The sequence below is a fragment of the Cervus canadensis genome, chromosome 33 (genome assembly GCF_019320065.1).
Source record: "Cervus canadensis isolate Bull #8, Minnesota chromosome 33, ASM1932006v1, whole genome shotgun sequence".
NCBI classification, from domain to species: domain Eukaryota; kingdom Metazoa; phylum Chordata; class Mammalia; order Artiodactyla; family Cervidae; genus Cervus; species Cervus canadensis.
The window spans coordinates 29,421,599-29,664,718 of NC_057418.1; the positions used below are offsets into that span (position 1 = coordinate 29,421,599).

At 44.3% G+C, this 243,120-nt stretch overlaps 3 protein-coding genes, 2 non-coding genes and 1 pseudogene across 5 annotated transcripts; 2 read left to right on the forward strand and 4 right to left on the reverse strand.

The window, feature by feature from the left end:
• Window positions 1-20,285: 20,285 nt before the first annotated feature.
• On the forward strand, window positions 20,286-222,287 carry TULP4 (TUB like protein 4). Its single transcript, XM_043457022.1, has 15 exons — window positions 20,286-20,437; window positions 80,794-83,003; window positions 152,394-152,522; window positions 163,348-163,509; window positions 189,827-190,007; window positions 191,835-191,969; window positions 194,339-194,505; window positions 202,956-203,180; window positions 204,181-204,415; window positions 207,255-207,399; window positions 210,121-210,265; window positions 212,226-212,319; window positions 213,451-213,594; window positions 215,947-218,468; window positions 220,102-222,287. The coding sequence occupies exons 2-15, from the start codon at window positions 82,752-82,754 to the stop codon at window positions 220,216-220,218; spliced, it is 4,653 nt and encodes a 1,550-aa protein (XP_043312957.1). The 5' UTR covers window positions 20,286-20,437; window positions 80,794-82,751; the 3' UTR covers window positions 220,219-222,287.
• On the reverse strand, window positions 31,180-53,130 carry LOC122433991 (annotated as a pseudogene).
• On the forward strand, window positions 134,397-134,469 carry TRNAG-CCC. Its single transcript has one exon. It is a non-coding gene; the product is annotated as a tRNA-Gly (tRNA).
• LOC122433808 (hydroxyacyl-thioester dehydratase type 2, mitochondrial-like) lies at window positions 161,601-162,138 on the reverse strand (the record flags this gene model as incomplete). Its single annotated transcript, XM_043456775.1, has 1 exon — window positions 161,601-162,138. A coding segment is annotated over one exon (519 nt), but the record flags the coding sequence as incomplete, so codon positions are not given.
• On the reverse strand, window positions 162,132-162,699 carry LOC122433939 (ribonuclease P protein subunit p14-like). The gene has a single exon (XM_043457033.1). It carries the CDS (start codon window positions 162,618-162,620, stop codon window positions 162,246-162,248), a length of 375 nt encoding a protein of 124 aa, XP_043312968.1. The 5' UTR covers window positions 162,621-162,699; the 3' UTR covers window positions 162,132-162,245.
• Window positions 222,288-235,573: 13,286 nt separating the features above from the next.
• On the reverse strand, window positions 235,574-235,646 carry TRNAR-CCU. Its single transcript has one exon. It is a non-coding gene; the product is annotated as a tRNA-Arg (tRNA).
• Window positions 235,647-243,120: the final 7,474 nt, after the last annotated feature.

Consider the following 243,120-nt stretch of genomic DNA (forward strand, 5'->3'; position numbering starts at 1 on the left):
AGTCCACTCTGAAAGCAGAGGGTCCATGGGGGAAGTACCCTCTTCCTCCAGTAACCAGATGTGGGGGTGCCCTCATTCCTTTCCAGCCCTTGCCACAGGTGTCTGCAAGGCCCTGGAGCCCTGATGACCCAGGTGGTGCACAGACTGGCAGCATTAACCTCACCCGGGAACCCACTCCAGACTTGCTGAATCAGAGTCACACATTAACGAGTTTCCAAGATGATTCTTAATGTCTGTTAAAGATGGAGAAGAACTGCTGTGGAGGAACCACTCTGGGGCCAGGGAGAGAGGATTCAGGACTTGGAGAGCCAGAGGGGTAGCCAACTAAGAGATGAGATGAGGGTCTTCCCAGCACTTATTCTAAGGCTGTTATTCATCCTAATACCTTACAAGTTGTGACCCCACACTCTCCCAATTCCCAGGAGAAACCTGGGGGTTAAAGACTGTGAGATGGTTCTGGTGTTGCATGAAGAAGCTTCATAATACCACCCAGTTCAGACAGGGGCAAAGACACCTTCACCAAAACAAAACCTGTCTCATTCCTGCATAAGAAATAGGGTCAAAGTTCTGTTAGTTTAAAAAAAAAATACAAATTCTGACATATCCCACTTTACAGATGGGAAGCGCAGAGCTGCCCTGCCCAGTGCCTTTGTGTGACTCAGAAAAAGGAGGCAGGTACTGGCTTTGCTACTGGTCAAGGCCTTTGCCTGAAGAAAAAGACGCCTGTCCTAACATAGGACTTTAGCCCTCACTCACCCTTTTGGCTAGATGTCACAGGGAGCAGTGACCTGGAAACCCACCGCTCAGAAAAGAACTGGCGAGGCGACAGGGTGGCGGGGTAGCTGGCTGCTGCCCACAGATCACAGGAGTCCCCTCGGGCTATGCCAGTCAGGTAAGCTGCTTCGTTTGCTGATCTTACACTACTTTGTGATAGGACTCAGCCTGTGATTATTGCGTCCAGAATCATCACATGTCCACTTCTTATTTTTAAATGTTAACTTTGTCCTTTTAAAAGTTATATATCATATTACAGAAAAATTTTAAACACATTAGCCACCACCTCACCATCCTCACCCCAAAATCAGAATTTGGGTGTATTTCGGGCAAATCTCTGGTGTGTTCCACAGTTCCGTGGATGTCCCCTGGCCCAGTGAAACATTCCAGGCAGTCAGCAACTTCGGCTCCCATCCCACCTTGTGCCACTCACACCTTGGGTTGCCGACATGCTTGCTCCCCAACAGCCGAGGCCTCATAAGACCTGCAGAGCTGGGGAGAACCAGCACTTGGCTCAACTCAGAACCCAGCTCACCACGAACTCTACGTTCTTTAAAGGGTGCAGTCCAGAGTCATTCCCTCCCTGCCTTGAGTCCAGAGGATGGAATATGGATCCATTTTCCCTTATGTGTATATTACCTTACTTCATTTCTTTTTCCTTGACCCTGTGCTTTAAGTCATTTCAACTTTGGGGTCTCAGAAGACCAACAGCCTTCACAGCAAGTACCCAAACTCTTCTTCCGGTTTTACCCACCCTGCCTTTTTTGCAACCACTGATCCTCTGTTTCAAGATAGAGTTGTTCTTTTTGAACTTAACAACTGTGCCTGGTTTCTCTGGCTTCCAGCTTTCCTCTCCCTTTAAAGGATTTCATGCTGGGCTCAGGTTACTCAAGTTGCTAGTTCTGCCTGTTGTAGGCAATCCCAGAAGCAAACCTAGTCTTAGCTAGGTCCTGGGGTGACTATAATTGTAGTATCTGGTGGTGTTGTGATAGTTTTCTATGTTGCCCAATGTTGACTTAAAAAATCACAAATTTTGATGACTGCACTCTGTCTTAATATTATGTCATTTACTTAGCTGTTTTTACTCAGCCATTTTCCTACTGCTGGAATTTAGGTGGTTTCCAGTATTTTGATTATCTTAAGTAATACAATGAGGAATAACTTGTACAGAGGATTTTGGATTATTTCCTTAAGAAACATTCCTACATATAGATTCACTGACTTAATAGCAATATTTTTATGGTCCTTGATATATGTTTCTAAAATTGGCACATGAGTTTGAGCAAACTCCAGGAGATAATAAAGGATAGGGAAGCCTGGCTTGCTGCAGTCCATGGGGTCACAAAGAGCTGGAGACGACTGAGCGACTGAACAGCAACAAAATGATGGCAACAAGTGAAAGTCCATCAGCAATGTCTAAGTGTACCAGTTCCACAGAACACTGGCCAGAACGTCTTCATTTCATTATTCAACTGTATTAGATAAGGGTTAGGGTTTGGGGAGATAAACACAAAATCCTTGCGGCCACAGTGCTCAGATTCCAGGGCAGGAAGGAGATGTCAACATGATAAGTATCATAAACGTAAGTATTTGTAACATGCCACGTGAAAGAGGAGGGAGGGATGTCCCTGGTGGTACAGTGGATGGAAGTCCATGTGCCAATGCAGGGGACATGGATTCGATCTGCAGGAGAGCAGACCCCATAGAACTTGGTAGTTTTCTGAGGGGGCATCTGAATTTCATCACAGAGTCCATGAGAAGCCACGGAAAAGTTTTAAGTAAAATAATTTCATGATTTCTCTTCATTTATTCTGATAAATGAATATCTGGTGTCTATTTAGAAGTCTCAAGGGAACGATGGGCAGGAGTTTGAACTGGAGTGAGGGTGGACCAAAGGCAGAAATCTGGGTAAGAAGTTGTCTCAACATAACCAGGTGAAAAATGAGGGGGTCTCAACTACTGAGGTTGCAATAGAGATGGAAAATAGAAAAACAAAGGTATCTAGCAGGTTGAGTTGACAGGAGCTGGTAAGTGGCTGTGTTTGGGAGGAGAGAGAGGGGACTGGTCGACCCATTCACCAAGACAAGCAAGAGAAGAAGGGTCAAGGAAGAACATTGTTTGATTTTAGAATATAGAAGTTGAGTCCCTGCAAGTAGCAAGGAAAAAAGAAAATAGGGTCGTGATAGAAATTTGGACATTTGTATAGGAGGTAGCTACAGCTTTCACTATTCTTTCTTACTAATTATCTCACACGTCCTTTGCCTTATTTATCTTCCAGGGGTCTTAATGTTTTTCTGACACATTTGGAAGAACTTATTTTCTAATAAGGGCCTCCCAGGTGGCACAATGGTAAAGAATCCACCTACCAATGCAGGAGACACAGGTTCAATTCCTGGGTTGGGAATATCCCCTGGAGTAGGCAATGGCAACCTACTCCAGTATTCTTGCCTGGAAAATTCCATGGACAGAAGAGCCTGGCTGGCTACAGTCCGTGGGGTTGCAAAGAGTCAGACACAACTGAGCATGCATGCATTTTATAATATTGTCTCTCATATTGGCTGAAAATTAGGTGTCTTTTTAAACTGTTCATTTCTATTTTAATCCTTTCATGTTGAGCAAAAACAAAGATTTGATAAATTATTGTTGTCCATGGGAATGATAAGTAATGTGAGCTGTAAATATGGAGACAGATGGAAAAAGTCATCAACATATTTTAACCAAAAAAAAAGCAGGAGAGATGAAGATTTGCAGTATACGTTTTACATTTCGCCACAAAAGAGAACAAATCAACGTGGAGTGACACCAGTTCAGGGCACAGAACCAAAGGTGTTGCCAGCAGTTGGATCCTGTGTTCTCAGTCAGGAGTGGCATACAGAGATAGGAGTTTATGGAGCAATCAGAGTCTTGGACAATAACACAGCAGCCTGCAGCTTGCTCCCCTCACCTCACTACTCTCGTGGTGTCATTGGCTTCGCACACAGGGGTCCCTGGACCTTGGCCTCATTTTCATTCCCCTGCTCCAGTGAGTACATCCCTTTGCTCCTCCAGTGGTGTCTAATGATGTGGGAAGTTTGGATAAGGAGGTAGGACCATGGACTACTTGTATTTTAACAGAAGATTCTTTCGTGCGCAAAGTTTTCATCTAAGTATTATATGTTATATATATACACATATATATGTATTAAATAAGAAATAAAAACTTGTATGTATCATGGGCTTCCCTGGTGGCTCAGATGGTAAAGAATCTGTCTGCAATGCGGGAGACTTGCATTTGATCTCTGGGTCAGGAAGATCCCCTGGAGAAGGAAACGGCAACCCACTCTACTACTCTTGCCTGGAGAATCCCAAAGACAGAGGAGCCTGGAGAGCTAGTCTATAGGGTCACAAAGACTTTTCAGATCAAACAAAATTTCAAGATTAGAAACATGTGTTAACTTCTAGTTCTGTTTAGTAAAAGTTGTAAGACAACATCATTCTAACAATGAGGAGAAGGGAGCTAAAGTTAAAAAAAAAAAAATCATGTGTTTTATAAACTCATCAGGCAGCTGAGGTCACAAAGAAACCTAAAGGAACTAAATTCCAGAAAATGATGCGCCCTTCTGAGGACAGAAGAGACCTACGACCACGTTCACTCTCCGCATAGTGACAAGAGCAGGAGGAATCTGCCATAGATGGAGAAGTCAGCCAAACTTTTAACAAACTTTGATGGCCATGTGTGGGCTGGCATGATGGACTGAACTCCAGTCACCCATCAAGTCTGTGCCCATCTACAGGCCTTCACCAAAGTGCCCGAGGGCAAGAAGCTGGAGGCTGGGGGCAAGGCAGGAAACTGAGAAAGATCCTGCTGAAGCATCTGGGCCTGTACACGGTACACTCCTATGACCCTCCAAAGGCCGGGGGCAGGCAGGAGGGCAGAAAGCAAGCCCTCTGGTCATCTCCAGGTGAGTGTAGTGGCCTTCTGTGAAACTGGGCCAGGGCAGCAGGATGAAAAGAAACCTCCTAAACACAGAGACCCAGGAACAGGACTTAAGGGAAAAGAGGGCCCTCCAGCAGCCCCAAAGTGAGCAGCAGGCTCACTTTAACTTAAAGCACATAGATCTGCAGTTCGGGGAAGAGGACACACATGTGTGTGTGTGTGTGTGTGTGTAAAGGATGGAGGCTTTCCAGATGACTCAGTGGTAAAGAATGCACCTGCAATACAGGAGACCCGGGTTTCATCCCTGGGACGGGGCAATCCCCTGGAGAAGGAAATGACAATTCACTCCAGTATTCTTGCCTGGAAAGTCCCATGGAGAGAGGAGCCTGGCAGGTACAGTCCATGGGGTTCCTAGAGTCAGACATGACAAAACCACCACCACCATATATAAAGGATATATGTATAAAAGAAATATATACAGAATAACACCAATAATGTTCAAACTACCATACCACTGCACTCATCTCACATGATAGTGAAGTAATGCTCAAAATTCTCCAAGCCAGGATTCAACAGTACTTGAACCGTGAACTTCCAGATGTTCAAGCAGGATTTAGAAAAGGCAGAGGAATCAGAGATCAAATTGCCAACATCCAATGGATCACAAAAAAGCAAGAGAGTTCCAGAAAAGCATCTACTTCTGCTTTATTGACTATGCCAAAGCCTTTGACTGTATGGATCACAACAAACTTCAAGAGATGGGAATACCAAACCACCTGACCTGACTTTTGAGAAATCTGCATGCAGATCAAGAACCAACAGTTAGAACTGGATATGGAACAACAGACTGGTTCCAAATTGGATAAGGCTGTGTGTTGTCATCCTGATTATTTTAACTTATATGCAGAGTACATCATGCAAAACGCCGGGTTGGATGAAGCACAAGCTGGAATCAAGATTTCCAGGAGAAATATCAATAACCTCAGATATGCAGATGACACCACACTTATGGCAGAAAGTGAAGAAGAACTAAAGAGCCTCTTGATGAAAGTGAAAGAGGAGAGTGAAAAAGTTGGCTTAAAACTCAACATTCAGAAAACTAAGATCATGGCATCCAGTCCAATCACTTCATGGCAAACAAATGGGGAAACAATTGAAACAATGACAGAATTTTGGGGGGGGGGCTCCAAAATCACTGCAGATGGTGACTGCAGCCATGTAATTAAAAGACACTTGTTCCTTGGAAGAAAAGCTATGACCAGGCTAGACAGCATATTAAAAAGCAGAGACATTAGTTTGCCAATAAAGGTCCGTCTAGTCAAAGCTATGGTTTTTCCAGTAATCTTGTATGGATTTGAGAGTTGGACCATAAAGAAAGCTGAGTGCCAAAGAATTGATGCTTTTGAACTGTGGTGTTGGAGAAAACTCTTGAGAGTCCCTTGGACTGCACGGAGATCCAACCAGTCCATCCTAAAGGAAATCAGTCCTGAATATTCACTGGAAGGACTGATGCTGAAACTCCAATACTTTGGCCACCTGATGCAAAGAAATGACTCATTTGAAAAGACCCTGATACTGGGAAAGATTGAAGGTGGGAGGAGAAGGGGACATAAAAGGATGAGATGGTTGGATGGCATCACCGACTTGATGGACATGAGTTTGAGCAAGCTCTGGAAGTTGGTGATGGACAGGGAAGCCTGGCATGCTGCAGTCCATGGGGTTGCAAAGAATTGGATATGACTGAGCAACTAAACACCAGTAATATACAACAAGAATAATACATCATGACCAACTGAACAATACTTGAAAATCAATCAGTGTTGGGAATTCCCTGGTGGTCCAGTGGTTAGGACTCTGTGCTTTTATTGCTGGGGCCCAGCTTCGATCCCTGGTTGGGGAACTAACAAAAATGAAAATAAGTCAGTGTAATTTATAATTAACAATACAGGAGAAAAACCATATGAGCACTAAATATATGCAGAAAGATATTTGATAAAATTTAACACTCATTCATCATAAAACTCTCCACAAAGTAGGAAAGTATGGGAACATCCTCAATATGATAAATGCATCTATTGAAATAACTACAATTCACATATAATAGCAAAGACTGAATAGTTCCACCCTAAAATTGGGAACAAGCAAGAATATCCACTTTTACAATTCCTTGTTGTTTTTAGTTGTTCGTGTCTGACTCTTTTGCAGCCCCATGAACTGTAGCCCACCAGGCTCTCTGTCCATGGGGTTTTCCAGGCAAGAACACTGGAGTGGGTTGCCATTTCCTTCTTCAGGGGATCTTCCCCACCCAGAGATCAAACCCCCATCTCCTGCATTGCCAGCAGATTCTTTACCACTGAGCCACCAGGGAAGCCCCTTTACCATTCCTACCCAACATTATACTGGAAATTTAGCTGAAGCAATTAGTCAAGGAAAAGAAATCATAGGTATGCAGACTGTAAAGGAATAAGTAAAATTGTTGTATTCACAAACAACATGATTATGTATGTTGAAAACTCTATGAGATATTAAAAAAAGACAACTAATAAAGAAGCAGTCATAGGATGCTAGATGAATAAGCAAAAACCATTTTTTCCTACATACTAGAAATGAAAAGTTGAAAAATGAAATTTTAGGAATGCCATTTCCAATAACTTGAAACATGTAAATTGCCTAGGAAATAGATCCATTCCCGCATGCCTTGCAGTTTCCTCACACGTGAAACGAAGATGACAGGCGTCGTCTCTCACACGGTTGTGAGAGTGAAATGAACAGCTATATTTAAGTACTTAGAATGCTGCCAGACAGGTCAGCAGTCCTCTGCAAATGTTAACCAAACTCCTGATGTAAACATCAATTACAGGGCAAACAGGAGATGTGACAGGGACCTTTTATTAATAAAGCAGCACTTAATGCGAAATCTTTCTCCCTGCCATCCTTGCCACAAAAAGGAATTTGTGACTTATTGACCATGCAACACTGTGTTACACTTGTTAAAAATCTGAATCTTGACCAGGAGTCGGTTATCATGATACTGAATAGGTTATTCCAGCAGGAGGAGCCCTGACCAAGAGTTTTAAAAAGCACAGATGCGCTTTTATCTCTGCTTTGGGGATCCAGATTTCCATGCCCTAGAATTTGTTCTTCGTTGCTCCCTGTGTCATGTTAAGTGAAATAAAATACTGCTACAAACTATGTATTTTTTCTCCTTAGAAGCCGTACATTGGAATAAATGAACTAGATTTGGATTTCAGACTTAATTTCTACCAGAGAAATAATGCAATTATCTTGTATTGGCAAAAAAGCATAATTTCCTATTTTAACAACATTCCACATTTGGAGATTACAAACAGTATCTATCTATCTGTCTATCTATCCATCATCTATCTTTTCCTTCTTTTAAGACCACTGTATAGAAAGCTTTACAAAGGCTTTCTTGGCCTCAGACCTAAATTTACCCTTAAGTTTCCACACTCCCTTTACTATTAAAAAAAAAAGCCACACACAAACACTCTGGAAAGCTATGCCTTCATCAGCAAGAGCTATTTTTTGTAGCTGTGTTTTAATTTTTATTAAATTCAAAATATTTTTCCTATTCTATTTTGACTTGTTCTTAACCTATGTAGTCTTTAGAGGTAAGATATTTTTATTTTTACTGTGATATATTTGACAGTTAAGAGTTGTATATATTTATGGTGTACAATCTGATGATTTGATATACCTATATATTGTGAAAAAATGAATGCATTCAAGCTAATTAACATATTCAACTCTTCAGATAGTTACGACTTTAGCAAGAGACTTTTTAAATAAGAGTGATCACTACAGGAAAAAGAGGGTGTTCCAGAGTAAAATTAATATTTTCCAAACTAACCTCAACATCCTAACATGTGGCAACATACCTAGCTTTGTTCCTAAAGCTCATTGCATGGTGCTAGCATTATGAGTTCTCACATTTTTTCATTTATCTCATAGTTGCCCTTGAAGAGCCTGATTTAAAATCAAGTCAATGAAAGAGGATATGTCTCATAATTTCAGGTTGCTAAGCAACAAGTCTACTTTCCATAGCATCTCCTCTTTTGTTCAGGAGATGCTGGAAGGTTAGCAGAAAGTGTGTACCATTTAACACAGAAATATATATAATATTTAGTTATAATGATCATATTTAATATACATTATATTGATTATATTCATATATAACAAATAGATATATTTTTCAATAGAATAATTTCTAGGAAAACTATCTCTTCTGTGGACTTTGTATTGTCTTATTTCTCCAAACCAATTACCCATTCCATCTTTTAACCTTATTAAGACAAATAATATTTAGAATTCTTCTTTAGAGAAATGTCAATGCATATGTTCTCTCTAATCTCTAAAAATGTTCATATAAGACTTAAGTTTTTCAGGAGTTCCCTGGTGGCCTAGTGGTTGGGATTCTGGGCTTTCAGTGCCCATGGACTAAGTTCAATCCCTGATGAGAGAACTGAGATCCCACAAGTTGTATGACATGGCCAAAAAAAAAAAAGATATGAGTTTTTCTTAAAACTAATGTCAAAAACAAATATCTTTCTTATTGTCATGCCAATTGATATTTGTTATTATCACTGTATGTGTTTAGGGTTGCAAGGCCAGAACACCAGAAGCTGATGACTTCCTGTACGGTAGCTTGCCTATTACCACATGTACTTAAGTTACAGTGATTACTTTGGGATGTGATGAAAACCATTGAAAGATATGGATTTCTCATCTCATGTACTTTTACTTCTTTTTTTTTTTAACTTTTTTTTTTACTTTTACTTCTTAAAATAATAAAGGATCGAAAACAGTACTCATTATGAAAATAGATAAATGTAGAATCATTAGCTAGTATATCTAATCACTCATGTTAAAGATCAGAGAATAAAAAGATAGAACTCATGGTCCGACCACCTTTCCAAGCTGAACCTTCTCTCCCACACCTCATGAGCCTGCCGAGTGACTGTCCAGTCTGCTTGTTCCTTAATGCCTCCAGTTAGTCCTTTATGCAAAATAGCCAGGAATAAATGCTGGTCAACATGTGACCCTTCCCCACCAATACTTAGTGTTACTTTATTCCAAACTATTACAGTTTCCACATGAACACAATATTTTCATGCATCATCCATCCATCCACTGATCTGTTCATTTATTCGTTCAATTACTCATCACATATTTAATTGATGCTTTTTAATTGATGCTTTTGAACTGTGGTGTTGGAGAAGACTCTTGAGAGTTCCTTGGACTGCAAGGAGATCCAACAAGTCCATCCTAAAGGAAATCAGTCCTGAATATTCATTGGAAGGACTGACGCTACAGCTGAAACTCCCAATACTTAGGCCACCTGATGCGAAGAACCAACTCATTGGAAAAGACCCTGATTCTGGGAAAGATTGAAGGCAGGAGGAGAGGGGGACATAAGAGGATGAGATGGTTGGATGGCATCACCGATGCGATGCACATGAGTTTGAGTAGGCTCCAGGAGTTAGTGATGGACAGGGAAGCCTGGCGTGCTGCAGTCCGTGGGGTCACAAAGACTCGGACATGACTGAGCGACTGAACTGAACTAATTCCTACCTGCTACCACTCCAGGCACTGGAGATAGGCATACAATAGTAAATATGAAATGTGCTCTTTTTTCTGCTAAAGTAAAAAACTTTTCTGATGCTTACTTAGAGCTTTAACACTTCAAGATAGCCCAGCATCTATTATATGTTAACATGGTTGTTATTTAGTCACTAAGTGGTGTCCAACTCTTTGCAACCCCATGGATTGTAGACCTCCAGGCTCCTCCGTCCTTGGGATTCTTCAGGCAAGAATACTGGAGTGGGTTGTGATTCCCATCTCCAGGGGATCTTCCCGACCCAGGGATTGAACCCTGGTCTTCTGCATTGGCAGGAGGATTCTTTACCACTGAGCCACCAGGGAAGCTAATGTTAACATTAACTGCAGTATTTAAAGGCTTTAAAAAATGAAATTTATTTTGTACTCCTTTAGCAGTCCCATGCAGGTATTTCTTGTTGGCAATCAGCTCTCCATTATGAGTGATTCAGAAATCCAGGCCCTTTCCATCTGGTGGCTTTGTTCCCTGGGGCCTCATGTTCTTTGTGTTGAGCTGGCATCCAGGGGAAGAGATAGGATGGAGAAACACACCCATTTCTTAACCGCCTCGGCCAGAAGTGACACATGTTTACTTCTCACGTTCTACTGGTGAGCATCAGGCATATGGCCCCACTTAGGCAGAATGGGGTTCTGGGAAATATTGTCCCTGGTTGGGCAGAGACTTCCTTGTTGCAGCCCTATCGCGTGACAAGGCTTTTGGTGGACAACTAGCCATCTCTGCAACAATATCCCAAACTCTTGCTTTGTTTTGCAGGTGTGAGTAAGGTTACTGGGGTATAATCAGTGGGGATCACTTACCTATTTCAATGTAATGTTCAATGTACGATTGCTATTTCAATCTCTTCTATAGTCTGGTGCCTAACAGTGAATACTACTTCAATCTTTCAGAGCTTTGGAAGTTAGTTTTTGTTTTGGTTGCGCCGGGTCTTCACTGCTGTGCTCCATCCGGCTGTCTCTACATGGGGTGGCTGGGGGTTACTTTCCAGGTGCAGTGAGGGGGCCTTTTGTCACCATGGCTTCTCTTGCCACAGAGCACGGGCTCTAGAGCTGAGGCTCTGAAGCTGGGGCACATGGGTTTAGTAGCCCCATAGCATGTGGAATCTTCCTGGACCAGGGATTGAACCCATGTCCCCTGCATTGGCAGGTGGACTCTTAACCACTGGAATCCTAGGGAAGTCCTCTAGTTTTTTAGAAAACAAAAGTTATTAAGTATCTAATAAGTGATTCTCATTGGAGCAATGCTTAATTATATAGGCATGACGATACTTGTATTCATCTGTCTTGTTGTTAAACATCACTTTAATCAGTCTCTGATTCTCCAAATTTGCCATTTTAAATCTAAGCTTTTTACTGAACTAAACTGAAAATGGCTAGCATTTACATAAAAATTATTATTTTTACAAAATAGAGATTGTAATGGTTTAAGTCCATAGTCTTAATCAAGAGATTTGCTTTCCTAAATGTGTGTGAGTTCTCGTATGTTCTCACTATGATTTGGCTGTCTCTTCAGCATCTGCTTTTTTAGAGTGCTGATGATTTCTGTTCACTTCATGAATGACAGCTTTATCACATTTTATTCTCTATCTTTTTTTAAGTTCTGTCTTGGGGCTTCAGTGTCTTCATTTGGTAAATAATGTCACTGATCCTGTTTATGGAAGGAAACATGAGCAAAATGGATGTAAAGGTCATTGAAGTCAGACTTCCCTGATAGGCCAGTGGTTAAGAATCCAAGGGACACTGGTTTGATCCCTGGTTCAGGAAGATCCCACATGCCTTGGGGCAACTAAGCCTGTGTACTGCAACTACTGAGCTTGTGCTCTAGAGCCCAGGAGCTGCAACTACTAAAGCAAGCCTGAATGCCCTAGAGCCTGTGCTTTGCAAAAAGAGAAGCCACCACAACAAGAAATCCACACATCGCAACAAAGAGTATAGCCCACACTCGCCACAACCAGAGAAAGCCCACGTGCAATAACAAAGACCCAGCACAGCCAAAAAATAAAATAAAAATAATATATATATATATTTTTAAAAAGGTCATTGAGGTCCTCAGAGCTAAATGTAAATTACTATGGTTGGGAAGATTTTTTTCAGCTGGTAAGAGGAAATTAAACTGAAAACTGTTTATGCAAGAAGGGGATTTATTATCTCAGAGAGTAAGACATTTAAAGATGGTGAAAGCTTGTAGAATACATACCAGGGTTGGGGCTTCAGAGGGTCAAAGCGACCTCACAGACTCGTTCTCTCTTCCCTGCCTTCCTGGTTGTTTGACTGACTCCTCATGGTCAGAAGATGGCAGCAGCAGCAGCAGCCACAGCATCCTCGCCCCAAAGAGAAGCCCTCAGACTTTCTCAGGATTTATCCTTTCCATCCTCTTATAAGAATTAAGGACCCCGAAGAGCTTTAAAAAAAAAATAATCTGGGTTAGAGCTATCGATGTCTGTGGGTGTGTGTGTGCTCAGTCACTCAATCATGTCTCACTCCTTGCCACCCAGTGGACTGTAGCCTGCTAGGCTCCTCTGTCCAAGGGATTTTCCAGGCAAGAATACTGGAGTGAGTTGCCATTTCCTTCTCCAGGGGAATCTTTCTGACTCAGGGATCAAACCCACATCTCCTGCATTGGCAGGTGGATTCTTTACCACTGAACCACCTCTATGTTTACCATTTATATAACTTAAAATAGGAATTTAAAAATCATTTCTTAACAATACATCTTTATATGTTGATAAAAATCACACATATTTTATGAAAAACCAACTATGTTTTCCAAAACAACAACAACAAAATCTTGTGGGAAGAGTGACATTGTTTTATTTTTACGTATCTGCTTTTGTTTCTTTTTTTTTTTTTCTTTACAAATCTCTGTAATGTCTTTCTTATTAGAGAACAAGTGGACTCTCATGTCTGCTTTGGCACCCAATCTGTTGTGGAATCAACATTTCCTGGAACCTCTAGAGAAGACCAGTGTACGTTTATAAGAGAATGAGAATAAAAATGTAAATGATGTTTTAGTATTATTAAGAAAACAGAGCCCACAGAATCCCTAGAGAAATGTCCTTATATATCTTTTCAGGAGCTAAGTAGCTGTTTTCAAAGGCTTCCCTAGCAGACTAGTACTCAGGTTTAACTGACCAAAATGGTATCACTTGCCTGTTTTTAAGGGAAGAGAGCAGAATGGTCAAGATTGGCTTAAAAGCAGTGATTCCTCTGTGTGCCTCAGATCACCTGTGGGGTGTGTTACCACGCAGGATGCCCAGCCCCCAATGCCTGGGTTTCCATCAGGAAGTTTGAGGTGGATATAGAAGGTGTGTTTCTGACAACTCGAAGGTGCCGTGGTGGCTGGCCTGGGATCCACCCTGTGAATCAGGGTGGATATAGAAGGTGTGTTTCTGACAACTCGAAGGTGCCGTGGTGGCTGGCCTGGGATCCACCCTGTGAACCAGTGGCCGAGACCCTGGAGGGGGTGGGCTGATGCCAGGCTTCCGGGAGCACCAGTCTGTGGAGGACGTGGAGGACGTGGACAGGCTTAACACACTGGGCTCTGTTAGCAAGCAAGAGGGGAGAAAGGTGGCTGTTTCAACCGTGTTTGCTGTGCTTATATCCTCAGAAGATTATGGCAGACCTCTGCAGAATAGACAAGTACTTGAACATGGGTCCTGTTAGTGACTTTGTACTGGCGACCAAGTATATTTTGGATTCATGGTCAAGAAAAGAAAAGTGTGAGTAAGGGAGCAGGGACACAGAGAAGGAAAGGATGGGGCGGAGGCAGAAAGGTGATTTTAAAATGCTCGTTCCTCTTCTACAGCCTTCCCAGCTTAAGAAATGTAAATTGGGTGAATTTGATGTGGAGAAACTAAGGCTGAGACATATACATACATACCCTTTGCAAACTCATTTTGGCACTTTATACTTTAACAAGTCCACTGAGGTCTAAAACCACATGCAGCTAAGCCCCCACCCCCTGGCAACTCACCCTGTCCTTTACTTTCATATGGCCCAGTCAAAAATATTCCTGACAGGTTGGTATGAGTAGTCCAAATTATAGACAAGTTTCAGGTTAGGAAAGGGCCCTATGTCTTTCTGTTAACAAATCTTATCCAATGAGCTATGGAACTTTAGAGTCCAGTAGAACTGGGGACCAACACCACCAGCCTCTTTTACAGGCTGAGTGGAGAAGGTTGGAGAAGTGGAGAATGGGTTCAGACTCCCCGTCACCAAGTGATGGGACGGAGATAACCCTGGGCCTTGTGACCATGTCTGTTCTCCTCACGTTCTGACTAGTTCTTCCACGTGGTGGCTAAAGCAAAAGCCAAAAGAGGATATAACAACCAGGTTATATAGGACAGAGAAACAGCTAAGTGTTTGAGGTATCTGATGTTCCCGTCAAGTCATTTCTCCTGTTATATTTCGGATTACAGGATTACACCCTGATCATCCACAGTTTCAACACGACAGCCCTCAGCTCCCAGCTCCATGGTTCTCTTCCCCGCAGCTTCCCAGGGGCAGCCAGCCTCCTGAGGTTGGAATCCAAACTGTCGAGCCCTGTCCTGGGTGTGCGTGCAGCTGCCCCTGCCCAGCTCCAGGTGTGGCCACGATGCCATCTTCTCTGCTGTCGTAGTGCCTTCCCTTTGGAGGCTCCCAGCCATGGCTGGCCTCTCATGACCTTAATACTGAACCAGGCAGAGGTTGTGGGGGTCACTGACCTTAAATCACTCCTCCTCCTTCCCAGAGACCAATTCTGCATATCAAGAGGTGAGGCAGTTTTAGGACACCACCAGAAAAAAAAAAAGCAACTGCTTGCCTCCACAGTTGTTTAACTAAGGCCACTTTGGTGTCTTCTGGAAGACCACTGACTCCTCTGCTTATAGAAAAAAAACTGTACACAACTCCAGTTACCTACTTGGATAGGGTCTGGTCAGCACTCAGGGCTGCTTGAAGGACCCTCAGCACTGGTAGGATTGGCAGTGAGAATGAAGCTTCAAGTGTGGGCAAAGTGTGTAGCTCACTTACCTCCTCTCTACTCCTGGATGTGGGGAAGGAGGCAATGATGAAAACTCTTCCTTTTCAAAGCCATTTTCTCCTGTTGTTCAGTTGCTAATTTGTGTCCGACTCTTTGCAACCCCATATTCTGCAGCACGCCAGGACTCCCTATCCTTCACTGTCTCCTGGAGTTTGCTCAAACTCATGTCCACTGAGTCAATGATGCCATCCAACCATCTCATCCTCTGCCACCCCCTTTTCCTCCTGCCCTCAATCCTTCCCGGCATCAGGGTCTTTTCCAATGAGTCGGCTCTTCCCATCTTTTCCTTTCCAGAGTGAGTTAAGCAGTATTCTTGATTCCAGATGTCGCGTCAGGCATTACCTTTGCTCTGGAGCACTCAGTGGGGTGGGGAAGAGGAAGCAATGAGCTGAGCAGAGGCTCCAGGCTGTGGTGCTGAGGGAAGAGGAGGATCTCTCAGTAGCTCTCCGAGTGTCCAGCCCAGCTCCCCAGAGTGAAAGGAGAGCCATGGGTGGGCTCAAGGCCACTTCCCAAGGCAGACACTTCCCTGATGGACCACCCAGTTAGAAGGCTCTTCCTTATCTGAATCAAGTTCTGCTTCCATAAATGCACACACGTCAGTTCTTGATTTGGACCGTGTTTGGTCCAAAGTAGGATCTCAATAAATAATGAAAAAGGACTAGTACTCTCACCACATGATCATATTCACTGGCATAGTCTTCTGTTTCTTTTAGGTTAAACATTCCCATTTTCTTCAACAGCTATTGATAAAACAGTATAACATTATAATGGACTCCCCAGGAGGCTCACTGGTAAAGAATCCACCTGCCAATGCAGGAGCTGAAGGAGATACGTGTGTGATCCCCGGGTTAGGAACCTCCTCTGGAGGAGGAGATAGCAACCCACTCCAGAATTCTTGCCAGGATAATCTCATGGACAGAGGAGCCTGGTGGGCTACAGTCCATAGGGTCGCAAAGAGTCGGACATGACTGAAGCAACTGAGCTCAACTGCACACATAACATTATAATAGGGCTCCCAGAGCCCTTCCTTCCTGGTCACCTTTCACAGGTTGCGCTGCAACTTATCAAAGTCCTCCTCAAAACGTGACTGGTGGGACCCAGAGCAGAGAGAAGCAGTCTGGCTGGGCTGGCTCTGCAGAGTACAGTGGCGCATGGGTACACCTCCCCTTACCCTGAAGGCGGCTGCTGCTGCTGCTAAGTCGCTTCAGTAGTGTCTGACTCTTAGCGACCCCATGGACTGCAGCCCACCAGGCTCCTCTGTCCCTGGGCTTCTCCAGGCAAGAGTACTGGAGTGGGTTGCCATTGCCTTCTCCAACTCTGAAGGCTACATTTTCCTAATGAAGCTGAAGCTGGCACTGGCATTTTGGACTCTTGGGACATACTGAAAGACAAAAGGCTTGCATCTTATTCTCCAAAGGCTCTAGCTCCTGTGTTATGGCCATTTCCTGTCTCCCTCTATCTAGACCCAGGTTCCCATTGCCTGTGCTGAACATCTTGGTGGCAGAAGGGCTTGTGGCAGCAGAAGCTCTGGGCTCTGGATTCTGCCCTGGCCAGGAGGGAGGGGAGATGTGACTAGGGATGCTGGGTGTGAGGCAGGCAGGAAGGAGGCCTTGAAGGGAGAGCTTCTGGATCTTCAGTATCTGGATGTCTAAGAGCAATGTGATGGGGAGGGAGGGGTGCAGAGAAGCGAGGAGAGAGGACACAGAGACCCACGCAGGCACCCAGCTCTGATCGCTGATCCTTATGTCATCAGGCCCAGCCTTGGACCAGTGCAGCTGTGCTCAGACATGACACTAGCCCCACACTCCTTTACAGACACACAGCCAAACGTTGATGAGTGTGAAATATTTACATCGTCACCCAGTTGTCATAGTGATACCAGAGGCCCATCAGATCCAGTTTGAGTTCTGAGCTCATTGTGTGACCCAAGTCAGGTACAAGGATAGTATAACTTCCAAAGAAAGGTCACATATCTCTCAGAACTTTCAGGTACTTGGTCAGGGTAGTAAGAAGTTTATCTCGAACCTAGAGCTAAAGGACAGCCAGTTAACAGAGTCACAATCATGAATGTCATAGGACAGATGCTTTCCTTTAGTAATTATCATTCAACAGTTATTGGGGATTGATTTAATTTCTTCGAGTGTGTTGCCGAACTAATATTTAAAAGTATTTTAAGCATAATAAGATGAGAATTGTTGGGACAGTGGGATTCCAAAGGCCATTGGTAGCATCCCTATTGCCAAATCTTCTTAATTGCCCCCAGTTGCCTCAGATTTTAAATAATAGGTAATTTTTATTTCATAAAAAATTTGAAAGATTTTTTTAAGCCTAAAATGCTGATTTACAACTGATTCAATAGACCTCTGTAAATTAGCCTTCAAGTTAAAAATGTCTTTTTAAAAGATAATTAATTTGACTGTGCCAAGTCTTTGTTTCGGCCTGCAAACTTAGTTGTAGCATATGGGATCCAGTTCCCCCTGCACTGGGAGTGCAGAGTCTTAGCCACTGAACCAGCAGAGAAGTTACTCTCAAATGTCTTGAGGAAGCCATTTTCATCCTGAAAAGGCAGAGAGGGGGAATAGGGAAGGGGCTGGTGGAGGTAAGGGTAGGGAGACGAAGGACACCCACCCAGAGTGACAGGGAGCAGAAGAAACAGTAAGAACCAACAAGACATAGCATTTGGCTTGTAATAAATATTTAATAAACCTGAGCTATTATTTTGGGTTGAGTACCTATTTTATGTATCAGGCATTATACTAAGTGCTTTACATAAATTATTTCATTTAATTCTTTCAGCAGTCCTGTGAGGTAGATGCTGTTACTTGAATGTACTGTTAAAGAAACAGTGTTAAGCATATTGTTCTTGTTAACACTTGTTCCTAAGTGGTAGAAGCAGGACTTCTATGAAGATACTTGCTTAAAGACCATTCAAATCACTGTTCACACAGTGGGAAACTACAGAGGTGGAAGACAGACCTGGGAGACTTTGCAGTTTTGCTGAGAGCTGGCTGTATGTGGGCCCAACAATGCTAGCATAAAAGAGAATTTGTACATGTGAGCCGTAAGGAAAACTATAGTATTATGAGGAGAGTGGTTTCAAGGTTAATATTTTTTTCATTTTGCAGAAGAAAGAACACCCACGTTGTTCAGTCTTAATGGTAGTTAAATCATTGTTAGACTGTTACATTCTTTGCATTTGTTAAGTCAAGAAAGTTCTTCAACTGCATATTTTCATCTTTTCTCCTTTTGCTAATTCTTTAAGGTCTAACAGTCAGGGTCATGTTTTTCAAAATTTTCTCCAGGTCCTGACTGCCTGATCCAAGTTAGTGCACACACACACTCTGTGTGTGTGTGTGTGTGTGTGTGTGTGTGTGTGTGTGAAACAGACTTTTAAAAAATGTATATATTTTATTATTTTTTAAAAATGTATATATTTTAAATAATTATGGTTACAGGCTGTACATTTTGAGAGTAAGGGCCATATTGTATATACCTCCTTTGGTTGCTCCACAGACTTTAGTATAAAATTTAGCCCTCAGTTGAAGCATAATACTCGTTTCATTAAATGTGTATTATCTTTTATGTTTAAGGTATTCTAAGACTTAAATGTAGTTTTACTTCTAAAAGGTTTCAAAATGAATTTTAGAGATGTTAGAAAATGTGATTAAATTATGCTCATACTTCTCTTGAACACATTTTACTTATGTGCATATGCTGGTGGGGCAAATATTGTTTAAAAGTTAACTTTAAAAAAAATTAAAACAATCTAGGCAGCACTTGTCAACATTTGTGAAATCATAGGCATGGAATTTCAGTTTAAAGACTCTAGTCCAACTTTTTTGATAACCAGAAAATCACAGACGCCAGAATTCTTAAAGCTGAAGCTGATTTGAAAATTTTGGCAAATAGGCAAAAATCGAAGAAAGCGGGGAAGGCGTGTAAAGATTGGCTGCTACATTTAATTATATAAGGCATGTTCGGACACGACTGAGCAGACTATGCACGCACGCAAGCCTCAAATAAAAAGGATGCCACTCTCATCTGTTTTTTTTTTTTTTTTAAACTACACATACGTAAACAGTCACACAACCATCAACGCTATTTCTGTGTATGTGATGGAAAATGAAGGACAGGTGTATCAACTTTCTGTTCCTAGCTGGACATCAATTAAAGAGCGGGGGAAAGGCTGTGGATGCTTTTTCACTGTGTGAGTTAAAATGAAGCTATCCAGTCTTTTCCCCATAAGACCCACTGAAAAAAAGAGATACAATATTTCTGAGATTATCACCATCAAAGGCACTTCAGTGACTGTTTTCATGAAGACAGACGGTGGCTCCCTGCAAAAAGCAACGTGCGCTTTCTCGAGACTTTCAACTCCAGACCGAATGTGACATCCACGTCCGGCTCAAATGAAGCTGGGACAGCACTGGAACCTATTCCGTTCCTGGCTTAGGAAGGATTCCCTCAAGGGAGCGGGGTTCAGACTGGACTAGGTCCCCGCTGTTTTCGCTGCTGCCCAGGCGGTGTGACCGTTGGGAGGCGGGCTGCGGGATGTGCGCGAGTGACACGTGCGTGGGGCTTGAGTGCGCGCGCCGGTGGGTGTTCAGGGGTGCGTGTGTGAGCTGAGGGAGCGCCCGTGAGTGTGAGGGGCGGGGGCCGGCGAGTCTGCGGAGACGGGGGCTCCGCGCGTTGGAGGCAGGCGGCCGAGGAGCCGCGGCAGAGCGCCAGGCCAGGCTGGTGAGGCCGGCGGCGCCCCTCAGCCCGGAGCCGGCGTGCGTTAACGGTCTGGACGCGGGTCCCCGGCGCGGGGGGCGGGAGGGGGGCGCGCGAGGGCGCGAGGCCGGCCGGGGGGAGGTGCCTGCCAGCCGCTCCGGGTCACGTGGCGCAGTCACGTGGCGCAGAGCCGGGCCCAACGGCGGCGGCGGCAACGGCGGCGGCGGCTGCTGAGGGAGGCGGAGACTCGGCGGAGACGCTGAGGGAGGCGGCTGGCGGCGGCTGGCGGTGGCGGCGGCTGGCGGCGGTTGGCGGCGGCGCGGGGCTGCTGGAGGCGGAGGCGCGGAGGAGCGCGGGGCCGCCGCCACCGGCACCCGGAGGTGAGGCGGACGCGGGGCTGTTGTCACTGCCGTCCCGGCCCGGGGCGCTGCCGCCCTCGCGGTGAGGAGGAGGCGGCGGCGGCGGCGGGCCCCGACCGCCGGCCGGAGCGCCCTCGGGAGCCGGGGCGGGCGCTCGGGGCCCCCGGCCTGGCCCCTCTGCCGGGGCGCCTCGGGCGGGAGGGCCGGGGCGCGGCTGGCGGGCCCCCGCCGTGGGCTCTCCGGAGGGCGCGGTGGGGAGACGGTGGCCGACACCCGGGCTCCGGGCGGCGCTGGCTGCCGTTTAGCGGTTTGAGCCTTTTGTTTCAGTTGTCTCAGAAAAATGGGGCGATAGAGGAGCTGGGTGCGCGCGCGCGTGAGTGGGTGTGTGTGTGTGTGTGTTTGTGTGTGTAAATCAGGAGGCGTTTGGCTTGGAGCCATTTTTTTTTCCCCCCTGAATCGTGGAGACAGAAAACCCCTTAAAACGGTTCCCCCAGGGGACACGGTGCGGACCTTTTTCCTCCCCGGCGTCTGGACCGAGTGGATTTCCCTCCCGGCCTCTTGCCCACCTTTCACCCCCGCCCCCCACCTCCGTGAAGCCCCCCGAGCGAGCGGGGGAGTCTGCAAAGCGGCCCGGTCACCTGTCGTGGCAGCTGCATGGGAAGGCTGGCGCGTGTGCTGTCTGGTCGGTGCCGTTTCCTCTGGCAAATCACGGGGATTCCGCTCCGAACGCCAACCCTTCTTCCCCTCTTGCCTGCGCTTAAAAACAAAGTGCAGGATGCCGCCTCTGAAGTTTGACCCGTCTGGGCCAGTAGGGAGAGGTGTCTTACTTTTCCTTGTCACACCACTTCAAGGTTGGAAAGGTGAGGTTCTTCTCGCCATGTGGAAGGAAATTAGGGTGACCCAGCCCTGTCGGGGGCGGATGTGACTTACCTGCTAAAGGGCCATGGTGATCAGAAAGTCTTGGAACACTTCTTGTGGACAGTCAACTCCCCTTACAGGGAGCTCCGCCCTGGGTTTCTCCCCCTGGAGGGCTCTCCTCCTCTTGTATTTTGCAGTAGTGCAGCAGCACCTTAAGGATATTTAGTCGGGCTGGTCCTTAAAAAAAAAAAAAGCAGGGAAGATAATTTGTTACTGAGGTTTTGCAGAATGTGAAAATTCACCTGGGGGTCCCTTGCATTGTGTCTCAGGTATGCATTCCTTGGAGTTGGGTTCTTGCAGGCAGGGCCACTGGGAGTGGCGCTGTGGCCCTGGAGGAGGTTCACCCCTGGATCCCGGCAGCTCGGTTTGCTGGGGTTTGGCGTTGGGATGGATGTGAAGTGACAGGGCACCTTGCGCCTAGCCGCTGCGAACAGGAGGCGGCCTCCTGGACTGGCGACCTCGCAGGGTGGTTTGGAAGCTGATCTGAACATTGTACAGTGATAGCCAAGGCTTGTGTTAAGGGGATCTCAGCCGTCCCTTCTTATTTCTTGATAGTTTACTGTTGTGCATGTAAGTATATTAATAAATTTGTATAGCAAAATCTAGTGTTTAGTTCCTCAATTATGGCATAGTACTTAGTTTGTGTGAGAGTGGCTGGAGGATGTGAATTTCCTTGGAGAATTTTAAGTGCTCTATTTTAGTAAGGGCTGTGAAAGTAGCAGTGTTTCCATGTGATGGGGGAGGTGTTGACCTCTAGAGTTAGAAGTGTGTAATGATGAGTTAAGGATATAGGGAGATATATAGGGGGATTTTTTTTTTTTTTTAAACACAGTGGAGCTTTATGACCTGGGAGAAGAGTAGAGAGCCAGTACTTACTGTGACTGAGAAATAGTAATGAATTTACTACTGTTTATTTTAAAACTGACTTCATTTAGAAAAGATGTATCATATTGAACTTCTAGTTTTCATATGGAGCTGTGCAAGTGGCAGTTTGATTATTTATGTTTTCCCCACCACAGCTCCATACTTTGGCCACCTGATGCCAAGAACTGACTCATTGGAAAAGACCCCAATGCTGGGAAAGATTGAAAGCAAAAGGATAAGAGGGTGGCATTGGATGAGATGGCTAGATAGCATCACTGACTCAGTGGACATGAGCAAACTCCAGGAGATAGTGAAGGGCAGAGGAGCCTGGCATGCTGCCATCCATCTGGTGGCAAAGAGTCAGAGATGACTTAATGAGCAACACCACCAAAACGCTGGAAAAAAGTTTTTTTTTAATCCATGAAAGTATACGAGGTTCGTGAAACCTGTTTTACACTGAACCATCCAACACTGATGCTGAGATTCCCCAGTAAGGAAAGAACAATGACAACACAGCAGCCTTCTTTCAGGATGCATTTCAGCACTCTTGCTGTGATGGTCGCGGAGGTCTGAAAGAGAAGCCCAGGTGGTCTTTTGATCTTGCTGAAGGTTCACTGAATATTCGGATTTCTAGAAGGTTTTTCGAGTGCCTACTGTGCACAGGGCTAGGCTTGGACATTGTTCTTCATCTGTTTCACTGCATTTACAATATCAATTATAGACTTTCCTGTTCTCTTCTGTAGATGGAGAAAGACTGAAGATAGATTGAGTGACCCAACTATGCATGTGGTTCATCACATGCATTAAAAAACTGAGTAAAACTTCCGTTATGAAATGTCTTGATTTACTTATTTCATTGGTCCCTAGTTAGGACCCTGGGAAGTATTTTCAGTATTACCAAAAGCTTTCCCCAAATTGTACATTTGCCCTTAGTGAGACTGCAGGGAATATGTAATTCAAATGTCAAATGTCTTTTAATTTGGCTGGGATAATGTTAATTTAGTTAACTAAACTTTTAAACATATTAAACATTCTAAGTTTTTTGTGATGAAACATGCATAATATAAAATTTACTATGTTAAGCATTTTTAAATGTAAGATCAGTGACATTAAGTACTTTCACCTTGTTGTGCAGCGATCACCACCAGCATCTCCAGAACTTATTAATCTTCCTGAACGGAAACTTGTATCCATTAACTTCCCATCCTGGTCCGTCCTCCTCCTCCCCCTACTCCTGACCACCACCCTTCTACTTTCTTTCTCTAAGTGTTTGACTACTTTAGGTCCTTCATATAAGTGGGATCATCCAGTAATTGTCCCTTTGTGACTGGCTTATTTCACTTTGCATGTTCTCAGGGTTCACCCACTACTTCCTTTTTAAGGCTGAATAATATTCCGTTGTATGTATATACTACATTTTGTTTATAAATATTCTAAATTTTAACACTGAACATTAGCAACCGAGGTGCTTTCATGATAATCAAGAGCTCTCACTGAAAATTATAGATACCTTTGTTTAATTAAAACAAAATCAGATTAGTTGTTTTTCTAGTGCTCAGTACCTTTAAAAATATAGGAACGGTGGGGAATAAAGCTAAGATGTACATTATATCCTTGGTGGGTCCTGTAATTTCCCTTCCACGTGCATAGTGACATATGGTGTATCTTTCTGAAATTTGCAACTGATGCAGGTGATGTTTTTGTTTCCCACCTAATATTATAGCGATGATGTATATGGAGGAATATGAAGTGCTTGTCCTGAGGTATAGATTTTATGGTGGTGGTGGTGGTGGTGGTGTAGTTGCTAAGTCATGTCTGACTCTTGAGACCCCATCGACTGTAGCCCGCCAGGCTCCTCTGTCCATAGTATTCTCCAGGCAAGAATACTGGAGTGGATTGCCATTTCCTTCCCCAGAGGATCCTCCTGACCTAGGAATTGAACCTGGGTCTCGACCTGCATTGTAGACAGATTCTTTACTGACTGAGCTATGAGGGAAGCCCTATAGATTGTATAGGAAGGTTTATTTCCCTTTGTTTACCACTTTCTAGGGCTTCCCAGGTGGCGCTAGTGGTAAAGAACCTGGCTGCCAATGCAGAAGACGTCCCTGGGTTGAGAAGATCCCCTGGAGGAGGGCATGACAACCCACTCCAGTATTCTTGCCTGGAGAATCCCATGGACAGAGGAGCCTGACAGGCTACAGTCCACGGGGTCGCAAAGAGCTGGACACGACTGAAGCACCTTAGCATACCACTTTTTGAAATCATGCGTTAGTTCCCTGACATGCTCCAGTGGGGATGGAGGAGGGTTCTTTTCTGTCTTTTTTTTCTTCTTTTTCTGAGAATCTTTATGAATTCGTCTGTTTTAGTGTATATGATGTGTTTGAGTTCATTTCAATTAATGTCCTTTTGATGCTCAAATTGCTGCTGTACCTCTAGTCAGATAGACGTATTCAGGTTGGCTCTGAGTCCTTACGACACACCTCTAGTGGCCTGTAGTAGCTTTCTTGCTTTCTGGTGTGACGAAACATTCCAGGCTCATCCTGTACTCTTCCTGTTCCAAGGGAAGGGAAAGTAAATGATCAATAAATATATTAAAATGTTCAATTTTTCTAGTAATTAAAGAAATGAAATTAAAAGCAAAAATAAGGGACTTTCCTGGTACTCCCAATACAGGGGGCACAGGCTTGATTTCTGGTTGGGGAACTAAGATCCCATATACCATGCACTGCTGCCAAAAAAAAAAAAAGCAAAAATACGGTACCATTTGTAATAAACCAAATGTTTCTCCCTCAAATTCTTATGTTGAAACCCTGTCCCCCAGTGTGCTGGTATTTGGAGGTGGGGCCTTTGGGAGGTAATTAGGGTTAGGATGGAGCCCTCATGATGGGATTAGTACCTTTATAAGAAGAGAGATACCCAGAGAGCTCACTAACCCTTTCTGCAACATTTCCTTCCCCGCCCCTCACCATGCATAAAGAAGGGGTCATTTGATCCTATAGCCAGATGGCAGCCATTTAGAAGCCAAGAGAAGAGTCTCAAATGAAATCTACCTTGGAGTCTTAATCTTAGAGTTTTCAGCCTCCAGAATTGTGAGAAATAAGTTTCTGTTGTTTAAGCCACCGCAGACTATGGTATTTTTTAATGGCAGTCTGAGCCAACTAAGACACCATTTTTCAATGATTATATTGGCAATATAATTTAGACTCGATTTAGACCTTAATGGATGTGAAACAATTTGGTAAAGCTTGATATAAGGTATTATATTATTATGATTACTTCTGGTATGCCTCCTCTTGGTAGGTAGTCTTAATATTTGGGCATTTCCCAGTTTGGAATGGGAATAAGGATGATAGTAATTCTCAGTGCTGGTGAAAATGAAGGAAGTGTGTACTCTTGGTCAGATTTATAAGTAGATTTATAAACTGATGCACTCATTCTAAATAGCCGTGTAGAGTGTTAGTCACTCAGTCATGTCCGACTCTTTGTGATCCCATGGACTGCAGCCCGCCAGGCTCTTCTGTCCTGGAATTCTCCAGGCAGGAATACTGGAATGGGTAGACATGCACTTCCCCAGGGGATCTTCCTGACCCAGGGATTGAACCTGGGTCCCCTGCATTGCAGGCAGATTCTTTACCATCTGAGCCACACGGGAAGCCCACAATAGCAACTGTTATGTATCAGAACGTAAAATTCACATTTAACTCAGCAATTCCATATTTAGGAATTTATCCTGAAAAATAATAGGAAAAGTTAACAAAGATATGTATATAGTAAGAACTATTTACTGTGTGCAGTTATTTAGTAAATAATCTGAGTAAAGAACTGATTAGAGTACTTTGCATGCAGCCATTGAAAATAATGATATAAGTCTGTTTTAACCAGTCTGGAAAGATGCCCATTATAAATTATTGAGTGAAAAAGAGAGGTTACAGAACTATAGGCATAGAAAATGCTGGACAACTAGGCTTTGGAGGCCAAGAATCATACCTATGAGAATCTAGGCTTCAGGGACCGCTTAGTGAGCAATCTGTTTCAGGTGTCATGGTCTTGAAGACAGCACCCACTGATTTCATTCTAGTGTCATAAGATTTCATTTTCCTGGAGAGAGAATATGATCGGCCTTGTTAGGTAATTTGTCAGTTGCTCAAAGTTGACAGCACCACAAAGATGGAACTTGTTTTTAGAGTCCAGGAATCATAAGGTAGGAAAGCTTCTTGATGAAAGTGAAAGAGGAGAGTGAAAAAGCTGGTTTAAAACTCAACATTCAAAAAACTAAGATCATGGCATCTGGTCCCATCACTTCATTGCAAATAAATGGGGAGACAATGGAAGGAATGACAGACTTTATTTTCTTGGGCTCCAAAATCACTGCAGTTGGTGACTGCAGCCATGAAATTAAAAGATGCTTGCTCCCGGGAAGAAAAGCTATGACAAACCTAGACAGCGTATTAAAAAGCAGAGACATCACTTTGTCCACAAAGGTCTGCATAGATAAAGCTATGGTTTTTCCAGTAGTCCTGTATGGATGTGAGAGTTGGACTATAAAGAAAGCTGACCACTGAAGAATTGATGCTTTTGCACTGTGGTGTTGGAGAAGACTTTTTTTTTTTTTGGAGAAGACTTTTGAGAGTCCCTTGGACTGCACGGAGATCCAACCAGTCCATCCTAAAGGAAATCAGTCCTGAATATTCATTGGAATGACTGATGCTGAAGCTGAAGAAGCTCCAGTATTTTGGCCAGCTGTTGCAAAGAACTGAGTCATTGGTAAAGACCCTCCTGCTGGGAAAGATTGAAGGCAGGAGAAGGGGACAACAAAGGATGAGATGGTTGGATGGCATCACCAACTCGATGGACATGAGTCTGGGGAAACTCCAGGAGTTGGTGATGGACAGGGAAGAGTGGCGTGCTGCATGCAGTCCATGGTGTCGCAAAGAATTGGACGGGACTGAGAGACTGAATTGAACTGAATCAAAGGTAAGTTGGGGTACTTTTTTTAACTAAAGAAAGGGATGATTCCAGGAAGACAAGGAGATAGACACCTGCTACACATTCAAGTGGGGCTTCCCAAGTGTCGCTAGTGGTAAAGAACCTGCCTGCCAATGCAGGAGACACAAGAGACTCAGGTTTGATCTCCTACAGAAGGAAATGGGAACTCCAGTATTCTTGCCTGGGAAATCCTATGGACAGAGGAGCCTGGCAGGCTACACTCCATGGGGCTACAAGAGTCTGACACGACTTAGTGACTAAACCACCACCACGCATTCAGGTAAAATTAAATACATTCTTTGCTCAGAAACATTGAATTAATTACTACATCTCCATAAAAGACTACAAACTCTGATAAACTTGGTCTTTCTTTTCCTTTTAGCTTTTGTTTTTGTCATGTTAGAACCTATACAAGTGAATCACTTCTGTTTGATTTCTGTCTTTCATAGAAAATAGTGGGTCAGAATTAAAATTTTGGATTATTCATGGATTTTAAAAATTACACTGTTTTCCCTTTAAATGTGGTTAATTCAAAATGAGGTATATTTCGCTCATGTCAGTAAGCAGAAATAGAAGTCTTTGCATTTGTGTGGTGACAAGGATACCCACCTTTCAGAGAAGAGTGTTTTTAGAATAGAATGGAAAAGCAGTGTTTATGGAAAATCTCCAGTAGTAATGGAATAGTAGGTTGTAGAGTGTGGAAAATTATTTTGTAGGTGTGGAAAGATCTGTGCAGATAATACAACCTTACTTGAACATCTTTCTCACTGTTACTGTTTTTAATCAGAAGCACAATTAGAGTCAACATGGAAAGAGATTTGAGAAAGATAACACATACTACAGTTTAAGATTCATAAGTTCTCACTTTTTAAAAATTAAAGACTTAATTTAGACCTTAGTGGATGTGAAAGGATTTGGAAATGCATAATAGAAGTTACTATGTTGTTACAGTTATTTATGCTGTTTCTTTTTTGGTAGTCTTAATACTTGGACATTTTCTCCCTGTTTGGAATGGGCATGGTAGAGCTCCCGTTTAAAGTTTTTGTTGTATGATATCTGTTCATGTATGATTAAGACTAAGAAGTTGGCCTTTTTCAGAAATAATTTTTATGACAGCCTCAGCTAAGTCTCAGTTGTTGATCCCAAGCTTTTTACTAGTTGGGACACTCAATTTTATAGGCTCTTTGGTATCTGCCTTCTAAAAGTTTTGCTCAGTGTTTTCAAATTCTACTTAGATATAGACAAATGTCACTGGGTTCAGATTTTTTTCATCCAAATTGAATGTTTCTTTGACCAGTTTCTTGCAAACAATAAAGGGAAGATTAGTTTAGACTTCTGAGGCAGTTATACATGATGTGTGTCTGTTAATTTTTAGCCTCTGGCAAGAGAAATCAAGAGTCTTATGTAGAACATACTTTGAGTACTGTGTTGTTGCCCCCATACTTAGCTTTCCTTCATCTTTGGCTTTTAAGAGTATATAATACTGTCCTAGGGAAACACATGGCACTGTCAGTGATAGCCGTGACAAAATAGTGTTGTCAGAGGCCCTCCATGAGGTCCTCTCCATGAGGACATGCTGGTTAGTACTGGAATAGTTATAATATTCTTGAAAAGTTGATCACTAGTGATGGTACCATATGTTAAGAATATACAGGCTCATCCTCACCCATAAATCAGTTTCTTAAGCTTCAGACAGCCTCTTAGCTGGATGGGCAAATTCAGCTCCAACGGTTAGAATATCAGAATATGCATGATAAGAAGTTAGGCTAATGCTGTGGATGAAAAGCCTGCACACCCAGAGCTGACATTTCAGTTACTGTATGTAAATAAATGTTAAACATCAGAAAATTTGTGTATTACCATCTGTCATATATAAGAATGTCTTAAAAAAAGTCATACCTGGAATTAACTTACGTGAGAGAAAGGAGTTTAAGGAGGTTGGATAATGGGACGGGTAGGTGGGTGAATGTGGCTTAACTCAGGTCACGTTTTCCAGTGCCTACTAGTAGTTTGAATCCTTTTCATTTTTGTGCTTGCTATAAAGATGGCAATGAGAAATGTGAAACCCATGGCCCATGAAATGAGAAACCCGGTCTGTGCTTTCTATGTAGGAAGTTAACTTTTTAGAATTTTCTGATATCTGAATGATGAAATAAATTCTGTAATATTTGAAATGTTTGGAATAAAACACAGCAACTCTTAGTAGAAGATAGCTCACAGTTTGCTTATTCCAGTAGTAATAATTTTTAATACTTCGATGGAGTATGTAAATGTCACACACATTGTTTTGTCTCCTCACCCAACGGTGATTCTGAGGGATTTGGAAATAAATTAAGTTGTGTCGGATTGAGGTGCTGCCCAGAATCTAACCATTGTGGCTTACTCGAGCATCAGTTCCCAACCTTTTTGAATTTATAGCATCCTGGTTGTGTTTGATTTTGCATCTCCCTCCTCCTTACCATTCTTACAGCCATGACAGCCCAGATCTCTGTTATAAGTGGAGAGTAAAGTGCTGATATATGAAGTCCACAAATTATCGCCATAATTCAATTTTATCTAATTATGTCAACCTTTAATTTTAACTCATCAGTACTGAACCTTTTCTGGATGATTAACAAGCTGTGTGATTACAGTGCTGTATGGAATAGAATTCTTTAGGTTTTTGATCAACTCATTAATGTTGTTTTGAAAAATTTTGTAATACAGCATAGTAAATAGGGGGCTTCCCAGGTGGCGCTAGTGGTAAAGAACCTGCCAGCCGATGCAGGAGATGTTAGAGACGCAGATTCAATCCCTGGGCTGGGAAGATCCCCTAGAGGAGGAAATGGCAACCCACTCCAGTATTCTTGCCTGGAGAATCTCATGGACAGAGGAGCCTAGTGGGCTACAGCCCAAAGGGTTCGTGAAGAGTTGCACACTACTGAAGTGACATAGCATGCATACACAAAGTGAATAGGACTTGTATCTTACATATATTGATCTGCAAGCAATGGGATAGAGAAACCTTAAGTACCCTCCATCGTAGGTCCCTCCTAGGCTAAAAATGCTTTTCTTTACAGAAGTATGTATAGAAACAGTAATGTTTATGAGGTGCTTTGGAATCTGCTTTCTATGAATTTAGTGTAATAAATTTATTGTAAATAAGTAGAGAAGCCTCAGCAGTGACCCATGGTTCAGAAATGGTGTATTGTTCTTAATTCTGAGAGCCTGGAATACCCCCATTGCCTTCCCCTTCTTTGCTGACTGTGATTTGCAAGTGATGGTGGTCTCCACTGGTTAATGGTCATAGGAATGGAGTCTCCTTGGCTGTCCTTCTCCTATGTTCAGATGGTGAAGGTTTTCTCTTTGGCAATACACAGAAAGAGGCACATGCTTGGCTTTGGGGAATGGAGCTATTTCTCTGGTGTATGCAAGACAGCTGAAAGTTTGTGGAGGGGAGGTAAGCACTGTCACATGAATGGTACCAACAATCACTGGAGGTCAATTTAAGCCAGTTACTTCACCCTTTAATTCTGGGCAGTTATCATCAGTCCTTTTACTCGATGGTAAATGACTAGCACATTTGGTTTGAGTTGAGCCTCCTTTAGTGGTGATGAGCAGTAACATGAACCCAAGGTGAAATGTCTGAGGAAGGAGGCATGCTGAGGGGCTTGGACTCATTCATAGATTAGATCATGAATGAGCTTCCAGAAGTTAAGGTTGAGTTTAATTCTTCTCCTCTCAAAAAAAAAAAAAAAAATTCTTCTCCTCTCTTTGTATCTACCTCGCCTTAAGCACTGTCTTAAGTACTTAGTGTTATTTTGAGAAGTGAACCACCTCATAGCATAGGAAATTCTAGGTAAGTAGCACAACAGAAGGTCTGCAGAAGGTTATATATCAATATATAATATAATTATATTATATCTTATATTGGAGAATATAATCAACTTGGATGCAGACTTTTAGCTCCTATTTTTTTTTTTTTTGTAAAGAACTCAGCCTTTTATTGTATGTGTTTAGTCAAAAAGACCAGAGCCCATGGCATGGTCAGACTCTTCAGATTCTTTTCTGGGCTTCTGCTTTCTTGTCCTCACCCGGGGGCAGCAGGGGTGGAGGGGGGAGGACCTCCCGCTGGTGGAGCACCAGCTGCTGGGGCAGGTCCACTAGCCCCTGCCTTGCAGGTGAGGTCCCTGATGTTGACACTGGCCAAAGCCTTAGCAAACAAGCCTGGCGAGGAAGGGCCAGTGTTTACACCGGCTGCTTTAACAAGGGCATTGATTTTGCCCTCTGTGACCATCACCTCTTCGTTGTGCAGGATGAGGGCGGAGTAGATGCAGGCGAGCTCCAAGACGGAGGCCACCGTGTGGGAGAGTATTGAGGGGGCTGCCGGGCGAGGTGCTAGTCACTGGCTGAAGTGAGGGCTTCACCCCAGCACAGCTTGAATTTCCTCTGAAGGATGGAGCATCTTAGCAGCAGCTGTGGAAAGCAGCTCCTGAATTTTTATCTAGTGGTTTTAATCATGATCACACTGTTGTATGAAAAGTATCTTGTTTCTTGACCTCTGTACTATGTGTGAAACTTCAGTGTTCTTTTTGCTTAATTTTAATGATAACATGACTTAAATTAATTCTTAATATGATTCTAACTCTGACATAATATAAACTATGCATATATGAGGACATCTTTTTAAAAAAAGTTTGCTTACTGATTGACTTTTGGCTGTCCTCAGTCTTGGTTGCAGTTTGAGGGCCTCTCATTGCTATGGCTTCTCATGTTGCTGAGCATGGGCTCTAGAGCATGTGGGCTCAGTAGTTGTGGCTCATGGACTTAGAACCCTGCAGCATGTGGGATCTCCCCCGACCAGGGATCAAGCCTATGTCCCCTGCACTGGCAGGTGGATTCTTAACTACTGAACCACCAGGGAAGTCCTGGGGACATCTCGAAAGAAATATATTCTTTCTTCAAATTCTCTAGTCCCCTTCTAAATTTAAAAGCACAAAAATAGCAACAGCCAAAAGATTACTAAGATAAGTTGGTTCTAATGTAAACCGCTGAGTTGTTGTAGCTATATTTTATTTTTAAAAAGATGCTTTTCTTTGAATATGTGAGTCTCTCTAGAAGTCCAGATAAATGGGGCTCCAGGTGGGAAGCCACTGCCCACCTGTGGTGAATGCTTTTCTGATTCCTTTTTTTCTGATTGGCTGGTGCTGAAATTTGATTCTGGTTTTGACCTGTGGAGGTCTTTGCATACCTTAGTCTTCTCTCAGGATTCCCTCTTCTGGTTGTGGTTGGACCTATTTTCACTATTACGGGCCCCAGGCAGGTAGCCTTAACGTATTGGGCTCATAGAAGAAAAGAGTCGTGGATTCTAGAAGGATACTTTGGTTGGGAGTGGTGTAAGAAGTTAAACGGAGTTCACTGCTTATGGGGAAGGCTGCACTGAAGTCCTGCTTTCTATAGCAGAGCCCCTAGGTGTGGGGGGGTGTGGTGGTCAGAGGTGGTGAGTGGAATGGGGAAAACATGTGGTTTAAGGAGCCCAGATTCGAGTTTGGACATACGGGTTTGAGTTGTGTGAAAGCAGATGGAACACTTAGGCATGTGGCCTTTTCTTTCTTTTAATTAAAAAAAAGTTTACTGTGTTCTGTATATGTATCCCTCTTCTTGTTTATAAATGATTTCCTCGTTTCTTGGTTGCCTTTCAGTTCCAACTCTGTTCCTAGTACATTTTATGTATAAAAGTTCAAATTTTCTATGTAGTCAAATCTATCTTTTTACCATAGTTTCTGCTTTGATCATTTGCTTAGAAAGTCTTTACTTGTGGAGTGCTTTTCTTTCTTTTAATAAAGCAGTCAGTTGTTTTAAACTTTAAGCTTTTAATCTTGAAATAATAATCTTGGATTTACAGAAAAGGTACAAAGATACTTTGTACAGAGAGTTCCTCAGGCTCTTCCCCCAGCTTCCTCTAATGTTACCATCCTACAGAAATATAGAGAATTTGTCAAAACTAAGAAGTTAACCTCAGTGCAAGTGCGTTGTCATTAACTTAAGCTCTAGACTTCCTTCCAGTTGCACCAGTGTTTTCACTGATGTCCTTCCCAGGGTACCACACTGCTTAAGAGGCGAGAGTTTTGAAGAGGCGGGACCACACATGGCAGTGTGTTCTGTGGAGTAGGTGAGCTCCAGACCCTGCACTTGTGTGAAATGTGGCAGCTTTATGGTTTACAGAATTCTTTCATACACACATAATTTAGATGGGAAATATTCTTTTTTTTTTTTTAATTTATTTTTGGCTGTGCTGGGTCTTCGTTGCTGCGTGCAGGTTTTCTCCAGTTGTGGTGACTGGGCACTACTCTGGAGTTGCGGTGTGCAGGCTTCAGTAGTTGCAGCACGTGGGCTCTAGGACACAGGCTCAGAAGTTGTGGTACCTTGACTGAGTTACTCTGCAGCATGTGGAATCTTCCTGAGTTAGGGATCGAATCCAGGTCTCCCACATTGTGGGTGGATTCTTTACCCCTGAGCCACCAGGGAAGCCTGAGGGAAAATACTCTTGATCGTCAGTCTTATTAGACACACCTGCCCCTAGGAAGCGTGTGTCTTGGGAGTGTCTTCTGCATTTGTGTGGCCATGTCGGCATAGAAATAGCTCTCAAACTGTCCACACTGTTTCCCTGCATGACAATTCCCTAGAATGTCTTTGCTTTCACACTGTTACCTCATTCTTTTGCCTGGACTGTAGTGAATAATCATATGTTGTTGATTTTTTAAGTCTCAGAAAGGCACCCTCACCATGAAGTATCGTTGTAAGTTCCTTGACATCAAAGGAAGCCCAGAATATCATTCTTTCATCCTCCAGAATTGTGGTGCTAGGCTCCGCCAGTCTTCTAACTTTATTGCCCAAATGGTGTTGTATCTAATGAGAAAAAAATGTGGTTGGCATAGACGAACACATGTTTTACTCTTTAAATGGGTTTGAGACTCTGGAGCTTGCTCGCCCATCTCTACCCAGCCGTGAGTGGAGACAGATGAATGAAGTCAGAGGTGGGGAGGGAAGACAGGAAATTAGGTGTAGAACACAAGCCGTGTTGGATGACTCCATGCCCACACTGCCTGATAAAAATAGCATGAGCAGGGAGGCCTTAGATGCCTCTGCACTTGCTATCTATAGGCATCACGACTCACATGCCTTCACGTGAGCGGGGCTGAGCTTTCTCGTGGGCGACCGCTGGCTTCTACGGTGCATTCAAGTCAGTCCCCTCTTCTGACTGAAAACACATTTTCTCAGCCTTTTCTGACTTGTGAAACACCAGCACCCTGCGTTTCGATTTAGAAAGCAGTGAGAATGTGATTGCCATGCATGCTTGAGGAGAAGGGATCAAAGAAAAAGCTAAGAAGAGGACCCTGAGCTGGTTTTCTGCAGACCCCTGACAATCTCTGTAGAGTTGTTCTATTCTATCTCAACTCTTAGAGAAAATCAGTAGGTCATGTTGGAAAACCTCCACCCAGGTCACAAGTAAATCAATAGAAATGTAATTTTTAAAGCACATGTCCATTAGTAGATTATACCTACTTCAGTTTGGCCAGAATTAGCCTCCCAGCACCCTCCCCCACTCAGAGGAGTTTTTCTTGGTGGCTTGTGACTTTTTCTATGAGTTTTAGTTACAGTCATTGCTTTTACAAAGCCTTTTTTTTTTACATTGGCCATTTTGTCTGGTCTTCACAGCAACCCTGCACATTAGGTTAAGCATGTATTTTTCATTTTATGAGAAAACTGAGGTCTGGGGGTATGCTCATGGTCTTGTAACTGTTAAGCAGAAGTCTTGGGACAAGTCCGCACCTGCTGATCGAGAGGCCTGCATCTCTTCTCTTCTGCCCTATGGCCTCCCCTCCAGGTTGTTGGCACTGGTGTTATAGACACAGGTGGGCGAGGCCAGTGGAGGTGTCTCTTGGTGACAACAGGCATATCTCTCAGACTGGTAACCAGCTGCCCCTGTCCTTTCTTCCCTTTGTAAGGGATCTTGGGCTTTGTTCAGATCCCCTCCCTGTCTGCGTGACTGTCCCAGCATGGGGGTTAGTCCTGGTCTGTGTCAGCCGGTCATGCTGGTCTCACTCACTGCTGTGACTGCTGTGGGGATAAGCATGAGACCTTCTGTTCTACCAGGAGGTTCTGGAAAACTTCTCAGTCTTAAAATGACAACGCTAAGAAAGGTAGGCCTTTTCTTCTGAGCATGGTCCTGGCTGAATGTGTTGCCTGGAGTTGATGCAGCCGTGTTGCCTTAGTCTGAAACATGAAGCTGGTGCCAGGGAGAGGACAGAGCCGAGAAGAGAGCAGAGTTCCTCAGAGTCCAGCCCCCACTGCTTTTGGACTTCTCGTGCAAAATAAATTTCCCTGTTGTTCATGTGAAGTAAATTTCCCTATTGTAAAGACAACCTGAGTTGAGATTATCTGTTACTTGTACCGAAAGACACACTGTTTCATTCATTCATAGTTGTGAAGAGATTTGATCTGGTCAGAAGATCAGAGATTGCTTCCTTGAGGAAAGGCACAGGCCTTGGTGAAAGAGATCCATTTTGTGTTGGGCTTTGTATCCCATGCTTAAAGGTTTTGGTCTTTATTGCAGGAGCAGAGCCATTGAAGGGTTTCATTACTGGAGAGTGGCAGGAGAACCGTGAGCTATAGTTCATTCAAGCTGCCTCTACTAAAGAAAACCTTGGCTTAACATTCCAAAGAGTCCTGTTTGATTTGCTGAGCAGGCAAGGAGCAGTCAGTGGTTAAGGCCCTGGTGATTAGCAGGTGCATCCACAAAACAGAGGAGCATCTCTGCTTGGAATCTGATGAAGTAAACAATCTACTTTTCCTTTTCTACCTCCTTGCTAGTGTGTGTATGTATATCACACACACACAAAGTTTTATGTATATGTGTGTGTATGTACACATGCTACATTCACAGAGGCAGCTTTCATGTTTTCTAATTTAGGCATAGTTTGTGAACAGTCTCTCATTCTCTTAGTGTTTGATCATTTAAGTTAAAAAAAATTGCAGCTAAGAAGTCTGGTTGGAGTTATAAAAACAACCTGGATGGTTTCATTGTAAATAAAGTGTTAAGGATGTATTAATGTGTCTGAAATTGAACTTTTAATATCTCCAGAGGTTTTTCTCCAGGTTTGGTGGAGTAAGATCTGCTCTGATTCTCATACATATGGATACATTAGAAAACTGGATTCCGTCCCAGTGTAATCAGGCCAGGAACCAGCCTGAACTGCAGAGTGGAACTGCAACGAAAGCTGCAGTCTCCTGTAATCATATTAGGATGTGATGTGGTCCCTCTTTATGTTTATTAATTAGTGGAGTTGTAATGAGACTCCCCCCCTGCTTTTAAGGATGCTGATCAGTGGGCATCTGGGCGGGATTGGAGTTGTGTTTGGGAGCCTTCTGCGTGCAGGTGGGAGGGATCAGTGTTTCAGGTGGTGGCAGGTGAGCCTCCCGCCAAGTTGGCATAATGGGAACAGGACTCTTCTGGGTTGCCATCTGTTTGTGGCTGATAGGAAACCAGCAGTGACTTCTGAGGAGTTTATGTTGAAACACTTAGGAATTAGAAATAGTAAGATCATCCTGATCAGGTCTTAAGAGGTGGGGGAAATAGACTGTGGAGTGAGTTTTCATCACTCCTCATTTTAGGAGAAAGCAGCCTGGGTTCAGCAGTCCCCACTCCCACCTCCCCCAAACCACAACTCTATTCTCCCCACCCAGACAACCTCTCAGGTCATCCCAATTCTGTCCTGAGTTGCCCACGGTAAGGAGACACATTATTTACATGACTGTCACAGGTAACACCATGCGTGGTGTTTGTTACAGGGTGGGGAGTTCAGTCTGTGTCTGTGACTCTTGATGTATCATGTTTTTTTGTGGTTGTTTTAAATTGTGGTAAAACATGCACAGTGTATATTTTACCATTGTAGCTCTTTAGATTATTTACAATTCAGTGGCAGTCCATTTACACAGTTGTGTGACTGTCACAACCGGTCATGTTTTCACCAAGTACTTTGACATACATAAGAAACAGTGGGTGTTTCTTCTCTGTTTACAAAATGTATGTGTAAAAACCATCAGTATGCTCTGTCTGATGGGTGTCCCTCTGGTTTTCAGCTGGGGTTTGCTTCCCTTCTGTATGGGAGTTGACTCGGTTGGTTAGAGGTATTGTGCCCCCATTTCTCTGGATTGGCTTTGCTGTTCTAGCAGCTGGGAGGCTCTGCTCCATAGGCACAGTGCTTTGTGATGATGTTCTCTTGTGAAGCAGGGGTGTGGGTAGGGAATAGCTCACTTCCCTTTGAGCCTGGCGTTACTCGGTTAACTGGAGGGGCTGACCTCGGGTGGCTTGCTGAGGATGTGTGAGGCTGCAGGTAGTCATCTGTTCACCCACTGCCAGCAGCACAGGTGCTGAGGTGCTGCCTGCCTCCCTCTGACTTGTAGACCCTGCTGGGTTCCCTCTACCTCCTGCAGGCTTCTATCTTGTCTCTGAAAACAGTCAACAGAAAGGACCATGGAGTCTCCTGTCAGTTAGGGGACTCTTGGTTACAAGTAAGAGAGATCTAAGTGAACTCAGTCACACATGAAAGGCGACTGGAAGGATTTCGGACTGTCTCCTGGAATCTCTGCAGGGATATAGCTGGGCTACAGACCAGGACCCAGAGACTAGAACACACTGTGGATGGGCCTGGGAAGCTCTTTGCTGCTTTCTGTCCCCATCCTTAGCTTCCATCAGTGCTTCTGAGTTCTCTGTTACAGACCAGTGTCCTCTACTCCCCGGTTCATGTGGCAGAGCATGGCTACCAACACAACACCCCTGTTCTTCATGTCGTGACTAGAGAGTGTTTCTCTGTTCCAGCATTTCCTGGGAAGAGTTGATGAGGGGTCATGGAAAATGGAACCAGGCTGTGAATGCACCTAGGCAACTTTACATTCAGATTTAAACAGAGTAATGAACCCCTAGATGAAATAAAAACAAAATACTACCACCCCTACTACTCTATCAACAAAAAAATTGGGTGAGTTGAGGAGATGAACCTGCTAAACAAATTCTGGAGTTGCCTTTTTAAAAATTAAATTTCTTTTTTAGTGAAATGAATTATTAACAGATTTTTTTAGTGAAATAAATTATAGCCTGTTTTTACGTCAGCATTGTTTGAACTCAGAGAAATTGTGGCTGAAGTTTAATTAAGCGGGGTAGCTTGATGTGGGAGATATGTTCCTGAAAACCTGAGTATAAATAAAATATTTTAAATTAAATTATATTTTTAATACACAAGGAGAGTCAGTGCTTAAGGCCCTGATCCCCTGATATCAGAAGGGATCCTTTTGTGAATTTTCTTTCTAAAATCCAGTAATTTTAACCTTGTGAAACTGAATCTTCCTATATCACATTCACTAGATCAAGGTGTACCAGTGGATTATTCATTTTTGCTGTCGTTGTCTTGTTGGGGTCACTGGTTCATTGGCACATCGAGTACCCCACTGATTTCTGAAGTTTTGAACAATAGCAGTCCTCTTAGTTGTTTGGTCACACACGTAGGTCGTCCCCTGTATGAATCTTAGAGCCCTCTATGAGTTGGAATTAAATTGGGATTGAATACGCTTCTGAATTGCAAAGCTGTACGCACTAATCCAAGGAGATTCAAAAGCATCCCCTAGTGATTGCAAGACAAAGACGGAGCAGTCTGATAATCCTGAGAATTGTTCATAGTGCAATTTGAGGGTTTGGGAATTGGTCATCTCAAGTGTGCAGGATCTGTTGTGTTTGCACATCACTCACAAAGGTGGTTTATTACCCATTTGACTTATTAGTGTATTTAAAATGAAAACTCAAAGGTTTTCCCTCCTCAGAAAACGTGGGTTGTGAGGAAGCGTGAGTATTTCTGGCTTTGTGGGGAAGGACGTGATGAGCACCTAAGTAAATGGTGCTGCAGTAGAAGACCACATCCTCTGGAAGGCTGCTCTGTCCGATATGCCCCTTGCTCTACTGAGTGTCCTACCTTCTGAAGGACATTTATTACGGTTTTAAAAGATTTATAAGCCCCTGGTATTCTAAAGCAGTGCTAAAGGAGCCCTGCTGTTGAGTGAAAGTGGGGAGTGCTGCGTGTGGGTTATGGGAAACCCTTTATTCCATATGACCTTTCTCTTCTGCACACTATGGGGGATGCCTCTGACATGTCCCATGTGCAACCATCCTTCTCTCTTAGAACTGCAGAGCTGGGATGCTCTGAGGACTGGGGAGACTCAGTGATTTCAAAACAGCAAGTTAGAAGTAATACTGTAAAAACAGAAAAGCATTTACAAGAAGGCCAATTTCATGCGGTGCATTATGGCAACCCAGAAAGAATCAAATTAGTATTGTAAATTTGACAAGGCACCCCACCTTTTAGTTTATGAAGCATATTACATTCTTCAGAGCATTTTTATAAACATTGTCACCTTTGATCTTTATAGTGTTGTCAGTAAAGGTGATAAAGAATGGAACAAATTGCCTCTCCGTTCAAAGATGGGAGACAGTCTGGGAGCAGCTGTGCATCTCCAACTAACTAGCACTGCTGACCTGTCCTTTTCACATTTCACTTTTTCTGACCCTCCTTTCCCCACCCCCCCCCCCATGTTTTGGCTGCACCTCGCAGCATGTGGGGTCTTAGTTCCCTGACCAGGGATCGAACTCGTGCCCCAGCAGTAGAAACTCGGAGTCCTAACCTGTGGGCCACCAGGAAAGTCCCTGAAAACATTTTTATGTTACATTTATATTTGATCATTTGAAGGAACTTTGAGGGAGGGAAGGATTAGGTAAACACATGGATTCATTCATCACTTTGAATTGATTCTTATGTGTTTGGTTCTCCCATTTTACTGAATTCTCTTAATAGTACTAATTTCATTCAATTCTATTTTGCAGATGGAAAATTATATTATTTATAAATAAGGATGATTTTTTCCTCTCCTCTTTTGTATGACATTTTTTCCCTGTCATAATGCACTTGGAATTTGTAGAGTGATGTTGAATAACATTGTTGGTGAACATCTTTGGCTTAATCTTCATGTTAGCCAAACTGCCTTTAGCACTGTGGTTTTTAGTCACTTTCTGCATATTGCCTGGTTGCTTTCTGGAAAGGGGAACTGGTATAGAGTGTGTGTGCCACTTACAGCCTCACCAGTGTTGAGTCCCTAGAGTGTTGCCACAGCTCTTCCTAACCTATAGCTCTGTCATGTTAACATTAGATTTGAGTTTTGTCATTGGTTATTTCCTCTAAACATTCTGGAGTCCATGAGCACAGCCAGAGTTGACCTTACACAGCTTTCCCTTCCTATTCCAAAGCAACTTTGGTGTGGAGTGGAAGTTACTCTTGTTATGCTGGCAACACAGTTTGGTGGAGAAAGTGTAGGCCTTGGAGTTAGATATCAAATCATAGCTTTGTCACTAATAGCCTGATGATTTTTTGATAAGCTGAACTTAAACTCTTTGAGTCTTGGTTTAATCATTTATGAACTAGGAAGAGGCTTTGAATGTGGAGGAAGGCGCACAGTGGGCTCTTAGTGATGCAGCGGTCACTTCCTGATCCTTCCCTCTTCTCTGCCTAGTGGTTTATTAACATGCTAGGGCCATTCAGCAGGAATTGGCCAAGATTTTGATAGAATTTCATTTTATTCAGAGATAAGTTTTACTCCCCATGCCTCATGATTTTTTTGTCCCTGACTTTCCAATTGAAGTCAGAGTGAATGATTGTTTTTACATTTTTTAAAAAATAACTTACTTTATTCCAGTTTTTAACTTGCTTAATGGGTGTAATGTAAATAACATTACAACAGCAATGTCTAGCATTTATTGAGCAACTATAACTGTGTGACAAGCGGGTAATTAAAGTACTTTGTGTATGTTCATTTAATCTTCCCAGCAATCCTTTGTCACAGAAGCTCAGACAGGGCTCTGAGCTCAGGAGGGTGACCCTGGCTATACTTCTGGTGGTCTGACTCCTGAGCTGTCTTTCTAACTGCTGCTGCCCTGGACTGCCATTGTGGCCTTGAAGGATTTGTTCCCTTTATTCTGTATTCCTGAAGCCCATTCTAGTATGTGTATGTGTGTGTGTAGAAACAAATCTTCGTTTTTGAAAAGGCTACTGATTATGAAGTTAGATAGCAAGTGTCAAATATAAAGCACTCGTATCTATTGAATATGTTAATTCTAATCTGTTAGAATTAGAATTCATTAGAATCTGTTAGAATTAGAAGTCATTAAGACTTTTTCCTTACCTAGGCAGTATAATTTGATTTATCCACCTTGAAATTGCCATACAGATTTGAACATCTCTACTATATGTCTAGAACCGTGGTTTAGTTTTGTCCTAGATTATTATAAAGTGTTTATTATTGGGATTTTTAAAAATTTATTAAAAGTACACATAACAAAATATTTACCATCTTAATCATTTTTAAGCTACAGTTCAGTGATATTAAATACACTTACAATGTTGTGCAACTGTGACCACCAACTTTCTTCATTCTGTAAAATTGAAACTCTGTACCTGTTAAACAGTATTCTCCCTGAAGCCCCTGTCAACCACTATTCCACTTCCTTTCTCCTTGACCAACCTAAATAGCTCACATAAGGAATTGTATAGCACTTGTCTTTTTGGGACTAGCTTTGTGTCACTAGCATGGTGTCCTCAAGGCTCATCCAAGTTAGAACATGTGTCAGAATTTCCTTAATGTCTAAGACTGAGTAATATTTCATCATATGTATATACTGTATTTTGCTTATCCATTTATCAGTTGATGGACATTTGCTTCCATGTCATTATCTGGACTTGCTTGTCAATATGTTTCTTGTCAGTAAGTTCTCCATCTTTTGGCTCATGGTTAAGGTCTCTCTCTTGCTTTTTTTCCTTCCCTGTTGCACCATCTCAAGCTCTTACACTGACTTTATGTTGCCAGGATCAGTCATTCAGTCAAGATTCTCTCAGCTCTGCCCCATTGCACTTTGTTGGCCTTCATTATAGCATCTCTCTTATAACATTGACTTTCATATATTCCACCCATCCTCTCTGACGACACAGGGAGCAACTCTGGGCAGGGACTGGATTTCACTGAATCTCACAGTGCCAAGTCCCCACATGGGTGTCTGGTCTTGGGTGGTGGGTGTCCCTTGGCTGCTTTTCTTGTTTCATATCTCACCGTGGACTCTTGCAGCTGAAATTAACACACGTCAGCTATAAATAAAACTGTGGCTGCCGTAGTTTTCACCATTATGTTCTTTTCATTATTTCTCCTCTTTGTCCCCAGAATTTCTCCCTGAAATTTTTGATTTTTCCCTGACGAAACGTATCCTGAATTACAGGTAGTTTTTATCCTAGCTTCCATTGTGCCCAAATAGTGACATCTTTCAAGGCTGCTTTCACTTTTGTCTCAGTTTATGTGCCAGCCTATTATAATCGTAGGCTGTAATAGGTTTATTTAATATAAGCAGTTTGTGATAGTCTCTCTGTCCTGTTTTACTTTGTTTTCACTTGTTGCTTATCATATGGTAATCACCAAAGTATTTGAATCTTCCTCAGGGGGATAGCTGTTTGGTTCCCCTTCCTCAGTGTGTGTCATGAGGCCTTGATGAGGAGGATGGGAAGAGAAACCTCTAACTCGCATATGCTTTGTGTCTTAGTTGAGAGAGAGTTTTGTTTTTCTTAATTGTATTGCCTTTTAGAAATTTTGAAAGGAAGTTTTAATTCAGGTGTAACTATTCTCCCAAAGTAAAAGTTCTCAGAAGTTGGATTTTTAAAGTTAGAAAGCTTGGAGAATGTATCTGTGTGGGGAAAGATTCCCACGTTTGGGAATCTAGGATTGTGCTTGAGGTGAAATAAAGCATGTGTGTGAAGCATTGGAGGGGAAGGTCCTTTTAAGGACCTTGAAAGAATGAGCAGTGGAGACCTTAAAAGTATTTGCAGAAACAAAAGGTTAGAATCTTTGATTTTTGAAGAGAAGTGGATTTTAGGAGTAAGATGGCTGAATTCCAAGAGATTAGCTCAAGAGTTGCTGCCATCCGGGAGGTTATAGTCAGGGGCAGGAGGGGCAAAGCTGCACCCACTAGAGTTAATTCAGGGAAGATGCTGAATGTCATATGATAGGATGGTGTATATATTTCAAGCACCCAGAAGAGGAGTTTCTACGTTGGGAGTCACCAGTGGACTGGTGGCCACCATAGTGTTCACCATTATATTCTTTTCATTATTTCTCTTCTTTGTCCCCAAAAATGACTGTGATCTTATTAATAACGAAGAAGTTTTGCTTAGTCAAGTAGCTCAGTTGGTAAAGAATCTGCCTGCATTGCAGGAGACCCTGGTTTGATTCCTGGGTCAGGAAGATCCCCTGGAGAAGGGATAGGCTACCCACTCCAGTATTCTTGAGCTTCCTTTGTGGCTTAGCAGGTAAAGAATCTGCAGTGCAGGAGACCTGGGTTCGATCCCTGGGTTGGGAAGATCCCCTGGAGAAGGGAAAGGCTACTCACTCCAGTATTCTGGCCTAGAGAATTCCATGGACTCTATAGTCCATGGGGTTGCAAAGAGTCAGACACGACTGAGTGACTCTCACTTCACTTCACTTTGCTTAGTCTGGAAGATAATGGTATTAATAGTTCTTGCTTGTTAGGTAGGTACTTAATAATGAGCACAGTGAACACAAACATTCCAGGTCCGGCCAAGGTGGAGGAACCAGCAAAGGAGACAGAAAGAACAGTCAAGAGAGAAGAGGAAGGCCAGCAGGGAGTCCCTGCCAAGATCTTACAGATGGGGAAGCTGAGACTCTGAGTGGTTAAATGACAAAGCTGTCTGTAAAGTCACAACTGAGGAGTGAGTGATGGAGCATGCATTCAGACACCAGAGTCCCCCCTTCTTAAGCTCTTCTGCTTCCCATATTTACAGGTGTTACCACACCCGGTTACAATTTCAATGTAAAACAAAGAAATGTGACAGTGTAGTTTGTGTAACTTAATCTTCAGTTCAGTTCAGTCACCCAGTTGTGTCTCTTTGTGTCTGACCCATGGACAGCAGCATGCCAGGCTTCCCTGTCCATCACCAACTCCTGGAGCTTGCTCAGACTCATGTCCATCGAGTCAGTGTTGCCATCCAAACATCTCATTCTCTGTCGCCCTCTTCTCCTCCTACCCTTAGTCTTTCCCAGCATCAGGGTCGTTGCCAATGAGTCAGCTCTTTGCATCCGGTGGCCAAAGTATTAGAACTTCAGCATCAGTCCTTCCAGTGATTGTTTGGGACTGATTTCCTTTAGGATTGACTAGTTTGATCTCCTTGCTGTTCAAGGGACTCTCAAGAGTTTTAATCTTAGGGAGATGCATAACTTTCAGTATATGTTTTACATTTGTAGGCTGAAAAAAAAATGCACAGCCTGTAATTTGAGAATTATGATTTATTTGGTGAATGAAACTGAGGACTTAGATCTGGAAGACAGCCTCTCAGATAATGTTGAGGGATTACTCCGAAGGGTAAGAGAGGAGCCAGGATACAGAGGAGTTTTTGCAACAAAAACCATGTGGTCGGACCATCAAAGGATTACTGTTAATTAAGTTAATGAATTCAGCACTTTTCTCTGTATGGGAAGATGTCAGAGTCTGGACTCGCTGAAGTTGTTCCTTCAACAAGCTCCTGAAATATCTAGGGCTACTATCCTGCTTTTCTTCGTCTGGGGGTGGTGGCTGCAGTGACTGCTGGCTTGATGGCTGCAAGCCATTTGTTTACTGATGTATTAGGCAGGAAGTAGTTTTCATCCACATACTTTTTCTTAGCCAAAAGGCTGAGAAGTGATCAGTACATATTTTAAATATAGAAAAATAGCTTATGGACTTTGATTGTGGGTTTTAGATGCCTGGGGAACTCATGACCTGTGTTTGGGAATCTGGTCCAGCCTTGTCATTTTACTTGAGGAGAGATCAGACACCCTTGTTGAGGGACTTATTCCAGACCTCACTGGAATGGACTTCAGTCTATTGACTTACTGCACATTGCCTTTGGAACACATGTTCTTTTACAGATAGTGTTGTAAATGAAAGTTAAGTAGAGTTGAAGTGAATACATAAGATGCTGTTAATAAAAACACCCTCATCAGAACCACTGGTGTGACCTCCATGGGGCCTCATCCAGTGTCTTCTTCCAGCCTGAACTTCCAGCAGACCTTCTAGCTACATTGGGAAGACTCCACCCCTTGTTGGTTCCCTCCTCCACTTGACTCTTCTTTCTCAGTTTCTGGCCGGCTCCTGCGCTTGGTGTGGCCTCAGTGTTGAAGTTCCATAGGGTTTGTCACTAGACCCTTTTTTCTCCTTCATCTTCATTCTCTCCCTCATGAACTCACTGTTTTTTTTGTAGTGAACTCATCTTGATGTAGCTGACTCTTAAATTCATACTTCTAGTCCAGACTTCTCCTCTGAGCTTTGGATTTATGTGTCCAGCTACTTACTTGACCTTGACATTTAGATGTTTCACAGAAACTGCAAACTTAACTTGCCAAATGAAACCTCTGTACCTGTTCATAACAACCCTGTCCTGCTCTTCAGTTATTGCCACCACCAACTGGGAATCAGCTGTGATGATAACAGTAAGTGCTGACATTTATTGAGAATTTATTATGTGCCAGATACTTCCTTAAGGGCGTTACATGAATCAACTTGATCTTTGTAGTTCTAAGAGAATACCATGAGGTAGGTGATGATAGTCATACTAGTCATAGTGAGTTAGATGATTTAGCATATACCTAACATATACCAGCCATTGTTCTCTAAGCATGTTGTAAATACTCAGTGAATTCTCAAATCACTGAGGTGGATATTGTACTATCCCTGGTTGACAGGTCATGTCAGAAACTGAGACAGGGAGAGATGACTTACTTTCCACTGCCCTGCAGGTCCTCCGACTAGTGACTCTGGAGCTGGCCCACTGTCACAATCCCTGCCTGTGCTTTCTGCTTTGTCTCTGTCCCCCGAGGGCTCTTTCACACAGCAGCCACACTGGCCTGAGCCTGAAAACCAAAATGTTTTTGTCTGCAGCAGAAAGCTCTTCAGGGGCTCCCTCTGTGCTCAGAGTTAGATGTGTGCCCCTCTCTGTGGCCCTCAAGGGCCTCCCTAAACCTTGTCTCTGCCCGTGGTCTCTACCGGGGCCGTCAACTCTTCTTAAGCAGCAGCAGGGCCCGTAATGAACTAGGGAGACCCTTCTTCTGAAGCAACAAAAACAACATGTTCTTAGTTCACTGTGGAAGAGTACACACAACCCTGATCAGTGACTGCTTCGGCTGCCCTCTGGTCCTTAGCTCACAATTTACACAGGTAACGATGGTGTAGAGGGTGCTGACTTGTGACACGCACACCTTCCAATCCCCTGCCCATAGCACTGTTGCATCTTTGGTTTGAAATTACTGGGAAGTAATGGGTATAGGGCAGCACTGTCTCTGCTAACATCCCAAGGCATTTCTGTTGTGCAGATAGGGCCTAAGCTCTTAGGATCTGTAAATGTCCTTTTGCCTGGCTCCTCCTGGTCCCGAGTGCCCCCTTTACAGTTCTTCAGCTAAGGAGGTCAGGGAGAGGAGGAGATGGCTTCATGGACATTAAAGCATGCGTGCGTGCGTGTGTGTAGGGGAAGTACTGTTGTATTAGCCTAAGTCCATTGCGGGGCATGTGACTTATGGACTAGCCTTTGTAGCAGTGATAATGCTTGATGTCACTTTGTTACGATGGTGTAGTCAGAGTTCTGTGTGTGGACTGACGGGGAAGTTTGTAGCAGGGCTGCACAGGCAGGAACCGCTCCTCCTCCCTGTCCTCTGCTGCCTTCCTGGTGTGGGGGAGCTCAGGGTGGGCTGGATCGGATCTCATTTCTTGTATCAGTTTTGTGTTGGGCCTTCTCAGCAAGAGGCAGAGGCTCCCTCCCTCTCATGCTAAATTCGTCATCATGGTTGTGGAGTGATGACTTCAAGGGGTCTTAAATCTGTTGATTGTCAATTAAGTGGACAGCACTGTATTTGCTTTAGATGAAGTACTAGGGGAAGGGTAGAGTCCGTTTTCACAACTCGTTTCAGACTCTTCAAGGTGTTCGCTCTTGGTGGATTTTGTTGACAATGCAGCTTCATAAAGAGCCAAGTCCAGCCCCTGATCTTTCCCTTTGTGGCTTTGATATAGTCTTTATCAAGTCTTTATTTAATACATGGCTTAAACTATGGGAAAATATCAGTAAGTTTCAAATGACTTCATCAGTGTTTAACTTCAGATAATTATATTAAAAAAGAAAAGAAACGAAAACTCTCCCGCTCCTAGCCCAGTCGTTTGACACTAGCGTGACTAGGACAGTGTCCTGGCCTGTCTCCTTCCCCAGCCCCTGGAACGGTACTGAGGCTCACAGCACACAGCCCTCTTTTTCTTCCAGAAAGTTCTCAGATGCAGCAGACAACTGTGAACACTGGGTACTTACTTAGCGTGGGATTAGCATGTGCACTCCTCTACCTAGACAGTCATTCCCTAAAACATAGGCCGTTACTTCAGAACCATGTTTGAAACTGGGTGATATCTCTTTATGAGCAGACTCAATGTGAGATAGTAACCGTATATGTAGATAGACAAGAGATGCATCATGGCAGATGTATAGGTTTGGCTTTCTCAGTAACTGGGGAGTCGAAATTGACCATTCGGCAAGTGAGAAAATGGCATATCTTAAAATTATATTTTCTCTTCATTTCCTTCTATTGATCAACTTCAGTGTTTGTTGTTGAGAGGTAGGCCTGGGGGGGGGGATTTTAATTAGAACTGTACAACATTAATCTTGTGGTAGCAAGCCCAGTGTAATATGAATGCATTTAAAAAGAAGCCTTACACATTATAAAATGAATAACTGAAGACATGCCAAGTACTTGGTACTATGCTTTTGTGCCATTGTATCTTTTTTGTGTGGGTAGTGTTGCTTTTTTATTATTAATACTTTCCACTGGTCATTTATTACTTTATCCTCCCTGGTTATTAAAATCAGCTTTGTTCATTTTTCTTCACTGGGAACCCATTTTCTTAGCATTTTGGGGTAAGTGGCTGCCTAAATGTAGATTTTATTTTTTACCATGAAGATTAGTTTCTTATAGAAAATCTTTAGTGAAATTAAAAATTGCTTCACACCAAAGGAGAAAACCATGGTCATGAGGAGTCCTGCACAAATTGATTTTCACCTTAAATGGCTGCTCAGTGCCTCTGTAGCTTTGAAGATGGTCAGGACAGCCCCTGCTGGCTGTGGGGATAGAGCGGAATGGCCACTGTCCTCAGGAAGGTGGCTGTAGTCGGGTGACCCTGTATTTGAGGCCCCAGGCTGTCATCGGGTTTGCAGAAGACAGTCGTACATCCTTATAGTGTTTGAAAGGTGCATTCTTAACATGCAGTACACATTTTAACTGTTTAAATTGGGAGAGGGAAACCCTGTCATTTGTCTTCTAGATTAGAAAGTCAAAGATGTGCTTTATTTGTAGTTTCTTCACTGCTTAGCACAGAGGCTGGGGTGTAAGGTGCTCAAGTTGTCAACTGAAAGAAAAAAAGCACAGCCTAGAAGTTGAGAATTATGTTTTATTCAGCTAATTTTCTGAGGACTGAAAGCCCAGAAGACAGCCTCTCAGATAGCTCTGAGAAACTACTTCCAAGGGTAAGGGAGGAGCCGGGATGTAGAAGGGTTTGTGCAGCAAAAGCCAAGTAGTGGGAACATCAAAAGATGACTGTTGATTAAAGGAAACCAAACCTCTCAAGTTAAGGAATTTAGCATTTTTCAATGTATGGGAAGCTGCAAGAGTCTGGGCGCACTGACATGGTTCTTTTGATGTGGAATCATCCCACCTTAGCCATCTGGGGCCAGAACCATCCTGAGTTCCCTCAGGTCTCACTGTCGGGAAGGAGAGGGTTGGGGGGCCTCTAGTGGCTGTTAGCTTGATGACCACAACCTTGGTTTGCTGATATGAAGGTGGCATTCTTAGTCTATAGGTGTTTGTTCAATGAACTAATAGCAGGACAGGTGTATGGATAAATGCATTCAGTTGTTTTTATTTTTAAAATATTTTATTTAGCAAGAAACAGCAGCTGTGTTAAATCTGAGAAAAAATAGCCTGCTTTAAATCCTCGGTGCTCCCAAGTTTTTGGGAAGGTGGCTGGGAAGGACATGGATCATTGCATAGGGCCTGGTAGAGCTAGCCGCCTCAGCTCGGGAACCTTCTGGGAAGGGTGTTCAAAAAGGCAAGAGAGAGGGACACAAGCTCATCATTAGTTTCCATGCATTTTACTGGTATCTGACTTTGGGGTCCCTGGGTTCAAGTCCTTGCCTTAATTTCATTATTTATAGAACCAGGCTAAATAGTGAGGTCTTTTTTTTCCCACCCTGGTTTTTAATCCTTCCATCAGCCCAAGGGATGAAAGGGACTGGTGGCGGTTCTTCACGAGCGAGAGGCGGGCAGGAGGTGGAGTGTATTCTTTAGGCCCCTTTTCTTAGTCTGGGACTAGTCTGATTAAAGAGTCAGGTTTTTAGGAAGGCTGGAGAGGACCCATTCTCTCTTATTAGCACATTTCAAACCACAGTACCCTGGCACTCCAAAAACTGCTGTAACCTTTTAATGTTAAGCTTTTATTCACGTTTTACTGTTTTATTGTTTTCCAGTCACTAAGTGGTGTCTGACTCTTTGGGACCCCATGGACTGCAGCACCCCAGGCTTCCTTCACTATCTCCCTCCCCAAACTTGCTCAGATTCTTGTCCATTGAGTCAGTGATGCTATCAAACCATCTCATCCTCTGTTGTCCCCTTCTCCTCCTGCCCTCAGTCTTTCCCAGCATCAGGGTCTTTTCCAATGAGTGGGCTCTTTGCATCAAGTGGCCAAAGTATTGGAGCTTCAGCTTACTATAGAAAGTAATTGTAAATCTTTTACATTTGTTTGAGATTGTTACAGGCATTTTTCCATCATCTGATGGCCCTTCTGCAGTGCTTTGATGTTGAAATTCTTTCAGAATACAGTTAGAGGGAAAAAGTTTCTTTCCTAGGTAATAGACAGTTTCCTCGTTTCTGACAATAAGATTCATGCAAGCCATCCTGAGTCTCCTGCCCTGGGTACAGGCATGCTTAAGGCCAGGTTTTTTGTGTTCAGTGTCAACATTTTTGCTGTCTCCTTTTTCTTTTCTGTTTTAAAATTGTTTTATAAGGTGATAATCTTATTTTGTATGCACTTTTTATCAGGTGCTTTAATTTCTTTCTGCAGAGATTCATGCTTTTAATAGATTCATTAAAATAACAATGCATATTCATTATTCATTAAGTACTTTCTTTGAGTTTATGCTTGTACTACAGCCTTCTTTTCCTGCTAATTAACTCCAGTCAGTTTTTCTTTCTTGTTTAGTCTTGGGCCAGACTTCTCTGTGTATTGGTATACAAATATTGTTTTATTTATAAGAACGGTATAAGAACTTGAAGGAAATAGAACCGATCTGTTTCTTCCAAAAGCTAAGCGTTTGATGAATGACTGTGAATCCCTTCTGAGCACCTGGGTGATAGAAATCATTGCCTGAACCTAAGATTCATGTTCATTATCTCCAGCTGTGATTATTACCCTTGATTGAAATGTGGTTTAAGGAGAGGTTTGGATCATTATCCTTTTTCCTGTTACCCAGTGTCTTCTCTTCTATTTGAGGTAAGGCTGTTTTGGGGGAAGAAGGGTTCCTCCCCTGATTAGAGAGAATCATATGAAGATGAAAGTTCTGCATTTCATTTTCTCATGTTTTATTTGCACATCTAGTCAACAGTACTATGAATTAACTAATTTTTTCCCTGACACTTTCACTTTCTTTCGTGTCACTGTAAAAACACGTGTGGGAAGCAGGTGTCTGGGTCCTCTAGAGACACAGACACCTTCCTTGATGAATCCCACTTCAACTTTTTCTCAGTGTTGAATTCTTTCAGCTGTTTCATGTATGGAACATTATGTTACATGAAGAGCTATAGCTGTGCGCCTTTAATTGCTGAGATGTGGTGGTGTGACGCTGAAGCCTTATCCAGCTGCTTTGAGCATCGTTTTTGCTAATTATGACTCTCTCCTCTGCATGGTTACTGTTATAATAAAAAGACAATAAAAAAATCTTAAAGCATTATGCCTGGTTACATTCAATAATAATTGAATTAGAATAATAAGCATTTCCAAGCCCTTGGTGATGGTCCACTTATTCCCCAATCTATGTAACCAAATTTCTGTGTAAGACAGTGCCTTGATATAGAATGTGACAAGGTTTGGCTTGTGCTGTGAATCTTATGATTTTGACAGTAGCATAACACACTGATAATTTGTTTCTAGTAATGGAACATCCACTTCATTCATCTCATTTCCTGTACGCGGGGCTTCCTATACCGTATCTCCTACTTGAATTAACTGGATCTGTGTACTTGTCTTTTTTTATGAATAAAGAATGTAAAAATCTCAATCTTTATTAAGTATTACATGTTGAAAGGATAATATTTTGGATATACCTGGTTAAATAAAGCACCTTTTGTAAACTAATTTTCTGTGACGTGTGGCACCTATTTTTCTTTCTACGTGATCACTGGGACTCTCTTTCCAGGGAGGGCAGGGGGTTGTGCCCTGCCCTTGCGCTGACTTTATGTCCCTGAGGACAGAATGGAAATGTTGGGGTCTTCCACTGGACCCCAGCCTGAGTCCTGGGATCCCTGCTGAGCTAAGGGATTAGGACAATGGTTCTCACCTGGTAGGGATATTGGACCATGTCCAGGAACATGTGGTTGTCACACTGGTGGACTCCAGCATCGAGAGGGTGGGGCGGGGAGCTGCTCCACCCGCCACGGTGCCCAGAGAACAGTCAGGCCCTAGTGCCAGTGGTGCTGGGAAGGTCAGAGGTTGAGAAACCCTGGGTGGGAGGCTGCTGGTGGGTGACTTGGGAGCCTCTGTGGGCCCTGCCTGTGGAGCAGGAGGGTTTGGGCTGGGGTCACCGTCAGTTCCCTGGAGCAGACCCCTCAGAGAAGTTCTCTGCCCACGGAGCCTGTTCAGGTGCAGGGTCCGTGCCTGTGAGCTGAGTGGGACCCAGGAGGGTCTGAGCCTGGCAGTGAGGTCTGGGTGATGAGGGGGTGCAGGTTCAGAGCCCTGACCAGGTGGGGTTGGGAATGGTTCTGCAGGGAGGGTGGGAACTGGGGCTGCAGGGCTTTGCCTGGGTATCTAGGGCAGGGCTCGGTAGTGGCCAGGCTGGGTTTAGGATGCTGGGTAGGGGATGGGGCCAAAGTTCAGCATCCACGGGTGAGACTCATCCAGATAAGCTGGGTCCCCAGCAGGGAGAGGGTCAGGTAGGAGCTGAGGTCAGGGTCCTTTTGGGGCTGAGGGTCAGGTTTCTGGGCTGACGGTCTGGGTCCTGATGGAGCTGAGGTTCATGGTCCTGGGGTTGAGGGTCAGAGGTCAGGGCTGGGCCATTCTTGGTGAGGAGCTTCTCTGCCAGCAGGGTGGGGCGGTTCAGCTCTGCTTAGGCCCCAGCAGGCACAGGCACAGGCACCGGCACCTGTGTCCTTCAGCCAGGAAGACAGGAACCAGGAACCCTTGGGTCCCTGCTCCTGCCCCCCAAAAATGTGTTGTTCCCTGGCCTCCCCTGTTCTGCTGGACTACAATTCCCGGCATTGTGTTGGATTTTTAAAATTGTTATTTATCTGTAGAAGGGAAAGGCATCCGACAGGAAACCCGGGTTCAAGCCCTGAGTGGGGAATGTCCCCTGAAGTAGGAAATGGCAACCCATTCCAGTATTCTTGCCTGGAGAATCCTATGGGCAGAGGAGCTAAAATCCATAGGGTCGCAAAGAGTCGGACACCACTAAATTGACTGAGCACGTGTATATGATGAAGTAAACGCCTGCGTTTTGTCTTCTGCACTCACCATGCCCCGGGGCCTGCTCTTCCATAGACGCCCTCACTGCATCTCACGTGGGCGTGTGTGTTTTCTCGCCTGCTCTGGGTATCTCCTAGTCTGACTGCTCACCTGGTTTCAGCTCTTGCTCACTTTAGGGATGATTTCCAAACCAACAATGGAAGGTGGTAGAGGGTAGAGTGTGGACCTCTCCTGGAAATGGAAGCTACCAGATACTCTGGAAGCTGTCCTGCTAGAAACACTTCCTGTAGAAATACTGGAAGAAAAGGAAAACGAACACATGTAGAAACATCTGTAGAAAATGAAACACACACCCTTTTATAATCCTTATTATAAGAAAGTGAGAAACCCACAGGTGGGGAAAAAGATTAAAGTGAATGTTTCTGAGAGAAAGAGAGGATCTAAAACCGTAGTGGGACATGACAGTGAGGGGACTTCTGCTGATTCCGGGGACCTAGATTTCAGGAGATGGTTTCATCTGAACCTCATTGAAGGGCTAGGCTGGGTGTGTGCATGGGACAAGAACATCCATTAGCAAAGGAAGGAGATATCTTCTTAGCTCTAAAAAAAGAGTTCCTTTTGAATCTTTTTGGATTTGGAATTTGCATTTATGCTACCTGCATAGTCTGGAAAAACCCAGGCTGAGAAGCGCATCTCACTACATCTGGGTTGGAAGTGCCCAAGGGCTTGGCAGAAGTCAACACAAATCCTCTCTAGAAGAATGCCATCCTCACCCCACTGATTAAGTACTCTGAAATATGAACGAACAACAAAAACTCGACGTCTCAGGGAATGAGCCACCATGAGGGAGAGTCAGTCGCCTTGGGGCCCATTGTGTTGTGCCATTTGTCCATCCGTTCATGCCTCTCGTTCATTGTACACCAGGTGCTCTTCTCAGTGCTAAGTTTATAACAGCCAAATATTCAGTGGGGAAGTGGGTATTGCTGTTGACCCGAGAACTTGATACGTTTTCCCCAGAGTCCTGCTCATTTCAGATTTCTGAGTCACTTTGAGGAAACTGGTGCTTTTCCCTTCCCAGTTTGAAGTTCTTTATTTTACAAGTGAAAAAACTAAGACCACTTATTAAGTAACCTGCCCAATATAATGAACCTTGGTTTCCTTGTCTGTAGAATGGAGATAATACCTACCTCTTGGGTGCTGCCATGATGAAAGGTTAAACCACACGTCCTCTGCCATAAATATACCTTTTATCCTTCTCTGTGCCCATGATAGTCACAGACATTATGGACTCAGTTCTGATTTTCAGACAAGATGGTTTTCTCCTACTGCTTTGATTCCCAAGAGGTCTTTGTTCAAGCCCATGCAGAATTCCACACTTGACTCTTAATCGTTCTCGGATTATTTCATGTTTGTGAGTTTTGCTTTCATTAGTTAGACTGTGAACTGTTTAAGGTCAGGGACCAGATCTTGTCTAGATTTTTATATTAATTTTGTATTATCTAGTCTTGGGCTAGTTACTTGGTGGTGGTGGTGGGGGTTTAGTCGCTAAGCTGTGTCTGACTCTTGTGACACCATGGACTGCAGCCTGCCAGGCTCCTCTGTCCATGGGATTCTCCAGGGAAAAATACTGGAGTGATTTACCATCCTTCTCCAGGGGATCTTCCTGACCCAGGAATTGAACCCAGGTCTCCTGCATTGCAGGCAGATTCTTTACTGACTGAGCTACGCAGGAAAATGAATAGTTACTTAGTAGATGTTTTATAATAATTGTTTATTGTTGCTTAAGCATGTAGTGCCATTGTTATGAGGAGATGAAAATATTTCTGTCCAAAGAAGTCATCATGGTCATAATGTGAGAGTGACTCAGTGGTAAAGAATCCGCCTGCCAGTGCAGGAGACATGGGTTCAATCCCTGGGTCAAGAAAATCCCCTGGAGGAGGAAATGACAACCCACTCCAGTGTTCTTGCCTGGAAAATCCCATGAACAGAGGAGCCTGCTGGGCTGCAATCCATGGGGTCACAGAATTGTACATGACTAAATGAGCATGCACATGCGTGCGCGCACACACATGCACTTGAGAGATTTGACAAAGTAAGAAAATACTTTTGCTGGCTATTTATGATGTAGACATGTATATTCTGCTCTCTGTTTCTGATGGATAAGATGATTCCTACCTCACTTCGTGCTGCAGTGTCCTTTATAGTCCAGGACTGCTCATTCGTGCATGCCCAGGCACGTGTGTAGGTATTGCTCACCAAGCTGGGACTCTCTCTATGTACTGGAAATTATTGAACACCCCACGGCTGCTTCTGTGTAGCCCTGAGCTCATGTTAGGATTGGAAATGTGTCCTCTTGTCTGAGCACTGGGCCATCAGTCAGCTCTGGTCCCCTGCCGTCCTGCCCTGCTCTCTGCCCTAGGACAGCACCTCGATGGACTGTCGGGCATGCTCTCTGTGTCTGCCCTGTCCATCTATTGCCCGAGGGTCAGGCATTCTTGCTCATCATTGGAACCAAGGAGGAAGCACTTGGAAGTTATCCTTCCCATAGAATCCAGCTGAGGCTGGGCCACAGCCAGGATTTCTGTTCTCTTTCAGCTGCTGGCTGCATTTCAGCGACCCATTTGAGCCTTTGCTATATGAAAAACATGAAAATGCCAGGGGATTATTTCTGCAAGTAAAAAAGATGGCAGCAGATGTGAAAACAAATTTACTCATCATAATGTAAAATGATATTTGTTTTCATCTTAGTTTAACAGTGTATAGGATTTTCATGAAAATATTTGGCTGTAAAAAAATGAAGAAAAAGAGCAAACTGCCTTCTTCTATTACAATCCAGTTCAGTTTAGTCCTTTGGAAAGAACTTCAAGTTGTAAGTTTAAAAAAAAAATTACTGAAATTTATGTTAGTATTGAAATAAGCTTTAAAAGTTTTAAGTAATCCCGGAGATGTATTAAAATTCAGATTTAGTGTAATCAAGTGTCCCTTTCATGCAGATATAATCACTCTCAGGAGTGTGGGACATCTGAGTAGAACTAATGCCACAGTTGTTTTCCAAATTCTTCACTTGACTGACAGTTTCTTCTTTTTTGTATAGGAAACTGCTTACATTTTGTATTTCCTTTTAGGCATGACCAAGAGGGTGTTTTCTTCCCTAACCTAGACTTGTTTATTCTTGTGTATGTACTAGCCCATAGCTGGTTGGAGTGTCCTGCATGGCGATGGGTCTGTGAAACAACCCTGAGTTACTGGTGTTCCTCGTCAGCCTCTCTGTGGCGACATCACCTGAGGGGCCTGGGGGATGTTTTTTAGCTACTTGGAACTCTGTATTGTAATTGTGTTTATTAGTATTTCAAGAAAATAATTATCTAATTGTATTTGACACATTTACTGTCATCCAAGACTGTAGTGTTTTAGATGACTAGCGCTTAACCTATTAAAAGTCCTAAGTTTCCAGCTCTTTTAATGGAAAAATTAAAAAGAATAAGCAATTCCTTTCTTAGTTAGATGATTGGTGGTGGTGTTCAGTCACTAAGTCATGTCCAACTCTTTGCAGCCCCATGAACTGTGGCTCGCCAGGCTCTTTTGTCCTCCACAGTCTCTTGTAGTTTGCTCACATTTATGTCCATTGAGTCAGTGATGCTATTTAACCATCTCATCCTCTGCCACCCCCTTCTCCTTTTTCCTTCAGTCTTTCCTAGCATCAGGGTCTCTTCCAGTGAGTGGGCTTTTCGGATCAGGTGACCAAAGTGTTGGAGCTTCAGGATGAGTCCTTCCAGTGAATATTCAGGGTTGCATATTAATCATAGTCCTTTTCAATTCCTGGTATGATAATTCCAGCATCACTGCCATTTCTCAGTGTGGTTATGATGCTTCCTCTGTCTGTTCAAACTGTTTTCTGGCTCTTAGTATAAGTTTATCTTCATAGCTGGATATGACATACTGGTTAAAAGGAACAGCTTTAAATAGGCCTTTAGTAATGTGGCGGGTAAAGTGTGGGGTGGGGTAACTCTTCTGTAGTCCAGTGATTACGTCTCAGCTGTGTGGGGGTGTGTTTGTGAACACAGATTTCTTTTTTATTGTGTTGAACCATGTATCATGTGAACCTTACCATCTTAACCATTTCTAATGTGCAGTTCGGTATGTTAATATATTCACACTCTTGTGCAGCCAGTCTCCAGAACTTCCCCTTGCAAAATGGAAACTCTGCACCTGTTAAACAGTGACTCCCCTGTTCCTGCCTCCCTGGAGCCCCTGGCAGTGACTGTTGTACTTTCTGCTTCTATGGATGTGACTGTTTCGGATGCCTTGTGTAAATGGAGTACATGGTAGTTGTCTGTTTGTGATCGTCTTATTTCACTTAATGAAATGTTTTCGAGGTTCATCCATGTTGTGTGTGTCAGAATTTCTCTCCTTTTTAAGGCCAAATAATATGCCTTTGTATGTGTATGCCACGTTTTGTTTATTTATTCATCTGATGATGGACACTTGCTTTGCTCCCACCTCTTGGCGATTGTAAATAATGTTGCTGTGAATCTGGGTGTGCAGGCGTCTCTTCGGGATCCTACTTTCAGTTCTGTTGTGTCCATCTGGAAGTGGAATTGCCAGATCATATGGTGGTTGTGGTTTTTTTGTAAACCTCATACTCCATAGCAGCTATGCCATTGTGCAGTCCTGTCAGCAATACGTAAGCATTCTGGTTTCTCCACATCCCTGTCAGTGTTTTTTTATACTAGGCATCCTATTGAGTGTGAGGTGATGTCTCACTGTGGTTTTGGGTGTGAACAGTTCCCACACTCGCAGTCTGTCAGGTTTCTCCGGAGCACTGTGTTCTCTTGGCCTTCGCTATGGTCTTAGCACACGCTGTCCCATTTGCTTGTAATCCTCCCTTTGCCTCTACCATCCCTTACATCGTGGACATCTCCTCTTCCTTCAGGTTGCAGCTTTCAGAACAGCACACACCTCTGCTTTGTGGCTTCTGAGCATTTGATTAATATCTGATCTGCATCATTGGGCTTGTTGGCCCCTTGGTGGTAGGACCACACCTCTGTTTGCTCACCATTGTGTTTTTAGCATTCAACTTAGTGCCTGATACATAATAGTAGCAACATTAATAATGATCACTAACACTGTGTAGTATTTACTCTGTGCCAGACACTGGTTTTCAAAATTAAGATATAATTTACATATAGTAAATTCACCTGTTTTAGTGTACAGCTCTGTGCATTTTGAGAAACATATGCAGTTGTATCAGTTCAGTTCAGTTCAATTGCTCAGTCGTGTCCGACTCTTTGCGACCTGAATCGCAGCATGCCAGGCCTCCCTGTCTGTCACCAACTCCCAGAGTTCAAACTCATGCCCATCGAGTCGGTGATGCCATCCAGCCATCTCATCCTCTGTCGTCCCCTTCTCCTCCTGCCCCCAACCACTCCCAGCATCAGGGTCTTTTCCAATGAGTCAAGTCTTCGCATGAAGTGGCCAAAGTATTGGAGTTTCAGCTTTAGCATCAGTCCTTCCAACGAACACCCAGGACTGATCTCCTTTAGGATGGACTGGTTGGATCTCCTTGCAGTCCAAGGGACTCTCAAGAGTCTTCTCCAACACTTCAAAAGCGTCAATTTTTTGGCACTCAGCTTTCTTCACAGTCCAACTCTCACATCCATATATGACCACTGGAAAAGCCATAGCCTTGACCAGATGGACCTTTGTTGGCAAAGTAATGTCTCTGCTTTTTAATATGCTATCTAGGTTGGTTATAACTTTCCTTCCAAGGAGCAAGCGTCTTTTAATTTCATGGCTGCAGTCACCATCTGCAGTGATTTTGGAGCCCAAAAAAATAAAGTCGGACACTGTTTCCACTGTCTCCCCATCTATTTCCCATGAGATGATGGGGCCAGATGCCATGATCTTAGTTTTCTGAATATTAAGCTTTAAGCCAACTTTTTCACTCTCCTCTTTCACTTTCAAGAGGCTTTTTAGTTCCTCTTCACACTCTGCCATAAGGGTGGTGTCATCTGCATATCTGAGGTTACTGATATTTCTCCTGGCAATCTTGATTCCAGCTGGTGCTTCTTCCAGCCCAGCCTTTCTCATGATGTATAACCACTGTCATATTAACATATGGAGCAGTTTTATCACTTCCAAAGTTTCCCTGTTCCGCTCCCCCACTTTTCCTGCATTTCTTTATTTTTTCTTCCAACATAACTGACATATAACGTTGTGTAAGTTTAAGGTGTATAGGGCTGATGTGATACAGTTACGTATTGCAGAATCATTAATAGTGGGGTGACTTAACACCTCCATCACCTCTCATAATTGGCATTTCTGTTTCGTGGTGACAGCATTTAAGACTGACTCCCTTAGCATCTGTCAGGTCTATGATAGAGTGTCGTTACCCACACCCCCGTGCTGTCCATGACATCCCGGAACTCTGGTCTCAATCTCTGTGGGCCTTTACCTCTGGACTGTCCTCACGTATTTTTCTCAGTTTCCCCACCCTCTGCTTAGGTAGCGCAGGTTGGCCAGGGTGGTCTGGAATTGGGTCTGTCTCTGCCCCCAGGTCACTTCTGCTCTTAGAAAATCCTGATTAGTTAGGCCCTGGTTAGTTTTTCTGGAGGGCAGGCCTTGTTAAGAAGAGCAGAGTTCTCTGCTGTATTTCCAGATGATTCCTTTTCCCCTTCCTCTGCCAGAACCCAGGACGTTTTTCTTCAAGATTTATTGTGAGGACCTGCTGAGCTCCTAGAAGTAAAAGTTACCTAAGTGGGTCGCCCTGAGACTTCTATCTCTCAGACTTGCTCACTCTGAGCCTCTGACACTTCATCCCTTACAGTTCAGGTTTCCTTGGGGCAGCTTTGACGTCTGCTGTGGGCCCTGTGGAATGTTGGTCCTTCAGGTTGAGTCTCTCCACTTTGAGGCTGGACCAGAGTTCAAGAACCTCAGAGTGTGACCAGCTGCCTGGTTTGCCCAGGACTGAGGGGTTTCCTGCGATGTGGGATCTTCAATGCTGAAAGTGACACAGTTCCTGGGAAACTGGGACAGTTAGGCACCTGATTCTGATTCCACTGTTTATATCAGCATTAGTCCAGACAATTCTGGACAAATATGTATTTTATGTCTGTATTTGCTGGATAACTACAGCTTTCTCCTGTATTTGTGTATATGTGCGTGTGCGTGCGTGCATCCACATGTGCCTTCCTCAGAGATTTCTCATGCTTTCCTGCAAGTGCAGCACAAATTTTGTTTGTTGCTGTTTACTCAAGGTCTAGTTATATAGTAGTGGGCAGGCCCTACAGAGCTGTAACCTGTAATTTCACTTTTTACTTCTGTTGAGAGCATGTTACCATGTCACTCCCTAGTCATCTATAATATAGTTGCTGGTGGGTGCATATTTTTCTGCTTTATGTCTCTACCAACATTTATTGAACTAATATCCAATTTTGGACATATAAGTTATTTCAGATTTTTCTCTTATAAAAATGCTGTGGTGGAAACCCTTATAGCTATATCTTTGTAGAAGATTATTTTCGTTTGATAAATTTCCAGAAGTAGAATTGCAGAATCAAATGGTTTGTTGCATTTTAAGTCTTTTGAATTATGTCACCAAATTGGCCTCTCATTTCTCTGCACCCACATGACACTAGGAATGATCGTTTCTTGGTCTTTGTCTGCCGGGGTCCAGCCTTGGCAGGATCCAGGGGGTACCCTCAGGATGAACGGCGTCGGCGAGAGAGAGAGAGAGAGAGAGAGAGAGAAGACATGTGAGACTAGCCTTGATAGGGCCAAGTCTGCTAGGGAGAAAGAGAGAAAGAGAGAGCGAGAGAGGGAGTGACCAGACGGGGGGTGCAAAGTCTGGCAGAGTCTGGCAATGCTTTATTTTTTACCATAGCTTTTATACCCTAAGTTAGTACATTTCTTTTTTTTTTTTTTTTTTAATTTTTTTATTAGTTGGAGGCTAATTGCTTCACAACATTTCAGTGGGTTTTGTCATACATTGATACGAATCAGCCATAGATTTACACTTATTCCCCATCCCGATCCCCCCTCCCATCTCCCTCTCCACCCGATTCCTCTGGGTCTTCCCAGTGCACCAGGCCCGAGCACTTGTCTCATGCATCCCACCTGGGCTGGTGATCTGTTTCACCATAGATAGTATACATGCTGTTCTTTTGAAACATCCCACCCTCACCTTCTCCCACAGAGTTCAAAAGTCTGTTCTGTATTTCTGTGTCTCTTTTTCTGTTTTGCATATAGGGTTATCGTTACCATCTTTCTAAATTCCATATATATGTGTTAGTATGCTGTAATGTTCTTTATCTTTCTGGCTTACTTCACTCTGTATAAGGGGCTCCAGTTTCATCCATCTCATTAGGACTGGTTCAAATGAATTCTTTTTGACGGCTGAGTAAAATTCCATGGTGTATATGTACCACAGCTTCCTTATCCATTCATCTGCTGATGGGCATCTAGGTTGCTTCCATGTCCTGGCTATTATAAACAGTGCTGCGATGAACATTGGGGTGCATGTGTCTCTTTCAGATCTGGTTTCCTCAGTGTGTATGCCCAGAAGTGGTGATTGCTGGGTCATATGGCAGTTCTATTTCCAGTTTTTTTTTTTTTTTTCACACTGTTTTCCATAGTGGCTGTACTAGTTTGCATTCCCACCAACAGTGTAAGAGGGTTCCCTTTTCTCCACACCCTCTCCAGCATTTATTGCTTGTAGACTTTTGGATAGCAGCCATCCTGACTGGCGTGTAATGGTACCTCATTGTGGTTTTGATTTGCATTTCTCTGATAATGAGTGATGTTGAGCATCTTTTCATGTGTTTGTTAGCCATCTGTATGTCTTCTTTGGAGAAATGTCTGTTTAGTTCTTTGGCCCATTTTTTGATTGGGTCATTTATTTTTCTGGAATTGAGCTGCAGGAGTTGCTTGTATATTTTTGAGATTAATCCTTTGTCTGTTTCTTCATTTGCTATTATTTTCCCCAATCTGAGGCTGTCTTTTTCACCTTACTTATAGTTTCCTTTGTAGTGCAAAAGCTTTTAAGTTCATTAGTCCCATTTGTTTATTTTTGCTTTTATTTCCAATATTCTGGGAGGTGGGTCATAGAGGATCCTGCTGTGATTTATGTCGGAGAGTGTTTTGCCTATGTTCTCCTCTAGGAGTTTTATAGTTTCTGGTCTTACATTTAGATCTTTAATCCATTTTGAGTTTATTTTGTGTATGGTGTTAGAAAGTGTTCTAGTTTCATTCTTTTACAAGTGGTTGACCAGTTTTCCCAGCACCACTTGTTAAAGAGGTTGTCTTTTTTTCCATTGTATATCCTTGCCTCCTTTGTCAAAGATAAGGTGTCCATAGGTTCGTGAATTTATCTCTGGGCTTTCTATTCTGTTCCATTGATCTATATTTCTGTCTTTGTGCCAGTACCATACTGTCTTGATGACTGTGGCTTTGTAGTAGAGTCTGAAGTCAGGCAGTTGATTCCTCCAGTTCCATTCTTCTTTCTCAAGATTACTTTGGCTATTCGAGGTTTTTTGTATTTCCATACAAATTGTGAAATTATTTGTTCTAGTTTTGTGAAAAATACCGTTTGGTAAGCTGATAGGGATTTGCATTGAATCTATAGATTGCTTTTGGTCGATTAGCCATTTTGACAATAATTGATTCTTCGCAAACTCCATGAACACGGTAGTTTTTCTTCTTCTCCATCGTTTTGTGTCCTCTTTGATTTCTTCCAATCAGTGTTTTATAGTTTTCTCTATGTATAGGTCTTTGTTTCTTCTTTAGGTAGATATACTCCTAAGTATTTTATTTTTTTGGTTTGCAATGGTTGGAATGGTATTGTTTTCCTTTAATTTCCTCTTTCTGTTTTTTTTCATTGTTAGTATATAGGAATGCAAGGGATTCCTGTGTGTTCATTTTATATCCTGCAACTTTACTATATTCATTGATTAGCTCTAGTAATTTTCTGGTAGAGTCATTAGGGTTTTGTATGTAGAGGATCATGTCATCTGCAAACAGCGAGAGTTTCACTTCTTCTTTTCCTATCTGGATTCCTTTTACTTCTTTTTCTGCTCTGATTGCTGTGGCCAGAACTTCCAACACTGTGTTGAATAGTAGTGGTTAGAGTGGGCACCCTTGTCTTGTTCCTGATTTCAGGGGAAATGCCTTCAAATTTTCACCATTGAGGGTGATGCTTGCTGTGGGTTGTCATAATATAGCTTTTATTATGTTTGAGGTATGTTCCTTCTATTCCTGCTTTTTGGAGAGTTTTAATCTAAATGAGTGTTGAATTTTGTCAAAGGCTTTCTCTGTCTCTATTGAGGATAATCACTATGGTTTTATCTTTCAAATTTGTTAATGTGGTGTATTACATTGATTGATTTGCGGATATTGAGAATCCTTGCATTCCTGGGATAAAGCCCACTTGGTCGTGGTGTATGGATTTTTTTAATATGTTGTTGGATTCTGTTTTGCTAGAATTTTGTTAAGGATTTTGCAATCTATGTTCATCAGTGATATTGCCTGGTAGTTCTTCTTTTTTTGTGGCATCTTTGTCAGGTTTTTGGAATTAGGGTGAGGTGGCCTCATAAATGAGTTTGGAAGTTTACTCTTTCTGCAATTTTCTGGAAGAAGTTTGAGTAAGGTAGGTGTTAGCTCTTCTCTATTTTTGGTAGAATTCAAGCTGTGAAGGCCACTGGTCCTGGCTTTGTTTGCTGGAAGATTTTTTGAATCTACGTTTCGATTTCTTGCTGTGATGGGTCTGTTAAGATCTTCTATTTCTTACTGGTTCAGTTTTGGAAAGTTATACTTTTCTAAGAATTTGTTCATTTCATCCAACTTGTCCATTTTATTGGCATAGAGCTGCTGGTAGTAGTCTCTTATGATCCTTTGTATTTCAGTGTTGTCTGTTGTGATCTCTCATTTTCATTTCTAATTTTGTTAATTTGGTTCTTCTCTCTTTGCTTCTTAATGAGTCTTGCTAATGGTTTGTCAATTTTGTTTATTTTTTCAAAAAACCAGCTTTTAACTTTGTTGATTTTTGCTATGGTCTCTTTAGTTTCTATGCATTTATTTCTGCCTTAATTTTTAAGATTTCTTTCCTTCTGCTAACCTGGGGTTCTTCATTTCTTCCTTCTCTAATTGCTTTAGGTGTAGAGTTAGGTTATTTATTTGGCTTTTTTCTTGTTTCTCGATGTAAGCCTGTAATGCTATGAACCTTCCCCTTAGCACTGCTTTTACAGTGTCCATAGGTTTTGGGTTGTTGTGTTTTCATTTTCATTCATTTCTATACATATTTTGATTTCTTTTTTGATTTCTTCTATGATTTGTTGGTTATTCAGAAGCGTGTTATTTAGCCTCCATGTGTTTGAATTTTTAACAATTTTTTTCCTGTAATTGTGATCTAATCTTACTGCACTGTGGTCAGAAAAGATGACTGGAATGATTTCAATTTTTTTGAATTTTCCAAGACTAGATTTATGGCCCAGGATGTGATCTATTCTGGAGAAGGTTCCGTGTGCACTTGAGAAAAAGGTGAAGTTGCTTGTTTTGGGGTGAAATGTCCTATAGATATCAATTAGGTCTAGCTGGTCCATTGTGTCATTTAAAGTTTGTGTTTCCTTGTTAATTTTCTGTTTAGTTGATCTATCCATAGTTGTGAGTGGGGTATTAAAGTCTCCCATTATTATTGTGTTACTATTAATTTCCTCTTTCATACTCATTAGTGTTTGCCGTACATATTGCGGTGCTCCTATGTTGGGTGCATGTATATTTATAATTGTTATATCTTCTTCTTGGATTGATCCTTTGATCATTATGTAGTGTCCTTCTTCGTCTCTTTTCACATCCTTTATTTGAAAGTCTATTTTATCTGATATGAGTATTGCGACTCCTGCTTTCTTTTGGTCTCCGTTTGCATGAAATATTTTTTTCCAGCCCTTCACTTTTAGTCTGTATGTGTCTCTTGTTTTGAGGTGGGTCTCTTGTAGACAGCATATATGGGGGTCTTGTTTTTGTATCCATTCAGCCAATCTTTGTCTTTTGGTTGGGGCATTCAACCCATTTACATTTAAGGTAATTATTGATAGGTGTGGTCCCGTTGCCATTTACTTTGTTGTTTTGGGTTCACGTTTATACAACCTTTCTGCATTTCCTGTCTAGAGAAGATCCTTTAGCATTTGTTGAAGAGCTGGTTTGGTGGTGCTGAATTCTCTCAGCTTTTGCTTATCTGTAAAGCTTTTGAATTCTCCTTCATATCTGAATGAGATCCTTGCTGGATACAGTAATCTAGGTTGTAGGTTATTCTCTTTCATTACTTTCAGGACGTCCTGCCATTCCCTTCTGGCCTGGAGGGTTTCTATTGATAGGTCAGCTGTTATCCTTATGGGAATCCCTTTGTGTGTTATTTGTTGTTTTTCCCTTGCTGCTTTTAATATTTGTTCTTTGTGTTTGATCTTTGTTAGTTTGATTAATATGTGTCTTGGGGTGTTTCGCCTTGGGTTTATCCTGTTTGGGACTCTCTGGGTTTCTTGGATTTGAGTGGCTATTTCCTTCCCCATTTTAGGGAAGTTTTCAGCTATTATCTCCTCGAGTATTTTCTCATGGCCTTTCTTTTTGTCTTCTTCTTCTGGAACTCCTATGATTCGAATGTTGGGGCGTTTCACAGTGTCCCAGAGGTCCCTGAGGTTGTCCTCATTTCTTTTGATCCTTTTTTCTTTTTTCCTCTCTGCTTCATTTATTTCCACCATTTTATCTTCTACCTCACTTATCCTATCTTCTGCCTCCGTTATTCTACTCTTGGTTCCCTCCAAAGTGTTTTTGATCTCATTCATTGCATTGTTCATTTTTATTTGACTCTTTTTTATTTCTTCTAGGTCTTTATTAAACAATTCTTGTATCTTTTCAATCTTTGTCTCCAGGCTATTTATCTGTAACTCCATTTTGTTTTCAAGATTTTGGATCATTTTTATTATCATTATTCTAAATTCTTTTTCAGGTAGATTCCCTATCTCCTCCTCTTTTGTTTGACTTGGTGGGCATTTTTCATGTTCCTTTACCTGTTGGGTATTTCTTTGCCTTTTCATCTTGTTTAGATTGCTGTGTCTTGAGTGGACTTTCTGTATTCTGGAGGTCTGTGGTTCCTTTTTATTGTGGAGGATTTACCCAGTGGGTGGGGTTAGACGATTGGCTTGTCAAGGTTTCCCGGTTAGGGAAGCTTGCGTCAGTGTACTGGTGCGTGGAACTTGATTTCTTCTTTTTGGAGAGCAATGGAGTGCCCAGTAATGAGTTTTGAGATGGGTCTATGTGTTAGGTGTCACCTTGGGCAGCCTGTATGTTGACATTCGGGGCTATGTTCCTGTGTTGCTGGAGAATTTGCGTGGTATGTCTTGCTCTAAAACTTACTGGCTCTTGGGTGGTGGGTGGTTTCAGTGTAGGTATGGAGGCTTTTGGACAGTCACTTATTGCTTAAAGTTCCATGTAGTCAGGAGTTTTCTGGTGTTCTCAGGTTTTGGGCTTAAGTCTCCTGCCTCTGGATTTTAGTTTTATTCTTCCTGTAGTCTCAGGACTTCTCCAACTATACAGCACTGATAATAAAACTTCTAGGTTAATGGCGAAAAGATTCTCCCCTGTTAGGGACACCCAGAGAGGTTCACAGAGTTACATGAACAGGAGAAAAGGGAGGAGGGAGATAGAGATGAGCAGGAGGAGAAAAAGGGGGACTCAGAGGAGAGAGACAGATCTACGCAGCTGTCTGTTCCCAGAGTGTTCTCCGTATCTCAGACACCTACAAGGATTCACAGAATTGGATTGGGAAGAGAAGGGGAAAGGAGGAAATAGAGGTGTTCTGAGGTAGAAAACAGAGAGTCAAGATTGGGAGAGAATAATCTTCGGTTTAAAGATAGGGCTTCTTTTTTTTTTTGGTAAGGTTATAGTGTATTGAAAATGAAAATGAAGAGTAGTAGAGGAGTACTAGAGGACTTTAAAAGAAATAAGAGAAAAAGAAAAATAGAAAATAAAAGAGAAAACGGAAAGGAAAAAAAAGAAGAAAAAAGAAAAAAAAAAGAAAAAAACAAAAAAAAACAAAAAAAAAAAAAATTTTTTTTTTCCCCTAATTAAAAAAATCGTAAAAATCTATGTAAATAAAAGTTAAGGAGTAATGGGGGAGTAATAGGGAATTTTAAAGGAAAATAAAAGAGAAAAAATAAAAAAGAAAAAATATAAAAAGAAAAAAAATTTTTTTTTTTTCCCTTACTTAGAAAAAAAAAAGTAAAAATATATCTAGGAGTTTCTCTGGAGCTGCTGCGGTCAGTGTGGGTTCGGCTCAGTTTCAGATAGCTCCTCGTTCCAGCTTACACTTCTCGATATCTACAGGGCCCTTCCGGTGAAGTCGGTGTTTTCTACAGGGATTTTAATCTGTTGCACCAGTCCCTTCTGAAGCGGTTCCCTTTGTTTATTTGACTTCTGTTTGCCGGTCTCTTCAGAGCCTCATTTCTGCCCTGACACAGGCGGGCAGAGGTGGACTCTTATTCAGGTAGCTAGTTCCGTCGCTCTGCCGTGAGGGGCTGGCGCCGCGGGGATGGGCTGGCGCTGCCGGAAGGGGCTGACGCTGCTTTCTCCGTCTACGCTGCTCAGGCTCCCGGCTGCTCTATATGGTGCGCGCCCCGCCCCGCGCTGCGCGAGGTTCCAGCCCTCGGGTGTTACACAAAAGCGCGGAAGGAAAAGCTGCGCCTGCTCTCTGTGCCTTCCCCGTCAGAGCGGTCCAGGCAGCGAGGGGCTTGATGGGTGCACTATCCCCAGGTGTGGCACACTCACTCCCTTCCGCGGACCCAGTCTCAGTTTCCGCTGACGCCAGTCGGGTGCGCGCGCCTTCCGCCCTCTGCGTCCCCAGCCCCAGTCCCCGCCCGCGCCGGTCGGTGCCTGCGCCCTGTGTCTCGCTGCGACCTTCCCCTCCCCCCTGCCTCCTGCCTCCGGCGGGGCTGGGCGGGTCCGCAGCCTGCGACCTCTTCTTGGGACTTTCTCCGTCCCTTTGTTCTGCGAACGCCGGCAGTGTGTTCCGGCCGGTTAATTTTCTCTCTTTTGGTCTCCCACAGTTCAAGTTGGCACCTCACAGAAGCTCCCTCCGATTGTCCTCAGGGCCCTCAGGCCCGGACCCTAGCCCAAGCAAGGCCGCCTAAGACTCCCTTCCCGGGACGGGTCTCCGTCCTTAGCTCTTTTGTCTCACTTTTTATCTTTTATATTTTGTCCTACCTCCTTTCGAAGACAATGGTCTGCTTTTCTGGGCGCCTGATGACCTCAGCTAGCGATCAGAAGTTGTTTTGTGAGGTTTGCTCTGCATTCAGTTATTCTTTTGATGAATTTGTAGGAGAGAAAGTGGTCTCCCCGTCCTACTCCTCCGCCATCTTGGCTCCTCCCCCGTTAGTACATTTCTAAGGGGAAGATAGTTGAACATTACATCAGCTTGTTCTTCATGAAACCAGGGTGTTTTCTGCATACTTCTTTGTTTATGAGGGTCTTGTACATTATCTTCTGGCCTTGGGGCCTATTAACATTTTATGCAAGTCAGGTGAATGTAAACCTATTTTCTGTTTCTATGGTGACCTTAACTGAAAGGTAGCAGTCTCATAGGGCAACAGTACAGAGTAGAAGTATAACCTTGTTAACATAAAAATTAATCCTTCTGCAGAAATTGTCAGTTGCGTTTATCTAAGAAGTTTACCCCACACTGACTCTGCAACTTTGGTGAGGCAGCCTCTGCCTAGCACTCCTGGCTGACAATTAACAACCATCTCATTGGTACCACACTAAGGCTAAGCTCTTATTTTTCTAGATCTATAACTATATTAACAATGGTTTCTCAAAAGACCTATACATAGAAAACTATAAAACACTGATGAAAGAAATCAAAGAGGACACAAACAGATGGAGAAACATACCGTGTTCGTGGATTGGAAGAATCAATATTGTCAAAATGGCTATTCTACCCAAAGCAGTCTATAGATTCAATGCAATCCCTATCAAGCTACCAACGGTATTTTTCACAGAACTAGACCAAAGAATTTCACAATTTGTATGGAAATACAAAAAACCTCGAATAGCCAAAGTAATCTTGAGAAAGAAGAATGGAACTGGAGGAATCAACCTGCCTGACTTCAGACTCTACTACAAAGCCACAGTCATCAAGACAGTATGGTACTGGCACAAAGACAGAAATATAGATCAATGGAACAGAATAGAAAGCCCAGAGATAAATCCACGAACCTATGGACACCTTATCTTTGACAAAGGAGGCAAGGATATACAATGGAAAAAAGACAACCTCTTTAACAAGTGGTGCTGGGAAAACTGGTCAACCACTTGTAAAAGAATGAAACTAGAACACTTTCTAACACCATACACAAAAATAAACTCAAAATGGATTAAAGATCTAAATGTAAGACCAGAAACTATAAAACTCCTAGAGGAGAACATAGGCAAAACACTCTCCGACATAAATCACAGCAAGATCCTCTATGACCCACCTCCCAGAATATTGGAAATAAAAGCAAAAATAAAAACAAATGGGACCTAATGAAACTTAAAAGCTTTTGCACTACAAAGGAAACTATAAGTAGGTGAAAAGACAGCCCTCAGATTGGGAGAAAATAATAGCAAATGACCAACAGACAGGAATTAATCTCAAAAAATATACAAGCAACTCCTGCAGCCTCAATTCCAGAAAAATAAATGACCCAATCAAAAAAATGGGCCAAAGAACTAAACCAGACATTTCTCCAAGAAGCCATACAGATGGCTAACAAACACTGAAAAGATGCTCAACTCACTCATATCAGAGAAATGCAAATCAAAACCACAATGAGGTACCAGCCAGTCAGGATGGCTGCTATCCAAAAGTCTACAAGCAATAAATGCTGGAGAGGGTGTGGAGAAAAAGGAACCCTCTTACCCTGTTGGTGGGAATGCAAACTAGTACAGCCGCTATGGAGAACAGTGTGGAGATTTCTCAAATAACTGGAAATAGAACTGCCATATGACCCAGCAATCCCACTTCTGGGCATACACACTGAGGAAACCAGATCTGAAAGAGACACGTGCACCCCAATGTTCATCGCAGCACTGTTTATAATAGCCAGGACATGGAAGCAACCTAGATGCCCATCAGCAGATGAATGGATAAGGAAGCTGTGGTACATATACACCATGGAATATTACTCAGCCATTAAAAAGAATTCATTTGAACCAGTCCTAATGAGATGGATGAAGCTGGAGCCCATTATACAGAGTGAAGTAAGCCAGAAAGATAAAGAACATTACAGCATACTAACACATATATATGGAATTTAGAAAGGTGATAACGATAACCCTATATGCAAAACAGAAAAAGAGACACAGAAATACAAAACAGACTTTTGAACTCTGTGGGAGAAGGTGAGGGTGGGATATTTCAAAAGAACAGCATGTATACTATCTATGGTGAAACAGATCACCAGCCCAGGTGGGATGCATGAGACAAGTGCTCGGGCCTGGTGCACTGGGAAGACCCAGAGGAATCGGGTGGAGAGGGAGGTGGGAGGGGGGATCGGGATTGGGAATGCGTGTGGATCCATGGCTGATTCGTATCAATGTATGACAAACCCACTGGAAAAAAATAATAATAATAATAAAGAAAAAAAAAAAACCAATGGTTTCTGTGACACAACCTTAGCACATTAAAAGCAAAAACACAGCAAGCAAACATTAACCCAATAACCAGTTTTAGAATAATTTTTCTTATGTTTTCTTAATAGGGCTTCCTCACTGCCCGAAGGGCTCTATGTCTATTAGGGCCTTTATATGATCAGGTTCTTATGCTGTTTTATGATTAGGGTATTATAAGCAATCATGCATATTAGTACTAAGGGCATAGACTCATTTGCTAAACGAACTAGAATGCCAGCAAAGGAGTTTAAATTGAAACACTCCTTTCACCCTGGATAATCTCATAAAATACCACCACCCGGGAAACTTATTGATTAAAGTTCTAAATTGATTCTTATTTGGAAAGAGATCGGGGAAGGCCTTCTGCCTGTGTCACAGAAATTAGGGAATAGTCTATTGAAGCAAGCATCAGAAAGACATATATCATCTTTAAGGTGAGCGCCCGGGGCAGCTTTTCTGAATCCCTGAAAACCTGATCCGCCCTGCCCGTCAGGTTTTCTCCCTCATGACCTTGTCATGGGTAGGGTCTCCTGTGTTGGTTCCCAGCACTTGTCACTTTGATAAGATGCCCTCCCTTGCTGGTGAAGGCACTAGACTTTTGATACCAGTGAGCCCTGTAAATGGTGCCTCAGTATTTTAGCATCTAAGTTTCAGATGTGGGTTCATCCTCAGAAGTATCTAACTCCCGCGCTCTTTTTAGCTTGTAATCAGTCTGTTTGTCTTGCAGTCTCCATGCCCTCCTTTCTCTGTACAGATAGTTAGATGTTCATGTTCTCCGAACTGGCTGTAGAAATCAGGCGCAGAAAGTAAATAGGAATAACCTTCCCCGAAAATGCCTCTCTTCCCTGTTCTCTGAACACAGCCTCGGACCCCTGCCCTCTCCCCAAATTCTTTCACTCACCCGGGCTGCAGTGACTCAGGCTTGCAAAAGGCTCAGATTGAATGATTGGTGTTAATGACTGGGTTTATGAAGAGCATTCAGTCAGCATTTATTGCTTCCCTTTTTCTTAGAAGACTGGGGCTCTGCACTGTACCTAACACTTTATTGAACACTTCACTAAATGCGCTACTGGTGGGTACTGCAGGTCAGAGAGAAATTGGAATCAGGTGTTTGTGGTTTGGTAGGTATGACGGATTACACAGAAAAATAGCTGTACCACGAGCAGGGAAGACCCTTGCCCTGTGAGTCGGGCAGTGCTTCTGTGTCCTACGAGCATCGAAAGGAGCTAGTGCTGTTTGGACTAAGACAGCTCTTCTGTGGGAGGCGTCTCTGAGGTGGACAGTTAATAGGAAAATGGTTTGACACTCACACATTTGTAGTAAGATTGCATCTTGTAAATAAGCCTGGGCATAAGTGTGCATTCAAGTCTTTAGTTATCATCTCACTAGCATGTTTTGAGAATTAAGAGCTAGAGAATAACAGCAGAATATATTAAATCGTTATTAAACTGCATTATCTCTGCAGTGGTTCTCTAGGTGTTTCATGTGTGTAGGTGTAGGTAGCAGCCAAGAGACCAGTGACTGCTGAGGTATCCCTGTCTTCCCCCCTCCTCTCCTGCCCCATAGACTGTTTGACATTGATTTTTTTAAGGAAATGAAGTGTAGTTGTTTTGTAATATTAGCTTCAGGTGTACGCATAGTGATTCAGTACTTTTATAGATTATGTTCCACATAAAGTTGTAATATAATGGCTGTGTTTCCCTGTGCTGTACTGTGTGTGACCCTTATTGCTTGTCTGTTTTACACACAGGAGTTCGTCCCACTTAACTCCCTACCCCTGTTTTGCTCCTCCCTCTTCCCTCTCCCCACTGGTAAATGGTCTGTTATCTATACTGTGAATCTGCTTCTGTTTTGTTATATACAGTCATTTATTTTTTATTTTTTTCATTTTTTTCATTTATTTTTTAGATTCCACATATAGGTGATAATGTATACCGTATTGGTTTTTCTCTTTCTCACTTACTTCACTAAGTGTAATATTCTTTAGGTCCATCTGAGAGTTTACCTTACCTTTAAAGGCAGTGTTGGAAGGCAAATTTGAACTAGCCTCAGGACAGCTATTGAACCTTAATTAGTAACCAGTTAGAACTGCTTTGGGCTCCCTTGATACTTGTGGGTTGTGGGAAATCCCCAGGGAAAGCAGTGACTGTAATTAGAGGCAGGTCATTGTAGTTAAAAAAAAAATGTGGCGTTCAGCCTCTATTGCCGTCTGTGGAAAGGAGACAGCCTGGGAGCCCTGGGGTGGAGGAGGGCTCCTCCCTGGAGCCTGGTCTAGAGACCACAGGCGGCCGAGGCAGCAGAGCCGCCATCCAGGGAGCAGAAATTTGTTGTTGAGTCCTGTTTGACTCTTTGTGACCCCGTGGACTGTAGCAGGACAAGCTTCTCTGTCCTTCACTATCTCCCGGAGCTTGTTCAAACTCATATCCATTGAGTCAATGATGCCATCCAACATCTCATCCTCTGTTGCCTTCTTCTCCTGCCTTTGATCTTTCCCAGCATCAGGGTCTTTTCCAAGGAGTCAGTTCTTCGAATCAGGTGGACAAAGATTGGAGCTTCAGCTTCAGCATCAGTCCTTCCAATGAATATTCAGGACTGATTTCCTTTAGGATGGACTGGTTGGATCTTCTTGCAGTCCAAGTCAAAAGCATCAATTCTTCAATGCTCAGCTTTCTTTATAGTGCAACTCTCACATCCATACATGACTAGTGGAAAAACCATAACTTTGTCTATACAGACCTCTGTGGGCAAAGTGATGTCTCTGCTTTTTAATATGCTGTCTAGGTTTGTCATAGCTTTTCTTCCTGGGAGGAAGCGTCTTTTATTTTTTTTTTTTTTGTAACCAACGAAACATTTTAATAATGTCCAGAGACCCAGAAGACAAGGCACTATGATTCTGTAGATATATGTTCAATGAATGCTGTAGTAATAAAAAGAAGTCTGCGTACAGTACAGAGTTGTGTTTATAAGAGGAGCTTTCTCTTTTTGCTTCCCAGAGGATTCCACAGAAAATTTTATTTAAAGGACATTTCTTCATATATTCAAGCGTTTATACTATAGACACTCAACAGTGGAGTCGCTCAGTTGTGTCCGACTCTTTGTGACCCCATGGACTATAGCCTACCAGGCTCCTCTGTCCATGGGATTTTCCAGGCAATAGTACTGGAGTGGGCTGCCATTTCCTTCTCCAGCGTCTTTTAATTTTATGGCTGCAGTCACTGTCTGCAGTGATTTTGGAGCCCAAGGAAATAAAATTTGTCACTGTTTCCATTTTTTCCTCATCTATTTACTGTGAAATGATGAGACCAGATGACATGATCTTTGTGTTTTGAATATTGAGTTTTAAGCCAGCTTTTTTACTCTTTTTCACCTTTATCAAGGGGCTCTTTTCTAGAAATTGGGGTGTGTTTAATTTATATCAGCAGTCAGGAAAACTCATTTTTCTCTGCTCTTCTTCTCTCAAACCCACAAACAAGTCTATAATCACAAGGTTCAACTTTAGCTTGCTTGGAATATTTTATTCAAAAGTTTCTACTTTGTTTATTTTTTCTTTCTATTTGGCATTCATCTAGCAACATCTGTATGTTTTTTTCCCCCAAATCTACTTTTTGCTTCTCATTTCAATCTTCTGCTTAACTCCTGTCTTAAAATTTTTTCCTTTAGGAAGAAATAGAGCTTTATTCTGAAAATTTCTTATCTCCATTTGTTACTGTTAGTAGGTATTTTCTTTGTGGACACTTTCTTAGCTTGAGAACTAGAAGAGCATTTTTTGATTCTTTATTGGGATATTCTAGATTGAGAGAATACTCATTATAACTAAAAAAAACTCTCTTAATAATTGATTTGAATTGTCTAAAATCCCCATCCTACTGAGCCTTTCTGGTGCTCAGGGACTCCTGCCCGCTCTCAACTGGTGCTCTGTGAGATCCTTCGCTCTGAAGGTGTATTCCTGATGCATCTGTGGAGAGAGAAGTACTCCACGCCCACCTTGCTCCTCCACCATCTTGTCATCCCCTTTATCTAACAGCCTCAGAGGACTGATGCCTAATACAGTTCACAGGTGTTAAATCTGTTTATTGTGAGATATACCATCCCTGTAGAAAAATATGTTCAGACACAGTGGTCGTAAAGAACAACGACAGAGGGAACACCCCAAAACTGCCACCCAGATCAAGACCTGGTCTGTCTGGATATTGCACCCCAGCAGGACCACCATGTGTGCCCTTCCCTAATCACAGTTTCCAGCCCCCTTTCCTTTTCTGGTAACTAGTCTACTGCTTTATATTTTCCTTGCTTTAAAAATTTTACTTGTACTATCTATATATGCAGTCTTAACAGATAAATTAGTTTGGCTGTTTTGGACTTTATGTAAATGAATTCATGTTATAAGTATTCTTTCTTAAGGTCCTTTTGCCCAGCATTGTGCCTGTGAAATTCCCTCCTCTTCTGTGTAGTGTTTATTTACATTGCTGTATAGAATTCTGTTGTTTGAATATACCACACACGATCCATTTAGGTTGGTTTCAGTGTCTGGCTAATGTAAATGCCACTGCTGCTATAAATGGCTGTGTATTTATTCCCTGGAGAGTTTGAAGGCTCTGTCTGGCGCACATATTCAGGAGAGGAATTGCTGCTTGCAGAGCATTCACATCTTCAGTAGTACTAGCTAACACCAGCAGTTTTCCAGAGTCGTGACAGCCTCATAGCTTTTAATGAATTCATTTCTATCAAAATTGTCTAAATGAAAAACATCTTCCCCAATTTATTTTATCTCTGATCTTTAACATTAATTTGGATGATTTAAAAAATAAATGAAAAATGCATTTTTCCCCCCGTAGTAAATTTTATCCATGTTGGTGTAAAGTAGGAATCAGATAAACCAAAATAACCCATAGTGAGAAATTCTAGTTAGAATCTCTGAATGGCGGCAAGTGGGGCAGCATGTGCAGCATGGGGGGACCTCCTGGGTAATAGATGTTCAGTTAAGGTTTGTTGGTCAGTTAATCCAGGAGTGCCTATAATTAGTATAGAATTTTTTTAATGATGTACAATTCTATCCCTAAGTTGTACTTTCCCAAATTCTGGGACTCCTAGTTTACCATTAGAACTGAATGGTGTGGAAAGTTAGAGTGTGAAGCATCTTACAAGTTTACTGTCTCCTAGAAGATGGTTGTCAGATTGTTAATTCAATCAGGCACATGTATTATTTGCTCTAAGATTGTAATCTCCTAAGGCAGGAATAGATTTTTCAGTGATTTAATATAGGAATAGTCTGAAAATAACTTGCAATTAACAAAAGCGTGTTTGGGCCAGAATTCAAAGGTTAGCATTGTTTATTCCTAATGAAAGCTTCCAGGGGTGGCTCATGGGCCTGTATTATGGTTTTAGGGTAGAAACATCATAATGCTAAACTATGCGATTTATAATTGAAAAACTTTGTATGAATAGTTGTTTTTCTCACCTGATTTTAAAATTTGAGGTGAGATATATTAATATATAACAAATCGATCATTTTTTTTTTTCAAATCGATCATTTTTATCATTTTTACTTGTATGGTTCAACGACAACGACCTTAATAGAAGTACATGCACATTTTTATGCAACCATTACGGCTGGCCATGTCCAGAATTTTTTCTTCATCCCAAAGTCTGTATCCATTAAATAAGAACTCTCGAATCTCCCCTCTCCCAGCTCCTTGCAGCCACCATTCTACTCTGTCTCTATGAAATTGACTGCTCTAGATTCTTCATATAAGTGGAATCATAGTTAAATGTATTTGTCCTTAGGTGTCTGGCTTATTTCACTTAGCATAATGTCTTCACATTTCATCCATGTTGTAGCATGTGTCAGACAGAATTTCTTTTTAAGGCTGAGTAATATTGTATGTGTTTCCACATCTTGTTTACCCACTCATCTGTTTGAGGACACTTGGGTTCCTTCCACCATCAGGCTTTTGTGAATAGTGCTGCTTTGAATGTGGATGTGCGTGTGTGCAAATACTTGTTTCCAGTCACTGCTTTCAGTTGAATAGTTGCTTTTTAACCTTCTTATGCCAAACCCTTTTTACTAGTGCTGATTTGACAATCAGCTTCCCCAGAAACTGATCAGTTATATCCTTATTTTCTCATGAGAAAATAAGACAGAAAGAAGGGGAGAGTCCCACATCGCCTGTTTCTATTAATGGTTAGCACTAAGATTGGCACCAGCCTGGGTCTTGCAGGTCATGGGGTTGCAAGGAGTCAAACACAACTCAGCAACTGAAAAGCTGAGCTTCCCTGTGGCTCAGTGGTAAAGAACCCACCTGCCAGTACAGGGGACACGGGTTTGATCCCACGTGCTGCGGAGCAGCTAAGCCTGTGTGCCGCAGCTACTGAGTCTGTGCTCTGGGGCCCGGGAGCTGCAACTCCGGAAGCCTCCAGCCCTAGAGCCCGTGCCCCTTAACAAGAGAAGCTGCTACAGTGAGAAGCCGGCTCACTGCCCTTGGAGAGTAGTCCCTGCTTGCTGCAACTAGAGAAAAGCCTGAGCAGCAACAAAGCCAAAAATAAAGAACTACATGAAGTTAAGAGCAGCAAAGAATTAAAAAATAAAAGATAGGCACCTGCCTTTCAGTAATTAGGAGACTATGATTATATTTTTTTTGTTGTTAGATTTTGGTATCCATTATCCATTTGAGAAATAATAAAGTTGCATGCCATTTTTCCTTAAAATAGCTGCCTTATTTGTCGAGCATATATGGAACTTTTAATTTTTAAAGTTTGGTTAAAAACAATAGCAACATACACAAAATGAAACACTTTTGTCTGTGCTTTTACTGTGGAAATTTAAACTACATACTGATATTTGATTTCAGTAGTTACTTAAGGCTTGCATTCTGGAGAGTTGGGATGTCAGCCCTTTTTGGTTTTAGGGCTCCTTTGTATTCTCAAAAATTATTGAAGTCCAGAAAGAGCTCTGAGTACGTGTGTGTTGGTGTTTAGTCGCTTCAGTCCTGTCCGACTCTGCAGCCCCATGGACCATAGCCCGCCAGGCTCCTCTGTCCATGGGATTCTCCAGGCAGGAATACTGCAGTGGGTTGCCATTTCCTCCTCCAATGTGGGTGTGAGCTGCTGATTTACCATATTAGAAACTGAAACTGAGAAATTAAAAGATTTACTAGCTCATTTAAAAACAAACCTAAAAATTATAAATAATCTATTTTCTACAAAAAAATAGCTGTATTTTCTGACTGAAAGGTTTACTGAGAAGAGTAGCATTATTTTGCATTTTGGTACAATATCCTCAATGTCTAAACGTACTGAAAAGATAGTTATAGTCCCATATCTGCTTCTGTATTCAGTCTGTTACAGTATGCTGTTTTGTTGTAAAGTCTAGAGAAAATCTGACCTCACACAGATATGTGGTTGGAAAAGGGAAGAGTATTTTAGTAGTCTTTTCAGCTAATCATGGACATTTTTGTTACTATAACAGAACTCAACAAGTGGTAGTTTCTTAAAGGTTAGTAGCAGTGTGGAATTTTAAATGTATTAGTGACTTTTTCGTACTTGATTATACTAAAATCCATTTGTCTTTCTTGCACTCTGAATGACTCTGTCAAGCATAATTGTTATCAACATGCATTGGTCATTTGAAAAATGTTGCTTCAAGCTGTGTGAATATTCCAAATACTGACATACTATGAAATATGAAGTCTGCTATCAAAAGTTTACCTTTATCAATACCACCTTCTTTTGCTTGCAGAGTATCTTTAAATCTTGGGATTCTATCAAGCACAGAATGATAGATGCTGTTTTTCCCACAATTTTAATTTTAACTTGAAAACTCTACTTTTATTGTTGGCAACAAATACCATTAGTGACAGCTCAGTTTCTTCATGTTAAAGAAAAATGTCAGCCAAAGACCCAAGCCTGAATGACCATGATTTGTCAGTCATTCTTTCCAGTAAACATGGTGTTTCATGAAGAAGGTGGTTTGCTTTAGCACAAGAAGCTGCAGCACAAGGCCTCTCCTCAGTTACCCACAGTGCCGCAGTCTGCACAAGGGCTGTGTGAGAGCGCACGGTTTGAAGCAGAGTACTGAACAACCATGTCCTCAAGGGGCGAGACTGAATAATAGTAATCTTTCCCGCTGCATTAGGAACCTTCTTAGATGTGGGTGGCGTGTTAGAAGGCCTGACGAGCCCTGGTACCGGCTGGCGCGGGGCTGTGGTCTGTGCCACAGGCCTGGCGGTTGCCCTCACTGTTGCTTTTGCACCACTGATAGAAATTGTGATGCAGTGAAGAAGATTTATAATGTCTTAGTATTATTTTGAAAATAATTTTGATGTTATGGACCACCTCCTGTCTGGGAGGATGTGAGGGAACGGGTAGTTTACATTGTCATGTTTAATGTGGGTTAAACATTAGTAATCATGGGTTATGAAAAGATGTTTAAATGCTGTGTACATATTGCTGGGTCTTGAGAAGTTGCTTTTGCTTTCCCGCTCTGGTGCTTGTCTGCAGGCCATGGGTAGGGACTAAAGGAATGGTGTACTGTGGTGTTAGAATTTCTGGAGGAAGAACATAGCATTCATTTGAATTTGATAGTATTTTTTTTTTTTTTTTTTTTACTTTTTCCCCCTCAGGTACAAGTACTTCCTGAGAGAATTCAGTTGTTTTGATTTTAGACACAAAGGAAGTATATGGACTGTGATTCATTTGAATTGGGGTATCTCAAGGAAGTTATTTGTAGCTTCTGCCTTGCCTTGGCCTGCATCCTCTTGGAAACTTCCGTTGAGTAACTTGTTTGTGCTAAGTTCTGTGTCAGTGAACAAGTTCTGAGAAGGGTAGGTTCCCAGCCTCTGGGAGCACAGGGAAGAGAGTCAGGATGAAGCGAGATGAAAGCTGTTGGCGGGTTAGCACGGGATCTCTGGGAAGGTTCCCAGGAGAGGTGCTGTGTAGTAGGTGTTAGAGGAGATGTGGGCCTGGCTTGGCAAAGGAGCACAGGCCATGGCAACAAGAAGGAGAGGGGGATGCAGTCCAGGGAGTGGCCTGAGGGTGAGGGCTGAACATAGGCTGGATGCGGGGGCTGTGGCAGAGGACACGTGCAGTCAGATCATGAAGGGTCCTGCTGGGACTTGATCTCATAGACCAGTGGCTCTGAAAGCTGGTTCCAGACCAGCAGCGTCAGCATCTCTTGGGAACTTGTTAAAGATGCAGATATCCAGGTCGAGTGTCAGATAGGGGGGTGGGATGGGGCTGGGCTGTCCATTTCCGCTAGCTCTCTGGGGGGTGGCCTGGTGTGGGGGAGGTGAGGGAACAGTCCAGGCTCTTTGAGTAACCTTGAGTTTTAGAAAGATCGCTCTGAGGATTTTCTGGAAGGTGGGACGGGGGGTAAGTTAGGGAGCAAGTCATCCAGTGTTTCTGTGGATGTGATGTGGGCCTGGACCAAAGGCAGCAGGAAGGAATGGGTTTGCTGGAGACAGATTCTCTGGAACTTTATTGCTAGGAGAGGACGTAAAAGCTGAGAAGACAGCTGAGCTTTGCTCTGTGACCTGCCAGCAGTCACGGATGGAGAGTTTTAAAGGCTCTCGCTGCCTTGTGTCTTCAGGGAATAGCTTTTACTGAAAGTGAAACATCCAGCATCCCTTCCGATAACTTGCTGGAGCCTCTTGCATCTCCTTTTTGAGGATGTCGCTTAGCTCAGGATGGCGACCTCTGGACAGGAAGCGCGCACACTCAGGGCTCCCGGTCTTAGAAGGGACAGTGCAGTGTCATTTCACTCACTCGTTTCAGCTCCTGGCAAGCTTAGTAAATGGCACATGGCATCCAGCTCCTTACAGTCCGTGTTTCCTGTGAGTCGGCGTGGAGCGCTCTTTTACTGTTGAAATCTTACCAGTCTGTAGTGCCATTTGGTATATGTATGTGTCCAGAGGGGTCTCTGATTTCAGTTACAGCGATTATTATGTTATTATATTATGTTCATATGTTTATCAATAGAAGTGTGTTAAAACCTTTATTCTTCATTATTTTTAATTCTTTTTTCTGTGTGTCCCATTTTGTCTTACAGATTTGTCAGACTCCAGGGCCTTCAAGCTGTGATTAATCTGATGGTTCGTGAAACAACTGGGAAAACAGACATTTTGTGTGCCATCTGAAGAGTGTGTGTCTATGTATATTTAAAACTTTCTTTCTACACATACACATTTACACAAGAAGACAGGCTTATTCTTGTGCGCTCTTGAAGAGTTTTACAACTGATGAAAATTAATTTAAGAATCAGATGGAGCAACTTGACACCACTGGGCTCTGGAGCCCAGGGAGAAAAATACATCACTAATGGCCAGTTTTCCATATGGTCTTCACGGGTAAAGAAAGTTTGCAAAAAGAAGAGAAAAAAAAACTTGCGCAGATCAAGCCTCAAAAATACCTCTCCAGTTTAAAGGAACTAAGTGAGAAGGTGACTGAGGGGGGAGTGTGATTTCAAGCCTTGCAGGTGGGAGTGTGCTGTGCTTTTTGCACTTTATTTTTCAGTGGGTCTGGTGATTTGGACAGACGTTAACATTCAGGACTGAAGAGTGGCTCTCACTGTGCGCTTATGACTGGAGAAAAGCCCGCCAGGGTGTGATGGGGCAGGTTTGAACAATGAACTGATTCCTTTGCCTTTTTTCAGTTACTGAAAAAAGTCCAGAAATTTTAATTTATTATTTCCCTTTTCCTTGCCTGTATCTGTAGGATAGTTCCTTAAGGTAGCAATTGAAACTGCTAATCACAAAATAATTATCAAGGCGCATCCTTGTAAAGCCTCTTTCCTTGGACTGTACCCAGGGCGTTTGGAGACGGTCTCGGAAGGTGGTCAGGAGAGTGCCCTTCAGGTCACTCTTCAGGGAGACAGTGAGAAAATAACCCAACTCTTGCCTGTGTTTCCATTTTAAGGGGTTCTTTCCCCTGTTGAGTCCAGGCATGCTTGCATGTAAGAGGAGGACCAGTTGATGGACTTGATTCTGGGATTAGTTTTTTCCTTCAAGATGGAAAAGCACGTCATCCTTAGGAGCAGAAAGGGGGAGGAGTGACTAGGGGAGGGAGGACGGAGACCTCCTGCAGCCCAGCTGGGCTTCCCTTTGTCAGCACGTGTGTTTAGATTAGCTGGAGGTCCACGCTCCCGGAAAGCCCTGGAACCTCCTGGCTCTGCTGGGGGCAGGGGCTTCCTTGCCTGCCTCTGTGGCCCCCAGGGTTGCGTCAGCCTGTGTCAGGGCCCTCCCTGGGGACACAGCCACATGCCGGGAAGCCCAGTTGGACTCTGAAGTTGGAGGTTTCTGGCTCTGAACAGTGAGGAAAGAGTTTTTTTTTCCTCCTAAAATTTGGACTGCTGTCTGCACAAACTCCGGTCTGTTTTGCACAGTTTGTGTGCCTTTTTTTCCCTTTATGCAATCTTCTTCAGCTTTAGCAGCAGAAATTTGTCTAGCTGAGAAAGCAAGCCCGAGGGTGGCTTCAGAAGGAAGATGATCCTGTGTGTTCTGTCTCTGTATCTGAACTTTTGAAGGGGACGCTCCAGCTCGAGGGATTCTTAAAGCCTTAAGTTACTTGAAATCTGTGTATTTGCAGCCCTTTGTGTCTGGAATCACATTACACTAAACTGGAATCTCAGGCTGAATAAGAAGAACCAAGTGAAAAGAAGACTCAGTTTCTTTATCACCACTTGTCATGATGCTCTTTCTCCAAAGGGTCACCCGGCTCTTCCTCTAAGAACTTGAAAATAAAAATGGACCCCACATTTCTTTTTAAGCATTATCTTTTCTTAGCAGACTGCCATCATCTTTTATAGAGGAATTTTTTCACTATGCATTTGGTGGAGCTTTATAAAATATATTGACCTTCTAATTAGAACCAGGACAGTTTCAATTAAACGGGGTCGGACAAAACAGTGAAAGCCAACCACAGAAATAATACCAGTCAGTGAGAGCAGTTGGTTTAAATTTATCAGCATTCAGCCTTGCTCTTTAAGTAATACGGTTCTTCCAAAAAAGTATGTATGCAGCGGTGGAGCATGGGCCTGTCCTGTGCAGCGACTCCAACATCCTCTGCCTGTCCTGGAAGGGCCGCGTCCCCAAGAGCGAGAAGGAGAAGCCTGTGTGCCGCAGGCGCTACTACGAGGAGGGCTGGCTGGCCACGGGCAACGGGCGCGGCGTCGTCGGGGTGACCTTCACCTCCAGCCACTGCCGCCGGGACAGAAACACTCCGCAGAGAATCAACTTCAACCTGCGGGGCCACAATAGTGAGGTGAGCGGGCTTCTGTTTCCCTTTCGGTCTGGTCACGGGCGGTGTTTGTGAGCCCTGCCTGGCATGGACTCCTGGTTCTCAGACTTGCTGCCAGGGGAGACTTCTCAGATGTGAACCCTGTCTTCTGTGTGTGTTCCCAGGGAGACCCAGTTCCTGGTGGCCTGTGTCACCTCTCCAGCATCCCTCGTTCTCCTTTTGCTGTGGTGGCTGGGCTGCCCCCTGGCAGGGACCCCAGGGTGGTCTTCTGACCAGGTGTGAGATTGGATGAGAGGCTTCTAACCTGCCTGCCACGCTCCAAGCCTTATGGTCACCTGGATCAAGGCAGAGTCCCTGCCCTCGGGTCACATGGGCTGTGCAGGCCACGGGCGTGGTGCTGCCTCGGTCATGCAGTTCACATCTGTGTGCTGGGTGGTGGTGTCACACCTCGCGTGTATTCTTATGTCAGAGGTAGACAGAGGAACTAACTGGACGGAAATGAAGGGAGTAATTAATGGGACAACAGCCACAATTTTGCACATCTACTGGGTATAGTATATTGAGGACATTATGCTATGTATACCTGTGTATAGATTCCTTTGGGCTTCTGATAACATAAATTTGGTCATTATCTTTGAAATTCCTTCTACCAGCATTTAGTGAGCAATGTGTTTAAAAGAAGTGTACTTACATATAGCCTGTTAACCATATTCATGCTGCCTTGTCCACTAGTTTCTTATGAGGAATCCACCTTATATTGTCATTAGGTGGTTTTGGACAGTTCTGAAGGGGAAGAATATTTTTGAAGGGTAGCATGCAGTAAAAGTGCATTAACCTTAAGTGTACATCTTGGTGATTATTTACGTGTGCAGTCTGAAGTGTAACCATCACCCAGATTGGGGTGCAGAGCATTCCCAGGACCCCTTCCCAGTCTCTGCACGCCACTGTGAGGTGGCTGAGACTCTCGCTTCTGTCATCACAGACCAGTTGAGCCTGTGCTTGAACTTGCTGTGAGTTGAATCATTCATGTGATTCTGCGTCTGGCTTCTCACTCAGCACGGTGTCTGAGGTACGTCCCTGCTGTGTGCCACGAGTGCGCTCTTGGTCTGCTCTTCAGTCTCCCCCAGAGGAGGACACCACTGTCTGTTCATTCTGCTGGTGGGCATTTGGAATGCTTCCAATTTCTGGCCGTTTTGTTGAAACGTGCCTTTAACACTCATGTGTGTGCCTTCTTGTGGATCTCTGCACTCTAGTTTCATTCTTTTTTTTTTTTTTGTATTTAATTTTATTTTTTATTTTTATTTTTTTAATTTTATTTATTTTTTTTCCAGTGGGTTTTGTCATACATTGATATGAATCCGCCATGGATTTACATGTATTCCCAATCCCGATCCCCCCTCCCACCTCCCTCTCCACCCGATTCCTTCCACGAACCTATGGACACCTTATCTTTGACAAAGGAGGCAAGGATATACAATGGAAAAAAGACAACCTCTTTAACAAGTGGTGCTGGGAAAACTGGTCAACCACTTGTAAAAGAATGAAACTAGAACACTTTCTAACACCATACACAAAAATAAACTCAAAATGGATTAAAGATCTAAATGTAAGACCAGAAACTATAAAACTCCTAGAGGAGAACATAGGCAAAACACTCTCCGACATAAATCACAGCAAGATCCTCTATGACCCACCTCCCAGAATATTGGAAATAAAAGCAAAAATAAGCAAATGGGATCTAATGAAATTTAAAAGCTTTTGCACTACAAAGGAAACTATAAGTAAGCTGAAGAGACAGCCCTCAGATTGGGAGAAAATAATAGCAAATGAAGAAACGGACAAAGGATTAATCTCAAAATTATACAAGCAACTCCTGCAGCTCAATTCCAGAAAAATAAATGACCCAATCAAAAAATGGGCCAAAGAACTAAACAGACATTTCTCCAAAGAAGACATACAGATGGCTAGTTTCATTCTTTTACAAGTGGTTGACCAGTTTCCCCAGCATCACTTGTTAAAGAGATTGTCTTTTCTCCATTGTATATCCTTGCCTCCTTTGTCAAAGATAAGGTGTCCATAGGTTCGTGGATTTATCTCTGGGCTTTCTATTCTGTTCCATTGATCTATATTTCTATCTTTGTGCCAGTACCATACTGCCTTGATGACTGTGGCTTTGTAGTAGAGTCTGAAGTCAGGCAGGTTGATTCCTCCAGTTCCATTCTTCTTTCTCAAGATTACTTTGGCTATTCGAGGTTTTTTGTATTTCCATACAAATTGTGAAATTATTTGTTCTAGTTCTGTGAAAAATACCATTGGTAGCTTGATAGGGATTGCGTTGAATCTATAGATTGCTTTGGGTAGTATAGCCATGATCTCTGCACTCTTGATGGGTTTCTGGGTCGTAGGATGGGCATGCGTTTAGGTTTAGTAGGAATTGCCCGGAACGATTTTCCAAAGTGATTGTGCCATTTGATACCGCTATAGTCAATGTATGGAAAGTTTCAGTTGTGTAAGAAACTTAATTTGGATTTGAATTTTTCATATTAAAAAGGTGATTTTATGCAAGGAATTTCTGTTTATAGATATTTGTGTTCTTCACACACACACACACACCCCTGTAATTTTGAACTGGATTCTCTCTTAGGAGACGTATTTTAGATTCTGCATAACAGATTACCATGGACTTAGTAGCTCCCAGCACCCACTTCTAATCTCACAGTCTGTAGGTCTGCAGTGCTGGCTGGGTCCTCTGTGTGGGGGTCTCAAGGGTGGGAAGCAGGATGGCAGTAAGGACTGTGAGCTTTTCTGAGGCTGGGGTAGCCCTCAGACTCGTTCATTTCTGTTGACAGAAATCAGTTCCCTGCAGTTGTAGGACTGAGACCCTCAGCCCTGAGAGCTGCCCAGGCTCCTGCCTTGTGGCCCTCTCCACAGCATGGCCACCACACGGGTGGAGAGCGTCTGCTGTACTCCGAGTCTCACTTTGCACCTCTAAAGAGGCTCATCTCCATGTGAGGGTATCGTCTGGGGTGTACACACCAGGGCCTGCTGCTTTAGAATTCTGTCTCCCATAAGAGAGGTGATAATAATTCCCAGTGGTATGCATATTTCACCACTGAAACTATTTCATGTGACTTTTCTATTTTGTAATTTTATTTTTCATTTCTATTTTTTTTAAATTGAAGTACCATTGATTTCTAATATTGTATTAGTTTCTAGTGTACAACACAGTGGTTCAGTTATCCATACATATAACACTTTTTCATTTATTTTCCATTATGATATATTATAAAATACTGAATATATCTTGGAATATATGTGGGGAAAAAAAAGATACTGAGTATAGTTCCCTGTGCTACTTTCTGTTCCTGATATTAGAATAGTTCCTATTTATTGGGCACCTGCCGAGTAGGGTGCCCAGCCATCCTGGTTTCCCAGCGTGTGAGACTCCCAGTACTAAGACTGGAGAGGCCACGGGCAGGCTGCCCAGGGCCAGACCTGGTTCCAGCTGCCGTCCAACCCAAGTACCTCATGGATGTCCACAGCAGACGAGGGGTAGATTTATCATTCCCATTTTACAGGTCAGAAAGCTAAGGTTTACAGATGTTAACTGCCTTGCCTTGGTTCATACAGCTCGTATGGAGGACAGCTGGAATTGGACCCCAGAGCTCTGCCACTCTTCTTCAACATATCTTTATTTTCTTAAAACTTGTGTTACACGTGAGTTCTCAGTCCTTAATCCACAGTTATGAAGTCTCAGGGCTCTGAAAAGGAACAGATTTTTCAGGCAAGACCTGAACTGATGTGAGGCTTTTTATTGTCATCACCCCATCACGTCAGCTGCAGAAATATTTATATTTTATTATAAGTGCTACCCAGACCCTGCTGGGGTTGTCATATATTGATGGTGTCTGCTGTTTTCAGCATCTAAAATTTCAATCTGAAATTTCAAAAACTCTGAATTTTAAAACCTACCTAAGCTGCAAGGATTACTCACTGCAGCTGAGTACTGGAGTGATTTACTCAGTCATTTTGAGTAAATGATTATGGACCTGTATTTTTCTTTAAGGGAATCATGAAAGGCAACCTCCAAAGACTTCTGTCTTTTTTCCTTTTCAGGAAGGATGACATTTCGGTCATCTCTGTCCATTGCTCATTTCCCTTACCTTCACTGCCCTTCCACACAAGGCACAAAGTCCCCTTGTGCCTGCCCTCACATACACACACCCTGAAGACTCTAGTGAAGGGCTGTGGCAGGATTTTACTCTTCTTTCTGGCCATGGGATAACAAGACTGCAGACGTCAGATCTAGTTGTCGGCTGATTTCACAACTGAAACACTTGGGCATGTTTTTTTCCAGGAAAACAATTTCTTACAGTTATTATTGATGTCATGCAAGTTAGTCACTTAATTCTTTAATGAGATTTTCTTCACTCGAGAGCGGACAGACATTTGTGCATGCTTGGTGGGATTAGTTTCCATAGGAATACATCCACTGTGACAGTGTTTCCTGGGTTGTCGGATCTGGTTACTTTTTCTCCGAGAAGCTTCTTTTGACCCTCTGCCCTCCGCACGCCTGACTCCGCACCCCAGGCTCTTCGCTGTACACCGAACAGACCTCTGTGCTTGCGCTGGGAAGGCTTTATTACAGTTACCTGCTTGTGTGGGTTGGTAAAATTTACTGACGATGGTCTGTTCTCGTGGTCTTAATTTCCTTACCTCCCACTATTTCAAATATCATTCATTCATTTTAATTTCCTCTAACTTGTCAGCCCGCTTCAGTGGGGCGTCTTTCCCCACCACTCCACTGAGATGGTCATGTTCCTAGTGATGCCACGTTGCTGAACCTGTAGGCCACTTTATTGTCCCCGCTGTGTTGGAAGCTTCCCAGGACTCCAGGCTCTCCTGATCTTCCTTTTACCTTTTTGGTCTCTGCTTTCTACCCTTCTTTGCTGGCTCTGCCTTTTCTTGCCTTGTCTTTCAGTGTTGGAGGGCCCCAGGCGTGCCCCTGATTCTAGATCATCTCTCCAGGTTGGCACGTGCAAGATGTACCTGTATGCTGACGATTCTCAAATTTATGTCTTCTACCTGCATCTCCTTCTGAGAAGTTCCAGATTCTGTTCTTTAGTTTGTTGTCTGAGATACAGAATTGGACATCAGTCATCCTGCTTTTCAAACACTAAGTCCTCTCTGAGAGCCTCTTTCTCCACTGCCCCATCAGCCGCCAAACCTATCTCACCATCTGTCTTCTCCATCTCAGGAGATGGCCCCACGGCCAGCCAGGGAGTCACATGTCCAGCACAGCGCCTCCCTGCCCTTCCTTTCCTTGTTCCCATTTGTCAGCAAGGCTTCATAGTGTCTTCGACGTCCATGTGATGTCTAAGCCATGCCTTCCTCTCTTCTTTGCCATCGTGCTGGACAAGCCTTCTCACAGATCATTGACTTAAACTCTGTTGTTAAGCCATTGTGGAGGGCTGTGCTTAACAGGGTATGTTTGGTTTCTCAAGTATTGTTAAACCATTCTAAAGAATTTGTATCCAGTGTACTTTAGTTATCTTTTGTCTTTCCTAAAAATATTGCATGACATAGATACTAAGAAGATCTGGTATTTATTGAGTGTGTGCTGTGTGCCGGCACCATTTCATCCTGGCAGCAGCTCTGGGACTTTGAGCCTGCTATTATCATCATCTTCCAGATGAGGAGACCGAGGTGCAGGGTCCTCGAGCAGCTTACCTGAGACGACGCACCTGTGCTAAGTGACGGAGCTGAGACTGAGCCAGAGCGCTTCAGACCCCACACTCTTAGCCTACCAGAAAATGACCCTTGTTTTTAGTCCTTATTGTCTTCTCCATGCTCAGTGGTTTCAAGACTGGTTTCTGTGGTTCACTCTGCCTTCAGGTTCCAACATAGCAGACGAGAAGTGCCTGGGGACATCTCTGCTGACCCTGAGGAGGGGAGCAGCGTCTGGCTGCGCGGCTGCTCACCCGAGCCCTTTGGTGTCCGCCCCGCCGGCTCCCCTCTGCTCGCGGTGTCTGAGCCTCCCCAGGCTTCTTTCTCCTGGGCCCTCTCTGCAGACACTCTGTTCTGTGAAGCCAGTTGCCACCCTCCTCCACTTTCTGTCTTCCTGGGCTGTGGTCTGGGCTTCTGTGTGGGTTTTCATGCTCCTTGTTTGAAGATGATTTCTAAGAAATGGATTAGGATCATTTTTATTTTGACATTTTTTTAAAGGATCTTAAAGACATAAGATGCAGATTTATTTTCCCTAGACAAAACCCAGAATATAATATAATTATATTTTATTAAGAAAATAGAATTTGTCAAAATAATGGCATTGCTCATTTTTTCCTTTAGCAATTTGGTCTATTTTTTTTTCTCTTAATAGGAATAAGTGATCATGCCTGAAAGTACTGTAGACACATGGGAAACTATCCTTTGAGTGTATATTTGCTGAAGAGGATGAGAAAGGGATATGGGCACAAGACTAATTTTTTTGGTAACAGCCTCCTAGGGAAGCAGCTGCAAGCTTTATCATGTCAAAGTGAGAGTGAACAAGAATGAGATTATTTTTGAAGTCTGGGAAAGAAATATTTCTTTAACTCTTGGGAATCTGTGTTCATGATTTATTAGTAGCTGAACCTATGGATTCTCGAGCCAGACAGCTTGGGTTTAAGCTGAACCCCTTTCTGCGTGGTTTGGGACAAGTGCGTACTTTCTGTGTGCTGTGTTTTATGGTCTCCAAGGGAACGCACCGCCTGTCACCTGAACGGGTGGTGGTGACCAATAGATGTGACCCGCAGACAGTGCATGTAAGAGAGCTCTAGTCTCAGTTCTTGTTTAATATTGTTAGCGCTCATCCTCAGATGTCTTACCCATCTGCATCTCCTTCTGAAGCTGGAACAGTGGGAGCCACAGCTTCTTTGCTGAGATTGCGTGAGTTGGCCTCGCGATTGTAGAATATGGGAATGGAATGTGAAGTGGGGGCAGGTTGAGGGGTTAGGAACAGGATGGGAGGTACCCCAGCTGAGGGGTAGGGGAGGCCGAGCTTGTGCCAACAGTTTTATTATAGGTGTGGGATTCTGGGACTCTGGGCACCTCATCTGTGTGAGGTTCCATATCTGTAAGGCATCCTTGACTTTGTCTCAAGCAGAGCTCGCCCATCCTATTGGCTGCTGTCCGAGTCCATGGGACAACGCAGGAATGGATCCATGTGCCCTGGCAGCAAGTATCACTTTCTGTAGGAGATTTTTGTCTAGTGCTGATCAAAGTCATCTCTCTGGGATGTGGCCTGGGGTGGGTGGGGAGGGTGCAGGTCAGGAAAGAGAGCCTGGAAACCTGTACTGTGCGTTTGTTTCTAATTGGCTCCATCCATGTGTGCTCAGTCGTCTCCGACTCTCTGTTTCCCACAGACTGTAGCCCACCAGGCTCCTCTTGTCCACGGGATTTCCTTCAGGAATTCTTCCTCTAGGAAAGCATACTGGAGTGGGTTGCCATTTCCTTCTCCAAGGGATCTTCCCGACCCAGAGATAGAACCCTCGTTTCCTGCAACTCCTGCATTGGCAGGCAGATTCTCTACCGCTGAGCCACCTGGGAAGCCGGCTCCATCCACATGCTTGACTGCAAACTTCCAAAACAAATCCACCTATGCATGTTGCTCAAGACTGTACTGCTGGGGATTTTTATCAACCTCCTGGCAACCTACATTTGGTTTCTCTTCCTAACTGTTGCTTTTGTGTAGGATTCTTACTGACACTTGTTTTTTCCGCTTGCCCTAGTTAGATTTGGTTAAATAAAATACAGAGGAAAGAAACTGTCTCTGTCCCCGGGACCTTCAGTTTTCTTGAATTAATTCTGTCTAAACTCATGTCCTTCCTTTCTCCTCCCTCTGTATAATCCCTAAAACAGTGTTTCAAGCAAAAGCAAATTTTGTCTGTCTTAGCTCAGTGCTTCTCTTTATTTCCTTCTTATACCTTTAGAGTTAAGAGTTTGTTAATCAGAAGGTTAAAATAGAAAAATAAATAACCTTGAAAATAACATTGTTGTCAGTAAAGTTTATTTTGTAAATTTCTTAGTATCAGAAGTAAATGTTTAAAGGTTTTGTTTATTCAGTGGTGGTTTAGTTGCTAAGTTATGTCCACTTTTGGGACTCCATGGATTGTAGCCCGCCAGGCTCCTCTCTCCATGGGATTTCCCAGGCAAAAATACTGGAGTGGGTTGCCATTTCCTTCTTCAGAGGATTTTCCTGACCCAGGGATCGAACCTGCATGTCTTACATTGCAGGTGGTTGCTTTACTGATGAGCCACCAGTGAAACCCCTGTTTATAACATACTATAAGTTAACTTTTAGGACTTGGGAGATTGATTTTATTCATACAGAGTTAGAAAACAGAAGTGTAAAAGCCTTTCTATTGTCTTGCCATTCTCTTGATATTTTTACGATTTTTGGATTTTATTTTCCCCCCCTTCAGGAAATTTACTACAGATGGGATTTGTGGCTAATTAGAGAATTACTTAAGCAACATGACCAAAGAGCTCTTCCTTCTTTCCAAGGCCTTAAATATTTCTTTTTCCTTAATTAAACTTAAAAAAACCTAATTATCTACTTTATTTCCAAGATCAAAATCACCTTAGGGAAGTCAGAATCTGTAATGTTAATTGACTTTTTTCTCAGATAACAAATACTTGTTTAGGAGATCAATACCTCTTTAAAATTAAAAAAATGTATTATATATTAGATCAGTACTATAAGAGAAATATAACCTGAGGCACATGCATAATTTGAAATTTCCTAGTAGCTACAGTATAAAGTAAAAAAAAAGTGAAATTAATTTTAATAATATATTTTATGTGTTCAATTCAGTTGCTCAGTCATGTCCGACTCTTTGCAACCCCATAAACAGCAGCACACCAGGCCTCCCTGTCCATCACCAACTCCCAGAGTCCACCCAAACCCATGTCCATTGAGTTGGTGATGCCATCCAACCATCTCATCCTCTGTTGTCCCCTTCTCCTCCTACCTTCAATCTTTCCCAGCATCACGGTCTTTTCAGATGAGTCAGCTCTTCGCATCAAGTGGCCAAAGTATTGGAGTTTCAGCTTCAACATCAATCCTACCAATGAACACCCAGGACTGATCTCCTTTAGGATGGACTGGTTGGATCTCCTTTCAGTCCAAGGGACTCTCAAGAGTTTTCTCCAACACCACAGTTCAAAAGCATCAATTCTTCTACGCTCAGTCTTCTTTATAGTCCAACTCTCATATCCATACATGACCAGCCTTGACTAGACAGACCTTTGTTGACAAAGTAATGTCTCTGCTTTTTAATATGCTGTCTAGGTTGGACATGACTTTCCTTCCAAGGAGTAAGCGTCTTTTAATTTCATGGCTGCAATCACCATCTGCAGTGATTTTGGAGCCCAGAAAAATAGTCAGCCACAATTTCCCCATCTATTTCCCATGAAGTGATGGGACCAGATGCCATGATCTTAGTTTTCTGAATGTTGAGCTTTAAGCCAACTTTTTCACTCTCCTCTTTCACTTTCATCAAGAGGCTCTTTAGTTCACTTTCTGCCATAAGGGTGGTGTCATCTGCATATCTGAGGTTATTGATATTTCTCCTGGCAATCTTGATTCCAGCTTGTGCTTCCTCCAGCCCAGCATTTCTCATGATGTACTCTGCATACAAGTTAAATAAGCAGGGTGACAATATACAGCCTTGAAGTACTCCTTTTACTATTTGGAACCAGTCTGTTGTTCCATGTCCAGTTCTAACTGTTGCTTCCTGACCTGCATACACATTTCTCAAGAGGCAGGTCAGGTGGTCTGGTATTCCCATCTCTTTCAGAATTTTCCAGTTTATTGTGATCCACACAGAGAAAGGCTTTGGCATAGTCAGTAAAGCAGAAATAGATGTTTTTCTGGAACTCTCTTGCTTTTTCGATGATCCAGTGGATGTTGGCAATTTGATCTCTGGTTCCTCTGCCTTTTCTAAAACCAGCTTGAACATCTGGAAGTTCATGGTTCGTGTATTGCTGAAGCCTGGCTTGGAGAATTTTGAGCATTACTTTACTAGCATGTGAGATGAGTGCAATTGTGTGGTCATTTGAGCATTCTTTGGCGTTGCCTTTCTTTGGGATTGAAATGAAAACTGACCTTTTCCAGTCCTGTGGCCACTGCTGACTTTTCCAAATTTGCTGGCATATTGAGTGCAGCACTTTCACAGCATCATCTTTTAGGATTTGAAATAGCTCAACTGGAATTCCATCACCTCCACTAGCTTTGTTCGTAGCGATGCTTCCTAAGGCCCACTTGACTTCACATTCCAGGATGTCTGGCTCTAGGTGAGTGATCACACCATCATGATTATCTGAGTCATGAATATCTTTTTTGTACAGTTCTTCTGTGTATTCTGGCCACCTCTTCTTAGTATCTTTTGCTTCTGTTAGTTCCCTACCATTTCTGTCCTTTATCAGCATGTCTAAAATATCATTTCAATATGTTATCAATATAAAAACTATTAATGGGATAATTTATCTTCTTTTTCATATTACGTCTTTGACATTTGGCACTTCTCAATTTGAATTAGCCACATCTCAAGTGCTCGGTTGCCACATGTGGCTAGTGGCTACCATATTGAGCTGTGTTGTTTTGGATGGTAACTGTGGCAGGGCTGCATGTCTGCCCCGGAGAGCTTATTAATGTATGACTTAGAACCATGGATAAAAGACATTTTAAAACCTTTTTATTTGGAAATAATTTCAAACATACATACAAGTTGCAAGAAAGTTAAACTCAGTCTTTCCTCAGTTTGACTTGTTGTTAACTTGTGCTTGCTTGTGTGCTGTGTGTGTTTGTGTATTTCCCCTCTCAAACTGTTTGAGAACATATTTCTTGATCTTCTACCCTGATATATTTCAGTGTATAAATCCTAAGAATAAGGACATTCTCTCACATAACCACAGTAGTACAGTTACCACTTTCAGGAGATTTAACATTGATTTCAGTGTGTTCATATATTGTTTCTGTTCCCCTTTCGTCAGAATTTTTCTCTAGTACAGAATCTAGTTTGGGCTCACAGATTGGATCAAACCCACATTGCAGGCAGATTCCTTACTCTGTGAGCCACCAGAGGAGCCCCCATTATGTATGTCTAGACCTCTTTAATCTGAAACACTTCTTGAGTTTTTCTTTTTTCCATGTCATTGACATTTTAGAAGAATACCCTTTCCCCTCTTTCCGCATTTGGGGTTTTAAAATTCATGTTAATTGTCCGTAGCTGAATAACTTATAGGTGCTACTGGTGAAGGCTCATGGTAACTGGTATCTGTCTGCCCCTCATTGCTGATGTTAATTTTGCTCACCTGGCCAAAGTGTTGTCCAGCTTCTCTTACTGTGTGTGTTTTTCCCTTACATTTGACAAGTGTTTTATGGGAGGATCTTTAAAACCATGCAAATAGCCTGTTCTTTATCAGAATTTTCTCCATAGATTTCTCATCCATTAATGTTCCTTGCTTGAGCCATTTTTTATGGTGATTGTTGAAGCCCCCACCTCCCACACCCGGTGTGCATACTGAAGTATGCTGCTGCTGCTGCTAAATCGCTTCAGTCGTGTCCGACTCTGTGCGACCCCATAGACGGCAGCCCACCAGGCTCCCCTGTCCCTGGGATTCTCCAGGCAAGAACATTGGAGTGGGTTGCCATTTCCTTCTCCAATGCATGAATGTTCTTAATTGCTTGGATTAATTCCCTTGGGCTCTTCTTCAGTGTGGGTAATTTATTTGAAGCACAGGTGGGTTTGTTTCAATTTTACTTTGGTTTTTGGAATGTTTCCTCTTTCCCTTCTTACTGATTTTATGTTTTGAATGTGTAGAATATTAATATGCATTCAAACATGAAAACCACATGAGGACGTCTGCCCAGAGAACTGCACTCCTTCCCTTATCCTGTCCACTCCCTCCATCTGACTTGCAGATACTTCATTCTTTTTTACTTTGTTTTTCTCTTACCTTACCTAAAAATAACCTTGTGTGTATGTGTGTCTATATATATTTATAATGTTTCCTTATTGTCTCTGCTTTCTGTGACAAGAGCATATTATATATTCCTTTTTTTCCCTCTGTTTTATTGAGATACGATTGGCAACATTCTATTAGCGTTAGGTGTGTATATGTGCTCTTTTGTACCTTTGCTTTTCTGCTTACCAGCATCTAGAAGCGGCTCCATGTCAGTTCGTGCAGACTGTCCCAACGGTGCTCCATTGTGTCTGTGTACCAGAGTTTATTTGAACGGTGTCCAAGTTTGAGTGTTCAGAGAGTTTTCTGTAGTTTGTAATTGTAACTAATGCTGCAGTAAATAACTTGTGCATGTGTATTTTCATATTGTTGGAGGTGTGTCTTCAGGATAAGTCCTCAGAAGTGGGATTGCCGCTTTGAAGTGTGAAAACACAATTCGTTAGATGTTGCCATTCTCCGTCCTGTGGTGGTTGAACCATTTTGCATTCCCAGCAGCAATGTAGGAAAAGACCCCTTTCTCCCACAGCTTCGTTAAAACTTGTGCTAATCTGCTAGGGGAGAAGTGGTAACTCAGTGTAGTTTTGATCTGATATCCTTTATTATGAGTGAAGTCAGAACATCTGTATAATATCTATAGGCCATTTTTATGTCTTATAGTTGTCTAGTCAGTGTCCATGTTTCTATAGGATTTTTGATCACTCTGCTGTCTTTAAATTTTAAAAGGTCTTTGTGTACTGGGGATATTAGTCTTTTATTTGTAATATATATTGCAAATATTTTGCCCAGTTTGTTATTGATCTTTTAAACTTTTCTTATTATATTTTTTGTCATACAGAAGTTTTAGAAAATGTTATCTGGTTGAATTTATCAGTCTTTTATTGCATCTGAATTTTTGAGTCAGTAGTTAGAAAGGCTTTTTATATACCTTGGTTGTAGAGAAGTTCACCCATGTTTTCTTCAGGTTCAGGAAGACCCATCCCAGAGTACTGCTATTACAGAAGCAGTCAGCACATACTTTGCCCTTGCTGTGCTCTCTGTCATCCATGGCTTCCTTGCAGCAGGACGAATGGTAATTATGAACTCAGACTTCACAGGCAGTTGGGTTTTGAACTCCTTCTACAAATAGATAAGCTAAAGAACAGAGCAAACCATTCGGGATAAGTTAGAATTTCAGTCAGTGACAGAATTGAGACTGTCACTTCTTTTCAAAAACTCTTTGTGTTCTTCCTATGTTTTGAGTTAGTTCCTAAGACCAATCTACTCTTTCTGAGATTCTTGTCTGTTAAGTGGGTCCTTTTGTTGAAGGTGGTTTCTTCCTGATTTCATAGGGTGTCTTGCCAGGTCTCCTTGACGTCTTAGAGCTCTGTCTGTCTTAGCACAGGGCAAGGTTACCTGGAGAGCAGTTACGGCCGTGATATTTCTTAGCCATCCTTTGTGATACACCGCGCCCCGCCCCGAGGAGAGGCTTAGGGTATGATCACCTGTACATTTGTGGGGGGGGTGTGTGCATGCAGAAATCAGTCCTCACGGCCCTTTCTTGGTAGAGATTTGTGTGAGAGGCCCCCTCCGCAGTCCAGAGGCTGGAGAGGGCAGCTTCCCTCTGCTACCAAATTGATGAAAATAATGCTGTAGTGATTCCTTTCCTTCCAGTGAAGAAGGAAAACCGGGCCCGGGAGCAGCAGTGAGTAGATGCTGAGGCCTGGGGTCTGAAAGCCCTCTGTGATCCCTGATGGATGGTGCAGCGAGAGGGGCCCTGGGTTCTCTTCTGGCTTATGGTCACTCAGGTGTGACTGGCGGCCAGTACTTTCTGATTTCTAGTTTTCTTTATCTGAAAATCAGGTAGTCTCTAAGAACTTTCCCAACTCCAGGTTCTAAATTCTTCTAGCGTCTTTTAGTTCCTACTTGTAATCTAGTCCCCAAAACCGTAAGCACTTTTGAGTCCTTTATATTCTTTTTTTAATTATTCACTTCCTTCTAAAATTTTCTTTTTTAACATTCTTAGTTTTAAGAGTATTGCTCAGGGACTTCCCTGGTGGTCTAGTGATTAGAAATCCACCTTCCAATGCAGGGGACATGGGTTCAGTCCCTGGTTGGGGAGCTGGGATCCCACATGCCAAGGGGCAGCTGAGCCCACACCCCATCCTCTGAGCCTGCGGTCTCTGGAGCCCACGGGCCCCAACTGGAGAGAAGCCTGGGCAGTGCAACTAAAGATCCCTCATGCCCCAACTAAAGACTGGATGCAACCAAATAAATAAACAAGTATCTTTTTAAAAAAGAGCCAGAGAAATAAGAATTAAGTAAAAGAGTATTGGTCTGATAAGTTGATTGGTATTTGACATTTTGTCATTTCTGTTTGAGTGTAAGCTGCATGGGAACAGGGACTTGACTTTAGCACTCAAAAATTAAAGATCGTGTGTTTCTTCTTGGCGTGGCTTAGTTTTAGAAGGGCATTCAATTCTAGGGGCTTATAGGCCTTAACGTTTCAGATTTATTTTCATATAGACCCATTACTCTGCCTTTGTTTTAGGGTCCTAGGTTGTACCCTTTCATAGCTATGACCAGAGATCATGAAAATTCATTGTTGGGTGCAGAAAGGATGGAAGTGTTGCCTAATCCTTGCAGATCCATCCCAGTGCCTTGAAAAACAATGCAAAATGTGGTAATGAATTTATACTGAAAGCACATTCAATATTAGTTCCCCCTGCCCCCCAGCTTATGTTCTGCTGTTTCACTTGTATAATGGGATTTCCTTCATGTCTTAAGAATGGAAATTTAATTATTAAAAAGAAAATCCATTCTCACTGGTGTGACATTTATTAAGAACATTTGGCCCTATTGTTGAGTAGCTATCTTATTTCTCTTATGTGGGAAAAAAGCCAATTAAATTTTCAAAGACATGACCCAGAGCCAGATGTTCTCTTGAGGTAGCCCATGTCCCTTTTGTAACGATCAGAAGTACAAAGCAGTTCATGTTGCCACATAACAGTGGTTATCATAGATTTAGCTTAATCTGGAAGGAAATGCCAAGACTTTTGTGTAACATAAAATTCATTTAAGCTCCATGGGCTTATAATTATTACTATAAATGGAGGTCTTCTTTTCCAGTATAGATTATGTCTGGAAAATCAGCTTTTCATATTTTTTCCTAGTGAAAGTTGAGTTGTGGTAACTGTTTTACTGTTGAAATTTTAAAAGCTAAAAATACCCGTGTAGCGTAGCTTAGTGGTTCGGATCCTGGGCTTTCACTGTCAGGGCCCAGGATCAATCCCTGGTTGCGGAACTGAGATCCTGCAAACCACAGCAACATGGCTGGAAAAAAAAGAAGAAAAAAAGACATTATATATATATATGTGTGTGTGTGTGTGTAAATACCTGTGTAAAATATTTTGACTCTAAGTTTTTATTCAGTTCATTTGAAAAAATATTAGGCATCTTCTGTGTGCTAGTTGCCATGCTGAATGCTGTGGTTACAGGGGTGAATAAAATGAGCATAGCTTTTATTGATCATGATATGTTTGGTTGCAGGCACAGAAAACTTACTCTCATTGGCTTAAGGAGTTAGTGAAAGGAATGTGCTGGCTCATGGAACTGAGAACATCAGGGGATGTCAGGTGTGAGGAGTGGGCCTGGTGACTCTCTGTCTGCTTCTGTGTGTGTGGGCCTCGCAGGCAGGGTCATTCATCATGGTTGTCCTCGGCAACCTAGTTCTCACTCTGATGAAAAAGAGAGACTCTTCTTGCCTATGAAAGTGTTGGGTTTGACTCTTACTAATGTGGACTTATTTGTGTGCCGGAACCTGAACCCGTCACTGTAGCCAAAGTGAGACAGTGCTCCAACTGGCCGGGCTTGAGCCAGGTGGAGGGAGTCAGCCCTTTTCTAGCAGGACAGTGGAGAGTAGGGAGTGGTGGTCCCAGGGGAAAATGAGGGCTTTGCCTTGGGGCTCCCCAGATGGCACCTAGTAGTAATAACCCACCTGCCAATGCAAAAGACACAAGAGATGCGGGTTCAATCCCTGGGTCAGGAAGATCCCTTGGAGGAGGGCATGGCAACCCACTCCAGTATTCTTGCTTGGAGAATCCTATGGACAGGAGAACGTGACAGGCTACAGTTCATAGGGTTGCAAAGAGTCAGACAAGACTGAAGCACGAACGCATGACCTAGAAGCAAGGGGTGAATGCAGTCAGCAGTGACGGTTTTCTGCCTTACAGCCTAGTAGAGCAAGATGGAATTTCAGCAGCAGAGACCTTACAAGAGTGGTGGTGCTCTGATAGAGGAGACACAGGCTGCCGAGGGAACACCCAGTGGATCGCGTCAGGACGAATCTTTCTTTAAAGTGTAATGAATAACAATCAAAAGCAGACTCTTAAAATTAGATGTTTAAAGGACATATAATTTGGTGAAGGAACATGGCAATTAACCCTATTTTGGACATTCTCGGGCAGAAAACCTGTTGAGTTGGTGCTGTCTGGGCCAGGTGTCTGCTGCAAGAAGACTGACTGAGTGGTGAAGTGCCCCCAGGCCTCTGTGGCAGTGACCTCTCATGCAGTGACCTCTCATGTTCCCTGCGGTGGTGAACATCCTACGTTTCCATGTGATCGGGGCTGGTTCAGTGTCACAGTGGGACAGCCACCTAGGTTGCACCTTCAGTGAGGGAGAGCCAAGTGGACTACTTGGTGAGGTCTGCACAGGGACCTGAATCACTGCCTTTGTGATGGAAGAGGGGACTTGGGGGGGAGGGGTGATTACAGACACTTCATGGACAGCATGGTTTTGAGATAGGCCGTGATTATGTGAAGGTTCCTCTGACTGTGGGAGCCCTGCCTCACTTTGTCTGCTACTTCCCGTGTGGCAGTCCCTGAGGACTTCTCTTCTCTTGGAAGTATGAGTATTCCTGGGTGGGTGAGCATTCCCCACACTCACCTGGGAGAACTTCCTGAGAAGGATCACAGAGCTCAGATGGGCAGTCATCCTTACCCTCACTTGGGAGGACTTCCTGAGAGGGATCAAAGAGCTCAGATGAGGGAGCATCCTTACCCTAACCTGGAGGACTTCCTGAGAGGATTGCATAGTTCAGGGAATATCAGTTCAGTGGCCAGGTGAGTGTATTTGAGGTCTGTCTGCTCCTGGACACTGAAACTCTCATGGAGTTTGCTCACACTCATGTCCATTGAGTCGGTGATGCCATCCAGCCATCTCTTCCTCTGTCATCCCCTTCTCCTCCCGCCTTCAGTCTTTCCCAGCATCAGGGTCTGTTCCAATGAGCTGGTTCTTCACATCAGGTGGCCAAAATATTGGAGCTTCAGGCTCAGCATCAGTCCTTCCAATGAATATTCAGGATTGATTTTCTTTAGAATTGACTAGTTTGGTCTCCTTGCTGTCCATGGGACTCCCTAAAGTTTTCTCCAGTACCACAGTTTAAAAGCGTCAATTATTTGGCACTGAGCCTGCTTTATGGTCCAACTCTCACATCCATACATGACTACTGGAAAAACTGTAGCTTTGACCATATGGACCTTTGTTGACAAAGTGATGTCTCTGCTTTTTAATATGCTGTCTAGGTTTGTCATAACTTTTCTTTCAACAAGAGAAGCCACTGCAATGAGAAGCCCACATACCCGTGAAGACCCAGCACAGCCAATAAAGAAATTATTTTTAAAAAGAGTTCACCAAGTTTTAAAATAAATGCATATTGGGCTGTTGTGAGGACTAAACAGGACAGTGTATGTTTATCTCATTTATGAAGTATCTGGTACAGAGTTTGACCCTGAGAAGGTGCCCAATAAATGGCAACTGCTAGACTTCCTGAAATGAATGAGATTAAAACTAAGCTGTATGTTTTGGGGTCAAAACTTAAATTTGAGGATACCTGTTCACAGTTAGGGCTTTCCTTGTGGCACAGCTGGTAAAGAATCTGCCTGCAATGCAGGAGACCTGGGTTCGACCCCTGGGTTGGGAAGATCCCCTGGAGGAGGGAAAGCCTACCCACTCAAGTATTCTGGCCTGGAGAATTCCATGGACTGTATGGTCCATGGGGTCACAAAGAGTCGGACATGAGTGAGTGACTTTCACTTCACTTCATTTCACTTCAGTTATCATCTGATAAAATCATCAGAATAGTGGTTTGCTATGCAAACACATACAACCATGTGTCTGCTGCCAGGCCACTTCCTCTAAGACTGCTGCTCCAAACCAGCCCCAGGTGACGGGGGAGATGGACCCACTGCAGCAGGGGAGGTGGCAGGACTGGCCCAAGGCTCACTCACGCTGACCCGGGAGAGGTAGGAGTCGTGCGCAGGCTGTGCTCACATAGGTGTGTGTACCTTGGAGCTGCGGGCAGGAGAGTTTGCGCTTCATGCTTGTGAAGGGGAGGAGCTCTGACTCCAAAGGTGAGGCCTTGTCTTGTCCCGTCAAAGGGCTGAGCTAGAAGAGTCAGATCATGATTGAAACGGGGCCCAAACTGATGATGTGATGTAGCTTCTCCACACTTTGGCTGGGTTAGTCATTGTACGTATGCTGCTTCTTTCTGCTGTGTTTCTAACCAGGTAAGACACAAGTCAAGTTATTGCTGAAAATATGATGAGCCAAAGAGTAAATGCTCTTCACTGTTTTTTTTTTAATCTGTCAAGATAAATAGTTGGACTTGAAAATAATAATAAAATGAAGTACATAGAGAAAATCATAATAAAATTAACTATGTGAATTGTTTTTATCACCTCTCTTTGTTTAGCTTTCTGAGTATAAAAAGGATCTGTCATTTCATACCTGGGCTTCTTTTAGTACTTAAAATCTACTATTTTGAGTTCTAAAGGTTTATTTAGGCAGAATATTTTAATGATTTAAGATTGGTCTAGACTCTAAGCTTCTGCTAAAGCAAACCCTCATTCAGTCTCTTCTTACCTTCCTTCTTGCCTAAAATGTAAATTTGGCTTCCATTTCTCATGGAAGCTCTTCCCTCATGACTGAATTGTTGTGATTCATAATTCTCTGATCTCTGCTACATGCTAACTTGGCATTGAACTTTAATGCATGCATATCACAATTTGGATGTAAAATATGACCATAGCTGTAGCAAACATGCAAGATAAAGTTCATTATGAAATTCCAGAATGTAGAAATGTAAGGTAGGTTTTTTTTTCCCTTCTGGCAAATAACTTTTTGTTTTACTTTTTTCTGAAATAAGCCATTACAATAAATTATAGTTTGTGTAGCTTTAAATAAACTGGAAATCCTATTCTTCTGCTGCAAGGGTAGTTGACATTGATAATGTGATCCTAAGACATTGGAGAAGGAAATGGCAACCCACTCCAGTATTCTTTTTTTTTTTTTTTAATAATTTATTTATTTATTTTTTCAGTGGGGTTTGTCATACATTGACATGAATCAGCCATAGATTTACACTTATTCCCCATCCCGATCCCCCCTCCCCCCTCCCTCTCCACCCGATTCCTCTGGGTCTTCCAGTGCACCAGGCCCGAGCACTTGTCTCATGCATCCCACCTGGGCTGGTGACCTGTTTCACCATAGATATATACATGCTGTTCTTTTGAAACATCCCACCCTCACCTTCTCCCACAGAGTTCAAAAGTCTGTTCTGTATTTCTGTGTCTCTTTTTCTGTTTTGCATATAGGGTTGTCGTTACCATCTTTCTAAATTCCATATATATGTGTTAGTATGCTGTAATGTTCTTTATCTTTCTGGCTTACTTCACTCTGTATAATGGGCTCCAGTTTCATCCATCTCATTAGAACTGGTTCAAATGAATTCTTTTTAATGGCTGAGTAATATTCCATGGTGTATATGTACCACAGCTTCCTTATCCATTCATCTGCTGATGGGCATCTAGGTTGCTTCCATGTCCTGGCTATTATAAACAGTGCTGCGATGAACATTGGGGTGCACGTGACTCTTTCAGATCTGGTTTCCTCAGTGTGTATGCCCAGGAGTGGTATTGCTGGGTCATATGGCAGTTCTATTTCCAGTTTTTTAAGAAATCTCCACACTGTTCTCCATAGCGGCTCACTCCAGTATTCTTGCCTGGAGAATCCCAGGGACAGAGGAACCTGGTGGGTTGCCGTCTGTGGGGTCGCAGAGAGTCGGACACAACTGAAGTGACTTAGCAGCAGCAGCAAGACATTAAGATATTCCAGAGTGTCTTCTGAATCATGAAAGAAAAATTATCTTATGCATAGTTTTTTGGTTCATTGTGTTTTACTGCATTTTAATTGAAAAATAGAGATCTTCTTATATCACATATATGGGCACTTTCTCATTTAAAAAGTAATACATGATCCATTAACACATATGTATCATATATGTATATAGCTGTAAATATAAAAATAGTAAATATGTGCATGCATCCCTAATCCAGTCACTTCTTCCCATTCTGCTGCTGACCATGTTCTGAGCCACTGCCCTCTCTGATTCTGGTTACTGCGCAGAGCTAACTGCTCACCCGCTTCTCCTCTGGGCATCCCTTTAGTCCACACGTAACCAGAATCACATTTCCAAGCCTTAGATCCCCTCGTCTGTCTGCCTTGGTTAACGCCTACTTCCTCCTGCCTCCCTGAGGTGCAGACCTCCCTCTGCAGGCGTAGGGCCTGGCTCCACCCAGTGGGGCCCCCACCCATTTAGTGCCATTTTGTACTCAGATTCTACCTTATTCAAGGTTGCTTCCTTTGAGGGGCCTTTCCTGACCCCCAAGTCACAAGTTACCCATTCTCTAGCTTTCTGCCTGTCAATGATTAGATTGTTTTCTCAAAGAACATTTGTACTAGATTACCTCTCAGATTAAGAATCTAGAAGTGGGGACTTCCGTGGTGGTCCAGTGGTTAAGACTTCGCCTTCCAGTGCAGGGTTGCAGGTTCGATTCCTGGTCGGGGAGATAAGATCCTATGTGTCTTTTGGCCAAAAAACCAAAACGTAAAACAGAGGCAACATCGTAACAAATTCAATTAAGACTTTATATCCCCCCCCAAAAAAATCTATAAAAATTATTTTAAAAAATAAAGAATCTAGAAGTGTGTTCTAAATGGTTTATCTCATCAAATGCAAACTCTCACACCTGGATATTTTTCTTGATTTACTCTCTCATTTGAACATTTATGTTTTATACAGTAAACTTAGAGTTCCTTTCATTGCTAAGATGCTATTTCTAACAGTTGGTCATTTAAACAGCGTTTAAACTGAGCTACGAGGGAATCTCCTCAACAGCATAACCCTGAGTATAAATGTCATAAATCCCCAATGCTGACTAGGTGTATATGCTTGACCCTATGCTGTGGTCTTTCTCCTCCACATCTGGGGGCTTTCTCAGAACTCGAGGGGTGTGAACGGATCCTCTGGTACTGAGCCACACATGCTCGCACTTACACAGGCTCCTGGGAGAGGAGAAGACTAGGTGCTTGGTTAGGCCGGTGCCCTCACTGTCTTGGCTTGCTGCCCAGCCCCGTGAATCCAGGTGTGCTCATGCTGGTGTTTGCACCTGCTTCCTCAGCGCCCTGTTGGGCCTGTTCTTGAGACCCAGGCTGAGCAGACTTGGTGAGTCTCAGCTCCACATGGAGGAGGCTCAGCATCCTGCTTATGCGAACCACAGCAGTGAAAGTAAAGTAAGGCTGCTGTTAGCTGAACACTGTGCTGTTTCACTCACAATGTGGGGTCATGTTTGTCGTGTTCTTAGGAGCTGAGGATGCGCTGGTGGTGTTTCCTGGGAAGAACCCTTGGTGGACGTGTCTGCATGATGACTGTGGCCTAGTGTTTATGGACCTGCAGACTTAGCTACCGTGTAATTCAGGGAGTGTTTGCATTAGTTCAGCTGAGTTTGTCATTTGTGATGATTAAGTAGCATCTTTTCATATGACTGTATTATGGTTTGTTTAATCATTTCCTCGTTGGGTATACTTTAAAAATATTTTCAAGTTTTTCTTAGAATAAATAGTGTTAACACACTCTTTGTAGAAATTCCTTTGGGATTAGTTTTTGGCGCGACAGTCTTAAAAGGGGGATTAATAAGATTAACGACTTGAGTAATTTAAAATTTTTGTTGTGTATTTCCAGATTTTTTTTTTTTTTTTCAGAAGGATTGGCAAGTGATGAACCCTAGATTTTTTAAAAAGAGTTCTGGAAGTGGTAAATCATACAGAGTCGTAAATTTTTTTTTTATAACTAAGGGGTAAAGTAATATATTATGATTTTTGGTTTTATTTCTTTATTTATATGTGTGCACGTGTGCTGAGTAGCTCAGTCGTGTCTAACTGTTTGCGACCCCATGGACTATAGCCCACCAGGCTCCTCTGTCCAAGGTATTATCCCAGCAAGAATATTGCAGTGGGTTGCCATTTCCTTCTGCAGGGGATCTTCTCGACACAGGGATTGAAGCTGTGTCTCTTGTGTCTTTTGCATTGGCAGGCAAATTCTTTACCACTGCATCACCTGGGAAGTCCATCTTCATTTATGAATTAGGTAACTTTTCAGATATAGTGAATTTTTATATGTTGTATTTTATTGCTTTTCCCCACCCATTAAAATATTTTTAAAATTTAAAAAGCCCATTTTATCTTTAATCATACCCTTCATATCTGTAACAGTCACATTGAGCTTTATTTTGCAACTAAAATAAGTACATAAATCCTTTTATTCTAAATATTATGACTTAAATAATAAAGGAAAGGCAACTAAGATATTTTTACTTTACAAGTGTTCATTTGTATTTGTGCCAACTTAATTTTTCTGGCAGATTTTACTATCATTTTTTTTAAAAATTCATAATCATCAGGGCTGCAGAGAGCAGGTTCTAGCTATGAAAAAAATGATTGGGCCCCAAACCCAAATAAGGATGAGCCAGCCAGAAATTTCTGCATGGAACTGATGTTGCTCTGTGGTGTGTGGTCCGTCTGCCTCCCAGACTGCTTGGCCTCAGTAACGCGTCTGCTGCTTTCACTCCCACCTCCTGTGACTCTGCCAGTAGATTTTATCAAGTCCGAAGATACTTCAAACCTACATATTAACTGGGCCCATGTCTCCATCGTTGCATTTAGAATTCCAGTTAGAATCCTCCAGTATCTTTCCATTTGTTTTTCTTTATCTCTCATTAGGGTTTTATAATTTTCTTTAAATAGATTGCTTATGTCCTTCTTTAAGTTAATTCCCCTAAGTTACTCTCAGTGCAAATGGTACTGCTTTACTCATTTTGGTCCTATAGCAGTATATACTTTCTCAAAAATTTGAAGCCATAGAATGACAGACATTCAGTATGTATATACATTAGGTTGGTGCAAAAGTAATTGCGATTTTACATTGTTGAACTTTGCTGTTTGCTGTTGGAATATATTCTTAAATAAATGTGGTTATGTAATATATCATTTTAGTGTGCATTTCTCGCTTTATTTTTTTTGCTAGTGACTTATTACTTATTTTAGACTAGGGAAATGATGTTCGACGTAAAGCAGACTCGAGCAGTTTTTTTATTTGAGTTCAAAATGGGTTGTAAAGCAGCGGAGGCAACTCGCGACGTCAACAATGCATTTGGCCCAGGAACTGCTAATGATTGTACAGTGCAGTGGTGGGTTCAAGAAGTTTTGCAAAGGAGATGAAAGCCTTGAAGATGAAGAATGCAGTGGCTGGCCATTGGAAGTTGACAGCGACCAACTGAGAGGGTCATTGAAACTGATCCTCTTACAACACAGCACAAGAAGTTGCTGAAGAATTCAACATCAGCCATTCTGTGGTCATTCAGCATTTGAAGCAAATTGGAAAGATGAAAAAGCTCAATAACTCGGTGCCTCATGAGCTGGCTGTAAATAAAAAAAAATTGTCGTTTTGAAGTGTCATCTGCTCTTACTCTGTGTAGCAACAATGAACCATTTCTCGATGGGATTGTGATGTGCGATGAAAAGTGGATTTTATATGACAACTAGCGACAACCAGCTTGGTGGTTGGACCAAGAAGAAGCTCCAAAGCACTTCCCAAAACCAAACTTGCACCAAAAAAAAGTCATGGTCACTATTTGGTGGTCTGCTGCCGGTTTGATCCACTACAGCTTTCTGAATCCCGGTGAAACCATTACATCTGAGAAGTATGCTCAGCAAATCAGTGAGATGCACGGAAAATTGCAACACCTGCAGCTAGCATTGGTCAACAGAATGGGCCCAGTTCTTCACCATGACAACACCTACCTCACATCACACAACCAGCGCTTCAAAAGTTGAACGAATGGGTTATGAAGTCTTGCCTCATCTGCTATATTCACCTGACCTCTCACCAACCTACTATCACTTCTTCAAGTATCTCGACAACTTTTTGCAGGCAAAATGCTTCCATAACCAGAAAGAGGTGGAAAATGCTTTCCAAGAGTTTATTGAATCCTGAAGCACAGATTTTTACACTACAGGAATAAACAAACATTTCTTGTTGGTAAAACTGTGTTGAATTGTAATGGTTCCTATTTTGATTAATAAAGATATGTTTGAGCTTTGTTATAATGGTTTAAAATTCACGGTCCAAAACCACAATTACTTTTGTACCACCTAAGTATTTTAATGCGTGCTCTTCATAAATTGAAAGCAGTCTGCTTAGTAAAATTCACAACGTGGTCTCTGTTTTTACTGTATCTGAAAGTGCCTTTCCAACTTCCAGGTATAGGTTTACATCTTCTTTGGTTAGTTCAGGTATCTCTTTACTGAGTGCTGTTTGTGGAGAGACAGGTGATGAGTGTTAAAGTGCCAGACTGCTTGTTAGTTGATATGTTCAGACACAGCGCTATTTTATATTCTCTCTTTAAATTTTAGCTCTCTGAGAATGCATCATTCTTAAAGTTCCTATAAGCACTAAAATCTCTTTTTCCCCCCGTGGAGATTGAAACACTATAAATTCTCTTAACAATAAAAGTCTCCTAAGTAAAGCGTTATGAGATTCTCTAAAGTGGACTACAGCCACAAAATTAAAAGACGCTTGCTCTTGGAAGAAAAGCTATAACAAACCTAGACAGTGTATTAAAAAGTGGAGACAGCACTTTGCCAGCAAAACTCCTTGTAATCAAAGCTACGGTTTTTCCAGTAGTCATGTATGGATGTGAGAGTTGGACTATAAAGAAGGCTGAATGCCAAAGAATTGATGCTTTTGAAATGTGGTGCTGGAGAAGATTCTTGAGAGTCCCTTGGACTGCAAGGAGATCAAACCAGTCCATCCTAAGGGAAATCAGCCCTGAATATTCATTGGAAGGACTGATGCTGAAGCTGAAGCTCCAATCCTTTGGCCACCTGATGCAAAGAGTAGACTCACTGGAAAAGACCCCGATGCTGGCAGAGATTGAGGGCAAGAGGATAAAGGGGGCAACAGAGGATGAGATGGTTGGATGGCATCACTGACTCAATGTACATGAGTTTGAGCAAACTCCGGGAGATAGTGAAGGACAGAGGAACCTGGCGTGCTGCAGTCCATGGGATTGCAAAGAGTCAGACATGACTTAGCGACTGAACAACAACAAAGTGTTTATGTGTGTGTGTGTGTGTGTGTGTGTGTGTGTGGTTTTTAAAATGTGAGCACGTGTTACAGATGTCAAACAGCAGCATCCTCTCTGAATTAGCTGCAGTGGTTGCTGTGGAGGTAGGCTCCAGAGTCTTCAGGGGACTTTTCTGTTGACCCAGAAGATGCCATGTCCCTTTCAGAGTTCTCCACCACCACTCTTTGCCAAGGGGCACCTCTGGAATTTCAGGGGGTAATTATACAATCTCTGTACATTAGGGATTTTGTTAGGTGATTATTATGTCTTCATTTTCCCCCAGTATTTGCATTTCTTCTTGGGAAAAAAATGTTTAATAATTTTTAGTTGACATAAAAAATGAGTGAACTAGTGAGGCTGGAGCTAAAATGTGAGTAACGTTTAGGTGTTTCAGCTTGTTTTAGTTCATCTCTAAGACATCTCGAGAATGTCCATCCACATGATAGCATCGTGGCGAGCACGGCTGTGGGCGCCCGCGTTTCCTGTTCTGTTGCTGTGTTTGCTGACTGCTGTCACCATGAGCAGGTGCAGAACTCTGTCACCTTGACAGATGTGGAGTGTGTCCATCAGGCAGGTGTGGCAGTGTAAGTCTTCTCTTGTTTCACAGCTTGTCAAAAAACAAAACCAAAATTACTTGTTGAGACCACTTGTCAACACGTGAGTAAAGGGGAAAATATTTGTCGTCAGGATGCTCATTGTCAAGTATAAGTCAAACTCCTGTTCAGTGAAGGGTTGGGTAGAGGTTTGTACACGTGTTGGAAGCTGTGAGGAGAATGTGAGGGGGTTCTTCAGGGACGGTTCAGACCAGAGGAACTATAAGCAGTTTTGAAGGGAAAATAGAAATTTGTGAGGAGACTCATTTGTCCAGGAGTCAGCATAATAGGGAAGAAAGCAAACGAGGGGGACCTTGTGTACCGAGTAAGGGGCCCTGTTGTCCTGTTAATGGTGAGGTGCAGCTGAGGGCGTGAAAGCAGGAGGTGACCTGTAGGTCCACGCACTCACGAAAGCTCTGCAGTGTAGGTTCTAAATCACAAGAGAAGTGGAACTGGGAACTGGGGCTTTGGGCTTTTGCAGGGACCTTGGCACAGAGGGTGCACTCAGGTAACGGCAGTGAGGATGAAGAGGGCAGATTTGAAAGAATTGGAGGAGGTCAGGTTACAGGGTTGCTGTGGATGGCAAGTAGGGTGGAACCCAGGGTGACTCCCGGATTTATAAATGGGTGGGATTGAGTGGGACAAACAATGTATACTTCATTTGGGGACATGTTGCATTTGAGGATCAGGTGAGGGTGAAAGAGGAGAGTGAAAAAACTGGCTTGAAACTCAACAGTAAAAAAGCTGAGACCGAGCAGCATCAGAAGACTCATGAAAAAAAAAAAAAGAAGACTCATGAAAGACACGGGGAACAGACTTGGTCCACTGGATTGTCTTGTTAGCAACTCAGCTTCAACACTTGACTTTGAGGCTCTCCAGATAAAGGTTTTGTTTGATTAGAAATTAGAGCCTTTTGCCTGAGGAGAATATGCTCTGAACCCTCCCCAAACTTGATTGAGATACAGTTTATGTATATATTGGGTGTGAAAAGTATATAATATAATGGTTTCCTGTATGTATATATTGTAAAATAATTACCATGATAAGATTAGTGAACATATGCTTCACCTCACTTTATTAGGTTGTGTTTTTTTTTTTTTCTGGTGGTGAGAACTTTTAAGATCTACTCACTTACCAGCTTTCAGATACATAATACGGTTTTAACTGTAGTTGCCATGCTGTGCATCGCTTCTCCTAGAACTTACTCTCACTTTGACCTTTGACCACCGTCAGCACTGCCCCACACTCCCCAAGAATATACTTTCCTTAATGAAAGGAGGCTACAGGTACAGCAGTTGGTGTTAGCTGGCAGGGTTGGCAGAGGGCTGACGGCAGGCTTGAACCTGAGCCATCAGGTGAGAGTCCTTCGTGCCGTCTTCTAACAGGCCTTTGAAATGTAAACCTTAGCTTCTGGTCGGAGGACCACCCCGAGAGCCTTCTCTTTCCTAGCACCCGTATTGGTGTATAAGGCATATCTGAGGTGCAGTGACCACGGTACACTCACAGGACCCCACATGCCGGCAGTTCCACCAGCTCAGTGGAGAAAGTGCTGCGGTTTCTCCTGCTATTGTTACTGGCGGCAGAGCTCCACCCTCCTCTGTGATCCTGGGCCCAGACGAACAGACGTCTCCTGGAACCACAGTGTTGCTCTGGCTTGGGGCCTGGCCCTGCCCTGCAGACGCTGAGTGGCCCAGCTCCACCAGGGAGTCCCACGTGCCTGGCCTTTCCCAGTTGCTGGGCTGGGTGGGTAAAGCAGGGAAGAGAGCTTTCACGTCCATCTTTGCTGCTTCCTGGGCTCTAACATCTTGACTTGTTTCTTTGTAAAACTTAGGACCTCTGTTATGTGCTACATTCAAAAAGCATGGGTTTCAGAAGATGCCCTCAGTGAGTAAAGAGGTGAAGTCAGGTGTATCCCTTAACGCATAGCGCTCACTTCTGGGTGCTGGATCGCGATTACGTCTGTCCTGCCTACTGCATCAGAATGCCCAGGGCACTAAATAAGAGGGCCTAAGCAAAAATGATCTGGAAATTGTAAAACCCCACGCTAATGTTTGCTTTCATGTTGTTACGAGTCCAGAGAAGACTTAATTTCCAGCGTTTCAGCCTTTCCTGTGCCACCCAGAGATCCATTTCTCAAGAGTTTTCGCTTTATAGCCACGTGGGGGTGCGAGCAGCGTGGGGGAGCGTGCGAGCAGCGTGGGGGAGCGGAGAGCACTTGTGTCTGAGAGACTTCAGTGCTGCTTTAAATGGAAGACTTCGGGGACTTTCCTGGCCATCCAGGGCTGAGACTCTGCGCTTCTGCTACGGGGGCTTGGGTTCGTAGTCTGGTTGGGGAACTAAGATCCCACAGGCTACATGACACAGCCGGGGCGGGGGGGTGAAGAAAACAAAACTAAAGACTTCGTTTAAATAAGGTGATACAGTTGTGTGAACTCTTTCTTAGAGACAAAAGTGATTCTGTGTGTAAATTTAAACATGCTTTGTGATCACTGTGTCAGAATTGTTCTCAGAATGCTCTGTCTTTGTCCTACGAAAGTATTTTATTAGCTTAAACCAATCCAAACCCATTAATCTTCATGATGATGTCACTATTTAATTGAATTGGCCCGTTTGGGAAAAACGTGCCGACTCCCATGGACGTATGCCTTGCTTAGGCAATTAGCACCTGTTTTGCAAAGAGAACATCAGAGGGAAGCCTTTCTCAGTATCAGTCTAACGAGAATAACACACGAGTTTGTCTCTTCTTGCTGTGAAACGAGTGTCAGTAAAACGAGGCTAGTCAACATGTCCTTAGCACAGGGTATGAAAAGGCCTGTGAGAAATGGTTCTGCAGTCACAGGGCTCTTGCTTGACGTCAGGAGACATGCTTTTAGGCTAGAAAGACACAAACCATGAAGAATTCTAGAGTAAGTGAAGGCCTGAAGAAGCGCTGTGCTCACCAAGGCATTGTCTCTGATGATGCCAGAGAACACACACGTTTAAATACTATAGACTTGAGCTGGGACTTGACAGGCCACAAGGAGTCCCCTAATGGAAGAATGGAAAACAAGCGATGCCAACCCGCAGCCCTTGTGAGGGATTCGAGAAGACTGGCAGCTGGCAGCCGGGGCCTGGGAGGGCAGAGCCTGGAGCAGGGCCTGGGAGGGCCCGGCAGAAGGCGGTGCTTGTGTACTCTGTTGGAGCTGTGTTCATTCATACGCACACGTTTCTCTTTAGGACAGCTGCTCTGATGTTAAGTTAGGAGTAAGAGATGGTGTGCTTATGTTATAACGCTGCTTTCCGTAGGAAGATTCTGCCCCAGGTTATTGTTTTAATTGAATAGGTTTGTGCCGTGAGCCCTCCCTGCCCTGGTTGACCTAGAGCTAAACTGAGAGAAAGTGGGCCTCTCTGTTTACAGAAGAGGTGTGTGCCCGTGGAATCTGGATGAGATACTCCCTCTTCTTTTAAAAGAAAAAGCATCTTTCTTTGGTAATTATTGCTCTCTTCCTTCCTACATCTATCAAAGGCAGTTAACATGATCTTTAGCTTGTAAATTAAAAATATTTTAAGTGCCCAGAGTTAATCCTCTCAGTGAAATAGACATTGGCATGGAAGGCTTCACACGTGGCTCAGTAGTAAAGAATCGGCTTGCCAATGCAGGAGACACAAGTTCAATCCCTGGCTTCCTCCTGATTTTAGAGGTTAACTTGTAGATGAGTCTATTCCACCTACTTCTCCTTATAGCTTAGACCACTTCCCAGTCATCGACATACAAGTTTTAGGTGGCTTATTCATTTTGCCTTGAGAATATTCAAGCTCTGCAGTTTTGAAAATTTCTCTGGTAGTTGAAAGATTGGTATGAGATTACTTTTATTGGCTTCCACGCAGAAGGCCCCAGAGCATCACTGAAATAGCGCTGTTGCATAACTGTCCTGTGTTTAAAAATAACAGTTGGGTAGCATCAGCTCTTGCTGAGGGCTGTGAACCTGCACTCTTTTGGTTGTTTGTATGAACTCTGACCACAGACTGGCTTCCAGTGTGTCTCGCCAAGTGATCTTTGTAGGAAGCACTACGCTTGTTGCCATGCCATCTGATGCTGTTGTAGCTACTGACAGCACAGAGGACGGACAGCGTTTGGTGTCTGTACACGGCTGACTTGCCAACACTGCAGGATTTTCAGTTGTTTTTATACTGCTCTGAGGTCTCATTTCCTGAGGTTGAAGATTGTCTGTATCTACCCTGAACCTGTACACAAAAAGTGTTGTCAGACTGAAGAAAGTCAGTTTCAAAGTCACAGACTCTGTGTTAAGGTCAGGGTGTGTTTTCCAGCTATGCACTTTTGAAATTGATACTTTTGAGATTATTGCCTGTTTTATCACATGAAAAGCTCTTGCCCCTCCTCTTGCTGGCTGTCTCTACAAGTAGAAATAGGCAGATAATTGCTCTAGGATTCAGATGTGGAGATTGTGGGATAACTTAATTAGGGAATGTGTGAATGTACCAAAGATTGTGCATAGGAACCGATATTTATTTGTGAACTGCTGTTACATCTTTGGGGGCACCTATTTTTTATTCAGAGTACCAGCTAGATTTTTATCTATTGTTAGTTCAGCTTCTGTTTCCATTTGAATTAAGGATATGATAGTTACATGTGTTTTGTTTTCATTAAGTCAGTAAGCAGTTGGTATTTGTAAATCCCACTTTAATAAATGCATATTAAAACAAAATAATTAGTGTCATATTAAGAGAAACATGCAACTTTGTTTAGAGATGCACAGACAGATCTTCTCTTCATTTGCTTGCAAATCAAAGACAATTATGAACAACTTTTCAAAATTTCACCTTTTAAAATTAGGTGAAAAAAATCATGATTTTGTAAGTATAGAGGAAATGGAACGTATTGCTAAGGGCCAGGTCATTTGACCAAGGAAATGCACAGTAAGTTAAATGACTAATAAATAACTTCTTCTGGAATTCCTCCTCTTTGTAATTACACTCCAGGGAAGTCTTCAAATTTAGAAAGGAGAAATAAGAATCTAAACGTTGTGAAAAATATTTTGCTTATCTTAATCTTGATTTCGCTCAGTCGTGTCTGACTCTTTGCCACCCCAAGGAATTCTCCAGGCCAGAATACTGGAGTGGGTAGCTGTTCCCTTCTTCAGGTGATCTTCCCAACCCAGGGATTGAACCCAGGTCTTCTGCATTGCAGGCGGATTCTTTACCAGCTGAGCCATCAGGGAAGCAGGAGCTATCAACTTGTGGTTTTATGTGTAACAGGAAGTTAAAATATAAAAGCGTAGAACTGGAAAATTAAAAGGCGGAGAGTTAGTTTAGAGGAAAGAGTATTAAACTGGCAGTTGATGCGTACCGGTGTTCTCATTTGTCTCATCCATTAACTAGTCATGAAACCTGAAGTAAGTCTTTTATTTTCTCTCTTAGCTTCTTGTATTACCTTTCAGTTTTTAAAATAATTTTTGTTGAAGTATATATTCTTTATTAGTTTTTGTGGTGATTATCTGTAGAAGGTAAACTGAGTCTTTATATTTCAGGAAAAAAGTCTTTATTTCATTTTCACTCTTTCTTGGTATGGATTCTGGGTTAACTGGTTTTTCCTCAAAACTTTGAAAGTACGAACTTAGTGCTTTCTAGTATTTATTGTATTTAATAATAGTAGTATAATACATATAATATATATAGTATAGTATATATATATAATTTATATATAATAGTATAATAATAGTAATAGTAATAGTATTTATTACTATTGGGAAGTCTGCTGCCAGTCTTTCATTCCCTTTTAACTCTTTTTTTTTTTTTCCCCATCGTTTTTCAGTCTATTTTTCAAGACTTTTTTTCCTTGGTGTGTTATGGCCTCACTACAATTCATCTAGGAGGTTTATTTCTTGGCACTCCCTGTGGGCTTTCAATATCAGGATTCATGTCTTCAATTCTGGAAGATTTTTAGTGTTAGATCTAATACTGCTTACCTCCATTCCTTCTGACTGCCTATCTGGAAATACTGTGAGGTGTGTTTGTCTACCTGTTGTATTACTTTTCTGTATGTTCAGTTCAGTCACTCAATCGTGTCCAACTCTTTGCAACCCCATGAACCGCAGCACGCCAGGCCTCCCTGTCCATCACCAACTCCTGGAGTCCACCCAAATTCATGTCCATTCAGTCGCTGATGCCATCCAACCATCTCATCCTCTGTCATCCCCTTCTCCTGCCTTCAGTCTTTCCCAACATCAAGGTCTTTTCAAGTGAGTCAGCTCTTCGCATGAGGTGGCCAAAATATTGGAGTTTCAGCTTCAGCATCAGTCCTTCCAATGAACACCCAGGACTGATCTCCTTTAGGATGGACTGGTTGGGTCTCCTTGCAGTACTCCTCTCTTTTTCTACACTTGGAGCAAACTTCAGTTTACTCATTTTGTCTTTGTGCCTGGTGTTGAGTTTCACCCATCTATTGATTTTTTTAATCAAGACCGTATACATATATTTTTTCATTTCCAGGATTTCCAGTGGATTTTTATTTTCATGTCTCTTCTTGATTCATTATCAGACTGCTTTTGATTCCTCAAATTAGGGGTGGTTATTTTTCTTTTGTATCTCTTTGAAGGTTTTGACACATGTATCTTAGAGTCCTTTTCAGTTTGCCATGTTTTCATTTTTTCAAGATTATCTTTCTCTGATTGTTGAGTATTTGTCAGTCTTTCTTGAAGTTAATTTCCCTCCTGTGTTGGGCTTTCAGTGTAGAAGCCTGTCTAAATGGGACTCTGTGCCCCTCTTTCTGCACCCCTTCCCCATGTGTTGGTTTTGCTGTTGCCTCAGCCCCACCCCATGCCCCTCACTTAGAACCAGATCTCGATTGGAGGTTCAGGCCCCTGTGCTTGTTGATGTGGGGGATAATGCAGACGTGCTCCCTGGGCTGGGTGCTCTTTGCTTTCTCCTGCTGCTCCAGACGTCTGGCTTTATCACAGCTGTAACCCCAGCAGCGTTCACAGAGGCCTTTTCAATTTCTTCCCGCAGGGAGAGTGTGTTTTGTCTGGCTGTTGTGGTTCAGTGCCATGAGTCTTGCCCTGAACGACTTGTGTCCACCTGCATGCTGGCTGCCACCAGCAAGTGGATGCCTTTGAGTGCTGGTTCCACGCCAGGCTTCTCCCTGTTTCTGAACCGGAGTCCTGTGGCTTCAGCCCCTATTGCCAGCTCGGTCTTCCATGTATCTTATTTGACTCTCTTGTTTGTGAACATGACCGACTTACTTCCTCCCTCAACTCTCACTCCCTTCTTTCCTCTCTTCCTTTTCAAAAATAATTATCTATTGTTGCTGTCTTTAAAACCTGAACTTACAAGGTATCCTGCCCAGAAATTCTGTGTCTTACTTTCTTCATTTTTACTAAGTAATCTGGAAGGTCCCTTCAAGTTGCAAAAATTCTAACTTCCCCATACACACTAGGCAACCAGAGAAGTTATCTGTAAAATCAGGGGTTTGGCACATTCCAATCAACCCAGTCACTTTCCTGTCCTTATGGATCTGGGCCAAAGAAGCTCATGAATTATTGATCTCGAAAGACGTCAAAAATATTGTGGTCTCTGCAGAAGTGTTTCTAGTCGTTACTTTTCATGGCGGACTTTGCTTTTGTAGGAAAAGCAAAGACAAAACCTCTCTAACCGATAGGAATAATGCCTTGGTTTTTCTTGGTCTAAAGATCACACTGTTGTGGAAATGGAGCTGGCCGCTGTCTCCTTGTCTCTCTCACCACATACATCTCCTTTCCTCTGGCATGACTTCAGAGACCTGGCTTCTTCCAGAAGCAGCTTCATAAGAACTGAGAACTCATTTTTATTTTCTGTTAAGAAGTAATAATAGGTTCAGCAAACGATTTCAGCAGTTCCCAGAGGGGACTTGGGAAGGGATGGAGAGGGGTCATTGTCAGTTGGAAGGAGGTGGAAAGAAGCTTCTGAAGTCTCTTAATGGACGACTGGTAAAGCTGTTTGTTTATGTTTTATGAATAATGTTTAATGAAGAACTGCCAAAATTATGGTTAACATTTTTTGAAAAATAAATAACTTAGTTAGGGAGCAACCATATGGTATCTGTTTAGAACTGGAGGTGTAGCATCTATTTAAAAAAACAGACCTACTAAAAGGCCAGATACAAACCAAAGACCCCCTTCCACTTTAATAAGTCTTTATGATTTATGATTAAATTTATATTATATCTGTTTATTTAAAATTGTGTGTGTGTGTGTTAGTTGCTCAGTCGTGTCTGACTCTCTGTGGCCCTGTGGACTGTTACATCTACTAAATTTAAAATTGTATCTGTGAAATTGAAAAATTAGATCTAGGAGTTTTAAACTTTTCAAAAAGCATTTTAAAGTTGACAAGTGGAAGTTCTGAGGAAATGTAGATGTGATCCCAGCCCAATGGTTCTCTGATCTCTTAACTGCTAACCTTCTAAGTAGAAGAATTACAGGTGACTGCAGGTTTCAGGGAACCAGATGAAGGAGTGAAGCCAGGGAGAAGAGTGGGCTGAGGTTCTGACATTAATTCAGAAGGACGTAGGTAGAACAGAGGGGAGAGATGGGCTCCTGAGTGGGCCCAGAAGAAGGGGGTAGTGCTGCTGTGACCAGATGCCCAGGCCGCTTTCTGCCGTGGCCCCCACCTCCCTGGCAAACAAGGTGCGACCTGAACATCGCGGCTGCAAAACTGGTAGCAGAAGTGACACAGTGGCTCTCAAGAGGAAGCTTGAGCTATCCATGAATTTTCTTTGATGGAAATTCTGTTGCCTCTTAATTAGTTTGTCTGTTAAAAAAGAAGAAAAAAAAAAGACTATAAAATGATTAGAATTTTTTCTGTGAGACCTTGTGATCATTAATGTTAAAGTGATTTAGAACAAAATTGAGTTGTACTCCTCATTTAACTGCTTGATTTAGTGTAATGATCTCAGCCCTTCTGAACAGCATCTGATATGCCTTTTGTCTTAAGTTTTAAATCATATCAGGAACCCATCCCTAATAGTTTATGATGACATTTGTGAATTGGGCTGATAATTAGCCCAGTTGGTTAAAGCACTGTTAGAGAGAACAGAGTATTGCTTCAGTCCCTGGGTTGGCCAGTTAATTTCTTTCACTTTTCTGAACACAGTTAATTTCTTCCAGTTTTCACCTTGATCACCCTAGAGGAGTAGATTCTCACATCACTGTCATAAAAACAACTTCAGATATTCAGCGTATATATCAGTATTATTTTCAAGAAAATATATATACATACACTGTCTCTTTTTTTTAAGTATATAAAAATTACATAGTTGCCCCTTGTGGGACAAGCAGAGAGTTAAAATTTAAAGATGGTTTTCTCTGCATTATTTATACGATACTTAGCAGAGTATTTTGTTCACTCAGAGTGGTATAGAGAATCTTTATGATGTGACTCTTCGTCTCTGTGTAACCATAATCTTGAAGAAATATGTGGCATGATGTTGTTTTTATCTGTTTTGAAGGTACTTTTTAGAATTTAATTTTATAGTATCAAAGAGCCATTGAAGGAAATACGGTGCCAGATTGTAAGAAGTGTCTCCCTTTGTATCTTATTAGAATCAATTTTAAGACTATAAATAGAGTTTCATTGAAAGGCCATGATTTTAATCTCAAGATAGCCCTTATTTTGTGCAGCTTTTATTTTGTTATAATGGCTTGTGATGAATGTCACTTTACAAGGGAGGAAACAAGTATTCGGAGGCTCTGGATCAACCTCTGCCTTGGGAGGCCAGGGCAGGAGAGGCCCGAGTTCATCTGGGGACATAACTCTGTTGCGTCTTGTGCTGGAATATCTTCACTTGAGACTTTTCACTTGAGACTTCCAGAGTTGGGAGCTGTGTGAGCACAGTTCTAAAAGCCAAGTACAGAACAGATGGTGCTGTACTTTGGTTTTGGAAAAATCATTTATGTATGCTTCTGTATGTGCTTCCCAGGTGGTATAGTAGTGAAGAATCCACCTGCCAGTGTAGGAGATGCAAGAGATGCGGGATCAATCCCTGGGTCAGGAAGATCCCCTAGAGGAGGGCATGGCGACCCACTCCAGTACTCTTGCCTGGAGAATCCCATGGACAGAGGAGCCTGGCAGGCTACAGTCCCTGGGGTCACAAAAGAGTCTGACATGACTGAGTGTGCACGCACACACACACACACACACACACACACACACACTTCTATATGCACAGACTATCTTCAGAAGTTACTATGTAAGAATTGGTAAGCATGGTTGCCTCTGGTTGTGGTAAATTGTGCTTGTTAACAGGGCTCAATGGAGTCAGATAATAGCTCTGGCCTTAGGGAATTATCATCTAGCTCAGTTTTCTTTTCTAGAAAATGGGAGATATTGTAGCTGTCTGTTAGTTTTAATATCCAGTGTCCATCCTCCCCTCACGACAGCCCTATGGGGGCTCCTTCTAGGGTTCCAGTGCGGTGAGGGTGGTCTCCTGAGCTGGCGCTTGGCTTTATGGTTCCCTGTCTACAGCGACTGGCTCGGGAATAGGTTCATGACCTTGACACAATCAGGGAGAGGCAGAGAGACTTTTGTTAGTGCACCCAAGGATGAAATTCTTGTTCTTTCCCACTGGTCTTGACTGAAAACAAGGTGTGAGCTTTGGAATAGCAGTCATCCACATTCTAACCCTAGGAACCAGAGGCAAAGCCAACAAGGACGGATGTGTAAAGCCAACAAGGACGGATGCGTGAAGCCTGGAGCCACTGTGGCAGCTCATTCTGCCCCGGCTGATGACCAGGATCCCCACATCCTGAGGCCAGTAAAGTCGCTTTCCAGCTTTCATTGGTTTCTTGTCCTGTATGTGAGTAAACAAAATCCCAGCTGGTATAGGGGAAGAGCATTTACATTTCAGGATCACTGGTTGATTAAGTGACCTGAGTGTGTGCTGAGTCACTTCATGTCCGACTCTCTGCAGCTCTGTGGACTGAAGCTGGCCAGGCTCCTCTATCCATGGGATTCTTCAGGCAACAATACTGGAGTGAGTTGATTCTCCAGGGGATCATCCCGATACAGGGATCGAACTTGTGTTTCTCAAGACACGTGTCCGTAAAGTGTGGTGCCTGGCATGTGGGCCACTTGTGGAACATCCAGTTACACTCTACTAGTAACGTGCTCCGAGGTGGAGTGGCAGCCACAGGAGAGACTGAGAGTGCATTTAGTTCTCAGGCCTGGCACAGATATGCTCCACTTCTGCTCAAGGCCGAATACTTTGCTAAGATAAAACACAAGTCTCTTTGGTGTATCACAGCTGGGAAACACTAGCTCTGCTTGGGTTTCAGAGTTGAATTCCTTATTGTTTTCTAATTAAAAAAAAAATTCATTCTATCTGCTTCTTAAAGAAGAAAAAGAAAGAAATGAAAGCTATGTTGGGTGACTTAAACAAGCAAAAAAACCAGGAACTCAACAATAATAGAAACAGTCAAGGACTGATCAGGGCTTCAGAAGACAGCACTTCATGACTGCATGAGGATTTTGACTACCAGGTCCTCTAAGGCAGAAAAATCAGAACAAGCAACTATAGGAATGGAAATGTTTTTTTTTAGGTTGTTAACATTGAACCACAGAACCCGTTAGATTATATAATAGCAGAAATACCATTGTTGGTTTTCTGACATCTCAACACCGTCCTAAAAGTGCAGTGTTGCATATTTTTAAAAGATTAAATTGAATTAAAAATCAGTTCCTATTTTGAGAATTTGAGTAGAGTGAGATAATTGGAAAGGCCCTGGAGTGCTTCAGTAATGACTGAGAATCGTTGTTCTGAATAATAGAAATGAACCCTGAAATGACAAGCATTTTATACACTCCAGCTAACCTGATTTTTTAAATAAAAGTGTTTCTAATGCATATGGAGCTCATGGCCCCTATTTGCAATAATCTTGACCTACCCTCCCCTGTAGGGCTTTTATGTGATCATCTCATCCCAGACATCACATTTCTGAAGTGCTGTCGTTTTTGTTGCCAGCAAGTTTAATATACACAATATATGGTTTTGTTTTTGCCACTTCACTGCTTTCACATTCTGAAAAAGTAGCACACAGTATAGCAAATCAGCTAGAAAACATTAGGTGTAAATATCAAGAACCAGAAAATCCAGCTGGTTGATTATTTAGATTATTTTCATGCAGCGATGATGGAGAACTTGCTAGCACTCAGCATCAGCAGGCACTGCTAATCGTGAACAGGAGCTGGTCAGCTTGCCACACTGCTCAGAGAGAAAGAACCCGAAGGTTAAAACAGGTCATGAGTAGAGTGAGTCCGGTTCTTCCAGACAGAGTTCTTTGATGGCCAGTGTAGAGCTTGTTCACGGTGGTGAGAGGCTCACAGCAGCAGGAACGGCTGACACTCGCACAGTCCTCGCTGTGAGCGGGCGCGGTGCTGAGTGTGTGCACACGCGCACCTCCGAGTTCTCTCAGCGCCTCCAGGAGCCGCGCAGGACGGCGAGGGCGTCTGCTCCGGGCCCGGTAGCGCCAGTGCCGCCGGTGCTCGTGCTGCTGTCGCCACTTCCCGTCCTGCCTCCCCAGTGAACGGTCCCTCTTTTTATTAAAAAAAAAAGTTTTTTTGTTTATTTGGCTGTGTTGGGTCTTTGTTGCGTCACGTGGGATCTTTTCATCGTGATGCTTGGACTCTGTAGTCATGGCGTGTGGGCTTAGTTGCTCCGTGGCATGTGGGATCTTAGTTCCGCAACCAGACACTGAACCTGCGTGCCCTGCATTGCATGGCAGATTCTTAACCAGTGGACCACCAGGGAAGAAGTCCCAAGAACAGTCCCTTTGCTGAGCGATGGGTTGAGAAAGGCGAGGTGAGCTCTTTGCGGAAACTGTTGATCATCCCCCTGATGGCTTTGCACTTGAGTCAGACTTACATGCCACACCAGGCTGGACAGTATGAGAAATTCTTGAAAAACGGTGTGTTAGGTTCTGCTTACTATTACGGAGTTCATCTCCCCATAGTAATACTGTCTTAATGGTATGCGTACTTTTCAAGGAAAGGACATCCAATCCTTGGAGATAGGGATTGAGAACCATAGTGGTTCTCTAAGACTGAGTCGGTTCCATGTGGGCGGTGAGACCGAAAGGTCTTGCTCATGGAAAACAGTGTGTGCAGTTGTTCAGAGAAGAGCATGAGAAAAGCTTATTCTCCTTTATTTTGTAAGATACTTCAAACTAGGAAACTGTGAACCTCTGGGGTGACACATCCTGCTCTGTGGGACTCTTGATCACCCAGACTGTTTCTGGACTTGTTTTCATAGTGTCATTAGGATACTGTTAATAACAACAATGCAGAGGCCTGCTTAGATGCAAACTCTGATTAGAAGCAAATAGCAGACATTTCCCAGGAGTGAATTGGTAGTGTGGATGCATTGCAAATATGAGTGGTATTTTGTGGTTTACATCGATTTTCCAAAAATGGAAAGAAATGGGGGGAGAATTATGAAATTCAGAGAAGATACTACCTTGATAGTCTCCTAGGATCTGCTCTCCAATTTTGGGTTCAGTCGTGGGAGCTCTGCCAGATAGGAGAGGAACGCTGACATGCAGACCGAGGAGGAGGTCAGGAGCCGCCTTTCAGCCTGCTGCTGCTTTAGGCAGCAGGGTTTATCCCTTCAGTTCTCCATGTACCTCCACATACTTGTGGTTTCACTCTCAGTTTCTCAGATGTGGTCAAAATTGTTGACAGGAGCACTGCCCTTTCCAACAATACTAATAAGAACATAGGAAACATCTTACTGTCCCAGCGGTCATTATACAAGAGTTTCAGGTCTCAGCTCTAAAGCAGTGAATTTATTCAGGAGTGTTACCTCCTAGGACTCAGTATTTTTGTTTTAAAATAGATCTGAAATGTAACATTTTCACAAAGACGCTTATTAAAGTTACTTGCTGATGTGTTTATAGAGTTATCAGGATGTTATTTCTGTCCTTAAAGTTGTCACCTAAACTAAGTGTTAAAGAAGTCAGATTCTCAGTCATAATTTAAGCAATAAAATGAGAGGGATTTGTTGTTGTTGTTGAAGATCTTCCTTTTTGTTAGTTGTTGGCAATTCGGTGTGTCTTCCTTTTTCCTCCACTCACCAGACATTTGTTGACTACCTGCCATGTGTCAGTGTTTGGACGGTAAAATGAGTAATGTGAATACCCATACACATTGGAATGTAACGTGTGGTCATCCCCTTCATGACGAAGTGGTTTGGTGAGGGCCAGGCCCACAGCTCCAAGATAATGGGACAACTGAAAGAAGATGAGGGGCCTGGAGAGGGGAGGGTGGGAGAAGAAAAGGACACAGCCCATCACCAGCGATGAAGAGACACTGTAGCATAAAACCCAGGATGCTCAGTTTACCTGGTAAGGAGTAAACTAGTATACATTGTGCAGTTGTGTCACGATCTTCATGAACAAAAACCCATGCTATATCTAAGAATCCAGAGTAATGGGGCAAAGAATATGACGGAATGTAAGTAAAATTTAAAATGTCTGTTAGGGACAGAGAAGAGAGAGGTTACTGTAGCCTGGTGGACGTGGGCGGCGGGGCCTGTCCTGAGGATGTGAGGCCGTGTCTGCGTGTGCTGGCTGGGGCTGCAGTTCGAGGTGAGGCAGGAATGAAGCACAGAGGCCAGAAATCAGCTGTGGGATCCTGGGATGTGAGGACCAGAGCTGGAAGGACAGCTCCCTTCCCAAGCCCTTCTCACCTCCCTGCCGCCAGCTGTTTCAGTTGTCTTCACTGCTGTGTAACAAATCACCCCAAAACTCAGTGGCTTAAAGCAGTAGTAATCATGGATGATCTCTCACAGTTTCTGCGAATCCAGTACTCAGAGGCAGCCCCTTCAGGCAGTTTTGACTCAGGGTCTAATATGAGGCCACAGTCCAGGGGTGAGGGGCTTGGGCTGCGGTCATCGGGAAAGCCCTCTACAGCCGCCCTACCTCCAGTCTGTTCGTGGTCTCTTCAGCCAAACTGCTCATGTGGAAAGGCACCCGTCCAGGAGAAAGGGAAGTCTCAGTGGAGGCTGGGTCACTGCCTCTAACTTAGCCTTGACAGTCATATGGCATCACCTCTGCTGTCACAGACCCCCCACCCTGATTTAAGAGGAAGGAACTTGGATCCTACATCTCAAAGGGGGAGTTTCAGTGTCTGTGTAAGAAGAACATGTGGAATGCAGTATGTTACTGTGGCCATCTTTGGGGGAATACAGCCTCTTACAATGACTGGAATTGTTTACTGACTCGGGTTGTCTTGTGGGATGTCAGTGAGACCTAAAGAGGAGTTGGCTGACAGCCCTGGGAAATCCTTTGTTTTCCATGTATCAATACTTTGTTTCCATACATCAGGAGCAGATATATGGCTGTCACTGCATTAAGCTTACCCTGCTGGACATGGCTGTTATGCCAGGGGCTGTGGCAGCCGTCTTGTGGCCATGAGGGAAGAGCCAAGGCAGTCAGAGGGGTTGGTTCTGGTACTGTCAGTCTGGGCTGCTATAACAAAGTGCCCTAGAGTGAGTGGCTTATAAACAACAGAAACTTGTCACAGTTCTGAAGGCTGGAGGTGTGATACCCCTGTGCCAGCATGGTTGGGTTCTGGTCACCATTCTCTTCCAGGTTTAGACTGCCAACTTCTCATTGTAACCTCACATTTTGGAAAGTGGGTAAGGTTCTTTGGGGTGAGTTTTTGGGGTCATTTTTATAAGGGCATGAATCCCATTCGTGATGTTCTACTCTCATGGACTAATCACCTCCGAAAGTCCCCACCTTCTAATACCATCTCTTTTGGGGTTGGGATTCCTACATAAACTTTTTGGAGAAACACATTCAGTTCATTGTAGGAACTTCAGACAGTCATGGACCCGTAATAGCACCTGTTTGCCTTCAGGCTTCTGTTAAATGGAAGAGAAAAACTCCTGTGTGTCTGAGACACTGTTTCTGAAGTTTCTATTGCTTCTACCTAAATGCCCTTCTAATGAGATAGTATGTGATATTATATAATATGGGATTGGAGAGGTAGTAAGGTTTTTTTTTAATTATACCTGCAAGAGAGTAGTTGACATTTTAATAGGCAATGGGAAGCCATTTTAGCTTCTTGTACAGAGTTTGAAATCCAGCTGCTGATGAAGTATTTATCAGTGACTACTACAGGCCCAGCAGTGTCTTAGGCACCATGGGAGATTAAAAAAGCACAAAATAACATCACTATTGCTAAGTTAACTTACAGTTCACTTGAAAAGAGAAAAGCAAGTGGGTAATACTGATACTGTTCATACTGTTCATGGGGTTCTCAAGGCAAGAATACTGAAGTGGTTTGCCATTCCCTTCTCCAGTGGACCACATTCTGTCAGCCCTCTCCACCATGACCCGTCTGTCTTGGGTGGCCCCACACGGCATGGCTTAGTTTCATTGAGTTAGACACGACCGTGGTCCTGTGATCAGATTGGCTAGTTTCCTGTGAAGAAAGCTGAACGCCAAAAAATTGATGCTTTTGAACTGTGGTGTTGGAGAAGACTCTTGAGAGTCCCTTGGACTGCAAGGAGATCCAACCCGTCCATCCTAAAGGAGATTAGTCCTGGGTGTTCATTGGAAGGACTGATGCTGAAGCTGAAACTCCAGTACTTTGGCCACCTCATGCGATGAGTTGACTCATTGGAAAAGACCCTGATGCTGGGAGGGGTGGGGGCAGGAAGAGAAGGGGATGACAGAAGATGAGATGGCTGAATGGCATCACCGACTTGATGGACATGAGTTTGAGTAAACTCCGGGAGTTGGTGATGGACAGGGAGGCCTGGTGTGCTGTGACTCATGGGGTCGCAAAGAGTCGGACATGACTGAGTGACTGAACTGAACTGAATACTGATACACATATATGTGTATGACTTTTAATGGGCCAGGTATTGTGCTAAGGATATAATATGACTTCTTGAATTTAAACTCAGAAATATTATATGAGAAAGGTACTCTGATCTCCTTTTTCTTAAGTAGATAAGGAAAAAATGCTTAGAAAGGTTAAATAACTTGCCTATGTTTAACTGTAAGGTTTTCTCTTGTTTTAAATGTGAAAGGAATTTGCCCTGGCAGTGCAGAGTTCTCAGATCTTCATGTGGTGTTCATCTAGCCTCTGTTCTGAGCCTCTGCACTTGTGCCAGATGCTGTGCTGGGTGCCGAGAACACAGAGGTGAACACGACGGGACCTGTGCCTTTGATGAGCCAAATGGAAAAGGAGGCTGACTTGCATGGAATTACATTTGCGAATGGGACACACATCTATCAAGGGCCTCCTGTGAACTAGGACATTTCACTATGTTCTCTTCTAATGCATCAAATTAGGTTCTGTAATGGCTATTTATTGTGGCATAACAAACCATTTCAAAACTCAGTATGGAAAACAACAGCTGTTGGTTTAGGTCAAGATTCTGTGGGTGAGCAGCTGGCTGGGGTGAGGAAGGTGGTTCTCCTGGGCTGGACTGGACTCGTCATACTAGTCATGTATCTACGGTCAGCCTCCAGTCAGCTAGGCAGCTCTGTTCTGAGGATTGGCAGGCTGTCCATTGGAACGACCGGGGCAACCAGGCCACACGTCCTTCATCCAGCAGGCATCCAGGCTAGCCTGGACTTTCTTTCATGGCAGCTGGGCAAGATTCCAACAGAGAGAAAGCAGGGTATGCAGGGTCTCTGGAGGTCTGAGCCTGGGGCTGGCACATCCTCTCTTCTGCAGTTTTCTGTTGGCCAGAGTCACAGAGCAAGCCCAGATTCAGCGGGTGCGGACATCGGCTCTGCCTCATGCCCTCCTATAGGGGAAGCGTGGAGTCTTAACCATTGGACCACCAGGAAAGCCCTTAACTGGAAATTTGGACCTGGAGAAGTCAGGGCTCAAGAGAGAGCTTTTGAAATCATTGTCCCAGGGTGATACGAGGAACCATGAGAATGATTTTGCTCTGAGAGGGAGGAGCAGAAATCTGAATGCTGTCTGGGAGGTTGGCTGGCCTTAGGAGGACCAGGGTGGATCAGGGAGACAGTGAGAGCTGCCAGAGTTTTCTAGGAGGGAGACCAGGCTGGTGGCACATGCGGTGATGACGAGAGTGAATTCTGGTAGAGGTGACAGGATCTACCAGTGAATCACATTTGAGGTGAGATAAAAGAGAAGACTCAAAGCTTTCTGGCAGATCTGAAGGATAGAGTTACATTTACTGGGATGGTAAAGATCAAGTACCACATTTGGGGCAAGAATCCAAGACTTCTGCTTTGACCTTCAGCTTGAGGTGCCTTGGATGTCAGTCTCAGCGGTGAAGTCAGGTGGCAGGGAGGTGGGTCTAGGATTGACTGCTGAGTTTGGTTGGTAGGATGCGGGGAGACTTTGGTAAAGTTCATGAGCTCTTTCCTTATGTTCTAAATGGCAGTAGTACTATTTCTTTAAAATAACTTACCTCAGATATTCTAAACACAATTATTTTTCTAGCATATAATGCAAATTCTTAATTCCCTGAATGTAATACACACAATGACGAAGTAATTTAATTGTGAAAATGTGACTTTTAGTATCAGAACTACATGCTTGTTTCACACTTTTGTATCTTTTTCTTAGTTGGCAGTGGTTGATCCCTTGTCAGGCTATGCATTTTAGTGTTAACAGGTCATTAAGCTGGTTGTGTGAGGTGGGTGAGGTGGCATGGTCACCCTGACTAGGATGAGAAGTTGTCTCCGTGGCCATCTGGTGTTGGACCTGAACGTGCCCTTGTTGGCTGTGGCTGAAGAACTCTGGGAGCACGATGTTCCAGACCTTGTTGCTTTGGAACATAGTCAAAGGGCTCACCTTATACATGTTTGGAGAGCATGTAACATGAAGAGTCTGCAAAACTAAATGATCTGCTTGGAATATTTTCCAGCGATAGCTTTAACAATTCTGAAATTAATTCCAGATTCTCCCTCTCAGTGTCTAGCCCCAAAGTTAGGCTTTTAACTGGGTTAAAAGTTGGTTGACTGTTAACTCTTACAGTAAACAAACAGTTGCTTTCATCTGGAAAGTCATTGCCCTCACCTTTCCCAGGTAGCACTAGTGGTAAAGAACCCGCCTGCCAGTGCAGGAGACATAAGAGACGCAGGCTTAATCCCTGGATTGGAAAGATCTGGAGGATCTTTCTGGATCTTTTCTCCAGGATCCTCCAGGAAAGATCCTCCAGAATCTTTTCTGGAGGAGGGCCTGGCAACCCACTCCAGTATTCTTCCCTGGAGAATCTCATGGACAGAGGAGCCTGGAGGGCTACAGTCCATGGGGTCACAGAGAGTCAGACACAACTGAAGTGACTAAGCAGCAGCACCAGCAGCATACGTTGTAATTTATGCATTGTATGTATCATTTGCTTGGTGTATAAAGTTCCTCATTCAATGTTAATTTTTTCCCCTTCTGCTCCACAATAGTCTTGTCAACAAATATGGTACTATATAGCTCAGTATATGTGGATTAAGGGAAAGCTCACAGATACTTGTATAATATCTTGATTATAAAGGTTGTAGTTGACTAGCTGAAATAGTCACCCCAAACATTATTTTATGTAATCCTAGCCACAGTTGTCAGAGGACTACCCCTATTAATTTTAAGTTTTACTACAAATTTGGTAAGGTTGGTTTCCTAATTAGAATAATAAATTTGGAATTTCAGTGCTCAGACCTTAATGAAACAGAAATTCTCAAAAATTAACAAAGCAAAACATTGAGGATGTCCAATCTCTCATGGTGACAAAGTGAAATTTACTGATAGCTTTGTATGCCAGCAGCCTGAGAGGGAGAGAGAGTGACGGTTGTACAAGGTGTTCACAGGTGCTGATAAAGACAGTGGAGTAAACTATCTTTTCACTGATTTAATGGATATAAATTTATTTTTAAAAAAGAAATGTATTACAGATGTAACTTGTTTGATGGATAAGAAGAAACACTTAATCCCTTCACTAGTTTAGTGGAGCTGCAAAGTTCAGATAGAAAGAAAGAAAGATAGTGCTAAGTCGTGTCCAACTCTTGTGATCCCATGAACTGTAGCCCACCAGGCTCCTCTGTCCATGGGATTCTCCAGGCAAGAAGACTGGAGTGGGGTGCCGTTTCCTTCTCGAGGGAATCTTCCCGACCCAGAAATTGAGCCCAGGTCTCCCGCATTGCAGGCAGATGCTTTACCGACTGAGCCATACCGGAAACCCCGAAGTTCAGATAGGGCGTTCCTTGTTCAGAAGGCAGTGTCTTAGTGCACAGACAGAAGACAGGTGCTGTGGATTAGAAATCCGATTTAACCATCCGTTAGCTGAATGATCTTGGGCAAATTCCTAAACCTCTCTCTGTTTCCCACACCTTTATTTTCAGAATGGGGACCATAACCATTCCTGTCTCACAGGGCTGTTAAGGGGACTAAATGAGTTAAAGCCTGGAACGTGCTTAGAATTGTAACTAGCACACAGTGGTAGCTGTTTTTAAAGCTTGGAAAATTGAGAAAGAGTGAATTTATCCTCTATTTCTCCCATCTCAAAGTGATTATAGAAATGAACAGGTTAGGAAAAATTTGGAGAAAGTCGTCAAAACAGGAAAATGTAAAAGCCGAGGACAACGTCAGGATGAAACCACGTGCGGTGCAGTTGGAGAGCGGATCGAGCACGTCTGGGCTACGGCAGAGAGGGGGTGGTGCTGCCCTGTAATAAACGTGGAGCTGTTTGTGTAGTTCTCTAAGTTAAAGCTCTTAATGTAGGTTCATTGTATTGCACCAGAGCTCAATTCAAAATTTGAAGATCATCTGTCATCTGAAACATCAGAATTGCTCTCTGCCTTATGTATTATATGACTGTCTGCCAGTCACATATACATCTTTTTTTTTTTCCTTCTCATGTGTATCTTAAAGTTTAAAGATGTTCTCCAGGATGGCATGCAGTGGTTGATGTCCTCGTTTGGAGGGATTGAGACTGGCAGTTGGTTGGTTAATCCAAAGGAGAGAGAGAGAAGTTGGAATAACTAAGGAGTCAATTAAAAAATGATGCCTTTTACTTTAAACATTTTCAATTCAGTTCAGTCGCTCAGTTGTGTCCGACTCTTTGCAATCCTATGGGCTGCAGCATGCCAGGCTTCCCTGTCTATCACCAACTCCCGGAGCTTACTCAAACTCATGTCCATCGAGTCAGAGATGCCATCCAACCATCTCATCCTCTGTCGTCCCCTTCTCCTGCCTTCATTCTTTCCCAGCATCAGGGTCTTTTCCAGTGAGTCAGTTCTTAGCATCAGGTGGCCAAGTATTGGAGCTTCAGCTTTAGCATCAGTCCTTCCAATGAATATTCAGGACTGATTTCCTTCAGGATTGACTGGCTGGATCTCCTTGCAATCCAAGGAACTCTCAAGAGTCTTTTCCAACACCATAGTTCAAAAGCATCAATTCTTCGGCACTCAGCTTTCTTTATGGTCCAACTCTGACATCCATACTTGACTAGTGGAAAAACCATAGCTTTGACTAGGTGGACCTTTGTTGGCAAAGTAATGTCTCTGCTTTTTAATACACTGTCTAGGTTTGTCATAGCTTTTCTTACAAGAGCAAGCGTCTTTTAATTTCATGGCTGTGGTCAACATCTGTAGTGATTTTGGAGCTCCAAAAAATAAATTCTCTCACTGTTTCCATTGTTTCCCCGTCTGTTTGCATGAAGTGATGGGACTGGATGCCATGATCTTAGTTTTTTGAATGTTGAGTTTTTACCAGCTTTTTCAATCTCCTCTTTCACTCTCATCAAGAGGCTCTTTAGTTCCTCTTCGCTTTCTGCCATTGGGTGGTGTCATCTGCATATCTGAGGTTATTGATATTTCTCCTGGAAATCTTGATTCCAGTTTGTGCTTCATCCCACCTGGCATTTCTCATGAGGTACTCTGCATATAAGTTAAATAAGCAGGGTGACAATATACAGCCTTGATGTACTCCTTTCCCAATTTGGAACCTGTTTGTTGTTCCATGTTTGGTTCTCAGGAGGCAGGTCAGGTGGTCTGGTATTCCCATCTCTTGAAGAATTTTCCAGTTTGCTGTGATCCACACAGTCAAAGGCTTTGGTATAGTCAATAAAGCAGAACTAGATGTTTTTCTGGAATTCTCTTGCTTTTTCTATGATCCAACAGATGTTGGCAATTTGATCTCTGGTTCTTCTCCCTTTTCTAAATCCAACTTGAACGTTTGGAAGTTCTCAGTTCAAGTACTGTTAAAACCTGGCTTGGAGAATTTTGAGCATTACTTTGCTTGTGTGTGAGATGAGTGTAATTGTGCAGTAGTTTGAGCATTCTTTGGCATTGCCTTTCTTAAACATATTTGACTTAAAGCATGATACCTGAGCAGCAAATTAACCAGTAGTTTTTCCATATGTTTACTCCATGTTTTTTCCATTGTCCAGGGTTGTGCTGGACAATGTGCTGCTTGCCATGAAATACCACACTATAAGTGTTCTACTCAAGAAAGATTCTCTTGGGATGTCAGGCTGTCTTTCTTACCACTCGCTCCCCATTTACCCTGAGACACACACACATACACCCACACACACACCCCAGCTTCTTTTTTTAAAACAATTTTTACTGAGATATAATTTACACGCAGTACAATTTACCTATTTAAAGTTTTCCTGTACAGTGTAGTGGTTACAACCCTTTATTGTGAGCAGAACCCGAAAGGCACTTGGAAGGAAAGGCTCATGGTGGGCATGCTGTGTATATGATTGTCTTTCTTTCTTTATTCTAAATGTCATTTTATTTTTTTTCCATTTATTTTTATTAGTTGGAGGCTAATTTCTTTACAATATTGTAGTGGTTTTTGTCATACGTTGACATGAATCAGCCACGGATTTACGTGTATTACCCATCCAGATCCCCCCCTTCCACCTCCCTCTCCACCCGATTCCTCTGGGTCTTCCCAGTGCACCAGGCCCGAGCACTTGTCTCATGCATCCAACCTGGGCTAGTGGTCTGTTTCACCCTAGATAATATACATGTTTCGATGCTGTTCTCTTGAAACATCCCACCCTCGCCTTCTCCCACAGAGTCCAAAAGTCTGTTCTGTACATCTGTGTCTCTTTTTCTGTTTTGCATATAGGTTTATCATTACCATCTTTCTAAATTCCATATATATGTGTTAGCATACTGTATTGGTCTTTATCTTTCTGGCTTACTTCACTCTGTATAATGGGCTCCAGTTTCATCCATCTCATTAGAACTGATTCAAATGAATTCTTTTTAATGGCTGAATAATATTCCATGGTGTATATGTACCACAGCTTCCTTATCCATTCGTCTGCTGATGGGCATCTAGGTTGCTTCCATGTCCTGGCTGTTATAAACAGTGATGAACATTGGGGTGCACATGTCTCTTTGTTGACTGTCTGTCACCCTCACCTAATTCAACTGAAATCTTTTTAAAAAGTGACCTGCCTTTATTGAATCTTTACAAAGTCAACACAGTTTTCATGTTTAAATCATATTGATGAATGTGCATGTGAGCAACTCAGACTCATTCCCTCCAAAAGTAAATTCCATGATCAGTTCTGCTGTCTTCCTTTAATGCATATAACGTATTTGCTTGGAGAAAATTGCTGCTTTAAGAGATTTGGGTATCTCAAATGGTTTAGCCAGAGTAAATATAAATAATGACTTCTTTTCTGTTCTCTATTATAACAGATTGCCCAATTCCATCCAATTCATATAGTATAGACCTTAGTAATTTCTGTGCTTAACTAGCAAATAAATAGCCTTGAAATTTTGTTTAAATAGAAGATTGGTAATAAAACTGGTCTCATCGTATAAGGTTGTTAGAGAAAAATAATACCCTTCTTTTCTGATGAATCAAACAAAGCCCTCATCAAGGGTATAGTTTTTCTGCACAGTAATAATTATGTTATTATTTTTGGGGAAAAAAAAACACTCACTTAGAAAATAATTTTTAAGTTAAAAAATAGCTTCCTGAAGTTATCAAAGTAAACTTTGTAAATTATGGTCAAAAGTAAATTAACTCTGTAAATTATGGTCAGTTAGTATCACAATTGAAATCTTACTAAGAACTGCAAAGCACAGACTAGACTAGACTGGATCACAGTTTTCCTGAGGTGGTCACAGCAAGAGTGACCCTTCCCACCTCTGGCAGTTGCCATGGTGATTGCAGTATTTACTGAGGAATGAAAGTGAAAGTTGCTCAGTTGTGACCTTTGCGACCCCATGGAGCCTATACAGTCCATGGAATTCTCCAGGCCAGAATACTGGAGCTGGTACCTTTCCCTTCTCCAGGGGATCTTCCGGACCCAGGGATCAAACCCAGGTCTCCCGCATTGCAGGCAGATTCTTTACCAGCTGAGCCACCAGGGAAGCCCAAGAATACTGGAGTGGGTAGCCTATCCCTTCTCCAGCGGATCTTCCCGACCCAGGAATCAAACCAGGGTCTCCTGAATTGCAGGCAGATTCTTTACCAGCTGAGCTACACGGCGAGCATAGGTCTGTTGTCACCCTGTCTGGTGTTCAGTAATTCTGATTTGTATCTTAGGTTTGAAGAGGAAGGTCCCAGCTCAAGATGATGCAGTTTGCTGATCTGTGTTTCACAGAGATGCAAGAAACCAAAATAAACAAGTTTCCTGGTTTTGCCAGCTCTGATAGGTTTTGCTGAAAGTATCTTAGTTTCAAAGGATTTAATTTTCTCACTAAACCCCACAACTAAAATCAATAAAAGACAACTTTTCCCTGAGATAAAAGTGAGACAGCATTTTTCCCCCCTGAACTTTCTTATCATTTACATAAGAATAAATGTTTTGATTGGAGATCAAGAGAAGTGGATTTGGAGATTTTATTGTACAAATTATTTCTTAGGTTTTAATTAATATGATTAATTACAAAATACTATAAGGGCTGTAATAACTGTGGTTTGCCTCGCTCCTTGGAGTTGGCAAACAATGCTTTTGACGGAATTTCTGTTGATGAGTGTGGATCTGGCCAGAAGATGGCCAGAGCCCAGTGTACCCCTCCGCCTCAAGGGTGGAAGGCTCCTTTGGTTTAAGGTTACAGTGTCTGTTGGAGAGTATAACCCAGTTCAGGTTGTTGAACAGAAATTCATGTGCATGTGAATAAACAACTAGGCTAGGTAGTTTTGTTTGGCTTTAATGGTGTTGAAATATGTTTAAAACATAAGTCATTCATGTGTATAGTGAGAAATAAAGAAATACATGAAGTAAAATACCCTCTCCAGTATCTGGGGAAGCAACTATTAATAGCAGTTTGGTATTCTCCTGCGCTTTTTTGTGCATATAAGAATGGGCAAAAAGGCACATAACATGTACATAAGGGACTTCCCTGGTGGTCCAGTGGCTAAGATTCTGCACTCCCAATGCAGGGGGCCCAGGTTCAAGCTCTGGTCAGGGAACTGGATCCCACATGCTGCAACTAAGAGTTCACATTGCCACAACTACAGATGCCGCATCTTGCAACGAAAATCGAAGATCCTGCTTGCTACAAATAAGATCTGATGCTGCCAAATAAATTAATAGATAATTTTAAATGTGTGCATGATGTCCATAACTTTTCATAAAACAGTTAAATCATGGTACACCTGACCAGCAACTTGCCTTTTTCTTTACATAACTGTATGTGAACTTCTTTTCTTCCTTATGGCAACTTCTTTGTCAGTACACTTTTTCAAAAACAAAAGGAAAAAGAGAGAAAAAGATTGTTATCCAGATGAATGGATGGCCTATTATTTATTTAATTATTCAGCCATGTATTGGTGTATGTTGTTTTTTTTCTCCTTATTAATTTGTTAGTACCTTCAGCTTAAAAAAGTAACAGTCTGATTCCACTTGTCACTTACTGCAATAAGGACTGTTGCTCTCCTAGCGGCAACTGTCTACAAATGTGATTGTACTGTTGACTTCTTCCTAAAGGTAACTTTATCACACAATATGTTCAACCTCATCCGAACAGAAGGTTGACCCCTTCTGTTAGACCTACCAATCTTTATACTTCATTTTATCAACTACATTCTGTAACTGGATGTGTCTCTAGAGACCATCTATAGGGTGTTTATGAGACAGTTCCCCAGATAAGAAGTCATTACTGTGTTCAACAGATGGAAAAGTCAGATCGTAGCAGGGAAGGTGCAAATAGGAGATCTAAGAAGATGGCAGCTTGTGTACTAAGTAATTGAAAAGTCAGATGAAAGGGAAGAGAAAAAAATGCCGTTAATGGAATAGTTCTGCGGAAACTAAAAACTCAAGAGTGAAGAATTTCACACAACTAGCACGTTTATTTTGTGTGGGTACTATATTTTAAAATAGGAATAAAATGGAAACCCTTGAAATAATAAATAACAGTGTGGACACACTTTCATATCATAAGGATTTCTTTCTTTAAATAGTGGTTTTGTATGTGTTTATGTCTGGGGGCAGGTAGGAGATGAGGATTGGTATTTATTTCCTTTTGTAAAATTTAAAATGAAAACCATAAGGAGATACTTTATTATGAAGTGGAATATAAATATATCTTGAAAAATTGAATACCAGATATGGCCATTGTATACAGCAAGGTATTCTTTTATTAAGAATAAGCTTTTCTTCTCTGTTTCCTTTCAGTAATTACATGTTTAAAGTACATTATGCCCACAGGACAGGGTCACAGAGGAGTTGTGACGAAAGGCAAATAATCATTAGTGATAGTTTGCTCAGGAAATTTAAACATAAAAAGCAAATTTGGTGAGTATGTGAAAAAATATTCTTCTCTTGCTTTGATACGTGTGGTCTGCTTGCTTTCCAGTGGGTACCAGGCTGTCTGTGAGGACTGCAGTTTTATCATGCCTTCGCCAGCGCTGGATGTTATGTTTCACAGTGACCTTTTGTTGTTAAGCTTGTCAGTGGCGCTTACGAGTAGACACTTACGTTACCTGTAGCGCTTAGGTGTGCTTTCCTGTGCGCTGTAAGGAAGCGCCACAAGATGAGTCCTTTTCTGCTTTGCCCACTGTGTGTTCCTGGAGCCTCAGAGAAGTGCCTGGAATGTGGCGGGCCCTCAGTGATATCTGCTGAAAGAAGTGACATGGTACGCTTAAGTGCAGCTCATAGACCTAGGATTGTGAGTCACATAACAGGAGGTTCAGAGGAAAGTGGCTGCAGCCGTTGTTCTGAAAGCCTGAGGCAGTTTCTCTGCCCTTCTCTTGGCCTTTTCCTCATGGTCACAGGATGACTGCTGCAGCTCACTCCGCAATAGTAGAGTTTAGGGTAAGAGAAAGCATGGTATGGTGGCTTCCGCTGCTTTTTGCTCACATCTCATTGGCCAGTGCTCAGTTATGTCTGACTCTGTGGTGACATAAAAGTCACAAGATATAAGAGCCTGACATGACAGGCTCCTCTGTCCATGGGATTTTTCAGGCAAGAATACTGCAGTGGGTTGCCATTTCCTACTTGAGGGGATCTTCCCGACTCAGGGATCAAAGTTGTGACTCCTGTGTCTCCTGAATTGTAGCAGATTCTTTACCGCTGAGTGATGTTCTTTGGCCAGTCCTGACTCCGAGGAGGGGGAGCCTTGGAGATCAGCAGAGGCAGACAGGGAAGGGGCTTCTTGGGATTGGATAATGGGTGAGCCCTCCACCCTCCTACACGGCCACCGTGTCTGCCTGTCTACAGTTGTATTTCAGGACCCACTAGGGAAACTGAGAATTTCCTGTTATTTATTTAACATTTTCTATTCTTAATTTTTTATTGTATGTGATAGACACATTTTTCCTACTTTGTTTTGATCTTTTAAATTTACTAATTTCGCAGTTTCAGTTAGCATTAGTTACATCTTTTTTTGGTTGCCAGTTGCATAAAATCTGATTTTAACTTTTCCCAAAATACAAAATTTATTGCCTCTCATGACTGAAATGCCCTGTTGGTCTGGCTTGGGCATATTTCTTCCACACAAGTGGCATCTTCAGCTGTGCTTTTTCCACATGTTGATTGTGTTTGCTCGTCAGATTCTTTCACAGGGGGTGGTTCTGATAGCCCCCAGTTTTCATGACCTCAACAGCTCCTAGCGCCTGGTGAAAGGTGGACCCTCTCCCCCAGGAGCTGTCAGCCAGCAGCCACAGGGAAGGCCTGGCTGGCAGCCTGAGTCCCGGTTGCCCCCGCCAGCTGGCCGGGAGTCTCGGTGATAAGCGGTCCTGGCACAAGCACACAGGACGGACGGGGCGTCCCTGGACTCAGAGAAACGGGGGCGTCCACTCGGACCTGATAGGCACACGCGGGGGTTTCACGTCGGGTCGGCTGTTCTTTGACTTTCTCCTGTTGCCTCAAAGCTTAGAAAGTTGTCTGTCTTCAGTGATGTAACACCTGCACAGTCCTGCTCTACACTGGATGGCAGAGTGATGTGGGCGAGGGGTACACTGCTGGCTCTGGGCTCAGATGCCTGTATCTCACAGCGCGGCCCGGCCTCCGGCAGCTCCGAGGCCTCCAGCAAGTCTTCCTCGGCCTCCACCCTCTTGTTCCAGGATGGAGGAGACTGGATAGTCGGAGTCCTCCCTAGTGAAGTAACCCTCAGAGTCCACCAGGGACGTGCGCGTAATGCTGTCAGCAGAGGGCCAGGAGGAGAGCCGGCCCTGGTGAAGCAGGCCGCCCTTACCGCCGCCTCCCCTCCGGCCCCGCCGTCACGCCTGGGCCCACTGCTGTCTTCCCTGTCGCCTTGCCCTCATGCTGACTTTGACACTTGTTATGTTCTTGGCAAAAAAATTATCCTTATTTTTAGGCAGTTGAGTCAGATGATTAAGAAACGTTGACAGAAAGCTTAACTCTGCATGCCTTCTTTGAGACAGGTTCATTTTTACAAATCAGGTAGCTACTGTGATAATTAGTTTTTGCTTTCTTTACATCAGATTCAGTGCTTTAAAAAGGTAGAGTGAAAGAGGTAATGCATACAAAGGCAGTCCCTGTTCTGAAATGGATCCTTTGAAAATACGCTAAAGGGAACAAATGAATGTAGCTTTTCTCATTTTATGTAATCTTTTATATACAGATTTATATAAATAATATATTTATTTTGGAAAAAAATATACAGCAGGAGGCATATAAAAACCTTCTGTAATGCCATCTCCTAGATACCGTGTGGTATCTCCTTGCAGACTGCTTTTCCAACACGCACACACGTACACTGCGATACGACTCAGGATGTGTCGCTTCAGCAGCCTGAGTGCGAGAGGCTTGTTTTCTGACCTGTTTTAACCTCCCTGCAAGAAGTGTCCATGCCATTGTCCTAAGCCCTTGCTTCCAGAATCCTGGAGTAAGCGGCCGAGCTGCCTTCTGTCTGTGACCTATGGCAGGAAGCTGGAGAGGGCAGGCTTCAGCTGCTTTATCTTTACAGGACATCAACCAGGGGTTGAGAGAGTGGGCCGCGCTGGGATTAGCTGACGTAATTATGAAAAGTGAGACTGTGTTGGCTCTGCAAGAGGGATTTTCAACAATATGATGAACTCCAGGTGTTAGCTGACAGCAGCGTGGAGAGCAACTGGAGGGAAGTTCAGCTGTGGTCCTGAGAGCAAGGATGCTGTACTAGGACGGCCTTGGGGAAACATCGGCCTGCAGGGTGGGCACCTGCCTCTGCAGGTAACGAGGCCGGAGCCAAGGGGTGCCTCCCAGAGCCTGGATGGGATCCCCGTGCTGGCATCCTGACTTGTCCAGGGATGTGCAGGGCTGCCCGTCCCCTTCACTTCAAGTTAGATGCTTCCTTTCAATGGCTTTGGCCAATGAATTATGTACAAAGCCTCGAACAGCCCTGCCTGGTTTTCCCTGGCCCCTCTCCCTTCACCGCCATGGATGCTGGCACCGACACTGGAGGCCCCACCAGCCCATGAGCCGCCATCAGCCTCCCAGCCCCCCTCCTCAGGCCTGAGGCGTAACCAGGGCCAAGCCCATGGGCTTTGGGACACTCTTTGTGACTGCATTAAGACGTAGAGCCTCTTGGCTGATGTGTGGCCTCAGCCCTTGTCCTCATCTGCAGAACCAGTTCACACAAGGCCCAGGTGGAGCTGTAATGTCGCTTCTGTTAGGTTGAGAATCCTGTCCTCCTCATTTATGGAGACTAGGTTTATTTCATTGTATGAAATACACTGATGACCTCCTGCTTTTTCATATATCATGAAATTTTGAACGTTTTGAGTCAGAAAGGTACTAGGCGTTGATGGGGGCAGATGGAGACCCAGAAAACTGTCCAGGTTAGGTTCGCGCCGGCCTGACTCCCTCGGCTCCAGTAGGCTAGTGGGTCAAGGAGTAAGCATCTCCTGTACCCACCTTCCGTTCTCAGCTGGGTCTCCTAACGAGAGAGAGAGACGAACAAGCATAAAGCCTGCACGTTTGTTTAATGTAAGTGTTACATGAGACAAGCCATCGTGAGGAAATGAGCCATGAAGCCGTGCTTAATCCTGAGTGTCTGTTGCTGGCTTGATGAGGAGAGGAGGGTGGTGGGAACACAACAGGACAGAAGGGCCGTGGCTCAGCGCAGGGAACTGGGGTGACCTAGCAAGACCTTGTCCGTCCAGACCTCTCACATCCCTCCGTCGCTCGGGTTCAGTGAGGCCACCTCCGACATGAGGATGTGAGGGGCTGCTTCGGGGGAGAAGGATGAGGCGGGTCAGAGTCCTTCGTGCTCCTGCCGTTCCTCAGGTTCCTCCCTTGTAAGCTCTGCAGTGTGCAGCGTGTGCCATGCCTTGGGGGGATGTGTCCTGATCCTCATCTGGGTGATGACCACGCGGGTGTACCAAGTGCCCCAACCCACAGCCGAGGTTCCCACCTCCCTCATCAGGCCCGCAGGCCAACCCTGGCGAGCCTGCAGTCTCTGGCAGCTCCGATCTGTGAAGCTAGCCCGTCACCCCTGGTAAATGCCACATGGGGGAAAGGCTTCACCACTTCTCCATGCCAGGCTCATGGCAGTCAGGCTCCTGTCTTGGATGTAGCTCACCACCTAGTGTGACTGCCCAGGCCTGGAGCTGGTGAAGTTCCTTCGTGGCTCAGTGGTAAAGAATCCACCAGCCAGTGCAGTAGATGTGGGTTCAGTCCCTGGGTCGGGAAGATCCCCTGGAGGAGGAAATGGCAACCCACACCAGTCTTCTTGCTTGGAGGATCCCATGGACAGAGGAGCCTGGCAAGCTACAGTCCATGGGGTCACAAAGAGTTGGACACGACTGAGCAACTAACACATTGACATATACACATACAAATGTATTTAGTATCCATATATGTTTTATACGCACATGGAAGCCATGTCCTGTCAGATCTGTCTGGATCAGCCCTGTTCTTTTCTGGTTGGTGAAGACCCATTCTGACTGTAGGAAAAACATTAGTCCTGCCATTTTCTTGTTTGTGCTTGTGCTGCATAATTAGTTTTATCTTCACCTTTGTTTTCCTTGGAAGTGTCCTTTCAAAGCCCGTCGTCCTCTCTGTGAGGCTTAGTTAAGCTGGGTGCACGCTGAACCCGGCCCTGGGTGTGTAGGGCCCTGAACAGCTCCCGCTCCCCCTCTGGAACCGGCCTGTCATATCTCAACTGGGTAACCTTTCCGAGTCTGGGAAAGGGGATCCCACTGTGGTTCATATATTAAATATTATTAACAACACTTTTGTTTGCCGTGTCCCCGCACCCCGGCGGATTGCCTTGAGCACACCCAGGGCCCCGCGGCTGGGCTGCCGGGTCAGTGGGAGGTGGTTGTGGGGTTTGCCTGCTGAGCCCTGAGCCAGTCTTGAGAGTCCGCGGGGGCAGCGAGGCCTCTGCCATGTAGTCAGGACCACAGCTCTCTTTGCCTCGTGCTGGCACGTTTTCCTTCTCAGGTGGGCCGTGTGCTCTTCACTAGAGTCTTTGGTTGATGGTTTCTGTCCTCTTGAAAAATGACCTCATATTCACAATGATCAGGAGTCAGCGATGTGACTGCAGTCTCCCCGGGACTGTCGGTCAGGCTGCCACCGGACAACAGGAATTTTCAGCCTTGTAAATGTGAAGACCCAGACTTCTCTTGACTTTGTATAAAGTTTAACTCTGCAAATGGCCACCCTTTTCCAATTCAAGCCCTTGCTCTTACCAAAAATTTTACAAAGTGAATCTTACCTTTCCTGTTTCTGCTGAAGAAATAAGTTCTGAAGACATGCAGAGGCCCTCTCTCCCTATTGCCTTTCTCCCGCGTGTGTGTGTTTGTGTGTTGTCTGTCTGTCTGCCTGTGTGTGTTTTCCTGCTGCTCAGACCTCTCCAGAGTGCCCTTCCTGGAGTACCTAGTAGGAGCTGCACCTGGAGCTGAAGCATCTCCCAGTCTGGGTACCACTGCTGCCCTGCCTTCAGGGCGGGCCCAGGTGAGCTCCCAAACCGGTTTTGTGAGACTCTGCTGAGGAGTTGCCAAAAGCCCAGCCCAGAATTTCTGATCACCTGGTCTTCGGCAGCCTGAGAATTTGCATTTTTCCACAAATTCCTAGGTGGTTCTGTGTTGCTGAACCTGGGGCAGGACTTTGCAAGCCAATGACCAAGTTTCTCATCTTGCAAACTTACAGAGGATCTCTGGTTTGGTGCCCTCGAAGCAGACTGAGACGGGGTCTGAGTCGTTGCACGGAGATGGTCCTCGTTGCCCCAGGGGGGTTGGAACAGTTTCCTGAAGGAGGGGCTCTCAGGGGAGAAGGGAGTAGGTGGCGTGGGGTGAGCGGGGCCACACTTGACAAGGGGTCCAGCTCCACTCCTGCAGCCAGAGACACAGGGTGAAGGGCGCAGATTGCCTCCGGGGCTGTGTACTTTCTCCCAGCGGAGAGCTGGGCAGAGGGCGAACCTCGGACACACCCATTTGGGGTGGGCTTTGGGAGACTGCCTAGCCGAGCCAATGGGAGGGAGCGAGGGGGTACAGGGGACACGGTTCAGGCTGGGGTGGGCGGGGGCCTGGGGGCTGGAAGGGAGGCAGGAGACTGAGTTATTACTGATCACGAGAACATGGGTGGGATATGACGCCCAGGCCGCTCTCTGGGCTGAGGATTCCTCACCAGCATTAAAAACCAATGTGCTGCTTAATAGCAGCCTTTATGTGGATGCTGTTTGTGGGGCTTGTTCCGTCCAGGCCCTGGTCGCAGACTTGAACTTGCGTCGTCTCTAAGAGGAAGGCGGGCAGTTCAGAGATGAAGACAGGCTTCGGGGTCTGACCGACCAGGGTCATCACTGGCTCTGCCTCCACTTGCTGAGAGACTAGAGAGAAGCTGATGAGCGCTTCTAAACAGCAGTTTCCTCACCTTTGCAGTGAGGATGGTACTCATTACCTGATAGGGGGTTTGCACGAGGATTATAGGAGGTGATGTGTGAAGAACTCAGGAGATGGCAAGTCTAGAACCGAACCGTGGTGACCCTTCTCTCCAGTTGCTCTTGCAGCAGTCCTGTCAGTCAGGTGCTAACTAACGCCTCGTTTACAGATTGAGCAAACTGAGGCTCAGCAGGTCATATGACTCACCAGGGGCTGGCAAGGCATGTGTCCCGTTTTTGGTTAGCAGTACTCATGATGGAATAGAGTTGACTCTTGTTTATACAGGTTAGTAAAACAGTGGCTGAATTCTTTGACCATTCACGTTGCCTTTGGTAGTTCCCTTCACAAAGAATGTTATGTTTGCATCTGCCAACAGGCTCTAGAGATGTGTAGAATAATGGATCTTCAGCAAGATGAAAAAAAGTTGAATTTTAGTAAATGGAAACATAGAACTAAATGCAAATACAGAATTACTAACTAGGAATTTAGGTTTAAAAAGAACTGAGAGTACATTTCAGGGATTTCAGGCTGTTGACTGAGATCTAGTGGTAAGTTATACTGCAGAGGCACGTATGCACAGAAAATGAAACACAGAAATATTTTGAAGGGGAAATCTCAAGCGCCAAATATATTGGGGAATCTATAATTATAATTTTTTGTTTGCAGCTGGCAAAAAGCCTACCCCAATTTTCACTCTAAAAGGGAGTACTGGGCAGAAATCTCTTGCCTTTTGAAGGAATTCTAGATAATTAGTGTTTTTGCAGGGAATTCTAACAATGCCCTGGCCCTGGGGGTTTGGAGACACCTGAAAATGCCTTTTCTGTAGAGACTTGTGGCTAAGGAAGCCTTCGCATAGAGCGCTCCTAGCACCTCCCTGAGCCCGTGGCTGGACGGTTACTTGCCTGCCTGCCCCCCAGTCTTGAGAGCTTCTTGGGCGTGTGAGCCAAGTGCTGGACTTGGCTGCCTCCCCAGCCCCAGCGTGGTGTCTGGCACGGGGCGAATGCTCAATAAATATATGAGGTGCCTCAGGCTCCTCCGCTGTCTCCTGTGCATTTTAACTGGGGTGTAAACCCAGTGTCATGTGCCCATTAATGCTGCAGTCTGCCACCTCAGTGTCTCTTGTAAATAATTGCAGCGTTGAAAATGACTTAAATCCTCTTGGTAGGAGTTCTGTATGCAGTTATTAATGCGAATTTCTTTTCTAGCCTTTCAAAGTGTGAAAGTCATACCTCAATTTGAGAAGAAGCTCAGCAGGGCTTTCCCCCCTCCTAAGCTATATTTATTTTGTGTATATCTGTGCATCGTATAACTTAAAAGAGTGACGGCGTTTCATTTCCTAACATGGAATCGTTGATGGGACAACATGGTATTCCTGGCTGTGTGCTGAAGTGAGTAAGCAGCAACTAAGGTCTTGGTAAGGCCTCTCAGTTGAGAAGAGAACAGCTGCAGGTAGTTGTGGTTCAGGTTGACCTGATGTTCACACAGAGCTCAGTGAATGTGTGCCCTCACGTTCACCCTTTGCACACGTTCTGAGTCTTCGTGTGAAGTGTCTCCCACAACCCAAGAATTAAACGGAAGATATCAGACAATGGCGAGTGCCAGAGCCAGAGCTGTGCTGGGCCCTTCCATTTGAAGGTGCTCCAGGGACGACCCCTGTGTGATGGAGCCTTGGGCCGAGGGTGTGGGTGAGGCCTTACCGGTGTTCAGCAGGTAGTGAGCATTCCGGACCTGGAGACTCATCACGCAGTCCGGAGCTCACCTGAGCCTGGACTCCTCACTTAGCTCACTTAAGAGTGCTGTCTCCTTTTATTGTACGTTGGAGTCACCCTAGTAGGTGGAGGCTGCACCTCCTCACTCTGTTCTTATTTTCTTTTTTTTTTTTTTCAATGGATATGACTTCTTTATAGTTCTCAGTGACCATCTGGTTTTGTAGAAGTGTTTCAATCTGTACCACAGTGTGGTTAAAATTAATCTCTCAAAAGCAGTGTGATATTCAGAATGATTTTTAGGAGCCCGAGTCTTCGTGCTAGCTCACAGAGAAGTCATGGGAAAGCCTTGGATAAAACTCGGATGTATGTTGTTGAACGAGAACGTTCCCTGACTTACTGAGAAAGTTGTGAAGGTTCCCAGGGATGCTCTGAGGACAAGTTAAATAGAATTCTTTTGTGCTGCCTTGAGCTTCAAAAGCACAAACATCACCCAAAACCCAGTTCTGAGTTGACCTCCCACAGATGATTCATACCTTCCATATGGTGTTATCTTCATAATAAGCATGTCTCAGAAAAAGTTGAAATGCAACCAAATGTACAGTGAGATGCATCCAAGGGTTTTCTAACAAGAGTATTTAAAATTCTGGTTTCCTTCCCTTTAACTGCGAAGTCAGAGAAAGTTCAGTTAATTTTAATACAACTTTGGTTTTCAGTACAGAACTGTACTGTTTTCCTTTCTATTTTCTCACAGACATCCATTCTTTACTTAATTTTTTGAAACAATAGCTATAGTCAGTGCTATCTGCTAACTGATTAAAAGAAGAAAAATGAGGCGGGGGAGAGGGATAATTTAAGAATTTGAGATTAACATATACACACTACTATATATAAAATAGTAACCAACAAGGACCTACTATATGGCACAGGGAACTATACTCAGTATCTTATAATGATCTATAAGGGAAAAGAATCTGAAAAAGAGAGTGTGTGTGTATATATATATATAATTGAATCACTTTGTTGTACACCTGAAACGAATACAACATTGTAAGTGAAAGTGAAAGTCACTCAGTTGTGTCCAACTCTTTTGGACTCCATGGACTATATGTATAGTCCATGAAATTCTCCAGGCCAGAATACTGGAGTGGGTAGCCATTCCCTTCTCCAGGGAATCTTCCCAACCCAGGGATCAAACCCAGGTCTCCTGCATTGATTGCAGGCAGATTCTTTACCAGCTGAGCCACAAGGGAAGCCCCAAAATACTGGAATGGGAAGCCCATCCCTTCTCCAACGGATCTTCTCGACCCAGGAATCAAACCTGGGTCTCTCGCATTGCAGGTAGATTGTTTACCAACTGAGCTATCAGGGAAGCCCAACATTGTAAATCAACTGTATTTCAATAAAAAAGCAAAACTAAACACCAGTCTGTAATTCCATCCCTGAGTGCTCTACTTTTCTACTTGGAATCCTTCAGACTGCAGTCAGGCAGTGCCCTCCGGCTGGAACTGTGCCCGGCCCTGAGATACTGAGGGTGGCGGCTCAGTGCAGGGTGGCTGAGCAGGAGGTGGGGAGAAGGTGCAGGTTAACTCGGGCAGGAGAAGCTCCCCGCAGGAGGCTAGCTCCGCTGTGACTCTCGCCTGACGCTGGTCCTCACGGGCGCTCTGTGTCTCGAGGCCGGGCGGCCGCCCTCGTGTGGCTGCCCGCTGAGAAAGTCGAGAAACTCACCCCGGTGGTGGGTCTCTCATCTAACTGGAAACTGAGTCAGTTCCCGGAGCCTTGAGGAGCCCTCTGGTGGGACGGACCTTTGGGAGGACCCTCAGGGACTCCGATGAAGATGAGTCAGTGGTGTGTTTGGGGGAGGACTCCTGTCACTTTCCTGAGCAAGTCCTGGCTGGTTAACACGAGCTCTTGACTAAGGAGCTGCTCTTCCCAGGCACCCAGGTCTTGTGATGTGGGGAACAGACAGGAGAAGCGGCTGTTCTCTCTGCCCATGAGTTTGTGGTTCGGTTTAAATGCAAAATACAGGAATAGGAAATCATTTGAAGGCAAGGTAATAATGTGTGCAGAGAGTATGACAGGAAATGGAGTTGTTGGGAGATGAGGTGAGGAACTTGCTGTTAGAAAGAGGAGGGTGAATGCACATTTATTTGGATTAAGGTGTCATGCAGGTCTGTTCGCCAGGGAACGGGAAATATGAATCTCAAGGAATGTGCGCCAAATAGTTAAGACAGCCTTTCAAGAAATGTTCATTTTCTATTTATATACTTCCGTAATGTTTGAGTTTTACTTAGTGTATATTTCTGTGATTAGAAAAAAGATTAAAAAGGAAAAACACATACAAGTTTTGACCAAAATGTTTGTATTTTAACTTGTGACTGGTGGTCAGGTAATACCCGGGTCCTGATGGGCAGCTCAGGTCTCGTGGTGACTTCCTGGCCTGTGGTTAAGTGTTCCATCTGTTTCAGGCCAAGAGCTGTTTCTCAGGAGAATTGTTGTCTGTGGAGGATGGCAGGGCTGTGCTCCAAACCCCAAGGCCTGCACCAAGATTCTTCCACCAAAGGCTCCAGACAGCATCTCTTTCTGCCACTGATGCTTTGGATACCACTGGATATGCTGGATCACGTGACCCAAGCCACAGAGCAGGTCACACGGTGGCCTGATCCATGAGGAGGTCTCTCTTCTTCTGGACCCCACTCAAAATCAGCAGCCTTTTGGGTCACTAGGTAAACAGGCCAGATTGTCACACCCAAACTAGGGACGTGTAGCCTCCAAAATCCGAAGGGGCGCAGTGAACTTGACACATAAAATTAACTGTGACTATACATAGAGACTCAGTTTTTATGTAACTCTTGAACTAATTACTTAAAATGCAACATCACTCATGTTTTAAAAATCATAAGTAAGCACTTAGGAAGAAACTTATATTTTGCATCAGACTCTGAATTGAGTTATGATAACATATTTGCTCAGCTGCACCCCCTCCCATCAACTACGCGCCCTCCTACCAGGTGGTATGTCATGATCCATATGCTAGATTTCTTTCTTGAGTGGAGAACATATCAGTATTTAGGTTTTGTAGGATATTGCACTCAGGAGCAGGCGTGCCGTATTGGTTTAGTATTTGTCCAAGTAGAATTCAGTGCATCACAGTATTAGAGCTGGAAGGGTCTTTAGCAATGGTCTAGGCCAGCTTCCTTCTCAGACACAGTGAAGCTACAGGGTGTTAGAGAGCAGACTGCCAGTCGGGTTTTCCGTGGTCAGTGAGAAGGGCTTCCTGGTTCCAGCTGGGTCCTGCTCCCCGGAGCGGAGAGGCGTGCTGTCGGCTGGGGTCAGCATCAGCCTGTCGGCGGGTGAGCTGAGGTTCTGTCTTCAGTAGGTAGCCTGGCTGTGTGCCCGGAGCAGTGCTGTTTCTTGACCGAATGCTCCGTGTTCTGGGCTGAGAGAGAGGGATTTTAAAGAGCAAGATGCTGAGAATCTGGCTGTCTTAGCTGCTCAGAGAGCTGGAGAGGAACATCTTGAAAATTAATCTGCTAGGTTAAGTGTATTATAAATCACTAAAGTACACACCTGGTTGACAAAGAGTACTAATAATATGTAATATATAAAACTTTAATTCAAATAGTCAAGTTAACTACTTTAATAATTGAATTTCCCTTAAGCGAATTTAGTGGCAGTTTATCACTTGGTAGATGCTTAAGAGCTTAAATCAGCCTTTTTCTTTTTTTTTTCTTTTGAGGCCGTAACATCACTGATACCAAGGCCGCATTTAACTTTGATTTGTCATCTCGGAGTTGGATGGATGGTAATATGGAGGTCCCCTAGTTGCAGTCCTCCTGCCCCACCCCAGTTAGACAAGTTGCTCCCAGGTACCCTTGGCAGTTGGCTGTCCCGCCTCTTGTTTCCAGCCGTCCAGGTTGAAGACAGCCCCTTCCACGGATAGGCAGCACTCCTACTCCTTGTTAGAAAGTTCTCTTTCGCAGTACTTCTCGTGGACTTCTCATCATTTGTGCTTATGTCCCCTGATTCTGCCCCAAGATTGTTTTTCTAGTTTTCTCAGTATTAAAAAAATTATTCATTTTTTATTGATCTTTGTTTTTGGCTGTTCTGGGTCTTTGTTGCCACATGGGATTTCCCTTGTTGTGCCGAGCAGGGCCTACTCTCTAGTTGAGATGCTCAAGCTTCTCATTGCAATGGCTTCTCTTGTTGCAGAGCGCGGGCTCTAGGGCATGAGGGCCTCAGTAATTGGGGCACACGGGCTTAGTTGCTCTGCAGCATGTGGGATCTTCCCAGCCCAGGGATGGAACCCGTGTCTCCTGCATTGATTGGCAGGAGGATTCTTTACCACTGAGCCACCAGGGAAGCCCTTCTGAACAATTTTTTACAGCTCATTTTGGATGGTCAAAATTTTTAGATTAGATATTTCAGCATTCTAATATAAAAAATATTGAGTATTCTTCATAAATACAATCATTTTCCTAGCATGAATCAGTATTCCCCCCAAAATAGGCTCCTAAAATGGTAATGCCTGACTTTACTTTGTAAGTAGGAAGACACAGAACCAGGGATGAGCGTTCCTGGCTCTGAGCCCTCCTCTGCCTCCTGACAGTTGGGTGCTGTGGGCAAGGGCACCTCCCTGAACCTGAGTTTCCTTTTCTATAAAGTGAAGATGAGAATGCCTGCTCCAGGTACCAGGCTGTTTTGAGAATCAGATGCTTTTGTAGTCTGTCTATGTTCTTACACATATTGGAGGTTAACTCCCTTGTTTTAGAATGGAACATTTTGAATCATCAGTTCAGTCACTCAGTTGTGTTTGACTTTTTGTGACCCCATGGACAGCAGCATGCCAGGCTTCCCTGTCCGTCACCAACTCCCAGAGCTTGCTCAATCTCATGTCCATTGAGTCGGTGATGCCATCCAACCATCTCATCCTCTGTCATCCCCTTCTCATCCTGCCTTCAGTCTTTCCCAGCATCAGGGTCTTAACTTTTTCTAATGAGCCAGTTCTTTGCATCAGGTGGGCAAAGTATTAGAGCTTCAGCATCAGTCCTTCCAATGAATATTCAGGACTGATTTCCTTTAGGATTGACTGGCTTGATCTCCTTGCTGTCCAAGGGACTCTCAAGAGTCTTCTCCAGCATCACAATTCAAAAGCATCAGTTTTTCTACCAGCACCATTTGAAGGGTATCTGTCTCAAAAGATGAACATCCTTGAGGTGGATTAGCTGGCACTAGGGCTTTGGTCTGTGTAAAAATAGTGCCAGGAATAGGAGGTGAAGTGACTTATTGAGGGCATTACAGTACAGCCCAAAGAGGCCTTCCACAGACCTGCATTGCACTTTTACTGTGAATTTCTCTGCCTTTAATATTCCTCTATGAGTATTTATTGATAAGAATAACTATAAAATGGTAGACATCTTAGTTTGGAGAGGGTGACAGGCTGGCATTTTGGGGGAATAATCAAAGACCTAAGTCAAAACTTGACTTACATTCTGTCTGTTCAGTAGAATGCACGCTTCACCTAACATTCTTAATGCTGGAGCTCTTAAAGCAAACAGGAGCCCCGTCTTCCTCTAAGAGGGAAGGAAGGCTCTGCCTTGGAACGCCTGGGCAGCTGCTCAGTGCCCTGCCGTGTGATCTGGGCAACTGAGAACCCAGCTGGCCTCGCTCGCTCGGCAATTCCTCAGCACTCTGGTATGTCCTGACTCTGCCAGGCAGACTGGAGGGATTGGGAGAACAGGAAATAAGCTCCCGGGAGATAAGACGGGCGGCTCGAAATCACAGACGAGAGAGGAAATGAGAAAACTAACCCAGGGAAACAACACTGCCTTTGAAAACTTTATTTTTAAACCAAGAATCACTGGAAAGATTTCTCTTAATTTAGGGGAGCAACCCACCTATATTCCATTACACCAGTTACACTCCCAGCAAAGAAGTGTGTGGATGGGGGCTGCATTCTGTTAACTGCTGAGTCTCAACTCATCCGGAATTACGAAAAGATGAAGTCGAGTCTGTGAACTTTCTGTTTATCCAACAACCACTCGTGTTTACCACAGGACCAAGACATTTTAATGTTAGCAATAAGTGTGGAATGTTTTGTTTTTACCTCTGATCTTTTGTGTCCATGTCATGCTGTGACCACGCAGGCTGTTCTCAAGGAGAGGTTTTACTGATGATGATAACTAAAGATGCAACCATATGTGGCAATCAATGCATGTTAAAGGAAAAAGGCAAAAGTATAGAAAATGTGACTTGCCTCTGTTTTCTGAATGATGATGTCTTGTAAGGAAAAACTATAGTAGATGAATGTTTACCGTATTTAACCTAAAATAGTTTAAAAGCGATCACATTCTTATTTGTCATACTCTGTCCTCCTATCACTGTTCTGAAATGCATGAGTGACTGTGGGCTTGGACGGTGAACGTGTCTTTGGGGACCGGATTGTGGCACGCTGTGGTGTGCACTGCTCAGGCCAGGCACCACTAGGTCTGAAAGAAGTTTTATGAAGTTGGCTGCTTGGAAATTGTAAATTTTGTGACACATTTGGTCCGTTTAAAGACATTTAAGGATTAGATCAGTAATTTAAATATAGAATTTTAAAAATTAGAACAAGTTAAAAGTGGAAGTCTTAGTCTCTCAGTCATGTCTGGCTCTTTGCGGCCCAGTGGACTGTATAGCCCACCAGGCTCCTCTGTCCATGGAATTTCCCAGGCAAGAGTACTGGAACAAGTTGCCATTTCCTTCTCCCAGGGTTCTTCCCGACCCAGGGATCGAATTGCAGGCAGATCCTTTACTGCTGAACCACCAGGGAAGCCCCTTTAGAAATTAGACTTTAAGATAATGGGTCTGGATTTGTCGCTCCGCGCTGTACACCTCCTGTCTGTTGTATGTTCCCAGCTCTGCATGTGGAGCAGGATATGACGTCTGTTCAGTGAACTGAACTCCACATGGACCAGGATTTCTTTTTTTTGGAACAGGATTTCTAAACTTCTACCCTCGCAACCTAACAGTTGGTAATAGGCCGGCAGTCAGTATTATTGGCTGTTGTTAAAATGCTTTTGGGAATTGAAAATAACCTACTTGCAATAGTTTTCAGCCACTGTTCAAAGCTATAGCCGAATGAGACTCATAACGTACACGGGGCATTCCTGTGCGTCATTGTTCAGAGGCGAGGGTGCCTCTACCCATCCCTCAGGTGGCCGGGGCTCTGGGGCGGAGGGAGCCTGGACCCAGTGGGCACAGGAGGTGGCGGGTGGTGAGGGCAGCACCGGCAGAGCTGCGACCAGAGCGAGGCAGGCAGTCCCGGCGGAGGGACCAAGTCAGATGGGCCAGCGGCAGGCAGTGGGCAGTGCCTCCGTCCATGGAGAGCTTGCATCCGTTTGGCATGGGGCCACTGACTAGGTTAGATTGGCTGATGATGGCCAGGTCTCAGAAGATTGCAGCCTTTCAGCTCTTTATGCAGAGTTTTAAAAAAAAGGTGAATGAATGAAATCTCAGTCACCAGCACTGGTGGGTCAGGCCACACCTGGGAACCTGCCCCACAGTGACCCCAGGTGCTGGTTTTGTGTCTCTTGCGACCACTTCATAGCCCCGTGTCCTTGCAGGTTTTACTGGGCTCTGTGAGGGCCAATGCCACCAACCACCTAGCAGGGTCCACCTTTAGCTGAGGGAGTGATAATTGAGAAAGATGAAAATGATTTGTCCAGATTCAGAATTTGTCAAATTTAAAAATTAAGTCCTTACACACATCAGTTTTGAAGTTAATTATTTCCTCATCTTTCCTCTGTGATAAATCACAAGCAACTTATTTCTACTGTGTATTTTTTTTCCAAACTGGCATGGTTAGATGCTGAACTATTTGGAAATAAGGTAGTCTTGGAAAAGACATAGTTTCACTTTGGGGAAAAAATGAGATTAAATAGGCCCCACCCTTTCTTTTTTCTGTGCTAAATAGAGAGCCCCCGATTCAGATACACAATGAATTTTGAGAAAATTGCTTTCCCACCACATGGGACCATCAGAGGAGTGATCCTGGCACTGCAGGAGGCAGGGCGGGTACAGGCAGGCTCTGGCTTGCTCTCTGTTTTCATGGTGGTGGCCATTTTCATGCTGGAGTTTATTATGGTTTGCTCAGTTGCCCGCTGTTTGTCAGCAAGCCTTGACAGGCTTTGTCAGGGCCAGTCCCTGAGACAGCCATCATCCGCTCTGTGATCTGTCCCCCCAGCCCCTTCCCTCTTCCTCCCGTCCTCCTTGAGTCCTTTCTTTGACCGCACTTTCTCTTTAGTTCTGGGTCTGATAACTTCGTGGACGGCTTCCTTGCCAACGGGCTCCTTCCCTTCAGTAAATGTCTTCCTGGTCGTCTCCCAGGTCGTGCTGGTGAGGTGGAACGAGCCGTACCAGAAGCTGGCCACGTGCGATGCAGACGGCGGAATATTCGTGTGGATCCAGTATGAGGGCCGGTGGTCCGTGGAGCTGGTCAACGACCGAGGGGCCCAGGTGAGCGGCAGGAGGTGCCTCGAGGGCTGGGTGGAGGCGAGCGAAGCCAGGGCTTGCTGCTCGAGCTTCCTCTGGAGGGAGAAGGACGGCGCCTCCATCTTTTCCAGCATGCGGCTGTTGTGAGAATCTCCATGGTTCCGAGCTTCAGTTGAATCTGTGAAGTAGTTTTGCATCATCAGTGTGGTGCTTCCCTGTTGACCCGGACCCTCTGCAGTGCTCCTGGCGCGGCGCGTCTCTGCGCCCTTGCGAAGGTGTTTGCCCACGTTGTCGTCTTCCACGTGCTCTGGCGGGGAGCTCTGCGTGCAGTTCTCAGCACCTGCTCCTCAGGCCGAATTTCAGCGCTTGCTCTGTCGGGCTCCAGTTAGGGGGGCCACTGTGGTCGGTGCTCAGCCCCTCCTTTCCGGTGCCAATTTGTCTCTGCTCAGTGGGAAACCACTGCTCCTGGGACACCCGCCGAGCTGTGCTGCTTTAAACCCATCGGTGGGTTCCGGTGGCTGATGGTGCCAACCTGGCTCTCTCTCCCCGGGGGCACAGTTGCATGGAGCACCCATCTTGGGTGCATGATGACTCAGGTCCCACCCCGAGGATTTGCCAGGCCCAAGTCCTCACAGGACCTTATTGACGAGGGGTTTCTTAGACTGTTTGACTCTGTAGGGATAGTCTTCCCCACAACTGCCTTTCTGTACGTTTCCAAGGAAACGAATTCTCACAATCTCTCCTCCCAGCTGTTGGCTTAAATAAGCTAGGAGCTCACCAACTTGGAGAGATGCAGACCGGTGGAGTGACGTAAAACTGCAGGGGATGAACCTGTCATCAGCAGTCAGTGTCAGGCTGAGGGACTCCGTAGATGCCACCACCGGAGGCAAACCCGCTTCCCAGTAAACACACAGTGTTCTGTTCTTGTGAGTTTATTTATTTGGTAAAGTCAATGTGCTAATTTTGACAGGCTCTAAGAAGGCCTAATCAGTTTCCTATATACCCCTGTGAGGAAAAAAAAGGAAGAGATGGTGCCTGCCCTGTGCCTGCTAACTCACCTGAAATAGAGCCACAGATGTGGAGATCTCCACGCCCTGAGAAGTTCACGTCACCTGGAAGGTGGCCCTTGTGGTCACGAGTGTGAGCTCTGGAGTCAGCCTCTCAGTCGTGACTCTTTGTAGGAAACACTTCATTTCTGTGCCTCAGTTTCCTCTTCTGTACACTCAGGACTTTAACGGTACCTGCCTCCGGGGATTACTAGGACTGTGCTCAGTTGTGTCCAACTCTTTGTGAGCCCATGACTATGCCTGCCAGGCTCCTCTGTCCCTGGGATTCTCCAGGCAAGAATATTGGAGTGGGTAGCCTATCCCTTCTCCAGGGGATCTTCCCGACCCAGGAATTGAACTGGGGTCTCCTGCATTACAGGCAGATTCTTTACCAACTGAGCTACCAGGGACACCCTACTCGAAGGATTACATAGGATTATATACAAAAAATGCTATGATACCATCTGGACGTGGTGGTTGACCCCACGAGTTGTGATGGTGCCTCAAGCACTGTGAGGTGCTGGCACCCAAAGACCTGAACCCCAGGGCACACCTGCCCTTAAACAGTCACCAGGAGGTCATCACCAGCGACCAGCTTCAGCCTTGAAGCAGCAGCTCTTCACGGCTCTCTGTCCAGTGCAGATTTCCCTGAACTTGCCCATAAGGTCTCTAGAGTGCTGTTGTTCTCCCATCCACTGAAGTGTGAACTCTTCCCCTAGAAAGGCCCAGTGGTTGGGTGAGGCCTGTCTTCAGACCTTGGTTGACATGAGGTCGTCAAAGCACTACTCGGAGAAAGGTAGCAAGGGGGACCTCAGTGTCACTCGGAGCTGGCCTTCCCTCAGTCTCCACAGGAGCCCTGCTGGGAAGGTGTTACTCTGAGTTAACGGAGGAAAGGACTCAGGCCACGGAGGCTGAGTAACTCACCCAGGAAAGTTTTTGAACCCAGAGTTGACTCCAAAACCCTGTCTTGTTCACAGACAATAAACTGTTTTCTCTTTAGCAGAAACACGTATGCTCATAGTATGTCTATAGAGCTCAGGCTTCACCACTGTCAGCCCCAGGGTGCTGCTAAACTGTGTCCTGGTGACGAGGAGCGAGGCTTCTGCCTTCTCCAGTGGTAGCCATGTGGTCTCTGCCCCTACTTTGTCCCTCAGCTTTTCTTTTCACTGAGAGTTCGCTGCAGAAAAAGTGTTTTAGAAATGAGAGAGGATGACTTCAGAGCTGCAGGTGAATGGGCTTCCAAGGACCAGAGAACATCTGGAAGCACCTGGAATCTCAAAAAAGCCTGTGCCCTTCAGGTTGATCCAAAGTATCTTGTGATCTGATCCAGATTTTTATATAGTTTTGCTCTTGGGCCTTCTGATTCTGCAAACCTCAGAACCCACTGAGCAAGTATCATTAAGCGCTTGCATTTTGGGGAGTTTCGGTTGCTTTTAATTCTGTTGAGGCTACTTCTTGTCTGAGAAGTGTCACGCTCCGATGACGATGACTCACTGGTGGAGGCAGCGGTGTCTGGGGGAGGAGGCGCGTCCTTGAAGTCTGCCCGGAGAGCCATGAGGCTCTGGAGAAGAAATGACAGGTGATTTTTGTTATATAGCGTGCCTTTCATTGTCATGAAGTAGCCAAACATTTGGCAGAAGCCAAGTGATGCTTTATCACTCCTTTTTTCAGGAAATGATTGTGAGTCCTTTATTTCAGAAATGAGTCTGGAGGCGTGCCTGCATTATGTTATAGTATTAGTCACAGGCTGGCTGTGCCAGGCACAGGTCTCAGGATGACTGAAGAAAGGCTGCCTTGGGCAGGGGCCGTTAGGCCGCTGGCTCTCAGTGGGGCAGGAAGGGCTTTCTGCTTGTTTCTGTTACAGCACCGGGGACTCCTTTCCCCTGGTTTTATTTTCCCAGTTTTGATATAGTCTTATCACTCTCTGTGCTGACCTAATTTAATACTCCCAATTGATTTCTATAAACATCCTATATTACCAATTTTTTGTGATTGTAAGATTGCTGGTATCTCAGAGAAGCAACTTATCACTGGCTATACGTTTTAGCCTCTAGTAAGAAGCTGCTCCTTTTGTACAAGGATAAATGAGTTAAACTGCATGTAAATAAGTAGTATTATCATTGCAAAATGAAAGGACTTCTAAATTTTATTGCAGAATTAATGTGTTGTCTGTCAAAGATCTTTTTGGTCCTTAAGAAAAACTAAATAATTTAATTGGTTGGAACATAAGGACCAAGAAACCAAAATTCCGAGTTTTCCTAAGCACACAGCACTTTTTCAGTAACTTCAGATGAGCAGTCAAGATGTCATGTGGCACAGTTCTGCCATGGTCATGATGGAAGCATGCTGGTCACTGACAACCTATAACCCCCCTGGGAAAACAGCAAAAAGTTCATGTCCTTTTTTGTGTTTGGTCGTGTCCGACTCTTTACGACCCGACGGACTGTAGCTTACCAGGTTCCTCCATCCATGGGATTTTCCAGGCAAGAGTACTGGAGTGGGGTGCCATTGCCTTCTCCAGGAGATCTTCCCGACCCAGGGATTGAACATGGGTCTCCCGCATTGTAGGCAGATGCTTTACAGTCTGAGCCACCAGGGAAGTCCTTATGATTATCTGAAATGTGATAAATCCAGTAGTGTTACAAATTTTAAAGGAGGTGAACATTTCCAAGAATAAGCAACAGTGAAAATCATGGATACAAATTTCATTTTAAGTTAGAAAAGAGCTAAAAGGTAATACAAACTGCTTCCCTCATAGCTCAGATGGTAAAGAATCTGCCTGCAATGTGGGAGACATGGGTTTCATCTCTGGATTGGGAAGATCCCCTGGAGAAGGAAATGGCAACCCACTCCAGCATTCTTATGCCTGGAAAATCCCATGGACAGAGGAGCCTGGTGGGCTACAGTCCATGGGGTCGCAAAGAGTCAGACACTACTGAGCAACTAAAACACACGCAAACTGAAAAAGCAAATTCAGGTGATAGAAACAGGATCAAAATACCACTAATTAGAATAAATATAAATGGACTGATTTCACCAATCAAGATGATGCTTGACTGATTGCAGTTTTAAAAACATAGCCATGTGTTATTAAGTCATACCTGAAACTTGACATGTACAAATTTAAAGTAAAAGGGTGAAAAAATATATTGAGCATATATCTAGGAAAAAAATTGCTGGGGTAGCAAATACTACTTTCAGATAAGATAGACTTGAAGATAGAAAGTAATGTTTAGTTTGTAGAGTGCTGCCACATAATGATAAAAGGTATGGTTTACTAAGATAATATTTTAAATATATATACACTTAATAATAATATCAAAGTATATGAAGGAAATTGATGGAATTGAAAGTAAAGATTGGTAAATTCATTGATAAACTGAGAGGTTTCAACAACAAAAGGAATTAGCAAAGATTTAGAAGGTCTGAGCAACACAGTTAACGAGCTTGACCTAGTGAACATTTATAGTTTCTGAATTCACCAATTAGAGAACCAAGGATCATTTGAATGTTTACAAAAGTTGATCATGTTCTAAGGTTTCACAGATTTTTTCTGTGAAGGGGCAGATAGTACATATTTTAGGCTTTATGGACTAGGGATCACACTTTAGGATATTATGTAAGTACTGTATAACAAGAAAGGAAACCAGAAAACTTTTTGTTGATAAAATTAAAAGCTTGTTTATGGATGCTAAAATTTGAATTTTATGTAATTTTGCATATAACAAAATATTCTTCTCTTAATTTTTTTCTAACCCTCTAAAACTATAGTTTTTGGACTGTTCAAAAATAGGTGACAGGGCAGATTTGGCCCACTGGCCATAGTGTGCCACCCTGGATTTTAGTATCTTAATTAAAAAAAAATTTTTTTTCATTGGTAGGTGTCATGATTACAGACCATAATTTCTGAATGGGTTAGAAGTTAATAACAAAAACATAAATATAAGAAATTGTGGGAATTCCTTGGTTGTCCAGTGGTTAGAACACAATGCTTTCACTGCCTGGGCCCAGGTTCAATCCCCCAAAATTTGTTCTTTGGAAACAAATCAATGAAACTGATAAATTGCTGGCAAGACTTGAGTGAGAGAAGAAAGATAAAACCTAAAATAATTGTATGAATGAAAAGTTGAACATAACTATAGATAAGGTAGAGGTTACAAGGTAATCAAAGGTAAATAAAAGATGCATAAGTAATTCAGTAAGGGGAAGAAAAGTCTTTTTTTAAGTTGAAGTATGATAGTATACAACATTATATTGATTCCAGATGTACAGCATAATGATTCAGTATTTGTATCTAATGGGAAATGATCACCACAGTAAGTCTAGTTGACATATAAGGAATAGTCTTTTTGACAAATGGAACAGAAAAACTGAATATCTGTACTGAAAATTTAAAAAGTAGAATCTTGATTCTTACCATATACCCTGTGCAGAAATTAACTTCTAAATGAAACATAGACATAAATGTAAAAGCATACACTTTGAAATACCAGACCACTTTACCTGTCTCCTGAGAAACCTGTATGTGAATCAAGAAGCAACAATTAGAACCAAACTTCAAACAAATGACTGGCTCAGAATTGGGAAAGGAATATGACAAGGCTGTATATTGTCACCCTTAACTTCTGTGCAGAGTAATGCACAGAAATGCTGGGCTGGATGAATCTCAAGCTGGAATCAAGATTGCCAGGAGAAATATCAGCAGCCTCAGATATGCAAATGATACCATCCTAATGGCAGAGAGTGAAGAGGAACTAAAGAGCATCTTGATGAGGGTGAAAGAGGAGAGTGAAAAAACTGGCTTAAAACTCAACTTTCAAAAAACTAAGATTTTGGCATCCAGTCTCATCACTTCATGGCAAATAAAAGGGGAATAAGTGGAAGCAGTGACAGATTTTATTTTCTTGGGCTCCAAAGTCACTGTGAACAGTGACTACAGCCATGAAATTACAAGTCATTTTCTTCTTGGGAGGAAAGCTATGACAAACCTAGACAGCATATTAAGAAGCAGAGACATCAATTTGCTGGCAAAGGTCCATATAGTCAAAGCTATGGTTTTTCCAGTAGTCATGTATGGACGTGAGAGTCAGACCATAAAGAAGGCTGAGCACTACAGAATTGATGCTTTCGAACTGTAGTGCTGGAGAAGACTCTTTAAGTGTCCCTTGGACAGCAAGGAGATCAAACCAGTCAATCCTAAAGGCAATAAACCCTGAACATTCATTGGAAGGACTGATGCTGAAGCTGAAGCTTCAGTAGTTTGGCCACCTGATGCAAAGAGCTGACTCCTTTGAAAAGACTGATGCTGGGAAAGATTGAAGGCAAAAGGAGAAGAGGGTGGCAGAGAAAGAAATTGTAGATAGCATCACTGACTCAATGGACATGAATTTGAGCAAACTCTGGAAGATGAAGGACAAAGAAGCCTGACATGCTACAGTCCTTGAGGTCGCAGAGAGTCAGACACGACTTACCGACTGAATAACACTTCTGGAAAGCTTGGGTTTGCAGTGTTGGGCTAAGTAAAGGTTTCTTGGATTGGATACAAAAAACCTGAAACATAAGAGAGAAAACTTGACATTGAACTTCGTCAAAATTTAAAACTTTTATATTTTGAAAGAGATTGTTAAGAAAATGAAAAGGCGAGGTACAGAATGGAAGAAATTACTTGAAGCACATATTCTGATAGAGGATTGTATCTAGAATTATTACATCGCAATAAGGTAAAAGACTCATGTATGCGTGTGTGAATGTATGTGTGTGTGTGTTTACATGCATATATGTATTTATAATGAAGAGGTGAATGTGGATGGACATACAAATGTATATGGCAAGGAATGTGAGCAGGCAGGTTCCTAAAGACGGTGTGCAAATAATCAAGAAGCACATGAAACGACACTCAGCGTGTCAGTCGTTTGGGAATTAAATTAAAATTAAAAGCAGTGTCCTACCACTGCACGCCTAGAATAGCTAAAATAAAAGACTGGCAACATCAAGTGTTGGTGAGGTGTGGACCTACTCGCGCACACTGCTAATGGGAGTGTAAAATGGTTTATCCACTTTGGAAAAGATTGGTAATTTCTTATGCATTTAAACGTATACTTACCGTTTGACCCAGCAATTAATTCCATTCCTAGGTATTTACTCAAGAAAAAATGAAACTATGTGTCTACAAAAAGTCTTGCACATGAATATTCACAGCAGTTTTGTAATAACCAAATGCTGGAAACAACCCAAATGCCCAGCAATTGGGAGAGATGAATAAGTTGTCGCACATTTATGCAGTAGAATATTGCTCATCTATAAGAAGGAATGAACTACTGGCACACACAAGAGTTCGGAATACTCTCCAAGTTATTACCCTCAGTAAAACCAGTCATAAACAAACGTGAGCATACTGCATGCTTCTGTTCATGCAAAATTCCTAGAATAAACAGCTAGTGACAGAAATTAGATCATTTGTTGCCTCAGACCAAGGGTGAGGGTAGGGAATTGACTGCCAAAGGGAACTTTATTACATATAAATTATAGCTCACTAAAGTTGGTATTTAAAAGAATAGTAAGTACTATCAATAACTACTTGCCAAGAGTTTTGAAAACTTACATGAACAAGACAAATTCCTGAAAACATTTTATAATAGAATTGACTGAAGAAGAAATAAAAAGCTTGAAAGCTTGACTGGTGCTAACACTTAAATAAACTGAACCAATGGTTTAAAATCTTCCCGTAGAAAAGTGCAGAGCTAGCATCAAAAAAAAAAAAAAGTGTAGAGCCAGATGGTTTCACAGGCATGTTCCACCAGCCTTTGAGGCAACAGGTCAGGCCAGTTTATACAAATTCTTCCCAGCTATGGAAGAAAAGGAACTACCTTCCAACTCATACTGAGAGGTCAGCATAACTTTAATAAATTCAAAGACATTAAAAAAAAAAAATCGTGAGTTTGACTCACTCCTGTATATAGATGTAGATGTAGAAATTCCAAACACATAAGCAAATCAACTTCAACTTCAAAGGGCAATACTTTACCTCCAGGTTGGGCTTTTTGTAGCTATGCAAGAATGGCATAAAACTGAGAAGTAATTTACTGCAGTAATAGATGAAAAGAGAAAAAAAGTGTGGTCATTTGAATAAATGCATTTGATAGAACTCAACACCCAAATATAAGTAATGTTTTCTGGTTAGATTATTTCTTTTTTTTTTCAATTTTTTTATCTTATAATTATTTTAATAAAAGCATGTATTGTTTATATAATGGGTGGGGACCCCCAAAATATTTTCAAAGGAGAGAGAAAATCACCTGGATTGCTAAAATAGAAACTGCACTCAAGGTCTGTTCCAGGTTTAGAAAACCAATGGAGATTGGCTGACATCCTGAAAGACTGATCTGTTCTTTAATTTTGGGCCAGATAGCTCCAAACTCAGGAAACGTGTAACCTTGCTCACAGACGAGAATGATAACAGCAGTAGCTACTGTTTAAGAGGCTGGGCCTTGTGCTTACCTGTTTGTGCCTGTCATCTCCAGCACTCCTGTATGGAGCTGTTATCCCTGCTTTATAGATGAAGCCAAGAGAGCTGACAGAACTGAGTCCAAAGACTCACATAAGCCCTCCCCCAGTGACAGGAAAACCATCTGAAGGGCAAGTGACACTGAAGGGTCAGTAAATCACCAACCTTAGAATCACCTCTGATCTCCTCTGTTCACTTGTGTGTGTGTGTGTGTGTGTGTGTGTGTGTGCGCGCGCGCGCACGTGTGAGTGCATGTGCGTGCTGTGCCACACGGCTTGTGGGATCCTACTTTCCTGACTAGGGATTGGACCCATGCCCCTGGCAGTGAAACCACTGGACCGCCAGGGAATTGCCTATTTTTTTTTTCAGTGTTGAAAACCTAGATAGATGATGAATATACTTAAGCTGGAGTGAAGCATAAGTGGACACTGGAACATTTCTCTACCTACTCCCCTCCGCCAGTACAGGTCTATGAGCCTGTCCTTGCTGAAGAATAGTAATCGCTGTTTTCCCCGGAGACTTTCAATAATAACAACACTAGTGCCCGAATTTGTATCTTTAAAGACGTATTTCAGGATTTGGGAGCTTCTGGGGCCATAACTTTAACCCAGCCTTCCATAACAGTCTTTTTACTTTCTAGTACGGAACAGGATACTGCAATAATGGCAATGAACCGCTTCAGCTTTTTCACTTCTGCAGAAGCTAAAACAACTTCCCCAACATATAAGGGAGCTGGAAAGTTAATTTCCTGGGAAAGAAACACACAGCCTGGCCCTGGCATTTTAGTACCAAGGAGAGCTGAAATAAGTCCATTGATCAAAACTCCATGGACAATTGTCTTTCTAAATCTGGTGTGTTTTGCAAAATCTTGGTCTAAGTGCAAAGGATTGACATCCCCTGTTAATTCTGAGAAGGTGGCCACATCCCTCTTTGTGAAGGCCCTCCTGAGTTCAGCCCGGTCTCCGACTCTGAGGTGCGTGTGCTCTAAGGGCTGCCTGTTCAGCACTGCTTGGCTCAGGCAGATTCCCTTGTGAAGCCTACCCCACCAGAGGCGATGGCTGGACATCACTGGGAATATCTTCAGCACTCTCAAATTCCATCGACAGGAGCTTATGGGCTGCTTCAGTCTCCAAACATTATGCTGGCACCAAATAGTACTTTTGAGAGTGAGGAATATTTTCTCAAATTGAAGACTACTCAATTCAATACTAGTTCCCTACTATTGCCAGATAATGCAAGGAGAAATGGAGAAACCCGAATCACTCTGAAAGCACAGTTCTTGCCTTTATAGGATCCTAACAGGGTCAGAGAGCTCCACAATTTGACAAGACCACTGCTGCATATCCTCAGGATGGCTGGCAGGGCCTTCTCTTCATAGGTTAGAACATCCAAAGGTAAGGCAGCATCAGCCTCACCAAACAGGTCCTTCAGGGCTGAAATAAGCAGCTGTTTGAATTGTGCAGCATTCAGGGCAACTCCACAATCTTGGAATTCTAGGCGCACTTTCATGTGGTGGTACTCAGAGGGATTTTTGTAAACAGTTCTTTCATATGTGGTGGCTGGGGCTGGCATCTTTTTCCAGTGCTGATCACATCTACCTTGAGTCAAGACGGTGTTGGGTGGGTGAAGTCATTTTCAACTTTTTGACTAACTTCAGCCACTGATTTCGTGCCCGCCTGAGGTCAGGCGCATGCGCTCTGCACACGTGGTCGCACTCAGTCCTCTCAGCTGTCTGAGACCACGTTGCAGAGAAGCGCAGGATGGTCCATGGCCTGGCCTCGCCTTAGCCCGTGGCGTCCCGCCGTCCCTCCCTATTTCTCATTTTGATTGTGGGAATGTTGTTAGCAAGACTGAGAAACATATGATCAGAAACTGAGACTTTTGCTATCTTGATAAGTGACCAAGAGACATTGATGGAGAATCTGTTAGCATAAGGGGGAGGCCGTAGATCGAACAGTGTTTAAAAGCAAGGATGCTGGGACACAGCCCTGGGATAGTCTTGGCTCTGCCACTGGCCACTCTGTAAGACCAGGGAGAAGTTACATATGTACTCTCTGGGAGGTATTATCATGGGCTTGATGAATTAACGTGTGTGAAGCCCTTAGCATGCACTGGCGTATGCTTTCCAAACAATGTCATTTATATATTATTGTTAAAATATATACAACATAGTATAGTGTCTGTTTAAGGCCATCTTGATTTTAGCCAAAGGCTCAGGTAATGACTACAAATAGTCTTTGTTGAAAGTGCCTTCCCTTTCAGATTACAAGCTGACTCCTTTTGTCTGTGTGTCCCAAAGGTGAGCGATTTCACGTGGAGCCACGATGGGACGCAAGCACTTATTTCATATCGAGATGGGTTTGTCCTGGTTGGTTCTGTCAGTGGACAAAGACACTGGTCATCTGAGATCAACTTGGAAAGTCAAATCACCTGTGGCATATGGACGCCTGATGACCAGCAGGTAACACCTCTTGAACGTGATGTGTCATGTTCAAACTGCGTGAGCTAAGGGGGAAAGGCGTTAAGTTTGTTTTTTTTTTTTTCAGTGGGTTTTGTCATACATTGATATGAATCAGCCATGGGTTTACACGTATTCCCCATCCCGATCCCCGCTCCCACCTCCCTCTCCACCCGATTCCTCTGGGTCTTCCCAGTGCACCAGGCCCGAGCACTTGTCTCATGCATCCCACCTGGGCTGGTGATCTGTTTCACCATAGATAGTATACATGCTGTTCTTTTGAAATATCCCACCCTCACATTCTCCCACAGAGTTCAAAAGTCTGTTCTGTATTTCTGCGTCTCTTTTTCTGTTTTGCATATAGGGTTATCGTTACCATCTTTCTAAATTCCATATATATGTGTTAGTATGCTGTAATGTTCTTTATCTTTCTGGCTTACTTCACTCTGTATAAGGGGCTCCAGCTTCATCCATCTCATTAGGACTGGTTCAAATGAATTCTTTTTAATGGCTGAGTAATATTCCATGGTGTATATGTACCACAGCTTCCTTATCCATTCATCTGCTGATGGGCATCTAGGTTGCTCCCATATCCTGGCTATTATAAACAGTGCTGCGATGAACACTGGGGTGCACGTGTCTCTTTCAGATCTGGTTCCCTCAGTGTGTATGCCCAGAAGTGGGATTGCTGGGTCATATGGCACAAGCAACTCCTGAAGCTCAATTCCAGAAAAATAAATGACCCAATCAAAAAATGGGCCAAAGAACTAAACAGACATTTCTCCAAAGAAGACATACAGATGGCTAACAAACACATGAAAAGATGCTCAACATCACTCATTATTAGAGAAATGCAAATCAAAACCACAATGAGGTACCATTACACGCCAGTCAGGATGGCTGCTATCCAAAAGTCTACAAGCAATAAATGCTGGAGAGGGTGTGGAGAAACGGGAACCCTCTTACACTGTTGGTGGGAATGCAAACTAGTACAGCCACTATGGAAAACAGTGTGGAGATTTCTTAAAAAACTGGAAATAGGCGTTAAGTTTTAACACAGGGAGGAGGTGGGGAGGAGCCAATTCAAAAGGCTCGTAAAGAGTCACAAAGGAAAAGAGCACAGAGCTTGTCCAAGTAACAACTGACAGAAAAATTTTGTGTGAACCATAAGTTGAGGAAATAATATTCCCCATCAGTATTGTAAATAGAGTTAATAATTTAATTGTACAAAATACTCATACAAATTTAAAATCTAAGGAAGAGCCAATTAATAAATGGATAATGGACATAAGTTCTTCACAAAAGAGGTTCAGCTTGTCAGTAATCTTGGTGGGAAAGTATGTATTCTGGGGGAAAAAAGCAAAATTTATACAGTGAAGGTATATTTTCACTTATTAATAGAAAAAGTGATACAGATGATTTTATTGATCATTCATAAGAGTTTAATCAAATAATTATTCTCATTCATTGCTGGTAATAATATACATTAGATCTTTCAGGAAGCAAAAATTTAGTACGATTTTTAAGCAAGTCTTAAAAATTATCATCTATTCTGATCTACTGATATGCTTTAGGAATTTATCTAAAAGAAACAAAATGGAAAGAAAATAAAAGTTGTAGTCATTAAAGCATTTATGATTGTAAAAGTTTGGCAACAGTCTACTAGTATAAAAACGGTTAAGTAAACTGTGGTATAACCACTTAAAGGATCATATTGGAGTTCAGTAAGTTAGAGATTGTGGTTATAAAGATGGTGTATAATCTGAAAGGGCTCTTGTGATATAGTGTTAAGAAAAGAGCCAGGATACGAAATGGTATGTGTGGTATGAGTACCACATCCTAAAACAACCAAAGGAAACTACCCATCTTGTAAAAAGAACTGAAAGGAAATTAATCACAATGTCACAAGGAGATGGTTACTTTATGCTGATAAGCCTCTGGGTCATTTTTAAAACCTGATTTCAAATTTTCCCTTAATGTGCCTATTTTATATTCATAATAAAGCAATATATAATAACCTAATAAAATTATATATTGATTATTTACTTATTTTTTTAAATAAAACCTTTGTAAATATAAGACTTGTGTTTTCCAAGTACAACAGAATCCATTAAATACCAGGACATTTCACACTAAAGATTTCAGTTTAATTTTGGTAAAATTGAACAGTATAATATGAAACCATAAGTTTGGGGGACGTTTTTTTAATGAATTGCTTGCCTGTAGTCACCGTGTATTTCATATTTACAGTTTTTTCAAGTAAAAATGTTCAGTATTTTTTCCTCTTCTCAAAATTTGTGGTTTGAGAATTACAAAAGATAGTCTCTTCTGAATTTCTGAGTCTCTTCCCTCACCCTCCCCTAGAGGCATCTAATTACCCAGTAGCGTATGTGTGTTTCTGTGCGAAGCACTTGTGTTTATTTATTGCATGGGTTTATCTCTGTAGGCTTCTTCTGTCCCTGCCGTCCGCTCAGAGGCTGCGCCTGCGGCCCAGTGAGTGACCACTCGCAGGCGCTTCTCCTCTCCCTGCTCCAGCTCCCTCCTCTGTGAGAGGGGTGCGAATTATTTTCTACCTCATTCCCAGGGTCTCTGTAATGACCAGATAAGGGAACACATGTGCAGGCCCTTCAGAATATGTCAGAGGAAGTCTCAACTTGGCATGCTCCTCTCGCCTAGAGTGATGGAATCATGAGGCTCCTGTCTCAGTCCCCCGTGAGCTGTGCCAACCGTATGAGTCCAGCAGACTGCACACCTGGAGTGTGACAGGCACGGGGCCCAGAGATGTGGGGGACATGGTGGGTGAGACGCCCGCTTGCCTTTGAGGGCCTTTGACGGGCTGCAGCTTCGAAGCCCAATTGAGGCCGTGGAGTTGATTCCCTAGGCAGGTCGTCAGGACTTCAGGGCAGCTTTGCAGGTGGTTGGGCTCCTGGCCCACACCTCAGTCTAGATGACTGTGTTTGTGGGTCTGTATTTAGAGCTAATGGATGAAGTTTCATTTGAGCAAAGTGCTCCTTTGCCTTTCAAAAAATATTGCCGACCTTGGAGGAATTCAACACAGAGGAGAGATGAATGGATGCTCTGTGGGTCATGTTTGAACTGAAACATTCCTCCCTCTGTCTCTGTCATTCTTTCATATCTCTTGCTTGGTTTCATACTTGGAAAAAGAGTATGAAGCCAGTGTAGTGTTTGTAATGTAGCTAATAACCTTCTGTCTTTGATGTAAACAGCCTCCAGGATGCCCCCCCATCTTTCTTTTTTGATTTCTGTTTTTGTTGCAGTATAATTGCTTTGCAGTGTTGTGTTGGTTTCTGCTGTACAACAGCGTGAATCAGCCGCAAGTATACGTGTACCCCCTCCCTGTGGAGCCTCTCTCCCCCACCCCCATCCGCCTCTCTGTGTCCTCACAGAGCACCAGGCGGAGCCACCACGCTGTACAACAGCTCCCCACTGGCTGTCTGGTTACACACGGTCGTGTATGTATGTCATTGTTACTCCATCATCTTGAGACAGTTCTGATTGTGATGGGACTCTAGGCTGCTTCCTCTTAACTCTTTAAAATACAAGCAGCACTGTTTTACAAACAAGTGATTTTGAGATCTAGCTATTTTCCTATTTGTCATCTATATATTTTTTTCAGTTTTGGGGGGGTGGTCTGGGTGGGTAGACACTGTGGCTCTTCAGACATAAACATTTATAGATATGCAGCCAACTCGCATTGAGCCTTGGCCAAGTGTCTGTTCCCTGTCAGAGCCTTTCAGCTGGCTCTGGAGAACTTGAGGTGTGTCTCCATTAAGAAAGGTAGGCGTGCTGGCAGGCGATCCAGTTTGTGTCTCAGGGCGAACGCCGCTCTCCTCAGAGGACACTGAAGATCTATGCCCACAAGAGCAGGATGGAGGAAAAAGCCTCAGACTTGGAGCTGACAAATTTAGGTTAAATGAAGAAAGAATTTTGTGGTCAGAGTTCTGAGCAGAAAAGCACCAGAAGAAAACTCTCCCTAGTTTCCGCCCTTCCTGGGAGAACTCCAAGAAAGCGGCTTGCAGAACCAGTCCTCTGGGGCGGGGTTCTGCAGAGGACTTCTCAGGCTGGTGTCCTGTCCCATTCTTGTCCCAGTTGCCCATTCTCTGTCACAGCTCCCTCGAGAGGCATGTGATGGTCTGGGTGCGCCAACTGTGTTTGGATTCTTTTAAGGGACCTCAGGTGTCAAACCATATGCTGGTGAGGCGAGTTAGCAACACGTGTTTCCACAGTCAGTGCAGCCCCTGATCAAACAGGGCTTGTTCCGTCCCAGCGTTTACGGTTTCCCTCCCCCAGCCAGTTGCCCTTCCCACTGGACCCAGTCCTGGCCTGCTGGCCTATCCTGCCAGCTCCCCCCTACTTTCTTCTCAGGCTGCCGAGCCCCCAGGCACTGGGGTCTTGGAACATCTTCTCCCGGGGCTCCTCCCTTGGCTGAAGGCCATCTCCCAGCAGCCGCCCTGGGCTCCTGCACTCCTCCACTCTTGCTGGGCTTCCAGCCTCAGCCTTCCCCCCTTTTCTCCTGTCCTCGGGGTGATTTCTGCTGCTGCCTCATGTACATCTCCAGCTCCCCAGCTTTGTGCTGTGCTTCCGTCTCCCTCTCGTCCTTCACATGGAGCCCAGGCTTCCCAGAGACCACCCCCCACCCCCACCCCCAGCCGCCAGAATCCCACATGGTCCGTGCTCCCTGTCAGTCTCCACGACTGCTCGGCACCTCTGTTGCTGATCATCTCCACACCAGGCAGGGCTTGTGCTTAACTTTCCTTCTTCCTTTGTCTGCACCCTCTACTTAGTCACTTAGCCCTATTGAGTCCACCTCCTGAATACTTTATTGCCAGGAACTATTCACTTGTATTGAAAAGTTACAGGTGATTATTCTCAGGCTGACATCAGGGAAGATAGCTAAGGCTCCACGTACCTAAATTCTGGAGTAGGGCTGGTGGATTTGAGGGCTCCTAAGTTCTTCCCAATTCTCCTTGTCTACGACTTCATCCCCGGACTGGTGTCTTCTGTTGTGTCCAGTGGCTGCTTCTGCCAGCCGGGCTGCCTTTTTTTTGGTTCATGTCCTGTGAGGGAATGAGTCGCTCTTCAGTTCTTTGAGTTACTCGAAGGTTCCCATTGGCCGCAGCAGTGGCTTGCACACCGTGCCTCACGGAGTTGGGTGTGGCCGCCTTCTTGGGGTAGGGGGTGGCGTGGGGCTCGGGGAGGAGGAGGCGGAGAACACCCTGCGGAGCCTGGGGCAGCCCCACTTCCGTTAGTTTCGAGGTGATGTCAGGGTGTGACCCTGGTCCTTCTCTGCACACTCTGGCTCCTCTCTAGCTTCCTTTCCTGTTTGTTTTTTACTAACTTTTATTAAAGAGCTGTAGTGTTTAAATGTCAAATAGTACTACTAGGTTTATAATGAATATTTCTTAAAAACATAAAGCACAAGCTACCGTTCAGTCCCTGGTGCCTTCCCTCCCGCCCCCAGGTTCCCGCTCCCTAGGCCACCGCGTTTGCTCGTTTTTCCTCCAGACTTCTGAGTGCTTTTCGGACTCAGGTGTTCTCCAGTGGCTTCCTGCCTGGGAGATGAGGACTCGGCTCTGTCTCCCCGTCCCATGGCCGCCCGCTGTGCTCCGTCTTCCTGCTGAGGGCACACGTGACTCACTCCCAGAGCCAGGGCAGCACTGCCCTCCTCATGCAGTCGTTTGCTCTTTCCAGAATTAGTACAGTTGCCTGACTTATTTGCTTGGTTGTCAGTGTACCAATCATGAATTAATCCTTCTGCTCTCCAAACACTTGAAAAGCTCCTCTGAAGCGTTTCACTACCCCAAGTGGTACCTCTGACTCACTTGTTTCCTGGGCCCTCAGCCTGAACCGGTTGCTCTCGCCTGCGGCACACCTGGAGCCTGAGCCCGCTTCCTCATCTCCTGTTTATATGGGACTGGCACTCGTGTTTCTGTGGTTTGTACCTTCATTTTGGTGGAACACGTCTGTAGAGGGTTGTGAATTTCAAGATGCGCTTTGTCTCTCTCACCTGTTTGGCTGGAACATAGTGGTCACTTTCCAGCTCATCCTTTGCCTCCAGGGACTTGTCATAGCTCTGTGATATTTTCTTTTCGGTTTCAGGAAATCTTATTATTCAGATGTCCTTTTAGATTGATGATTTGATTTTAATTCTCTTCTCTCCCAGTTTCTTTTCTTTGCCTAATGTAATTTTCTAGGTGATGTGCTGAGCTATATCCCTCCCAAGTTTTCTTTGACTTCAAAAAAATTAATGCTATCACATTTTTAACTTTTTGGAGCTCTGTTTTTGTTTTCTGATTAGATTATGATCTGTTCTTTTTAATATATATATCATTTAATTTTTATTTCATGGAGGACAAAACAATGTGAGGATGTTGAGTTTTTGAAGTATTCTTCTTTATTCTTCATTGTCTTTCTTTGCCAGGTTCTTTCTGGTTTGGTTTTGGCTTCTCTTTTTCATATTAGATGCTTTTTCCAAATGTGTGGTGATCCTTGGTTGTTCACACATATTTGTGAGGTGGATACTAAAAAGTAAAGCCTGGGGGCTGGGGTAGTGAGTGGTCCTTGAAGACCCATCTGGACTTCGGAGTCTTGTACTGTCTTCTCTACCATGGCAGTGTTGGAGGTTGGCTGCCTATGGGCCTTAACTGGTGGCTGAACTGGGCTCACTTTTATCATTGAGTTGCTGGGTTTTTCACCGTAGACCCCTGAGCTGTGTCTGCGCCTTCTGTTCAGCCCCTTCTGAGAGTAAGGTGTGAACCCGTCTGCCTGGGAGGGGAGGAGATGCAGCGGGCTAGCCGTTCCTTTTTAAGACGTCAGCCAGTCCACTCTGGGCAGGCGAGCTGGAATCAGCTTTCTCCTGTGCTTTCTGCTGTCGGTTTGGGCTGCAGCTGGCTCTGGTCTGTTCTGTCGCTTACCATGTGCCTGTCTGCTGTCCGCTCTCTTAAGCATTGACTTCTCTGTCTGCTGACTTACTCTCTCCAGTTCTCTGTAAGAGTTTTACACTCATCACACACAACTGAGTGGGTTTTGGGGAAAGTGTCAATCCATCCTGCAAGCCCTCATGCATTTCCAGGCTTCTCTCTGCCCAGCTCCCTCCTTCACACTCGCCCTAGTGGACTAGTTTCCTGAGCTCACATCGCTTTCCTACCTTCGCCCATGCTCTTCCTCCTGCCCTTGCCCCTCTTCTGTCCAGTCAGCTCCCCCAGCCTCGGCGCCTGGGGATGGCCCGGCCCTGGCCTCGCATGAGGACTGTCCGTGTCTCCTCCCATCCTCAGGTACCACACAGACGTGAACGGAATTCTTGGTTTACCCCACAGAGCCTGCCCTGGGGGGACCCAGCATTCATTTTTCATCATAACTCTTTTACACAAAGTCTGATTTTTTGTTTTTTTCAAATCTGTTGACACTTGTGTGGAATCTTTCATTAGTTAGTTAAGGCTGGTTGATTCTTTTTTTTAAGTTCTGTGGTTATCCCTTCTTTAGAAAGCAGTTTGAATGAGGATCCTAATAACTGAATTCTTCCTCTTTCTCGAATCCAAAAATGGTTCCTAAATGTGATCATTGTTGGTTTAATCCTGATCCACGATATAGAAAATTCAACTCAGTGACAGGTATTAGCTGCTAGGATACTCTACCAAGAAAACCCATGTGGTTCCTTTGGAAAAGCTCTTTGCAAGATTGTGTTTGTGTGCTCAGTCGCATCTGACTTTGTGACCCCATGGACTGCAGCCCACCAGGCTTCTCTGTCCGTGGGATTTCCCAGGCAAGAATACTGGAGTGGGTTGCCATTTCCTTCTCCAGGGGATCTTCCTGACCCAGGGATCGAACCCACATCTCTTGGGTCTCTTGCATTGGCAGGAGGATTCTTTACCACTGCGCCCCAGAGCTGTGGTGTCAAGATTTTCAGAAGATTCAATGTTCCCCTTGCCTGGCATGTGTCCCTGTGGTGCTGCCTGAGGCAGTGGGATAGGATTGATGGCATCTTCACAGACCACCTGCCCTCAGATTCTTTACCTCTTTTCTTCTGTGTCATAGCTGGCCCCTCTATTTCCAGCTCTTTGATCTCTTCTTTACAGTAATGAGAACTCTTTTAATCCTGTGCCAACAGACTTTTCAGAGTTAACCTGGAATTCTCCTCTTTCCCCAGTGTGCCCAAGACACCTATTCATTTTTTAATCCTTACACTGGAGTTGGAAGTGCGTGGTGCCCCACAGGTACTGTTTGCAGACCTTGGTCTCCGTGGGGTGGGGGTGCACGGCCTCACTGGTGCTCAGTGTGTGGTGCATAGTTGTTATGAATAGTTACTCTTCTTGTGTGGAGGAGTGAAGTCAGGAACAACAGTTCACCATCTTGGTGACATCCCTCCCAATAAAAACTCATGATGAACATCCTAGAATTACGTTTTAGGAAGTCTGTAGCTGCAGGAGGGAAACTCTAAGGCTCATTGCCTTCAATGAGAACACAAGTCAGCATTTTTTAAAAATCATGAAGGCAAATACTTGCTTTTCATAAAATTCGGAAGTACTGATAATTACTTTGTAGAGTTTATCCAGGCGATGACAGATACAAACTACGATTAAATTATTCAGCCGAGGTTATCCTGTGATGCTCGTGAACTTAGAAAACAGGAGAACAGTCCTTTACAATAGAGGAGAGAGAAGTAGAGCCATGAAAACAAATTTTCTGCTCCAAAGGATTTACAGACACAATCTTACAAGTGGAACCTATTCTTTCAGTAGACATGTATTATGCTTGACCTCCAATTATAAAAAAGAACCACTATTTTTTCCTTTGGAATGTTCTGTTAGGAAAAAAACATTTGTCATATAACCGGAATATTAACGTGTTTGGTACTGATGTTAATAGTCCTAATACAGGAATACTTCACTTTACTAGATTTTAAAATGTAGGCATACTGAGTGTTATAATTATACTTTAAATTTCCATGTAAGAGAATCTTTTTCTATTTAAAAGAATATCCTGTCGAAATTGCCCTTGTTTAGAAGGTAGTTTGGTGTGAAATGAGAATTCTTCACCTAATACATATCTGACTTTAGATTTCCATGAGTAATGTTTGTTTATATACTAAAACTTTTTCAAAGGAGGTGTTAAATACTTTAACAGACCTGGTGTTTTCTTAGACACTTTAAGCCGTGATTTCAAGTAAACTTGAAGGTGTTGTTGTGGAGTTGGTACATCCTAAACAGCCCCAAGAGAAGACTTACCATTTTTTAGGTCTTAGCACATATAGACATGAGAGGGGTGAAATCTTTGCCTCTGGCCTCCATCCTGAAGTTTTGTTGTTTTTAATCTAGGAAGAGAGATTTCTTCTTTTCTTTGCTTTTGAATACAAATTGTAGATAGATCCCACTTCCTCTTAGCAGCTGAAAGTAAGTTTTTCGCAAAATGTATATACTCCCTTCTGATCCTGCTGATGTGATCTGTGAGCCACCAGAGTTTTTACAACAACTTTAAATGCAGACAGTACCATGATGTGGACAACAACATGAAAAATCACTAAAAGTACCCTTTGTGCCTCTGTGACATCTATGAAATGAAAGCTGGTTTTTCTGTACATAATTTGTAAGAAATATTGATATGACCTTTATTGCTCATTTGGAGTAGAGTCAGGACTTGAGTGATACAGCAGGATTATTCAAGGGGGTATTTCAGTGCAGTATTAGTTTATTTAATTGTAATAATTTTAAAAACAAAATATTTAAATCATCAGTATACAGCGTCTTTTCAGAGATACTAATTGATGAAAAAGGAACTATTATGATACTAACATGTGCTTAAAGCTTTAATGCATTAGTCAGTGGAAAAGAATAACTGTTCATTTAATTTTTAAATGTAAGGTTATGAAGTACCAGCATACAAGTCAAGTAGATTTGCTAACTCCTTCAAAGTATTCCAAGTAATAAATGATTCTATAGGGTTTTTTAATTCTATAATTTTTAAAACTGATTATAAAAAATTCAGTAACTTCAAAAATAAGAATAAAGAACATATATTTATCACATTTGCTATTTTATTCCTTTATTCTTTTTTTTCTTCTGTGCTATATTTAAAGCAGATCCCAGATCACATGTCCTTTCACCCATACTTACTTCAAAATAAATCTCTTCAAAATGTGAATTTCCTTCCATAACCACAGTGCTATTATCTGTCACAACCTCCTCCTTACTTGAAGAAGGTTCTTATCAGATTGAAGTAAATGATTTGTCTGGGGCTTGGATTGACCATGGCTTTAAAGGAGGACATCTGTTGTGTCCAGGAGATGGGTGTTTATTCTCAAGTGTCTCTGTGTCTTGCACTGTAAGATCAAAAGTGGTTTATAAAGGAAACTTTAAAAAGCAACATAAATCTTTACATTTTCAGCTAAAAATATGATGTTGCCACCATAGTTTTATAAATGAAAAGTAATTTACTGATACCTGACATATAGGAAATGACTCTCTCATAAGTGAGACCCACTCATTAATAGGGGAAAAGCCAGACTTAATAAAACCAAAATAAAAGGAATCACAATTTGGTATTGGCAAGGAATTTCTTATTCACTGTAAGAAAACGTTTTCCTCTGCCGGCTGTGTAAGTGCTAGTTTTGGGGATGAGCCTGCTCCTAGTCCCTTCAGTAGTAATCATAGGAACTCTACAGGCCTTAGCTTTACTCTGAAGGCTTGGAAGACATTGTGCTAACTCAGTGAGAGAAGCACATGGAAATCTCTCACACAAGCTCTTGTACTTAAATTATTTATTGCTATTACTATTTTTAATCCGCAGGCTCACTAGAGTAATTACTCAGTGAACCAGTCTTATTCTGGAGAAGAGACCCTTGATGGAGAGTGAACTGTAAGCAGGTTAAAGGCCCTGGGAGTAGAGATCCTGCCTACTTGTGGAAACATAGCTTTGATATTAGATTTAATCTGACCAGTGGAAAAAGTGATTCTCCTTCCTCCTTTCCCATTCTATTTTCCCATGACTTTTTAGTGGTGCATGTACTAAAAAAGTACTGTAAAAGGGAAGCTCATCTTTATTTTAAGCCTTGAACTGAACATACATAGAAATGATTCTTGCCAAAAACATGCAAGGAGGATGTAAGTAATAATTAAGGAAAATAATGGAAACATACTCAGGAAAGGAAATCAGGAGATGGCCTCCACCCTTTGTGGCTATCTTTATACTGCTGTTAATATTGTTTAAAGTTTTTTGGATTTTGCTTGTGTGTGTGTGTTCTGGATATCCTATTGAGCGCTTCATAGGAGAAAATAATATTTTTTTAGAAAAAGTAGGCCAGACTACTGTGTACTGTTCTGTGCTGTCTTGGTTGAATGACACTGGTAACTAAGATCTTTAAAAATTAAGTTGCTCTTTGTTATCTCTGGACTCAGATCATTGAAGAATCACTGTATAGGACACTCAGTATAGGTGAATTTAAAATATACTAAATAAAAACTTTCTTGAAATTTTTCAAGTTAAGAATGAAAGATGGGAGGCAGTTATTTGTGTGTGCTGGCTGTTATTAAATACACCATCTAAAGAATGTGTTCAACAAGAGTGATGTTAGCAGAATGGCAGAATAGCAAGCTCTGGAACCTCCTTTCTTCAGCACATACCAAATCAATAATATACTGACCAATTCCCTTTGTGAGAAATCCAGAAGCTAGTTGAGAGGCTTCTGTACCCCTAATGTGTTATGAAACTGGCCACATCAGAGCTGGTAGAAAAACTTGATTTGCCATAATCACTACCCCTGGCAAAGTGCCATATAATTGGGAGAAAAACCCCAGCTTCAAGCTCTCCCTGGGAAGAGGAGGAAAGAACTGGATCATATGTCCAGTGTTCTGATTTTTTTTCTGGGTGTGGCCTAAGCCACTGGCTTCTGTCTCACCTGTCTCAAAGGGCTGATGGAACACCAGGGGCCACTGAGAAAAAAGATGACAGTTTGAACTAGCATACTCAACACAGCCCCTTCTCCTGGCCCAATACAGAGTGAGCTGGTGAGGAAACCCCAAATTTCAGCTACTACATTAAAAGCAGGGGGTAGGGAAGAGTTGGACCATGTATCCGGTGTTCAGATTTCCTTAGGGCTGCCCAGGGGACTGGCTTTTGAATTAGCACTGACAGGACCCAGCATACTCCATACATCTTGGGGTCACTAAGAACAAAGGTGGTGGTTTGGACTAGTAGGATGGTTGGAGTGACTTCCAGAATCACTGAACAGGCTGAGTAGTGAGGGTCTTCTTTTTTACAAGCCTGGTCCATGAAAATTGGGAGAGGTGGTAATTTTGTCTGATGCACTGACACCTACATAGAGAGTCAAGAAAAATTAAGAAACAGGGAAATAAGTCCCAAACAAAGGTACAAGATAAATCTCCAGAAACTGACCCCAGTAAAATGGACATATAAAATTTACCTGACAAAGAATTCAAAATAGCAGTCGTAAGGATGCTCAGTGAGTTAAAGAGAAAATGCATGAACCAGGTGAGACTTGCAAATGTTTTTAAGTGTTTTTTCAATTAGAAATTAAGTAGCCGATGTGTACGATAACTGAAATGAAAAAATACACTGGGGTGTTTCAGCAGCAGATTAGATGAAGCGGTGGAAATAATCAGCAAACTTGAAGATGGATCATTGGAAATTATTTAGTCAGAGGAGAAAAAAGAAGTGAAAGCATGAAGAAAACTTGAGGGACTTGTGGGATACCATTACATTGACCAATATATGTATTATGGGAGTCTCAGAAGAAAAGAGGCAGGGGGAGGGGCCAGACTGTTTACCCAAAGAAATAATTGCTGAAAACTCCCCCAAAAGGGGAATAGACATACAGATTCAGTGATCCTCATGGATTCCAAAGAAGATGAACTCAGAGAAGTACTGACACATATCATAATCAGGTCATCAAATGTCCAAAAACCAAGCAAATTTTAAAATCGGCAAGAAAAAAGCAACTTGTCTCATATAAGGAGAACTCCATAAAGCTATTAGTGAACTTTTCAGTAGGAACCTTGCAGTCCAGAAGGGGATGTGACTACATATTCAAAATGCTAAATGAAAAAACTGTCAGTCAAGAATACCATACCCTGCAAAACTGTACTTCAAAAGTGATAGAGAGATAAAGGCTTTCCCAGACACACAGAAGCTAAAGTAGTTCACCACTAGACCTGCCTTACAACAAATGCTAAAGGGGAATTCTTTAAGTTGAAATGAAAGGATGGCAAACAACAATATGAAAGTATAAAACTTGCTAATGAATGTATACACAAATGCAGACTTTTGTTACTTAATGGTTGATGGATATATCACTTTTAGTTATGATAAAACTTAAAAGACAACTATTAGAAATGACTGTGTCAATGAATACACAGTGTAAAAATATACAAATTGTGACATCAGTAACATAAAATGCAGTGGAATGAAATAATTAGAAGTAGAATTTTTTATGCAACTATAGTTGTTAATGAGTTTAAAGTAGATTGACATTAGCTATAATTTCTTTCATGTAAGCTCCATGTGACCAGAGAAAATACTTCTAGATGATATGCAAAAGAAAAAGAAATCCAAGCATATGAATATAAAAAAATTCAATGAAACACATAGGAAGATAGCAAGAGAGGAAGAGAGGGACAAATGAACTAGGAAACTGACAGAAAACAGTTAACAAGATAGCAATAATAAGTCCTTCCCTATTAATAATGACTTTAAATATAAATGAATTAAACTCCCTAATAAAAAGACACAAAGCAGCTAGTCTGCTGAAAAAAAACAAAAACAAGATCCAGATGTATGCTTCCTGTAGGAGACTTACTTCAGATTGAAGATCATATATAGGCTGAAAGTGAAGAGATGGAAAAAGATATTCCATGCAAATGATGACCAAAAAAGAACAAGGATGACTGTAATTATATCACACAGAATAGATGTTACAAAGCAGGAATAGAAGGAACATACCTCAACATAATAAAAGCTATATATGACAAACCCACAGCAAGCATCACCCTCAATGGTGAAAAATTGAAGGCATTTCCCCTGAAATCAGGAATAAGACAAGGGTGCCCACTCTCACCACTACTATTCAACATAGTGTTGGAAGTTCTGGCCACAGCAATCAGAGCAGAAAAAAAAGTAAAAGGAATCCAGATAGGAAAAGAAGAAGAAAACTCTTCACTGTTTGCAGATGACATGATCCTCTATATAGAACCCCTAAAGACTCTACCAGAAAAATTACTAGAGCGCTAATCAATGAATATAGTAAAGTTGCAGGATATAAAATTAACACACAGAAATCCCTTGCATTCCTATATACTAACAATGAAAAAACAGAAAGAGAAATTAAGGAAACAATACCATTCACCATTGCAACAAAAAGAATAAAATACTTAGGAGTATATCTACCTAAAGAAACAAAAGACCTGTACATAGAAAACTATAAAACACTGATGAAAGAAATCAAAGAGGGCACAAACAGATGGAGAAACATACCGTGTTCATGGATGGGAAGAATCAATATTGTCAAAATGGCTATTCTACCCAAAGCAATCTATAGATTCAATGCAATCCCTATCAAGCTACCAACGGTATTTTTCACAGAACTAGAACAAATAATTTCACAATTTGTATGGAAATACAAAAAACCTCGAATAGCCAAAGTAATCTTGAGAAAGAAGAATGGAACTGGAGGAATCAACCTGCCTGACTTCAGACTCTACTACAAAGCCACAGTCATCAAGACAGTATGGTACTGGCACAAAGACAGAAATATAGATCAATGGAACAGAATAGAAAGCCCAGAGATAAATCCACGAACCTATGGACACCTTATCTTTGACAAAGGAGGCAAGGATATACAATGGAAAAAAGACAACCTCTTTAACAAGTGGTGCTGGGAAAACTGGTCAACCACTTGTAAAAGAATGAAACTAGAACACTTTCTAACACCATACACAAAAATAAACTCAAAATGGATTAAAGATCTAAATGTAAGACCAGAAACTATAAAACTCCTAGAGGAGAACATAGGCAAAACACTCTCCGACATAAATCACAGCAAGATCCTCTATGACCCACCTCCCAGAATATTGGAAATAAAAGCAAAACTAAAACAAATGGGACCTAATGAAACTTAAAAGCTTTTGCACTACAAAGGAAACTATAGTAAGGTGAAAAGACAGCCCTCAGACTTGGAGAAAATAATAGCAAATGAAGAAACAGACAAAGGATTAATCTCAAAAATATACAAGCAACTCCTGAAGCTCAATTCCAGAAAAATAAATGACCCAATCAAAAAATGGGCCAAAGAACTAAACAGACATTTCTCCAAAGAAGACATACAGATGGCTAACAAACACATGAAAAGATGCTCAACATCACTCATTTATTAGAGAAATGCAAATCAAAACCACAATGAGGTACCATTACCCGCCAGTCAGGATGGCTGCTATCCAAAAGTCTACAAGCAATAAATGCTGGAGAGGGTGTGGAGAAAAGGGAACCCTCTTACACTGTTGGTGGGAATGCAAACTAGTACAGCCGCTATGGAGAACAGTGTGGAGATTTCTTAAAAAACTGGAAATAGAACTGCCATATGACCCAGCAATCCCACTTCTGGGCATACACACTGAGGAAACCAGATCTGAAAGAGACACGTGCACCCCAATGTTCATCGCAGCACTGTTTATAATAGCCAGGACATGGAAGCAACCTAGATGCCCATCAGCAGACGAATGGATAAGGAAGCTGTGGTACATATACACCATGGAATATTACTCAGCCATTAAAAAGAATTCATTTGAATCAGTTCTAATGAGATGGATGAAACTGGAGCCCATTATACAGAGTGAAGTAAGCCAGAAAGATAAAGAACATTACAGCATACTAACACATATATATGGAATTTAGAAAGATGGTAACGATAACCCTATATGCAAACAGAAAAAGAGACACAGAAGTACAGAACAGACTTTTGAGCCCTGTGGGAGAAGGTGAGGGTGGGATGTTTCGAAAGAACAGCATGTATATTATCTATGGTGAAACAGATCACCAGCCCAGGTGGGATGCATGAGACAAGTGCTCGGGCCTGGTGCACTGGGAAGACCCAGAGGAATCGGGTGGAGAGGGAGGTGGGAGGGGGGATCGGGATTGGGAATACGTGTAACTCTATGGCTGATTCATATCAATGTATGACAAAAACCCACTGGGAAAAAAAAAAAAAAGAGATAAGGAAAAACATAAAGGCAAAAGGGTCAACTTACCAGTAAGAAATAACAACTGTAAGTATATATGCATACAACAATAGAGCACCTGAATATACAGAACACTCAATTATTATATAAAACAAACATTGACACAACTGAAAGGAGAAATATTAGAAACATTAAGGTTGGTGAAAAAGTAATTGTGATTTTGAACCATGAATTTAAAATCATCGTAACTAAGCTGAAACACATGTATATTAATCAAAATGGGAACCATTACAATCAACACCTTTTTACCAATGAGAAATAAGTTTTTTTATTACTGTAGCATAAAAATCTGTGCTTCAGCAACCTAGATGCCATCAGCAGACAAATGGATAAGGCAGTTGTAGTACATACACACAATGAAATATTACTCAGCTATAAAAAAAACACATTTGAGTCAGTTCTAATAAGGTGGGTGAAACTGGGGCCTATTATACAGCGTGAAGTAAGTCAGAAAGAGAAACACCAATACAGTATATTAATGCATGTATATGGAATTTAGAAAGATGATAATGTCAGCCCTACATGTAAGACAGCAAAAGAGACACAGATGTAAAGAACAGACTTTTGGACTCTGTGGGAGAAGGTGAGGGTGGGATGATTTGAGAGAATAACATTGAAACATGTATATTACCATATGTAAAATAGATGACCAGTGCAAGTTCGATGCATGAAGCAGGGCACTCAAAGCCAGTGCTTTTGGACAACCTAGAGGGATGGGGTGGGGAGGGAGGTGGGAGGGGGGTTCAGGATGGGGGGACACAGGTGCACCCATGGCTGATTCATGTCTATGTATGGCAAAAACCACCACAATATTGTAAAGTAATTAGCCTCCAATTAAATTACTTAATTAAAAAAAAAATCAGGATTCAGCAAACTCTTGGAAAGCATTTTCTGCCTCCTGCTGGTTGTGGAAGTATTTTCCCTGAAAAGGTTGTCAAGATGCTTGAAGAAGTGGTAGTAGGTTGGCGAGAGATCAGGTGAATAGGGTGAGTGAGGCAAAACTTCATAGCCCAATTCATTCAACTTTTGAAGCATTAGTTGCGCGACGTGGTTGGGTGTTGTCATGGAAAATTGGACTCATTCTGTTGACCAATGCCAGCTGCAGGCCTTGCAGTTTTTGGTGCAGCTCATCCATTTGCTGAGCATACTACTCAGATATAATGGTTTCACTGGGATTCAGAAAGCTGCAGTGGATCAGACCAGCAGCAGACCACCAAACAATGATCATGACCTTTTTTTGGTGCAGGTTGGCTTTAGAAAGTGGTTTCAAGCTTCTCAGCTAGCCCCTAAGCTGGTCATCACCGGTTGTCATGTAAAATGACACTTTTCACCGCATGTCACAATCCAATCGAGAAATGGTTCATTGTTGTTGTGTAAAATAAGAGAAGACAACACTTCAATGCAACAATGTTTTTTAAAATTTTGGGTCAGCTCATGAGGCACCCACTTATCGAGCTTATGGACTGGAGCTTGCCAGGCTTCTCTATCCACGGGATTCTCCAGGCAAGAACACTGAAGTCGGTTGCCATGCCCTTCTCCAGGATATCTTCCCTATCCAGGGATAGAACTCGCATCTCTTTTGGCTCCCGCATTAGCAAGTGGGTTCTTTACAACTAACACCACTTGGGAACCCCTTCACCTATCCAGTTTGCTTCAGACACCTTAGTGGTCGACATTGAGTTCTTCAACAACTTCTTGTGTAGTTGTAAGAGGATCAGCTTCAATGATTCTCTCAGTTGGTCGTTGTCAACTTCCAGTGACCAGTCACTGCTCTCCTCATCTTCAAGGTTCTTGTCTCCTTTGCATGGCTTCTGGAACCACCACTGCATTGTACATTCATTAGCAGTTCCTGTGCCAGATGCATTGCTGATATTGTGAGTTGTCTCTGCTGCTTTACTACCCATTTTGAACTTGAATAAGAAAATTGCTCAAATTTGCTTTTCGTCTAACAACATTTCCCTGGTCTAAATAAATATATAAAATAAACAGTGAGTAATAAGTCATTAGCAAAAAAAAACATAAAGTGAAAAATGCACATTAAAATGATGTATAATATAACCACATTTAAGAATGTATTTTAATATCAAACAGCAAAGTTCAACAGTGCAAAACCACAATTACTTTTGCAGCAACCTAAATAGACAGCAATACATTAATGTGGGAGACTTCACTACCACTCTCAATACTGGATAGAACATCCAGAGGGAAAATCCATAGAGAAACAGTGCCCTTTGACAACACTGTAAACCAAGTAGACCTAACAGATATGTTTGCTTTTTTTATTTCAAACACTACATCAAGTTTATTTTAATAATAATTATATACGTAGTATAATATGTCACATACTGCTTGCATCAGTTCTTTGGTGCTCAGCTTTCTTTATGGTCCAGCTCTCACATTCATACATGAGTACTGGAAAAACCATAGCTTTGACTAGACAAACCTTTGTCAGCAACGTAATGTCTCTGCTTTTTAATATACTGTTGCTGGATCATATGGTAGTTCTATTTTTAACATTTTAAGAAACCTCCATCACTGTTCTCCATAGTGGCTATACCAATTTACATTCCAAACAACAGTATAGGAAGGTGCCCTTTTCTCCACACCCTCTCCAGCATCTATTCTTTGTAGATTTTTAAATTTTTTATTAATTTGTTTATGGCTGTGCTGAGTTTTCATTGCTGTGCAAGGTTCTTCTCTAGTTGTGGCGAGCAGGCTACTCTCTAGCTGCGATGCATGGGCTTCTCATTGTGGCAGCTTCTCTTGTTGCAGAGCACAGGCTCTAGGACATGCGGTCTTCAGGAGTTGTGGCATGTGGGCGCCATAGTTGCAGCTCCCAGGCTCTAGAGCACAGGTTCAGTGGTTGGGGCACACAGGCTTAACTGCTCCGTAGCATATGGGGTCTTCCCTGATCAGGGATTGAGCCCATGTCTCCTGCATTGGCGGGCGGATTCTTCATCACTGAGCCACCAGGGAGGCCCTGTTTATCGAGTTTTTGATGATGGCCTTTCTGACTGGGTGTGAGGTGATACCTCATTGTAGTTTTGATTCGCATTTCTTTAAAAGTGATGTTGAATGTCTTTTCATGTGCCTCTTGGCCTTCTGTATGTCTTCCTTGAAGAAACATCTGTTTAGATCCTCTGCCCATTTTTTGATTGGGTTGTTTGGTCTCTTGGATATTGGGCTGCATGTGCTGTTTGTAAATTTTGGAGATTAATCCCTTGTCGGTTGCATCATTTTCTCCCCTTCTGTAGGTTGTCTTTTCATTTTGTTTGTAGTTTCCTTTGCTATGCACAAGCTTTTTAATTAGGTCCCATTTGTTTATTTTTGTTTTATTTCCATTACCCTAAGGAGATGAATTGAAAAAGTTACTGCTGTCATTTATGTCAGTGAGTGTTCTGCCTATGTTTTCCTCCAAAAGCTTTGTAGTATTGGGCCAGCATCACCCTGATACCAAAGCCAGACAAAGACACTGTAAGGAAAGAAAATTACAGACCAGTATCCCTAATGAACATAGATGCAAAAATCCACAACAAAATACTAGCAAACCGAGTGAAATAGCTCATTAAAAGAATCCCACACAACAATCAAGTGGGATTTATCCCTGGGATGCAAAGATGTTCACCATATAAAAATCAATCACTGTGATACACCTGTTAACAAAATACAGGATAAGAACCATATGGTCATCTCAGTAGATGCAGAAAAAGCATTTGACAAGATTAAGCATCCCACCTCCCTCCTCTTCCCCTCTCCCACTCTCCCTTTAAGATGCCCAGTCATGTCTGCACAAGTGGAAGCTGAGGTCAGCTGCTTGTCATGCAGTAGTGATTCCTGGGTAAAATCTGATCTTACCTCCTTGACTGGTGTCAGCTTCACTGGTGTTTGACGGCAGCCGCAGGCGCTGCTGGACCTGCCCCATCACTGCACACCCTGACCTCTGCTGTTGAGTCACGAGGCTTTCAGTCTCTTCAGACCAGGAAGTCATTTCCTCTTAGCCCTTTTGTTAAGGAAGTTTATTAGTAGCCACAGGAAAAAATGACTATTTCCACATAATGAGAAATGTATTTAAATATTTATTGAAAGATTTGGAGCCTTTTGAAACAGGAAAGGATTTGAAAACTCATCTAATACAACCTTTTTTAGATGAAGACGAGAACAGTACTCAGGAAGGCAAATGATCAATTCAAAGTGACATAAGTAGTTAGGAATCAAACTAGAACCAGACCCCTAGCAAGCCAACTCCCAATTCTGAGTTCTTTGCAAAGGAAAGCATGTTTCACCAGTAGACTTAAGACGATCTTCAGCAAACAGGCCCAGCACATTTCATCCAGCTCCAGAGATCTGATATTGGAGCTGTATTCCTGAACCTTTTCTCTCTACTTCATTCCATGTGTACTTAAGTATATTTAAATAGCATACTCACAGTATAATCCTAAATGTTCAAAAGGATATATGATGAAAAGTTCCCTTTCTCCCCACTACCCTCAGCCACTCACTTCTGTCCCCAGAGGTGATCAATGTTTCCAGTTACTTGTGTGTCCTTCCGGAGGTATCCTAGTTAAATATGTTTTTAAATTAGTCCTGTAGTCAGACTGTTCCCCTCCACTCCCCAGAAATAATGTATAGGTGTCTTAAAAGGATGAATAAACTTTAAAATGGAACCTGAAAGATTTGGGGAAGAATGTTATAGCAATGAAAATTATTTAATGTTAAATTCAGTACCTGAGGTGGATAGACTATCTCCTTCTCTGAAAATCTTTAAACATATAGTGGGTTCTCTTCTTTATGGGTTAGTTTATAAGCACTAACCTGCAGTGAGGAGATGAAACGACTTCAAAATTACATGTTTAGCCCAAAGATACAAATTTTTATTATAGCTGTTTTGGACTAGATTTCTTTCCCATGTTTATCAGAATAAGTCTTAAAATGGCTGTTTTAGAAATGGTTATTAGAATCAATTGTGAAGTTATATTTTATCCTTTTTTTTTTTTTGAACCAGGAAATACTCTGTTAATCAATTGAGCAATTCTGTCCTTTACAAATGTCTGATGTCAGTGACTGAAAAAATACTAAAAAATATTAGTCACAAAATGCTCAAATCTGGCCTTGAAGCACATTTGAAAGCTAGTGTTTTGAAGCTGACAGGGAGGTCTTTCAGAACAGAAGTGTTACTTTGGTGTATCTCAGGACAGAAGATTCCTGCCAAGGCGCAAAGGGACGTTACTCCGCCTCCCTCCCCTCCTCCTTCCACAGCTGTGCATGTAGGCACTCGACACCAGCTACAGGCATCTCTCAGAGGTTTTGTGGGTTTGGTTCCAGACCACTGCACTACAGTGAATCAGATACAGTTTTTGGTTTCCCAGTGCATACAAAAATTATGTTTATACTGTACTATAGTGTATTAAAAGTATGCAATAGCATTATGGCTAAAAGAAAAATTGTATATACTTTAATTTTAAAATACTTTATTGCTAAAAAAAAATGCCATTATCTGAGCAAGTGGTAATCTTTCTGTTGGGGGAGGGCCTTGTCACAGTGTTGATGGTCGCTGACTGCTCAGGGTGGTGGTTGCTAAATGTGGGGGTGGCTGAGGCCGTTTCTTAAAGTGAAACAGCAATGAAGCTTGCCACATCAATTGGCTCTTCCTTTCATGAACCATTTCTCTGTAGCATGCAGTGCTGTATTTGATAGCTTTCTGTACAGAGGAGAACTTTCAAAATCAGTCAGTTCCCACAAGCCCTGCTTTATCAACTAAGTTTATGTCATAGTCTAGATCCTTTGTTGTCATTTAAATAATCAAGTTTACCATCTTACATGGACCTGGTTTCCCAAAAGAATTACAATAGTAAAATCAAAGGTCCCTGGTCACAGATCACCATGACAAATATAATAATGAAAAAGTTTGAAATACTGTGAGAATTATCAAAATATTACACAGATACCCAAGGTAACCAAATCATACTGGAAAAACGGCGCAAACAGCCTAGCTTGATGCAGGGTTGCTACAAACCTTCTTTTTGGTAAAAAAAAAAATACAATATATGCAAAGTATAATAAGATAAGATATGCCTGTAGTCGGAATTTGTAATAACTTTGTCATCCTCTCCCCCAGCTTTAAATCACAAAAGCAAATAAATGGGAAAAATCAACTCCTTTTGTGACTAGTTCGTATGCTACTCGTTGAACTCTACTGCATTTACAGAAGCATGTATTTTTATAGTTGAAATTTCCTAACGTGGTCTTTATTCAAGAATTTAGGTGAGCACCAGTCTCCAGAGATAAAGGTACTGATGATATATCATCACTGGTTCCAAAACATAAATCTTTCGAATGCTTTTCTGTCTTCTTCCTGTGGCTTAGTTCTTTTTAAATTGCTGGTGATAATTGTGTTACATTTTAAAATGATTACATCTAAAAATAGTTTAGAATGGAGAGATTGTATGTGGATACCACAGTTTTTTAAAAACATTGCCATGGTATTAGACACTGCCCTGAAGCAGCATCCCCTGTCCTGAGGGACAGCCGGTGAACCCCAGGGGCTGGCAGGTTTCTACCACCTTTGGTTCTTAGGGTGCATGTTACAGAGGGAGCATTATCTCCACCACTCTGTGAAGCCTGCAGTCCAGCAGAAATAGTAGGGGAAATATGAGACTGAAATCTAAATTATCCATAACTAAAAGTGTTTTGGAGGCCAGTTTTATGGGAAAATTTGAGCATTGATATAGTTAAAAGAAGAAAAGAAAGAAGCTGTTCATGTGTAGGAATACTTGGGCAAAGGCAAAAGCTTTGGGCAGAAATTCATTTACTGAGAGTCACTGAGCATCCACTGGTGACTGGCAGCAGGTAAGAACCTATGGCTGCAGACCTGCCCTCAGGAAGCTCATGGTACCATGGAAACAGTGTACTGTGGGGACCATAGCTGGAGTGAGAATAATTCTGTGTGGTGGGTCTCAAAAGCCTTGACACGTGATGTCTGAGCACCTGCTACATACCAGGCCCCGCACTGGACACCGGAGATAAAGCACAAACCACAGTCTCTGCCGGCAGAGGACCTGCTGTGTGTGCTGGCTGGGGACAGACAAGGTCATGCACCTCATCGGGGACAGGTTGGCTCTGATGGGCCTGGCCTTTAACACATCCGGGGGTCGGCGGCTGGCAGGCAGTTGGAGTGTGAGTCTGGAGCTTAGGGGAATGGCCTGGACAGGGAGCACGCCAGGCCAAGGACATGACTGTGACCTCCTGGAGAGGGGAAAGGGTCTGGGCCAAGCCTAAAGGAGGAGACCAAGCCTGGGCAAGAGGAGCCGGACCAGTCTGTCCAGAGCCCCAGAATTAGGGAGGAGAGGCTGCAGAGACTGATGCTTTTGCCCATATGTGTATTCAGTATTGTTTAGACTTTGCTGTCTTGTTCCTTTGAAGTCCTTGGCTCGGAGAAGCTTTATCTCGTTAAAAGTGATTAAGCATGAAAAGAACTTGTAATAGAAGAGATTTTCAGAAATCTGATTTTACGTCATATCCATGTTCTTCAGTTATCTGACATACTTGCTCCGAAACAGGGTAACTTCCTCCATCGCTGCTTGACAACTCGAGCGTTAGGGATGCCTTTTTCCTTCTCCCTGATCTTAATAGTGTATTAACTTCCAAGAGAGCTGCAGTCGGAGTTGATTAATGTTGGGGAATTTGGAGGCTGGTTTTCTTGTCCTCTTTTGTTTTAGTGTGATGTTGAACACTGAAAACTCATTAAGCCACCAGTCCTTCATTCAGGAATTAGATGGTGTCTGTTCTTCTCCAAAATGGAAAAATGTGTTACTCAAATGATGCTTCATTTCCTCCCTCCCTTCACAGGCCCTGCTGTATGTCATCCGAGGACAGGCCCTGGGGAGAGCGTAGTGAGAGCAGACACGGTCCATGTCCTCAAAAACTTATGTCTAGCATGGGAGTCAAACAGATCAAATAATCACACAGTAAGATACAAGAATAGTGATGATCGTCATGCCAGTGGAGACTGTGGGAACTACAGTGGAAGGGCCCAGGGAGCTTTTTGGGTTTGATCCATTTTAATTCTGGGTACTTGAGAAGAATAACTGTTTGCTGTTGCCTGCTCATGAGCTATGTTTATGAGAAACAAAGTCGTAAGTGGTGAAATAACCCTTTCACATACTCCGAGGTATGACGCTGCTCTTCAGACATGCTTGAACAAGTGAGTGAGGATGTGGGAACTGGAGAATAAAAGCCTGTATCCTGGGATGTCGCTTTAGAGGACTTCCATACATCTTCTTCCTCTGAAATATGTAAATTGTAGTTGAAGTTACAAGAGGTCACATTTCATCTTCATCTGCACTGCGGACTGCTCAGGAGACACCTGCTGTCTCCGCCTCCCCCTGCCCATGTCTTATGAGGTCCTGGTGGACATGCTAGTAGATACTCATTTTCAATGTTGGCAGCCAAGAATTCAACTTTTCCTAAAATGACTTTTACTGTGTTCCTAGTACAACTTATCTCTTTTTGCTGTAAGCATCATTCAATAATGATTCATCATGAGCCTTGAGGGAAAACTGTTCCAGCTTTCCTTTTTTTTTTTCTTACTTTCCAGTCATTAAAATGTAGCTCATGTTTAAAGGAATGTTTGATGGACAGTTGGTTTATCTGAACAGCTCTGTAAATTCTGTCAGCTTATTACTATTTAAATGAAATATATCTTGTTTTGCAATTAATCTATCTTAATCATCTGGATTTATGTCCTAAGATTGCCTTCTGACTGTCACTGACTTTAACTTATTCATGTAACTGTAAATACTTATTTAACGTCCACTGTACCCAAAGCTCCTCTTAGGTCCCAGGTACAGCTACGGACAGTCTTTGACCTCCAGAAGCTCAGTGTCAAAGTCTTAACAGCAGAAAGAGGCATGGACCTAAAGAGTCGTAAATAACTTTCCCTTTATGTGAATCCTGGTCCTTCTAGGTAGATAGCCCTGGCTTAACCACTTAATGACTTTGTCAACTTACTTGAACTCTGTTAAGTTGTTTCTGCATCTATAAAATGGAAATAACTTGTGTGGTTCTCACAATGAGTTGCTGACGGTTAGAGAATTCTCATTAGACACAAAAGATACAAAGATTTCAGTGCCAGAACACACAGGCACTGCAGGGCCCAGCACACATAGTAGGAGAGAACACAGGTGTCCTTAGGGAGCTCTGCTTCCTGGGCTCCAATGGGCCCTTCAGGGCCACCCATCGGAATGACGCCTGTCAGGGGCTTCCAGCAGCTGTGAGCGGCTCCTCTGCCGCTCTGATGGAGGGCGCCCACCATCCCCTCCCACCCCCACACCCAGCCTTCCTCTGCCTGCTGGTGCTTTAGCCCTGGCCGTGTGCCTACTCGCACCCCAGCACACACCTGAGTGTGTGCTCGGGGCAGGTGACTGAGGGGACCCCCAGGAGCAGCCCTCAGTACACAAGGCATCTCAGCTTCATGCCAGCAGTGCTGGGGCTTAGCTGCCAGAATTATTCAGACAGTTGATGAGGTAAACTTTGTTAAAATTGTGCTTAGTACAAAGTAAGCACTTAATATATTAATACCATTAATTTACTATAACATTATTACTTAAATACATCAACCCCATTACTATTCTCAGTGAAATGGAACACAAGATAAACCTGCTTACATACACTTGCATACGATGATCCTCTGCTGCTGCTTTTTTTTTTTTTTTAAGAAAAATAAGAGAATATTACCTTCTTCTTGACCCCCGCTCCTCCAGCTGAAAAAAAAAAAAAAGCAACCCACAAAATGTGACACGGTAATTTTGACATTATTCGAAAGCGTCCACATAACATATTTATTACAGCACTAGTCCCCTTTCGCTAATAGAGGCCTAAAATTCTTCTTAGTAAGAGCCAGCTAAATTTCCGCCAGTTTATGCTTTGTGTATCCCTGTTGCTTAACTGGTCTCTTCTTCCAGTTCTCAGGTATTCTCTCCTGTGAACACGTTGAGGTGGGGTGGGGCCACAACCGCTGTCCTCGCTGCCCGCCCATCAGGGGTTCCGCTCCTCTGCTGCAGGTACTGTTTGGCACCGCCGATGGGCAGGTGATCGTCATGGACTGCCACGGCCGGATGCTGGCCCACATCCTCCTGCACGAGTCGGACGGCATCCTCAGCATGTCCTGGAACTACCCCGCCTTCCTGGTGGAGGACAGCAGCGAGAGTGACACCGACTCGGACGACTACTCCCCGCCCCAAGGTGGCCGCGCGGGGAGGGCAGGAAGGAGCAGGACCCCTCCCCATGGGGGGACGGGGCGGCCCGCCACAGCGCGGCGCCTGGCCGTACTGGGCGGGGTTCTCAGCAGAATGCGGGGCAGAGCCGACCCAGTCTCTGACCTGGACGGACCGTCGCCTCGCTGCCATCCCTTTTCACAGGTGGCTTGGCCCTCCACTGGTTTTCCTAGACGCAGAGCGAGACTGATGGCCGTTTCCGTCCCTGGGGTGTTGTGGGGACCGGGGACCTAGTGAGAACAGAGCTGCAGGAAAAGACTGCTGTGCAGTTCCCGCGCCCTCACCCGTAGTGTCCAGGTCCACAAGCTCCTGAAGCCAGGGAGCCTGGCTGTGCGGAAGGGCTTAGTTCTGCCCGAGACGCAGGCCAGCACAGTGGGCTGGACGCCATGTCCCTGCCTGTTTATTTCAGGCAGGTCTTCCCTTGCTCTTCCCTTCTCTTCCCTCAGTTCAGAAGAACCCACTGCCCTCACCCCCCGCCCCCCCCGCCCCCCCGCCTCCAAGCCTTGCAGTGATGTTAGAGTAGATGACATCTGACTTTGTGAACATTTGGCCCAGTCATGATAGATGGTTTCAGTCCCTTGGTGGGGGTGATTTCAGGTTCTGCCTCCGCCCACTACCCTAAGCGTGCCTGAGGCCCCAGAGCAGAAGCCTTGGGGGTGGGTGCTGGCCTGGCCGTCCCACTGTCAGCCCTCAGCGTGGCCCCCCAGGGCTCTGACTCTCTCCCAGGGTCCCATCCCTGCTCCAGCCCCTCTTTTTAAAGGAGACCGTGTGATGAGTAGTGGAATGGAAGGACTGCCAATGTCAGTGATCAAGTTGGTGTCTTTCAACACTGGGCTCAGCATACTTTTAAAACAGAACTTACTGGGTTGAATGCACACTTGCTTTTCCCCTCTTACTAGGGGAGAAATAGGGTCCAGAGACCAAGGTGATGGAGCACGTCCAGATGAAGTCTAAGAGCAGCATTAGTTCCCAGCTACATTCTAACCAGTTCCCCTCCTCAGAAGCAGTGGGGCAATTTGAAGGAGATTGCAACTTGCCTTTCAGAGAGAGCAGGGTGTTCCTGGTGACCTTGGGAATTTGAGCACAGAGGTCAGTACCTGCAGCATCATAAAGTAAAGCAGAGGACAGTTATCACAAGACCCTCTACAGGTGGGCTGAGCAGGGCGAGCGAGCAGGTGTCAGGCTGACCCACTGCAGGGGGTGGATGCAGAGGAGCACCCCTCAGGGCTCCTTCCTTAATACGCACACGTGCACACACACACATCTCCTCACACTCAGGCACACTGGGCATCAGCCACAGCCAGCCTGAGCCTCCTCCAGATGTGGGGTCTCTTCCTGTAAAAACAAAGAACTCACGGTAGCTGCTCAATGCCTGTAATGTTCAGTGAAAGTGTGTCCAGTGTTGAAAGGCAGCTTTCATTGCACCAGGATTAAGAAAATGTTTTCATCCTTGCCCCCATCCTCCTATGGCACGTGACATTAAAGTAATTCACGTTTGCACATCCCCAGAGACACACAGGTTGGTAAACTCTCAGCAGGGTACCCAGAGCCCAGGGAGCCCTGCCCGGTGCCCGCACAGCTGCTGTCCCCACCGCCTCTCGTCCTGGGCTCCCCCCGTGCTCTGTGTGGTTAGAGCCTGATGCTGTGCAGCGCCGCCTTCCTGGGTGACCCCCCAGCCCAGGGTCTGGCCTGCACTGTTAGCAGTTTCCAGGCCTCCGCAGGGCTGCACGTGCAGGCCTGGGTTCGGGTCACTTGCTCGTTGCCTCATTTTCACCTGGCACTTCTGTTCCCACAGATGGTCCGGCAGCATACCCCATCCCAGTGCAGAACATCAAGCCCCTGCTCACTGTCAGCTTCACCTCCGGAGACATCAGCCTGATGAACAGCTACGACGACTTGTCTCCCACCATCATCCAGTCGGGGCTGAAAGGTACGGAGCGGCCTGCCTTGTGAGCTGGGCGTCCCTCCCAGGCCTGCTGACCCCCGGCCCCTGTAGTCCCCTCTGCCGGGCTTAATGGACTCTGTCCATTAAGGTCTTTCCTCTCGCTCCTCTGCTTGTCCGACCAGTCAATTCCTGTCTAGCCTCATCTTGAGGAAGCACTCCCGACAGTCACTTTGTCCTCACCTGCCCTTCTTAGGCGGAGCAGTCCTCTCAGATGGGGAGCGCTCGCCTGCAGACAACACACAGGAGCCGCTGGGGTTGTGAGGGTTCTTGAGAAGCTGGTGGTTGTGACAAACGTGTCAAATGGAGGCGTCTGTGTGAAGGTCAGCAGTGAGTGGCTGATGGCCTCCTGAAGGGCGGTAGGAAGTGGTGTCTCAGGAGGAAATTGGGGTCTGTCAGTATTCTGAGTGTTGTGAAATGTGCAGTTCAGGAAGTCTGGTGAGTTCTCTGGAAAAGCGGTCTGTGTCTTCAGCATTGGACAGTGCAGTGCAGAAGCTCCAGGGCGGTCTCTAGTCCCCATGTTCAAGGGACCTGCTGTGATCTGAATGGAGGTGGGGCAGACCGGAACCTTCGCTTCCTTTTCCCTTTCCTCTTTCCCTCCCTGTCTCTGGACACATGTGCACATGTGCGTGCGCACACATCTAATGGCTAATAGATGAGTCATTAATGTGGCCGTCTAAGGAAGGGACGGGGCCGGGCATCCCTGATAACTGCATGCCTGTCCTGTGGCTCAGGCCTGGCTTATGCTCAGTATCAAGGGGCCCACGCTTGTCTCTGCATCCTTTTATGTTCCTGGTTATATAATCTTCAGAACAAGAAATGGCATTATTCTTATGAAAGTTATTCTTTTCAAAAGAATGACATACCTTTGGGAACTGCAGCTGTCTCAGTGTAATGTTATAACTGCACCAAAGAAATCCCTGCGCATTTGCTCATAAACGTTTGGACTAAGATCCTTACTCAGATATCGCCGTCTAGCAAACAGCCGCCTCAAGCCCGCAGGCTTCCCTGTGTTAGCTGCTGAGCATCCTTTGAATGGCTTGTGTGTCTGGGCCCGTCCTGCGGGGGCCACCACCCACTTACCCATTGGGAATAACCCGGACGAACTTAATCCAATACTTAACCTTATTCATACCTGTCTATAAGAAAAAGGAAAATCCTCTATTTACTGATGCTTTTACTGTCTCCAGTTGTAGAGATTTTACCATGTTGTGTGTGTTCATAACTGCTTCCTCTCAGCCCTCTGCTGGGTCTGTCTCTAGATTCTGTCTGCAGCTGACTTGACAAGCAAGCCCTCAGTCCCCGGGTTCTGGAGAGCTGTCTTCTCCCAGGACTGCTTTTCAGTCTTCCAGGGAAACTGGGGAACTTTGGTGACCTCAGAATGTCAGAATCAGTGCCGCATGTGAATAAGAGAGAGCTGCCATGATCACGGGTGGAGCTCAGGAACTGCCGAAATCTAGACCCAGATCTGAAACCAGTCCTTGTCATGGGGGTGCACCTTTCAACTCCAACCTCTCTGCAGAATCAGCCGCGGACTTCCAGATTTCAGGGATCTCTGGATAAGCCAGATCCAGTTTTAGGATCTTGAGGGGGAAAAAGCTATGCTATAAATCTTACTGTACCAGCAGCTTGTTTCACCAGCAAGAATAAGTGAATTGCTCACATTGGAATTAGACACACACAACGTCTTACAGCCGTTTCTTCTAGGTCCTGAATGGCTCGTAGGTGAGCATCACATCTCTGTGACAGTCTGTCTGACGACACTGCCATCCAGCAGAGGGATTGTCTTCTTTTCTGAGACCCCACATCACATCATCCAGATGCTGGGTGAAACTCAAGGCCTTGATATGCAGACCTGTCCTTTATCCGAACTTCATCTGTCTAGTAGTGCACAGAACATCGAATGAATTAAATTTAGGCTTTGCTCTTGATTTGCATTTCACTTGGAGCTTTTGTAAACTCTCTGAGTCCTCTCTGGGAGTAGGGGTCACAGCAGAGGGAAGGACACTCAGGATGGACAGTGGTGGGTTCTCTGATCTCACATGCACTCGCGTAGTTGTGCTCTTCTCATCGTGGAAGTGCTGCTACTGCAGTAGGTGTATCAGTGTCGTCTTCTCCTGGTTTAGGTGCGTTTCAGGGGAAACTGCAGTCCCCACCTATGTAATGAACACTCCCCATCCATGTAATGAACACCTGTGTTCAGAGTCTCCGTTGCCTTCATGAGAGAAACGTTGACGCCGTTGTATGTGCTCAGTGGATCCATTTCTGAAACTACTTGAATGAGAGTTTAGGACACAACCCCCCACCCCCCGCCCCCTGCCAACTCATGTTGACTGTCTCCCTCTTTGTTATTTCAGAGGTGGTGGCCCAGTGGTGCACACAGGGAGACCTCCTGGCAGTTGCTGGTATGGAACGCCCAAGCCAGCTCAGTGAGCTCCCCAGTGGCCCTCTTCTGAAGAGTGCCATGGTCAAGTTCTACAACGTTCGTGGGGAGCACATCTTTACACTGGAAACGCTTGTGCAAGTAAGAACGTGTGTCGGACACACGCGGTGACACCAGTGTGTTAATTTGCCCCCAACTTCCATTAGGTACTCGTGAACTGCTTCTACTTGTTGTAATTATCTTTGGCAGACTTTAATCTTTTGTTGACCTAAATTAAATCATGGGGTATAAACCAGAAGAAGTAAGGGAAAAAGAAGTTTTTGCCTTTTAACCAAAATGTATCCATTTCCATTCCCGAATGGTGGACAGTGAGTAAGCAGAGTGAGCTAGTGTTTATCATCATTCCAAGGTAGAGAAGTAAATGGTGCATCTTCATTTATTTACTCTGATTTTGTTTGTTATGCCAGTAGTATACTTTTACATTTAAGTAGTATGCTTTTACATTAATTTAAATTTTACATTTAAATTATTGTTAAACAATAAGTAGAAAAGCTTAAAGGTCTTTAAGAACATGTGGACCCCTTTCTGTTTGTTCTTATTTCCCAGAAATCTGTAGACTGCCTCATTTCTGGTCTGGATCAATTATAGTGGAGACACAATTCCACTCTCATGGAGGTATAGTGGAGACAGGTCTGAGAGTGAGTTGACGGTTGATGGGGGTGATAATAAACTAGGGACTTACGTTCTAGTCTGACCCAGCTCATCAGAGAGACAGGTGTGCCAGATTTCAGGAAATTTGTAGTTGTGTGTGTGCTCAGTCATGTCCAACTCTTTGCGACCCCATGGACTTAACCCACCAGGCTCCTCTGTCCATGGGATTCTCCAGGCAAGAATTACTAGAGTGGGTTGTCATTTCCTCTTCGAGGGTCTCTTCCCTACCCAGGGATCAAACCTATGTGTCCTGTGTCTCCTGCATTGGCAGGTGAAGTCTTTACCACTGAGCCACCTGGGAATCCAGATGCCAGCGCTAGTTATCTAAATACATATATTTTTAGTTGTAGTAAAATACACATTTACTGTCTCAACCATTTTTAAGTGTATTGCATTACTGTGTAACCAATCTCCAGAACATTTTCATCGTGTAAAACTGAAACTATGCCTTCTTGTTCCTATGAATTTGACTATTCTACATACCTCGTGTAAGTGGAACCATGCAGTGTCTGTCTTTTTGTGTCTGGCTTATTTCATCCACATTGTAGCCTGTGTCAGAATTTCGTTCCTTTTTAAGGCTGAAGAATATGCTGTTGTATGTGTACAACTACATCTTGTTCATCCATTCATCCATCAGTGGATGTCTGGTTTCCTTCCAGCTTTTGGCTATTATGAATAATGCTGCTGTGAACAGGGATATACAAATATCTCTTTGAGATGCTGCTTTCAGTTCTATTGGATAAATGCCCAGAAGTCCAATTGCTAGGTTATATGGTAATTCTGTTTCTAACTTTTTGAGGAGCTTCCATACTGTTCCACAGTGGGTGCTCCAGGTTACACTCCCACCAGAAGTGCGCAGAGACCCCCCACGTCCTCACCAGCTTTTGTTTTCTGGCTTTTTGGTGGTAGCCATCCAGATGGTCATGAGTTGGATCTCACTGTGCTTTTCACTTGTGTATCCCCGATGATTAGTTACGTTGAGCATCTTTTCATGTACTTCCTTAGAAAAATGTCTGTTCAAGGCCGTTGCCCATTTCCTAATTAGATTGCTCATTTTTTGTTGTTGAGTTGGAAGTTTTTTTTTTTTAAGATGTTTATTGGTATTAATTTTATTTATTTATTTATATAGGCTGCATTGCATGGCATGTGGGATCTTAGTTCCCCAACCAAGGATCGGACCTGAGCCCCTTGCAGTGGATGTGCAGATTCTTAACCATTGGACTGCTGGGAAGGTCCAAAGTTACAGGATTTAAATGTATCTTTCAACGATGTAAAATCATCTGTGAGCAGATAAGCATATTTGTTCATCTGTTCAAGCATCAAGCGAACATATTTTGCGGGGCTCCTATGCAGCTGGGCCCTGAGCTCAGAGCTCTGAGAGCTGGGGTATAGAAGGTGATACGGGAGCTAGTCAAGGTAACGAGCTGGAATCACGCCCTAGCCAGAGAAGGGCAGCGTGGTTTTAAAGTGAAATTGAACGTTGCCCAGGCCACCTTTGCAACCCCTAGAGGCAGAAGTGGTACAAGCTGCCTGATACTAGGAATTGGAGAGATTCGTGTAGCAGAAAGATGAAGAATCGAAGGAACTTAGGGAATTGGGAAGAAGGTTATAGAAATGGGCAGCCACGGAGTTGGAGTGGGAAGAAGCTCTGTGACCTGAGAGTGGCAAGAAAAAAGTCATAATCAGGCATTTTCAGGAAGAAGTGATAAACACAGGGTGGGAAGCTGCACTTGGATAGGAAATTCAAACTCCTGCTTTAGAAGTAAAGTGGTTCCAAGTGATGAGGCAAACCCAGGAAGCACTGAAGTGGAGCAGAGTTGAGGCCGTTAGCAGGAGGCCAGTGTGTGTGGAAAAGTAAATGGAGATATTGGAGTCCCTGTGTGTTTGAGATTGAAGAAGAGGTTACCTTGCTTACACAGTAACTGTGACCGTACTGCCAGTCTATTTCCTGGAACTTAGTATAGGTGCTCAGTAAATACGTGTTCAGTGGATTGACAGATGGACAGTTATGGTTTTTTAGTTCTTTCTGTTGAATATTTGAACCAATAGGCTGTGTGCCCTCAATCAGATCTCATGCTAGCTTCCTGTCTCTAGGCTAACTGAAAGACAAGTAGGAGAGCTTGGGAACTTTCAGCCCTTTCTGACTTAAGATCTTTTATGTTTATTAGAGTGTTTGTGAATTGAAGTGCTGAAACACACTCCAAGTGCGCTAGGCATCATCCATGGTTCTGTGCAACTCAGGGCACCCTTCCCACTGGCATTGCATCCCCCTTACAGAGACTGTCCTTCACGGCCATTTCAGCTTGGGGAAATCCATCGTCTCTGTTGTCAACACAGTCACGTCCTTTGGTAAATCTGCCCAAAGACTGTAGCCCCTCTTCTGTGTGAACCTTCAGGGTGCTTAATACCTCTGGCACGTATTAACACTTTTTTTGTTTACTTGTTTTACTTTCTTAAAGTCAAAGACCACAGTTTCTCTATTTTTTTGATCTTCACTGTGCTTAGAATGCAGTAGAGGCTCGACAACCTTAGCCATTTGCAAGATTGCTCATCAGCTATCACATGAAACTAGCATAGATCCTGAGTTTAAGCCATTTGAGGCTCAGGGATAAGAGACAGACTGGCTATCTTATCTATCTTTGGAGAAAGATATTCACATAACATCCCTGCATTTTAATAAATTGTTGACTCTTTTTTCATTTGAGGGTCTGTTTCAGCCATTGAAAAATTGCCTCAATAATATACAGTTAAATAATGATGCTATTAAAAACCAAGTACAGTATCGATTGTGTGTGGCAGCAGCTTAACTGGCGTCTGTAATGATTCTAGAATCACGTGTCTGTACTGTGCTGTTCAAGTTGTCCAAAGGCAGGAACATTTTTATGGCAGGAAGGAAGTTAGGCAGCTTATTGGGCTGTTTATAAAAAGAACGAAATGCAGTTTAGATTGGATAATTTATTTCCAAGTTAATGAGATTGTAGGTTATTGCGCACAAAGCCAGTGCCCGGCACAGACTGGTGGCAGCCTCGCTTTAAAACTGATTCTCCTGAGTTACTCACAACAGCAAAGCCTGAGGCTGATGCTCTTAGAAGGAAATACACTCTAATTCATTTTCCTTTCCTTCCTGCCTGTCATACTTTAAAAGTCTATGGTCCATCTCACCAGCTGCTATCTGTGACCATCTTATATAATTGGGGGTTCCCAGGTGGCTCTAGTGATGAAGAACCCACCCGCCAATGCAGGAGACGCCACAGACAAGAGTTCGATCCGTGGGTCAGGAAAAGCCCCTGGAGGAGGGCATGGCAATGCACTCCAGCATCCTTGCCTTGGAAATCCCATAGACAGAGGAGCCTGGTGGGCTACTGTCCATCGAGCCACAAAGAGTCAGATACGATGGAACTGGCTTAGTATGCACATATGTAATTGTGTATCTGATCATCTGACCACAGTTTGAGGGTTAGCATCACTGACTGGAGTTCAAAGGCTTCAGTAATTCAGATCAGTGTGTTTTTGTTTGGTTGGATTGTTGGATTTTGGGGATTTATGTGTTTTAGCTTTATGAACTTTTTCTCTATTAAAGGCAGATTGGTGGAATCGCCTTATATTCTGTAAGGTTCAGGTATTGATGTAAGATATTTGGGTAAAAAATTAAAAGGGGAGAAAGAAAGTGTGAAGTGAGTGAAAGATAGTGAAAAGTGAGTGATTATGTTCACTGACTTTCTGTGCTCTAGAAAAAACTGTGCTCTAGAAAAAACTGTACTTGCCTCCTTTTGCTGAGAATTAACTCTGCCTATTCTCACAAAGCTGTCTTAGGTATGCTTTTCCCATTGTTTGCTATAAATAGATGAAAAAGTTCTTTCTGGGGTTGTCTGCTTACAAAATTCAAGAATGGTGCATGTTCTTTTAAAATGAAGCTTTGGGTAAATGAGTCCTGAGCCAGCTTTTATTACTGTGGCTTAGTTTTTGGTCAAATCATTGTAACTCAATATTCAGAACTGTCCATGGCACCAACCAACACAGTTTTACGGTGACTAGTCACCACCTTGGTCTATTTACAAGTGAACTGTTCTTGAAGGCTTTCCTTCTGTGTACATGCCTGTACAAACGTTGAATACCCCCTTCTGTCCGGGGCTCTGAAACATTTGAAGTGTATTTTCTCTGAAAGAGATACGTACCTTCTTAGGGTACCTTCTTAGGGGGAACTCAGGCTTCCTTGGTGGCTCAGTGGTAAAAGAAAAAAAAGTCTGCCTGCCAATGCAGGAGATATGGGTTCAATCCCTGAGTTGGGAAGACACCCTGGAGAAGGAAATGGCAATCCACTCCAGTATTCTTGCCTGAGAAATCTCACTGATGGAGGAACCTGGCAGGTTGTAGTCCATGGCGTTGCAAAGAGTCAGACACGACTGAGCGACTAAAGCACAACAGAACGGAGGGCCGGTGATTGGGTGACAGGAGGCCCCTCTGACATTTCCGGGGTCTGACTCCCCAGCAGGGCCTCACCACCCAGAACCCATGTGACGGGGTGGCCACCTTCTCTCTCTCAGGCCAGTGTAGCTGGTTTGAACCTTCTGTGGTCTGTTGACTCTAACCGTGCTTGAACAGCTCATCTTTAACAAGGGAAGGACATCCTGCTTTTTTTTTTTTAATTCCCCTTAAGTTTTTAGGGGCTTCCCTGATAGCTTAGTTGGTAAAGAATTCGCCTGCAATGCAGGAGACCCTGGTTTGATTCCTGGGTTGGGAAGGTCCACTGGAGAAGGGATAGGCTACCTACTCCAGTATTCTTGGACTTCCCTTGTGGTTCAGCTGTTAAAGAATCCGCCTGCAGTGCAGGAGACCTGGGTTCGATCCCTACGTTGGGAAGATCCCCTGGAGAAGGGAAAGGCTACCCACTCCAGTATTCTGGCCTGGAGAATTCCGTGGACTGTTTATAGTCCATGGGGGTCGCAAAGATTCAGACACGACTGAACGACTTTCACTTCACTGAGTTTTTAGAGGACCCCATGCAGTGCACACAGATAGTAGAGTAGTGGGAAGCTTTGGGCTCCAATCACAGGCATTGTCCTTGTGTCCACGTCCATGGCTCCCTCGTGTCAGGCCTCTGCTGAGTCTTCCTCCAGGGACGCCTTCTCTGCCCCCTGCCTGAAATGACCTCTGCTCTTCCTCTGGCCCCTTATCGTACTGCTGTTGCTTGGCAGTATTGTCACCATCTGACGCCGTCAGACCGTCCATCCCTGTCACAGAGCCCAAGACCCTCCTGTCTCCCCTCCTTCCTCAGAGCCTCAGCCCCATGAAGCAGGGATGCCCAGCAGGTGTCCAGCCCACTACATCCACTTCACAGGGACTCACTGACGGGCTGATGACAGCTCCTGGGCGAGTGTGATTGGTAGATGCACGGCGTGTATCCTGTGGCAGCAGGAGGCGAGGTCAGCAGCTCCTTGGCGTCTCTTCACCTGCTCTAAGGGGTTGAACCTGGCTGTTGACCATCTGTGATGCCATGGCCAGGGAGGTGAGGGAGCAGACTCCGCCCCCTCCTCGTAAGGGCCTGGTGTGTGCCACAGAGAGAGGGCAGGCTAACCGTCCACAGCTGCTCCCCGAGCTCCCTGTGGACGTCGCACGTCTCCAGCCTGGGGACACCTGTGTCTGTCCAGCCTGCTCACCACAGCACCAGGTTCCCACCGCACTGATGCTCCCAAAACACAGCTCAGTGTCTCGTCTTGTGCCTCAGATTTATGTGCAAAATACCTACACAGATTAAAATCTGAATATTATCAACTCCACACCTCTAGCTTTGGTTCTAAAAATAGTCATTTTCTGCAGTTTGAGAAAGCGATGAAGCCTACAGATTTGCATCTGAGTTTTTCCCTAGCAGACGACAGCTGTTCAAACAAAAACATCATCTGTGGGAGGCATGTATATCCAGGTTTGCTGGAAGAGAATATTGGGCAGACACAGTCCTCTTCAGCTGCAGCTGATCCTGGGAGGGGGGGCGTGCCTGGAGAAGACATGCCCCGTGCGTGAGGCTGGGTTGGGGGAGACCAGGGAATGCCTGTTCTACCTACAGACGGGGCCCCAGAAATCGCTGAGGGCGAGGCCGCTGAATCAAGGCGCCCCCATGCTGTCTGTGGGCATGACCACCCTGTCTGTGTCTCTGCCGCCGCCTTGACTCCCGTGCTTTCTGAGACAACACAGCACTTGTAGTGAGGGCTCTGTAGGCTGGGACACAGTGAACCGCACACGAAGGTGAGCACCAGCGGGAGATGAGCCTTGTAAAGAGGAGGATGACATGTGAGACCTGTGCAAGTATACACAAGGTATAAAAGCGTTTTGTTGTGTGTGTTAGTTTTCTTATTTATTTCCAGCTTTATTACGATTTATTTGATATGAACACTTTGTGAGTTTAAGGTGTACAGGGTGTGGATTTGATACACTTAATATATTATAGTGTGACTAAGCATGGTTATGCTACTAAAAGAACTTTTGTCCTAAACTGCACTAATGGGGAGGTAGTTGCTGATGCCAAGAAGTTTAGAGGGGATGTTTTTGTGTGTGTTGTCTGCCTTGTCTTTGGCAGTGATCATGTCTTGCTGTTAGTTAACCGTGTCCTCTGTTGGGTCTGCCCTCTGTGAGAGATCCTCTTATAAGGAAGGAGGCCCATCTTGGAAGTAGTCTGAAGCCCCCAGACTGAGCACCAGGCCCCATGGGCCTCCTCCAGGGGACCGCGGCTGTGGTCCCACGCTGCGGCTGCCCGGCCTTGCTGTGATGGCAATGAAAGATGAATTATCTTCAGCCTTGCATTTTGTTTTGAATTTGAAACCAGAATTAGCTGACCCTGGAGGCTGTTTTAAGCTAGTGTCTTCATGTGTTCCTTTTATCTCGACGATTGTCACTGAAGTGTCATGAAGGTTCTCCTCCTATCTGTTTCATATGCAAGATCTGGTGTCCCCGCTTCTGATCCTGGCAGCCTCTCAGGACTCCATTAAGTTAGGACTCCATCTGCCTGGATAGGAAGGAGCAGATTCTCTCGCTGCTTCTCCATCACAGCCCTCCACCTCTTTCTTTCTTCCTCGGCTGATGGGACCCCTGAGCTTTGGATTTCTTTTCCCCAACACAACCGGTTTCTGACTCCCATGTTTAGCTATCATCCTCTCTTTTCAAAGCAAGTCACGTCCACAGACCCCTAGAGCAGCTGCCACAGAAACGATGTTCCTCTCTCTGCCCTTTCCTGCCCCATCAGCTCAAAGATAGCTGAGAATCTGTGCGTTGTCACCTGTGATGGGTCCCAGAAGCACTGTTATCTTTTGTCTCCTTTAATCCTCACAACCCCTATTTTACTCATGAAAAAGTACTAGACTTCCAGGGTTATATAATATTCCCCCGGTCACAAGCTTGTGACTTGAATCCAGTGTTGACCTGACTCTGAAATGCTCCTTGTCAGGACCAAAGTGATGAACCATCTGGTCTACTTCCTCACTACTCCTCCAAGCCTTGGACTGCTACTGGTTACTTAAGGATCCAAGTAGTCAGGGCCTCAGTAAGGAAAAGGGGTTACTGTACCCCAGGCTAAGTGCATCCCCTGGCAGAAATGTCATTATATAAAGCTCAGGTAGGTTTTTTGTCACCAAATTTAATGAGATAATCCATGTGAAAGAATTTTGTAATACTGTTCTGGTGCTTTGGGCTCTGGCCTGGGGACCTAACTGCTATTCATCGACAGTACTGACTCTTATCATATGGATTTAATGTTCTCTATTGTGCTTTTTAAAACCAACATGCTACAAATCTGTGAGATGACTTTGTTTTGCTCGACACGGGGTGCGTAACCTTGGTTTGCTTTCCCAAGAGCCCAGGCTGACGCTCGCCCTCCCCCCCCTCCCCGGCAGCGCCCCATCGTCTCCATCTGCTGGGGACACCGGGACTCACGGCTGCTGATGGCATCGGGACCGGCCCTGTACGTGGTGCGCGTGGAACACCGGGTGTCCAGCCTGCAGCTGCTGTGCCAGCAGGCCATCGCCAGTGCCCTGCGCGAGGACAAGGATGTCAGCAAGCTGACCCTACCCCCCCGCCTTTGCTCCTACCTCTCCACTGCCTTCATCCCCACCATCAAGGTGAAGCGCCCCCCCGCCCACCTCCTCCTCCTCCTCCCCCCTCACCCTGCCCGCCCGCCCCCAAAGGACTGCGGGGAGGAGGGGTGGGGTCAGGGAGATGGGCGAGAGTCTGCAAGCAGAGCACCAGTCAGGCAGCGCCCAGAGTGCGCCGTGGTCCTCCCTCATGTGGTACACCCCTTGCGTCCGTGTCCAAGGGGGATTGGTCCTGGGTGATGGATGTGAGCCTCTTGTGGCAATGGTAGCATCCCAAGCCTGACTGCCGTGGCCCTCCCAATGACCAGTCTGTCCGTTCAGTCCTGACTCACTGGCAGCCGCTGCTGTGATCCCATGTGTGAGAGCAGGGCACGTGTCCCTGGAAGTCAGGTAGCTCTTCATCCACGGTTACGGGAGTGGTCAGGGTCGAGCCCCGTTCCATCCTAGGGTCTGCTCTCCTCACCCCTGTGCTCAGGAGGCCGACCCCCCGTAGCACTGGCTGCCAGCTGTAACCTGGCTGTAACCTGGGAGCTAGTCTGTTCTTGGAGTGGGTGGACAGTGCTGCCAGTCACTGTTTAAAGGCGGCTTTCCCTCCTACTCTCTGGGCCTGCCTCTGCTTCTTAGGTTCTTTTCTATACAATATTCTCTTTTTTTTGTTTTCTGTCTTTGCTTCTAAGTATCACATTGGCTTGTTGGTTACTTTTTCTCTAAAACAAACCCCCCCACCCCCACCCCCACCCCCATACCCCCCGCCCACCCGGAGTTGGTTTACAGTCTCCTTTCTGCAGTAGCGATTCTCAACCCTGGCTGCACATTCAAGTCGCCAGGGGAGTTTTGAGAGCATGCCTGTGCCCAGGCCTACCCGCAGGTTCCAGTTCCAGTGTCTGAGGTGGGGTCCTGGCTGAGGTCTCTCTGAAAGCTCCTGGGAGAGTCCCATGTGTCCCCAGAGCCATGAGTCCCTGAGCCACAGCCAGTGCAGAGTCACCAGTGATGCCCACACGCTGTTCCTTCTGTGTCCTGCCTCCAGCCCCCAATTCCAGACCCCAACAACATGCGGGACTTCGTCAGCTACCCGTCGGCCGGCAGCGAGCGGCTGCACTGCACCATGAAGCGCACAGAGGATGACCCGGAGGTGGGCGGCCCATGCTACACGCTCTACCTGGAGCACCTGGGCGGGCTGGTGCCCATCCTCAAGGGCCGGCGCGTCAGCAAGCTGCGGCCTGAGTTCGTCATCATGGACCCACGGACAGACGGCCGATCAGGTGGGGCCCTCTCCCGGGGCACGGCGCCCCGTGCAGAGGTGGGGCCTGTGGATGAAACGTGAGCCGGCCTCGGCTGGCGAGGAGCATCCCTGAAGCCACTCCATTTCTCTGTTAAAAGTTAAGGCTTCTCTAAATGCTCCTTCTTCCGGGGTTGTGACAGCATTCCGTAGGGCTCTGTGGGGTCAGGGCTGTGATGAGAGGCAGCCAGCAGCTGCCCCTGCGGGTTACTTACCAGGTGTTCACTGAGGACCTTATGTGCTGTGGAGACAATCGGAAGGTAGTAGTGGAGTGCTGTCTCTGCCCCTCTCAGAGGGAACAAGAGAATTAAAGCTTCTGAACCTTTAGCCTGTTCAACTTCCCTCTAGAATCTTACTTCTGCCCCTCGCTCATCTACCATTAGCTGCTCTAGCTGACTGCCGAGAGGAATGTCCCACTCATCCATGGAGATCTAGCATGATGGGCCAGCCCTTCCTTCCAGGAGCTCCCCCAGACTGGTCTCCGTGGGTATACTCAGGTGCTCCCTGCCACAGTCCTCCCTGGAGCCTCCCTTTCCCTCCTCCCTCTCTCTTCTCCCTTTGGACGGACTCTCCCCTGCGCCTATCCTCACAGCTCTATTTGGGACACACATAGTTTGTCTGCTTCCACGGCTCCACAGCTGGAAAGGAATTTTGCCTCAGTGTGAGTTTTACATTGCCTTTCCTCCACATCTGACTTAGATGACGTTTACACAGGACCTTGGGCTTTAGACGAGAGTGTTGATGCTGGAATGAGGCTGAAGACTTGGGGGCTGTCTGGACGGGGCGAGTGTATCTTGCACGGGAGAGTGACAAGAATTTGAGCAGGGCAGCAGGCTGGGGTGCTGCGGACTGTGTTTGGAGACAGGGCTTTTAGGGGCAGTTACGATTGAAGGAGGCTGTAAGGGTGGGGTCCTAATCCAGTAGGACCGTGGCCTTGGAAGGAGGAGCGAGGTCTCTGGTCTCTCCACACGCCCTGTAAGGACACAGTGAGGAGGGACCATCAGCAGGAAGGAAGATCGCCCTCACCAGAACCTGATCCTGCTGGCATGCTGATCCCAGACTTCCGGCCTCCAGACTGAGAAAGTAAATTTCTGTTGTCTAAGCCCATGTGAGGTATTTTTGCCATAAGCTTCACTCCATAGACACCTTTGCTCTGAGCATTTTCGCTGTGAAAAAATAACTCACTGACACTTTGGTTTGACAGTTTGGTTTCAGCTGGTTGAAATGGCAGTAGTGTTAGGAGATGGGCCCTTGAGGAGGTGCTTAGTTCGAGAGGGCAGGGCCTTTATATCATGAGCTCAGTGCCTTATAAAAAGGGCTGCAGTAAGATCACCGGCCCCTCCTGCCACATGAGCTCACAGTGAGAAGCCCGGAGTCCACAACGCCGAAGAGGGCAGGACTGGAACCCAGCCATGCTGGCCCCCTGACCTTGGACTTCCAGCCTCTAAAACTGCAAGACTTGATAATTTCTGTTTTTTATAAGCCACCCAGTATGTGGTATATTGTTATAGCAGCCCGAACAAACTAAGACAGTAGTGAGAAAAAGAGCAAGTGGTGAATCCCATAGCAACGGTGAAATCCTGGCCTGCACAAGTAGGTCAGCGTTGAGTGGATGGTGTGTTGCAGAACTTGCTCAGGTCAGTGGACTGGCTCTGTGCTCAGGAACACGTGGAAGCGTCTTGTGGACTCACAGGGGTTTCTGAATCGTGGCCAAGCTTCCTTTGATCCAGAAATAGTTTATAATTATCTAATTATAGATAAAGCACTACTCAGGGCAGGTGATGGGGCTTGAATGCCCAGCACTGGGGCTTGCTGGGTGCAGAAGTTGTGTTTCCCAGTCTGGACAGCAGTTTAAGGCTGCGGTGGTGACGCAGATGGGGCATCAGTGGCCTCCCTGCCCGGCTGTTCTGCTCTGACTCTCATGGCCTCTGATAGGCCCCTGTCCGCAGGTGTCACCTCCATGTGCTCAGAAACCTAGAGACTGGTTTGAATGAACAGACTCATCCTTGTAGATGTAAGTAACCCTTTTGAACGATCAGATCTCTCATATTCTAGAAATAATTTCATTTGGCCTTTTTATTACTTTGCCAGGTAATGCTCTTGGAGTCCAAGGGATGAGGAGGTCAGCAAAGGAGAAGGATATTTTGGGGGAAAAGTCTAACGTGAACTCCATCCATTCTGTGGCTTTATGATCGCCCACTCCCTGCACGTCACCTTCGGCCTGGGGCCCCACGTCTCTTGCCTAGTGGCCGGCTGGGTCCCAAACAGGCCCCTCCGTGGAGTCCACAGCTGCCGCTCGGTGTCCTGCTGCTGGAGTCCTCTTCCAACCATTGCTGAAAGCAGGCCTGGAACCCACGAGGGGGTCTTCCTAGGTCCCGGGTCAGCAGCAGGCCCACAGGGGACACTGACGGGGCTGGGGGGCCTTGAGTCAGCAAGCCCCTTGCATGGCCTGGGTTCCAGGGCTGCTGAGAGCCTGCGTGGACTCGGACCTATGCTGGGGGTATCCTGTGGCGCAAGACTTGCATAGCCGTTTTGGCTCCAGCTTTCCACACAGTAAATGGGGCCAGGCTGTTTTGTACATTCCAGAGGCATTTTAGTTCATACCCACGTTGATAGGAGTAGAAGTAATTACTCACTTTTGCTTAGAAACTGGAATAGAATGAAAATGTAGAAGGAAAACTGTCCTGCTCCTTCCTGTTTCAACCTCTAGACTGAAAATGATGGCCTGTGGAGTCAGTCTGTCCTCTGGTTTCCAGTAACAACCACTGCTGGGGGCTAATCGGCGTCACTCCCCTAAATGTTGTTGCTCGGTGTCTCACCAGATGAAATCTATGGAAACAGTTTGATTTCCACCATGATCGACAGCTGCAACTGCTCCGACTCCAGCGACATTGAACTGAGCGACGACTGGGCTGCCAAGAAGTCCCCCAAAGTCTCCCGAGCGAGCAAGTCCCCCAAACTCCCAAGGTAACCGGGACGCGTGGGAGCGTGCTCCCGCTGCACGTCTCTGGAGGTGTGTCAGGGGTGTGTGTCCGTGCCAGAGTCCTGCTGAAACCTACGGCTGAGGGGCACAGGCAGCGGGCGTGCCCGCCTTTCATCCAGAAGGCCTGCCTGCAGCTGTTCCAGCTTCCCTCATCCTCTCCTTTGCGACAGAAAAAGGAGTCCAGGAGGAGGTCTGCAAAGCACGCAGAACTTCCAGGGATCAGCACCAATGGTGGGTGCCATGGGGGTCACAGCCAGGGAGCTTGTTTTATCTTCCACTTTGAGAAGAGTAAGGAAGAGGGTTTACAGTGTATGTAACATGTTAAAGAGAATGTCAAATTGTTGTTGTTCAGTTGCCCAGTCGTGTCCAACTCTGCAACCCCACAGCCTGCAGCACACCAGGCGTCCCTGTCCCTCACCATCTCCCAAAGTTTGCCCAAGTTCACATCCATTGCATTGGTGATACCATCCAGCTGTCTCTTCCTCTAATGTCTTCTTATTCTTATGCCCTCAATCTTTCCCAGCATCGGGGACTTTTCCACTGAGTCAGCTGTTTGCATCAGATGACCAAAATACAGGAGTTTCAGCTTCAGCATCAGTTCTTCCAATGAGTATTCAGGGTTGATTTCCCTTAAGATTGGCTGATTTGATCTCCTTGCAGTCCAAGGGACTCTCAGAAGTCTTCTCCGACACCACAGTTTGAAGGCATCAATTCTTTGGTGGTCCAGCTCTCACAACTGTATGTGACCACTGGGAAGACCATAGCCTTGACTATGGACCTCTGTCGGCAGAGCAGTGTCTCAGCTTTTCAACACACTGTCTAAGTTTGTCATAGCTCTCCTGCCAAGAGGCAAATGTCTTCTGATTTCATGGCTGCAGTCACCATCTGCAGTGATTTTAGAGCCCACAAGAAGGAAATCGGTCACCACTTCCACCTTCCCCTTCTATTTGCCATAAAGTGATGGGGCCAGATGCCATCATCTTAGTTTTTTTAATATTTAGTTTTAAGCCAGCTGTCTCACTCTCCTCCTTCACCCTCATCAGGAGGCTCTTTAGTTTCTCTTCGCTTTCTGCCATCAGAGTGGTATCATCCGCATATCTGAGGTTTTTGATGTTTCTCCCACCTATCTTGATTCTAGCCTATAACTTATCCAGCACGGCATTTTTCATGATGCGCTCAGTGTGTGGATTAAACAAACAGGGAGACAGCAGACAGCCCTGCTTTACTCCTTTCTCAGTCTTGGTTTATGTTTTACTTTTGAGAAGAGTAAGGAAGAGGTTTACAGTGTATATAATGTGTTAAAGAAAATGTCAAATTTCATGCCTATAATTCTGTAATGGGGGAAAATAGTGAGCTAAAAAATAATAATCCTCAAGTTTGTCCTAAGGAATGGCAAAACACTGAGAGTATATGGAAGGGCCTATATTGTTATAGATAAGAAACCGGCACTCCCCGTCCCAGCTCCCTGACCTGGACACCGATTTCCTTAAACGGTGCATTGATCCTCACTAAGACTCTCACCTCTATCTATCCTCTAACGTTCCTGGGTGTTGTGGCCCTCCTTCCTGCCATCTCCCAGTGAATCCCCCCACCCGGCAGCCAGGCTGGTTGTCTTCAACACCAAGCTTTAACCAGCTCCATCCTCCTCAGCCCTAGATGTCTTATCAAGTCCTCAAGCCCGTAGTGAGGCTCAGTGCTTTTCCTTCATAGAATGCCATCAGCCTTACCATATTCATCTTTATAGTACTGTACTCTCTGGGGCAGATTGGCATTAAACACATGTCCCCCATGTCATAACCACGGAAACTGAAGGAAAACTTTAGATCTGATAGTTTAGTTAAATATAGTGGCGAAATGCTAGGTCAGTCTGTTGAAATCCAAACATCATGTGTGTTAGGACCTGTGAAGTTGTTATGGCCTTCAGGTGAGAAATAACTCTTCCCACCCGCCATTTTCCCCAGGATTAATTTTGTAAACCCTTGGCAAGAACACATTTCTAAACACACTATTTGTTGTTGTTGGTTAGTCTCTAAGTAGCGTCCAACACTTTTGCAACCCCTTGGACTGCAACCCACCAGGCTGCTCCATCCATGGGATTTCCCAGGCAAGAATACTAGAGTTGCCATTTCCTTCTGCAGGGGATCTTCCTGACTCATGAATTGAACCCATGTCTCCTGCACTGCAGGTGGATTCTTTACCACTGAGCCACCCGGGAAGCCCACTATTACTAGAAAGTGAAAGTTAATTCTCAAGTGAAAGTGTTAGTTGCTCAGTTGTGTCCAACTCTTTGTGACCTCATGGACTGGGACCTGCCAGGCTTCTCTGTCCCTGGAATTCTCCAGGCAAGAATACTGGAGTGGGGTAGCCATTCCCTTCTCCAGGGGATCTTCCTGACCCAGGGATCAAACCCAGGTTTCCTGCAGTGCAGGCAGATTCTTTACCGTCTGAGCCACCAGCGAAGCCTCAAGTAAAAGTTCCTTACAAATGAATCACTTGATCTAACTGCAGTTTATTTTTAAATATATACTATTCCACATACAATTTTGTCCTTTCCTCACGTTCATAAGGCAAAAAAGCAGGTGGAATGGGCTTGATTAAATTAAGAGCCCCGCCCCTGAGAGTGTGGCATCCACGGGGGCTGCTCGAGAGTGAGGAGGGCCAGGGGGCCCACTGGTGGGTGCCTGACCCCGGCCTGGTCTCTGCAGGATCAACATTGAAGCCCGGAAGTCCCCCAAGCTGTCGCGTGCTGCTCAGGAGCTCTCCCGCTCTCCTCGCTTGCCTATGCGCAAGCCGTCCATCGGCTCACCCAGCCTTGCACGGAGGGAGTTCCCCTTTGAAGACATCACTCAGGTATCAGAGCCCCGCTGCCCTCCCTCCTTGCACGTGTGTGAGGGCGGCTAAGCCCTGGGGACCATCTCCATGCCTGGGACGGCAGCCCCTCAGGGCCCTTGCTGCCTCTTTGTCCCACTTGGCCTCCCTCCCACCTCTGGGATCCCTGCAGCTGCCACGAGAGCCTTCTCCAAGGCAGCTCTGCGTGAGACATCTCCTCACATCCACCGCAGGACCCCCTAGCCGCTCCTGACCCCTCAGTGACTCCCAGTGTCCCAGGACCCCAGCCCCGGTCGCAGCCCCACAGTCTGGCCGGCCTGGCCCCCTTCACCCCGGAGTCACTGCCTCGCGGTTGACTGCCCTCTTCCCACTTTCTGCCTGCATCTCCCTTTCAGTGGGCCTACCTTCTTGTCTCCTCCCCGTGGTTTCTGTCTTCAGGTTTCCAGGTATAACCACCTCTGTCCAAAGCCTGCCTTCCCTGGCTTAGCCACAATAAGCCCAGTGCCTCCTATTGATGCTCCCTTATCCTTTCTCGGTGACTCCCTTGTGTGTGAATAGCTACAAGCCTTATCTCCTCCCTTGGGTTATAAGCTGAGTGTATGTGTGTATACATATGTGTGTATATAGGTTTTTGTTTTTAGCTATAATTGATCTACAATACTATTGTTAGTTCCTGGTATACAACATAGTGATTTGGTATTTTTATACATTTTTAAACGGTCACTATGATAAGTCTGCTTACTGGCTGTCACCATACAAAGTTATTACAATATTATTGACTATATTCTCCATGCTGTACATTTCATCCCTGAAAGTATTTATTTTGTAACTGGGGTTGTAGCTCTGAATCTCCCTTAACCTGTTTCACTCATCACCCTCCAACCCCCCACTGCCACCCCCCAGCAATCACCTGTTTGTTTCCCATGAATCTGTTTCTGTTTTGTTATGTTTGTTCATTTGTTTTGTTTTTTTGCAGTCCATGTATAAGTGAAATCATGCAGCATTTGTCTGACATATTTCACTTAGCATATACCCTCCAGGTCTATTCATGTTATAGCAAATGGCTAGTATTTCATTCTTTTTATGGCTGAGTAATATTTCAGTGTGTGTGTAACATTTTACCACAGCTTCTTTATCCATTATCTATTGTTGGGTAGTTAGGTTGCCTTCATGTCTTGGATTTTTTAAATAATACTGCTGTGAACATTAGAAGTGCACGTACCTTTTCAAATTAGTGTTTTGAGGGTTTTCTTTTCATACAGTACCCACAAATGGAATTGCTGAATCATATGGTATTTCAATTTTTAGTTTTTTGAGGAACCTCCATACTGTTTCTCACAGTGGCTGTGCCAGGTTACGTTTCTACCAGCAGTGTTGGAGGGTTCCCTTTTCTTGAGGAGCTGGATTTTATTTTATCTTTATTATTGCCTTTGTACCTGTGTGCGCGTGCACGCGCACACACACACACACACACACAGCCTATGTATCTGTGTGGTTTGGGGCACAGTGATAACTTTTAAAATATTTTGAAATTTAATCAAATGGAGAAACAGATGATCGGGTGGTCTCAGGACACACGGGTATCAGTGCAACTGATGTTTCCAGGAGAAATATCAAGGCTAACAACAGAGTCAGAGCTTGGTACCCTTGTGGTTCAAGTGACCGGGCAAAAGGAGAAGTGAAACAAAGTGTGCCCAAGTCACTTTTGTGACCTTTTAACCTCCCCATGCATGGACACGCTGGGATCCATCCACCCATTGCTCCCGACCCGAGAACCACAGCCCGAGAGCCAGCGTCTGAAAACAGGGCGGTGTGCTCTCTTCAGCGTCTGGTCTGACACGGTGGACTCACCCAGAGAGTGAACGTTTCCATCAGTGGCCACCAGCGGCTTTTTAAGTAAAAAGCATTCGCATTCTTACTTCTTAAGTGGTTGATAGAAAATATGCAAACAGACTGTGATTCTTCTTCCTTTTTCCCACAGCACAACTATCTCGCTCAGGTCACGTCTAATATCTGGGGAACCAAATTTAAGATCGTGGGTTTGGCTGCTTTCCTGCCAACCAACCTCGGTGCAGGTAAGCACTGCACCCCCATCGGAACTCAGACTCTGGAATCAATTTCAACCTCCAGTGGCCTAAACTAACAGTGAGCTCTCATGACACCGAAAGATTAGCATGTATTTTCCCTCCAAAGTTTGACTCTAGCCACCATGATTTAGTGAAGAATAAAATTATTGTTCAAATTGGTTTTGTTTTTTTTTTTTGCCAGTGGTACTTTCATTTTTTTTTTATACAAACCCTAGGTGATGAAAATGACAAAAAATAGCCAAAAGCTCTGATAGGTTTTCTGGTCATTTTGATTTCTGGCCTTTTACTGTGGGCAGATTTTGGTACCAGTGTCTTTAGGAACGAGGCAAAAGATACTTCTGAGGAAAGTCAAGAAGAGAGCATTAGAGGCTATAAGAACAAGTTGGCTGACTGTTAGTGCAGTTCTTAGTGGTAAATCTTTATAGACTTTTTCGAGGACCAGTTAAATGTCATGTCTGTTGGAAGATTGAGACATTGGAGAAAATGGAACCAGGGGAGGACAGAGCCGGGCAGGAACCCAGAGCTTCTGGCTCTCTCTGTACCCAACTCAAGTGAGTAGCTCTGCCTGCTCACGTTTACTCGGCCCTTTTATAGAAAGCATGTGGCAGTTCCCTGTAAGTCTCTATCCTGATGTTTAAAGTAAGTCAGACAAGAATTCAGTCCTGAATAAAAGCAGAATTTGATTCCCCGAGCTTAGCATTGTGGCTATCATAACTATTTTCACTAAATTATCCTTCTGATTACAAATACGGTTTTTTAAAAATAAATTTATCATACCCAGCTCATTCCAAAACAGAATTTGTCTTTAACATGTGAAATGTGTGTGGTTCTATAGACAAACGACTGGCAGAGTGATTAGGCAATCTGTTGTGTAGACCAAGAATTTTTTGTGTCCGGCTGTTTGTCATGCCCGCGTCCACGCTGTGTCCGGGTTAGGGGTTGGCGGTCTTGTGTCTGGAAGGGCTGCCCTTGGGCCCTGGGCTCTGCCTGCACGAGATCTGTCTTGTGATGGCAGAGCTGCCGTGGCCCTATCTCCCTTCCCGCGAGGGGCCCTGCTGGCGCGCTGGCTGTCCTCTGCCACATCTCTGTTGACTGTGCGTCCCCCCTCCTCCCCACCAGTAATCTACAAAACCAGCCTCCTGCATCTCCAGCCGCGGCAGATGACCATCTATCTCCCGGAGGTTCGGAAGATTTCCATGGACTACGTTAATTTACCTGTCTTCAACCCGAATGTTTTCAGTGAAGACGAAGATGACTTGCCAGGTGTGTTCACGCATGTCAACTGGTTTGTCATGAGCCCACACCCTCTGTTAACGGTGGGAGGACAGAATGGTAAGTAGCTGAGGATTCCAGCATGTCAGGTGTGCCTGCTGACATGGTTTGGAAAAGGTACAGCTTCCTCAGTCAGGGTGGAAGGTGTGTGAGGTGTCGCAGGAGAAAGGGCACATCCTGTCGCTGGTGTGGGGAGGAAAGAAGCCACCAGAGCAAGGATGATTGCGGGGCTGTGATGCCTCTTGTTCACAGAGCACGTCCACCATCTCGTTATCCTCACGGTTTTCCTCTTGGTCCCGTGCCTGGATAAAGAGATTATTAACAGGACCAATCAGGACTCAGAAATCAGAACTGAAGCCCAGTCTCACCGGCCCTAGGCCAGCTCTCATCCTGTCAGCCCCTGCTTAGAGAATGATGTCACTGACACGACCCTGTGCCCGCAAAGCCTGGTTTCTCAAACCTGCCCCACCCCAGGGTGGAAAACCTGTGCATTTCAGCTTTCCTCTCTCGCAAGTGCCGTGCAGGGCTCTGTGCCTGGAAGCCTGGTCTGAGTTGAAATCAGAAAGGTTTTAAAATTCTAGTTTACAAATTTGAAATATTTGTAGCATCTCAAATTAATTTAAGTGCTTTCTGGTCAGGGGACCCTATTTTGATTATTAATAGATTAGAATGATTTATAATTAGTCTGCCAGTTACTCATCTGTGACTGTTCTCAAAAAAGCCTGCCTGCAATTATGTAAATACAGGCTCTGAAAAATCTCTGGTTTCTGATCCAGAGAAACCCTGCATGGTTCACAGACTTCTGTCCCTGGTCGTTCTCGAACAGAGGGGCTCTGCTCCTCCCCACGAGGATCAGGGCGAGGGGCTCTGATCCCACCTCAGGCCCTGAACGTGGGGACTCGCTTGACTTCTCTCAGCCTAGGTTTTTACCTCTAAAGCAGTGGTGCTTGCTCACGGTAGCCACCTCTGGTTCTCTGACGGCTTCTCTCTCCGAGTGGTGGAGCAGATGTTATCAACTCACGCAGTCCTGATGGGCACGGTCTTGGAACCAGCCACAGGAGCCTGCCGTTTGGTGAGGCTGCACACATTTGAGCATATAGCCCAAGTCCTGCTGTTCACAGCCTCGGATATAGGAGTGTCTTTTACACTTTCCCCGTGTTGGCTTTCGTTCTCCTGGAAGGTGACAGATAGAGCTCTGTCTGACGCTCAGCTGTGGTCATAATTGTCTGCGGTTCCCTGTGGATGAGGGACTTACACTCAGTGCTCAGGACGTGACAGAGACCCTCCTTCAGCGGGGAAGACACCTGCCCTCAGAGTTCCATGCAGAGGGGAGAGCATCTGGAAGAGGAAGCTGAATAGAAAGAGTAGTTTTGAGATGGGGCCTGGGTTCGGGCAGCCAGGAGGTCGTGCTGTCTCACTAGAGCACCCAGTTGCGGGGAGAGTCTGCTACAGGAGCTGAGGGCAGGCTTGGCTTTTCATGAACCAGCTGGCTTCATGCTACAGTCCTGGTGAAAGGTCAGCCAGTCTCTGCGATAAGCTGCTTAAATTCTGTTTCCTGCTCACATACTAGCAGCACTCACAGGCCTGCAAGAGCCAGCTTGGCACACTCAGTGAGCACTTTAGACAGGGTCATTCAGACAGGGGCCCTGAGCACTCGCGTGTGCTCTGCCGATCATCGTGCAGATGCACGCTCTGTACAAATAAGACACATGTACAGGGTTTATTCAGTGTGGCTCACCTTACATACCATTTGAAATGCTAAAAAGCAGATAAATTAGGAAATGACCCTTCCCCTCACATGCAGATTTGCTGGAAGAGTCTTTTCAGTGGTCTTTTCTGCTGCATTTCACATGGTTCTATTTACAGAAACTTAATCTATATACAAATACCAGACACCATGTGCTGCAGGACACGTCCTACACTGACCAGCCCATAACTCTGGAGAAATCTACCCTGAAGCCTAGGCATTGAGTCTTCAGTGGACTTTGACACCGTACCACTGCCCGCTTCCTGCACAAGAGTGGGCCCTTTTATCAAGATCACGAGTAATCAGCATCTTTAAATACCTTATTTGCCCTGGTGCCATTCAGGTACATGGTATTTATTGAAAAGCTCTGGCAATGCCCTAAGCTTATGAAGAACCCATCAGGGTCATCCTGCGTGACCTTCTAGAAACATTAGAGAAGTTCTGCATAACTTGTGTGAACTGTCTGGCTTTACTTAAGCAAACACACCTTCCTCTGTAGCCATTCCATTTGGTATGCAGGAGGACTGGGTGAGTTGTGCTGCCCCAGTTTCACGGCACTGTTTTGTAAGCAGCTCATCTCCCTAATTGCCTTCCAGTGACAGGAGCATCTGGTGTACCCGAAAACAACCCTCCCTGTACCGTGAACATCCCCATCGCCCCCATCCACAGCTCGGCTCAAGCCATGTCCCCCACGCAGAGCATTGGGCTGGTACAGTCCCTGCTGGCCAACCAGAATGTGCAGCTGGACGTCCTGACCAATCAGACCACAGCCGTGGGCGGTGCCGAGCACGCGAGTGACAGTGCCGCTCAGTACCCCGTGTCCAGCCAGTACCCCGTGGCCAGCCGCTACTCCAGCCCAGGCCAGGTGATCTTCGGAGGGGTGGAGATGGGCCGCGGCCTCCCCAACCCGCCTCAGCTCTCCCTGCCGCCGCCGGCCCAGGGGGCCATCCAGCTGTCCATACTGGACCACAGCGACCGAGACCACGAGCATCTGCAGAAGCCAACCAAGGCCCTGCGGCCAGTGCCCCAGTTGGCCACTGAGGGGGACGCGGTGGTGTTCAGTGCCCCCCAGGAGGTCCAGGTGGCCAAGATGAACCCCCCGCCCCCCTACCCCGGAACCATCCCCGCTGCCCCCACCACGGCGGCGCCGCCGCCCCCGCTGCCGCCCCCGCAGCCCCCGGTGGACACGTGCCTGAAGAAGGGCGACTTCTCTCCATACCCCACAGCGGCGCACTACCAGCCGCCCCTGGGCTACGAGCGGATCACCACCTTCGACAGCAGCGGCAACGTGGAGGAGGTGTGCCGGCCCCGGACGCGGATGCTCTGCTCGCAAAACACCTACACGCTGCCCGGCCCGGGCAGCTCGGCCACGCTGAGGCTCACGGCCACCGAGAAGAAGGTCCCACAGCCCTGCACCAGCGCCACCCTGAACCGCCTGACGGTCCCGCGCTACTCCATCCCCCCGGGGGACCCGCCTCCCTACCCCGACCTCGCAGGCCCGGTGGTCCCCGGCCGGGGCGCGGGGCAGAGGCCTGACGGCGGCCTCATCCACGCCACGCTGCGCAGGAACAACCGCGAGGTGGCGCTCAGGGCGGCGCAGCTTGGCGAGCCCCCGCGGCCGCCGCCGCACCCGCCCAAGCCCAAGGGCGCAGCGCCCTTCCCTGCGCGGCCGCCGCCTGCGCTCTACACCTGCAGCCAGTGCAGCGGCGCGGGGGGCGCAGCGGGCCGGCCGGAGCCGGGGGCGCAGCCTGGCGCTGGCCTGGCACACGCGGCCAGCACCTCCCCGCTGACCTCCCAGTCGTCCTACAGCCTCCTGGGCGCAGTTGAAGGCGCCCGCGAGCGCGCCGACTACGTGAACTCGGCCTTCACGGAGGACGAGGCGCTGGCCCAGCACTGTCCAGCCGACAAGCCACCGAGGCACCCGGCGCTGGGCGAGGCAGCCGTGGCCGTTAAGCGGCCGCCCCCTTACCAGTGGGACACTGTGCTGGGGGAGGACGTGTGGGTCCCTCAGGAAAGGACAGCCCAGAGCGCGGTGCCCAACCCCCTGAAACTGTCCCCTCTGATGGTAGGTCCGAGCCAGCACCTGGACATGTCCCGAGTGCCCTTCGTCTCCCCCAAGGCTCCCGCCAGCCCTACTGCCACTTTCCAGCCTGGCTATGGGATGGGGGTGCCCTACCCGGCCGGCTACAGCACCTCCCCGCTGCCGGGGGTGCAGGCTCCCTGCTCTCCAAAAGACGCCCTGGCCCCAGCGCAGTTTGCCCAGCCGGAGTCCTCCGTCGTTCTGCAGCCGGCCTACCCGCCCAGCCTGGCCTACTGCACCCTGCCTCCCATGTACCCAGGAAGCAGTGCCTGCTCCAGTTTACAGCTGCCCCCTATTGCCTTGCACCCCTGGAACTCCTACAGCGCCTGCCCACCCGTGCAGAACCCCCAAGGCACTCTCCCCGCCAAGACACACTTGGTGGTGGAGAAGCCCCTGGTGTCCCCCCCACCCACTGACCTCCAAAGCCACCTGGGGACGGAGGTGATGGTGGAGACTGCAGACAACTTCCAAGAAGTTCTCTCCCTGACAGAGAGCCCGGTCCCCCAGCGGACAGAGAAATTCGGGAAGAAGAACCGAAAGCGGTTGGACAGCCGGGCAGAGGAGGGCAGTGTTCAGGCCATCACCGAGGGCAAGGTGAAGAAGGAGGCTCGGACGCTAAGCGATTTTAATTCCCTTATCTCCAGCCCCCGCTTGGGGAGGGAGAAGAAGAAAGTAAAGAGTCAGAAGGACCAGCTGAAGTCGAAGAAGCTGAATAAGACGAATGAGTTCCAGGACAGCTCGGAGAGTGAGCCAGAGCTGTTCATCAGCGGGGATGAGCTGATGAACCAGAGCCAGGGCAGCAAGAAGGGCTGGAAGAGCAAGAGGAGCCTGCGGGCTGCCAGCGAGCTGGAGGAATTCAAGTGCAGGAAGGCCAGCGAGAAGGAGGACGGCCGGCTGGGCAGCCAGGGCTTCGTGTACGTCATGGCCAACAAGCAGCCGCTCTGGAACGAGGCCACCCAGGTGTACCAGCTGGACTTCGGGGGGCGGGTGACCCAGGAGTCGGCAAAGAACTTCCAGATCGAGCTGGAGGGGCGGCAGGTAAGAAGCCGTGTCCCCGGGTGCGGCCAGAACGCGACCTTCTGGTTGCGACAGATCTCTGGGCTTTGGCCTTTGAGGAGAATCACTCAGAAGGCCAGTGGGAACCATGGGAAACAGCTGATGTCTCTTAGGGTGGGGCCACTCAGGCCTCTCATTTTCAGTGTGCCTGTCACTATCTTATTTATTTCTCACCAAAATATCCTGTGTCCTGATTTTTTAAAGTCCAATTGTTCCTGCAAGACCCATGAGGAAAGTAGTAGGCACTTGCCCACTTCCAGAACCTACCCTCCCAGAGGTGTACTCTTCCAGTTCTGTGTGCTTTTCCTGGTGTCTGTCGATGCGTTGGCAAAGAACACGTTTCTACTTCTGTCTCTTGATTTTTCAGTTTGGAGCATCACGTACCTATTTCTGTCTGAGCAACTTGAGGGTTCGTTTTCTTCACCCCAGTCTCCCCCCAGCACAGGTGAACTTTCCCTTCCCCCTTTCCCAGGTAAATCAGTAGTCATGGGTCCACTGATTGTGCCAGTAAATATGACTCATCTCTGAGCCATTATGTTTCCTTTATTGTGTAGGTTCATTACCCTCGACGTAATGATTACCCAGCTTCTGTTTGCTTATTTCTCTGTGTTTCTGTCATTAAGTCCTCCCCTGATTCTCTGGCAGAATGTGCATCTCCTCTTGGTGCACTTGAGCATTTTTCGTAGTTTCTCAGTTCTTCCTGCTCCACTGCATGCCTGTCATTCTGGACTGTCCTCCTCCACTATTCTACGAACTCTTTCCACCGCTCATTTAAACCTCAACATTGTTAATTCACTCAACAAATGTTTATAGAGTACCAGCTATATGCCTTGCAATCTTCTGGGCCCAGGAGTTGGCAAATTATGGCCCACAGGCCCATCCAGCCTGCAGCCTCTTTCTATAAATAATGTTACAAATAATGTTTATTGAGACACAGCCACATCCGTCCACTTCAGTACTGTCTACCCTGCTCTCACCCTACAACAGCAGTTCAGTAGTTGTGGCAAAGTCCATGTGACCTGCAAAGTCTGAAATGTTTATTTTCAGCCCTTCCCAGAGAGTTTGCCAACCTCTGTTTTGAGTGCTGAAATTTGAGCACTGAGGAAAGCAGAGGAAAGGTCCCTCTCCTCATGGAGTTTACAAAAATGGAAAAGAGACCATGAGCAAATAAATGTCACATCATGTAACAACATCACCAGTGTGGTCCCAGTAAGCCCTGGGGTGCCCGGAACGCAGAGGCCCACGAGGGGCCCAAGCGTGCTCTCCTGGTCCCTGTCTGAGCAGGGACATCTGACAGTCACAAGCGGTGGTTCTCTTCAGCTTCTCTCAGCCTGGAGATTCCTCTCTCCACTGCTTCCTTCTCCATTCTGTTTCCTTGGTGGGGAAGCCCCTTCCTCTGACCCACGGAGCTCCCCACACTCTGAACCTTCCTCATGGCCTCCCCACCGCGCAGTTCAACATGGTCCTCCAGGCCTTTATTTCCCACTAACTCACAGTTAGATTGAGGAGTTTATCAGAGTCGCAGAACTCTCACAGACGTGCTGTCTGCCTCTGTCGGGAGTGGCCCTGAGGGTCTCCGTTAACATGTCTGCCTCCCCACCCCACCCCACCCCAGGTGATGCAGTTCGGGAGGATCGACGGCAGCGCCTACATCTTGGACTTCCAGTACCCCTTCTCCGCCGTGCAGGCCTTTGCGGTCGCCCTGGCCAACGTGACTCAGCGCCTCAAGTGAGGGGCCTGGTGTGAGCAGGAGAGAGAGGCCTGACAGTGGACCTGAAGGAGCCCCAGGGCCCCGGGGACCGGAAGATGCAGGCAGGACTGGAAACGTCTCTCGGGCCCAGGAGAGGGCACTGACCTTTCGTCGTTATTTGTTTGGGTTTTTATTATCCTTTATTGTCTTTTTTTCTTTCTTTATTTTTAAACAAAAGTAAGATACAGGAGAGTGGCATTTGGGACCGAAGGGTGCGAGGCACCTAGTGGTGCTTAGGAGGCGAGGCTGCTGTGGGAATGGATGTCCTACTGGGTTTGCTTCTGTCGGCCACAGGATGGGGGGGCACTTGAGAAGGAAGGTCGACCGCCTTCCCGCCTGGCTGGTTCTCCGAGGCCAGGAGCGTGCGTCGTTCTCCTCCTCCACAACATCCAGCTTTTATTATTCCTCCAACATCACCGCTAGTGTAAAAAAAACACACACACAAAGAACGTTTAAAGAAAAACACAACCAAAAAATCCTGAAGGTACAGGTTCTCTTGGTGGGGCACCGTTTAATTCACACGTTATGTTATTCCCTCCCCTCCCCCCGAGGTGCTTGATTAATGAAGGGTATTTTGGCAAATGCACTGTGTTTGACTAATAAAAGGAGGGTTTTTTTCCTGGGGGTGCTGTTACCAGATATAAAAGGATGTGCTCGTGAGCTGACAGGGAAGGATGACGGGAGGAAGGGACTCCTGCAGGTGTGCGCGCGGTCCAAGGGCTACGCTCACTCGTCAGAGCGCGTTTACTAGTTTCCCAGTGTGTCAGAATTCCGTCGACTCAGCGATCCTTCTGTCTGATCAACTTCAGGAGCAAGCTCCCCACATGTAGTGGTGGCGGCAGTTTTCTGGGCTGCAGGGGTGGGTCACTAGAGGCCGAGAAGCGGGGCTTCCCTCCCTCTCCCGCTCTCATTGTGGGATCTGGGAACCCCAGCTGACACAGTATCTATCCCGTTAGATAACTGTTCTGTACTTTTTCTTCCTAAAAATGCTGACAGCACTGATTTGAAAGCACTCCTTTCCTCTTTGGGGCTGTATTAAAATTCAGTTGGCTAGAGATGTTTTCCAACAGATTAGAAATGTAATAAAAAATAAAAGATGTTAGGCACTTGCCAGGGTGTGAAAAGATAGAGTTATAATCAGTTCTTTGACAAGAGCCCCACCAACTTCTCTAGAAAGAAAAAAAAAATTGTTTATTAACTGTACAGACTGTTTACTGAGGTGATAAACCACTGGGAGAACATGGTTAAGGTTACAGAACTTACTGTAGCTCCTTGACTGTTACTTGTTAATTGAAACAACAAAAATCCAGAGATTATCTTTCCCCGTCTCCTTCTCCTAGGGGACTTGTTGGGCCATATTTAGTCCTGCTCATAACAGGACCCAGTTCATGTTTTTGGTTACTTGTATCTGTGAGAGTAGGGCAGGAGCACAAGAACTGTCTACTGGTTTAGGGTCCTAAATTTAGATTTTGTTTTAAAAAGAAACAAGTGGAAGATACTGTAGAAACGTATTAAAAAAAAAAATTGTCTTTAATCTTCTGTTTTAGTTTTAAAGTTAGGAAGGAAACAGGCCCAATGAAAGATGACATCCCCTTACCATTTTCTCCAGACCCCGAAGAAACACAGGTGAGGTTTTAAATATGGTGAAGGCCGTCTCCCCGTTATTACCAGAGTTTCCCATATTTTAAAATATTGAACCTGATTCTTTGGTGGGTAAATTTTTCCAGAAAGAATTCAGCTGTGTGCTCAGAATTATAGAATTCTTTTATATGAGTTTGTGTAGCTTAATACAATGTTTCTGTGCTTACTCTCAGTTGTGCAATAATGGTTAGAGCCTATTTCTAAATAATTTAAAGGCAGTTCTCTTGTTTCATTGTCCAAGAGTTAATTATTTATCTTGCTTTGATAGTGTTTGTAGAAATTATTCTGTTACTATGATCTGGTGAGTTATGCCATTTTATTATTTATTTAGAAAAATAGTATGTTTGTAATGACTTATTTGGTGGCAGTATGTTTTGCTGCAAGAAATAAAAAGGATATGGTAGAAGGTGTTTTTTTGGCTGGACAGTTTGTACTTTTTCTGATTGGGAAAAACTCATCCTTTAGAAGTAATTTTTTTTTTTCATTTTGTATTATCAATTTTATACAAAGGAGAGTTCTTCGAGATAACAGATCCTAAAATAGTATTTCCCTTTCTGTTGAAAATTTTATTTTCAATGAAAATAAGAGGTAAAATGGAGAGAAATCCTTAGAATGAAAATGACAAATACGTGTGAAGAGAAAGTGAGTATTTGTAACAGATAATGAACTAAACTTCATGATGCTTAAGCTCAGTCTCCAGAAGCCCTTTTTCCTACGCGGGGATGAAGGCCTCCACCCTGGATGTTTGGCAGGAATTCGCCTCTGATGAGCAGCAGCTGCCCCAGCCTGAAGGAGGAGGTAGCCACTCGTCAATCAGACGGAAACAGGTGGCTGTAGCCGTTGTAATGCATTGTCTTTGCAGTTAATGGTGACGATTTCACTTATTTTGAAAATTGCTTTCATTTGGTCAATCTCTATTAAATACTACCAAAGTCAGTACTTTAAGCAGCGGAAGTCTACATACTTAGTGTTTACTAATAGCAATTTATGAATATTAAGATACCTCATTGAATCTCTAAAGTTAAAAACATTAGCCCAGTAAATAGCCAACTGCATAACAGGATCCACACCTCTCTGAGGGAAGCGGTATATTAACAAACATGAAAACCAATTTCAAACTCGGTTTAACCTCATCAAACCAAAGGCATAGCTTTGAGTATAGTACACTCATTGAATGTATGTGTATCCTAAGAAGAACTCACACCAAGAAAGCAAGAAAATGTCAAAGCTCTCGTGGCAGGAGAAGTCCAAGGGTTTGCAGTGTTTTCACCCTTGGCTGTTGCTTCCTTATCGTGTGCCCCAAGAGGACACCTGAGTGTGTGATCATAGATGAAAGCCAGGAGACCGACCCCCGGATTGAGCCAGCTCTGCTACAGAGTTGCTGGGTGACCTTGGGCCTCCGTTTGTCCATCTGTAAAATGAAAGGACAGCCTGAACAATCTTCTAAACGCCTGCAGTCCAGATTGATGACGTGAAGGCCTGAAATGTACGTTTCCTCATTCCACTTTACAGACTTGGAAGGTAGGTTTCAAAACATGGCCTTTTGTAGAGAATTTTTTTTTTTTTTTTTTGCCTGTTTTCATGAGCCACCTACTGAATGTAAACCAGTGCATTTAAAATAATACCTTTGGAAGCTTTACCTCTAAAAGCAGATGAGTTTGGAATCATGTTTGTTCTCATAAGAGTATGCAAAAGCACCAGTTCCAGGCGGGCTTCCCTGGTGGCTCAGCTGGTAGAGAATCCGCCTGCAATGCAGGAGACCCTGGTTTGATTCCTGGGTCGGGAAGGTTCCCCAGGAGAAGAGATAGGCTGCCCACTCCAGTATTCATGGGCTTCCCTGGTGGCTCAGATGGTAAAGAATCCAGGAAGACCTGGGTTTAACTCCTGGGTTGGGAAGATCCTCTGGAGGAGGGCATGGCAACCCACTCCAGTAGTCTTGCCTGGAGAATCCACATGGACAGAGGAGCCTGGCGGGCTACAGTCCGTGGGATCACATGACTAAGCGAGACTAAGCACACTGGTTCCAGGTAAGACAGACGAGCCACACACGAGTGTGCCCTGCTTGGTGGGCACCCCTGAGAATGGCCCGGAGACAGGTCACCATTTGCCCTAAGGAGTGGGTGGGGAAAAGACAAAGGAGTGTGCGCCTAGTCTGGCTTGAGTTACCGAGTGTGCTCTGCAGTGTTGCACGATCTTCGTGTGCAGGTTTCTCAAGAAGGAACCCCTTCTGTCCCCTGTGGGCCGTGTATCTTTCGGCCAAGTCAGTGGTTGTGAACAAAGTTGGTTGACACAAGATGTGTCCAGATGTAGTGTGGGTTCCTGGGATTTTTGTCACAGCACACATCTCAAAAACTTCAACATTTGTGTGTCTCCTTATCTCTGGCTGATGAAACTCTGAAGGGTTGTGGTTTTCATTTCTTTGGCATTGTGTGATTTTCTTATAACTTGTACCTGTGTGTTCTATGTTCTTTTAAGGGGGAGGGGGAGGGCTCTAAGACCTTGTTTACTGTAGGTACAGTTTCTTTCGTGTTGTAGAAAAGTTTGCGTTTGAGAAGGCACTGTATTATTTTACCAAAGGAGTATTGTTTTTGCATTTGTTTCTAAATGCATCATTTGAGTACTGTAAATTTGGACACGCTTTCTGAATTTAGTACTATTGGTGTTTCCTTTTTTGTTGTTGTTTTCTTCTAGCAGTTACTCGAGCAGTGCAGGTGCACAGGCCCCAGACCAAACCAGACCACCTGCATGTTCTCGCCCCCGCCTGGGGACTGGCGAGCTGCTTGGTGCACCCGATTCCTCACCTGTTGGTTGGATGGTTAGTTGGTTGGTTTCTTAACTCAGCATCCTGCTTTGTTTCACTTTCCAAGCAAGATCTGTTGAGGTTTCCAATTTTCATTCTGATGAGCTCACCCTTGTCTCCTCTCTCCTTATGTGTTTTGTGTATTTGATTGTACAGGAGGTATTCTAGAAGGCATTGGTGGTTTGCATTCAAAATGATGTGGTTTGTCCAAATTATTTTCCATCTTTATTACCAAGATGGGTCAATCTCAATTTTTTTTTTCCTTGATGATTTGACATTGTAAGAGTTGTCAGCTATGGCTTAATAAAATTTTCAGATAAAAGAAAAAAACAACCCATCATTTCCTTGTGTGCCGAATTCAGATGTGGTCTTGAGTCATTTGAGAAGAAATCATTTCTCTCTGTTGGCATGACCCAGGATGATGGCGGCTCCAGTTTGACTCCTGGGTTACCGCCAACTATTACTTGACACCTGAGACCTTTATTATCATTGTTCTTTTTGAGAGGTCTGAGTCGTGCTATTTTCCTGTTGAGTTGATTTGAGTTTTTGTTTTTATTTCTCCTTGCTTTTTTAAAGAAAACCAATTCAGGGTGCTTCTGCTAGCACCTACAAGATCTGAGGTGCTAAATACATTGACACCTTTCTTTTTTACTTCGTAACAAACTTAATAAAACCAGGTCTTGAGCAGTTCCACTACAAGTGCTAATATAACTGTTAATTGTTACTACTACTAATGAGACTTGGTGCACCTCCGTGCTGTGCCCTGGAATTCCCTCTGACCTTGGGAGGGAGGCAAGGGCTGAGGGTCATAGGAGGCTCATCTGAGAATACTGTTCCCATGCACATTTACAGAGCCACCCATGTGGTTTTTCCAGAGATAAAAAATATATATATATGGTTACTCAGGCTTTAAGAGACAGAACCAAAAACCACTGTCATCTCTAACAAATTCTTTTTTTTTATCTCTAACAAATTCAAATCATTAATTTCTAAATAATCATAGAACTATAAACCTCTGCTTTAAATAGTAATAGTCATACAAAGCTAACCTGAATTTTGTATGAGAATCAAAATAGATCTTGTTTTATTGTGAAAGTTTGTGAGCTTCAAGTTGATATTGCTTGTATCTTCACCACTTAAATCAGGTAGCAAGGAGACCTGATCAGAAACAAGCTCCCTCCTCCCCTCCCCTGAAATCAAGGGCCCAAGACCCTCAGAACCAGACTCTATCATGAGCTGAGGGCCCAGGAGCCTCAGGACCAGGCTCTATCATGAGCTGAGGGCCCAAAAGCCTCAGGACCAGGCTCTGTCATGAGCTGAGGGCCACGTGTAGGAGTGGAATTACCTTCTCCACCAGCCCGGCTCCTTGACAGCTTTGGGGCCATTCATTGTGAGTTGGTGTCTCCAGAAGTGATTTATTTTCAAAGTAAGGATACTTGACAAATCCCTTTCCTTCTAAAACCTCATCTTGAAAAGGATGCATTCTGTTTTTATTCTGGCATACAGTATTCTTTTCCTAGTAGTGTTAAGAGAATAGGGAGTCAATTTAGCTCCCTTATCCCGGCCCCCAAAATTCGTTCAGTTCAGTTCAGTTCAGTCACTCAGTTGTGTCCGACTCTTTGCGACCCCATGAATCGCAGCACGCCAGGCCTCCCTGTCCATCACTGGAGCTTATTCAAACTCATGTCCATTGGGTCGGTGATGCTATCCAGCCATCTCATCCTCTGTTGTCCCCTTCTCCTCCTGCCCCCAATCCCTCCCAGCATCTGGGTCTTTTCCAATGAGTCAACTCTTCACATGAGGTAGCCAGAGTACTGGAGTTTCAGCTTCAGCATCAGTCCTTCCAATGAACATCCAGGACTGATCTCCTTTAGGATGGACTGACTGGTTGGATTTCCTTGCAGTCCAAGGGACTCTCAAGAGTCTTCTCCAACACCACAGTCCAAAAGCATCAATTCTTTGGTGCTCAGCTTTCTTCACAGTCCAACTCTCACATCCATACCTGACCACTGGAAAAACCATGGTCTTGACTAGACGGACTTCTGTTGGCAAAGTAATGTCTCTGCTTTTTAATATGCTATCTAGGTTGGTCATAACTTTGCTTCCAAGGAGTAAGCGTCTTTTAATTTCATGGCTGCAATCACCATCTGCAGTGATTTTGGAGCCCAAAACTCATTGGAGATACACAGTTGCCTCGTGGAGATGGCAGATGTTCTAAGAATGCACAGCTGAATCTCCAGACTCCATTATAAAGTAGATACCTTTTGCCTTTTCTTTCAGAAGAAAATTGAAGCTTTGAGAGATTGAAATGATTTCTGGATTCCATAGACAAAAACAATCCTGAAGTAGAATCGAAGGTTTCTGGATCACATTAATGAACAGACCTAATTTTAATTCCCAGCTTCTCAGTCAGGTGTTCCTTAATCATTCGCCTGTAATGAGCTCTGAGCCACTTGCACTTAGTCATCTCCCGAGAAAAGAGAGGCAGTGTAGGTGGGCCTCCCTGGCCCCGCAGCAGGCACGCTCACCCGCTCCAGAGCTGCTCCTCTAGAGCTGTCAGAAGATCGAACGGTTACTCACCCAGGCGTCATGAAGGAGCTGGTCTGCGTGGATTTGCTTCTCTGCTTATCTTAGAAGCCATTGCTCGATGCACTGAAGAACATGCAACCATCCACATGAAGAAGAGTCTTGTTTCTGAAATCTTACTCGGAGTTCCTGTTGGAACCGTAGCTTCAGGCGATAGCAAATACACCAGCCTGGAAGCAGAACCCTGGCCGGAAACTGAGTCCTGGGTGAAAATAGTTACCTCCCTTCTGGTTTCCATCTCCTGGGTTTCCTGCCCTCCACATCACCTCGCTCCCTAGAGTGTGCGTTCTCTGTGCTTTAGAGAATGTGAAAGCCTCTGTCCTGGTATTTCCCTTGCACGAGGATGGGAACTTTCAGTGCAGTTCCCAGACTTGTGTTGTTTTTTTTTAATAAAATAATCTTTATTTTTGATCTAATCTATGCTAAAATTTTTTTTATTTTTATTTTTTAATGTAAATTTATTTATTCTAATTGGAGGCTAGTTACTTCACAATATTGTAGTGGTTTTTGCCATACATTGACATGGATCCACCACGGGTGTACATGTGTTCCCCATGCTGAACTCCCCCTCCCACCTCCCTCCCCATCCCATCCCTCTGGGTCATCCCAGTGCACCAGCCCCGAGAACCCTGCCTCACACATTGAACCTGGACTGGCGATTCGTTTCACATATGATAATATACATGTTTCAATGCCATTCTCCCAAATCACCCCACCCTCGCCCTCTCCCACAGAGTCCAAAGGACTGTTCTATACATCTGTGTCTCTTTTGCTGTCTCGCATATAGGGTTATCGTAAACCACCTTTATAAGTTCCATATATATGCATTAGTATACTGTATTGGTGTTTTTCTTCCTGACTTACTTCACTCTGTATAATAGGCTCCAGTTTCATCCACCTCTAGAACTGATTCAAATGTATTCTTTTTAATGGCTGAGTAATATTCCATTGTGTATATGTACACAATGCTTTCTTATCCATTCAGCAGACTTGTTTTTGAAACTTTGCTCTTGAGGCCAAGTAGAAGCTCTGTGGGAAATTAGAAGAAAACTATAGCAGAGAACTTACTGAGTTTATCTTGAGGTGAGATAAGCCTGAGGAATTTATTAAATCTCAGCTGTCTCTCAGGACAGCGTCTTGGCCGTGTGGGATGTCTGCCTTGAGTTGATTGATCTGAAATTCAGGTAGCCCCCGTGCTGCTTAGCTCTAATGTGTTCCAGGCACTTGCTGAGCCCCGTGGTTATGCAGTGTTTTTCACTACGTGTGCAACAGTAGCCCCCACCCCCAGGATCCCCCAAAATGGGGAAACTTGGATGATAAAGGCTGGCTCCATCACAGTGTCTCAAACCACTGATCCAATTGCCTTCTCTTAGTCAAGCCTGTTACCTTGGTCATTTGCCGCATCTTCAGCCAGCAGGGTGCAGAGAGACCTCGTGACTGCTTTTCCAGTCTCCTTCAAAGCACGCCAATGAGGCCAGTCCTGACGCCATTCCCCATTGTGCACGGGGAACTGAGGGTCACTGAGCATCATTTTAGCTTGGCCTCCAGCTCATTCAAACGGTCTTGTCATTTCCCCTTTCAAACAAATCAACTCATTGTTTCCTGCCTCCCCAGGTGTCACCTTGAGGGCCCCCCCGAACCACCTGTGGCATTTTGCATGGACCCAGTAGTAGGTGCAATCCCAGGTATAAGAGGAGCAGTCTTTTAATCCTTGAATCCCATACTTTCCATGTCTGATATCATGGAAATCTGGGCTTTACCAAAATGTTACTTTTTCTTTGTCTCCCTGGTAAGAAGGTGAGCGGCCAGATACCACAATGCTTGGGATGCAAACGTGTGATGGATTCCCACTGCGAGGAGGAGGGCTGTCCTCAAGTGATTGATTTCTGTCTCTGCTGGAGCCCCAGGGCGTCCTCTGAGTCCCCGGTCACATGTTCCCGAAGTACCTGTACTGAATACAGGGGGCTCTCAAGTCCGGGGATTATGGTTTCTTGCCAGTACTGAAGCTTGCCTCCTTTGTTTTCAATCATGAGAGAAAACATTTCTCTGACAGAAAGAAATTGTCTCCATTCATCCCGTGTGTCCAGCCGTGTGGGAGAAAGTCCTGTCAGCACCAAATGGTTCATTTGATGGTGCTGATCACACATGGAGTTGGCCTCCCTTCCCCAGCCTTTCCCGTTTCATTTCTATCAGCTCCACCCTGGTGGGTCTCACTGTGCTTCAGGGCCCCCCTTGGGGTCCCAAAGAGTCAGACACGGCTGAGCGACTAACACTTTCACTTTCAAGCATATATTTAAAAGCGTAATAATTTTTCAAAAGCATCCAGATACAAGTGCATCTGTTCCAAGAGACTTATTTGGAGCTTAGTACTTGTCTTTATCTTCAGTACACTATAGAGGGGCTTCCCTTGTGGCTCAGCTGGTAAAGACTCCACCTGCAATTCAGAAGACCTGGGTTGGATCCCTGGGTTGGGACGATCCCCTGGAGAAGGGAACGGCTACCCACTCCAGCATTCTGGCCTGGAGAATTCCATGGGCTGTATAGTCTATGGAATCACAAAGGGTTGGACACGACTGAGTGACTTTCACTCACACTAGAGATGCAGCTAAAACTAACTTAATTAGCTAAGGTCTTCCAGCCAACACAACCCAAGGCTGCCTGGCTGTATGTATAGTGTCCAGACTCTAGAGCAAAGGAGAAAGGGACACCAGCAGCTCAGCCCCCTTTGCTGCAAAACAACAAGTTTTGCAAGCCACTGTGGGCAAGTGTGCTCTCGTGACATCATAAACCCCTCTTCTCAAGCCCCTTGTGGGAGGCTTTGGTCCCAATGTAGAGACGAGGAGAGCAGGTAGAAACTCCTAAGTGACTTCGCTGCAAGCCAGGCAGTGTTGAGAGCTGGGAGCACACCACGGAGCAGCCAGACCAACACTCCTTTTAGAAAAGAGCTCGTATAAAATTTCATAAATGACAGAGAATGAGCACTGACTCCTGGCCAGTGGAAATCCGCTCTCCCAGGGAAACGAGGCCCAGACTGGAGCCCAGGACAAGGCCGAGAGTTGACCTCACATTCGCCTTCTCTTCATTCCTCCCTGACGGTCAGCTTCCCGAGATGGGCGTGATGCTCCAAAGACCTGGGTGCACCTTGTCCAGACCCCTGACTTGGACGTCTTAGAAGTGTCGAGAAACACAGTTAAAATTTAGAGAGAAGCCACTCTCAGGACAGCTGACGTTTCATCAGAGCCCATGCTGCTGGCAGTCAAGACCCACCGGGGTGTGGGGGAAGGGACTCGGTCCAAAGAGAAGAACCAGAAAGTACCATATGCCTGGGGTTTTCCACATCGGCCATCCTCCTAAGAGAAGAGCTGATCTTCAAACCTCTCACCCAGGCAGGGCAAAGAGCCGCATGAGGCAGAAGAGACAGGGGCCTCACCCAGACCTCCCTGCACCTAGGTCTCCTTCCGGTCACTTTGTGCCATGAAGTGTTCCAGGCTTCATTCCCTCTTCTCACAGAAGCAGTGAAGCACTCAGCCCCACCCAGACCTGGTCCCTGGCCTGTGCCGGGCCGGAGGTGCTCTGTGCTGTGCATCTACAAGGTTACAGGTAAGGGATGTGCGCATATCGGCAGGATTTGGACGTTAACACCCAGGCGTTGTTCTTGGAAACAGTTCAGATTTTATTTAAAACTTATACAACACACAAAAAAAATAAAAATTAAAAAAAAAAAAAAAAACTTATACAACACTTACCTCCTTAACAAATGCCCGTGTGCACCACTGGATGACAAGTGTTATAGTTGAGACCAGACTTGAAAGTTCTTGGTAAAGGCTGGGTCACAGCACTCTCAATAAGTAGTGACAAGACTATTAACTGTGAACAGGTTCCAGATCAGTGGCGTGGGATCAGGAGCACTGTTCTGAAAGCTGGGAGATGAAAGAACTTATCCTGACTCTGTCATCAGAATTGCATCAACAACTTCAGATATCCAGAGGACATCACCCTAAAGGCAGGAAGCGAAGAGGAACTAAAGAGACTGTTGATGAAGGTGAAACAGGAGAGTGAAAAAGCTGGCTTAAAACTCAGCATTCAAAAAACTTAAGATTATGGTGTCCAGTCCCATCTCTTTATGGCAAGTAGAAGGGGAAAAAGTAGAAACAATGACAGATTTTATTTTCTTGGGCTCCAAAATCACTGCAGACAGTAACTGCAGCTATGAAATTAAAAGAGACTTGCTCCTTGGAAGAAAAGCTATGACAAACCTAGATAGCATATTAAAAACCAGAGACATCAGTCACAACAACGGTCCATGTAGTCAAACTATGGTTTTTCCAGTAGTCATGTATGGATGTGAGAGCTGAGCCATAAACAAGGCTGAGTGCTGAAGAATTGATGGCTTAGAATTATGGTGCTGGAGAAGACTCTTGAGTCCCTTGGACTGCAAAGAGATCGAACCAGTCAATCCTAAAGGAAATCAGCCTTTAATATTCATTGGAAGGACTGATGCTGAAGCTGGAGCTCCAATACTTTGGCCACCTGATGCGTGACTCACTGGAAAAAGACCCTGATTCTGGGAAAGGTTGAGGGCAGGAGGAGAAGGAGACGACACAGGATGAGGTGATTGGATGGCATCAGCAACTCAATGGACATGAGTTTGAACAAACTCCAGGAGATGGTGAAGGGCAGGGAATCGTGGTATGCTGCAGTCCGTGGGGTCAGAAAGAGTCAGGCACAACTGAATGACAACTGCTTATAGATGGGGAGACCAGACTAAGTCCGTATTCCCCAAGGGATGGGTCATACTTCCCCAATACTTTGCACTCTGATGAAAGGGAAACAGACTTCCTTTACTGTAGGGTTTTCTAGAAATACCATTACTCTAATGTGTTGTGCATGGTAGACTACACAGGGGAAGAAATACCAAAGTTTTTAGTAACCCAAACTTTCTTGCCCTTGGAATCCTGCTTTAAGGGAGCATCTTAGTAAGACCAGTGACCCAAGGAATAAATAGAAGTAGAGAAATTGGGTTGGATGCTCTCCACATTCTTCCTGACTTCAGAATTCTGTGCTTCTGTGAATTTTACTGAAAACCTAAGGCAGATTTCTTTTCTCCCTCTTCTCGTAGAATAAATGATTTACTTCGCTCCTGCTCAAGTAGGCAAGAGACCCTTGCTCAAGTGTGGAGTGTGTTTGCTGAGCTGCACAGGTGTAGAGTGCTGATTTGTTTCTACAGAGTACTTACTGAAGAAGCAGAGCTGATGGAAACCGAAATGAGCTCTTGCCCTTTACAGCCTACCGAGATGCAAATATTCGGCTTGTTTCATTTGCAGTTTAACTCTCGTGATACAGTCTTTCCTAAGATAATTGAGATCGACAATGCCAGACTCGTTCTGACCTAGCTCGTCATCAGTTCCTAAATATTTGGAGATTTTTGTCTCCAGTTTTACTGGGGCCCTAGACCTCATCTTTCACTCAGTTTAAAGAAGAGAACTACTTGGGGTCAGCCAAGTGTTCATCTGGGTTGAAGGCAGTACACCCTAAGGTCTGTGATCTCCAGGTGTTGGGGGTTCATAACCAGAAATGCTGGTTCGATAGATGATTTACAAAAGTAAACATCTCTTCTGAGCTCTTGCAAAAGACTTCTTGTCATGTCAGTTGCCAGTACCAAGAATGTTTGATGACATGAAAGAGTAGATAATGTCCCCTAGGAGCTCCTGAAGAATGGCATCCTACTGGGGACTGCCCAAATATCCGGGGGACAGCTGGTGGCCACCTGGGGATGGCTCAATGGAGGGGGACCAGGCCTCACTGTGTGCTCCTGGGAGAGTCCCACGCCCCTGGGGAGCACCTCCTGAGAGGAGGCCTGGGGCTGAGGGCCCCGAAAGGGCCACTGAAGAGGTACTGTGTGGTGCCCGTTGATACCAGGGAGACACTGCAGGGGTCAGGGCCACCTCAAGATAGTCTGGAAATTCATTTTTGTCTTACGTTTATAGAAGTAAAGACCAACCACTGGTGACAAGCAAAGCCTAGTTCTTCAGAGTTTGATGTAGCAAGGGAGTCAGCTACCATCAGTGTGATTGGCAGAGACTCAGAGGAGCGGGGGGAGGGGGCTTCTTAGTGGAGAAAAGGGGAGACCCAGGTGTGTCCTGATGGAGGCTTCAGGGAAGCTGGAGGTGACTGGTTAGAAACCTGGGGTCTGACGGTTGGTCAGGAGTGCACACTGGCTTTCTCTGGTTGGTCCTGAATTGGAAGCAGGGATGAAAATTAGGGGAACCGTCAGTTACTGGTCACCTTCTGACTGTATGGGGCCATTTATCACAGAGATTGTTGTTGGAGGTGGCAGTGTGACTCCCTCTAAGCTGATGTTGAGCACACAGGCCTTTGGGAGTGGCTACAGCGGGTTTCGAAAAATTGATGATTTTGAACTGTGGTGTTAGAGAAGACTCTTGAGAGTCCCTTGGACTGCAAGGAGATCCAACCAGTCCATCCTGAAGGAAATCAGCCCTGAATGTTCATTGGAAGGACTGATGCTGAAGCTGAAACTCCAGTACTTTGGCCACCTCATGCGAAGAGTTGACTCATTGGAAAAGACCCTGATGCTGGGAGGGATTGGGGGAAGGAGGAGAAGGGGATGACATTGGATGAGATGGCTGGATGGCATCACCGACTGAATGGGCATGAGTTTGAGTAAACTCCGGGAGTTTGTGATGGACAGGGAGGCCTGGCGTGCTGCGATTCATGGGGTCGCAAAGAGTCAGACACGACTAAGCGACTGAACTGAACAGCGGGTTTCAGGTCGGGTGTTTGTATAGGGTCTGGCCACTGTCAGTTTATCCCTTCAGTCTCTCAGTTTAAATAAGCAAATTTCCAGCTTTCCTGAAATGTATCATAAGAGTGAAATCAACCTACCCCCAGTGAACAGTAAGTTAACTGGCAGTAGTGGAAAAAAAAAAAAAACTTTACAATTGCCTCAATTATATTTTTAAACACTGTCCAGAAAGAAGAAGTGCTGTCCAGAAAACACGCATCTCACTCAGTTTCCAACTTAATCTTGTAAAAATGGAAAGGGCACGTGCGGAAACAGTCATAAGGGGATAAACGTCCTAGGAGCCACTGGAAATTATGTGAGAAAGATAATTAGGAAATGCTCAGCAGATCATCATCCAGTTACAGCCACGTTTTATCACAAACCTCAGTTTTATTTTACTGCCTTAGTTCGCCCCCTAGGAGCACACAGCGAGTTCGTGAAAACTTCTTTGCCTTTTCTGTGGCAGACTTGGGACATTCTCATCACTGATAAAGGCAAGTTCAGGGAACTGGTGCTCATCCGCAACAGGGCTGGTCTGCTGCTTGCCTGGCCACCTGCTTCTGACACGTCTGAATAAGAATTCTCCCACCTCTAAATGGAATACCACCCTGGGGAGAAAAATGGATGCTGAATCCCCCTGGGGAGGTGGCAGGGGGAGGCACAGCAACTCCAAGAGAGCTTAGCGCTGCATGAATGGAAAGCCAGCGTGTTCTCGAAAATTCAGGGAGCATCTAATTCTCTACTGACTGACTCACCGTGTAGAAGGAGTGGAAGTATAAAATGTCGATGACAACTTTATCAGAACTCCAAGGTCTCTGTGCTCTTCTTAATAAGGTCATCCAGCCTGCCTGTGTCCTGCTGCTGGACAGACATGGTCATCTTCCCCTCTACCCCTGCAGGTCCTCTGATGCTTGGGTGTCGTCTCCTTGGAGATTCCCTTTCTCAGAGAACAAGACTTTCAGCTCAGGGTTGAGTGCACTGACCTGCTGGTAAATATCAACTAGCTTTCTAGAAACAAAACCCTGAATGCATGATATACCCACATAAGCATAATAAATTGCCGTGATACAAAAAATGCATCACACACAATTACAAATAATATACAGTGCTCTATCATAATTCCATATGACCATTTGGGTCTCAGAGAATGCTTTTGTTGATTTTCTCCAAACGCTTATATCTGTAGCCAACCTATGATTGCAACTGACAAATAAGCGTGGTTCTGACATGAATGTTGGTTGTGAGTGAGACAAATGTGAAACAGCAAAGATGTATATTGCATGCATTGCCAGAACTTTACTCGGACATTAATGACATGAGAATTTCTGTGCTAAATAGGATAATGGTTTCCAAATACTGGAAGAAAATTTCCTAAATTTTTGTGTTATTTACAATGTGGTGGCAACTGACATGATACAGTTTTCAAGTTAAAACTACATTATTTTTTTTAATTTATTTTTTTATTTATTTGGCTGCACTGTGTCTTAGTTGCTGCATATGGGATCTAGTTCCCTGACCAGGGATTGAACCTGGGGCCCCTGCATCAGGAGCTCAGAGTCTTAACCACTGGACCACCAAGGAAATCCCTAAACTACATTATTAACATTGTCTCCATGACTTAAGTCTAGAGCCTAGACTGGAAGCAATAAACAAAACCAAGTTAACTCCTGATTTATGGCTTTTTGCTGATTTCCATGATGTAAATATTCCCACCAGAGCCCATTTCAAGCAACCAACACATCTCTGAACATGGGGTCAGAAAGAAATGAACAATGAGTAGCAGCTTAATGTTTAAAAATGAATGCATTAAACAATCAGCTCTCAAGATTCCTAAAAATTGAACCATCAGCTGTTAGGAGCCAGCATGAGCTAACTCCAGCACATCGATGTTTGCGTGCATTGTTTTTCAGAATGCAGAGCAAGCCGGGCCTCAGATCTGACTGCAGTGTTGGGATTGTTGAAGCTAAGGGGGCTAAGTGCTTCACCTGAAGTTACTCAAAGGGGTTCAAGATATAGATTTTAAAACTTTTTCTATTAATTCAGCAGCTATAAATGAAGTGCCTGCTCCATGCCAGATTCCTGTTGAGACAGGTCATTCCAGGATGGACAAAATCGTCCCAACCCTGCCTCTCAGAGTGTGAGGTCCCAGCTGGTCATGTCCCCTGCTGCTGCTGCTGCTGCTGCTGCTAAGTCACTTCAGTCATGTCCAACTCTGTGTGACCCCATAGACAGCAGCCCACCAGGCTCCCCCATCCCTGGGATTTTCCAGGCAAAAGTACTGGAGTGGGGTGCCATTGCCTTCTCCGGGTCACGTCCCCTAGGCTTTGCTAAATCCCTCTCCCGGGTCAGCTCGTCTTGTCTACTCAAGGCCCAGGGCAAGTGAAGCAGAACAGGACCCCACGGTCCTCGCCCCCACCCCACCACATCCTCTGCCTACCTTTTGTCTGTGGAAAGCTTTAGTCGAATAAGTTTATTCAGAGAAGTGAGAAATGTGAAAACAAAGGAGAGTAAATTATAATAATGTAGTCATTAAGCTTAGTCAAGGATCTTTAGTTCTTTCTCAAGGGCTACAGATAACATTCTGAGCCATATCCTGTGAGCTGTCTTACAGATACTAGAACACCAGGCGGAGAGGTTAACTAGGTGAAGATCAGACTGCACCCAGGATGTGAGCCACCACAGTTCCAAGAACTGGCCTCAGAGAAATGGGACAAATGGACCCTGGAAGTGAAGATTAACTGGACCTAAAGCAACCAGGATGACGCCGGTTAGACCCCCGATGACGAGTTTGAAGATGACTGTCAGCTGACCGTGCTGTGACGGCATGTAGCCCCCTCCCCACTTGTGTCCATAAAAGCTCTTGCCCCACTGGTTGCCTGGTGGCAGGGGGTGGGGCGGGGAGTTGGCCTTTGGGAAGATGTCCTCCCCCCGCCCCCACCAGTTGCTGGCATCTAAAATAAACTTTCTTTCCACCAGCCTGGCCTGTTTATTGGCTTTTGAGCGGCGAGCTGGGTCCCACACCCCTTTCAGTAACAGAAGCGAACCCTGTTGTGCGGAGGAGCCTGCCTGGCCCACCCCTCTCCTTCGGGTCCCATTCATCTCTCCTCCCGCTACTCCACGTCTGCCGCCCTGACCCTGGGACAAGCCTTCGTGGCCCGCACCCCCCAGACTCCTTCCTGCTCCCTCTTCTCCCGGACGGTTCTCTACGCAGCAGCCAGGGTGATTTTTTAAAATAAAAATCCCTGTTTTTATATCACTGCTCAAGTTAAAATCCTCTAATGGCAGTCAGGCATGACAGTGAGAGACGTCACCTCCAGACCCAGCCCTTGGGCTCTGTTGCTCACCAGCTGGGTACCTTGGGGCAAGATTCAGCGGCAGCTCTGTATGTTTCCCCGCCTGCATCAAGAGGATCACAGAGCGCCCTCTGGAGAGGTTCGACGTGCGTCACCATCCTTCCCACTAGGTAAGCATGGTATTAGCTCCTGACCACTCCTCCAGCCTTTATTAGCTCCAGCCTCACATCCTCAGCCTTTATGCTGAACGATAAATAATGATAAATGACTGCTCTGTGTGTGTTCCAGAGCCCCCGTGCCTCTGCTAGCCGCTCACCACACTGACCTTGTCTAAGCTTGTCTCACTGCCTGACACGCCTTCCCCATCAGCCCCGCGTCACCTCTCAGCTCATCCTGCAGAGCCCTTTCGAGACCATATTTGCAGCACAGCCTTCCCTTGTCCCAGTCTGGATCAAGTCTCTTGCTGTGTTCCTTCAGAGCACACATCACGTTCTCCTCACATGTGGATTAGGATGAATATGTAACAGTTCATGTCCTGTCTACACAGCGGACTCCGTGAGAATGCCCAGTGCCTTGTAAAGTACCTGGAACAGGGTGGGTACTCACTGTGTGTAAAACCTCTGTAATAAACAGGGCTTTTTTAAGAGGCCACTCATCCTAAGCAGTGTCTCATTCAGCAGCATTCCAGTATAAGCTGGAAAGTTTGACCACAATCCTCCATGTGCCTAAAGGTAGCATTTGGTGTCAACCCTCTCACCCTACTACTCTCCATTTCCCCATCCAGCCAGGAGCCCTGCTTAGCCGCACCAAGTGCTCATCCTGACAGCAGAAGAACAAGGATAATGTCAAGACTTCTCCAAAGCATTTTGCCCTAGAGGATTGTTAGCTGTTGAGCAAGCTTGACTTCCCAAGACCATTCCTAAAGCTTTCAGTAGGTAAGTAGTCACTTACTGAGCATCTTTCAGATACAGGACATCACTGCAGCTGCTTCACACACCCACCTTGACTCTATTCTGACACAGAAGACTGAACTATACAAGGGGTCAGCTTTCCCACAGGAAATCCTGAAAGCCATGAACCTTCAGCTTACTAAGATCAAGCAATTCTTCCTTGTAGGTACAACATACTTTGTCTGTTTTAAGTCCTCATGAGAGAAAAATATTAAAGTTAAATGTTATATCAGGAATTTGCTTTAATACGTCCCAAAAGCAAAAATGGTAGAGGAATCAGATGACACTGGGAACTGAAGCCAGTTGAGAGACAGTAGATAATGTGGACAGGGAGTGAGCACGGGAATTCAGTAGACTAGACTGTTTGTGGGTATGTGTGAAAATTTCCATAAAGTGTTTAAATAGTCTCAGAACATATAAAGTCACAACTGATAGAACTACTGGGATTCATTGACAAGTCCACCATTGTGATGCAAGCATACAACATAGTTCCTTTCGTTATAGATGGATCTAAGGCTCAAAGCTTCCTTTGTGGCTCAGATGGTAAAGCGTCTGTCTGCAACGTGGGAGACCTGGGTCAGGAAGATCCCCTGGAGAAGGAAATGGCAACCCACTCCAGTACTCTTGCCTGGAAAATCCCATGGACAGAGGAGCCTGGTAGGTTGCAGTCCATGGAGTCGCTATGAGTAGGACACGACTGAGCGACTTCACTTCACTTCAAGGCTCAAAAGCCTAATTTAATGGATATAAATAAAACTTGGCACCCAACAACTAGAGCATCACAAAACCTTTTGAGACAAGAGTAGAACATTTATAAAAATTGATCATGTAGGAGACCATAGAGCAAGCATCAACAAAGTTCAAGTAATCTATACCAAATAGACTATATTTTTGGGAAACAATGCATTTAATGTATAAATCAATGAAAAGACAAAATTGTCTAAATATTTTAAAATTTGAGATGCATTCTAAATAACCCAGAGATCAAAGAAAAACTGATAACGTCTTGGTCTTAGAGAAGATGATTTTGTCGCACTAGAAGTGAGCTGCTGGCTATCAATGTTGACAGGAAAAGTTTTCTGTAAACTAGTTAGTGCCTTTCCAGTTCTCTATGATATGAAGAGATCCCAGCCAATCACTGAAGGGTTTGGGACAGTAGTTTAAAGTATTATACATATTATAAGAAAAGTTTTTTAAAATGTTTACAGTGATTATCAGCGATGGATGGATGGGTGATTTTCATTCTCTTGCCTAAACTTACGTATGTTATTTACGTTTCTATAATGAGAAAGCATGGATATCAGTGCTTTTGGGGAGAGGAAATATGTAAATGGCCCAAGGTAGTTAACCCATTAATGAGCACTCACTGTGGGCCAGGCATCGTACTAAGTGCTCTACATAATCCTACCCAGTAACTCATGACCGCAAAGGGGCCAAAACCTAGGGCGTGTTCAGCACAAGCTCATTGTTAAAAAGTGGTGGCGTCACTCGTCTTTCTCGTTAGCATCTGTGCTCTTAGCCACAATGGAATGAATATGTTTGCCCTCCTGCAGTTTCATAAGAGCATCAGAATAAGATAATGGTCCTTTTGACAAGTGAAAGTGTACAAGGCATAAATTGAGGACATTGAACAAACATGTATTAAGTACCTGTGTGAACTGCACACCCAGGTAACTATTATTAGTGTTAGTTACTCAGTCCTGTCTCTCTGTGACCCCGTGGACTGTAACCCCTCCCAGGATCCTTTGTCCATGGAATTCTCCGGGTAAGAATACTGGAGTTGGTTGCCATTCCCTTCTCCAGGGGATCTTCCCAACCCAAGGATCGAACCCGGGTTGCCTGCATTGCAGGCAGATTCTTTACTGTCTGAGCCTCCAGGCAAGCCCATTAACATTGTCAGTGCCGTCTGTGTATTAGCCACTCAGTCGTGTCCGACTCTTTGCAACCCCATGGACTGTAGCCTACCAGGCTCCTCTGTCCATGGGATTCTCCAGGCAAGAATACTGGAGTGGGTTGCCATTTCCTTCTTCAGGGCATCTTCCCAACCCAGGGATCAAACCTGCATCTCCTGCATTGACAGGCAGATACTTTACCGTCTGAGCCACCAGGGAAGCCCCAGCATTGTTAGTAAGACATGGCTAAAATGAAGGTACTAAGCATTCATTACTGTTGCTAAAACTGCACACACCCCCCTCAAAGCGCCACTAAAATGACAGTAAAGGGATTTAAAAAAACAAAATAATTCATACACCCTCAAGAACAGGGCAAATGGGAGAGGAGATGATAATAACAAAATTTTGCAAATCATAAAGCAAATGAGCAGATATGCAAAGCCTAAATGCTTTGCCTGTAGTGAGGAAAGCTAAAAAACAACCCAGTCTGCACCATAAATTCCTCAAGCATTTTGGGAACTAGCAGCAGAGTCACTTTCTTTAGAAGTGAGAGTGAAGATGGGGCAAAAATCACGGTGGATCACTACAGACCACTAGAATGCCTGCAAGTAAAAACCTCAAGGGGACTCCCCTGGCGGTCCAGTGGTTAAGAATCTGCACTTCCTTCCAGTACAGAGTCACGGGTTTAATCCCTGATGAGGGAACTAAGATTCCATATGCCACACTACTAATAAATAAATAAATAAATAAAAATCTTGATGAAATCAAGAGTAGTAAGGATATGGCACAACTGGAATTCTTGTACATTGTTGGTGGGAATTAAAATTTCACAATCACTTTGGAAAACCGTTTGACTATATCTACTAAAGCCAAATATATGCCTAATCTATAACCCAGTGATTTCACTAGGTATAAACCCTAGTAAAATGAGTGCTTATGCCCTTCCCAAAAAATACACAAGAAAGTTCATAATCAGAATAACAAAAAACTGACAAGAGTAGGATGGATAAATTGTGCTGCATGTATACACACAATGGCATGCCATATAGCAAAAACGAAGAAACCAAAGCCACGAAACACTGCTGCCTGGCTGGGTCTGTACTGCTCCACAAAGAGAGTGCTGTCCTGAGACTTCTAGGCACTGGCTTTTAAAAGGCCTGTCAGCTTATGCCATCTCTTCCGGAGAACCTACCACCATGCTCTGAGGGAGCCCAAGCAGTTTCATGAAGAGGCCTTTCTGAGAGAGGCAGTTCGCCAGCAGCTCAGCTGAGTTCCCAGCATCAAATCGCCAGCAGTGTGAGTGAGCCATCCTGGAACTGGATCCTCCAGCTGGAGAATATGTGCTACCATTAAAGATAGAGGCATGGGATCCAAAGAAGAGAGGGAGGGAATTTCCCGGTTGATGGTGAAGAGATGGCATAGACGACAGCTCTGCACAAGGCATAAGGCAGCCAGTTCACAGCTGGTAGTAATTACAGTATACTGTGTGGCTCAAATGTGTGATGTTCACAGAGTTGTTATATATGTACCAGCGCCTGTGTACATGTGACATTTTATCTAGCATTTCCAGCTCTTTGTGATGAAAGAGGTAACGTAGCACCTTAGTTACCCCCACGGTACTGGAGCCAGGAGACTTACATTGTCCTTTTAGGGGCTGCAGTAGTTCAAAGTGGAGGAGAGTGTAGGCTGGAGACACTAGAGGAGGGGTCCTGGAGAAATTTTAAGTGTTCTGGGGGTATCTCCGAGGTTAATTAATATTTCCCTTAATGATAAGCTTTCTGTAGCCAGTCGTAAAATAATTGAAATATGGCATATGCTGGTCTCATAATCTTTATCACAGTACAGACAGTGTGTGTCTTTCTGCACGGTATTTTAGGTGTTAGTTCTGAGCTCCATTCTTTGTCCTCTTGAGATGGTTATACGCCATGCTCACGTTGTTGAGGTATGGCTAAAACCTAACTGCACAGTGCAGGACATTCAGAAGTTATGGGAATACTTGCAAGACCTGAGGGGACAGCTTGGCTAGCAGACAAACAAGGTGTTCCCAAATGTAAGGGGAGGCAGGAAATAAAACAGTATGATAAAAATAAAGAGTAAGAAGAGTGGGTGAAATTAGAGCACAACAAAGTAGCAGGAAATACAGGAATTCTGAGAATATCTAAACATGAGTGATCATTAGACTCACCAGAGCTTTGAAAAAATATAGGTTCCTGAGAACCGTATTCTATAATTTAGATTCAATAGTGTTGAGTTGGGCCCCAAAATGTATATTTATAAAAGGCTTCTCCCCTGCTTGCACAATCAACCTCACATGGAAACCTGTCCTGAATTAAGCTGGAAGCACACTGACATCATCTGCAACAACTGTTTCTCCACTTGTTATATGGGAAAATTCACAAAAGGAGATGACACTGTCTTTGGATAAGTAGTCCCATGGAGGGTGTGTTGATATGTGAGTTTTATTTTACACAGTAGTGTGAAGCTTTGCAGAGGATGAGAAAAACAACTTTGCAGAGACTTGATTTTTTATTTTATTTTTTTTGTGGCTATAGAACGTGTGGTAAGAGGCATCTCATTTGGCCACGTTTCTTCATCATTAAAAAATATTATGACATAACCGTGATGGGTTTCGTTTAAAATGTTTTTAAAAAAAAAAAATGATTTTACATCAGGTCAAGTGGAACCCAGGAAACAGGGGTGGGGGGTGGGGCGGAAAAAGGATTTTCGGGAGCTGTCCGTAGTGCTGAACTGATGCCCGGCTCCAGCCTTTGACCTTCAGCAAGGGGGCTCTGGGTCCCGTCCCCAAGCCCCAGTTTCCTTTCAGTTTTCACCTCCAGCGTAGTCCCTTTCCCCACACGAGCAGCAGCCAGGGGGCTCTTTCTATTTTCGTCCTGGGTGGCAGATGATCTTGTGTTGGACT

What these genes read in the sequence shown, in the direction of transcription:
- TULP4 (XM_043457022.1), top strand. Translation starts at nt 82,752, where the DNA reads ATGTATGCAGCGGTGGAGCATGGGCCTGTCCTGTGCAGCGACTCCAAC. An exon ending in AGACGAAGATGACTTGCCAG is followed by an intron (nt 213,595 to 215,946) that starts GTGTGTTCACGC and finishes ATTGCCTTCCAG; the next exon opens with TGACAGGAGCATCTGGTGTA. An exon ending in TCGAGCTGGAGGGGCGGCAG is followed by an intron (nt 218,469 to 220,101) that starts GTAAGAAGCCGT and finishes ACCCCACCCCAG; the next exon opens with GTGATGCAGTTCGGGAGGAT.
- LOC122433939 (XM_043457033.1), bottom strand. Translation starts at nt 162,620, where the DNA reads ATGCCAGCCCCAGCCACCACATATGAAAGAACTGTTTACAAAAATCCC.